Genomic DNA, 250,199 nt, shown 5'->3' with positions numbered 1-250,199 from the left:
CAGCTTATGGGATCTTAGCTCCTTGACCAGGGATTGAACCTGGGCCCCGGCAGTGGATGTGCAGAGTCCTAAGCACTGAACTGCCAGGAAATTCCCTATAAATTATTAATTCTTAATGAAAATGAATAGAAAAATGTGACAATCCTGGACATACTTGGCTAACTGAGAAACTTAGAGGAAGGACAGAAATTCACCAAAGGAATTAGCCAGTGATTCATAAATCTAAAAAGTGCTTCTCTGTGGCTGGATAGTCCTGTCCTGATTTTTCCACTTTGAAATTTTGTTAATATTGTTAACCAAGTATTAGTAGATTTGAAGTGCGTATATAATTTTATATCCTGAATTTTTCACTTAGTAATACAATATAAAATATTCCTCTGTTTAACCTCTTCAGAAACAAAATTTTAATAGCCACAAAATTCTGTCAAATAGAAGCCTAATTTACTTAAAATACCTCCTATTGGGTGCTTAGATTGTTTCCTTTTGGCTACAATGCCAAAAACAAACCCCCTTACACTGAGCATTTTTACACAGAACTGTGGAAATTTAGGATTATTTTCCCAAGATAGAAAGTTGTTTGTATAATTTTTGCACCTTTTTAAAAAATGTAAAATATGGAATGGTTAGCTCTTTGTTCCCCCTGGTTAACTATGAAAGTAAGAGATATTTTGTACCATAATTGTACGGTGTTGATTGGTCCTCCTCGTTACACCCAGTAACAGATTTTAAGGGCGAGTTACCACCATCTTTAGTTTTCTTTACCTTTTCCCTCCCCACCCTTCTCCCCTTTTCTTTCGCCCTCACCCATTTAGGTACACTCTGATCACTTGTGTCCCTGAATGTCCTAGGGGGATTGGGTTACGCCCGGTTGCCAGACTTCTGCATGTAAGATGTCAGTGTTGCTCCATAAATCTGCCACCATGTGGCACCGAGTCTCCCCTTCCTAGAGACAGAGAGTCTCCTGGGTGTAAGAGCCCTTGTGGCAGCCAGTAACTGCACAGGGATAGGAGGCAGCATAGAGATTAGGTTTTCAAGGAGAATGTGGATATATTTACTCTCTCGAGTCATCACATTGGTTGGTATAAGTCTGTTGCAAAGAGGACATTAACATTTGAATGTCATCTTTTATGTATTCTGTGTGCTTCAGACCAGTGCGTGGCATGTTGATTATATAATACACAAGCAGTCAAGTGTGCAGTGATACCAAGTCCTGCTTTAGCCTCATAAGTCTGAAATTTTTCCTTCATTAAAATTGATAGTTATAAAGACTGGTAACACAGAAGTACATATAGGTGAGAGAGAGAGAAAAAAACAAACAGTAGAAAGTTGAATTTGATGGACATGGATGTGAGACCAAATCATTTGGAACTAAGGTCACAGAGGCAGTTAATGTGTGACATAGTAAAAGGGTCATGCCACTTCTAAGGCAGAAGCCTTTGCTAGGAGAGGTTTTTCAAACAGGAATCTATCATACGCCCTCAGAATTAGAAATGATGACTGCAAAGGCTTGCTTCAGCTTTGTCTATGCAGCTATTTTTTTCTCCTGATATTCTAAATCTCAAGTTACTTTGTTTATTTCCAGAACCGCTAGAGGGGGCCCTTGACGCATGCCAACCCCTCCATTTTTCCAGTCTAGTTTTCAAACTAGTTTCCGCTTTAGTTCCTCATTAGTAGAGTTCCAGGAGCAATGAGAAGGTCAAGGTGTGATATTCTTGAGATTGCCGTGTTGCTGGAGTTTATGAGCTAAGTGTTATAACCGCTTGCAACTCAGTCATAAAGCAGATGCTTTCAGCCAAGGTACCTAGTGCTCGCAACAGGTTGTATTGCTATTTAGAAAGATATACAGCAGCTGTTTAATAGGCTCTTGTTAACAAAATGGCAACACTTTCTTCCAACAGCCCTGCTTGTTTCTCCTCAGAGCAGCATTTTTTTCTGCCGGTGCCTTCTGAATCCTTCTGTAGACCCAGAAGAGATTGTCTTCGTTTTCCCTGTTCCCTATTTCTGACTCACACCTTGCATCCCTTAATGGAAACACCTTCACCTATTACGTTGCTTTTCCATTTACCATTTCAGCATCATCTCCCCAACACTACTCTGAGTCAGAATTAGGATCTCTTACATTCTCTCACAGAGTGATGACAATACTTAATGATTTGTTTTCTTGTTAGAAACCTAGTTAGCACCCCTGTAGCCTTGGAGAAAGCACTATTATCCTCTTTAGGATTTTCCCAGAAGTCCAGTTTCTGTACTGCTGAAGAATAAAGTGTTCATCCTCTCGGTGAGCAGGTGTGAAGGAGCACGTGTGCCTGCCTGTGCACATGCATGGCCCTGCCTCTGTTCCTCAGCTGGAGTCACACAGTGGCCTAAATCTTGTCCTCCCTAACACTCCATCCATGACCCTGATGCAAATACTGGCACCAAGCGTGGCCTTATGATGCACTGGAGTTTAAGGTACAAGTAGAGAAATAAGCAACATGGTGTTTCACTTCTGAGGTGAGAGTGTCTTTCATCTCAATTGTGAGATTAAAGCTCTGGAACCTTCAAGAAAGAGAAATTACTGAAGCTGCATGCCAAAGAGGTCTTTCCAGTGACTCTTTACTTTCTTTTCTTTTTCTTGTGGACACGCTCCTGGGGTGTCTGTTTAACCTCTGCCCTTGGCTGGGTATTAAAAAGAAACGTTTGGGGACTTCCCTGGCAGTCCAGTGGTTAGGACTCTGCTCTCCCACTGCCCAGGCACTGGGTTCGATCTCTGGTCAGGGAACTAAGATCCTGCAAGACACGCAGTGCGGCAAAAAAAAAAAAAAATGTTCAATTTCAGGTGGTCAACTTGATGCCTTGGGGCAGAGCATGGGGATTACAGTCTTCAGAGACAGCATCTTTGCCAGGTATTGATTTACACAGTTTAACTTTGTGTGAGTTAATAGTAATTAATTACCTATTAAGTACCAGACAGACCCTTCTATCATCTCACTTAAGGGCAACAACTTTGAGGTGGGTGGTGTGAACCAGTCTGCTAAAAGGGAAATGAAGCTTCCGTGAGGTTGAGTAACTTGCTGAAAAATTCCTGTTAGAAAGTAGTGGGGCTGAGAGTAGAGCCCTGGTCTCTCCTACTTCACTAGACCTCTCTGACACCCTTTTTAAAACTCAAAGTTGGTGCCAACACTTGCAGATTGAGCAGCCACAGAGCAGCGTGAAAGCACCTCTGGACCGGTTGGTTTCAGAGCCCCGTCTGCAAATCTGACGTGTATTTGTGGAGCTTTGCTTTTTCCTGCAGCTTTGTTCCCCCACCCCAGCCCGTCTCCCAGAGATGCAAGGCCACAAAAGCAGAAGGTCTTGTTGAAACACCATCCTGCGTTCTGCAAGCTCTTAGCTTTAGGTGGTTCCCGGGAAGGAACTGCAAATCCAAAACCAGGAGCCCCCTTTTCCCCCGACTCTGTATCACACAAGCATCTTTGCAGAGGAGGATGCTGGCTGAGTGCTTTTGACTCTGGTATTCTCTAGCAGTTAACCATCAACTCCTCTTAAGTCCCCCAACCCTATTCTCTGCTCCCAATTTGAAAAAGGCAAAGGTTGCACACTGAGCACTGCCACCACTGCCACCCCTCTTCCCTAGCCTCTTAGAGCTCAGTTTTCTCTGAGGAGAGCCTGGGTTCAGTCTTCATTCATCTTATCTTCCAGTTCTGAAGAGTAGGACTGTGTGTGATTCTGTGCCCCTTCCCACACCATCCCTTTTCTCTTTTGGTTCTCAAATCCATTTAATTAGTCTTCACTTGGTAGTTTGCAGGTACAGGAAGGTTTTAAAGCAGTAACTTTAGACATTTGAGGTAGAGGCAGACTTGGAAGTTGATAGAACTAAGAATAGTTCCTGGTGACCAAGCTTTTAGACACACTAGTGCAGGGGCAGGGCACGGGGGTAACAGTTTTATTTGTTCGTCAAGGCTGAAAAGGTTCTCCAGTCTCAGGAAGTCAGGCCCCCTTTTCTGGGACCTCCACAATCTATTCTTGCTCCAACAGATTGAATCTGAAAGCAGGAGAAAGGGCAGAACTCTCATCTGAATCAAACCTGTGCTTTTCCCCAAAGTTCTTTTCCTCTGTCACTTTAACAAATCCTTTTATTTGCCTTACTTTAGAGTAAAATCCCTTTAAAACCCTCTACCCTGTAAGCACTATGAGGACTGGGGCCATGTCTAAGTTTTTGTTTTGCTGTTTGTTTTTGCCGTTTTTATGCAGAGAGCGTTTGTAGAATGAACGATTGATAATAGCAGCTGGCACTTACTGAACACTTACTATGTGCCAGGCTCTGTGCTCAGTGACTTATATTCTTTATGGCAGACAAACCTCACAACAACCCTGAGAGAGGAACTGCTGTCCTCGTTTTCCAAAAAAGGTGACCAAGCCTCAAAGAGGCTATTTCCCCACCCCGAACCCCAGTCACGCAGCTCTACATGGGGGCAGCCGGACCCCAGCCCAGGTCTGTCCTCCTCTGAGATCCACAGGCACGTGGTGCCTCCCCGTCAATGAGACTTCCTCCTGCCTGCGGGCCGTGTCCTGGGACACCCCAGGCTGCTTCTCCCCTCCAACTTCTCCCTCAGACTACTTCTATCATCGCCCTGGTTCCCTTTGACAGGGTTTTCCCCATGGAGAAGGGGGCGTGGATGCTGGCAAGGCTATGCTCTGTGGGGTCCACTCTGCCCCACCCTAGGGGTGGACCTGGTGGCTGGGGAAGAAGCTGGAATAATGTAGTAGAAGTTTGACAAGAAGTGTATGAATACCCCATATCCTGGCAGAGTTCTAACAGAAACCTATATTACCCAGGACTTGCCTCATCATCAAATTCACTTGGAGTGTTTTTTTTTTAATCCCGCCCCCCCTTTTTTCTTTTTCTTTTTTGACCATGCTGCATGGCTTGCAGGATCTCAGTTCCCCAAGCGAGGATTGAACCTGGGTCATGGCAGTGAAAGCCCCAAATCCTAACCACTAGACCACCAGGGAACTCCCCACCTGGAGCGGTTTTGGAAGATGCCGTTTCTCCAGCCTTTCCCCCTGGAGATTCTAAATCAGCAGGTCTGGGGCAGGGCACAGGAAGGCCTCAGGTTCTGCCTGTTAACTGGGGAAATCTACGGGCCTCACAGAGTGGGCTCAGGCCTGTTGAAAGCCTTGACCTCTGGAACAAAGAATGGCTGGTGACCTGGGAGAAATCCTTCTGAAGGCATCTATGCAAAGGAAAGCAGCAGACTTTTTTGGTTATGCTTCATCCAAAGAGGAAAATGAAACTTTCATCTGAACCGAGGTAAAGAGTGGGTGGCAGCTGGCTGCAGGGGGGTGGGTGGGAGGGAGGTCCCTACGACTGGCAGACCAGAGCCGCCGCCGTCCCGACCTGCCTCAGGACCATTCCACCTCCCCCACTGGACTTGGGCGCTTTAAACTAATTCCTGTCTTGAGCGGAGAGTAGTTTTAAACTTACCAGCTTGACTCACGGGCTTCCTCAATAGAAGGGGCCTGGAGGCTCCCAGCTGAGGGTCCGTGCCTGCTGCCAGCAGTTCTAAGGGTGACCCTCGGGGGATAATCACCGCCCTGGTGCTGCAGTGGACGCAGCTAGAGGGCCTGACAGCTGCTCCCTGCTGCCCTGATACCTTCCTTGCACACCTGAGGTTTCTGGGGAGCTTTTGTTGAAAGCCAAGAGCCACGACCCAAGATGAGTGTGACCAACTCAGGGTGTCCTCTCGCCCAGCCAGGGAGGAAAACCCCCTTTTCTTAATCCCATTTTTTTTTTTTTCGGACACACCGCACAGCTTGCAGGATCTCAGTTCCCCGGCCAAGGACTGAACCCGGGTCACGGCAGTGAAAGCCCCAAATCCTAACCACTAGACCACCAGGAAAACCTCCAGTGCCTTTTGCCCAGAGTCCCCACTAGGAGCAGTTCTGACCTCTGATGTGCACCAGGCCCTGCTCTGGTAGAAGCCCCAGGCCTGCCCAGTCTGTCACCGGCCTCACTATGACTCCGCTTCCTTGCAGACGGCTTCCCGCCCTCCTGCTGCCTTGATCCCTGGGCCTGAGGTGAGGTCCTTGCAGCCAGCCATCCTCCATACCTGCCCCACCTCCTCCGAAACCTCTTATATCGCGAAGCCTTCTGGAACCTTCAGCCTCAATCTCAACACCTGAAACCTTCCTTCTACCCCCTGATGATTTCCTCTGAGGTCTCTCATTGTCGAAGCCCTTTTGATGGAGACCACATTTTCTCACCTGTCTCTTCTCTCAGGCTTAGGGAGAGGGACCCGTGAGCTCCGGGCTCTCCGTTGCCACTTTGCATCATCACTATGTTCAGCAATCACCCCTCTGTAGTTCCATCTACCCCCTCTCCTCTGCGCCCCCCACACACATCACCACCGGCATCCTAAGCATCACCGCTCTCAGGACGCAGGTGCACTTGGCCTTAAGCTTAGCCTTCCTCTCCATCCACAGCCCGTCATCCTCCACAGGGGCTGCATTCTTTCCAATTTCCACCCTCAGGGGTCCTCCCACCCCAACCCTGGCCTCTTCCTAATAACGTCAGATCCGTGTTGAAGCATCATTTTTGAAAAGTTGAAAATACGATCCTCATACACAATATAGTGAGCGTGTGTTAAGAGATTTATCTCATTAATGAGGGAACCAGCGGCATGACAAAGGCTCTATAGGTCAATGTAACTATAATCTTTGGGGTTATTTTTCTAGCCTACAAGGATCATTTCCAACTTCCTAATCCTATTTCTTTCTAAGTTAACATCTAACTTTGCAGAGTCTACACCCTAATCAGTGGAAGACAGTGTGTCAAACAAAATGACCTTCCCTTAGAGAGTCAGAAGGCCCCTAGGGGGCCTGTTGGACACTGCTCTAGTGTGACCTTGAAAGAGCATTCAGTAGGCTTACGCCTTATTTCCAAGAACTGAGTACATTTTCTAAACATCCAAAGCCTCTTGGACCCCGCACTCTAGCCCTCAGAAATGTGACCCTGAGGAAAGTAGCTCACGGACTTGCAGGGTTGGAAGGGGGAGGCCTAGAAAAGAGCACCTCGGGTCAAGCCCAGCTGAGTAAGTGTAGGGGTGCTAGGAAGGAAAGAAGTGCAGAGGAGAGTGGGGTCCGGGGCCTGTACCACAGGAAATGGATGGGTCAATGTGGCGGGGACTGGTTTTACTCAACCAGCGTTTGGTGAGGATCTGGGATGTAAAAGCCTACGAGTTATGTGCTATGATGGACCCATTTTACACGTGAGGAAACTGAAGCTTAGATTAGGAGCAGGCCCAGAGTCGCCAAATTCATAACTGGTGAAGCCCAGAGTTAATCCAGGCCTGGGCCTCCTGTGCAAGGCCACTGGGTGGGAGGTGGAGGAGGCTTCCTCTGTGTGTGCGCATGTGCGCACTTGTCCGCATGCTGGTGCAAGGGAGGAGGCGGCCCTATCACCCGTCTAAACAAAGCCAACTGCAGGATTCCTCACATCCTCACTGCAGGGCCCTCGTTCCTGCCCGTCTTCAGCAGCCGCCGCCGCCTAAGACCCCAGAGAATGAGCTCGGAGGGCGGGGGCCACAGCGATGACGGCAGCTGGCAGGGCCTTGGGTAGCTTCGTCCTCCGGCTCCCGCGTTGTTCGCGGGCAGGCTGGGCCTCTGCTTTCCTTTAGCAGCAGCAGGGGCAGGAGGAGGCCAGGGGCTCTGGGGTCTGTAATGGGATCAGAGGCTGGGATGGTGACAGCTGTGCCAGGGGCCTGAGGAAGGGGCTTGGGCAGGTGGAGAAAGGCTGGGCCCGGGGTTTGTGCTCATTCATTATCCTAGAGGCAGCTCTCCTGGGGCCCTGGGACCCTCACTCCAGCATCTGCCCAGAGCTCCTAGTGCCACCAACACAGCCTGTCCAGGTGTGTTGTCTCAGACGTGGGGAGGGCCCCAGGGAAGCACCCGCCATTGAGGGAGGTTCTGGAAAAAAACAGGGGTTTGAATCCCAGCCCTGGCATTTGCTAGTTGTATGGTCTTAGGCCAGCTTGTTAACCTCTGTTTCCATTTCCTCTCTAGGAAAATGGAGATACCACATGAAACGATCTTAAAAGGTGGTTCTAGAATTAAATGAGAACAGAGTGCTTTGCACGCCTTGGTTGCTCCATAAGAATTAGGTTTAATTTTTTTTTATGCCAGTTGGCATCCAAGTTACATTTGTAATATTTGGGGCCAAAATTAGCTTTAAGAAAAGCTCCAAAGAAATCCATGCTGACAACATGTATATAGTTCAGGGGTGTGTGTACTCGCTTTTGAAAGTAGTCAACAGCCAGCTGCTCTCTGATATGTTCAAGATGGAAAGTTACCGTACCGTTATCTATTGCTGTGCAACAAATGAGACCAAACTCAGTAGATTAAAACAACCACCATTCTATTCTATCTCATGATTTTGTGGGTCAGGAATCTGGTCAGGGCTCAGCTAGGTGATTCTTTGCTCTGCGTGGCATCAATGGCCGTCCCCTGAGTGGGATTCAGCTGGAAGATGGGATCACCTGGGAGAGTCCAAGGTGGCTTCATTCCTGTATCTGGTATGAAGTTAAGGGAAACTAACCATAGATGTCCCAGAGCATCACTCGCACATCATTCATTTGTTAGGCGACTCACAAAGCCACAGAGCCCAGCCGAGTTCCAAGGTGAGGGCCCCACCTCTGCACGAGAGGAATAGCCAAGATTTTGCAGCCATCTCTAATCTACCGCACTTACCCTCAAGTAGGAGCTTATAAAATATTTATTTCTTCGTGTAGAAGTTTTGCAGTCGATTCTTGGGGGAGTAGGAAGAGTCCTGGGCTCACCACCAGGAAACCTGGGTTTGAGTTCAGCCCACTATCGCTTTGAGCCCCTGTTACTCTTGGGGCCTTAGATCTGACGCTGGGAACACAGAGGTGGGCAGGAGAGTATTCCTGGGTTGTAGACCTCAGCCTGCACCTGCTTCTACTGTGGGTGACCTCAGGCAAGTCCTGTCCCTTCTTGGCACTCCACTTTCCTGTCTAGAGGAATGGAAGGAGGCTGGACTTGCCGCCCACTGAATCTTTCCCCAGGATCACCACCCCTGCCAACACTCCCAGGGCTAACTAGAACTACTGGGGAAACAGAGAGCCCTGCTGGCTTCTTGCTGACCTTCCAGAGCGGTCTGTGTGCCTCTCACCTTTAACAAAGTCACAGAAAAACAGCTTTACAGAGCTCAACCGGGGAGGGGGCTGTCTGTTTAGAAATAAAGTCACAGCACGAGTCCTTTAGATGGCCAGCTCTCCCAAAGCTCCAGAACAGGAAGGGGATTCCTGACCCTTCCTCAGAAACGCTGAGGCTAAAGTGCTTCACCTGCTCTGCCAGCTCCCGTGTGGGAGGGACTAAGGATCCACACCCCTGGCTGAGCCACATGTAAGGCGAGAGGCCCAGGCTGTGCCTCCCTCCACTCGCTGGTTCCAGATGGATCTCCTTAACCTGGAGAGGTCCCCAGAGCAGGCAAGCAGTGCAGAGTCTCCAAAAAGCCCTGCAGACAACCGGGGTCCCAGCCTCTGCCCCGGACCCTGTCCCTGGACCCTTCAGGACCACTCTGGAGCCCCTGATGCTCTGTGGCTTCCCAGGGCCCTGGGTAGGCATGGACCAGGCCACGTGGGGAGAGAGGAAAGCAGCAGGGCTCTGGCCACCAGCAGAGGAGGTGCGGTAGGGTTGGCAAGTGTTCTGGCCTGGGCCCAGGGCTGTGGGATTTACAATCATCCTGGGGCCTATACATGCTTGGAGCAGCTTTTTTATTTTGAGGCCATGAGTAATTGAGCCAACTGTGTGCTGTATCCCACAGCCGGCCCTGCCTTTTCTCACTCACGAACACACACGTGTATTTACACCTTTACACACACACACACCGGCACACACATCATTTGGAGAGAGAGCAGAAGTACCTTGTATGGAGGGTTTGTCCTCTGTGCCAGGCGGGTGCCAGGTGCTTTTCCTACACTCTCTTACTTACCTCTGAAAACTCTTTAAGCCGGGCCTCATTTATCCCCATTTTGCAGAGAACTGGCTGAGCCAAGGTGAGGTAAGGTAGCTTGCCCAAGAATCCACAGCTAAGTGGCAGAGAAAGGATTTGAGCCCCTGTCCCCTCCCCACCAGCTCAGGCCCTTCCCAGGCTCAGTCCAAGGCTGCTATATCCATTCATCTGTTGATGGGCACTTAGGCTGCTTCCATATCTTGGCCATTGTAAATAATGCTGCAATGAACACAAGGGTGCATATATCTTTTCTAATTAGTGTTTTTGTTTTCTTTGGATACATACTCAAGAGTGGAAGTGCTAGATCATACGGTAGCTCTATTTTCAATTTTTTTGAGGAATCCTCGTATTGTCTTCTATAATGGCTGCACCAATTTACCTTCCCACCAACCCTACACAAGAGTTCCCTTTTCTTCACATCCTTACCAACACTTGATATTTGTTCTTTTTGATAACAGCCATTCTGACACGTGTGAGATGATATCTCATTGTGATTTTGATTTGCATTTCCTTGATGATTAGTGATTTTGAGCATCTTTTTTTGTGCCTGTTGGTCATCTGTAGGTCTTCTATAGAAAAATGTCTATTAAGGTCCCTTACCTATTTTTAATCAGGTTGTTTGTTTTTTTGATGTTGAGTTCTTTGTATATTTTGGATATTAACCCCTTATCAGATATATCATTTGCAAATATCTTCTCCCATTCCGTAGGTGGCCCTTTCGTTTTGTTGATAGTTTCCTTCCTTGTGCAAAAAACTTTTTAGTCTGATATAGTCCCATTTGTTTATTTTTCCTTTTTATTCTTTTTTTTTTTTTTTAAAGATTTATTTATTTTTTATTGATTGATTGATTGCTATGTTGGGTCTTCGTTTCTGTGTTAGGGCTTTCTCTAGTTGTGGCAAGTGGGGGCCACTCTTCATCGCGGTGCGCGGGCCTCTCACTATCGTGGCCTCTCGTTGCGGAGCACAGGCTCCAGACGCGCAGGCTCAGTAGTTGTGGCTCACGGGCCTAGTTGCTCCGCGGCATGTGGGATCTTCCCAGACCAGGGCTCGAACCCGTGTCCCCTGCATTAGCAGGCAGATTCTCAACCACTGCGCCACCAGGGAAGCCCCCCCTTTTTATTCTTTTTGATGTGATTGTAAATGGGATTGTTTTCTTAGTTTCTCTTTCTGATAGTTCATTGTTAGTGTATAGAAATGTAACAGATTTCTGTACACTAATTTTGTATCCTGAAACTTTACCAAATTCATTGATGAGTTCTAGTAGTTTTTTTGGTGACATCTTTAGGATTTTCTTTGTATGGTATCATGTCTTCTGCAAACAGTGATAGTTTTACTTCTTCCTTTCCAATTTGGATTCCTTTTGTTTCTTTTTCTTGCCTGACTTCTGTGTCTAGGACTTCCAAAACTATGTTGAATAAAAGTGGCAAGAGTGGGCATCCTTATTCCTGATATTAAAGGAAATGCTTTCAGGTTTTCACCATTGAGTATTATGTTAGCTGTAGGCTTCTCATATATGGCCTTTATTATGTTGAGGTATGTTCCCTCTATACCCACTTTGTGGTGAGTTTTTATCATAAATGGATGTTGAATTTAGTCAGAAGCTTTTTCTGCATCTACTGAGATGGCTATATAATTTTTATTCTTGTTAAAGATGGTTTACCACATTGTTTGATTTATGGATACTGAACCATCCTTGCATCCCTGGGATAAATTTTATTGATTCTTTCAAAGTAGTAGCTTCTGGTTTAATTGATTTTTATCCATTTGTCCATTTCTTATTTCTTTGGTTTCTGCCCTGGTCTTTATTATTTTCTTCCTTCTATTTATTTACCCTGAATTTAATTTGCTCTTCTTTTGGTAGGTTCTTAAGATGGAAGCTTAGATAATTTACTTTAGAGCTTTCCTTTTTTCTTTTTTTCTAATATGAGCATTTAAAAATATAAATATCCCTCTATGCACCACTTTAACTGCACCCCACAAATTTTGATATGTGGTACTTTTTTTTCTTTTCTTTTTAAAAAAATTTATTTATTTATTTATTTTTGGCTGTGTTGAGTCTTCGTTGCTGCACGTGGGCTCTCTCTAGTTGTGGCAAGTGGGGGCTACTCTTCGCTGTGGTGCGCGGGCTTCTCATTGCGGTGGCTTCTCTTGTTGCGGAGCACGGGCTCTAGGCATGTGGGCTTCAGTAGTTGTGGCACGCGGGCTTCAGTAGTTGCGGCTCGCAGGCTCTAGAGCGCAGGCTCAGTAGTGTGGCGCACAGGCTTAGTTGCTCCACGGCATGCGGGATCTTCCCTGACCAGGGCTCAAACTCATGTACCTTGCATTGGCAGGCAGATTCTTAACCACTGCGCCACCAGGGAAGCCCTGATATGTGGTACTTTTATTTTCATTCATTTCCAAATATATTCTAATTTCCCTTTTGATTTCTACTTTGGCCCATGGATTATTTAGAAGTTTGCTGTTTAATTTCCAAATATTCTGTATTCTTTAATATTTTCATATGATATGAATATATTACTTATTCAAAAATTAAATTTGAAATAATTTTAAAATAAGAATAATGACTCACAAGTTAGGGGTGAGAATCTACCCACAGACTGAACTTTCCATCTTCCCCTGACTACTCTCTCTCTTGTGTGCCATAATTCGTCTCCATCCACCCACCTGCCTAGGCCAGAATACTTCTACACTGTCCTTAGCTTCTCCCTCTCTCATTCCTCATATCCAAATAACTACCATGGCTTGTGGCTTTTATTTTCTGAGGTTTATGAAATATGCCCACCTCCTTTGCTGTTATCTCAGTAGAAGACATCATTGACTCTAGTTTGCACACACGCAGCAGCATCCTAATGGCTTCCCCACAAAATTCTTATTAGTTACAAAGGGGAAAAGAGTGACCGTACAGTATAGAAGCCTGGAAGACGTCATCTTAATCAGGTGGTCCAAATGAACATCACTGTTAATGGGACAAATTGAAACCATGCACCTTGTTAAGATGCAATGAGAAAAATGCATACTAAATATATCATTTGAGATTTTATGTCAGAAATCCTAACATCTTTTTAAAAATCCTATTATTTTAATTTAATCTGTATTAAAAATTTCCTTTCTATTATTTGATTTTATTAGCTTTCTTTCTTAGGGTTAGATTTCTTGATGTGCTCAAAATTTTTGGTTTTCAGGTTCATCTTCAGTAGTCCACAGAGGTGTTCATTGTGCTCTGGAGCAAGGATTAATTTTTTTTGATATTTTATCTATTATTCTTTTGTACTTGAAGCAGCAGTAGTGCCTTAAAATATGAACTTATAGAGCAAATCTTTGAAGTCCAACATTCTGTCTATACTCTGATGTAGTAGAAAGAGCCAGGCTCTCAGCAGGCCAGAGCCCTACTTTTGAATCCTAGCTCTGCTGGGTGATCTTGTTCATGCTTCTGAATTTTGAGACCTAGTTCTCTCTCCCAACAAATGGGCATAATAACACCAGCCTTGCAGAGTTTTTTGTGAGGATTAAGTGAAAAGTGCCTGGCCCAGCTTCCCAAATGTTGACTTTGTAGTTGAAACTGTGATTGACTCTCCCATACAGCATGAATGAAACAGAGCAATTTGATATTCTGCCAACAGGTGCAAAGGAGGCTGCTGGACTTTAAACAAAAGGACTCCAGATACCTGTGACTGCTCACATTGACGTTGAGTGGTCCCTTAATCCAATTTCTGTCTGTGTGTTCTCAGAGGGAGTAAGTAGAACACAACGAAGTCAGAATGTATGTTATTTCTGGAGCCAGAAAGTGAAAAATCCAGTAGCAGAAGTAACCTTTCTGGTGCTGATCAGTTGCTGGAGCTCTGGTAACTTGCAGAAATTAACTAGGCAGGACCTATGTCTTTCTTAGGGACAGAGTCAAAGTGTCCTGTCATTCAGATCCAAACAGCCAGTAGTAATAAGAAGCTGGAGGATATTGGATGTTTAGGTGTGGGAGGTGAGAAGCTAGAGCTACATTTTTAAACACAATTTTTATTGGAGTATAGTTGAGTTACAATGTTGTGTTCGTTTCAGGTGTACAGCAAAGTGATTCAGTTATACATATACATATATTAGAGCTAGCTTTGAGTGAAAAAATGTCACAGATGAGCCCTGGTGAAGATCTGAGGCTGCCTTCCTTTGGCATTTTTAAAATTAAATTCTTGAGTCTTGATAGCATTTTTCTGGAGCACTTCCAAACCCAGGACCCAGCATTTGTCTCCACTTCCCAGATATTCCAAGATTCTTTTTGTGGGTTCCCTCTCCGTTGGAGGTGCTCACCAGATCCCTTCCAGCCTGGCACCTGACTCCTAAAGTCATGGCCGGCCCCACACGGATTTTCACTTGAATTACTGACTCTCCCTTCTTTTTCAGGGTCTGCCTCATGGCCAGTACATCCTTCACAAGGACACCAGAGGGGGAAATTAAGACAAGAGAGAAAGAACTGAAAAAGGTATGTGACTACATTTAATGCACTTTCACATTTGGAAATTCATTTAATTCACTGAAACCTTATAAGGCAAGGAGGACATAATACTTATTTTTACTTTATGAATGAGTTTCAGGGAGCTGGTAATAAACCCTGGTCACTTTTACTTTAATCACAAAATTTTTGAAATTATAGAAAAAATAACCTTATTTTGCTACATTAAAAGAAATGGTTAAAATTTGTTTTATTAGTCAAAATCAGCCTAAAAGAATTATTTTTGTTCTGTTTTTCTTTCACTGACTACTGAATATCACTGTAAATGATAATGACAACAACAAAATAAACATCATTTATCAAACACATGTTCATAGTAAGTAGGCGCTAGGATAAACCTGTTTTGTCTCATTTAATCATCACAACAAACCAGTATAGTAGATGTTAATAGCCCCATTTTCCAGGTGAGGCCAAAAGAAATTTAACTTGTCTATCGCTTAACATTCTCACGTAATTATTTTCCTAAGTTCCCATATAGTGTTCATGATTGGGGTTGTTAATTGCTACAGGCCAGTAATGTTTCCTAACTCACCCAGTTCCTTTTCCCTTCTTAGGTATGATGATTAAAAGAGCTGGGGGGAGCATTATTCATTTATTTGTTGCACAAATATTTAGTTAGCTCCTCCGATGCTGTCAGGTGCTGTGTTAGATCCAGGGGCTACAATAGCAAGACAAAAACATTCACTTTCACAGAGCAGCCCACAGCTTCCAGGGGATATAGCCTGCAAGAGGCAAATACAAGGAAGGGTGGGACGGGGGAAGCCCTGGATGCTGTGGGAGCACAGACCAGGGAGCCTAACCCATGCCAGCAAGTGCAGAAGAACAGCTGCCAATTAAGGTTAAGTCACTCCTGGAAGACCGGAATGAGTTGAATGGTACAAGGTACCATCTGCAAAACCATTACGGCCACCAGACATGAGCCATCCATGACCCTTTGATAGAACTTGGAAATTTAGGGGTGTCAGGGGTTCAGGTACTTTAGGATTTGGAGCCCCAAACTATTTTCATTCCATGGTAATTTCATCAGAGTCTTGTTTGCCATTCCCTAGGCCAAAGGGGCCTAAAATAGCAATGGTCATGCCTCTATTGTCCTTGTGGTGATGACATTGGTGATGACAATGATGGTGGTGCTGGTGCTGGTTTTGACAGCTTTCAATAACTAAGCAGCTAGATGCTCACTTTGTGAATGTTATTTCATTGATCTTCACAGCAGTCCTATAGGTAGTATTGTTACCCTCATTTCTTTAGGTCAGAAACTAAACCAGAGAGGTTAGGTAACTTGCTCGAGCTCAACTTACTAATAAACAGAAGGAACCAGTTCTCGAACCACAAGAGTTATACCATTCAGACGGTGAAGAGCAGTGAGAGTGTGTTGGTTTTCCCCTAAGGGTGCTACTGGTGGGTTATCGTGTTTAAATTATATATACCCTGCTGCTCTTAATAAAGTGCTTGAGGTAGCTTACAATAAAAGCATTACAATATGGCTTAAAAACAGGTATTACTGAGTGGGAATTAAAGCCAATGTGCGAACTGTTGCTGTGATTGCTCAGATAGGCTCTGAGCTTCGTGGCAGCCATGGTAAAAATGGAGGTATTGTAAGTTGCAAAGCTATTATTATGGAGAATACGGTGCATGCTTTTCCTGGCACTAATTTAGAAAAGCAATTTTTTTTTAAATTAATTAATTAATTTATTTTTTGTTGCATCGGGTCTTCGTTGCTGTGCACGGGCTTTTCTCTAGTTGTGGTGAGCGGGGGCTACTTTCGCTGTGGTGCGTGGGCTTCTCATTGCAGTGGCTTCTCCCATTGTGGAACACGGGCTCTAGGCCCGCGTGCTCAGTAGTTGTGGCTCAGGGGCTCTAGAGCTCAGGCTCAGCCATTGTGGTGCACGGGCTTAGTTGTTCCGTGGCATGTGGGATCTTCCCAGACCAGGGCTCGAACCCGTGTCCCCTGCATTGGCAGGTGGGCTCCCAACCACTGCGCCACCAAGGAAGTCCCAGAAAAGCTATTTTTTATGATGGCACTAAATTATGTAAAGTATAATATCCTCAACAATTTTTGGGGGAAAGCGGAAGATGAATCCCCATGGCTATATTCTTCTATGTAGTGTCTATAGAAACCAAAGGCAGATATTTTCAGTTGGGTTTCCCCAAAAAAAGACTCTAAGACTGCTATTTGTGTGCAAGAGGAGTGCTCTGAGTAACAAAATCTGTGAGGAATGTGAGAAGCAGGACTGTGCAGAGGGGAAGTTAAACTGCTGTGCAACTGCCACAGAGCTGTCATGCTTCTGAGCCTATAGGAAGCAACCATTTCCATCCACCCCTCGTATCTCTCAGTTGCACCTGCTTTTGTACAACAAACTTATCGCAGCATGGAACAGCTCCTCCAAGATTCTAGTGGTTTCTCTGAGCGGAAAACTTACAAGAGAAATGTTAGTGAGACAAAGTACAGACCCCACTGCTAGAAACGGTCTTAAAGCTGCAACTGACACACTTCATCCATGGTACGCAGAATAATGACCCCACAGAAGATGACTTGCCTGCAAGTTTTTGTTCTCTTTTCAGGGATGGTGCTATATCAGGGACTCAGCTTTGGTCTCAGTTTTGGGCAGGTTGGATATTCAGCAATGCATTAGCTAGATGATCCTTAATGATTGGGAGCCCGTGCTGTTGAGTTGTTAAATGACCTTCATTCCTGGTACTCTAGATATTTCGTTGATATACTCATTGTGACAGTACCAGGGTGGCTGATGACAGAGGCTGACTGATATTAACTGGCCAAGTCTTTCTGGATACTTGGATGTTCCCTGCCTTTTCTATGGTGAATGCTTCCTGGTGAGCACTTAACATGTGATACAAGGATCTCCACACTTTATGCCCACTTCCATAGCTCCACCCATCTGCCTCTACCCTAGACTCCCATGTGCCTAATATTCCAATCCTTCTCTTTCCAGGACCCTGTCAAATGAGCCAGGTCACTCACCACTGCCCATGAGTCTATGCATATTCTTGTCTTGGGTTACTTCTGTGTCCACAGAAAGTGAATGACCAAGTGTACCATTTGAAGCTCCTCCCACTGGGAGGACTTCCTCTCAGTGCTCTTACAGTGCTACACCAGAGCAGAGCTACATGGGCAGCAGTTCATTTTTGGCTCCATGTACCAAACAACCCATTTATGAGGACTTTTCCTTCTCTGTCAGCTGGTCATAAAGGACTTTCCCTTGTGAACATAGATATGAGCTGAGGGAGAGGCACTGGTGCAACAGTGATGGATGACAAGGGGTCTCAGCCACCTGCTGGGGCAGCTTACTTGTGTGCTCAGGTGTTGGTCATGCCCAGACCTGCCATACAACTTCCATCTTTCAATGGATTGCTGGTGGACCTACCTGAGCTTTTGACTTAATGGGTTTAAGATAATCCGGTTCATGATAGGCAGCTGTGGTAGGGACCATTTCTAAAATGGCCCCCAAATGTCCTATCTTAATCCTCAGAATTTGTGAATATGATGAGCTATGCCTCCTATAATTCTGTTATGCTATCCAGCACATTTAACCCTAAGATAAGAAGATTATCCAGGTGGGCCTGATCTAATCACATGAGCCTTTCAAAGTGGAGAGCTTTCTTTGGCTGGTAGCAAAAGAGGAAGTCAGAGAGATTTGAAGTGGGAGGAGAATTAGATGTACTGTTGCTGGCTTGAGGATGATGGGGCCACATTAGAAGGAATGTAGGGGCCTTAAGGAGCTGAGAAAGGCCCTCAGTTGGCAGCCAACAAGAACAGTCCTACAACCGCAAGGAACTGAATTTGGCCAACAACCTGGCTGGAAGCAGATTCTTACCTAGAGCCTCCAGATAAGTACTTAGCCTGGTCAACACCTTGGTTTTGGCCTTGTGATATGCTAAGCAGAGAACCCACCTGAGCCATTCTGGACTTCTGACCCATACAACTGTAAGCAAATACATGTGTGTTCCTTTAAGCCATTACATCTGTGGTGATTTGTCACACATCAACAAAAATAGATTACAGCATCTCTGGCCACATAGGCACTTGTTACTCCATGGTCAGCAAGGTCAGAGATGCTGTCTCTACCAGGGCCCAGCTATTTTTCCTACGTATATAATTCTCTGCTGCACATGTCATGGCTTATTCCAGAACTGAGGTGTATACATTATGATTCTCCTATTGGGGTTTGTAATGAATGCTACACAGCATCTCCTCCTTACAGAAACCCCTCCAGCACCATAGGGTCTTCTGTGTCATGTGACCCAAGCAGCAGCCTGGACATAACTGCAGAATCCATTCTTAGTCGGTGCCTTGGTCAAAGCTGGCAGCCTTCTGTATCACTTGACAGATGATGGGTCAGAGCAGTATCCCAAGTGTGAAATAAATATGCTGCCTCTAGAACAGGGAGAGGTCAAGCAAGTGTTGTGTTTCCTTTTTGGTGGTGGGTGATGCAAGATGCAGTAATTTGTCTGTTACTTTGGAGGGGATGTCTGGCAGGCCTCAGACCACTGGATCCTTAACAGTTCACTAATGTGGCAGGCCCCTGAATCTTTATAAGGTTCACTATCTCACCATTTGGACTCCAACATATTTCTTGCTCATCTGCTATTATTAATATGATATTATCAAAATAGAGGACTCTTGTGATATCCTGCAGAATTTCCAGCTTGTCCAAGATCCTTTGGGCTATTTTATGACAGATGACAGGAGAGTTAAAGTTCTGGAGCAAGACCATTGATGTATACTGCTGACTGCCCCATGTGAATGAAAACTACTTTTAATAGTCTACGTAGGCTACAGTGGGCTTAGCCCACCAGGCCAAAAGCGGAACTATTAAAGCAAAAATTAATGAGTTTAAAAAGTAGAAAGACAGCAGAAATAGTGAACATACCCAAATGCTTGTTTTTTGAAAAATCAACAAAATACTTAAACCTCTAGTTAACCTAATATGAAAAAGGAGCAAGGCAAAATACACAAAAGCAATGACAGGAACAAAAATCCCTGTTCCTGGAAACAGGGAACAGGCTATATTTTTCTATGTAGCGTCTACAGAAACCGAAGGCAGATATTTTCCTTGTAGCCACCTATGTAAGTAATCTTGAATCCCTAGTTTATCACAAGCGCAGGTATCAGGAGGGCAGTGCCTAGTCTCAGGAGAGGTGCTACAGCTGCACTCTCTGCCTTGGCTGGTTATCCATCTGGCTCCAGGTCTCTTGTGCCTCTGCGCTATGAGACTGGCAGCTGGTGTCAATGTGGTGATTTTCTTGGCTCTGTCCTCTCTTCTGGTATCACTTTTTCTGTAATAAAACTTTTGCTTTGATCTGTTGGAGTGTCAAGTGTTTTATTTGCTACCACTAAAATAATCAAAACCTCTCTGAGGAAAACTTTAAAACGCTCCCAAAAGGCATAAAAGGTGACTTGAACAAAGCAAGAGACATCCCTCGTTCTCTGACAGGACCATTCAACATCAAAAAGCTCTAATTCTCCTGAAGTTAATATATAATTTTAACATGATCCTAATAAAAATACCATATTCTTTTCTAGAGGAGTCAACTCCAGAAATCATGTAGAAAAATAAACATGCAAGAATAGCTATAAAACCCCTCAAAAGGGACTTCGCTGGTGGCGCAGTGGTTAAGAATCCACCTGCCAATGCAGGGGACACGGGTTCGAGCCCTGGTCTGGGAAGATTCCACATGCCGCTGAGCAACTAAGCCCATGCGCCACAACTACTGAGCCCATGCGCCACAACTACGGAAGCCCGTGCGCCCTAGAGCCCGTGCACCACAAGAAGAGAAGCCCCCACTTGCTGCAACTAGAGAAAGCCCTCGTGCAGCAACAAAGACCCAGTGCAGCCAAAAACAAAACAAAAAAACACTGTTAAAAGAAGAGCTGTGAGAAGAGACTAGGCTTCTCAAATAGTAAATGATATTATAAAAGATCTATGATTAAAACTGGTAAATAAATAGACAGACTATTAGAATAAAATAGCAAGTCCGGGAATAGACCTTAGTGCACATGGGAATTTAGCATATGATAAAGATATTATCTCAAATCACTGAGGAAAAGCTGGTTCTTTTAATAAGTGGTGTTGGAGCAACTGGATGGCTATTTGGAGACAGATAAAGTTGGATCCACGCCTTACACTGTACACCAGAATAAACTCCAAATAGATCAGAGGTCTAAGCATAAAAAATAAAATCATACAGGTACTAGAAGAAAACAGAATCAGCTAACAAACATAGAAGGGTTGATTCAATTAGAAAAGCCTTTATTTATAACAGCTTCTGGCAAGGGTCATTAGTGGACGCTAAAACCATTGGGTGAATGACTATTGGTGACCAAGACACTTACATAGTCTGAAAGTGTCAGCCCAAAGATGATTTCTAATTACAAAGGGAAAGAGATGAGACCTGCTTTAACCAAGCAAAACCACTTAGTGTCATTAATAATGGTACAATCTGAAAAAAATGGGCCTCTTATGTGAGGAATGGAAAACATACAACATCACCTATGTAGTCTTCTTGCTAAAAAATCTTAACCTGAATCTAGTAATGAGAAAATGATAAGACAAATTCAGAATATAGGATATGAACTCTACATATCAATTCACCTGGACTCTTTAAAAATGTCAATGTCGTGAATGATGGGAAAAAAACGGTGTGGAAACTGTTCTAGGATAAAGCAGACTAAAGAGAATAACAAATGCAATGCAAAAATTTGGTTGAATTTTAGACTGAAACAAAAAAGCAAATATAAAGGACATTATTTAGATGACTGGGAAAATTTGCATATAAAATGAAAATTATATATTATTGTATCAACGTTATATTTCTTGGGTGTCTTAATGATATTGTGGTTGTAGAGAAGAACAACCTTGTTCTTTGGGAATACTTGGCATTTAGGAATGAACTGTCATGGTGTCTACCACTTATTTTTAACTAGTTCAGGAACAACAAAAATATTAGATAATTATCTGAATCCTTGAAGCTTAATATGAAACACACATTTAAAAAACCGTTTCTTGGTGTTCCCTGGTGGCCTAGGGGTTAGGATTCCGGGCTTCCCCTGCCGTGGTCCAGGTTCAATCCCTGGTCAGGGAACTGAGATCCTGTAAGCCGCGCAGCGCACCCAAAAAAAGAAAAAAACCCAAAAAACCTGTTGCTTTGGTAATGATCTTCATCTTCATGACATACCCTTAGAAATCTGAATTCTAATTGTTGGAGGTCTGGGGTGAAGGTTGTAGAGACACTCAATTATGATAAAAATCATCCTGGATGAAATAGTTCTTCAGGCAATGAACACCCAGGAATGGAGTGGTTGTAACTTGTCAAAGATTATGGACAGAAAGGAAAGACTAGAATATGAAGAAAGAATGCAGTCTTATTATTTAGCCTTAGACTATGTGAGATTTCTTTTTTTTTTTTCTTTTACTTTTTAAGGAACATTTTCACTAAAGTATAACATATGTGTAGAAAGAGACACAAATCATAAATGTATAGCTTGTGGAATTTCTACAAAGTGAATCCATCTATGAAACCATCCAGAGCATCCAACAGCTCAGAAGCCTCGCTAGGACTAAGATTTAAAACTCAACTTGAGGATCACTCAGGGGATGTTTTTTTCCCATTTACTTGGAATATTTATTTAATTGTTTTCAGCGAACATTGTTTAATACCTTCCTCTGAGTCAGACACCCTGCAATGCACGTTGCATCACACATCATCATGTCCTTCATTCTCAGTACACACCTGCCCTACCAGAGGCTGTTCCTATGCTAACATCCTTTTCAGTTAAAGAATAGACGTTTGTCAGGCTTTCACAGTCCGGCATCCACCTATTCCTGGCACCCTCAGATTTTCCACTAGGGGAATCACAGGCTCTCCAATATGCCTGCTTCAGGTGGAGTGGATGTGGCATCTGGCACCAGGGGTGAGCATGATCTCTGGCTCAGCCAGTGAGATTATCACATTTTTTGGCTGTAGATTGGTTCACAAATAGGCACAGGACTCAATCAGAGCCAAAGAAGTGTATTAAGGATTTTGTTAGATGACAGGGAGAGGCACACTCATTTTTCTACTAGACTTGAACCAAGGGGGAGTGTAGATGTGGAAATGCTGAGAGCCATTTGCCACTTCTGATGGGCCAGCCCAGCCTCAGAATTTCCATGGGGTTGGCTGAGGTCTCCATTGAGACTTTATTATAGCCTGACTTCTCTTTCTGCCCAATCCTGCTTCCTTCTCTTCTCTTCCACATGTATTGATCCCATGAGCAGGCCCTAATAAACCTGCTGTAGCCCATTTCCATCTCAGAGTCTGCTTCCCAGGGAATTTTGGCAGGCATGGTGCCAAGCACTTACATATATTGTTCATCCACAGATGAACTCTGAAGGCATACTATGTGCCAGACACACAGCGCTGTGACACTCACAACCTATGAGCCTCATTTTAGAGGAGAGGAAACTGAAGCACGCAAAGGTTAGGTAACTTACTGAAGGTCACACAGGTATTAAGTGACAGAATCAGGATTCAAGCCCAGGTCTGTCTGATTCTAAAGGCCATGCCCCTAATGATACTGCTACAAACAAGCCAATGGCAGAACTAAAAACCACTCCAGATTTCCAAGTCTTCATAGCCAACATTCTTGTGCTGAATCAAAGAAACAAATATACATTCTATTGTGGGCAGATCTCCATGTTTGAGGATGAAAGGGCTACTAGGAGAGGCATGCCCAGTCCCTGCAGCCCAGGCATTCCTGATATAGTCAGGAGAACAAGGCATGACACATGAAAACTTAAACCACAGAACAGTAAAAAAGGATCACATTATCAAATAAAAAATATACACACTTACTGGGAGTACGTGATTAATTGCCAAGTGAGATGTGCAGACCAGCAGTGCAATATGGTCTCCAAGAAGGGAGACATTCCTGGGCTAGAAGGCGCTCCTGCGATGGAAATGGGCTCAGTCAGGCAGGGCACAGAGGGAGAAGGGCACAGAAGAAGAGGTGCAGGGGGGCAAAACGCATAAGGTGTTTTCCAGGGAAAGGATCAGACCAGCCTGGCCAGACTCAAGTGTGAAAGGAGCTGAGCCTGGAGGCTGGACCGGGGGGAGGCTGTGAAGGTTTCTGGATGTCAGAGTCCTTCCTTCTTGGACCATGGATCCTTGTTTCCTGGCTTCTCCCCACTTCCTATTCTCACGGGGTGCAAATATCTTGCTTTCCCTGGTGGCCCTGGGATTGGAGTTGAGCTCAAGCCCTCAGGGGCTGGGGGATAAGGTGGAGAGCCCCCGAGTCCCCTCTGGTTGTGCATCCCTTCACCTGGCTTACTGGGCTGTCAGACCAAGGGAACAAAATCCCTCAGCTCCTCCCTCTCCACCAGTCCCTTTCCTCCCTATATTACTTTCGTCAGGCTGTTGTAACAAAGCACCACAAACTAGGTGGTTTACCACAACAGAAATGTATCCTCTCACAGTTCTGGAGGCCAGAAGTCAGAAATCCAGGTGTCAGCAGGGCCATCTGAGCCTCTGGGGGAATCCTTCCTTGCCTCTCCCTAGCTTCTGGTGGTGGCTGCCAATCTTTGGTGTTCCCAGCCTTGCAGCTGTGTCACGCCAGTCTCTGCCTCTGTCATCACATGGCATTTTCCCTGTGTAATCTACGTCTCAATTGCCCTCTTTTTGTAAGACACCAGTCATATTGGATCAGGGCCCACTTATGATGGGGGCACTATTATTCCCATTTTTCAGATGGGAACACTGAGGCTCAGAGAGGTAAGGTAGCCTAAAGTCATGCAGCTAACAGGTCATGGGGCTGGGTTTCTAATCCAGCTATTCTGACTCCAGAGTCTATGCTGAGAGGTGGCTGGGCAGGGCGTCCTGCTTCGGGTGACCCTGGGATGACCATAGGTGCCACATCAGGGAGTAGCACCAGTCTCCCCACTCCAGGCCAGCTGCATGGGTGCCCACTCAGTGAGGTCAGCATATCACAGGTTCTCACTGTTCCTGGCATCACGCTGGCATGCAAAGGCCTCTGGTGTTGCCTTCCATAATGGTCACCTGATCTCCGAGCCAGTGGGCAAACAGCCTGAGATGTTTATTCCCTGCTGACCAACTGGCCTGACAGACAGACAGCCCTGGTGATAAGGGAAGACGGAGGAGGCACCTGTGGGGAGGGGCTGGATAAAGGAATCCCCTGCCTCTGAGAAGTGCTGTTTTGCTTGGCTCTGGCCCAAGTCACACTACCAGCCTCTGTATGACAGTGACATTCCCCAGGGATTAAGCTTGCAGTGTAGAAGCTGGGTCTCCACAGGGGGTGCCGGGCCCCATGGAAGTTAAATCATGCAACTAGCCACCAGCTAACATTTCTCCCACATTCATTTCATACCTCCATCACTTCCCATCCCCCCTCCAAGAAAATTCAGCTGCAACTTGTTTTATAACACCCCTTATTGTACCCTGCTGCTTTGCTTTCTCTTGGTAATAGCAAAAGAGAAAAAGCCATTCTCTGGATCCTTCAAAGCACAGCTCAAAATTCTTCTTTTCCTGGAAGCCAGATGCAGGTAACCCTGCCCTACCCGGCTCTGAGCGCCTAGGATTCTAACTCAATCCACTGTTGGTTCATGGCCAGGTACTGAGCAAGCAGTGGAAAGACAGAGGTCAAGCTACCTAGGCTTGGGGCAGTGATGCTTTTAGGGAAGGCAAAGATGTTGATGTCACTCCTCATTTTAGATGACTGCTTTTCTGTTCAGGAACACTGGATACACCTAGTGGTCCAGAACCCAGATTTTCTGACTCCCAGCCAACTGTTATTTTGATTATAGTACAATACCTGTGCAGCTCATCAGAGGGCAAGGGGCCTGGCTGATAAATCCACCACCAGAGAGATGGAGGCTAAGCCTGTCCCTACAGCCAATGAGTGATGCTCTCCGTGAGTTGTTAGGCAGAAAAGAACCTCTTGGGTCATGTCCTCACTTTTCCTCAGCTAAAGTTCCCTGACTGTCTCCTTCAAATTCAAATGTGCATCCAGATCCATGAGTAACCATATTATTTTTAAACAGCATCCTTCAGCCACTGCCTCTCCTGCGTTTTCAGAGAGGCAATCCTTTGTGAAGCTAGCACAGGATTTTATTTTACCATTGTTTTGAGACATCTGCAGGGATTCCATGGAGTTTAAGTAAAAGATTAGGGTGTAGCTCTGAGAGAGAAGCCAGCAAACAGGTAAAGCTCACCTCAGGGGGATAGAAAAGAGAAGGCAGGTCTTGTGGAGAGATAGGAAACCAAAGGATGAGGTACTGGAGACAGCAGAGAGCGTCAAACCAGCCAGCATTTAGCAGAGGAACGTCTGGTCTCAGAAGCCCCATTATACCAAGAAACATCATGCCACTATGTGGAGCAGTTAAAAGCTCTGTCCTAGGAGGAATAGAGACTGGGGTTAGATTTGCAGTTCCTCCACTTAGTAGCTGTTGAGTGGCTTAACTTCTTTGGGCCTTAGTTTTCTTATCCTTAAAATGGGCATAAACACAGCCACCTAATAAGGTAATTGTGAGGATTAAATGAGAAATATTATGTGCTCAGGACAGTCTGGCATAGAGTAATACTCAAGAAATAATAACTGTTGTTATTAATACCCAGATAACTGTTAATATGTTATGGCTAATGTTGATAGGTTGCTTAATATTTATCCACAATTATCAAACTAGTAGATTGTAACTGTATCAACATGACTGATGGCAACTTAATGAGTTAATTATTCAATTGTCTCTACTGGGGTTGTTAGGATAACAAAAGGCTACTCTGGACAATACATTGTCCAGTCATTCTTCCAGACGAAGTTTTACCTTAAAAATAAAATCCTATTCATGTGCTAAGTGTTATTAAGAATTACTAGTTGAAGAAAGAAAGAATTGTTCTGTTGTTAGTTAATTAAAAAAACCACACGTTTATAGTAAAAAAATTTCAAACACTATATATTTTGTACTTCGATAAAATTTTATTTCAAATAAAAACGATATAAAAGGTCATAAAAGAAAAAGGTTCCTGCCCCATCCCAATTTCCAGAGGTAATTACTGTTAATAATTAATTACTTGTATAATTTTCCTGGAATGTTTTATACTCTTTGGTTTTATACAAATTTAATCATACTGCAATACTGCTGAGGAACTTGTATTTTCTCCTTAGTAACAGGTCTTGGCAATTTCTTCCTAGCAGTGCATACAGACCTGCCCCCTTCTTTTTGAGGGCTACATTGTAATCCCTTCCATGTAGGGACAATCCTTTATGTAACCAGTCCCTTTGCTTAGCATTCTGGTTGTTTCTGGTTTTTGCTATCATGAACAATGCCACAATAAACTTCCTTGAACATGGAACTTTGGTTGTTGCTACGAATAAACCTATCGGATAAATTCCTAGAAGGGTAAATACTGAGTCAGTTTCCTTTGTTGTAACTGTAATAGACAGTGCCAACTCACTTCCAAAGAGGTTGCAGCAACTGATAATTTCACCCACAGTATATGAGAATGTTTGTGTCCTGCATTTTCACCAATTATCAAACTTTATAATCTACTAAGTAAATTGTCATTAAAAAAATAGTAGTAATATACATATATGGAATAGCAGGACATATTAAGTGATTCCATCTGCAGAGATGAATGCTCACAATCACCTTGAACAGAGGGCAGGTAGTTGCAGGGAGTCAGACCAGGGTCTGAACTTCAGCTCCACTATTTATTATCCCTGTGACCTCGGACAGGTTCATCAAGCTTCTCTGTCTGCAAACTGGTGATATTAAATGAAATAAGGCATAAGAAAGCTCCTAGAACCACTGTCTGGAACCCAGTAAACATTTATTAATATTACAAAACAAACCAGAGTGCCAGAGTCCCTGGCAAGTTTGAGAGTGACAGAGACCTGGTTTCTATTTCCTGCTCCTTTCTACTACCCACTGCTAGGCTGCTTAATTTCTTTAAATTTTCTTGTTTATAAGACGTCAATTTGGATCCAGCCTATTAATTTACTGATTCAGATAAATATGAGTGGCAGAGTTGAATCACAATGCAGGGGGCATTTTACATTCACTGGAAGATGCAGGCAGCATCACAGCAAAAGAAGACAGGTGGCATCTTAGGTCTAGGTGTGCCACTGAGGCAGTGGGAGAGGTTTGGGATCAGACTGACCTAACTGCAGTCCTGCTTCTGCCTCTTAAAAGCCAGGTGACCTGGGGCAAGTTCTTATAGCCCTCTAGTCTCAGTTTCCTGAATTCTAAAACAAGGTAACAGTAGCTACATCATGGGATTATTGTGAGTATGAAGTAAGTAATAATCTATGAAAGCATTTAGCAGCTGACTCCTGTGAAATGTTCAATATATTCATAGACAGCACAAGCCTCACTTCCTGATCACAGTTTACTGGTATGTCAGCAGGGACAGAATGCTTCTGCAGAGTGGAACAGAGATGTTACCAGCCTTCCCCTCCCCATTTGTCAAGTCGGGTGACCTCTCCCCTCCCCCCAGCCTTTCCCTCACTTCAGTAACTGTAAAGCACATCCTAGTGTGATGGGGGTGGTGATGACACAGGGCAGACCCACTAAAGCAAGACTGCTAAAGATTCTTACATGGCTGCAACCCCAGCCAGGGGTCTTTCTCATTTTTCCTGGAAAGGAGTGAAACGACATTAAGTTAATAAATATTTTTCATTGGAATTGCTTAACACACTTAATGTTTGACTTGCAAAATGGAAAGTCTTGTTCATTATTATCCTGGACAACATTTTGAGGGGATCTGAGATAGCACAGGAACTAGCTTTAGGTTTTTGCTGCAGTGTTTCCCTCACCCTTCACATCTGCTTCAATTCAAATTTCAGTTCTTACATAATACATAAACTGCAAACATTAAGCTACACTCATGGAAATGGGGCTTCTTAAAAACACCTTGTGAATTATTATTTTTTTCCTTTTTTTTTTTGAAAATTTCAATTCACAGAAAGGATGAAAGAAAAGTCTAATAAATAACCAAGATTTACCCACTGTTATTATTTTGTCACAAAACTAATACATCATTTTTGAGATGTAGAGAGGTGCATTCGTATAATACGAATTTCCTTCCCTCCCTCCCTTCCTTCTTTTTTTTTCCTTCCTCCCTCCCTTCTTTCCTTCCTTTCTTCCTTTGTTTTTTATGCCAGTAAAAATGTTATGAGAATGGATTAAGTTATATTAATATTGTGACTTCCAGGCATTCAGCTTCCTGGAGTTTGAGATCTGTTGTTCTATTTGGCTACAAGTTTGGAATATAAGGAATCATGTTTGTGAGACCTGCCAGATTGAATACCTCTTGCACCAAATGTGCAAGATACATTATCTCTAATCCTAACACTGTGCAAGTCTGGGTCTCATCCCTGCCAGTTTACATATTTGGTAACTGACACTCAGAGAGACTGAGTCACTCAACCTCTCTAGTAAAAACTGCTGATCTGTCTTTTTTTGACTACAAAGCTTTTTTCACAAAGGTTTTGGGGGATTCTCAGAGTGATATTTTAATGCAAGCATATGGAAAGTTTTAGTTTCTGGGACAGTTGCAATGTTAATTTCAGATAATCTCCCTCAACCAAGGAGGTAGGGGAGCAGTGGAAGGTGAAGTTTTATGGAAACCATAGTCAGGACTTCAGTGATAGAAACTAAAGATGATGAACTAACCACTCCCAGAGCCCGAGAAGACTCTTTTTGGGACGGCCTCTTACTAGCCATATATAGTTGGAAAAATCACCGTGACTTGCCTCATTTGTGAAATGAATAAACAATCAGTACCTCTTTACCTGGGGTTTCTGGTGAGATTCAATTTTGCGAATTGTGATTACTTTTATGAATACAAGGAACTGATGTACCATTTTATCTGTAGGTGAAGGAGGGAGAGAGAGAGAGAGAGAAGAAGGAAGGGTGAGAGTGGACAGGGCATTTTATGTATAGGAGAGAGAGAGGGAGGGAGCGGCAAAGATCTAAGTAGGATGACAGCAATCAAGGGAGGCTTACCTTCCTGAAACTGGCAGGGAAGTTGACAGAAACTCACAGTCTAGGGAGAGAAGAAAGCATCTTTCAGGGAATTCAATTAGTTGCCAGTCCTGGAGAACCCATCTCCAGAATTTTCCTTCACGTGGCTGCGGGAGGAGGATGGGTTGGCTTGAGACCTTCAGCAAACTTCTTTCCAGGCCGTGGGGCACCCTGACGTGCGCTCTGGCTTCCAACGCACCCAAGGGACGCTTTTCGGTGCTGCCCGTGTCAGGATTTAAAAAGCCGTGTGCCCGACGGAGGGTAAGGATCTCCAGGGTAACCACTCTCCGAGGTCTTTGCCCAGCTTCTAGATGTTTCTGCGGCACCAGGTGCCTCCCCAGACCTCTACCCGTGCTACCACTTTGCGGGGTGACTCCTCAGCGCAGGATGCCTGCGTCCACAACTGTAAACCGGTGTGTGCAGGTGAACTGGCGCACACTGGCTTCCCAGCAACCAACAGAGCTTCAGAGGCGGTGATCTTGGGGGTGCGATGTCACCGAACTCCTTTCCAGCCTTTATATTCCTACTGAGATCTGGGCAATAAATAACAGGAATAAAACATATACGTGGTTTTGTCTTTGCGCTCGCGGGATCGTGGCAGGTCCTTTAGAGAAGTGAGGAAATAAATGAAGAGAAATCACGGCGGCCTCGCCCGCTGCTTCTGGGGACCCCTGAAATCAGCAGCTGGAATGGCCAGTTTGGAGAGCCCTCGGGTCCGGTCATCTAAGACCTGGGGTTACCAGTCCCACCGACATGCGGGAATTCCGGGCTTTTCCCCCGCGGGGTCGGGCCCCTCAGCCACCAGTGGCGCTGGCCCGGCTCCAGTCGCGGGAAGGTGCCAAGCCCCGCGCACTCTGCGCTGGCGAAGAGCTCAGACGCCCGGGGCCCGCTGGGTCCGCCCCGCTTGGCAGGAGCGCGCCAACTCGCGCGCGCGGTCCCCGGGGAGAGCCCGGAGGCCGCCCGGCTAGCGGGAGAGACGAGAATTCGGCGTCCGGCGGCGGACTGGCGTGCGTCTCGCCGCCTCACGCGGTTGCGCTGAGCTGCGGGGCGCCGGACCGGGGACCCAGAGGGCGCGCGGTGGCGGCCGGCGAACGCCGCGTCTAGGAGCGGCGGGCAGAGCTCCCCCGACCACACGGGTGCCCAGGGGTTCCTGCTGGCTGGGAGACGCCCCCTGGCCCCTACCTCTGTTTGGCCCGGCCGGGCAAGCGGGACCGGCGGGAGGAGGAGGAGGAGGAGGAGGCGCCGCCGGGACTGCCTCCTCCCCGCCCCTCGCGTCTCCTCCCCGCGCCACCGGGAAGGACAAGGGGACTGGGCACGGGGACCCCGGCCAGTGAGCGCCCGCGCCCCGGGGCCGCCCCTCGCGCGCGCTCTCCCGCCGCGAGCCCGGGCCGGTCTCGTTTCGCAAGGTGCTGGCCGCAGCCATGAGCCAGGACGCCGAGCCCAGCGGCCCCGAGCAACCGGACAGAGATGCCCGCAGCGTGCCCGGTGCCCCGGCGCCCCCGGCGCCCCCAGGCCCGAGAGGGATGCAGCCGCCGCCACCACCTCCGCCCCAAGCCGGCCTACCCCAGATCATCCAAAAGTAAGAGGAGGAAAGGGGGAGCGGGGACCCGGGTGCGCTTGGGGGACATGCCCCGGGCGCCCCCTTTTGTGGCTTCCTCTCTCCCGTTCCTGTTAAACTTCGCTCGGCCGCCTTGCGTTTGAAGTTTTCTTGCCCGCCCTCTCGGCAGGGTCGGTGTCATTCTGGCTGTTTGTGAGTTTGGGGAGAGGGAAGCCAAGCTATTTGGGGAAAATAATTTTGTTCTTCCTCATCCCCTTGTCTCTTCTCTTCGGGGACGTTACCGGGTATTTTGAACTAAATTAACTCAAACTGGGGGGAAATGGCCCAGGGACTATATTTCATCTTTCTAGTCCCAAGAGGCCGCTGGAACGTATGGAGAACCGTGCGTGAGTGTCTGCGCGCGCGTGCTGGAGGGCGTGTGAGTAAAACGCCGCCCGAAGAAACCACCGTTAATGGTGCCCATGAAGTCAAACAGTGATGTTGGGTGAAAAGGGTGGTGAGGGTTTGTAGACAACGTATTTTTGCTTTGTCCTGCAAGAAGTGTTTACACTTTCCAAGAAGGCCCTTGCGAAGAGTTTTTAGCCGCCGAACCGTTTTCCATTAACGTTACCATCTTGTGATGTGGTTGAAACTGTGCGACGTGGGTCGCGAGTTTTCCGGGCCGGCCGTCCCAATGCGTCGAGTAGTTTGGGGGTGGTCAGTAGGCTCTGAGAAGCTCTTTCAGCCCATTTGGGAGACATAAAAGTAAAACGGTGAGGCTTCGTTCATTCTTTCGAGATTTTGTTTGACAGTTTAAGGCCTAGAATGTTGGTTTGTTTGAAGGATCTTTATTCTCCGAAAAGTTTCCCTCAGCTTGTAATGAAGTCCTCAAAACTAGTGTAATTAGTGTTGGAAAGTCTGAATGATGAGTGTTTGGGCGAAACTGGAGAAAATTAAAGAAATACAAGCACAGCAAAATCAGTCCTATGGAACCGAGCAGGGGTTTTTCGGCACTGCTTTGAGTTACATAAACTTATTAAAATGTAAGAGAAATAACCAGTGATGGGGCATAAATGGAAGTAAATATTGTTTTTAAGACTGACTTATGTAATAGAATAGTGAAAATTTAAGTTTGACATCAAAGAACGCTGGTATCGTATTTCAGAACAAAATGGTTCCCTTTTTTTTGACTGGTAGAATATTAAAAGCTCCACTTATGACAACTTTTTGCTTTAGTTTGATTTTATATAACTTTCAACTACTTACAAGTAGCTAACTATTTGAAACTGAAAATATTTTATATTGTTATTCTGTTCCCTTTGTTTTGCAAATTTCAGCTAAGATTTACTAAATATGATGGACAGTTTAAGTACATCATTGCTTAAAATTTGTCTTTAGTCCTTAACATAAATATAAACTAACAGAAAAAAAAATGTTTAAAACCAAGGTTTATTTAGTAAAAGAGAAAAAAGAAACCTAATTGACTGATTATTAACTGGGAAACATCTCATGTGCTTCTTACTGGCCAGTGTCTTGTGGCTTGAAGGTGCACATTGAGTTTGCTTTGGTATTGTAGTCACCCTGCATTTTCTTATCATTTACTTTTAATTAGGAAAAAACTAAGAATTTTATGTTCATAGAAAAATCTTTGTAGAAGGGTGACTGATTTTGAAATGTTGCCAGGTTGAAAATACAGGCCGTTTTTGTGGGAGATGGATCATTTCAAGTGTGTTTCAGTTACCTCATGTAATAAATAATTTACCCTGTAAATTCACCCCCATTTTGAAAATTCCACTCCTGGAATATTTTACTTTAGTAGATAAGCCTGAGCTCTTCAAAGATGGCCCCTTCGGCTAGCAGTCCAGGATGGAGACCTCAAAGAGGTGCCTGATGGCTCTGCCTTGTTTTGCATTGGTGACAGATCAGTGTTCAGGCACCAGGTCCAAGGCTGGTGAATGTGCTCATGGGATTTGATGTTTGTGCGCTTATGTTTCTTTCTTTCTTTTTTTTTTTTAACATCTTTATTGGAGTATAATTGCTTTGCATTGTTGTGTTAGTTTCTGCTGTATAACAAAGTGAATCAGCTATACATATACTTGTATCCCCATATCCCCTCCCTCTTGTGTCTCCCTCCCACCCTCCCTATCCCACCCTTTTAGGTGGACACAAAGCACCGAGCTGATCTCCCTGAGCTGATCTCCCTATGCTATGCGGCTGTTTCTCACTAGCTATTTTACGTTTGGTAGTGTATATATGTCAGTGCCACTCTCTCACTTTGTACCAGTTTACCCTTACCCCTCCCCGTGTCCTTGCACTTATGTTTCAACGTCTTTATTTATAAGGATGATTTGGGGTTTGCACTCCCCTCAGTAACCACTGAAATTCCATTGGAAGCAGACATAACATGGCAAACGCCTTGCAGGTCCATCTTTAACGGGCTGAAACTTGAGCAGGTTATTTTGAAACTGCGTTTGCATAATTTAATCTGAGCAACCATTTTATGTAGTTATGAGGTGCTGTTTGTATCAGCCATCTTTGAGAAATGTAGCGGGGAGATTGCCCTCAGCCGTGAAATGAGTTGTCCTCCTCTTGATTTGAGAATTGTGTGAGCTAGAGCTTTGGGTGAAATTCTCCTCTAGTGGATGGCATGTTAAATACATTGTATTGGGGAACCTGCACTTTTTCTAGTTACTTGAGTAAGGTTATTATGTAATTCATAAGAGGAGAAGTTTTGTGTTTTTTTAATTAATTAATTAATTAATTAATTAATTAATTTTTGCTGCATTGGGTCTTCGTTGCTGCATGTGGCTTTCTCTAGTTGTGGTGACTGGGGACTACTCTTCGTTACGGTGCGTGGGCTTCTCATTGCGGTGGCTTCTCTTGTTGTGGAGCACGGGCTCTAGGCCCACAGGCTTCAGTAGTTGTGGCACGTGGGCTCAGTAGTTGTGGCTCGTGGGCTCTAGAGCTCAGGCTCAGTAGTTGTGGCGCATGGGCTTAGTTGCTCCGCGGCATGTGGGATCTTCCCAGACCAGGGCTCGAACCCGTGTCCCCTGCATCGGCAGGAGGATTCTTAACCACTGTGCCACCAGGGAAGTCCCTTTTTCACTGCTTAATGTCTCTATTTACTGATCTTCATTAATCACGGTTTTTATTTTGGGTAAAGTCATGATCATAATAGTCATAATCATAATAAAAACAGAATCCTATTCACCTATGTTATATTTGGTCTTAAGAGAATGAGGTGTGACAGTGAATAATGTGACTGACTTTGATGTTTGTCTTATGGAATCCAGTCTCAGTATTTACGAAGATCGTGCCAAAAGTTAACTACTGTGGAGTTCCTTTGGCCTGTTCAGGTATATTTAGTTTTCTCATTGTTACATTGTTAGCTTCAGTCAAGCATGGTCCATGACCTCTCTGCTCTTGTTAACCTCTGACTCCAGGCCAATATTCGCATTACCTATGAAGATTAGCAGCCATGTTAGACACATATAACTAATATCTTGTAAGATCTTTGTTTTAAACGTGCATTCTCTAAGATGGTCAATGTGGAGACATTATTGGATAAAATGTGAAGCATTATGTAAGCCATTTGGGCAACAACTAATATAAATAACACCTTAAGAAGAGATTTGGGATGAGTTTAGGAAATCAGAATAACTTGAAAGCTTAAAAAAATATCTTCATATAAGCAGAAGTAAGACATTGATGTTGTTGGTGAACATTTTACGAGGATTTATCTCCTCAAATATTCACAATATTTTATTTCCAAAAGTATTTTATATTCTAATTTTAATCAAACCTAATTCTTGATTTATAACAAGTTATTTATTAACCATGATGAACATCAGAAATTACAATTTTAGGTTGTAAGTTTTAAAACTCTCTTCAGAATGAAAACAGAGCCATTAGTTCTGTGTGCTGTGTTGAATTCATTTGTCAGATGCAGTTAGAAAGTGTGGTACTAATCATGGTGAAAATTAAGCAAACAAGCACACACATCTATGAGGTGAGCACACAGGTGATTTTCCTAAATTATTTGATTTGCAGTGAAATACTCCTGGCTAATGCTTGATATCGGGTTGCATATTTAATTTGCATATAGATGACTTATTTTTTCCTTTACAGATTATTTTGGTATGAAATGAATAAAAAAATCAATTTTGAAAATAGAAGAAGTTTTGGTTTAGCATTTGATAGTTAGCATCACCTGCATGTGTTTGACTACGAAGATATAAATCCAGCTTCGATTGCTGAAGTTTATAGTCTGCATCGTGTTAGGACACCGGCCAACTGTGTTTTCAGAGCAAAGTGCTCCTTAAGTCAGTCTCGAAAATGTTACAAGTAGTCACTCTGATCGCAGATAATTCTACAGACATTTTGCATTTGGAAGGATCTCCGTGTAACTCTTAGAGAGCGATACACAGGCAAGTTGTGTGTGATGTCCACCCACTGTGATGGCCATGCTGACAGTTACATCCAGAATCGGAGAGGAAATAAGAATTTGCCAAAAAGGGACATTATCTCAACTCATAGTTGGTCCTTTTCTGGAAAAAGGATGGAATTTCTAACATCAGTGCCACTTTCTAACATTAGTTTGAGTCCGTTTTTAGGGGAAACAAGGATACACTTTTAGAAGGAATTTTGAAAATTTTAAACACCGTCTTAAACTGCACGTAAGACAAGCATTCAGCAGGAGAAAACATCTGAGAAGATTAAGCGTTTACACAAAACGGGGAAGGAGAGAGGGTGGGTTCTTTTCTTAGCATTCTGAAAAGTTTCTTTGCTTCATTAGAAAGCCTATTAAGGGTTTTTTGGTTTTTTTTTTAAGAAATTTTGCTTGAGGGGTTGTTGTGATAAGTATTTTTAGATAGTAAGTGTAGCCATCCAGTTATGAGTTTTTCTCAAATTTTCAAAGAGATCAGTATTATGAAATGTAGTACATTATTCCCATTAGTCACAGTAAATGACTATACATATGGTGTACAAAGAGCTGTTCTAATGCCAGTGCTGCAGGAGGAAAAAAAGAAGTCAAATTTTGTTACCCATTTTATTCTTCTATCCATTTATTCTTTTGTTACCGGTTTAGCCGTTTATCAAATTAATAATTTAAAAAGCCCATATCTGTCATTTGGAATGTGGACTCTTGATCTGTTAAGATCTCTTTGCCTATGCATGTAAGTCACCAGGGGGGAAAAAAAAAACCCCACCAGGATTGACTCACAGTGAAATGATCCCCCATCATCCAGTTTCTCTCTCTCTCTCTGATTTATTTTTCTTGAGGCTGTAGGTTCTTGACTCCAACTAAACTAATATTTCTTCCCCGCCCACAACAGCTAGTCCTCAAGTAAACAAACCAATATAGCTCAATTCAAAGCTTTGATAAACAAGAGTCTACAAAATGTTAGGAACTGAGATCTAACCAAGGGATAGAAATAAAAACAGACTGAACTAACCTTGGAAAGCAAGAATGGAAGAAGCTTGAGATAGTGGAGTTAAAACTCCAAAGACAAATTCAGAGGTAGGGCTCCCCCTCCCTTCATCCTCCTTGGTCCCCCTGTTAGGCAAAAGCTTGAAGGGGTCTCCTGTGCCACAAAAATCCCACTTAATCTGATTTTTTGTTTTCCTGCCACAGTAATTATTTTGTTTGGGATGGTCTAGCTGATACAATTTTGTGTATTTTAACAGGGGAAGTTGCTGTGGATCCACAGCTGGTGTGAGTGACTGGTAGCTGGGTTTAGAATAGCGTGTTGAAAAGTTTTGCAGAAAGAAAAGTGGTCCTTATTCCAGAATCGGGGCAAAAGACCGTAATTAGTGGCTTGTAGAAAGGAGCACATGGCAATTCCCTTTCTGGTTAATGAACCTGGCTAGGTCTTGGTGATGTGTGTGTTGTTCTGGAAGCCTCATATTTCTTGTTCCCACCAGTGAGAAGACTGGGAAATCCTGACTTTAATTAAGAAGGCACATTTTTCCATCAGGAATGTGAATTTGGTTTCCCGCCACCACCAAGGGGGTATTGGCGGTGGGCTGGTATTTTGCCTGGCTCAGCGGGTGGTCACTGTTTAAATTCCACCCAACTAAGGTTTCAGTCTTCGACGCTTACAGGACAGCAAGTTTGGGGTATTTTGGATTTAATGCGTATGTCCATCTAATAGGATAAAGTCTTTACAGTGGCAGAAGTGACAGCCAAGTTAATTCATCCTCCCCTTTCCTACAATTCCTGCTGGATTTTATAAGATAAATAAGTCCCCTGACGGTTTACAAGGCAACTTTTCCAACTTGCTGACAGCAGCTCCGTCAGGGGGATGGTACATATTGATGTGAATGTACTTTATGAGCAAAAAGGGAGCTGTTAAGCAAGTTGTATGAGGATGTGTTAATAACTTGTAGCTCAGTTTGCCAAATAAATCTTTCCATGTGTTCAGAAACAAAAGGCCCGGGGTCGTGCCTATGTTTAGGGGTGGTTTTCACCCCATGAAGATAGTTTTCACGCCACTTTTCCCTTCTTTAACGTGGATATTTGCTTCAGGGATGCACCAGGGCCATGTGCTACTGCCCTTTGTTTGCACCTGCTTTCCCTCCATCACAGTAATGACCCACCAGTTCTCAGTTGCCACTTCCACTCTGGTCCGAACCTAGAAACCTCCATTCACAGCTGTCTGAACATCTTAAATGCTTTTCAATTGTGCAGCTTGTCTATAGACTGTCTTCCAGATATGTTTTTGGTTCTTATTGGACCCGCCTTTAAACCTGACCTCCAGTGTCATGATGCTGAAAGAGTAGACAAGGTAATATATATTTTAAAGATGTATTCATTTCACGGTTACTTCTTTTGCTTTATTTTGAATTCATTATTGAATAGAATGATAGGTAGGATCTTCCCAGTGTTGTCAAGTGTAAAATGAGCGTCTTTGTTTTAAATTAATTTTTGGGTTTCTGACAAAGAGGGTCAGAGAGGAAAAGGAAACCCTGGATTGGGAGGAGGTGATCTGGACAAGCCAATTAACCTTCCTAATCCTGCTTCCCCAGGGATTGGAAATGATTGGTGTCAGTTCCTTCCAAGAATAAAATTATGTGAATCCCCGGGAATATTGCTGAGTGATTATCACTGTAGAATGCCTCCCCTCGCCTCCTAGACATCTGATGGAGAATGAGTTACATTTTAATCAAGGGCATAGGTACATGTTTGTGAGATTGATCACTCACAGAAACAACAATAACCACAAAAAGAGAATTAAAAGCTTTCTGCAACACTTGCAAAGTATATTTGGATCAGTGACATAATTTTAAGACGGAAAAGTAGACACTAATGTCAGTGAAGAGGAGGGCGTTTCATACTGTTTTCTAATTATTACAAACTTTAAAAAATAAAAACAATTATTTTGGAATGTTAATTATTTTGGAATCTTAAAGTGAATAGTTGAGTTTGCAAAAAGAGTACTGTTCTCAATTCAGGAGAAAGATCCAGTAATTTTCACGTGTCTAAATTTGATTGTATTAAACACAGGCAGGTGGGAGTGTGTTTGGTGACATTATTATTTTTAGAGGCAGAGAACATAAGCATAGGCTGACAGATGTTTCTAAGAGCCTACCAGCTGCCCCAAGTAGGACTTGGTAAACGATGCTGTGTGCTCAGTTACCACAGCGTGGGCTGCACCCAGAGCTCACAGCCAAAAAACACTTTGCAAAGAGATCACGGTTATCCAAAAGCTGGGCCTCAGGTTTCCGTGTGGCCTCCTTGAATCGAAGAGACCAAATATTGTTTCCAGAGCCTTCTAAAGACCGGGTCTCCTCGGGCCCCTACGTCCTCCTGGGCTGGCAGGGTTGCTGATAGTCTGGAGTTATGGAGAACCTTTATTTGATACTTGAAAAGAGATTTTTTTACTTTCTGTATGAAAAGGGAGAGGGGTTGTGTGATTAAATCTTGATTTAGAGACTTTACATAATGAGGATGAACATAAGATATTTATTGCAGCATTGTCTAGAAGAGCAGAAAATTAGAAACCACCCACATGTTTCTCACTGAGAAAATAAATCATGTGCATGTATAATATCATGTACCATTCAGCCATTAGAATGGTGCCATTATTCTATATTTATGAATATGGAATATAAACCATATAATATTGTTAACTAAAAAAAATTAGAAGCAGCATGCATACAGGGATCTCATGTTTTTTAAAAAACTTGTATGAGCCTGTGCCAGGGCCTGCAAGCCTGGAAAAGCATCTAAAGAACAAATATAAAGACAGTAACAGTGGTGCTAACTCTAGGTGGCGTAATTATAGTGTTTTTTTTTTTTTCCATTTTTTTTTCTTTTTAATTAATTAATTAATTTAATTTTTTGGCTGCGTTGGGTCTTCGTTGCTGCACGCGGGCTTTCTCTAGTTGCGGGGAGCGGGGGCTACTCTTTGTTGAGGTGCGCAGGCTTCTCATTGTGGTAGCTTCTCTTGTGGCAGAGCACGGACTCTAGGCACGCAGGCTTCAGTAGTTGTGGCTTGCGGGCTCAGTAGTTGTGGCTCGTGGGCTCTAGAGCGCAGGCTCAGTAGTCGTGGCTCACAGGCCCAGTTGCTCTGCAGCATGTGGGATCTTTCTGGACCAGGGCTTGAACCTGTGTCCCTCTGCATTGGCAGGCGGATTCTTAACCACTGTGCCACCAGGGAATCCCTTCTTTTTGTACTTTTTTTTTTTTTGGTGAGCATGTATTAATTTTCTAATCAGAGGAAAAAAACTACTTGCATTTTTTAAATTAATTAATTAATTAATTTATTTATTTATTTTAATGAGCTCTCTAATTCTTCTAAAACTGTTTCTTTTTTTATATAAATTTATTTATTTTATTTATTTATTTTTGGCTGCATTGGGTCTTCATTGCTGCACGCGGGCTTTCTCTAGTTGCGGTGAGCAGGGGCTACTCTTCGTTGTGCTACGTGGTCTTCTCACTGTGGTGGTTTCTCTTGTTGTGGAGCACAGGCTTTAGGCGTGCGGGCTTCAATAGTTGTGGCTCGTGGGCTCTAGAGCGCAGGCTCAGTAGTTGTGGCGCATGGGCTTAGTTGCTCCGTGGCATGTGGGGTCTTCCGAGACCAGGGCTCGAACCCGTGTCCCCTGCATTGGCAGGCGGATTCTTAACCACTGCGCCACCAGGGAAGCCCACTACTTAGAATTTTTAAAAACAAAAATAGGAATAGACTTTTCACGTTGGCATTGCACATTGTCCTTAAAGACTGAATGAGCCATTAGCATCTTAGATATTAGACCTGGGAGGCATCTGAAAGTTGCTTTAGCCCAGCCCTCCTGTTTTTCTAGGTAAGGCAAGTGAGCATGGGAGAAGTCAAGAGAATTGTTTGAGGTCACACAGCAAGGTAATGGGCAGGCTGGGATAAGAATCCTCATATTTCCGTCTACGGTGTTTTCTATTTGCCCTTTTTACTGCCTGGAAATGGGAGAGAGAGAAATGGAGAACATTCATAAACTGACCTTTTATCTGCCGGCTCTAGTCTGCTCAGCCCCCGAAAGAGAATTTTGAAAAGCATCTTTGGGTATGTTATCTCCTCCCATATCTCCCCCAAAGGTCTTTCTGCACGTGGGGGTAGACTGGGTCTCTCTGGGGCGTCTCATGCTCTGTTCCATCCTTCCAAACAGAAGCAGAGCATCACATATTTTTCTCCTGAGCATTTGAAAGTAAATTGCATCACCATAATTCTGTTATCATATCTAAGAAAATTAGGCTTACTTAAATGAGTTTTCTGATAAACACTTGATTTTTAACTTTTTCCAGTTGTCAGAAAAATGTCTCATATAGCGATTTTTAAACCCCCCTGGTTCAAGTTAACAGTGCATTTGTTTGTTTATGATGTCTCTTTTAATGTAGCAAGTGTTACCTGCTCTTTTCTACTCTTCGTGTCCAAAGATTCCATGCTAGTTGTCTTGTAGAATGAACCATGATCTGGATGTGTCTGTTGTTTCCTCATGACCAGTTTCAGGTTAAGCACTTTGGCAAGGACCCACATACAACGGGTAATGTGTGTTCCGCTAAGTTTGATCCCTTGGTTAACGTGGTCACCGCCAGATCTCTCTATCACTACGGGACATTTTTCTCTTTGTGATTAGTAAGTTGTCTTTGGGAGTGATACCGTGAGACCCTCTGAATATCCTGTTTCCCAACAAACTTTCAGCTAGTGGTATTATCTTTTAATTTGACCATATTTAAAAAAAAACCTCCTCGGGCTTCCCTGGTGGCGCAGTGGTTGGGAGTTTGCCTGCTAATGCGGGAGACACGGGTTCGGGCCCTGGTCTGGGAGGATCCCACATGCCGCGGAGCAACTGGGCCCGTGAGCCACAATTACTGAGCCTGCGCGTCTGGAGCCTGTGCTCCGCAACGAGAGGCCGCGATAGTGTAGTGAGAGGCCCGCGCACCGCGATGAAGAGTGGCCCCCGCTTGCCGCAGCTGGAGGAAGCCCTCGCGCAGAGGCGGAGACCCAACGCAGCCATATAAATAAATGGATAAATAAATAATTAAAAGGTGCTAATAATTTAAAAAAAAAAAACCTCCTCAATGAAATATGTGGAACTGGAACAATAACTACATATCACTTTAGAATGGATTAGTTTGGATATGTAGGTTAAATCAGACAGCCTTGCAAATATGTTTGCATTGTACCAGCCCGTAGATATGATTTGGATCCTCTGGTTTTTTTCTCGACTTGATAGGAACTTAATTGATGGGCCTGCCACTTTCCATTTAACCCCTCCAGCAGACATTCTATCCCGGGCTGCCATACTTTTTAATGTCCATACAAAGTGAATATATAAATCTGTTTTAATGCTGAAGGCAGTGAATGGGCAGTATGTAATTTTTGCTAGCTCGCACAATTTTGGGGGCATCCTCAAAGGTCTGTTGACTCTTTGCAGAAACCTTTTATCCCCCTTTTCGAAATCACTATGTGAAGACGATTTTAAAAATGACTGATGACTTGCCCTGGAACCTAAACTGGATGAGTCCTGGAGCTGGTCTGTGACTACCAGTTTGTTCATGCTTTTCAGATTTAAATTACACAGCTATTTTTGCCTTTTCCAGATTGGTACTCTTATTTTCATGCACAAAATATGTATGGGTGGGGAAAGTGGTGTGGAGTAATGAAAAGAATCAGGAGCAGGCATGCTGTATGTTCTACATTCAGCTTTGCCACCACTAACCCTGAGCCTCAGTGTTCTCATCTGTAAAAGGGAATAGTAATAATAACATGAATAACAACTAACACTCATTGAGTGATTCCTGTGTGTCAGCTACTAGTCTAATAAGCACTTTATATATGTATAATCTATTTAATCATGTAATCCAACAATAATCCTGTGAGGCTAGTGCTGTTATTCTCCCCATTTTACAGATGAAGAAATCAAGTCACAAACTTAAAAGCACTCAACAAAGTAAGAAAAATAGTATTTATGAAAGAACTGGTGGGGTGGGGCTGGGATGGGAGGATGTTATATAATACAGGTGATCATGTCATCTCTATGTAAATATCTACATCCTCAAAATAATTTATAGAAAACCCATTATTTGCAAAGAAAATATTATGGAAGAAACTGCTGAAATAAATTTGAACTGCTGAATTTAATTTGAGACAAACTAAGCAGTCCAATTAAAAACCCCCTTTTTCCGTTTCTTGTAGCTTTAAGTATTCCTTTTTGGTTTTGAAATCCACATCCCAATTTAAATTCCATGAGCAAATCTGACTCTGGCATTTGATTCACTGTCTTATTCTGCTTGTTATACATGTTAGGCAAGATCTGAATTTGATGCTTACGGAGAGTATATAAACACTAATAATCCACTCAGCATGTGCTAAAATAATAACATATGATCGTTTGATTTGCAAAGTGAGCCTCTGCCAGACCATTTTTGAACCAATTCAGAAAACCAGGATTCAGCAGTGATTAAAGTGTCCTAGGCTCCTATTAATAGCAAAAGGAATTTCTGACTTGAAACATGGCCACATCAAGCTCGCTTAGTCTTCACCAGACATACTCTTGAACGGTTTTAGCAGACATTGTTACAGGTGTTCTTTTGCTTTAATAAACCGTTGAATGTAAAAAGCAGACTTAATAGAATCAATAAATCAGGGAAAGACTGTTTGCTTTTGACCTTTGAAAGGGGTTATAGCAAAGATCCTTTAAACAGTGAATTCCTCAGTGTGTTTAGAAATTTAATAAGTCTAAGAATTTAGACATCCAGTGATAATTTTTAAAACATTTTTTGGTCTTTTTTTTTCAATTTTACAGAGGTATAATGGAAGTACCCTAAGCTGTACATGTTTAAAGCATCAATCAAACAATAAAGATAGTAAGAGTTTCTTCATGCTTTTTATAATTTATCTTTCTCTCTTTCCCTTAACCCCTTCCTCTCAAGCTACTAGTGACCTGCTTTCTAGCACTATAGATGAGTTTGCATTTTCTAGAATTTCATACAAATGAAATCACAGTATGCACTCCTTTTGTTGCCTGGCTCTTTCACTCAGCATAATGATTTCTGGGGAAATAATACTTTTTAAAACTGTGATAAAATACATGTAACATTAACCATTTTAACTATTTTAAAGTGTAATTTAGTGGTTTTAAGTACATTCACAATGTTGTTTAACAGCTACTACTATCTAGTTCCAGAACATTTGCATCACCCCGAAGGGAAGCCCTGTCCCCATTAAGCAGTTATTCCCCATTCCCTCCTCTCCCAGGCCTTTGGCAACCACTAATCTGCTTTTTACTGTCTCTATGGACTTGCCTATTCTAGACAGTTCATATAAATGGAATCATACAATATGTGGCCTTTTGTATCAGGCTTTCTTTCACTTAGCATAATGTTTTCAAGGTTCATCCACGTTGTAACATGTATCAGTACTTCATTCCTTTTTATTGCTGAGTAAAATTACATTGTATGGATAGACAGTGTTTTGTTTTTCCATCCATCAGTTGATGGATTTGGGCTGTTTCCACCTTTTGACTATTGTGAGTAATGCTGCTATGAATTTTGTGTGCAAGTGTTTGCTTGAACATCTGTTTCCAATACTTTTGGGTATGTATCTCGAAGTGGAGTTGCTGAGTCATATGGTAATTCTGTGTTTAATTTATTGAGGAACTTCCAAACTGTTTTCTAAGTGGCTGCACCATTTTACATTCCCACCAGCAGTGAATGAGGGTTCCAGTTTCTCCACAACCTTGCCAACACTTGTTATTTTCTGTTTTTTAAAAAAATTATGGCCATCCTAGTGGGTATGAAGTAGTATCTCATGGTGGTTTTGATTTGCATTTCCCTAATGACTAATGATGTTGAGCATCTTTTCATGTGCTTGTTGTATTTATATCTTCTTTAGAGAAATGTCTATTCAAGTCCTTTGTCTCTTTTTAAATTGAGATGTTTGTCTTTTTGATGTGAAATTGTGTGTCCTTTATAAATTCTGGATACGAGACCCTTTTCAGATAGATGATTTGCAAGTACTTTCTCCCATTCTGTGGGTTTTCTTTCGGCATACGATTTTAAGGTTCATCTGTTCTTTTGCATATATCAAAAGTTTGGTCCTTTTTATTGCTGAGTGGTATTCTATTTTACGAATATGTCATAAATTATTTATCCACTCACCTGTTGATGGACATTTAGGATGTTTCTAATTTTTTGGCTATTACAAATAAAGGTATATGAATATTCCTTTGCAAGTTTTAATGTGGACATGTCTTTTAGTTTTCTTGGGTAAACATCTAGGCCAATGATAATTTAACCTTTTGGGAGCACAGATGTTATACATAAGAATCATTCTTTTGGTTGAAAACACCTTTGAATTTTTATGACTGTGTCTTTTTTTTTTTTTTAAAGATTTAATTCTATTTATTTTTGGCTGCATAGGGTCTTCATTGCAGTGGCTTCTCTTGTTGCAGAGCATGGGCTCTAGGCGCACGGGCTTCAGTAGATGTGGCACGCGGGCTCAGTAGTTGCGGCGCCCGGGCTTAGTTGCTCCGTGGCATGTGGGATCTTCCCGGACCAGGAATCGAACCCGTGTCCCCTGCATTGGCAGGCAGATTCTTATCCACTGCGCCACCAGGGAAGTCCCATGACTGTGTCTTTGAATGGAACTTATTAATATGAGCCTTCAAGGTTTTTAAAGAACACACACTTTATCATCTAAGTTTTCAGTGTCAGTTACTCATTAGCTTAGTTTATTTTCCTTCTATTGGTGACTCTTCCTTCAATAAGTTTTCATTTTACAAATAATTATTACCCTGGAAATTGGGATACAAGATGAATAAGAAAACAAAACTTCAAGCTGAAAGGCATCCTAGAGATCCTCTAATTCAATGATCTTGTTTTGTAGAAAAGGAAGCCAGGTCCAGAAGGAGGACCAGATTTACCAAAGACCACTCAGCTGTCAGAGAAGTTAAGTGAGCAGAGAAAACATATGTGCCTGTGAGGGTAACTTTAAGTCTCCTAGCGACGAGGGGTCTACAGATGCAACAGTGCAGGGGGTGAGTGGACAGCCCTGCTTTCCTGCCATGCTGTACGGTTCACAAGGCACTGTTAATCCTCCAGCAACCCTGTGAAGTAGGTAGGGATTACATAAGTACTAGTAGCTCAGGGTCCTCAAGCCAACGACTGGAGAGCCCAGGCTCAGAGCCAGGCCCTCTGGCCCATTCCAACTTGCGCTGTCCCCTTCCTTCAGAACTCCCTACCCACATTTCTTGCCCACTGCCACGGCCTCAGGCCTCTCAGCTTCTCCCCTGCCTCCAATGGAGCCTGTCCTCAGACTGTTCTTTTCTCCATACCAGCACAGCCTTCGCCTTGTCATCTGCTTACTTAAAGCCCTGCGGTACCTTCTCATTGCCTGTAGCTCGAGATTCAGATGCTGGGAAGCCCCTTCTGGCCCTGCCCCCACTAGCTCTCCAGTCTGGACTTGCTGTTCTGTCTTGGCTGCCCTCCTGCTTCGTCCACCTGAACCACCTTCCCTGTCCTCAACTGGAACATTCTTTTGTCTTCATGGATTCTGCTGACTCCCCTCTTCTAGGGAGATTTCCCTGGCCCCAGGCAGGAAGGGGGCGTTGGGTGCTTGTTTCCTCTCATGCCCCATGGCCTCCACTGTAGCATTTACCCCGTGCTCACCTCTTGTTGATCTCCTCTAAAGACCCTGCCACGTCCTTGCAGGCAGGGCCACTGTTGTTCATCTTGGTGTCCTCAGCATCTGGCAGGGTCCCTGGCACATAGTTTGTTGAACACCTGAGAAAAGGAGCAAGTTACCTGCAACCTAACTTTTGATCTCAGTGACTCTGTGATGAGAAAATCCACTCAGGAGGGTCTCATGGCTGAGAATTGATGTGAGACCAAAGCTTGGTTTTCTCCAACTTACGCTTTGTTTGGGCTGCCAGTCTGAAAGGGCTAGAGAGACACAACTAGTCTGCCTTTGTGTTTGGAGAGGTGGGATAAGTGGTGGTGTGTGTGGGAGCCACAAACTCAGGCAGCAACAAGCCCAAGCTCTGGTCTGGGCTCCACCTTCAAGGCACATGTGAGCCGAGGTGCGGGGCTTCTGAGAGAGTGTGGGCTTCTTTCAGGAAGTGGGGTTGAGTGTAACAGTCAGCGACATGACACAGGGACAGGAATGTAGGAAGGACATGCTGAATACATGTTTATCATAGCGTAACCTGGCTTTCTGTGTCACTCAGCCATCTCCAGCCAGGGGCCTAATTGTGCCTTTAAAGGTACAGGCAATTTCCAGGCTGAATTTCTTCTGTGAGATTCAGTTCAAATAGGGGAGATGGTGGACGTGACCACCTGGAACACCCCTTAAGCCCCATGGCATCAAAGTTTTCAACAACAGAAATTCTTATGACAAAAAAGGTTTTTAAGCCCTAAGTGAACACTCTCCTTATTTCAAGCAATTTCTAGAACAACACAACTCAAGACAACTGCGGCATTCGGATACTTTATTATTACCTTGGCATTGTGATTACAACAGTTTAATTGTGGCAATGGTAATGACAGTTGACCTGTGGCAGCTGCAAAAAGGAGTTGCCCAGAAAATAAGTTATGTGCCATGATTTGCCACTGAGATCCACTCTGACCACTATTTAAATTGCATCCTGCATTTCCAGTCCAGACTCCCTTACTTTGTTCTGTTTTTTTCCATAGCACTTGTTATCTTCAAACAAACTATCATTTACTTATTTTACTTATTTATTATGTTTTTATTGTCTGTTACATTTCCTCCCATCCTGCCTGTGCTGGGGAGTTTTATCCAGTGATTTACACCCCCAGCCCCCAAGAACAATACCTGGTTCCTAGAAGCAGCTCACCAAATATTTGTTGAATGACTAGATGAAATGCCAAGCTTAGTCATTGACACATGGTGGCATCTGTTTCCTGTCTGAGCCCACCTAAGATGTGAACTCTGTGGGCTGCAGGATCTGAGTTTTGTGATTCAGGAAACTGAAATGAAGGTGCAAGAAGTTAGAGGATCATAACCTCTGCTCCTGTGTGGTTCTTGGAAGTAAAAGAAGGTGCAGAACCTGGGCTGCTCCCCCTGGACCTGGCACCATGACTTGGTGCTCTTATCATGGCTTGGCTCCAGCAGTGGCCAGTCCCACTGGACTCTCTTTGGCAGAGATCAGAGCTGTGCGCTTGGTGGAATCTTGATGTTGGACAAAGAGCAGCAGGACGAGGTCTCACTCAGTCCCTTGAAACAGGGGATGTACTCTATTCCATGTCCAGCAACAGGGGATTAATCAATAAATATGGCTGTATCCTCCCATACTATGAGGATCATCTCTGTGTGCTGTAACAGAGAAATCCCAAAGATATATCAAGAGAAAAAAGCAGGGTGCAGAAAGTGTGCATAGTTGGCTAGCTTTTGTGTAAGAAAAGGGGAGAATAGGAACATATATAATATTATTATGTAAAATATATGTATATATTATGTCTAACATTTATATATTCTTAAATATATAAATATATATTCACATCTTCCTTTGTTGCATAAAAATTACTGGAAGAATAAACAAAAAGAAGACCTGATAAAATGATTACCTCTGAGTGCAGGTGGAGAAGAGGGTTGAGTGGGTAGAGGGTGTGAGAGTGAGACTCTGTTGTAGCAGGTACTGTAGTGGGGATGGAGGGTGGAGGAGGAGGGTCCAGGAAAGACCAGCCCAGATGTCTGAGGAGGTCATCCTGAGCTGATTCTGAGTCTGTGCCTAAGGGCTTGTCAAGTGGATGGGGGAGGGTGGGGTCTAGATGGAGGTGGGAGAAGAGATGCATTTTCAGAGATGAGAAAAAACATGGTGAACTGGGAGCCTCAGAGTAATTCCACTTGACTGGAGGTCAGAGTGTGTTTTTAACTAATGGGCACGGATATGGGATGGAGTGGCTGGGAATGGCGAGAGCTAAGGATGTAAAAAAAGGCAGGATGCTGGTGATACAGAACTGTGTTTCTCAAGTTAAGGAGTTTGGATGTTATCTTTTGAGTAGTCATTTGTAAGCAGGGGTCTGATGTAATGCGACTGGTGTTCTGGAAAGATTACATGGGTATTGGAGAAGGGAGGATAATTGGCAGAGTTGTGTGCATGTGTGCACGTGTGTGTGTGTGTGTGTGTGTGTGTGTGTGTGTACGCGTGCCCCTAGAGATGGGGAATGTCAGTTGGGAGGCCCCTGCACTAGTTGGGCGACAGGTGTTGAGGGTCTGAAACATAGAAGCACCGCAGCACAACCGTTAAAGGTAGGTATTGGAGTTGGAATGCCTGGTGTGCATCCTGGCTAGCTTGCTAGCTGTGTGACCTTGAACTAATTACTTAACCTCTCTGCTCTTTCATTTCTTCAGGTGTAAAATGGGGCCGATAGGGCATCCACCTCATACTGGTATTGTGAGGAGTGAATGAGATAAGTGCCTAATCTCAGACGCTGGGAGGATACTGTAGGGAAAGGGACGCTCAGGGGAGATGCTCTTCAGTGGTGTGGGTGCAGATAGGAGCCAGCACCCGCCTGTGGTACCATCGCAATCCTCATCAAATCTGTGATTTGTTAAAAGGAGGAAAGGGGACCAGGAAAGGAGAGAGCACTGAGAAGCCCCCTGCTCCCCACCCATGAACTTCGAGTTTTCAGTTCAGGGAACTACTTGTAGTTCACAAAGACCTAAACTAACCTATGATATTTTCAATCCGAATATTTAATACTGTGCCTAACTTCTCTGACATAGAAAGAATTATGTGTAAACTGTGTATTTAAGTCAGAAAGGCAAGGGATGAAGGCAGTTCCTTGAGCATGTCATTGCCCTTTCTCAAAAGAAATTTCCTTTGTCCAGAACGTGGAGAATTGAATTAGATGGGCTTCATTAAAACCCCTTTCAGGGATTTTTAATTAAGGCCCCTGAGATTTCAGAGATTTTTTAATATTAAAGTCAGCATGTAAAAATTATCACCTCATGGTGGGTATATAAAAATGGTACCACTTCTAAGGAGGGGAATTTGGCAATATTTAGCAAAATTACATGTGCATTTTCTTTTGACCACACAATCCTGTTTATAAGATATGTCCCCAAAATACACAGGCAAAAATAGGAAAAGACGTATGCAGAAGGCTTTCTGTGGTGGCATTATTTGTAATGGCAGAAGACTGGAAACAACCCAAATGTCCATCAATAGGGAATGGGTTAAGTCAGCTATGGGACATCCATACAGTGGGTTTCTATAGAGCTATAGAAAGGAAGGAGAATGATCTCTGTATCCAGCTACAGCTGTGGGATGATCTCCTGGGTATATTGTTAAGTGTAAAAAGCAGGGTGCAGAAATAATAGATAGCATGTTACCTCTTATCTGAGAAATACATATATATTTGCTTGTAATTAAAAGAAATGAAAGAGTAAACCAATAAAATAGAGGGAGGGAGGAAATGGATGGATGGGTCAGGGATAGAATCTAGACTCTTTAAAATGTATTTTGTTTTATAGATTTGACTTTGGAACCCTATAGATGTTTTCCTTAACTATAAACAAAATTTAATTAAAATAGAAAAAATAACCCCCCCAAATCAAGATTAAAATGAAACAAATTTATGTGTCAAGTTGGTAGCTTAATCACACAAAGAATTATTCCACACAACTTTAAAACACAGTAATTTGATTATACATCTCTAGTGGAATATATCTTAAGGGCAAAACAAATTCAAATAAATCTTAAGCTGTTTTCAGTAATACTGTTAGTAATAATATTGGTATTACTATTTGGAATCGATCACTTATATGTGTGTGTGTGTGTGTGTGTGTGTGTGTATATATATATATATATAGTAATTATGTTAAAATCAGAAAGCAATATTTTTAGCATAATAGAAAAGAGACAGCAATTTTATAATCAAAGATGTTAAGTAAAAATCCTGTAATTTTAAATTTGAATTGAAAATTTTGGTATGAACTCCTGATGTATTTTTCTCTTTAACAAATGAAAAAGTATTTCCTAACTTTGTCCACTGAAAAGCCTAGAAATAAGGACCAACTCAGTAGCAATGAGCACCTGTAACATCCGGATTGTGGCCTCTAAATACAATTCCCCACTAAAAGGGACTAAGAATCCTGAGAAAAATGGCTGATTCCAGGTCTGGGACAGGAAATGTACAAAATGAGTTGGCATATCTTGCATCAGAAAGCAAAGAAGCTATCAAAGACCACTTGTGTCATGTCAGAAGCACTTTGGAGACAAGTTGAAGGGCCTCCTGGTGCCCAAATATGGAATAATTTGAGCATTAAAACAAATAACTATAGTGGATTCACATATACCAAACCTGCTCCAAAGTGTAAAATTCATGAGTTAAAAATTCAATGATGTTTCACTGGAGGAGGTTGGGAAACCAACTCATTCTGAACACTGGCCAAGAAAGGGAAAGAATCAGACATTCATTCTGTCCTTTCTTATTGGTTACCTTAGGGTATCCAAACTGTAGATGAGGAAAAGTTCTTTTTTGTAGACGAATTCTATCTAATAAATGCAGAAGGAATTATAGAATTGGAACATCACTATTTTGTAACCCTTAGTGAAACAATGAATTTAGAGAACGTGGTTATTAAATGGCTGCTAAAACATTAGGTGAAGCTGATGGGAAACTTTATAATGGATGGATCAGGCTGATGACATTTAAACCTACTGATCAATCTTAATGTCACAAAAAAGAAAGACTTCCAGGCATCATGTGCCTACTGATGCAGCAGGAAGTACACAGCGCCATCAAAAATAGAACCTGAATCTACGCCAGGCTTGAGATCTAACTATCCGTTTATAGGAAATACGGGGGACAGAGGAACATGTTAAAACAACACCATGGAGGTAATAATCCACCAATTGGAACGTGGACATTCTTTAGGCCAGGAGACCTGTTTTCTTCAACAAATAAATTACAAGAATAAGAACTGCAGGTGGTTTTATCTATGGGGCCTATAATCTTTGGAACTTAGCTGTAACAAACCAACTATTAAAAAACAAACTATGCCCCAGGTCTAGAATACCTAACACATAGTAGGTGTTAAATAAATATTTTAAAAATTGCTATACCAGAGAAACACAAGATCTAAAGGTAAAAATTCTAAAGTATCAAAAGCTCCCATGAAAGCTACTGGTTAGGTTTGATTAAATAAAGGCCTTTATTTTTTACAGGTTATAGAATTGACTTTGATTTCTACAGTTTTTCATTCTGGCTGGTGCTTGCTATGGGGTGGAAATCAAGTGTAGTATGCACATATGAATAAAGTAGTATCCAAAACAAAAATCACTTAGGACGTTTGAACAGACTGGATATTGATGCTAAAGATTTATTTATTTATTTATAGTTGTGATAAAGATACTGAAATTATGTTAAAATTGAAATGATATTATATTTTAGAGCTAGATACCGAAGTATTTATAGATGAAATGATGTATCTGGAATTGGCTTCAAAATAATAGTGTGGAGGGTGGGAATGGATAGGGGTACAGAGTAATAAACAAGGCGGACCAGAAGTTAGTAATTGTTGAAGCTGGGTGATGGGTACATGGGACTTCATTATACTGTTTTCTCTACCTTTGTATAGTTAGAAAATTTCCATAATAAAAGTTAAAAAAAAAAAAAAAAGCTGCCAGCTCAGTCATTTGGCCAATTCTGATTTCAGCTGCTCCTGAATTTAATTTGGGGCTGTGGAGTACACCCTTGTTGAAGTCACTTGGCTAGCAAGAAGAAGGGCTGGGGTGCGAACTCACATCTGTCTGGCCACAAAGCTCAAATCAAGGTCTCTCCATTTTTCCCTGTATGTTATGACCTTCTATGGCTCAGGCTATCGTGGCATTGTTCAGGTTGAGGGTTTATAGGATTTTACAAGTGGCCAAAATATAAACGTGGAAAAATGGGGGCGAAAGCAAAATAAGAACCAAAAATCGGCACCAAAACATTAGAGTTGTCTTCCTTTGAGGGAGGGAAATTTACCCAAGTGAAAGGCAAGAAGGTGGAAGAAGACTGCATACCTTCCACCTTGACTTTGTTGGGCCTTTCCCGTTGCACTACCCTGGGTTTTGGATTGAGAGAGACCTGGTTAAAGCATGGCCCATCCCTTTCTAACTGTGTGACCTTACTGTTCTGTGCCTCGGTTTCTTCAACCAGTCTCATCTGGTTGTTGGGAGGATTATGTGAGTTTGTAAGGCCTCAAATGTTTACTCAGACAAGAAAGCAGAAGAGCGATTCACTGAGATCCTAAGAATCCCTAAGCTGGGCTGGGGATTGTGTGTTTGGAAGTGCCTTGTGACCTGGACACGCACACACACCCCAGCCCTAGCACTTTCTCCAGGACCTGGGGCAGCCTTGCCCAAGTTTGGAATTACCAGTTAGCCTGGGTGAGGAGGCTCAGTGCTCTAGGGGTGGTAATTTTCCCACCTGGCCACATTTTATTTTGTTATGCGGCTTGATAGCCAAGGGCAGCTGGAGGGGATCCTTCTTCGGTGGGTCCATGGAAAGGTCCAGCCGGATAGCCAGAGGCCGGTTTTAACTTCGCCATCTTTGAGATTGGAAGGAAAAGGTGAAATTGCTTGTCCTTTCTGAAGGAAGCATCACATATTCTCTACCTTCTACCCTGTGCACCTCCTACAATCACAACCTGTCCCCCTTGCCTCACTAAATCTCATAACACACCGGGCTCCATCCTGGCAATGAGGATCTTTTCAGGAGCCCTTTTTAAAAGAGTTCCCGGCGAATGCTCTCGGTTGAGGCACTTGGTCCCCTGTGAAGTGTCCAGGAGCCATACCTTGTGGTCTTTGATCGAGTGTGGCCTCTGATCCCTGGGTGTCGGGCTCACTTTCCGCCACTGCATGTGACCGGCCCCCTTGCTGGGGGCTTGGGTGTGAGGGAGCTGCTGGCCTGGGGAAGCTCAGCCAGAGGGAGCCCTGATTTACGAACTGTCCAGATTTAACTGAGGCCACAGCACTTTTATTAATAGAACATGCTGCATTTCCTTTTTATAAAAACATGAAGATCGCTGCCCTCAGGAAAATGCCTGGTGACTTTCTGTCTTTAGGGCATGTTCACATCACCAGGCTAAAATTAAAAGTGAAGTCAGGTCCTTCTTGAGCCTATTTTTAACCAAGTTTAGCATATGAATGTGAACGTGAAGTCTTTCTTTAGATCTCCCTTAACTCAATTACTTACTTATGCCAAGCATCCCGCCTGGAATTCCTGAGCTGTGGCTGGGTCTACCTACAGGGGGAGGCCCAAAGGGAAATTAGGGGCACCTTGCTGATCCCCAGCTGTCTGAGTTTGCCTGTCTTTGTCCATCCCAACTCCACAGAAAGTTATTAGGGAAGGTCAAGGTGGAGCTAGTCATTATACTGAAAAAAATAAAACAAAGGGAAAAACCCACCAGCCAACCTGTGGCCATTCTGTGATGCTTAGCTATCACATAGCCCCTGATTGGTACATATTTTTCTAGGGCCCCCAATTTAGAAGCAGCCACTTGGGTGGAAGGGGAGACATGGGATTGCAGGGGAGACTTTGTCATTCAAGCAGAAAGTACGATGGGCCCCAGCATACCAAGAGAGACTTGGGACGACAGGTGGAGGGAGGGAGAGGGAAAAAAACTTAACAAGTGTCATTCCTGTGCAGAGAGTTCATGATGAGTGATGAGAATGCTAGGGAAAACTGTCAGAAACCCTCTTAAATTCTCTCTTTGAAATCTTTTTAATGTCTGCTCTTTGAGCACTGTGAAGGGAAGGGAGGGCAGAGGTCAGGGTTGATCCTAACTCTTTTCTTTGGCCTAAAGTTTCACTGGAAGGCAGGGACTGACAAAGGCTCTCTTTTGAACTTCCTCCTAGGGCAGTTCTCTGTGGACATTTTTTGGAAGAGAAGCCTGTTTATCATGATAAATCCTGGCCCTTGTTTGTTTGTTTTTTGAAAAGTGATTTTTTTTTTCTTTTTTTCTTTTTTTTGGCCGTGCCGCGAGGTTTGCGGGATCTTAGATCTGGACCAGGGATTGAACCCGTGCCCTCGACAGTGAAAGCGCCGAGTCCTAACCACTGGACCGCCAGGGAATTCACAAAAAGCAATTTTTTAAATGGTGATTTTATGTGAAAAAACATTGACAGTTTGTACAGGTTGTGTCATTTCTCTTTGCAGTTTTACACGAATTCAGCTCCTGTTGTCCTGAACCCCTTTTAAGGTGTTGTCATTTTTAAGCAGAGGGAAAACTTCCTTCTCTTTTTTTGGTATGGCAGCAAAGCCATCGTTGAGGATAAGCAGAAGATTAATTTAAAATACCAGTTACTTTTGCTAATCTGCTGATGGTGAGGTTGTTTATGGCTAGAGAACTTTGAAAATGTTTCCAGATAGAATCTGAGAGGGGAGCATGGGGAAGAGGTGTGTGTGGGTGTGTGTGTGTGTGTGTGTGTGTGTGTGTGGTCATTTTACTTTGGGGAATTGGAAAGATATTTGACCAATGAGCTCCTTCCATATGTTATTTGCATTTTCTGTTAAAAGCAATCAAAATGAAGTATGATGTGTTTATAGGCCACTACCGTCTGTCAGAAAAAATCTCTTAATGGGTTTTTGCGTGCAGTTGTTGCCTGCAACAAGCCATTTGCATGCTTTAATGATCTTTTCAATAAAATTTTGGATTAAATTACAACACTTTTAGGCTCAGAAGGTTGTTTTCAATTCTGAAAACTTTGTACCTTCACTTGGTTGCAGTAAATTTTAAGGGACAGGCTCTCCCAGCCAGACTGATATTTTTGGGTCTGTCCATTTAGTGAAAGAAGGTAGGGGCAGGGGTGGGAAGAGGTATACATTGCCTCAGTCTTTAAGTACAGTGACTGAAAGATGCTCTTCTGGTCTGAATAAGGCAGTTGCTTGGGATTTGATGAACGGACAAACCCCTCATAAACAGACTTCCTGAATTCAAAATAACATGCCATTTCTTTTCTTTCTTTCTTTCTTTCCTTTTTTTTGGCCACACTGCGCAGCTCGTTGGATCTTAGTTCCCAGACCAGGGATTGAACCCGGGTCCTGGCAGAGAAAGCTTGGAGTCCTAACCACTGGACCTCCAGGGAATTCCCTGCCATTTCTTTGAAACCATTCAATTTTACCCTATTCAATTGTTCCAGATATTTGTCTTACTTTTGACCTTGACTCAACATTATTCTTTAGTGAATTTAATGATTCATCCTATGAAACCTTTCAGTATCACTTTGGTTGTTCTTGTTAAGGAGAGCATTTTTGTCTTGTTTTTTCTTTGCCTCAACTTGACCCCTTAGAGAAGCTAAGGATTTCACATCTTGGAGTTTCAGGGTGGATCCAAGAAATGGTCAGGATCACTCTTATCTCTTTCCCAGGGACTGTTGGGTGGTACCTGGCAGATAGATCACAGATAGATCAGGAAGTGAAGAATGTGGCACATTCTGAAGTTGTCCGAAATTTCTCACGTCTTTAGATCGTGTGCTTGTATGTGAAAAGCCTCTGGCATTAGCCTTTGCTTCTTTCACTGTTATCATGATTTGTGGGATTGAGGCTAGGCCTGGAATCCCCACAGTGTTGTCTCAGCTGGAGTTCCCTAGCACAGCGGCTGAGAGCGGTGCTAATTCCAGCTGCCAGCAGGATCCTCCTCCTTCCCTAGCTAGGGCGAGCCAGGCTCAGGGACCATTTAAATACAATCGAACCATCCCTTTGAAGCTTCTGAGGATTCAGAAGTTTCCTTCTGAATGCTCAAGGCTTGTGCAAATCTGGCTTATTCTCATAAATACTTTAAGACATACTTCCCTTTCTCCAGATTTTATTTATAACAGCTCTACTGTAACAATATAAAGGGAAATTTTTGAAAGAAAACAATTACCAGTGATCTGTCAGTCTCATTTATTTGCCTGTTTTGTCTTCATTCCTTTAATGTTCGGTCGTGTGCATATATTTTGAAATAGTACATGCAACTTTATTTTTTTCTACTTAACAATATATTGTAAAAGTATTTTTTTTTTGCAGCTGCATCATCTTCATAATTTAATTTGCCATGACTGCTTGATATCCCACTGAGCTGATCTACCAAAATTGTATCTAATTATTCACCAAATGATAGATAATTATGGTTTCACTTTTTCACTCTTAATACTATAGTAATGGATATCTTCATGCATGGAGCCTTGGAATATTTCCCAGGAATGGGATTACTAGGTCAGAGGGTATGAGTATTTTCCTTGCTCTTGATATATTTGCCATGTTGCTTTACAATGAAGTTTTACCAGTTTACAAAGTCAGCAGTAACTTACAAGGGTATGAATTGCATATGAAACTCATGATTTTCATGAGGAGGTAGGAGAACCACTTTGCCTGGGGTTGAATCCCAGCTTTTCCACTTGCCACTTACCAGCTGTGTGTCCTTGGGCAAGTTATTTAACCTCTCTGTGCCTCAGTTACATCTTCTGTATAACCATGTGTGGGGATAACCATAGTACCTACCTCATGGGGCTATTATTAAGAATGAGTTAATATTTGTATAGTGCCTAGAAGAGTATTCAAAGTATTATGCACTGCTTGTTTGTAAAACACATCTCTCTAGTTCAAGATTTTAAAAATTAATAGAAATAATGTTAACACTTTCTTTTTATATTTAAACGTGTTTATTAACAGTATTTCTAAGTAACACCCCCTTTAAAATCTCTTTTTTGGAAAAGGTAGATTTTATAATGTTAATTTACAGAACAGACCCATTCTGGTGGGATTATTCACATTATTTAGGAGTTCTTAAATTTTTTTAAAAAAATAAATTTATTTATTTATTTATTTTTGGCTGCGTTGGGTCTTCATTGCTGCTGGCGGGCTTTCTCTAGTTGTGGCGAGCGGGGGCTACTCTTCGTTGTGGTGTGCGGGCTTCTCATTGCGGTGGCTTCTCTTTGTTGCAGAGCACGGGCTCTAGGCGCATGGGCTTCGGTAGTTTTGGCTCGCGGGCTCTAGAGCACAGGCTCAGTAGTTGCTGAGCATGGGCTTAGTTGCTCCCGGGCATGTGGGATCTTCCTGGACCAGAGCTCAAACCCATGTCCCCTGAATTGGCAGGCAGATTCTTAACCACTGCGTCACCAGGGGAGTCCCAGGAGTCCTTAAACTTTTAAAACAGAGATCCTGTGTCCTTTTAGGTTCCCGTCTGAAGGTCAGATGTCAGCTGGGTGGGAGAGGTGCCGAGGCTGAAGGTCAGCCACCCGTCTCGGAGGAATTGGAATGCTTAAATGGGACCTCTGCCTCTCCTTCCGCCACGCTGGGAGTGGAGTGGAGTGGGCAAACACATGTGTATTTTAGGGCCTGTATTAGGGAATCTTCTTCCTCTCTTGTTGGATGGATGGCTGTTAATGTAGAATCCGGGTTTGGGTGTCCAAGATTGCTTTTACCTGGGAAAATGCAGGGGACCCTCGTTGCTGCTTCCGCGTTTCTTGGCGCACGTGGAGCGGGTTCTTCCGCGCCTGGTGGCGATGCCCTGGACCATGCGGGTGCCGGCGGTGGTGGGGTTTCAGCTCGAACTGGGCGGCCAGGGTTGGAGGGCGGGAGAAGTGGCAGCACTTGTCACTTTATGGCTCCATCAGCTTTCCTCTCCTTAATCCTGATTGTTTCTGCTGAGCTCTCCGAATAATTCAATCCTTGTGTGTGTTTAAAAGCTCTAGAAGCCTGAGAAATCTCCACGAGCCGGTCGAAGGCGAGACTTCCCGTGCGCCGTGCGTCATTTGTGCGGGGACCCTGCGTCCTCGCTCCTCCGAGACTGCCTCTACCGGCTGGCGGCCGCCCTCTCTCGGACCCACGGAGCTTTCGCGGGGGTCGTCGGTCGAAAGCCCCGGATGGTGGTCTGGGCCCCTGACATCTTCCTGGGAGGGCGCCGGGAGGTGTGCGCGCACTCCCGCACGGTTCGCCATCGCCCCCGAAGCTGCTGCATCCGCAGCTTCTGCCCCCTGCTTGGAGACCTTTCCAGGCCTGGAAGGGGCATAGTGGCCCCAGAGAGATGGTCTTTCCTCCAGGATTGGGAAAGCAGCTTCTTTCGTTTGGGGCGCCAATGCCCCCATCATGCTGGGACATACCATGGACCTGTACCTTACCAGTTTTTCAAATAGGGCTTAACAGGTGCTTAATATAGGACAGTAGAAAAGAAGGCAAAAAAACTCTTATGGGTCCACTCTCCAATATCAGCTGCTGTTTGGGATAGTCCCTTTGCCTGCCTTTTCTATCCGTAGATTAGTTTTTCCTTTTTTCCTGGTTTTAATTGTACTATAATGTTGAATTTTGAAGTCTGCTTTTTTGCACTTAACATTATCTTACAAACATGCATATTGGCTGTGTAACTGCCATTCCTCTGTTGGATATTTAGATGGTTGGGGTTTTCTTTTTATTTAAAAAAAAATAATTCTGTGGTAAACATCTTTTTGCCTAAAGCTTTCTCTGTATTAGGTTGTAGTCTCATTACTGTAATTTTTTGGAGCAAAGTGTGGGGATATTTTTAAGCCTTTCTGTGTGTGTGTGTGTGTGTGTGTGTGTGTGTGTGTATTTCAAGTGGCTTTCCAAAAAGTTTGTACCAATTTTCACTCCTGCTAGCTATGCCTGAATGTATGTTCTGTGCCAGCCTCACCAGCCCTGAGTATTATGAGAATCCTCATCAGATACTGAGGCCAAGGCCACAGGCAGAGAGTATTAGGAAGTACTGACTGTGGAAGCCTGCCTTCTGTAACCCACTTATTTCCAACTCCCTGCCTTTTGAGGACATCAGCCTCTACTGAACCCGAGGAAATGAGGTTTAGTTGTGTGTCAGGGATTGAAGTGGTTCTAGAGGTTTTTTTGGATTGATGTGTTTAAAATAGGGCACCATCTAAAATTGTCATGGCTTGGTAAGGCAGGAGCTTGAGTCACATATAAAGGTAACACCATTTTCTGTGTGTGACACACCTCTGCGGGCTTGGCTTTCCCTCAGCAGTTTGAGGATGTGTCTTCTTGGAGCAGGGGCTGGATCTGACATCGTTATGTGTGCTCTCCCAACCCTAACCAGCCCCAGAGGTTTATACTGCAGTTGTTTGTTATAACTGTTGCCTGGAGAGAGAGGGTCTCTCTTCAAGGGTGCACGTCAGTCCTTTTGTGTGTCAGGTCGATGGGAAGACATGCAGAAATCACTTATAGCCATCAGTCTGCAAATGTCTTGGAAGTGTTACCAACCAGGGTGCTTAGCCTTCCTTCACCAGTAGAAGTTGATAAGAGGCCAGATGAGAAATTCAGGCAAGGCTTTACTGGGCCTCCTGCTGCAGCAGTGGGGAGCGAAAACAAGTAACAGTTTCCCTTGCTTGTTCTCTGAGTGGGGGGCGAGTTGGTTCTTTATGTGGGGTAAGGGTAAGGGCAGGTCCAGGGGTCCTGCTGGAAGGGTGGCTTAGGTAGTTTGCCCACCCCTCTGGTGGTGGTGTGTGCAGGGGGCATGCGCAGTACCCTGCTTTTGCTCCCAGTACCTCAGAAGTGGCAGTTGGGGTTTTTGGGGTTTTTTGTATCTTGTTCATAATTTTCCCCAACTGCCCATGCACGCAGTACTTTTTAGTCCCTTATAGTTTCTTTGTATTTTGTTGCTGGAGGAGATGTTTGTCCAGGTGCAAGCCCTGCAGCAAAGGGTCCCAGGTCCCAGGTCCCAGCCTGTCTCAGAAGGGCTGGGTTTAATAACAAGTGAACTGTGTAGGATGGTATTCTTATTTGAATTGTTCATGGTCAATTCTTATTTTCTGTAAAATCCACTAGAAAACCTGTAACTGTATCAGCAGTTCACATATTCTGTGCCTGGCTCTCATGTTCCTGGGACTTTGCTTACAACTGTGAGCTCTTAAATCCAAGGCTGCTGTATTTGCCCTACCGCTTTTGAGTTAGAGCTGGGGTTCAATGTTCTGCATTTTAAACAAGTTGCTAGTATCTTCTTAGAGTTATTCTCAATTCCCAGCGCGTGTCCAGATGATGGGCAGACTTGAATTATGTAACCTGTAGCTGGATGTTTGTGTCATGATTATACAAGCTCAACAGTGTCTCCCAAGTCTTTGTGGAACACTTAGAAACTCACTGGATTAATGAAGCTTTTTTTTTTTTTTTTTAAACCTTACAAAGCATTTTCATGTTCATTATCTAATTTAATCCTCAAATCAACTCCATGAGATAGTTATTATTTTCCCATTAGAAATGGCCACATATTAAATCCTTAGTGATTGCTCAAGAAAAGCTGGAATCTTGAGTGTTACATTTTTTTTTTTTTTAACTTTGGGTTTATTTATTTATTTATTTATTTATGGCTGTGTTGGGTCTTCGTTTCTGTGCGAGGGCTTTCTCTAGTTGCGGCAAGTGGGGGCCACTCTTCATCGCGGTGCGCGGGCCTCTCATTATTGCGGCCTCTCTTGTTGCAGAGCACAGGCTCCAGATGCGCAGGCTCAGTAATTGTGGCTCACGGGCCTAGTTGCTCCGCGGCATGTGGGATCTTCCCAGACCAGGGCTCGAACCCGTGTCCCCTGCATTGGCAGGCAGATTCTCAACCACTGCGCCACCAGGGAAGCCCAATGAAGCTTTTTAATGCACATAATTTCAATTGCATAAAGGAAGCCAGCATATTAACAAGACGATAGTAAGAGTAGGCATTAAGAGTGATACTGCTTAAGGCTTCGAGATCAAACATAGGGTCTGGTATTTTTGAGGCTGTCAATGAACGATATTCTTTAGACTCTTTCTTGAGTTCATTCTCCACTCTTGGAGATAATTATCTCAAGTAAGTATATTAAGTATCTTAAAATAATTTAAGCCAATAGTTTTAGGATATCCCCACCAGGGGATATGCCCATTTTATATTGCTGTGGGTATGTGTGTGTGTGTGTGTGTGTGTGTGTGTACACTAGCTCTCTGTGTCATTGCTTGTAGAAGATATAGAAGTATCTCACGTACTGTCCTCAAGGAGCTTGCCACCAGGTTGTGGGAATAAGGCAAATAAAGCTGAAATATTAAATGAATGCTTCAAGACAGGATATAATTTTGTATTCATGGGGCATTGCTGATTGATGATGATTTCTAAGTGCCAGTGTTAACGGGGTGCAAATTGTCTGGAAGGAGAAGACCAGTGGGGTCTCAGTGTTTGGGGAAGACTTCCTGGAGGAGGAGGAATTTTGAGGGGCCTTGAAGGAATGAGCAGGTTTTGGATAGTGGAAGTGAAGTTACTGAAGTTATACCCAGAGGAGACTGTTGTGGAATAAAGGAGATGAGAGCCTGGTCAGGAGAGTAAGATTTTTGTTAATTTTTGTGGGTGAAAGGTTCGATAGGATGGTGGGTCTAGGTTTGGGAGGAGCCCAACCAAGGTCAGGAAAAGAGGCTGATCCTTGAAACCCCCGTCGCCATCATCATCAACAGCGTAGTGTTAGCAGCTAGCCTTCATTGTGTGCTTACTACATAATTCTAAGGACTTCACATATGTTGTCTTATTTAACCCTCAGACAACCTTATGAAACAATTACTAATATGTCCACTTTACAGCAGAGGAACTGAGATGTAAAGAAGTTAAGTAACTTCCAGCTCGTATATGATAGAGTTGGGATTCCAATGGACTGAATCAGGCAGCCTGATTTTAGAGTCTGTGTTTTCACCACAGTGTGTTACTACCTCTTAGTAATAGTTAAGAGCTCTTGATGAGATTAACATGGTCCCCGCTTCCCCTTAGGTTTTGGAGGATCCCAGCCTTTCAAGTCAGACAGACCTGGGCTCACATTCTAGCTCTACTACTTAGTAGCTATAACCTTGCAAGTCATTTCTCTGAACCTGGATTTCATCATTTATGAAGGAGGGATAATAATATTTACTTCAGGGTTGTTGGGAGGATTAAATGAGATAATAAATATACATATCACCTAGCAGAATACCCAGCAGGGAGTAAGCAGGTGGGAAATGATAGATACTACAGGCTTATATTTCTCAGATATACCTTGGGCTATAAAGAGGCCTCTGAGAAGGAGAAGGAATGAGGGTAAGACATGATTCAGGTAGAATTTATTTAGTGTCACTTGCAATCATAATTAGCCAACACAGATACCAGATGCTGGATTCCTTCTGGAGCATTCCAGGAATGGACTATAAATTCCAAAGGTGGTTCTGCATTGCTCTGTGAACAGACTGCATTTCTCTTTGTCCTCCAAAACTTGGAGGGTAAAACCAGGACATTGCCATTGTACTGAAATTTGGCACCCGGAAAGTGCCAGTTGTACATTCCAGGGGCTGAAATTGGGATCTGCTGAAATTATGGGAGTCCTTGCTCTGCTGCTTCCTGCTTCTTGATGGTGCTGACCGCAGATAATTGGGTTGCATCTTAGAAAGAACCATAAATATGTGAAAGTTGCATATTTAATTGTCTATAAAGTTAAATGATGCATGGAATAATTATAACTAAGACAGGGACATTTGAACAAAATATTTAAAAGGAACAGTAGAAAAAAAACCGTGCACTAAGATGAAATGCTGTTTAGAAATATGACTCTCAGAACTAATGAAGAAACAGCACTTCGTGCTTCTCATACTTGAATCCCTGCACATTTCAAACTGTTCACGTGGTAGTTTTTCTCTGTGATATTCTGTGGCTGTAGTTTTTCTTAACATTACTTCTTCAAAGAATTGCAAAAGCCTCAATGCAAGGGGCTACAAAAAAAGAACAGTTTCTAGTTTTTTTCTGATTTTCAGTCTCCTTGGTTGTGATAAGTCTATTTGTTCTTGCCTGTATCCTTGATATAATCCAATTTGGTTTCTTTGGAACTATCAAATGTTCTTTGTTGCTCTTAATCCACTATTGGTTTTAAATTTGGGAATGCAAGAAGGTATAAAGGGGAAATAAGTGTTAAAAAATATGTAGTGTTTCTGAAAAGTTATTAAAATTCCAGAGTCACTGTAGAATTTTTAAGTTTTCGAATACAGCTAGAGTCAGATTGCTACTTGCTAGATCTATTTGGTGCTAAGGGGTATTTTGGAAAAACCAGAGTGTTGCCCACTGTTTCATTTTCCAAAATTCCTGATAGGTGCATTTTAAAACAGGCGGTCTTAAATAGTTGGTTATTTTGATGGGCATGTATCTCACATTGCTTTTCTTCATGTAATGGATGACTGTCCAAAGGTAATAATGTCAACCTGGTTGGTAAAATAATGGCTTTCTGAATTGTTTTACTTTAAGAAAAGGGGGTTCACATCCTCCAGAGCCTGCTGCTTCCCCATCTAACACATGGGACACTTCATTCAACTAAGAGAAGTATTTATTGAACACCTACCAGTGCTAGGTGCTGTCATAGGTGCTGAGTGATGAACAGAACAGGTGTGGTCTTTGTGGGTGGAAACGACAGTCTAATGGAGAAAACAAATATAAACCAAAAAAAAAAAAAAATACAGATAACTATAAAAGCATTAATTGAGATAAGTAATAGGAAGGAAAAGAAAGGAGTTCTTTCTACCCACGGTGGGAAAATAGAGCTATGGGAACTAAAACTAAAAAGTTTATTCGTATAAAAAAAGTTTCCTATAAAAGCCTAAACAAAGAACAAAGATTAAGAGTGATTATGCAAAAAATGTGAGCGTCAAGGTGTTTAAATACATCAAGTTGCCATTAATTGGCCATGAAGGTGTCACTAAATGAATTCAAGACTCATTTGAGTCCATGGCCATGCTGAGACCGTTAGCAGTGAATTTTCTCATAGTTTGGTTCATTTTAGTTAAAGCAGCATCATACCTACTACAGTGTCATTGGAGAATGTCCCCCACTGGAGTCAGGGCCATCATGGAAAACATCTGATTGGGTGACTCCCCCTCATTGTTTATTTCTGGTAAAGTGCAGTTTGGTTCTGGAAAGCACCCTTGAGCATGCAAGGCCAGGGGGGTATGGGGGTCTACTCTCCATTCTGCTGCATCTCCTTTATTCAAGGAGCTTGGCTTCCCTGAGACTAGGGGAGTTGGAATATGAAGGGGTTGAACTTGATGTCCTTAAAGGATCTTTCTAGGTCCAAATTTTATTTTAGAAGAAATGGGCAGTAGGAGAATGTTTGGGTAGAATCACTTCATACTTAAGACGTTTTCATGGTGCGATGCAGTAGAGGGAGCCCTGGACCAGAAGTGTGAAAGTTCCAGGCTCAACAGTACCACGGACTCCTGGAATGACTTAGTTTGTGCTCATTCAGGCCCAGAGCATAGATGAGCTTGTGGTCAGCTGCAGCCCACGTTCCGAGACAAGGGGGCTCCATAGTGGGTATGCTTGCAGGCTCAGGGTTCAAATCCAGAACACTGCACTAAGTAGCCGTGTGGACCTGGGTGGGAAACTTGGCCTTCTTGAGCTTTGGCTTTTGCATCAATGAAATGGAGCTTCCTTTTTTCATCTATAAATTCTCCTCTCTTCCTCATAATGTTCCTCCCGATAAATGTCCATTACTGCTGTCATTTTTCTTATTAATAATTATTATGGCTTCAGTTATTGTAGCTCTCCAGTTGGGCACGTCACATAACCCCCATTGTCTTGGGGTCCTGCCTGTGGTGCCTGTCTCTTGGGATTGTTTGGAAAGTCAAATGTGATTATGTGAACGTGCTTTGTGAACGCTGAGATCCTCTCCGAGGGCCAGTTGGTAGGACTGGGCAGGTAAAAGCAGAAGGCTGGAGGTCTGTCTGTCTGCAGGGTGGCTGTTTTCTGAGGGAGGGCTTGGCTGAGGCTGGAAAGCAGGTCTGTCTTCCCCCCGCCCTGATGGACTGGGGCACATGCAGACACACTTCCCATCCAGACAGACAGGCCCAGCCCACAGATGGCCACCGAGTCATTCACTTGGTGATTGTCATTCACGGCTCCTGCCGTCTCAGGCCAGAGGCAGTCGGAGGACACCTCCATCTCAATTTCATCTCCAGACTGACCCTGCCCCCTCCAGCCTCTTTGTCTGAAGCTTCCAGAGAAGGACATAGTAGGACAGTGCTGTTTTTAAGTGACTTTGAAAACAATTATATAGGCTAGTTAACAAACAATAAAATCCAGAAACTGTGAGTGGTGGCCCTGGAGCTGGGCACCTGTTGTCACGCAGCCTGGCCCGGGGCAGACAGCAATTAGTTTGTTTGGCAGAACCACTGGAATGTTCCTGGTGGGGGCGGAAGCTGGGGAGTGGGTGGTGGGTTTGCTCCCTGGGTGTGTTGCCTCCTTCCGAGCAGATGGGACTCAAAGAATTTCCAGAGGGAGGAGGGACGGCCCCACCCGGGGAGGGCCCGAAGGGCTGTTTTCCTGTCCAGATGGCCCATTCATAAAACGCCTCCTCTTCCTTTCCACATGGCCCTGGCCACAGCCTGGTTTTCCCCACCTCAAGGGTTCATTTCTCTCAAGGGGGGGAGGAGGAACGCTGTCAGCTGAAAAGGCACTCAGAGCCTGGTTCTCCAGGCTCTGCCGGGTCGCTCTCAGCAGACTCGTGGTGATAGATGGCCTGGCCTCCTCGCGGGGCGCGGGGTCAGCTGGGAGCCAGCACCTGCCCAGGGGGCCTGGCCAGCTCCAGGACGGACACACACGGTGCCCCAGCCTGGGCTCCGGGACTCTGTCCCGTGGTGCTTGTCACAGAGGCAGCTCACACGGGGGCCCGGGGCAGTGGGCCCCTGGGGGAGGCCAGACCCACCTGGCCCGGTTTGTCTGGACCTTCCCCTCCGCCCAGCTTGGTCCACTTGCTCAGGGGCTGATCCTAAGGCTGGGGGCAGACAGGTGGTCCTTGAGGGTCCGTTTGTCTGTCTGCTACTTGCAGGGAAGAGCTGCACCCACACTTCTCCTTCCTGCTCCTCACGTGTGCTCCCCCTGACCTCACACCTGCTCCCCTTGGCTTCTTTCTGCCTCCTCTTTCTTGTAATCTCTGTCTCCGATTCTCTCTCTCTATCGTGGCATAATTTGTGGCAAATCATAAGATGTGATTTGTTAAAATTCATGGAAAATCCTGACTCTTTGGCTTGTTTCTGTCCGGGGGCAGTTGCTTGATGGGCGAGAAGCAGGGGTCCCTACCCTCACGCTCCTCACTGACCCTGCAGGGATAAGCCCTTGAGTAAATGAAGAGGGACATCTCTGCTGGAGGCATTTCCCTCCCTCATCAGGGCTGCATGAGGAGCTGGTGACAGAACTGGCCCTGCATCCTAGGAACACACTATCTCCCCCTGCTGTCAGACCAGCGTCCTCTGCGGTGGGGTCCACTCCGAACCTTTCCCTGTGACTCTTCCAAGATGATCTTCCTGTCTACCTATCTCTTAGAGTTGCTTTAGCCTTTGACAGACCTCATGGGAGAGATTTAGATGTCTAAGTTCATCCTTTTATTAAGTACTTTGTATTTAAGTGCAGGAATCCCCAAGCTATAATATACTTTTAAAGGCAGTATCGATAATACTCTCTGCTAATCCCGTCTGCCTTCAGGCCGCTGGCATGAAGTGTCAGTGACATTGGAATTATTTTCACAGTTGCCTTTAAGCCCCAAAAGGACAAACTTTGGGAGGTGATGCTGGTCTCGAGACGGCTGCTGCCTGCTGCTCCCTCGGCCTCAGACCAAGGCTGAAGAGTTCATCACAATTCTTTCTTAACTTTTTATTTTGAAATGATTTTAGACTTATAGAAAATTTGCAAAAATAGCAAGTAGCTATACAGAGAATTCCTGTATACTTTTCACCTAGCTTCCCCTAATGTTAATATTTTACATAAGCACAATCCATTTATTAAAACTGAGAAAGGAATATTGGTACAATATTTGAAATCAAGTTGTAGAGTTTCTTTCAGATTTTAGCAGCTTTCCCACGAATGTTATTTCTATTCCAGGAGACCATCCAGGGTCCCACATGGCATTTAGTTGTGATGTCTCCGTAGTCTACTGCAGTGTGTGAGAAATCCTCACTCTTGCCTTGCCTTTCATGACCTCGACACTTTTGAAGTGTCAGTTATTTTTTAAAAACAAGGATCAGCCGAGGCTATCTGTCAAGGGTCAGATAGTAAATATTTTTGGCTTTGCAGGCTGTATGGTCTCTGTTGTAAATCTTCAGCTTTACGGTTGTAACCCCAAAGCAGCTTTAGACACTGTGTAAATGAATGAGCTCGGCTGTGGTCCAATATAACTTCATTTATGAAAATAGGCAGAGGCCTCAATTTGGCCCTCAAGTTGAAGTTTGCAACCCCTGTTGTAGAAGGACCCTCTGTTTGAGTTTGTTGGATGTGTTTTTATGATCAGATTGAGGTTACGCATTTTTAAATAGGAATCCCACAGAAAGGATGTGCCCATCTCAGTGACCTCTTAATCACTTGGCTAAGGTGGCATTAACTGTCAAGTTAAAAGTGTTTTTCCCCCACTGTGTAATTAAGACTCTCAAGCCAGATACTCTAAGATTATGCAGATGTCCTGTTTCTCCTCAAAGTTTCACCTGTTCATTTTAGCTTCCATTAGCGGATCTTGCCTGTAACAGTTATCACTGTGGTATTCTAATGATGAGTTTCTATTTCACTCATTTCTTCTACCTTTATTAATTGGAATTCTTCTGTAAGGAAGAGCTGCTCCTTTATATCAGTATGGACTCATAGATATTTCTTTTATATTTTGGATTACAGTGATCATGATTTTTGAGGTGGCTGCAAAATCTCCTCTTTTGGACTTCTTTGGTCTCATCTAACTCTTGACCACCCTCTTGATTTCATAGCTGGCTTTATTCTATCTAATTTCCACTTTGTGGGCATCTGGTGTACTCAGACCTAATAGGTTTGCATTTCATTAACTTTTTATTTTTTTTTAAATGTTAAAGGTGTAGGGGTTTTTTTTGTTTGTTGGGTTTTTTTTTTTTTTTTTTTTAATCAATTTATTTATTTATTTATTTTTGGCTGTGTTGGGTCTTCGTTTCTGTACGAGGGCTTTCTGTAGTTGCGGCGAGCGGGGACCACTCTTCATCGCGGTGCGCGGGCCTCTCATTATCGCGGCCTCTGTTGTTGTGGAGCACAGGCTCCAGACGCGCAGGCTCAGTAGTTGTGGCTCACGGGCCTAGTTGCTCCGCGGCATGTGGGATCTTCCCAGACCAGGGCTCGAACCCGTGTTCCCTGCATTGGTAGGCAGATTCTCAACCACTGCGCCACCAGGGAAGCCCTCATTAACTTTTTAATGGCAGGGGCGATTTTACTTTTCAGCCCAAAGCATTGGCCAAGTTTACGTGCTGAGTCTACCACACAGCTGGTTGAGTTGCAGTGGGAGTGTCAGCCTTAGGGCGATTGGAGCTGGTTGGGAGCTGGCACTTGGTTTTCATTAATCTTGTTGGGTGGAGGAGGAGTTTGTAGTATTTTCTGGTACATTCTAGATCGGGTTTGAATTGTGAGTGTGGTCCAAGTTACTAGCTCCTCCTCCTTGTTCACTAAGAGCTTTCTTTTTATTCTACTTGTTGGGAAACTTTAAGGGTGAAAAAGCTGGCTTAGGAACAGAGTTTAAAGTAAATAGAGTTTCATTGCTTTTGCATGCACGTTACTAGATTAAAGTAAAATGTCATTTTAAATGATTTTGCCTCAGTTAGAAAGTTAAACAGGCTTCCAAAATGTAAGCAGTCTGATCTGCTTTTAAACGCAAAATGAGTATGTTGAGTCAGCTTTCTAAAATAGGAGAAACTTCTGTTTTTCCCTGTAAAACTTATTCCTTTAGCACCATATGAAAGATTAAGTGAACAGTGGTGAGTGTGTCTCTTCCGTTTTTGTTAGTCTTTTAGATGATTTCAGAAAATGGTCTTTACTTAGGGCTCTTCAGTCAGTGATGATGGAAAGAAGAGAGAAAAATCAAGGTACGTCCTGTAACGAGGAACGGGGTTGTATTCCTCACTTTGAAAGATTTTTTAACTAACTGATTTTGGGGGAAAGAGTTAAATTAACTCAGATTTTAAAGAAATTCATAGAAAGAATTCTCCTACAGTATCACTTGAAAAAAAAAACAAAACAGAAAGAAAAGAATTTTCATTTGCCCAAGACATTTTTAGAGTTAAGAAATATGGGAGCTTCTGATCTTGTCCTGGACAGAATTCACTAAGAGACAGAGCCTCAAAAACTGCAGCTTGGGGCTTCCCTGGTGGCGCAGTGGTTGAGAATCTGTCTGCCAATGCAGGAGACACGGGTTCGAGCCCTGGTCTGGGAGGATCCCACATGCCGCGGAGCAACTAGGCCCGTGAGCCACAACTACTGAGCCTGCGCGTCTGGAGACTGTGCCCCGCAACAAGAGAGGCCGCGACAGTGAAAGGCCCGCACACCGCGATGAAGAGTGGCCCCCGCTCGCCGCAACTAGAGAAAGCCCTCACACAGAAACGAAGACCCAACACAGCCAAAAATAAAAAAAAAAAATAAAAAAATAAAAAAATAAAAATAAAAAGAGAATCCTAATGTGATTTCTTTAAAAAAAAAAAAAAAAAAAAAAAAAAAAACTGCAGCTTAATTCCTGCCTTCTTTAGGGTAGAAACATGTGTGCTCCAAGTCTTGGGGAAGTTTAGGCAGGTTCCCACTAGTACTGAGAAAATGCATCCAAAACGCTGGCATGCCGTTTCTCCATAAGTTGTTCATCTTGCCTGATTGTAGGATTGAATGAAAAGCCAAGATATTAATACTTTAAAAAATTTACAAAAGGGAATCATAGACTTTGTCACCAGGTATCCTTATCAATGTCTGTGAAGCAGCCTAATAAAGTCACACACGTGAGTCAGATGTAGATCTCTTGAAACTTAGAGCCCCCCAAACAATTACTCGCAAAAAATACTGTGAAGGAGACAAGGAAAGAGAACTGCTGATGACATCTGTGGGTGATCGTGGTAGCTCCTAACATCTTGGGAAGTGAGTTGATTCACAAAAGCTCTAGCACGGGTTCCTGGATCTGCCTCTCTGTCTGAAATGAAGTGCAGACTGGGGATGCTGTTTGTAAAATGAGGTGATTGGACCAGCTGTAGATTTGGGAAAGACGTTGTGTGGGCCACTCCTGGCCTTTCTGGGGTTTGTGATCACAGTGGAAGCTCAGCGCTTTTACTTGCGACATTATGGATTCATTGTCCTCTTGTCCTTGGCAGGCCTGTCAAAGAGAAGTTATTTTGAAAGCATATCGCTGATTGTACATTTCATTCCATCAAGCGCTCAGCGCATTTCACCTAACTGCTGGAGGCCACTGAGATAAGAGTGGAAAAGTGCCTTGTGCCCTTCTGAGCGGTGGGTGATCTATTTTCAACTTAGAGACTGGTGACAAACCTGTCTTCTGTCAGGTCAAACTCACACGGACTTTCTTGTTTTCTGTTCTTCTGTTGACAGCTGTGTCTGTGTGCAGGATGGTCATAGGGTAGCTGGAAGATAGCTCTGGCATTTAAACACCTAGATAGGAAGGAGCGATGGAATGTATTTTTCTTTTCTATTTTGGTTAGCAAGTCCCTAGTCATCCATAACGAGAGGTAAAGAGGTGAGGGGGAGACCTCCAGGAGGGTGGGCAGGGAAAGACACCCCACTCCTGGTTTGGAAAGCACAGAGAGAGAGACATTTCTACCATTGGTGGATTTAGCACCTGGAAAGGGGATGACTGGAAGGAAAATGGAAAATAAAGGTTGGATTTGAGGTAGCCTTGGGTAGTGGAAGGGGACGGAGAGGGGATAGAGGTGATGAGAAAGCAGGGCTTGTTTTTGTTTTTTTTTTTTTTTTTTTTGCATGCTGTATAAGACAAAATTAAAACTCATGCACTGAAAATTGCATTTCTGTAATTCTTTTACATAATGTAAGATTTTGTTTCAAAAATGGTGGTGCGGGTTGATGTGATGGGAACACTTTTAACTCCTCAGCTGTACTTTAACATAAATGTGCATGTCGCTCTGATGGGGATCGGTTTAAATGCTCTATGAATTCCCATCATCTTGCATCCACAATTATTAGCCATGGAGCTAATCAAAGTTCTTTGCTTTCCTCATCTGTGAAGCAGAGCCAGGTCTTCCTGCCTGCCTCACAGAGCTGCAAGAGGGTCCACAGTACAGTGCTATACTACGTTGTCAAGGCTCTTCAGATATTTCGTAAAACCTGCAATAGAACCTAGGGGTCTCATGCCCAGACCTCATTTTCTGCTATTTATAGTAGCTAGTGAGTCTTCCCTCACCCCTCCTTTATTTAAGGTTGTGGCTCCCTTTGAGATTCTGACGTATGGGCCTCCTTTCCAGAAACACACACACACACAATTTAGCATTGATGTCAAGGGTTCATAGTTTGAAGCCCAGTTGAGAACCTCTGATGTGACTGTGCTTTTCTTTTATGGAAATTATAATTCCATCTGAGAGAACTAGGTTTTTACAGATGCCTGGCATTTGGAATTTTCTGCATCTTTCTAGATCATTTATTTCTCTTGGGGAAGAAATCATTAAATTGTGTCCTTACAAGCTCAGTGCTTTTTCCAGGACTGCCGCAGTTCAGCTGCATGCAGCAAGATTATAAACTATCAAGAGCAAGATTGTAAATGCAACAAAAGGAAAAGCTGAGTCATGGTGCTGACCAGGAAAGTAGTATGATATTAAAAGTACATCAATCAAAGGCCCCCAAATCATGTTTCCCTCTCCATCCTTAAAATGTCATAGTTAACCAGAGGGTTTTTTATTTTTGTTTTTTTTAGTGACAAGCCCAATCAATGTGATTTAAGTCATCCATGATATATTTATAGCCGAATGATTAAGTTGGAGGACGTGACAAAACACATAAATTGTATTTATGGTCATTGATGGTTTTACACATTATTAGAGAGAAGCATAGTTACACCAAATTAGACGGGGACATCTGATCTAAACATCAGTTCAGTAATTCCGTGGGAAAAAATAAATCTAAATGAGCAAAAAATGTTTTGGTATTAACTCCAATGTGATGATATTACCAGTTTTCCCAGTTAATTAGTAGCAAATATTGTAGAACAAATGTTTGAAACAGAAATCTCATGTTTTTGCACAACGGGAAGAACCCTGCACTAGGAGTCGAGCTGGGAGTCTTAGCTCTCTCACTGCATTGCTTTGTGACCTTGGGCAGCTCACATCACCACTGCGGAGCTGTGGAATGCAGGAAATGGGACTACATATCGTAAATGAGAGAAGATTTCTTGCAGTGTTAACATTTTGTGACTTTGAATTTAATTCTGTGACTGCTGCTTTTGAAAAAAAAAATATTGTCAACATTTAACGTACACACAGAAAAGTGGCCAAATCATACATGCATAGCTCGTTGAATTTTCACACTTCTAACCAGCCATGGATTATGAGATAAAATGTTGATGTTATCAGCATTCTAGAAGCCACCCTGGGGCTTGAGTGCGACTCCTAAATGTAGGAAAAAAGAGAGAGAGAGGGAGAGAGAGGGAGAAAAAAGAATTGAGGTGGTAATAATTTTTAGAAATTTGTAAGTCTAACATTAAAAGTCAAAACTTTTTTCATTTGGAATCCTATTAATGCAATCCATAATCCCCTATCTGCTATTTTGAAATCCAAATAGCTCTGAAAACTGAAAGTTTTTAGCAAAATTTTTTGGCAACAAAATCTTACCTGAAGAATGGTGGCTGTTTGTGGTCTTCATTTACCCTGCATGGTGTGACTGTTCATGCATCTTGCTGAAGAACTCTTCATGTGTTTGATAATAAACTGCTGCCTGGACTCTGCTGGGGGTTTGACGTACAGCACATGTGTCATGTTTCTTCTTTGAAATCAGATAGATTCTAAATTCCAAAGCAAATCTGGCCCCAAGGATTTGGGGTGAAGGATTGTGGATTCAAACCACAGCATAATTGTTTATAAGAGTGGACACCTTGACATTTTTATTGCTTAAATTTACATGATTTTATCTGAAAAGTAAGCAGGTGCATTTCTAGTTAACTACCTGGTGCATTATCAGATGTTTCTCTTCCAACACTACATTTTTTTTTTTATCACACTACATTTTTTAAAAATAAACTTTTCTTTTGGAATAGTTTTAGATTTAATAAAAAGTTGCAAAGATACTACAGAGAGTTGTCATATGGCCTTCACCCAGCTTCCCCTAATGTTACCAGCTTACATTAGTCAAAACTAAGAAAATAACGTTGGGTACAATCCTATTGACTAGATTATAGACAGTATTCAAATTTCCCCAGTTTTTGCACTAATGTCCTTTTTCTGTTCCAGGATCCAGTCCAGGATCCCACATGACAGTTAGTCATCATGTCTCTGGTCTCCTCCAGTGACGGTTTCTCAGTCTCTCCTTATTTTTCATACCCTTGATATCTTTGAAGAATACTGGCCAGGTATTTTATAGGATGTCTTTTAGGCATTTGTGTTATTTGCTTAAATTTTGGTAAGCTTCTTAAAATTAAACTTTTTATTTTGAAATCATTGTAGATTCACATGCAGTTGTATGACATAATACAGAGAGACCCTTTACCCAGTTTTCCTCAATGGCAACACCTTGAAAACCACAGTCTGATATCACAACCAGGATGTGGATACAGTCAAGCTACAGAACATTCCCACCCGTACAAGTATCTGTCATCCAGCCCAACTCTTGGACCCTCTTGGTTCAGTGCATGTTGACTGAGGTCTCCTGTGGGTCAGGCCCTGCTGGAGTGCTGGGGCGACAGGGCTGAAAAGAGAGACAAACCCACCCTCTTGGGGCTTAGCTTCCGGGACACAGACATGAACAAGGAAACACATGCAGAGATAATAGGATGGCAGCTAATCAGTGCCATGAAGAAAAATCAAGAGACTGTGGACTGAGAGAGAGGAGGACATCCAGAATTCCAGCTTCCTGTGAGAATCCAGAGCCCTGGTCACATGGGGCGGGAGCCTCAGAGCAGCTGCTTGCTTTTGACAGGGTAACTGTTTAATCTGTGTTTCTCATTAAAATCATATAACTATGATTTATCATATAACTATGATAAATATGATTCTAATGTATAACTATTTTACACCGCATTTGTTGGAAATCCTTGGTGTTCTGTGGGGGTAATGGGTCTTTAAAAATCTTTAAGTGAAACTCCAGGGAGAGCCTTGTTTCCATTGCTTCTCGTCCCACAGTGTAGGGTCTGGCTTCACAGTGATGGCGTTTTGTGCATTTAGTGACAACAGACAAAGTGTAAAAAGCCTGTTACAGTGTTTTTACTTCTTAGTATTCTTGGTACCTAAGGAGGTTGTGGCACGATCAAAGGGAGGGGGAAGGTTTTGGATTGCAAATATTTAGGATGGGCTTTTCATCTGATTGTCAAATTGTGTCACTCTCTAAAAGTGATTTCGTCATTTTAAGCGCTTCCACATCATGAGTATTAAAAAATACTGAAAAAGGGTTTTCAGCTCAGTATACTGAATGATGTCAGTTATTTTACAGCCCTGGAAATGAGTGATTTCAAATGCACTCAAGCCATTTTTTTTTATTGTGGTAAGATATACATAACATAAGCATTTTTTTACATAACCATTTTTAAGTGTACAATTCAGTGGCATTACATACGTTTGTAATGTTGTATAACTATCCACACTATCTATTTCCTGGACTTTTTCATCATCCCTAATAGGAACTTTGAATCCATTAAACAATAACTCTCCATTCCTTCCTTCCCCCAACCCCTGGTAAGCTCTAGTCTACTTTCTGTCTCTGTGAATTTGCCTATTTTAGGTATCTTGTATAAGTGGAATCATACAGTATTGTCCTTTTGTGTCTGGCTTATTTTACCTAGCATAATGTTTTCAGGGTTCATCCATATTGTAGCATGTGTCAGAATTTCATTCCATTTTTCGGCTGGATAATATTCCATTGTACGTGCATTGTATGTATTTTGTTTATCCATTCATCTGTTGGTGGACACGTGGGTTGTTTCCATCTTTTGGTTATTGTGAATAATGCTGCCATGACCATTGGTGTAAAAGCATCTGTTTGGGTTCCTGCTTTCAGTTCTTTTGGGTATATACCTAGGAATGGAATTGCTGGATCATATAACAGTTCTATGGTAAGGTTTTTGAGGAATTGCTGAATTGTTTTCTGCAGTGGCTGTACCATTGTACATTCCCACTAGCAATGAACAAGGGTTCTGACTTCTCCACATCCTCAAAAAATGCTTGCTGTTTTGCTTGTTTGTTTGTTTTTATTATGGCCATCCTAGTGGGTATGAAGTGATACCTCATTATGGTTTTGATGTGCATTTCTCTAATGACTAATGATGTTGAGCATCTTTTCATATGCTTATTGGCCACACGCATATCTTCTTTGGAGAAATGTCTATTCAGGTCCTTTGTCCTTTGCCCATTTTTGAATTGGGTTGTTTGTTTTTTGTTGTTGAATTGTAGGATTTCTTTATATATTCTGCATGTTAACCACTTATCAGAGATATGATTTGCATATATTTTCTCCCATTCTGTGGGTTTTCTCTTCACTCTCTTGATGATGTCCTTCAGTGCACAAAACAGTTAAATTTTGGAGTCCTGACTATCCATTTTTTTTCTCTGTTGATTGTGCTTTTGGTGTCATATCCACAAAATCATTGCCAAGTGTCATGAAGCTTTCCCCTATGTTTTCTTCTAAGAGTTTTATAGTTTTAGCTCTTAAGTTTAGATCTTTGATCCATTTTGAGTTAATTTTTGTATGTTGTATAACGTAAGGGTCCAACTTCATTCTTTTTCATGTGGATATCCAGTTTTCCCAGCACCATTTGTTGAAAAGATGGCCTTTCCCCCATAGATGTGAGAGTTTTTCCCTGGACTCTCTGTTTTGTTCCTTTGGTATATATGTCTGTCCTTATGCCAGTATTATTTTGATTACTATAGCTTTGTAGTAAGTTTTGCAATCAGGAAGTGTTAGTCTGCCCTTTTTTTGCTATTCAAGGTCCCTTGAGGTTCCATATGAATTTTGTGATGGATTTTTCTATTTCTACCAAAAATTTTATTGGGATTTTGATAGAAATTGCATTGAATCTGTAGATCACTTTGGGTAGTATTAACATCTTAACAATTTTATTAAGTTTTCCAATCCATGAGCATGGAATGTTTTTCTGTTTATTTCTGTCTTCTTTAATTTCTTTCAGCAATACTTTGTAGTTTTCAGTGTACAAATCTTTTACCTTCTCTGTTAAGTTTATTCCAAAGTATCTTATTCTTTTTGATGCTACTGTAAATTGAATTATTTTAATAATTTCCTTTATGGTTTGTTCATTGCTACTGCAAATGATTTTGTATCATGCAACTTTGCAGACTTGTTGATTAGCATTAACAGTTTTATTCATGGACGATTTTACTTAGTATTTTCTACATATAAGATCATGCTATCTGCAAACAGAAATAATTTTACTTTTTCCTTTCCAATTAGAGTGCTTCTTATTTTTTTTTCTTGTCTAATTGCTCAGACTAGAACTTCCAGTACTGTGTTAAACAGAAATGGTGAAAGCAGGCATCTTTGTCTTGTTCCTGATCTTAGGGAAAAAGCTTTCAGCCTTTCACCATTGAGTATGATGTTAGCTATGGGTTTTTTTGTTTTTTAAAAGATTTATTTATTTATTTATTTATTTTTCATTGCATCAGGTCTTCGTTGCTGCATGTGGGCTGTTTCTAGTTGCGCTGAGCAGGGGCTACTCTTCATTGCGGTGCGTGGGCTTCTCATTGTGGTGGTGTGGAGCATGGGCTCTAGGCACGCGGGCTTCAGTAGTTGCGGCACGCGGGCTCAGTAGTTGTGGTGCATGGGCTTAGTTGCTCTGTGGCATGTGGGATCTTCCCTGACCAGGGCCTGAACCTGTGTCCCCTGCATTGACAGGTGGATTCCCAACCACTGTGCCACCAGGGAAGTCCCATGCTATGGGTTTTTCATAAATGCCTTTATCATGTTGAGGAAGTTTTCTTTTATTAGTAGTTTACTGAATGTTTTTATCATTAAAGAGTGTTGAATTTTGTCAAATGCTTTTCTGCATCAATTGAGGTGATCATATGGTTTTTTTTCTTTCATATTTTTAATGCCATGTATTACACTGATTGATATTTTATGGTGCACCATTCTTATATTCTGGGAATAAATCCCATTTGCTCATGGTGTAGAGTTTTTTGATTATGCCGCTGAATTTACTTTGCTAGTATTTTATTGAAGATTTTGCATCAATATTCATAAGGGATATTGGCCTGTAGTTTTCTTTTCTTGTAGTGTCTTTGTCTGGCTATGGTATCAGGGTTATGCTGGCCTCATTGAATGAGTTAGGAAGTGTTCCCTCATCATCATTTTTCTGGGAAGAATTTGAGAAAGATTGGTGTTAATTCTTAAAATGTTTGATAGAATTCACCAATAAAGTTATTTTGTCCTGGGATTTTCTTTGTTGGGAGGTTTTAGATTAATGATTCAATCTCCTACTTTTTATAGGTCTTCTCAGATTTTCTATTTCTTCATGGGTCAGTTTTGGCAAATTGTATGTTGCTAGGTATTTGTCCATCTCAGTTATGACCATTTAAAAATTGAACTTTTGGCAGACTATTTCTGTCTGTTTGATTTTATTACTTTCTTGCCTGGGTGAAACTCTCATTTTAAATGACGTGTTGTTTCTTTACAAAGTAAAGTACCAAAGGAATATGAGAGTTTTGGTTGTATATATTATTGTTGATGTGTATTCTATTTTTGTCAGATATTTAATAAAATACTTTACTCTGTGTTTTGTGACTCATTAAAGGTGAAAAAGTATACATAAGATTATCAGGGTATATAAAACTATTTCCAACAGACTAATTACTTATAGTTTAGATTACAGGGTTTCTGTGGAGTTTTTGGTACAATATCAGAATAGACTAAAAATTATTCTTACTCTTATAAACTGTTTTCGTGTAGTTTTTTTTATCCCATTTAATTGGTACAACAGAATGAACCAGTTATATATTTGGCTCAAGTTTCAATTTCTTAAGTTTCTTTTCAGTAACTGGGTCTGACAGAGCCAAGAGAAGCAGCCCCCATCTGTGTGGCATGAGAGCTTGTGACTTTCCCCTGTGCTTCCATCTGGTCCTCAGGCTGGGTGTTTTCCGGTAGAAAGTCATTCATTCAGAGTTATTTACTGAGCACCTGCTGTGTGCCACACACTTTTGTAACCATAGTTCTCCTGATGATGCAAAACACAGAAGCACACAAAAAGGGCAACTTCCTGTGTCTTGGGAGAACCAAGGGATAAAACCAAAACCAAAAGGCAGGGTTTGTCCTCAAAAAGAAGATGATTCTGCCGTGCAAACAGTAAAGTCTAGAACCTTTTCGTCCTGTTCCTATTAATGAACTGACTCCATCCCCAGGCGCTGTCATCTTGGCTGTCATCTTGGTTGGTGCTGGGTTGGCCCTTGTGTTGGAAGCTTGAGTAGCCCCTTGAAGGGGAAGGAGACTGTGATGAAGCAGTAGGTAAATTTGTGCAGGGCCTTGGAAGCCTTCCAGAATTATATGTGAAAAGTGATATTGTCGCCGCAGAGCGAAATATGGCAAAATGGGAATCTAACCATTTCACTGAAACAGAAGATTGGATTCAAGCTACAAATGCAGGGGCAGACAGATGGAGAAGAGTTGAGGTTTGAATTCTGAGTTGCTCTGCTTGAAGTGAAGAGCCGGGGATGGTTTGGGTTATAAAGTAATTTCCAAGCCATAGGCCTTTCAACAACGGCGAACTGGATCTTACCCTAAGAGAACTCGTTCTGTTAGAACAGACCTTGGTTTTGCATTTTAATCACAGTGCATGAGAAGCTGACTGGCGTTTAATTTGAGAATTCCTACAATTTTGAAATACCTTCTACCCAAGGAATCTGAGTACTTCTGGCCAGTGGCCTCCTACCACGAGTCAGGAGAGTGTCAGGAAAGACATTTCAGCAAGAGTACCATGTCCGCGGTTCAAACATTGTGCTTTACCTCCTGAGTTACATTGTCATTGAGAGAACAGAATTGAATTTTTCAGGGTTGTCACTTCAAAGCACTCTTAAAACTCTTCCACACATGATCGAATTTCGTGAGGACATCCTTGGAGAGTGAGATGATATCCCAGGGTGCTGAAATTGCTAAGTTTTCTGGCCCCTGCTGAGTGGTGACCCAGAGTCCCCCTGCAGTTTAACTGAGGTGCTTTATTCATCTGCAGACTGGAAGCCCAGGATTGGAAATCTAACACGAGATAAATAATTAAATCTCGGCTTCCACAAGTGCAGAGGGCATAAATAATCCAACCGCATGCTGCCCAGGCATTCCATACCGTGGGCCATTTCGATTTAATGCCCAGGCACTCACTCGTGACTGAATATGTCAGAACGTGGCTCCCGCCTGGGACAGGGAGAGGGTGCTATTTCAGAGAAGTGTGCTTGCCTGTCTGCTGGAAGACTGCCTCTACCCTCTGACTCTTCTGGAGACCCTTTGCTGGCTTGGTCTCCAGGGAAATTCATCTTCCCTGCGTCTAGCCCTGAGTACAAAATCTATAACCAACTCCTCAGCTGGTTAAATGAAGGAGGTGATATATTGAAGGGAGACCCAGGAAAATCGCTCATTTAATTGGAGACATTTGGAGAAGCAGATGAGTTCACTGATGGGAGTGGACCTTGAAAACTTTATTCTCAGAGTCAGGAGTTTGAACCTGAGACCATTTGAGCATTGGGGAGTGGCTGAAAAAAAAAAAGTTGGTGTCATTTTCTGCTTCAACAGCAAATCTTGTGAAGGGCACAGGGGAGTAGCAATCCATTTTCTGGTGACCAAAGGTGAGAAGACAGCCACTCGTTCTAATTATGTCTGCATCTTTTATATGGCTTTGCTCCTGGTAGAGACTTAATGAAAGTTTGTTAAATATGCAAAGGAAAGAACACTGATGCATCGTGATGTTTCACACTTCCCAGCTGTGGTCTTGTCTGGTGCCGCGCTCAGGGAGGTCCCTGGGCCACAGCACTAGCATCACCTGGGAGCTAGTTAGGAATCAAAATTCTCAGACCGTATCTACTGATCAGTATTCTACTGATCCGTATCTCTGGGGTGAGCCCAGTAATCTATTGTTAACAAACCCTCCAGAGATTCTGATGCCCGCTAAAGTTTGAGCACCCCTGGCCTAGAGGTGCTTCAACCAGAGAGGCGACTTAATAATCTTACACATACCCACTTCCTCTCTCAGTAGGAAGTCACCACAGCTGGTTGCAAGAGAATCACGTTTAAAATCCTTACATGCATGTGTTTCTTCACCCCCACAGCTTCCCACCCAGGATGCAGCTAGTCTCCTGGCTTTTTTCTGCAGATCTCATGTTTCCAGATTCTATGTTCAGTCTCTTTAGGAAGATAGAGATGGGGTGAGCTGGGAGGCATCCTTCTATTTGCTGATTGCCAGATGGAGGATGAGCTATAATGTCAGACACTTGCTGAACGCCCACTGTGTGCTAGGCCTGGACTCCAGTGAACAGTACACAGCCTCTGTCGACACGACCTTGGGAGCTCCCCAGGAGGCAGACAAGGAGGTGACAGGTGCTGGGGGTGGGGTGTGAAGATGACAGTCACTGGGCTGTGTCTGGGAGTAGCCAGATGAGCCCAGCTCAGACCTGGGCGAGCCTGGGATAGGAGAGCCTTCCTGGAAGAAGTTCTGCCTGGGCCACCTCTTATTGGGTAGGTAGGGTGACAGCAGGGTGCAAAGAGGGAGGGGCAGAAGGGAATTTTAGATGGAAGGAGCAGCACACTCTAGAGAGTGCTTTACTCAGATTTTGGGGACTCTATATTTAAATCGAGTTAAAACGTACATATAATAAAGGGTACAGCTCTTTGATTTGCAGCTTGATGAATTTTTAAATGTGTCCTCACTCTTATAACCCACCACCCAGATCAAAATATGGGACATTTCTAGCCTCCCTGTACTCATTCTAGCCCATAGGCCCCTGCTCCCAAAGGAAACCCCATTCTCGCCTCTGTCACCATAGATTAATTTCTATTGGCGACTTTTTTAGATTATAAACTTCTTGAACAGAAAATGTATCCTGGATAGTCAAAGGTCACTAACAGGCTGGATATGGCTCCAAATTGTTTTGTTTGGACTGCACAGTTTTTTTAAAAAAATTTACTGCCCCAAAATGGGGGATTTCTCATAGCAATCAAAAGATCTGGTAACACAGGGCTCACGTACCTTGGCAGTGATGCTGGGCTGCAGTTGGGTGGGGACTGTCCCCCCAGAAGATGGGTGTCCCCTCCTTAGTAACTCCCACTGCCCCCAATGCTAACTCCTAGCTGGCTACCCTTGTTGCCTGCCTGGTCCTGTGGGCATTTGACTTTGTGGTCCCTGCCATTAGGTATTGTTTGGTTTCTTGGTTTGGGGCCTCTAGCATGGCTGAGGGTACTTAATAATTTTTATTCGTTGATTCATCAGCATTTATTAAGCACAGACTGTGAGTCAGGCACATGCCAGGTGTTGGGAGTACAGAGGTGTTCATGGGCAGAAAGATGATGCATTGTTTGTTAGCTTGCAGTGAAGCTCACCAGATGTGTGGCATGTCCCATCTTTGTGAGTTCACTTCTCACTACCCCCTTGGGTGCCACCCATGCTGGCTGTGTCCTGGTCCCTGAGCCCAGGGACTTATAACTGTCCCACTTCTGCCATCACCATCCCCCTCTCTCTTTCTTCCCTGTCTGGCCCTCACCCATCCTTCAAGCATTTGCTCAAGTCCTGTCTCTTCCAAGAAGTCTTCGCTGGCCATCCCTTTGTCCTGGGACATTTTCCTCCTCTGAATTCCTCATCAATGTATTTCTTACACCACCAAACAATGGACTGTGTCATTGATTCCCTCAAATTAAAAAAGAAAGGCCTTTTTTCTTAAACTATAGGTGGTATGCCCTGTGGGCAAAGGCTTTGCCTCATAATTCCTGACATGGCTGCATAATGCCCTGCGTGGTTCTGAGCATACAGAAGGTGCTCAGTAAATACAGGAGATGGTCTGGGAAAGTAAGTGGAGCCCCAAAAGAAGAGGCTGCAGATGGCAGCACCTGGGGTGAGGGGGCAGAGGGGAAAGCACTAGGAGATGCCCTCACTGGCAGTCGCCTGGTAGGAATCCAGCCTGAGGACCGCTTGTCCTTGTGAGCGCGTTGACACACACATGGAGAGACACACACTCCAGCTGGCCGTCAGGCTGCAGGCATTCCGAGCAGTGTCATGTGAGGTGGCCTTTGAGGTTCTCCCCTTACAGCCTGACAGAGTGTCCCTGGGGGTGGCAGGACAAGGTTCACTGAAGACGGCCTGTGGCTAGAAAGGGAAAGTAGCAGTTTTGATGGCTGTACCCCCAGCTGTGCTCCATCGAGAGCCTGGGTACCTCACTCTGTCCCACTTTTAGTTCCTAACTTGGTGATACCAATCGCTAACGGCAACCTAACGGCAAATAGCCCCACACCTTGTAACACTGCCTCCTTGAAAAGTACCTTAGATGTTGGCAAAGGATGATGACCTTTCTTTAGTGGACTTCTGTGCCCAGCTCAGCCAGCCAGACCACTGCAGTGGAGGTGGGAGAGGTAAGAGGAGCCTTTAATTTAAGGGTGCTTGGCAAATAGCCATCTCATTTGCTAGGGTTCTGTTATATGTCACTTGGTGTGCAGGGTTCCAAGAACTACTTGGCCTCTTGACAGGGAACATGATAGAATGTCAGGACCTAAGCTAATGTAAAATATGTTTTGCCCCGCCAAGTCATGCACAGGCAGTGCAAGAAACCCATCGGTCATTCACATGTCTGCACCATGTGGCCAAGGGGCTCCACTGATGGGATCTGGCCTTTCCAGAGCTCTGTGATGATGGAGATCAGGCACACAGTGGTTGTTTACTTAGAGTGTGCTGATTTTGAAAGTGTGAGGGCATCCCTCAAAAAAAATTAATGCACATCCTTAAAGGGCACTTGTTTCCTGTCTCTCTTTCTTCCCTTATACTTCCCCCTTCCTGTTTTTCCCCTCTCTCCACTCTCCTTTTCCCCCTCCTTTCCATGTCTTTGTGTTAATTTGTTGTGCCTTTGACACTAACCCCCGATGTCCAGGTGACAATGCTGACTAGGTTTATACGTGCTACATTCTGTTACTTGGGAGCTTCAGATTTAGATACAAGGATCAAGAGATCTACAGGTTTCATCCAAGTTTCAGCCATGGGCCAATTAGGGAATGTGACATTGGAAGCTATAATACAGTTGTTGAGCAAAGTCATTATGGGAGCTTTATGCCAATTAACAAATGTTTGACTGACAACAGAAAACCCAGCAAACACTGGGTTAAACCAGAGGGACATTTATCATCTTCTTAACAAGAAGCCTGGAGACAGGTGGCCCAGGGTTGCTTTAGTGGTTCAACAGGGTCTTCAGGGACCCCAGGGTCTTTCCATCCCTCCACCTCTCCGTGTGCAATGGTGTTTTTGTTCTCATGTCCGTGGCCTCCTCTTCCCAGGGTGGCGGACACAGATTCCAAGTATCATGTACAGTACTTTTATGCCAGCAACCAAAGCAGGAAGTGGGGATGGAGGGTGGGCAACAGAATGATCTCTTTGTTTACCTCTCTCTTAATTGGGAGCAGAAAATTTTGGATCCTTATTGCAAAGGAAATGCTGTTTAAATGTGAAACTGACGTGGATCTGAGTCATTTGGGGCTATCTGTGGCAGAGTGAGCTGAGACTCCGTTTTCCCGTGCCCCTTTCCAACTCCATTCCCAATTGTTCTTTCTCAGAATCACAGGTTGAGAAGAACTTTATTTTCTCCTAGTTTCTTCCAGCCCAGAATTCATAGTTGGGCTTAATTTTCATCAACTGATGAGCCAAGGCTCACCCGAGAATGTCTATGAGCCCTTGCCTTAGAAACCAATAAAGTCTGGCCCCTACGGTCTGGTACCCATTCCCCCTTTTCTGAATGGTGCATCATATCAGCCTGGACCACGGGTAACATACTGTTCACATCATTTACCCAGTGGGAACTCTGAGCCAGAGCTCTCACGATTAGTGTTAAGTTACAGTGCCCTCTGGTTGGGAGTCTGTCTTTTGAAAAGTTTGGGTCTAGCCCTCCCTTTGCCCTTTCTAGCATTGAGTCTTGGGAAATGATTTCTGTGCTAAAATAACTTTGGTTTGTATGCATGCGTGCATGTCCACACCCACATGCACATTCACATACCCCAGCTCTGAGCCGCTCCAGTGGGAAAGGGAGACTGCGGTTTCATGGTAGCTATCTTTTTGATGGATGTCCCCATGTCCACCCACAGAGGCCGTGACATTCCTGCTTTCCCCACTTGATAATCTGAAAATCTTCCAAGACAGATTGCCTTGCTATAGACCTGCAACTCTGGAATGCCACATAGGTTCTGGGTTTCAATCGCCAGGGTCCTCATTGGCTCGCATTTGTAAGAGCTGGTGGGCTTGAAGCTGATAAGGTGGGGAGCTCACGGAGGGCCGTTCCCAGAGTGCCAGGAAAGACACGGTGCCAGAGATAGGGCAGCAGGGCTGCGAACTGGGGCCAGGGTGTGTGGAGCTTGACTCAATCACATGGTCTTGTTTCAGCTTTCCTCTTTCATCTACTCCCAGGTACATTTTGCTTTTTATAGCTCCTCACTCTTTCCCTGAAATGTGCTCCCACATGTGCCCAACTCTTCTCTCCATTTTCCTACCTCTGCTGGCAAAAGTGACAAAGCGAAGAGTAGATTTTACTCTGTGGCAAGTTGTTCTTGTGTTAAAAGTTTTCATCCTCTCACCCGGTGGAAGATTTTTACACTAGAATCTGGTAATTCTGTTTACTGCCTTTAAAGTTGACAGCATGTGAAGTTTATGATTGGCTTTATGCTCAGAAGGATTTGTCAAACTTTCGGCTTGGATTTGGGGAATCCTCCAGAAGAGCCACTGTCAGCATTCAGGATCGAGTTTGCTTGGTGGTCCCCAGACTTCTAGGGTGAAATGCAAATACCTCTGAGGGGAGAGTTCTGGATCTTTTTTTTTTAAAAAACATTTTATTTTTTATTTATTTATTTTTGGCTGCGTTGGGTCTTTGTTGCTGCGCGCAGGCTTTCTCTAGTTGCTGCGAGCGGGGACTACTCTTCGTGCGGTGCGTGGGCTTCTCGTTGCGGTGTCTTCTCTTGTTGGGGAGCACGGGCCCTAGGCAGGCAGGCTTCAGTAGTTGTACGCACGGGCTTAGTTGCTCTGCGGTATGTGAGCTCTTCCCGGACCAGGGATCAAACCCGTGTCCCCTGCATTGGCAGGCGGACTCTTAGCCACTTCACCACCAGGGAAGTCCCAGAGTTTTGGATCTTAATTGCCTGCCTTGGGATCAATTCAATCAGTTGACCTACTTGCTACGTGTCCTTTGGACAAGCTATTTAACTCCTCTGTACTTTAGTTTTTCTGTCTGTAAAATGGGAATAATAATAGTCATGACACCCTATGGTGGTAGGAGGAGTCAAGGAGTTAACATTTAAGCGCTTATAATGTTACCTGGCAATTAGTAAGCTCCTTATAAGTGTTAAATAAATAAATCTTATTAGTTTGAGATATTTTTGTTGGCTTACTACTTTTCTGAGATGATTGTAAATTCAGATGCAGTTGTAAGAAATAATACAGAGTTATCATGTTACATGTTCCATTTATCGTGTTTCCCCCAATGGTAACATTTTGCAAAATTGTGATACAATATCACAACCAGAAAATTAACATTGATGCAATCCACTTCTCTTATTCAGATTTCCCCACTGTTATGTGTACTCATTTGTATGTGTGTATGCATTTAGTTCTGTACAGTTTTATCACATGTGTAGGTTCATGTTTGCACCACCACAGTCAAGATACTGAACAGCTCCATCATCAAAAGGATTCTTCATGTTGCCCTTTTGTAACTACACCCACATCCCTCCTTTTCCAGCAACCCCTGGCAAAGACTAATCTGTTCTCCATTTCTAAAATTTTGTCATTTTAAGAATGTTAGAGACTTCCCTTGTGGTCCAGTGGTTAAGACTCCAGGCTTCCACTGCAGGGGGCATGGGTTCGATTCCTGATCGGGGAACTGAGATCCTGTAAGACGTGTGGTGCAGCCTTAAAAAAAAAAAAAAAAGAATGTTATATAAATGGAATCATACAGTCTGCAACCTTTTGGGATTAGCTTTATTCACTCAGCATTAATTTCCTGGAGACTGACCCAAGTTCTTGAGTATATCAATAGTTCATTCCTTTTTCTTGCTGAATAGAATTCCATGGCATAGATGCTTAACCATTCACCCAATGAAGGACATCTAGGCTTTTCTCAATTTTTGGCTATTACAAGTAGAGCTGCTGTGAACATTTGTGTAGAGGTTGTTGTGTGAACATAAGTTTTCATTTCTCTGGGAGGAATGCCCAAGAGTGCAGTTGTTGGATTGTATGGTATATGTTAGGTTTGCTACTGTAATAGGTATAACACTTTGCTATTTAAATTTGCACCTCCAACAATAAATTTATGTTCAATTCTTTGACTTATAGTAAGCACTGTATTAGTATGTGTTAAATAAGTAAAAATGGGCCACTGACTTTTACAGTGTATCCGAGACTGTGTAAGAGGCAGGCAAGGGTATGGTGACTGGTTCTTGTCTTTAGGAAATGTTTCATCTTGGATGTGGGAATTGAGTAGTTGCAAATAAGAGCCCAAATATAAAAATTGTGTGCTGCCTGACTATAGACAGTTTGGAAAAGCCCAGTGGACAGTGCAGAGGTGGGAAGTGCAGGATGGGGAGAGAGTGGAGGTTTGGGAAAGGGTTGTCAATGTCGGTGCCACCAGTGCTTGAAATCAGGAATTTCATGGTCTTTTGTATTTGAGAAAAATTTGGAAATATTTGAATTTGAGGAAAAGCATCAATTTTGCATGAAATATTTGTTTTGGTCAAAGATAGGATCATTGTAGAATCACAACTTCCTTCATAAGGGCATTCTTTACTTACAAGAGAGAATAGAAGCATGGCATTGCTGGAAAACCAGCTGGATTTCACATTTCACCGTTGTGGACAAAGAACTGGACTCCTGGCCAGGTCACACGCTGGTTTTCCCAGGCCCTAGAAGGATGCTGGTTCTTCCTGTGGAGGGGGGTCAGTTCAGTGGAGTGCAGTGAAAGCTCACCTAGCATGTCTGACATCTGGAGCAGATAATTTTTCACATTCCTATCCTCTGAATGACAAAATTATTTCCAGTAAAAACCATGTAATCAGTAGTCATTATTTTCTTGATTGTTTTCTTTAGTTTGTAAACAATGAAAGATTGAAAAAGAATACATTTAAGGCTTAAAGATACTACTCAAATTTAATAAGATATTTCACATCTGAATTAAAGTTTATGCTTCCAAGCAAAATTATCACATCTTGCAGTTTGCTGTTTTACTGTTTTGAATTTTAAACACGAACAAAAGCTCCAAGTGGTCCCGTAGTGTGACTGAATTGAAGTAACTCAAGTTCTGTTTCTTCGTTTTTACAAGCACTGCTATCGCTGTTTATTTTAAATCGGCTTAAACACAGGAATATATAGTACTGCAGGGATTGGAGACATGGACTGTGTCGGAATTGGAATCAAAAGATTCTGACCTATTATGAATTTATTTTTGAAATCAGTAGGAGTCTGGTTTGCATGGATGGGGGCCAACTGCAAAGCTAGGGATGCTCCAAATTACCTTTCATGTAAATACTATGTTTATCAAAGGATAAATAATACAAATATGCTCATTTGAAGCTTACAAATATATTACTCAAACTCAGCAGTAACTGCAGGGGTATTTTAGAACTTAAGCCAGCAAAATATGCTTTCCAGGAGGAATAGCTTCTTACTGACATTGTTTAGAATTGCTGATGCTTGGTGATAAAAAAAGCAGGTGACTTTTCATGGTTTTTGTTTTAAATTCTCTAGAGACAAAGCCCTGCCTTATTGCCTGCACCGGGCAAGCCCCACATTGGGTTTCAGCACTGATGAAAAGCGGGGGCTTTTCGAGTTCGGTTGAACAGATCTTGAAGCCCGGCTTTGCCGGTTTGTAGCCCTGTGACTTAGAGCAAGTTACTTTACTAGCCATAGTCAGCTTGCTTATCTGCAAAATGGTAAGGTTTTGTGCAGGTTAATATTGATACTGTAATCTGCATAGAGCACCTGAAGTAGGCTCTGGGGCACAGTACGTTCTTAAGAAATGTGAGTTGTCTTCCCTCCTCCATCTGGAATGGGCAACATCTGTGTGTCTCTGGGGCTAGCCCTGGACCCTGAGAAGGGAGCTGAGGCTGGCCAGTCACAGACCTGCCTCCCTTCTCGTCCTCTTTCTGACATTCCCCCAGGAAAAGCCGCTGTTCTGGTTAAGCAGTGTTCATTGAGCGACTCTGTTGAAGCCCAGGAGAAGCTTGAACACACACCCTGGGATTCCCAGATGAGTCCATCAGAATGCGGGTTTGGGTGTGGACAGCTATTCTGGTCTCTCCTGGGCTGAAAGGTGGGGAATCTCAGGACAATGTGTCCAGCTTGTCTATCTGAAGGGTAACCCTCAGGAACACAAGTGATTCTCCTTTGCTGGGGAGAGAAGAGGTTCTGCACCTGTTTCTCTTAAATGAAGAGGCTTGGGTATAGTCGGGGCCTTTTACAAACTACTTTCCCCCTCTTTGTCTGCCACCTCCTCATACTGATAATTGCCAAGGAATGTGGTCCAGGCCTTTGGTTGGCTTTTGTGAGCCTTTTATAGAAGTTTAGAAAGAATTTTTGGTATTCTTATCATGTATTAAAGATCAAGCTATTTTTATTCATGACCCAGCTCATGTTAAACATGGAAATACCTTTAAATGACCCAGGGAGGCGCTAGGATGACTATTTTATGTAGCAATTTTTTTTGTTGTAACATGAACCTGTTGCACTTTAAAGGGACTAAAGAGAATTCTTAATTTTATACAGTTTAATCTGCCAAGTGATAAGGTTTTCTTTTCCTTTGCTTTTAGGGGAAGTCTGTTTAGTGATGGCTTATTGGAGTATAGGAAAGGAAGTACATATCTTGTTGTTTTAAAAAAGCTGAAAGCATATTACAAAATTTATCCTAGAAAATTATCTCATGTTGTAAATAATCTCAAATGTAGATTTTTGAATGTGAAATGGAGCTTAAGATTTTATTTTTGCTAACTTGATATTCCAGAATGTTTTGTGTTTCTCCAATATTAGCTGCATAGCCAAATGCCTTTTGACTGGAAAATATGTCAGAAAACATGTAACTTAATCAAGGTCAAGCTAAAAATATACTGGTTTTTTTTTTGTTTGTGTTTTTCAACATTCTTCCTGGCCTTATTCTCATCTTATTCATTCTTTAGAGAATGGTAAACATTTTTAGAAAACAGAATGAATGGTCTTAAAGGCAAACATGATAGATCTGAAGCCTTAAAAATACAAAGAAAAGTAAACATTTGGTAATCATATGGTTAAATTAACGTGCGTAGGCCGGGCCGGCTTCACTGGCATGTGACATGTGCAGTCACACAGGGCCCCATGCTTAGAAGGGTCCTATGCTTCTTTATGCTCCTTTGTCACTGTTTGGAAATTCTTAATCATTTTTGAACAAGGGACTCCACGTTTTTATTTTGCACTGAGCTCTGCAAATTAGGTAGCTGGTCCCATGAATCAGCCACCTGGTAACTCACCTTAAACTAGTTTTGGGGTTTTGAATTTCCACCTTAATCCTAACCAGATGTTTACCAGCTTTTTTACCCTAAATATGAATTTGTAAGGACCAGGACCATAAAGGACTAATGACCTTTCATTTAGATATATTTCTTTTCAACTATTTTCAAAGTTCTAAGTAATGGATAAGGCTGTGTTTTTGAACATTTTAATTTTGTTATATATGATATAAAACCAAAATCCCATTTCTTGATTAATAGCTTATTAAAATACGTAGGTTCCATATATTTTTGCTAGATTAAAAAAAGTGAAGTGACACTCTTGTTTCTCAAATTATTAATAGTGGCTGTTTCTGGAGGCTGAGATTTCAGAGGATTTTCACTTTTTCTGTTTTATGGCTCTGAATTCGAGTTTCTATGACCAGCAGGAATTATTTTTGTAATGTGGGAAGGGGGGGAGAAACAATAAAGCTAAAAAAAAACCCAACCGGATTCATTCGTTGTAGCTTTAAAAAGAAGAGCAGCTCCTTTTGATTCTGGCAGGCAGCCTTGCAGAGTTGGGGTGCTGGGGTTCCCATTCCTGCAGGGCAGTCACAGAAGTCACAGAAATGTTAGCGGGGGATGGCTTGGATTGAGTGTGGCTGAGAGTGGGTGGTACTATTTTGGCAGAAATGTTCAGTGCGTGTTAGTAAACTTGGGGATAATCTGGACCTGGTATCCAATTTTACATGAGGCACTGATGGAATCTTATTTCATTTTAAGTCCTTGGCTATCAACTCTTGTGTTTCTTGGTTTTTCGTGTGTGTGTGTGTGTGTGTGTGTGTGTGTGTGTGTGTGTGTATGTATCAACTATAGTCTTGTATATGTTTTTCTTGTTTTGAATGCTCCTCTCACAGTTTAATAGTAGGCCAGAAATGCATTGCTTTTGGCCAGAGCTGCAGCTGGCCTTTGTACCAGGGCAGGGCTGTCCTTCTTGTGATGTGCGGTCAGATTCAGTGTGAGATAAACAGCTTTGGCTTCAAAATTCTTGTTGACATCTCACCCCACTGCTATGCATGGTGGCACCCCTAAAGCCCTCCTGCTGCTTGTGAAATGGCCAGGAATTAAATGCCGGGTTGAGAGTAAAAGAACTAGGGGGTAACCGGGTCGTTCTTCTGCTGGACGCCTGCCTGCGAGAGGGCAACCCTGCGGGCGTGCTGGGAACACTGGACCAGACACCAGGCCAGTCTGGGATAACCCCCACTCCAGCCAGCCTCTGTCCAGTCCCTTTTCTAAAGGGAAGTTCTGCCCTGACCTTAGGGGATCATCTTTTATTTTTTGTCTGTGGGCAGAAATGCTTTGGTCTATGCTGTGCTTTTTTTTTTTTTTTTTTTAAATAAATTAATTTTATTCATTTATTTATTTTTGGCTGCGTTGGGTCTTCATTGCTGCGCGCGGGCTTTCTCTAGTTGCAGTGAGTGGGGGCTACTCTTCGTTGTGGTGCACGGGCTTCTCACTGCTGTGGCTTCTCTTGTTGCAGAGCACAGGCTCTAGGCACGTGGGCTTCAGTAGTTGTGGCACGTGGGCTCAGGAGTTGTGGCTCACGGGCTCTAGAGCACAAGGCTCAGTAGTTGTGGCGCACGGGCTTAGTTGCTCCGCGGCCTGTGGAATCTTCCCGGACCAGGGCTCGAACGCGTGTCCCCTGCATTGGCAGGCGGATTCTTAACCCCTGCGCCACCAGGGAAGCCCTATACTGTGCTTTTCTTTTTTTTCTTTTTTTTTTATTTCTCTATTTTTAATTTTTTTAAAAATAGATCTTTATTGGAGTATAATTGCTTCACAATACTGTGTTAGTTTCTGTTGCACAACAAAGCGAATCAGCCGTATGCATACACGTCCCCATATCCCCTCCCTCTTGAGCCTCCCTCCCACCCTCCCTATCCCACCCCTCTAGGTCATCGCAAAGCACCAAGTCGATCTCCCTGTGTTATGCTGCTGCTTCCCACCAGCCAACTATTTTACATTTGGTAGTGTATATATGTTGATGCTACTCTCACTTCGCTCCAGCTTTGCCCTCCCAACCCATGTCCTCAAGTCCATTTTCTATGTCTTTATTCCTGCCCTGCAACTAGGTTCATCAGTACCATTTTCTTTTTCTTTTTAGATTCCATATATATGTGTTAGCATACGGTATTTGTTTTTCTCTTTCTGACTTACTTCACTCTGTATGACAGACTCTAGGTCCCTCCACCTTACTACAAATAACTCAATTCCGTTGCTTTTTATGGCTGAGTAATATTCTATTGTATATATGTGTCACACCTTCTTTACCCATTCAACTGCCAATGGACATTTTGCTGTGCTTTTTAAAGATAAATTATAATTTCAAAAATTATAAGACTCAAAGTAGAGCAGAATGAAAACCCATCTGAGGTTAAGAGAATGTAATGTTCGATCCATTCAGCTAGTTTGTTTTTTAACTTGTGTCCCCTGGAGCCCCGGGGGCTGCTGCAAAGGGACAGGGTAGGGTAAGGGTCCCCTCTAGGGTCTTGCCCCTCACATATCCCAGAACTCCTTCAATCACATCAGCATTATATTTTAGTCTTCCACCTACTATTTCACGTGAGAAAAGTGTTCATTACTAAAAAGCAGGAAGTGTGAAAACTACAAAATTTGACCCATCTCTTTTTTTTTTTTAACATCTTTATTGGAGTATAATTGCTTTACAATGGTGTGTTAGTTTCTGCTTTATAACAAAGTGAATCAGTTATACATATACATATGTTCCCATATCTCTTCCCTCTTGCGTCTCCCACCCTCCCACACTCCCTATCCCACCCCTCTAGGTGGTCACAAAGCACCGAGCTGATCTTCCTGTGCTATGCGGCTGCTTCCCACTAGCTATCTATTTTACATTTGGTAGTGTATATATGTCCATGCCACTCTCTCACCCTGTCACATCTTACCCCTCCCCCTCCCCATATATTCAAGTCCATTCTCTAGTAGGTCTGTGTCTTTATTCCCGTCTTGCCACTAGGTTCTTCATGACCTTTTTTTTTTTTTTCCTTAGATTCCATATATATGTGTTAGCATACTGTATTTGTTTTTCTCTTTCTGACTTACTTCACTCTGTATAACAGACTCTAGGTCCCTCCACCTCACTACAAATAACTCAATTCCGTTGCTTTTTATGACTGAGTAATATTCTATTGTATATATGTGTCACATCTTCTTTACCCATTCAACTGCCAATGGACATTTTGCTGTGCTTTTTAAAGATAAATTATAATTTCAAAAATTATAAGACTCAAAGTAGAGCAGAATGAAAACCCATCTGAGGTTAAGAGAATGTAATGTTCGATCCATTCAGCTAGTTTGTTTTTTAACTTGTGTCCCCTGGAGCCCCGGGGGCTGCTGCAAAGGGACAGGGTAGGGTAAGGGTCCCCTCTAGGTTCTTGCCCCTCACATTTCCCAGAACTCCTTCAATCACATCAGCATTATATTTTAGTCTTCCACCTACTATTTCACATGACGAAAGTGTTCATTGCTAAAAAGCAGGAAGTGTGAAAACTACAGAATTTGACCCATCTCTTAACGATGCTGTTTGACCCTTAGTAACATCTGCCATCTCTTTAGCACTGACATTTGTGCTGATGAGTGAAAGCAGATACCAACAGTTGGGCTGTGACCATATTGAACACTGTGCTTTGTATTTGAGGTGGTTTTTAGCACAGCAGGTTGGTGGTCAAGCTGAGCAGGATATTATTCCCCAATAGTCTGGAAATGTAGCCAGGACTCCAGTGAGGAGGAAAATAATGCGAACACTTCTGTAGCAGACACTGTGTGCTCGGCACTGGCCTAAGCATTTCCCATTTCACTCACTTAATCCTCACGACAACCCCACGAGGTAAATAGTGTTTTTATCCCCATTTCACAGCACCTCTGTTTCTGAGTTTAGAGCATAACTGAATATTGGGGCTCCTGAGAGCTGCTTTCCACTTTCAGTTCTCTGCCTCCCAGCCCAGCCCCCAGCCCCATTGGAGCCTACCTCACCAATAGGGAGAGGGCTGAGGAGGGAGAGAGAAGCTCACATTTGGGGGAGTGCAGGTTTTCTTGAAGAGAGGCTGGCCCCTCCCTCCCTCTCTGGGTTGGGGGAGAAGGGGCGGGGCTTCCTTTTCCCAAAGTCTCTCATGGAGACCAGGCACCCCAGAGGCTGGCTTCGCAGTTGGATATCTGCTTCCTCAGGAACTGCTACCTGCTCTGGGCTCCTGGCCCAGGGGGAGAAGCGGGGATAGGACAGGTCCCCCAGCTCCAGGACAGGTCCCACATGAGCCCCAGACCCTAGAATGTGGAGGCGGGCAGGTGACGTTGGGACCACAGTCTGTGGGACTGACATTGCTTGAGAAACAAGGAGGCTCCCACATGGACATGTTGTCATGAGATGTCACCCCTGGAAGGGGGCATCCAGATTTCCCAAGGTTCCTCTAGGGGAGTGGCTTGGGAGGGAGGCTTTTGTCAGTGTTCCTGAGGCCAGAGACCACAGATGAGGTCGTTGTGTGTGTGTGTGTGTGTGTGTGTGTGTGTGTGTGTGTGTGTGTATAGTAGTAGTAGTTGTAATTGTGAACAGAGCTGAGTCCTTTTAAACTAAAGGCTACTGCAATTGAGCAGCTACTATAATAGTCCAATCATGGCATGAGAAGACTTCTTAGAATTTTTCAGCCTTTACTGATTGAGGCTAATAAATTGTTCTGGAGGCCCCAATAAATTACTCTTCTGTTATGTCATAGGTGTATACTTTATCACCTGGACTCAAATATATGTTTCTCTTTGGCAGAAACAGTTTTTTGGCTTTTCTGTAATTCCCCAGCACATCTATTATACTCTCTGTAGAGTATCTTAAAATGATTTTCAGTCGTTTTGGTCATCTGCACTTCGGCTTCCCTATTTTGAGTGTTTCTTTCATCCTCTTTGAGTGCCTCGGTTCCTCTGGGCTACCTCCTGTAATCTTCTTTTGTTCTGCCCACTATCTCAGTTCTTGCTTTTTTCTTCTCTGTTCTTTGGGACTTTCTTTTTTATTTTATTTTATTTTATTTTATTTTATTTATTTATTTATTTATTTATTTATGGCTGTGTTGGGTCTTCGTTTCTGTGCGAGGGCTTTCTCTAGTTGCGGCAAGCGGGGGCCACTCTTCATCGCGGTGCGCGGGCCTCTCACTATCGCGGCCTCCCCTGTTGTGGAGCACAGGCTCCAGATGCGCAGGCTCAGTAGTTGTGGCTCATGGGCCTAGTTGCTCCGCGGCATGTGGGATCTTCCCAAACCAGGGCTCGAACCCGTGTCCCCTGCATTGGCAGGCAGATTCTCAATCACTACGCCACCAGGGAAGCCCCTTTGGGACTTTCAATATGAGAATCACAAAAGATAAGTAGTGGACATAGAGGCTGGACTAACAGGGCAGAGGCACAGAAGTGGATTTATAGGTACATGGGAGTAGTCCCGGCCAAGCAGTCTGGACACTAGGGTTCCAGGCTGGGCCTCAGTCCTGCTGCGCCATCCTAAGCAAGTCTCCGACACAGAGTAACATGCAGTGTTAGCATTATAGCTGCTGTTGGTTATTAGTTAGCCATTCTGGGCCTCAGTTTCCCTCCCTGTTAAGCAAGGGACATGGCTGGGATGATATCCTGAGTCTTTTCCACTCATATTTTAAATTAGATTATAACCCTGATGAGGATAAGTCACTAAAGAACAAGGACCAGGCCTTAAACCTCTCTGGGTCCCTTGTGATACTTTGCATACTTAAGGGCCGGAATAATTATTTAATAATTTAGTACCTTAATCTGAGTAATTATGACATTGATAAGGAATTTTAAAAATTAAATATATTTAATATATTGCTAAATATATTAAATATATTATTATATTTAAAATATAATAATATATTTAATATATTGTACAATTTGCAAAAGGGTAAGTAAGTAAGAAGAAGAAGTAAGAAGAATGAAGTATCCGTTGCTAATTGCCCAGTTTGGAAAAGACTAGTAACAAGTAGTTTAGGCATCCTCTGCGTGATGGTATCTTTCCTACTAACAGAGAGGAGGGTGGTTAGAGCAGGCCCAGATCCCTTGATCCAAGGCAAGGTTTGACCTCATTTCCTACCATGGAACAAGGGCAGGAACTGCAGCATCACCACATGCCTGGACACCAGAGTGCTGGCTTCTCTTGCTCTCCAGGCCTGGGTGAAACCAATCTTAATTACGTGGCAGCCAACATAATTAAAAAATGCATTGTTTACCTTTATACATTCAACCACCACTGAAAGAGTGTGGTTTGGGTTTGGGGTAATCTGGTTGATTCAATAATACAAGAAGTAGATTATGTCCTAATTTAGAATGAAGCATAAAAGTGGTCAGGATTTCAGAAGGCAGTGAGTATTTGAGTAAGCAAATATCTGTTAAATAAATGTCTGGAGTATGGGAGTAAAATGATTAAACAATATGGAAAACTTGAATTTGCAACTGTGCCTGTTATCCTTCCTGTAAGTGTATTTGAAATTATCTTTTGGCTGGGCTTTCTTCCTTTTGCATTTGGATTCTGTATAAAGAAAAGCTGGTTGGCTATATTGATGTCATGCTTATCTTGTCTGGGTATCCCGTGATGGTCACTTGCATCCGTGTGACCATCTTCAGTGCAAGCTTCTGGAGACAGAGCAGTGATATACCTGCTCCATTCTCTTTACACAGCTACTTCTGCAATGCAAAACGCAGTGTTTAATAAATGATGAAGGTGGTGAGGTGGTCTTGAGGAATGGTCTTTATATTTAATTCACTACACCCTCATACTTTCCTATTCTTTCAAAGAATTTTGGGACCCATCTCATCTTTTCCCCTCCTAGCTCATAAATATTCTACTGCCCTCTCTCGCCCTTTACTTCTCTTTTTCCAGCAAAATTCTATCTGTGCAAATTTCATTTTGTTCTAAGGGTAATAGTCTTGAGGGAACTTTAAGGAATGTGATAGGTTTACTTGAGTTCTTGGATGACAGGCTCCCAGCATCCCCTTCACACACACAGGGCTTACTGAGAGTGGCGTCCCTTGGCCATTGACTAGCTGTGCAACATTGGGCAGTAATTTCAGATCTTGTTCATTTCTAGTCTGTCGTGGATTGTGTTGTCTGTTGCTTGGTCTGCCTGTCACACTTCCCCAACCCTCTTCCTCTGGTTGGGGTTCCTTTGGGGACATGCCTCACCCATTCATTCCACATGGTCCTGGGGGCTGTCAATCATGGAATCTGGAAGAGGGGCTTCCTCACTCACTGGAGTGGGCAGGTGACCCAAAGTACTCCATTGTCAAGTTTCCCCTGGGACTTATCGATGGAGAGAAACAGTTCCTTTTGCACTAGGGCTGCTCTGCAGAGAGGATGTGTGTCTGGGGCTTAGGCAGCCCTCTTGTTTGTCACGTGGTCATATCCTCTGAGGATGATGAGGAACTGAGAGGAGGAGAGTGAGAGCTGGGGCAGGAGATAGAGGCTTGGCCACACTGTCTCAGCCCCTGCACGAAGGGGGCCTGGGGTCGGTGCTACCCCAGCTTCCCAAGTTCCATCACCTCCTCTTTTTGTTTCAGTGACTTTGCGCTGGGTTTCTGTTATGTGCAATTAAAAGAGTTTGAACAAGTATCATCATCCTCTAGTTTTTTTAAAAATGTGTAAGCAGTATGAATTCCTAATTAGAAACATTCAAACAGCTTAGTGTTTCCTTAGAGGCATTGAGTAATAAGTGGGGGGCTCCGTTCTTCCTCTCCCCTGCCTGATATGAACGCCCTCTCCCAAAGTCTTAACTGCTGGGAACAGTTTGGGGTATATACTTCTAGCCTTTTGTCTTTGCATTTACATCCGTATACATGTATGCACACATATATACTTTGTGTTTTATTTTTTAACATGTAGAGTACATACTATGTATATTGTTCTGTAACTTTTTTCACCTTTTTTAGGAAGTCTTTAATGCTACTACGCATAGTTCTACTTCATTCTTTTTAAAAGATTTCATTGTATTTGATAGCATGGATAATTTGCTTAAATAATCCCATGTCGATGGACATTTAATTGTTACTGTCATGCCTTTTTCTTTCTGTTACAGCACTGCTGCAGTGAATAATTTGGCGTGTTTTCTTGCATACATACGGAGATATATCTGTAGGTAGAGCCTTCTAGTAAAATGGCTGAGTTATAGGACATACACGTGAAATGTTTGGACAGATTCTGCCAAATCATGTTCCAAAAAGGGAAGACTGATTACTCAGAGTGTTTCCCACCCCCTTCCCAACACTGAAGGTGAGAACCCTTCCATTTTCCTAATCCCCAAAGTGAAAACATGAGGTCCTTGTTCTCATGAATTCCTCTGAATGCTGGCAAGGTGAGCATCCTTTCACAGAAGTTCTGAATTTTTCCTTTGTGTTAGTTGATATCCATAGTTTTTGCTTGTTAAAAATGTGGTTCTTTGTCTTTTTCTTATTGATTTGAATAAATTCTTTGCATATTATAGATAACCAACCCTATGTTATTGACGTTGTAAATATTTTCTCGTAGGTATTGCTTTTAGTTTTGTTTACAAATGGGTTTGAGTTTGTGTTTGTTTTTGTCTATTGGGTATGTGTGTAGCCTTAACTTTTGTCTTTTTTTTTTTTTTATCTTTGATCAGGCAGACCTGTTACATTTTTATGCATTCAAATTTGTCAGTCTTTTTCTTTATGGCTTCAGAGTTTTGCATCTTGCTTGGGAAGGCCTTTCCTATCCCGAATTACAAAGAGTTTCTCCTATGGGTATTTTTTAAAACTTCAGATATTTCATCCAGCACTGTCATTGTCATCTATAGATGAAGACATATGTACCTCCTGAGGGTTGAATGAGATAATGTGCAAAGGCTCCTGTCTCCTCCTCCAACCTCCTACTTTTCCAAGCACTGCGTTGAAGACTCCTTCCTTCATAATGGTGTTGTCAGAGTTGTTTCTCTGATGCCACGGAGTTTGGGCACAATGTTTGGGAATCCTGTGTCCATCCTGCCACTAGTGGGTGACTAGCTGCTTCCAGGGAGTACCCAAGACCTCACTTGCTATCCTCGAAAAGCAAACCTCTTCTCATGTCCTCTCTCTTAGTGCACAGATTGCACCCTAACTTTGAGACTCAAACATATTCTCAGACCCCACACCTTAAAGTCATCTGGGACTTTCATCTTTCTCCCCCACATCCAATCCATCAGCGGATCCCATTAGCTTTACCTTAAAACACAGTCAGAACCTACCACTTCTCACCACCTCCTCTGCGACCACTGGGGCCAGGCCACCATGACCTCTTACCTGCAGTCTGCTCTCCAATAGCAGCCAGAGGGACCATTTAAAATGCAAGTCCAGTCACTTCCTTCCTCTGCTGAAAACCCTCCAGCCCCTCCCCAGGTGACTCAGAATAGAATCCAGCGGTCTTGCCTGGAGGCCCTCCATGGTTTTTACCTACGGTCCTCTTCTTTCATTCCTGTCTTCTCTCTGACACTCTCCACTGGGTGTCTTGCTCTTCCTCCGGTGCCCCAGGGCCTTTGTGCCTGCTGTCCGGAGCCCTCTCCTTCCGGATGCCTGCTGCGCTCACTCCCTTGTTTCATGCGGGCATCTGCTCAACTGTCACCTTATCCAGAGGCCCTTTTTCCATTTTCGGTTTTTCTCTTATCGTTTACCAATGCCTGACACATTATGCATTTATCAATTTTTCTCTCTTTCTGTACTGCAGTGTAATTTCCATGAGAAGAGAGATTTTGTTTTCTGTCGAATGAATCTCCAGCACACAGAGCAATGCCTGGCATATCCAAGTCCCTCACTTATTTGCTGAATGAACATAGAAATGTCCAACCTGGGCTCTTCCTGATGAGGGCCAAGGCTGCTGTTAGAAGCTTGGCTGCCTTCTCATTGGTCAGCTAGAGGATGCGGGCTATGGGAACGCTTGCTCTTGGTAACGCCGTTTCCCGCGGGCTCTGGGCTCAGGTAGGCTCGGCCAGGACAGAAGGGGTTGGCGTTTGCCTGTGTCTGCCCATGTTTGGGTCTGTGCAGGCAGAGTCCTCCCAGCAGTAAATCATCGCTGCCCAGACCATGCCTGCCCACATGACCAAAGGGCAAATCAGCAAGCTCTTCAGCAGCCTCCCTAATTGGTGTCATCTTCAAAAACACCCTGTGGCATCCGACTCTGGTTTTGCTTGTGAAAGCGTCTCACGGCTTCTCATGAGACATCTTAATGTAGCCAAGTATTTGGATCTCCCACACCTTCTCAGTTCAGTGCATCCCAAGACCTCAGAGGTCAGAATGAGGCATGTGGGGGGCAGAGTCTTGTCTACCCTCCCATGTGGGGAGAGGAGGGCTTCCCATTGGGTACCTGCTCCTGCCCCTACCTCTGACCACTTCCTCTTGTCTGCCTTTGGTTAATTTTGGTGGCTGGGGAGGACTGTTGTCAGTAGTTCGGAGCAATGAATTTAGTTGTATTTCTTTCAGTGGCAGTGTTTCCTCTATAGAGTCTTCCTGGCTCTTAGTTGCTATTAGTGCTTAAATGACTGTTAGGACAGACGATTTGAAATGATTAATAGAAAAAGGTATTTTAAGCATAGTAGCGGGCATTTTAAAATTTAATTTTAATTACTCAAGTAGTATGTGAATACATTCTGCTTTAAAATATTAAAACATTACATATAAAGCTCAGGTGTTTTTTTTTCACCACCACCCACAATCTCAGAACCTGTCCCAGTACCAATCCTCTTACCCCTGTGTATCCTTTGCTTTGCTCCGCAGGGAGCCTGGAGCACAGGGTGATAGTACTAATTCCACCTTGAGTACTGTTGACAAAGGAGCCCCAGGACCCGGGTTCCAGGGGCGATGCAGCAACAGGCTCGGTAATTCTCCCAGCAATCCTGGGAGGTAGGAGGTGGGTACCCTACAGTTGGTAACAGCTCTACTGGAATACGTGTCACACACTATACTATAAAATTCGCCCTTTTAAAGTTTGCCATTCAGTGTTTTGTTTGTTTGTTTGTTTTTTGTATATTCACCAAGTTCTACATCCATCACCGCTGTCTCATTCCCAAACATTTTCATACCCAGAAGGACATTGTGGCGTGTAAGTTGTTCCCACAGGTTGCAGCCTGCTCCAGCTGAAATAGCTCAAAGCTGGGAGCTGTAGCACTGAGGTGGCTATACAGCCGGTCACCACTTCTTTGTTGAAGGGGAGGGAGTGTGAAGGTGTTTCCTTGCTGCTCTGCAGGAGTGCTTTGTCAGGATGTCCTCAGTTCTGTTTCTAGGGCAGAAGACAGATGGTTGGGTCATTCGATCACTGACTCACTTTACCGTTGTGAGTGGAGAGAGTGGTCAGTATTCAGGCTGCGCAGCACCCTTCCATTGACTCTTGGGCTCTTCCTCCCAAATATTTGCCTTGCAATGCCTGGTGACGTCCCTGCCGCCACTGGCATGCTGGGTCATATTGTCGCCCTGTGGGCAGCCTGGCACTTGGAGACTAAGAGAGGGTACATTCTTTTTCTGTAGCCAAAGCAGATATTTTTGCTGCGTGTGAGGAGTCAGAACAGCAGGCAAGGAAGACAGGATCACCGTGATCACAGAAAAGCATTTATCCAGCACCCTGTGCGTGTGCGCCTGGTTTAGTATGGCTGTGCCCGGCTTCTCCCCACCGCCAGGAACTTGACCTGTCGGCCCTTGATCGCACACCTAGCATGTGCTGGGTGTTTGATGACTGAGGCCCAGTCTCTGTTTTCAAGAAGTGTTAAGTCTTTGGTTTGGAGAAACGTCTGTGGACCACCGCTGTGATAAAGAGGTCCTGAGCTGCTGATAAAGTGACAGACATAACCTTGTGAAATTGGACCATCACTGCCCTTTCCCTCCTGCTCATTCTTTCCCTGTTTAATTCACAGGGATGTCTTGAGAGCAAATGAGACCAAGGATGTGCCAGCCCTGAATGTGCTAGTAGCGCTCACATTTTGGGGTCAGAGATCCCTTTAAAGAGATGATGAAAACTTTGGACTTTCACCTCAGAAAAATTACTCTGGGACACACACCCATGTGATTTTGCAGACAATTTCAATTTCATGGCTTTTATGCATATCTTGAAACCCATCCACGGACCCCCATGAGGCTAACACCTGTTTCAGAGCTTATTTCCTGAAGGGTGTTTTTAAAATCCCAGATGATAATTCATATTACTGTTATTTAGAATACTGATGCCTACTTATTTCTTTGTTAAAAACCTTTCTTCTTCAAAATACCATTTTCTAAATGTTCCTTATGACGAGATATTACTTATTGTAGATTCTTGAGCCCCAAGGATAAAGCAAAAGCAGGGTAATCTGATTGACCAGAGTTTTCTTCTGTCCTTGTATACATGTATAAAATAAAGTAGAAGACAATGGCATAGGAGCAGACTTTAAAAAAGAATACATACAAAGCACATAAATCTGGATTTTAGGTATGACATCCTGCTTGGTTGTGTATTTTGGGGGCTGCAGAGCCCACAGAAGTGTTTCTGGAGGGGACAGTGTTAAATCTACTGCTCTTGTCAAACTGATTGTATGGCACAGAGCTGGGGTGGCGTGTACGTAGGAGACCAAGGGCATTGGCCATGCCAGGCTTCCGGAGACGCGGGGGCAGGATTGACAGGCACAGCTTGGTCTCGGTGCTGGGGGGGAATCTGCTGTGTGTGCAGCCTCCTTCCTGCCCCTCCCCCTGCTGGCAGGCGGTGGTGCCACCGTTGGCCACCCTATCCGCCCCCTCCTGCCGGAGTCCTCCCTCCGCACACCCTCCTCTCTGCTCCCCTGACGCAGCCCCTCCACCGGCCTCTTGGTAGAATGTCCTGTCCTGGGAGGCATTGCATCACTCTGTCCAGGCTCCTGCTTCCCAGGGCTGGTGTGACTCTGACCATGAAAGGGCTGAGGTTTGGGTTTCAGGGCTGCTGTGGTGTCTCTGTCCTAGGTGGCATGTCTCAAGGTTGCAATGGTAAGGTCACAATACCACCCAGCATCTATAAACAGCACAGTATTTTATTTTTCCTACTAAAACACTTTCTAAGTTCTCCCCTTATCCTCCCACGGTGTGGCCTGCTGTTCAAAGAGAGGCCCTCTATTCACTGGTCTGCAGCTCTCGCGGTAGCCTGAGATGTGGTCTGGCGAGTGGCGGCAGGACCACTCGTGCCCAGGTGAGAGTTTCACTAATGCTGCAGCTTAGTGATTAACCCCAGGTCCCCCACCTGCTGGATATGGGATTGTGGGCAAGTGATGGCCTCAGCTACTCATTCTCCTTGTCTGTGAGGTGGGAATGATAACACCTATTTCTTTGGGTTTATGTGCGAATGAAATGACAATGCAGAGGGACTCCAAAGTTTGGAGGTCCCCAAGACCCTACCCTTACTTCTGACACCAACTGCAAGTTCAGCGGAGCCCAAGACTACCCTCAGGTGCAATAATTCATTAGAAAGACTTACAGAACTTACTGGAAGCTGTGATAATTACAGTTATATTGAAAGGTTACAGATCAAAATAAGCCAAGGGAAGAGAAACACAGGGCAGAGTCCAGGAAAATTCCATGCGTGGAGCTTCTGATTGTCGTCTCCTGCTGTAGACACAGTCGTCTGCCCACGAGGCTGACCTCCAGTCTCCAGCTTCTTGAAGGTCAAGCTGATACCGTATGGGCCAGAGCCCCCACCATAAGTCACGTTGTTAGATTGTCCAGTGAGGCCCCAGGCGCCCAGGTAACAGACACTCTTATTAGGCAGGACAATGCAAGGGCTTAAAGATCGCCTCTCAGAACCAAGAGCAAGATGAAGGCCAGACCTCTCTTTGTGAAGCTTGATTCTTTACTACACAGAGACAGCGCCTGCTATGGGGTAGACTTCAGCGAATTGCTGTTGGCTCTCATTTTTATGCCCCAGGGTCAAGGTGAGGGGGAGTGGCCTCAATTCTCCTTCTTTCTCCCTTCTCTTTGATTGTGTCTGTGGTCTTGCGAGGGTGTCACTCACCTTGCCTATTTGAAGTTAATATGGGGTATGTTTTTGCCAAATAATCAGGCCTCTTGTTCATGTGGTGCTTTGAACCTGTGAGGTTCACCTGTGCTTGTTTGAACCTCAAAATAACCCGATGAGGTGGGTAGATAGGTGTTATTATCCTGATTTTACAGGTGAGGCAGTGAGGTCATAGGAGGCTTGCTGAGTTTCCAGGACTCAGGACAGACCGTAGGGACAAGGGTAGCAGTCCGGGGTATCTATCAGCTTCTCCTGCCAATCCCCAGAGCAGTGCCTCTCTGGTTCATGTGCACAGCCGCAAACCAGATGGGCCTGGGTTCAGATCTGCTCCCTGCCACACCCAGGCTGCGTGATCTTGGGCAGATTCCTTCATTGCTCCCCTGCCCAGTAGGATTGTTGTCAGAATCACATGAGGTCAAGCAGGTAAAGGGTAGACTCATAATACTGGTAGCTGATGTGGAACATCGGTACTCACAGTAACACTTGGCACTATTATTGCTACTGTCACAATGACAGGAATAACTTAAGCGTTTTGCTAGGTGTGTAAGGAATTCAGTATGAGAAGGTACCTTGAATACAAAGAAGGCAGCTCATGGCACAATCATTCCTCCTTTTTAGATATTTACCAGGTAATTAGCTAAATAGTCTATAAAACAATATTTGTTGCTCCCAAACCTCTGTCCTGCTACCAGGTGTGTCTACCTTCAGCTCCAGGCACCTGGCCTCTCCTCTCTCCTGGGAAGCCCCACTGCCTCCTCCTCAGCCCAACTCTGACCCCAGTGGAGGCTCACACCCTGACATTTTACACTTTCCTTTGAAGCATTTATCCAGTCACAGTTTCACATTTCTTTGACAGTTTGATTAATATCTATCTCTTCTGCTAGGCTCTGAGCCCCTCGCGGGAGGAAGCTGGGATGTGATCTCCCAGATCCATCGTGATGTGCCGCAGTCATAACGGCCGGGGTAGGGGGCATCTCTTCCGGGCTCCAGGGCTTGATTCCCACTTTGGAGACACTGGCCTTGGCGCCCTGGCTGCAGTGCCCACAGCCCTAGGGGGACTGTGCCCCATGTAGGATGTTGGAACGCTCCGCTGACCCCCTCTTTCTGGGGAATGTTATCATCATTTCCTTTCCTTTTCGAGGAGCCCCAAGTGCCGGGTGCTCGCCTGTGCTGGCTCTTAGCTCTGCATGCTGCCCGGGAGGAGCCGCTTCCTGGATGGGAGACAGCAGCTAGGTGGTAGCTTGTACCGCATTTGACATGGTTTCCTACCACTGGTGTCCTCCCCGTTGTGCATTCACACGGCAGCGCCCAGGCAAAGCCTCTACGCAAAGATTTAAGAACATTCAAATTGAAGGCTCCCAATTTTAACCTCGTGAATCCTGGCTTGTCCACCCCACTCCCTACCCCGGGCGTCTTAACTCCGTTAACACCTCCACCCCTTCTGCAAGTCGTCTGGCAGAATGAACATAGCTTGGTCCTGAGCGCTCCTTCTCCAGCCTCGGAAGGGGCGGTAGTGCTGTGCAGACTTTGGATTCAGACAAGCTGGGGTTCCCTTCTGGCTGTGCTGGTACATCCACGCTTTGAATAAGCTCTAAGCTGCTCAGAGCTTCATCTGTAAAATGGACAGAGTGTCCGGCCTGTGGCTGGCCCTCGGGCCATGTCACCATATCCTCCCCTCCGAAGCTCATCACAGTGGGATGGAGGTCCCCCTCCTCCAGTCTTTCTCAGTTTCCTGAGCCAGGACAAAGAGCCCTGGGACCCTGTGCTCAGTACCTGCTTCCTCTTTCTTCTCTCTTCTTCCTATTTAACAACAATGCAAGGGCAAAATCATGTGTCAGAGGCCGGCAGGCAGGGAAAACAGGAGGCAAGAAGGGAGGCATCCTTTTTGGTTTCTTCCTCCCTCCCCACACTTGTACTTGAAGGGCCACCTGCCTTCCCCCTGTAGCCCCCTCCTGCTTAGGGTGGGCATGTAGGCTTAGTCACCCCGTACTGTCCTAGTAAACCAGTGTGCTAGATCTGTTCTTCAACGTGTAGCGTACATGCTTTGTGTTGAGTGGTCTCTAAGCCTCCTAGTATTTCATTCAATGACTAAGTTAAGTTTTAGGCATGAAATTGTTTTGTTTTAGCCTTTCTTGGTATGAAAGGTCATCATCCTCTCAGTTACTCTGAGCGCGGCCAGTTCTCAATATTCGGGAGCTGGTTATTAACCCTGTTGGAAAATAGCCAGGCTCCTTCCTGCTTTCCTCTCGCCTTCCCCATGCCTGTCCTCAAACTCAGACACAACACAGGCAAGCAAGCCAAGAAGCTGCTAGTGTCCCTGCTTTATTCCTTTCCTTGAGAGAAGGAAAGAAGGAAGAGGGGGCATCTCATTTGATTTCTCGGCTAACAATGAGAGGATGGGATGGATGAGGGGAAAAGTTGAAACCGTGTTTGGAATTTCAGTTAGAGCAGTGATGTCCCCTCCATATTATCTTACACTTGTTCACGAGGCCACAGATTTCCTTTGTCATATCCCATATCTTTCTGAAAAATCCAGGAATCCGTGCTTTTTAGCTGAATTTATAAATCTGCTTTAGTTACAGTTCTGTCATTTTTATATGTGCTGCCATCCTGATCCTTAAAATAATGTTTCAGCAGCCCTTTATCTTACACATTTGTAGGTAATATCTTTTTTTTCATAGATCTTTTTTTGATGTGGACCATTTTTTTAAAGTCTTTATTGAATTTGTTACAATATTGCTTCTGTTTTATGTTTTGTTTTTTTGGCCCCAAGGCAGGTGGAATCTTAGCTCCCCAACCAGGGATTGAACCCATACCCCCTGCATTGGCAGGCAAAGTCTTAACCACTGGACTGCCAGGGAAGTCCCTGTAGATAGTACCTTTTCCCCCCTTTGTTTTGTTGTCTAGGCTGACTCAACTTAGACTTTTCTGAGAATGTGCTAATGAAGATAGAAATCTTTATGGTAGAGTGGCTTCCAAAGGCAAAAGCTACCTTTCTTTGTCCTCCTCAAATTGCTTTCCTTAGGGTTTGGGCTTCTGCAGGGATTTTCCTTAGTTCCATACTGAGTATAGTGTTCTCTTCAGCTGAATTTGCAAAATGTAAGATTTGAGGTATAAATCTGGTCTTCTTTCATCCAGTGCATGCTCACTCATTGCCCTTGGCATTAGATGCCTTTTAATCTCGCAGGAAGATGGATCTCACGCCATGGGTTTACCTTCATCACCTCGAGAGCCATGTCTTGTCTTCTTAATCTTCCCACCTATTTTTTTCTAAAAGGACAATGTATCTCAAATAACTGCCACTTTTGATGAGTTAATAATCATGCTTTATTTCTGATTCTGACGGTCTTTTCCTCCCCTTTCTGTCTTTTCTCCAGGGTACTTCTTTTACGCAGCAGCCTCCAGCATTTCTATATTGCAGTTTTGTTTGCTTATCTTTTTAATGGTTGTTATGTCTGCCTTTTCCTATTCTTCCCTGCCGTTGCTTTTTGGGAAGTTAACATCGACTTTCTTTCCCTGACCCACCGTTAGTCTGTACTTGGCTTCTGCAAGAAGCATTTCTTGTGTTGACAGGCATCTCTGCCCTTAGTTTCCTATCTCAGATTTCTGTTAAGAATTTGGGGGAAGCTTTCATTTCTCCACCAGGTATAAGCAATGTCACTTGGCCACCGACTTCTGACAGAGGTAACACTGGGTTTTCAAGGGCACATTCAGTTCACTGTTTGTCCCCAAGAGTTGGGGTTCATTCTTTGATAGGTTCTGAAATCATTCCCTAAATTTCTTTTATTTCCCAAATGCCAGTTTTCCCTCCTGGGGCCCAGGGGCCTTCTGGGCTGAGTGTGAATCCCTGACACTGAGGTCTGTCCTTGCCGGTTGCTGACACCCCATTGTTGGATTCTGGAGCAGAAATTCTGTGGGAGAGGCTTGCTCTTTTTCTTGCCCCAAGAAGACTGAGCTGGTGGTAAGGGTGGGAACCTGGCCTTCTGAGCCTAGGAGACTTGAGGACCTTGCTGGAAATCTCTCACCCTTGGAACCATCAGCAGCCCCTTCCCCCGCAGTACCTAGTTCCCTATAACAGACCCCAGGAAGCCCTAGTAAACCTTCCCAGGCAGCAGGATCTGGCCTGAAATCAGTGATGACCTATCTCAGTTCCCTGTATTATCAAGTCTATTCACCAGGCTCAGAAAACTTCCTTTAAGTCAGTACTTCCTTTATGGAATCAATTTTTGTGGGTACCAGAATCCCTGCTGGATATCCTACCTCAGTCAAGATTCTTTGCTCCTTTCCTGTCTCTGTCTTAGCAACATCACCACTTAAAAATACAGCAATAGAGAAGCCGGTAAGGCTCTAAAGTGATGCACCCTTGACAAACAATGCCCTTTTGGCAAATGGAGTGGTTTTTTTTTTTGAAACAACATAAATAAAGGGCCAATTTATTATAATAAGATATTATGTTATTGTCTTCACTGTTTTAAGTCTTTAAAATGTCAATACCCGATAATGTCTCAGTAAAATAATGCGAATTTGCTCTTCTCACAAAGCAATTATGAGGATAACGATGATGGTAATGGTTAAGGGATGATGATGATGATAGAGGAATCATAGTGTCCTCCATACTAGTTTGGGGAATAAACAATGTCACTCTACAATAACAACCCCAGAGTGCATTTCTATCCAAAGTGGCAGGGAAGCCTGAGGGTTCCCTGGGGTTCTCAATCACCTGCAAAATCCAACAATATCAGGAGGTACTTTTATTCATGTGCAGGGATTTGGTTTTTGTGACTTCTAATACTTTATTACTAAGAAAGGTTGAATCAGATGTACTTTCTTAAGATCAGAGGATCCCACAACTATTCACCCAAATGTTATTTGCTCCGAAACTTGCTACCACTGCTACTGCTACGACTGCTACCATCAAAGACCGAAGTTTGATTCCCCTTTCTGCTGACTACCTGTTCATGAGATGTGCCTTGACCAGGCCATTTGCTTGCAGCAAATGGAGTTCTTTTTGAAGCCATTCTTGGGGCCTCTTTCCAGCCTTTTAGCTCCACAGCTGGTTCATGGTGTCTCAATTCCATCCATCCCTGTCCCACCCTGACATTTCTTCTAGGGCAGAATCAGTGACCCCCTCACATCCTTCACCCCTTGCTGGGGATGCTTCTTGTGTAGGGATGAGCAGAACTATGAAATGAAACCACAAAGCACAGAGCCAGGTGTATGGATGAGAGGATTGTCCATGTGGCTTCCAAATGTCTACCCAGGTGGGTGTCTTTTGGAGGAAACTGCCTCTGGGCAAAGATCTCCAGATACACTGAGGAGGCAAACACTGTGATTTGTGGTTACTATGAGTAGAGTTGCCCATGCACGGCAAGCTCTTTGGTGTGTGCGCCTTGATTAAGGTCATGGCAAATCAGGGGTGCAGCCCCTTGTATGCTCCCTGGGGATCTTGTCTGGGGTTTCTGTTTAGCCCTAGAAATACTGGCTTTGCTCTGGCTACACTTTGCCCACACTTCTGTGACTCAGCACTTTTTGGCCACCTGATGCCCAAGAATGACCAAGAACTGCTCGCTCAGCTACCCTCACTCTCACATTAAAGATTATCGCCTCTAAAGCAAGGTAATGGACATATTTTATTCTGAGTAATTCGGTTTTCCCTTCTGGAGTGCTTTCTCAAAAAAGCGGTCTCACACGTGACTTCAGTTAAGCAGCTTGTGTGGGTGTGATGTTTAGCCATACCTGTCTTCCTTGTCTTTTCAGTGTACCTGGGACTGTCTGTTAAACCACATTCACTAGATTCATTCCTTCCCTTTTTTCATAAAACTAAAACCAACCCCTTCCTTCCATTGGATGAAGAGATCATTTTCATGGTTTACTGAAAGTCTTCATTCTGTCTTGAAGTATTGGTCTTTGGGCAAGAACTTGAAAGAAGCATGCTAACTCAAAAATCTCTTCTTGATTGATTTAGGTTTTATAATGTCATAGAGTGTGATAAGAAGGTCTCATCTGTGTCCCTGAAGAAATTGATTTGTGTTTCCTTTGATGCTGACCTACTCTTGAGATATTGAGCAAAAAGGATGGTGAGATTGTGGGAGAAGAAAGAGGAAGGGAGAAGAGACTGGAACAGGGAAAATTAGGTCCAGAGATACTACCTTATCAGTTTAGAAATGAACTCAAGACTTGGCTCAAGGAGCTCATACGTATTTGTAATTTTTAAGTAATTTACTTTCAGGTATGGTTTTGAGTATTTTTTGAACTTCAAGGGTCATTGGGAATGATTCCCTCTGTTTAATCTTTCCCCCCATTAAAACTGGATTTGCATCTGCATCAAATTTTACATTGTAACTACCCAGCAATTCCACTACTGGGCATATACCCTGAGAAAACCATAATTCAAAAAGAGTCATGTACCACAATGCTCACTGCAGCTCTATTTACAATAGCCAGGACATGGAAGCAACCTAAGTGTCCATCGACAGATGAATGGATAAAGAAGATGTGGCACATATATACAATGGAATATTACTCAGCCATAAAAAGAAATGAAATTGAGTTATTTGTAGTGAGGTGAATGGACCTAGAGTCTGTCATGCAGAGTGAAGTAAGTCAGAAAGAGAAAAACAAATACCATATGCTAACACATATATGTGGAATCTAAAAAAAAAAAGGTTCTGAAGAACCTAGGGGCAGGACAGGAATAAAGAGGCAGACATAGAGAATGGACTTGAGGACATGGGGAGGGAGAAGGGTAAACTGGGACGAAGTGAGAGAGTGACATTGACATATATACACTACCAAATGTAAAATAGCTAGTGGGAAGCAGCTGCATAGCACAGGGAGATCAGCTAGGTGCTTTGTGACCACGTAGAGGGGTGGGATAGGGAGGATGGGAGGGAGACGCAAGAGGGAGGAGATATGGGGATATATGTATATGTATAGATGATTCACTTTGTTATAAAGCAGAAACTAACACACCATTGTAAAGCAATTATAATCCAATAAAGATGTTTAAAAAAACCCAAAAAACAAAAAAAAATACCGATTAAATACTTAGGAATAAATTTAACCAAGTAAGTAAAAGATGTACACTGAAAACTATGAGGCACTGATGAAAAAAACTGAAGAAGACACAAATAAATGGGAAAAGATTCTGTGCTCATGGATCAGAATAATTAATATTGTTAAAATATCCATACTACCCAAAGTGATCTGCACATTCAAGGTAATCCCTATCGAAATTCCAATGGCACTTTTCACAGAAATAGGAAAACAATCCGAAAATGTGTATGGCACCACAAAAGACCCCAAATAGCCAAAGCAATCTGGAGAAAGAAGAACAAAGCTGGTGCTGAACTGAATGAATAAGAATTTTCAGAACTCTAATGAAAAACTGATGAACTCATAAAAGTGCTAACAAAAGATCAAGATGAAAAAAAAATTAATTACATGGGACTGAGTGAACTGATGAGGATGAGTATAATTTTTGTGACTTTCTGTCTGAATTAAAAAAAAAAAAATCCCACAAGGACTCAGAGGCAAAGAATATACAAATCAATTTTCACTGCAAAGTAAAGGAGCTGTTACAGTGGAGGATTACTGGACTGAATGTCAATATTATGACATAGTATGAGTGTGTTTCATGTTTGGTAATTGCAATCATTGTTGCTTTTGTTGTGGTCATCCATGTACAATGCTTGGTGTCAGTCTATTTATCTCTTGTAAAAATAAAATACAGTGTGTGTGTGTGAAAAAAAAAAAAAAAAAAAGAACAAAGCTGGAAGCATCATACTTCCTGATTTCCAACTATGTTACAAAACTGTAGTAATCAGAACAATATAATGCCAGCACAAAAACAGATACGTAGACCAATGGAACAGAATCGAGAGCCCAGAAATAAATCCACGCACATAGTCAACTAATATTTGACAAGGAAGCCAAGGATACTCAGTGGGGAAAGGATAGTCTCTTCAATAAATAGTGCTGGGAAAACTGGATACTCACATACAGAAAAATGAAATTGGACACCTATCTTACACCTCTCACAAAAAATTACTTGTAATGCATTAAGGGCAAATGTAAGACCTCGAACCATAAAACTCCTAGAAGAAAACATAGGGAAAAATCTCCTTGACATTGGTCTTGGCAATGATTTTTGGATGTGACACCAAAAGCACAAGCAGCAAAAGCAAAAATCAACAATTGGAACTACATCAAACTAAAACTTCTGCACAGCAAAAGAAACAATCCACAAAATGAAAAGGCAGCCTGTGAAATGGGAGAAAATATTTGCAAATTATGTATCTGATAAGGGGTTGATATCTAAAATACATAAAGAACTCATACAACTCAATAGCAAAAAAAAATAAAATACAAAACAAAAACAAACAAAAACCAAATAATACGATCTAAAAATGGGCAGAGGACCTGAATAGACATTTTTCCAAACAAAGCATACAGATGGCCAACAGGTACATGAAAAGATGCTCAACATCACTAATCATCAGTGAAATGCAAATCAAAACCACAATGAGATATCACCTCACACCTGTTAGAATGGCTGTCATCAAAAAGACAAGAGATAACAAGTATTGGCTAGGATGCAGAGAATAGGGAACCCTTGTGCACTGTTGGTGGGAAGACAGTTGTTGGGGCAAAAAGTATGGGAAGAAATTGAAAGCTAAAGGGAGAGAGAAAGAAACCCCAAATTGACAACTCCTCAAATAGGAGGGAATGTACCTCAATAGAGGACATTTTCAGCAGATACTACATTCCATTAATTCCCTAAACTTTGTATTAATCTCGATTCTTTAAAATATTTACCAGTGTAATCTTCTTCCTTAAAACTAGTTTACATACATGTAAGAAAACTATTTTCTAAAATAAACCAAAGTATGGAGATTAAAAAAATTTTTTTTACATTTTAGCTTACTTTATTCAATCCTGTGGGTGAATTCATTTTATCCTATAAGCCAAGACATTAAAACTTTGGCATGGATCCTATATAAAAATTCCCTCATAATTCCCAGTTCAAGCAGGTCCTAAATATACCTAGACCCCAACCCACTGAGATGAGTAGTGCTCTTAATCTTAATGGTGGATATTTTCTCATTTGTGAAAAGGGTTGCTGAGAGGATGGGGTGAGGTTATGCATGTGCCGCACACCTCTCACGTAGCTCTGTCATTATCGTCTTCCCCACAGCGGCCCCTGCTCAGCCCAGCTCAGCCATTATAGCGAGGGAAGTCCAGGCCAGGCTGTCTGCCCTGTGGGCATTGGGCTGGCCTCAGGTGGCCCTTGAGGCACATCCATGGCAGGGCACAGTTGTCCCTTCCTGCCTCTCTGAAGCTTGAGTGTCAGAACTGGGTGCCCAGCTGCCTCAGAGGCTCCTTGGTGAGGTTGGGGCAGTGATGTGCCTTACCTCTTCCCAGGTCCCTGGGACAGCACTCAGACTCCACTTGCCTACCTCGCTGGAAAGCCAAATGGAAAAGCTTTGGAAGCCAGGCATGCTTCCACGTTAACCGCCACTGTCCTCACGAGTGGCTGGTTCAGTGAGAGGCAAAATGGGGAAAGTGATGGTGATCACTCCCTACCATTTACTAAGCGCTCACTTTGCCCCGGTGATCGGGGCACTGGGCTAAGCAAGTTTACCTCCAGGACCTCATTTAACCTTCACAGAGGACCCTACAAGGAAGTGTTACTGTCTGCACTTTACAGATGAGGAAACAGAAAGCGTCATCTGCCTGATGACACATGGCGAGTAAGGGGCCAAGCCAGGATTTCAACCCGAGCCCATCTGGCTTTAAACGTGTGATCTTTACTAGTCCCTAGAGAAAGGTATATTTAATGAATATAATAATAACACCAAGATACCTGAGGCCAGGAGGGAAAGTGGGTTGAGCTCTTTCACAGGCAGACCAAAGGTATAAAACATTTCAGAGATTTATTATATATTTTGGGGAGGGAGGGGTGTCTAATTTTGTTGTATCCTTCTGGCCCCTGCTCAGAGCTGACTTGCTTCTGGAGTCATCCCCAAATACCCCAAATAACTCCACTTGCTTTTATGTCTCCTCGCAAGCTGTGTATCTAAGTTATTATTTGGCTCATATTGATTTGGGCAAAAATCAAGTCTCTATCTTCTGTTATGTATATTTTTCCAGTGAATAAAACTAAACTAAATTTATTATTTGAAAAACTTGCATACATATGATAAAAATGCAAATGGTGCAAAGGTATAAATCATAATCAGTACATCTTCCTTCTTTGTGAGACATTGTTCATTCCTCTGTTTCCCCTCTTTGGTTTCTTGGGTCTCTTTCTCGAGATATTCTTCTCTACTTATAAAAACATGTATCTGCGTGCATATCTTTTTTATGCAAAAAGTAACATATGCACACTATTTAGCCACCTTATTTCACTTTGCTTTAACAATATGTCTCTGAAGAGTTTGCCTGTGGGCACATTGTGCTTTTGTCTTGATTGAATCGTGTTCCACTGTAGGAGTTACCATCATTTATTTGCAGAGTCCCTGTTGATTTAGGTGGTTTCTGATATTTTGCTGTTGCTGACAGGGCTGCAGCGAGCATGCTAGCACATGCATTTTTGGGCGATTCTACTCGGAGGGTACATTTCTGTAAGTAGGATTGCTGGGTGGAAGGAATATGCTTCTCTAGTTTGATAAAAATAACTATCCAAGGTATGAGAGTGCCTGTCTGCCCCCCAGTCTGCCACTGTCTCTAGATTTTATGCCTTCTAAACACCTGCTACCACATATAGAACCCAGGACACTGACCCACATACAAAAGGTAAATAAGCGAAGTTGCTAATTAACATGCATCTTAGTAGGAGTTTGGCATGATTGCCTAGGATTGCCAATTTCATGGCTTGAGCATTCAGCCCAGGGAGTGAGACTTCGGAATTTAACCACAAGCTTAGGCTGTTAAAGGTTCAGCACAATAGGTATGTGTGTGTGTATGGTTCTCTGGTACCAGCTGGGTGCCTTACAATTTCAACTCAATTCTGACACTTTGTACTTGGAGATAGTGTCAGATCCCACAGGTGAAGGGCTTAGTCCCACAAGACTGTCCCCTCACAACGTCGCCCACCTTTAGATGCCATGTTGTCACCTGTGCTTCTAACCGACTGGCTATAGATTGGAGGTTCCAACGACCCCCTGCTTGGGTTTGATTAATTAGCTCCAGCAGCTCACAGACCTGATGGAAGAGATGCATAGAGCAAGGCACAGGGAAAGATTGGGGAGCTTCCATGCCCTTTCCAGGCCGCCGCTTTCACTGAATCTCTGCGTGTTCACCAGCCTGGAAGCTCTCCAAACCCTATCCTTTTTGGATCAAGGCTTCATTACATAGGCCCAATGGATTAAATCACTGGCCATAGGTGATTGATTCAACCTCCAGCCCTTCTCCCCTCCCTGGAGGTCCCAACCCTCCAATCACATGGTTAGTTCTCCTAGCAACCAGTCGCCCTGCATAGGCACCGCCACCAAAACCCACCTCATTAGCATAACAAAAGAGATCGTTATCACTCTCATCGCAGGGAATTCCAAGAGTTTTAGGAGCTCTGTGCCAGAAACTGGGTAAAGACCCAATACATATTTCTTATTATAGGGCTTCCCTGGTGGCGCAGTGGTTGAGAATCTGCCTGCCAATGCAGGGGACACGGGTTCGAGCCCTGGTCTGGGAAGATCCCACGTGCCGCGGAGCAACTAAGCCCTTGAACCACAACTACTGAGCCTGCGCGTCTGGAGCCTGTGCTCCGCGACAGTGAGAGGCCCGCGCACCGCGATGAAGAGTGGCCCCCGCGCTCCGCAACTGGAGAAAGCCCTCGCACAGAAAGGAAGACCCAACACAGCCAAAAAAAAAAATAAAACAAATCAAGCAAAACTAATACCTGACATTAGAAAAATGGTTACCTTGTTGGGGAGGTTTAAAGCAGGAGGGAGGTATGTGAGAGAATCTTTTGAGGTACTGGAACTATTTTATAGTTCCAGCATGGTGAGCTTGAGCAATGGTGGTTAGATGGATATACATGTATGTTAAAAAAATTAGTGCCTTTTATGTACTTTATTGTACATTTATTATTTCACAATAAAAAATTAAACATTATTTTATTAAAAATTTAAAATTATTTTAAAAAATATTTTTAAAAGTTTTAATTAAATTTAAAACATTTGTAAACCGATTTAAAAATTGTCTTGGTCTTCACAGTAGTTGCAAGCTGCTTGAGACCCGGACCTTGGTTTATTCCTGTCTGGGGGCCCGTTCCCAAGCTGACGGGTGGCCCAGCTCCTTAGCTGTGGTTTTCCTGCAGGTCAGCAGAAATAATGTGGGGGCCGGGGCAGCTTGCTCAGTTTCAGGAGGTTCGGAGCAATCAGGCTGCTCTTCTCCTAAAGGAAATAAGTGGTGTTGGAGGGTCTTCAGCCACAGCAGCCCTACAGGGAATCTGGCGCAGGGACTTTGTGAGATGTGAGGGGCCCAGCTATCTGTCATTTCCCGGTGGGACTCAGGAGACCTGTGTTGGGAGCCCAGGCCGGCAGCACTGACTGCGTGGGGAGAGCCCATTTGCTGCAGAATTAGTGGGAAGTGTTTGGAGTGTTCCACAACTGCTCAGAATCCTTCAGGCGCTGACGCAGAACTGAAAGGGGGTGGGGCTTGTCAGTTTCCTCCCAGGATCCCACTGTTGCAGGGGGCATTTCTGGCTGGACGAGGGAAGTCAGATAGATGTCTTTCTGTTTGTTGAGTGTAGGCTGGCCTCATGAGGACTGGTATCTGCACACATCTGAGTTAGGCTGGCATGTGACTGCTTTAGCCCAGCTGAGGGTGCTTGAAACCTTGCCTTGTTTTCAGGAAGGGGATTGACCAGGAACCATGATATCTTTGCAAGAATCTGCCATCTAGGAGGGTGTTTGTTCAGCAAACGTTGATTGGGTGCCTTCTTGCCTTCTCTATGTCAGTATGTGCTGGGCGCTGTCTTGGACACTAGACATTCTGAAGTGGAGAAAACACAAAATTCCCATCCTTGTGATGCTGCATTCATCCATAGTCTTCTCTCAAAATAGGGGTGTTTTGTTGAACTGCCTGATTTCTTAACATCTCAGACAACTTTACATTAGGAAAAAGTGCTTATGTATATGCATAAGGAAGAAAGAAAGAAGGGAAGAAATTAGACAGCCTTCCAGATAGAACTCAGAGGACCCATCTGTTTGGGAAGGCAGAGTAGAGGAAAGAACATTAGCGTCAGTTTAAACTTCAGGGGGTGACTTCCTGGAGGTATGGTTTAGGGCACCTTTGGTCTATAAAAGGCAAAGTAATTCCCACTGGCAGGATTGTTATGAAGTTGAACTGAGATTGCGGAGGTAGGTCAAGACTCTGGCCTGAGGACTGGTGGGCGGCTGTCTTGGCCGTCAGGGTACGGGGCTTTGCAAATGCACCCCTCACAGCAACAAGAAAACCTCACCCAGTGGCCCCACCTGTTCTTGCTGTTCTCAGCCCACGCTGGGCTGCCCTCCACTGCTCCCTGCTCCAGCGCCCAGGCCTGCTCCAGCCTCCCCTGATCCTCAGCAATGCGGGCTTGTCTGGGAACTTGGGCGCTAAAGCAGCTTGGCATTTCGGCCAACTGCTGAGCTGAGACAAGGTTTGCAGTCAATGCTGGGGCCAAGGAAGGAAGTCTGGTCGGCGGCCCCAGGGCTGCTTGCCTCAGAGTTCTGGAAAGATTGCTGTTCAGGATTTTGTAAAAATCTGTTGCTTGGGTGTGTGTTTGATGGCCTTGGCATGGAATAATGTTGACCTTGGAAGGTGAGGATGCTTTTGTCTCTGATGGAATTGCCCAGTGCAGGTCACCAGGCTTGTGTGCTGGAGAGAAAACGAATGTTTTTTCTGAGCTTGGGTGTTTTTGAGCCAGCCAAACCCGAATGGGCCGGGCAGAGCCGGGCCCCTGAGTTGGTACCAGCCGGTGTGAGTGTTTCATGGGTGAGGGTGGGGTCTGGGGAGAGGAGGTCGGCCAAGGTCCAGCTGGAGAGGAAGGCTGCAGGGGGGCTGGTGGGAGCCCAGGGTGGAGGCTGCCTTCTGCAGAGCCAGGATAAGCATCTGCCAGAGAGATGGAGCCCACCCTCCCTCCTCTCCCCTCCACAGCTTCCCCTCCCGTGGGACTCGGTGAGGAGTGTTGGAGGGCAATTTGTGGCCAACTTGACCTCCACTGGGAATGGACGGGAGGCTCCTTCCTGGGCTAAGATGACTTGGTTTCTTCACTTTAGTCAGGAGAACGGCAGCAGGTATGATATCCTTATTCGTGTGAAAACCTGTAACACAGTGAACCCAGCAGACAGTGCTCAGCAGATGCACAGGGCATGCACGATAGCTCTTGTGAGTTCAGAGAGAGGATTCAGAAGCCAGCTGGATCCTCTGTGGTCCCCGTGTTGGGAGCTTCTGTCTCAGGTAAGGTGGCTCTCATATCTGAAGTCCAGGTCCTTCTCTACCTTACTATCTGCACCTGTCTTTTCCTTTGATTCTGTGGTATTCAGCTGGGCTTTCCTTAACTTCCTCCTCTGGGTAGGCTGTGCTTCCCTCAGTAGCTCCCCGGCATGTCCTCCAGCTTGTCTTGCTTCTCCAGTGTCTCCCATCCCCCTCAGTGCATTCTTTGTCTTTGCCTTCCATACCATTTTTCATCTGGGGCCTCTTCCACCCCTCCCCATGCCAGAGGCTCCTGTGAATAAGCTGAAAAGCACACACATTAAAAAATTTTTTTAATTGAAATATATTGGACTATAACATTGTGTAAATCTAAGGTGTACAACTTGTTAATTTGCTGCATTTATATATTGTAATATGATGACCATTGTAGTGATAATTAGCACCTCTATCATGTTACATAATTATCCTTTCTTTTTAGTGATTAGAATCATCAAGCTCTAGTCTCTTAGCACGTTTGATGATTATAATACAATATCGTTGTCCGTATTCACCATACTGCTTATTAGATCTCTAGAGCGTATTTACTACTCATTGTAAGTTTCTACCTTTAAACAGCATCTGTCCTAGCCTTCAACCCCAACCACCATTTTACTCTCTGTTTTTATGTTTGGCTTCTTTAGATTCTCATATAAGTGATATCACACCGTACTCGCTTTTCTCTGTCTGACTTAACATGATGTGCTCATTAACATAATGTGCTCAAGGTCCATCCATGTTGTCACAAAGGGTGTATCGTTTTTCTTATTGTGGCTGAATAATATTTCATTTTATATATATATATATATATACACACACACACATATATAATATATGTATATATATACACACACCACATCTTTAACCATTCATCTGTTGATAGGTACTTAGGTTGTTTCCTTATCTTGGCTATTTATGAATAATGGTGCAATCAACATTGGAGTGCAGCTACCTCTTCACTGTCCTGTTTTCATTTCCTTTGGGTATATACCCAGAAGTGGATTTGCTAGATCCTACAGCACAGGTATTTAAGTTACCTTAGAGTGGATACAAATGAGAAGAAACTGTCTACAGAGGTACCACAGAAAGCACAAATATTAAGGAAACATGGGTCTCTGGCTCTGTGACCTTCCCGACCTTCTGATTTGGGCATCCAGGGTCCTGCAGCCATTTCCATCTTATGTCCCCTGGCACCAAAAACTTCACATGTCTGAACTTGAACTCATCATGCTCTTGGCCCCTCTCCTCCTATTCCACATGATACCACCACCAACTCAGAAGGCCAGGGCTCTACAAGTCATACTAGACTCCTTCCTTTATCTCTTTACCCTTTATCTCTTTATCTCTTTACCTGTACCCCACTCCTCCACGTCCAAGTTCTGCAAGCTTTTTGTCCTAAATTTTTCATGAACCTATCTCTTCAGCAGGACTGCCCACCCCCCAGCCCCCTGGCATTCACGGACTCACAGCTCTGCAGCAGGCTGAAGTTGTTTTCAATTCCCTGCAGCTGTGCAGGTGCTGCTCCCCGTGCCTGCACTATCCACCCGCACCCCCCCCCCCCCCCGCCACTTCCCTTCCTTTCCCCAGATGCCCAAACCCTGCTTCTTGCCTGTCTTTGTCCTACTCTTTCACCAAGCCTCAGCTCAGACCTTACCTCCTCTAGGGAGCCCTCCTGGACTAAAAGCCCATGTTCCCCGCTCTCTCCCCAGGAGCATCCAGTGGGACCCTCTTCCAGGCTCCTGCTCCTCTAGATGCCCACTGCTGTGGGAATGGTCAGTTTACATACCTGCCTCCCCCCAGATCAGCCACTCCTCCAGGGCAGAGCCCAGAAGTGGCTAAAGTTGTCTTTGCCTGATTCAAGGGAGGCAGGGGAACATAGAGGAAACACCAGTGGATGGAAAGTTGGGACACCAGGTGCTGCCTGGACCCTGGAGCCACCTGGAGAATGCCTGTCCATTTTGGTTGACCAGATAAGACCAAGGAGCAGCTCCAAAGTCCTTTCCTGCCCTCATGTTCTGAGATTCTGCCAGCGGGTGTCCACTGCTGCCAGTTGGACTCTTCCATCTGCTTTTCCTCGTCAGAGAAGCCTTCTGCACCACCCTCTCCCAGATCAGGGGCTGGGGAGAGGGGAGACCTTGGCCTTTCATTAGCTTCCTGAGCCGTTCCTTCCTTAGCTCCCAGCCTGGAGGCCCTTCCCCAGGTCCCCCATATACAAGCCTCCAAGACAGAGGACATGGATAGCGTCGCTGCTTGAGCAACTGAAGTCTCTGGAACCTTAGCAAGGTGGACCCCTGGACCTTTGTCTAGAGGGTGCGGCCTGGGCCAGTTCCTTTGCAGTACGCGCATTTGGACTTTTTGTGGATCTGTTAAGGCAAAAAAAAAAAAAAAGAAAAAAGCTGAACCAGCGTTTTTCCTTCATCCACAAACTTCTTGTATAAAAGTTCTAGTTTCTCATAACACTATTTCTTTCTTTTACAAAGGACATATTGAAAGAAAATGAACCCCAACTTTAGACCGAAATCCAAGTAGTGTAGTCTTCCACTGCTCAGGCACAGCTGGTCCAGTAACTATATTTTAGTAACTCTTCTTAGCATTTTCTGTTTTAAAAGCACCTGGTGGTAGCTGGGAGGCTCTGTTAATGTGTTACCACCCCCTGCCCCAAGCTGCATGTGCAGAAAGCAGAGACTCCTCTGATTATTGAGCACAGGGCTGATACCAGAAACACAAAAACATTCATTTCCATCTTCTTCAACCACATTCTTTGCCTCCGTCTCCCCCCAGGGAAGATCTGCTTTCTGGGGGGCTTGGATCCCCCAGATCCAAGGAAAGACCTGTTAGCTGGGAACAGTTTTTTTACTACAGTTTTGTAACATAGTTGGAAATCAGGAAGTATGATACCTCCAGCTTTGTTCTTCTTTCTCCAGATTGCTTTGGCTATTTGGGGTCTTCTGTGGTGCCATACACATTTTCAGATTGTTTTCCTATTTCTGTGAAAAGTGCCATTGGAATTTCGATAGGGATTACCTTGAATGTGCAGATCACTTTGGGTAGTATGGATATTTTAACAATATTAATTATTCTGATCCATGAGCACAGAATCGTTTCCCATTTATTTGTGTCTTCTTCAGTTGTTTTCATCAGTGCCTCATAGTTTTCAGTGTACATCTTTTACTTACTTGGTTAAATTTATTCCTAAATATTTAATCGTTTTTTTTTTTTTTTTTTTGGTTTTTTGGTTTTTTTAACATCTTTATTGGATTATAATTGCTTTACAATGGTGTGTTAGTTTCTGCTTTATAACAAAGTGAATCATCTATACATATACATATATCCCCATATCTCCTCCCTCTTGCGTCTCCCTCCCATCCTCCCTATCCCACCCCTCTAGGTGGTCACAAAGCACCGAGCTGATCTCCCTGTGCTATGCGGCTGCTTCCCACTAGCTATTTTACATTTGGTAGTGTATATAAGTCAATGTCACTCTCTCACTTTGTCCCAGTTTACCCTTCTCCCTCCCCATGTCCTCAAGTCCATTCTCTATGTCTGCCTCTTTATTCCTGTCCTGCCCCTAGGTTCTTCAGAACCTTTTTTCTTTTTAAGATTCCCTATATATCTGTTAGCATACAGTATTTGTTTTTCTCTTTCTGACTTACTTCACTCTGTATGATAGACTCTAGGTCCATTCACCTCACTACAAATAACTCAATTTCATTTCTTTTTATGGCGGAGTAATATTCCATTGTATATATGTGCCACGTCTTCTTTATCCATTCATCTGTCGATGGACACTTAGGTTGCTCCCATGTCCTGGCTGTTGTAAATAGACCTGCAATGAACATTGTGGTACATGACTCTTTTTGAGTTATGGTTTTCTCAGGGTATATGCCCAATAGTGGGATTGCTGGGTCATATGGTTGTTCTATTTTTAGTTTTTTAAGGAATCTCCGTACTGTTTTCCATAGTGGCTGTATCAATTTACATTCCCACCAAAAGTGCAAGAGGGTTCCCTTTTCTCAACACCCTCTCCACAATTTATTGTTTGTAGATTTTTTGGTGATGGCCATTCTGATCAGTGTGAGGTGATACCTCATTGTACTTTTGATTTGCATTTCTCTAATGATTGGTGATGTTGAGCATCTTTTCATTTGTTTGTTGGCAATCTGTATATCTTCTTTGGAGAATGTCTGTTTAGGTCATCTGCCCATTTTTGGATTTAAGTTTGTTTTATTGATATCAAGCTGCATGAGCTGCTTGTATATTTTGGAGATTAATCCTTTGTCAGTTGCTTCACGTGCAAATATTTTCTCCCATTCTGAGAGTTCTCTTTTTGTCTTGTTTATGGTTTCCTTTGCTATGCAAAAGCTTTAAGTTTCATTAGGTCCCATTTGTTTATTTTTGTTTTTAGTTCCATTTCTCGAGGAGGTGGATCAAAAAGGATCTTGCTGTGATTTATGTCATAGAGTGTTCTGCCTATGGTTTCCTCTAAGAGTTTTATACTGTCTGGCCTTACATTTAGGCCTTTAATCCATTTTGAGTTTATTTTTGTGTATGGTGTTAGGGAGTGTTCTAATTTCATTCTTTTACATGTAGCTGTCCAGTTTTCCCAGCACCACTTATTGAAGAGGCTGTCTTTTCTCCATTGTATATTCTTGCCTGCTTTATCAAAAATAAGGTGACCATAGGTGCGTGGGTTTATCTCTGGGCTTTCTGTCCTGTTCCGTTGATCTATATTTCTGTTTTTGTGCCAGTACCATATTGTCTTGATTACTGTAGCTTTGTAGTATAGTCCGAAGTCAGGGAGCCTGATTCCTCCAGCTCCATTTTTCTTTCTCAAGATTGCTTTGGCTGTTCAGGGTCTTTTGTGTTTCCATACAAATTGTGAAATTTTTTGTTCTAGTTCTGTGAAAAATGCCATTGGTAGTTTGATAGGGATTGCATTGAATCTGTAGATTGCTTTGGGTAGTATAGTCATTTTCACAATGTTGATTCTTCCAATCCAAGAACATGGTATTTCTCTCCATCTGTTTGTATCGTCGTTAATTTCTTTCATCAGTGTTTTATAGTTCTCTGCATACAGGTCTTTTGTCTCCTTAGGTAGGTTTATCCCTAGGTATTTTATTCTTTTTGTTGCAATGGTAAATGGGAGTGTTTCCTTAATTTCTCTTTCAGATTTTTCATCATTAGTGTGTAGGAGTGCAAGAGACTTCTGTGCATTAATTTTGTATCCTGCTACTTTACCAAATTCACTGATTAGCTCTAGTAGTTTTCTGGTAGCATCTTTAGGATTCTCTATGTATAGTATCATGTCATCTGCAAACAGTGACAGTTTTACTTCTTCTTTTCTGATTCGGATTCCTTTTATTTCTTTTTCTTCTCTGATTGCCGTGGCTAAAGCTTCCAAAACTATGTTGAATAATAGCAATGAGAGTGGGCAACCTTGTCTTGTGCCTGATCTTAGTGGAAATGGTTTCAGTTTTTCACCATTGAGAACGATGTTGGCTGTGGGTTTGTCATATATGGCCTTTATTATGTTGAGGTAATTTGCCTCTATGCCTACTTTCTGTAGAGTTGTTATCATAAATTGGTGTTGAATTTTGTCCAAAGCTTTTTCTGCATCTATTGAAATTATCATATGGTTTTTATCCTTCAATTTGTTAATATGGTGTATCACATTGATTAGTTTGCGTATATTGAAGAATTCTTGCATTCCTGAGATAAACCCCACTTGATCATGGTGTATGATCCGTTTAATGTGCTGTCAGATTCTGTTTGCTAGTATTTTGTTGAGGTTTTGCATCTATGTGCATCAGTGATATTGGCCTGTAGTTTTCTTTTTTTGTGACATCTTTGTCTGGTTTTGGTATCAGGGTGATGGTGGCCTCGTAGAATGAGTTTCGGAAAGTTCCTCCCTCTGCTATATTTTGGAAGAGTTTGAGAAGGATAGTTGTTAGCTCTTCTCTAAATGTTTGATAGAATCCGCCTATGAAGCTATCTGGTCCTGGGCTTTCGTTTGTCGGAAGATTTTTAATCACAGTTTCAATTTCAGTGCTTATTATTGTTCTGTTTATACTCTCTATTTCTTCCTGGTTCAGTTTCGGGAGGTTGTGCTTTTCTAAGAATTTGTCCATTTCTTCCAGGTTGTCCATTTTATTGGCATATAGTTGCTTGTAGTAATCCCTCATGAGCCTTTGTATTTCTGCAGCATCAGTTGTTACTTCTCCTTTTTCATTTCTGATTCTGTTGATTTGAGTCTTCTCCCTTTTTTTCTTGCTGAGTCTGGCTAATGGTTTATCAATTTTGTTTATCTTCTCAAATAACCAGCTTTTAGTTTTATGGATCTTTATGATTTCTTTCCTTCTGCTAACTTTGGGTTTTGTTTGTTCTTGTTTCTCTAGTTCCTTTAGGTGTAAGGTTAGATTGCAATAGAAACAAAGATTGTTTATTTGAGATGTTTGTTGTTTCTTGAGGTAGGATTGTATTGCTATAAACTTCCCTCTTAGAACTGCTTTTGCTGCATCCCGTAGGTTTTGGATCGTCGTGTTTTCTTTGTCATTTGTCTCTAGATATTTTTTGATTTCCCCTTTGATTTCTTCAGTGATCTCTTGGTTATTTAGTAAAGTATTGTTTAGCCTCCATGTGTTTGTGTTTTTTACGTTCTTTTCCCTGTAATTGATTTCTAATCTCATAGCATTGTGGTCAGAAAAGATGCTTGATATGATTTCAATTTTCTTAAATTTACTGAGGCTTGATTTGTGACCCAAGATGTGATCTATCCTGTAGAATGTCCCATGCACACTTGAGAAGAAAGTGTAATCTGAACAGAAGCAAGAAAAACTACAGTCCTGCAGCCTGTGGACCAAAAACCACAGTTACAGAAAGATAGAGAAGATGAAAAGGCAGAGGGCTATGTACCAGATGAAGGAACAAGAAAAAACCCCAGAAAAACAACTAAATGAAGTGGAGATAGGCAACCTTCCAGAAAAAGAATTCAGAATAATGATAGTGAAGATGATCCAGGACCTCGGAATAAGAATGGAGGCAAAGATTGAGAAGATGCAAGAAATGATTAACAAAGACCTAGAAGAATTAAAGAACAAACAAACAAAGATGACCAATACAATAACTGAAATGAAAACTACACTAGAAGGAATCAATAGCAGAATAACTGAGGCAGAAGAACGGATAAGTGACCTGGAAGACAGAATGGTGGAATTCACTGCTGCGGAACAGACTAAAGAAAAAAGAATGAAAAGAAATGAAGACAGCCTAAGAGACCTCTGGGACAACATTAAACACAACAACATTCGCATTATAGGGGTCCCAGAAGGAGAAGAGAGAGAGAAAGGACCAGAGAAAATATTTGAAGAGATTATAGTCGAAAACTTCCCTAACATGGGAAAGGAAATAGCCACCCAAGTCCAGGAAGCGCAGAGAGTCCCATACAGAATAAACCCAAGGAGAAACACGCCGAGACACATAGTAATCAAAGTGGCAAAAATTAAAGACAAAGAAAAATTATTGAAAGCAGCAAGGGAAAAACGACAAATAACATACAAGGGAACTCCCATAAGGTTAACAGCTGATTTCTCAGCAGAAACTCTGCAAGCCAGAAGGGAGTGGCATGATATACTTAAATTGATGAAAGGGAAGAATCTACAACCAAGATTACTCTACCCAGCAAGGATCTCACTCATATTCAATGGAGAAATCAAAAGCTTTACAGACAAGCAAAAGCTAAGAGAATTCAGCACCACCAAACCAGCTCTACAACAAATGCTAAAGGAACTTCTCTAAGTGGGAAACACAAGAGAAGAAAAGGACCTACAAAAACAAACCCAAAACAATTAAGAAAATGGTCATAGGAACATACATATCGATAATTGCCTTAAACGTGAATGGATTAAATGCCCCAACCAAAAGACATAGACTGGCTGAATAGATACAAAAACAAGACCCATATATATGCTGTCTACAAGAGACCCACTTTAGACCTAGGGACACATACAGACTGAAAGTGAGGGGATGGAAAAAGATATTCCATGCAAATGGAAATCAAAAGAAAGCTGGAGTAGCTATACTCATATCAGATAAAATAGACTTTAAAATAAAGAATGTTACAAGAGACAAGGAAGGACACTACATAATGATCCAGGGATCAATCCAAGAAGAAGATATAACAATTATAAATATATATGCACCCAACATAGGAGCACCTCAATACATAAGGCAACTGCTAACAGCTATGAAAGAGGAAATCGACAGTAACACAATAATAGTGGGGGACTTTAACACCTCACTTACACCAATGGACAGATCATCCAAAATGAAAATAAATAAGGAAACAGAAGCTTTAAATGACACAATAGACCAGTTAGATTTAATTGATATATATAGGACATTCCATCCAAAAACAGCAGATTACACGTTCTTCTCAAGTGCGCACGGAACATTCTCCAGGATAGATCACATCTTGGGTCACAAATCAAGCCTCAGTAAATTTAAGAAAATTGAAATCATATCAAGCATCTTTTCTGACCACAACGCTATGAGATTAGAAATGAATTACAGGGAAAAAAACGTAAAAAAGACAAACTCATGGAGGCTAAACAATACGTTACTAAATAACCAAGAGATCACTGAAGAAATCAAAGAGGAAATAAAAAAATACCTAGAGACAAATGACAATGAAAACACGATGACCCAAAACCTATGGGATGCAGCAAAAGCGGTTCTAAGAGGGAAGTTTATAGCTATACAAGCCTACCTAAAGAAACAAGAAAAATCTCAAATAATCTAACCTTACACCTAAAGAAACTAGAGAAAGAAGAACAAACAAAACCCAAAGTTAGCAGAAGGAAAGAAATCATAAAGATCAGAGCAGAAATAAATGAAATAGAAACAAAGAAAACAATAGCAAAGATCAATAAAACTAAAAGTTGGTTCTTTGAGAAGATAAACAAAATTGATAAGCCATTAGCCAGACTCATCAAGAAAAAGAGGGAGAGGACTCAAATCAATAAAATCAGAAATGAAAAAGGAGAAGTTACAACAGACACCGCAGAAATACAAAGCATCCTAAGAGACTACTACAAGCAACTTTATGCCAATAAAATGGACAACCTGGAAGAAATGGACAAATTCTTAGAAAGGTATAAGCTTCTAAGACTGAATCAGGAAGAAACAGAAAATATGAACAGACCAATCACAAGTAATGAAATTGAAACTGTGATTTAAAATCTTCCAACAAACAAAAGTCCAGGACCAGATGGCTTCACAGGTGAATTCTATCAAACATTTAGAGAAGAGCTAACACCCATCCTTCTCAAACTCTTCCAAAAAATTGCAGAGGAAGGAACACTCCCAAACTCATTCTACGAGGCCACCATCACCCTGATACCAAAACCAGACAAAGACACTACAAAAAAAGAAAATTACAGACCAATATCACTGATGAATATAGATGCAAAAATCCTCAACAAAATACTAGCAAACAGAATCCAACAACACATTAAAAGGATCATACACCACGATCAAGTGGGATTTATCCCAGGAATGCAAGGATTCTTCAATATACGCAAATCAATCAATGTGATACACCATATTAACAAATTGAAGAATAAAAACCATATGATCATCTCAATAGATGCAGAAAAAGCTTTTGACAAAATTCAACACCCATTTCTGATAAAAACTCTCCAGAAAGTGGGCATAGAGGGAACCTACCTCAACATAATAAAGGCCGTATATGACAAACCCACAGCAAACATCATTCTCAATGGTGAAAAACTGAAAGCATTTCCTCTAAGATCAGGAACGAGACAAGGATGTCCACTCTCACCACTATTATTCAACATAGTTCTGGAAGTCCTAGCCACGGCAATCAGAGAAGAAAAAGAAATAAAAGGAATACAAATTGGAAAAGAAGAAGTAAAACTGTCACTGTTTGCAGATGACATGATACTATACATAGAGAATCCTAAAACTGCCACCAGAAAACTGCTAGAGCTAATTAATGAATATGGTAAAGTTGCAGGATACAAAATTAATGCACAGAAATCTCTTGCATTCCTATACACTAATGATGAAAAATCTGAAAGAGAAATTATGGAAACACTCCCATTTACCATTGCAACAAAAAGAATAAAATACCTACGAATAAACCTACCTAGGGAGACAAAAGACCTGTATGCAGAAAACTATAAGACACTGATGAAAGAAATTAAAGATGATACCAACACATGGAGAGATATACCATGTTCTTGGATTGGAAGAATCAACATTGTGAAAATGAGTATACTACCCAAAGCAATCTACAGATTCAATGCAATCCCTATCAAATTACCAATGGCATTTTTTACGGAGCTAGAACAAATCATCTTAAAATTTGTATGGAGACACAAAAGACCCCGAATAGCCAAAGCAGTCTTGAGGCAAAAAAATGGAGCTGGAGGAATCAGACTCCCTGACTTCAGACTATACTACAAAGCTACAGTAATCAAGACAATATGGTACTGGCACAAAAACAGAAACATAGATCAATGGAACAAGATAGAAAGCCCAGAGATTAACCCACGCACCTATGGTCAACTAATCTATGACAAAGGAGGCAAAGGTATACAATGGAGAAAAGACAGTCTCTTCAATAAGTGGTGCTGGGAAAACTGGACAGCTACATGTAAAAGAATGAAATTAGAATACTCCCTAACACCATACACAAAAATAAACTCAAAATGGATTAGAGACCTAAATATAAGACTGGACACTATAAAACTCTTAGAGGAAAACATAGGAAGAACACTCTTTGACATAAATCACAGCAAGATATTTTTTGATCCACCTCCTAGAGTAATGGAAATAAAAACAAAAATAAACAAGTGGGACCTAATGAAACTTCAAAGCTTTTGCACAGCAAAGGAAACCATAAACAAGACGAAAAGACAACCCTCAGAATGGGAGAAAATATTTGCAAATGAATCAACGGACAAAGGATTAATCTCCAAAATATATAAACAGCTCATTCAGCTCAATATCAAAGAAACAAACACCCCAATCCAAAAATGGGCAGAAGACCTAAATAGACATTTCTCCAAAGAAGACATACAGACGGCCACGAAGCACATGAAAAGATGCTCAACATCACTAATTATTAGAGAAATGCAAATCAAAACTACAATGAGGTATCACCTCACTCCTGTTAGAATGGGCATCATCAGAAAATCTACAAACAACAAATGCTGGAGAGGATGTGGAGAAAAGGGAAACCTCTTGCACTGTTGGTGGGAATGTAAATTGATACAGCCACTATGGAGAACAATATGGAGGTTCCTTAAAAAACTAAAAATAGAATTACCATATGACCCAGCAATCCCACTACTGGGCATATACCCAGAGAAAACCGTAATTCAAAAAGACACATGCACCCGAATGTTCATTGCAGCACTATTTACAATAGCCAGGTCATGGAAGCAACCTAAATGCCCATCAACAGACGAATGGATAAAGAAGATGTGGTACATATATACAATGGAATATTACTCAGCCATAAAAAGGAACGAAATTGAGTCATTTGTTGAGACGTGGATGGATCTAGAGACTGTCATACAGAGTGAAGTAAGTCAGAAAGAGAAAAACAAATATCGTATATTAATGCATGTATGTGGAACCTAGAAAAATGGTACAGATGGGCCAGTGTGCAGGGCAGAAGTTGAGACACAGATGTAGAGAATGGACATATGGACACCAAGGGGGGAAAACTGCGGTGAGGTGGGGATGGTGGTGTGCTGAATTGGGCGATTGGGATTGACATGTATACGCTGATGTGTATAAAATTGATGCCTAATAAGAACCTGCAGTATAAAAAAACAAACAAAACAACTAATACTAAACTTTCATTGGGTTATTTGTATGGAAATATGTTAATATAATTGTTTCAGACATTACATGAAATTTCTAAAAATCTTATATTTGTATTTGTATGGAAATATGTATGGAAATATGTTAATATAAATGTTTCAGACATTACATGAAATTTCTAAAAATCTTAAAAAAAAAAAAAAAAGAAAGTGTAATCTGCTGTTTTTGGATGGAATGTCCTATAAATATCAATTAAATCTATGTGGTCTATTGTGTCATTTAAAGCTTGTGTTTCCTTATTAATTTTCTGTTTGGATGATCTGTCCATTGGTGTTAGTGAGGTGTCAAAGTCCCCCACTATTACTGTGTTACTGTAGATTTCCTCTTTTATAGCCGTTAGCAGTTGCCTTATGTATTGATGTGCTCCAATGTTGGGTGCATATATATTTATAATTGTTATATCTTCTTGGATTGATCCCTTGATCATTATGTAGTGTCTTTCCTTGTCTCTTGTAACATTCTTTAATTTAACCTATTTTATCTGATATGAGAATTGCTACTCCAGCTTTCTTTTGATTTCCATTTGCATGGAATATCTTTTTCCATCCCCTCACTTTCAGTCTCTATGTGCCCCTAGGTCTGAAGTGGGTCTCTTTTAGACAGCATGCATATATATGGGTCTTGTTTTTGTATCTATTCAACGAGCCTGTGTCTTTTGGTTGGAGCATTTAATCCATTCACGTTTAAGGTAATTATCAATATGTATGTTCCTATTACCATTTTCTTAATTGTTTTGGTTTTGTTTTTGTAGGTCCTTTTCTTCTCTTGTGTTTCCCACTTAGAGAAGTTCCTTTAGCATTTGTTGTAGAGCTGGTTTGGTGGTGCTGAATTCTCTTAGCTTTTGCTTGTCTCTAAAGCTTTTGATTTCTCCATCGAATCTGAATGAGATCCTTGCCAGGTAGAGTAATCTTGGTTGTGGGTTCTTTCCTTTCATCACTTTAAATATGTCATGCCAGTCCCTTCTGGCTTGTAGAGTTTCTGCTGAGAAATCAGCTGTTAACCTTATGGGAGTTCCCTTGTATGTTATTTGTCGTTTTTCCCTTGCTGCTTTCAATAATTTTTCTTTGTCTTTAATTTTTGCCACTTTGATTACTATGTGTCTCGGCGTGTTTCTCCTTGGGTTTATCCTGTATGGGACTCTCTGTGCTTCCTGGACTTGGGTGGCTATTTCCTTTCCCATGTTAGGGAAGTTTTCGACTATAATCTCTTCAGATATTTTCTCGGGTCCTTTCTCTCTCTCTTCTTCTTCTGGGATCCCTATGATGTGAATGTTGTTGCGTTTAATGTTGTCCCAGAGGTCTCTTAGGCTGTCTTCATTTCTTTTCATTCTTTTTTCTTTACTCTGTTCTGCAGCAGTGAATTCTACCATTCTGTCTTCCAGGTCACTTGTCCGTTCTTCTGCCTCCGTTATTCTGCTATTGATTCCTTCTAGTGTAGTTTTCATTTCAGTTATTGTATTGTTCATCTCTGTTTGTTTGTTCTTTAATTCTTCTAGGTCTTTGTTAAACATTTCTTGCATCTTCTCGATCTTTGCCTCCATTCTTTTTCTGAGGTCCTGGATCATCTTCACTATCATTATTCTGAATTCTTTTTCTGGAAGGTTTCCTATCTCCACTTCATTTCGTTGTTTTTCTGGGGTTTTATCTTGTTCCTTCATCTGGTACATAGCCCTCTGCCTTTTCATCTCGTCTCTCTTCCTGTGAATGTGGTTTTAGTTCCACAGGCTGCAGGATTGTAGTTCTTCTTGCTTCTGCTGTCTGCCCTCTGGTGGATGAGGCTATCTGTCCCTTGTATGTTATTTGTTGCTTTTCCCTTGCTGCTTTTAAATTTTTTCTTTGTATTTAATTTTTGATAGTTTGATTAATATGTGTCTTGGCGTGTTTCTCCTTGGATTTATCCTATATGGAACTCTCTGTGCTTCTTGGACTTGACTATTTCCTTTGCCATATTAGGGAAGTTTTCAACTATAATCTCTTGAAATATTTTCTCAGTCCCTTTGTTTTTCTCTTCGTCTTCTGGGACCCCTATAATTGGAATGTTGGTGTGTTTAATGTCCCAGAGGTCTGAGACTGTCCTCAATTCTTTTCATTTTTTTTTTCTTTAGTCTGCTCTGGGGTAGTTATTTCCACTATTTTATCTTCCAGGTCACTTATCCGTTCTTCTGCCTCAGTTATTCTGCTATTGATTCCTTTTAGAGAATTTTAAATTTCATTTATTGTGCTGTTCATCATTGTTTGTTTGTTCTTTAGTTCTTCTAGGTCCTTGTTAAATGTTTCTCGTATTTTCTCCATTCTATTCCCAAGATTTTGGATCATCTTTACTATCATTACTGTGAATTATTTTTCAGGTAGACTGCCTATTTCCACTTCATTTGTTTGGTCTGGTGTGTTTTTACATTGCTCCTTTATGTGCTGCATATTTCTCTGTCTTCTCATTTTGCTTAACTTACTGTGTTTGGGGTCTCCTTTTCGCAGGCTGCATGTTCGTAGTTCCCATTGTTTTTGGTGTCTGCCCCAAGTGGGTAAGGTTGGTTCAGTGGGTTGTGAAGGCTGCCTGGTGGAGGGGACTGGTGCCTGGGTTCTGGTGGATGAGGCTGGATCTTTTCTTTCTGGTGGGCAGGAGTGCGTCTGGTGGTGTGTTTTGGCGTGTCTGTGAACTTATTATGATTTTAGGCAGCCTCTCTGCTAATGGGTGGGGTTGTGTTCCTGTCTTTCTAGTTGTTTGGCATGGGGTGTCCAGCACTGGAGCTTGCTGGTTGTTGAGTGGAGCTGGGTCTTAGTGTTGAGATGGAGATCTCTGGGAGAGGTCTCGCTGATTGATATTACGTGGGGCTGGGAGGTCTCTGGTGGTCCAATGTCCTGAACTTGGCTCTCCCACCTCAGAGGCTCAGGCCTGACACCTGGCTGGAGCACCAAGACCCTGTCAGCCACACGGCCAGGTACGTGGGGGGTTTCTTGCCTTTTGAGAAGTCTGAGGTCTTCTGCCAGCATTCAGTTGGTGTTCTGTAGGAGTTGTTCCACATGTAGATGTATTTTTGATGTATTTGTGGGGAGGAAGGTGATCTCCACGTCTTACTCCCCTGCCATCTTGAAGAGCCTCCTCTAATCTGGGATTTTCATAAAAAGGAACAAACTGCTGAAGCATGCAACAACATGCATGAATCTAGCAGACACTATGATGCCTTCTCTCTCAACTTCAAAAATGTGAAGTCAGCTGGAAGAAGACAAGGTGGCTCCGAGCAGGAGGAGCAGAGATGGGCAGGAGGAGAACCAGACCCCTTTTAATGTGGAGGAAATAGAACAGAATTCTCAAGATCTTGGGACTTTGGTGCCGTGGTGCCACATATCCTGAGTTTGAACCCCAGCTTCTCTACTTGCCAGCTGTGTGACTTTGGGCAAGTTACTTCACCTCTGTGAGTCTCAGATACCTCATCCATTAAGGGGAAATGCAAGTAGGAGTACGAGGAGGATTAAATGAAGTAGCGCCTGTCAGTCCCTTAGCAAATGCCTGGCACACGGTAGGCTTGCAGGACGCCAGTGGTCCTGATGCAGCTAACCAGGAGCCCATGAGGAGGGCATTCCAGACTCTCACGTCCTGTAGTGGGGAGAAAGTGTAGTTTCACAAGCAGCCGGCTGATGCTTATTATCTGGATGATGGGGGTGGCTACCAATGGGATGAGAATATGAAGGTGACTTGATATATAAAGTAAAAGAACTTGGAGGAAAGCTATTACCTTAGAACATTCTTTTTCAAAGTGTGGTCCTGGACCAGCAGCATCACCACCTGGGAACTTGATAGAATGCAGATTCTTGGACCTTATTCCAGACTTACTGACTCACAAACTCTTGGGGTGGATGCTAGCAATACTGTGCTTTAACGCACCCTCCAGGTGATTCTGATGCTGCTGAAATTTGTCAGCCGTGCCTTAGAATTGAGCCAATCCCTTATTTCATTTCAAATAAGTTTAGATGTACATGTAGCAATTGAGGAAGAAATCTAAAGACACGTTCACTTGTACCAAGAAGAGAAAAGAAAGGAATCTCTGGATAGGGGGCTCAGCTCTGTTTCTAGCAAAGGCAGTGAGTCCATCCTTTGCTTGTCTTGTGGTGAAACACAGTGGCCGGCGTGTGGACCAGAGAAGCCGCAGTCGGGACACTGAACAGTGGCCTCAGACTCGCCTGTTCCCAGCGCCAACGAGAGCCCGGGGTGAGAGGTTCTTTCTGCTTCTTCGGTGCGCCAGCATCTTCCTTCTGCACCCTCTCTGTCACTGTTGTTCTTGGGGTCAGTGTTGTAAGCAGTTGCTCAATTACAGACCTTCTGCCTTGTCATCTTTGTTCTTCCTGGGCAAGCCCAAATGGTGACTGCGGAACATCTCAAAATAGTCACATTTATCTCAGCGTCTCCCACCCAGTTCAGCAAAATACCCCCATCTAGTGGCAGTGGAGTCGTCTGAGCACCCATGAGTGTAGCTTGTACAATAATTGGTGGAATCAGGCTGTACCTGTGAGAGAACAAATATCACAATGCTCTCCACAGAAGATAAGACCCTCCTAATACAAGATCTGCAAGGAAGGGGTGATTAAGGAATGGAACATTATTTTCTTTAACTCCTTGTATGTTGTCTCTGTTGCTTCCTGCTCCTCTGAAGCCATCACATCACCCTCTTATACTTTCTTTGGGTGTCATGAATCTTTTAGGCTACTTGTTCCCTTTTTCTTCTTCCTCTTCTATCAACGTTCTTACCCCCCAAATCTCTGGGCTGAGATCTTTCTCTGCTCAGATTTTCTTCTACTTTATTAGGGCTGAATATTTCTTTCTTTTTTTTCTTTCGTATCTTCTCCCTCCCTCAGAAAGCCTCTCTGTCCCTTTGCCTCTCCCTGATTTGAGATATTCCCAGACTCCTCTGGGATGTGAAAGAACATCTCATCTTGAGCAGGTAGGATCAGTAACAGCCCTGGGCAGGCCTGTTACAGCTGGGGCCTGGGAAGGGTGGCTCTGAAGTTATCTGGGCAGCAGGGCCAGTCTGTGGGGTGGCAGGGGGATTCCCCATGCCACTCACGGTTGGTGTTGGAGCTTAAAGGCTTTTCCTCATGTTCCAGCTCCTCCCAAATGACTCCAGCAGTTGCTGATACATCCAGATGTTCCTTTTCCAAAATCATTCCTTAAAGCTGTAAAATAACAGTAACAGCTACCATTTACTGAGGACCCATTATGTTCTAGCTAGGTCATTTGTTTTCAAACTTTAGCAGGCATCAGAATCCCTAGAGGGTAGAATCAGACACAGATCGCTGGGCTCACCCCAGAGTTTCTGATTCAGTATGTCTGGGCGGGAGCCCCAGAAGTTTCAGTTCTAACAAGTTCCCAGGTGATGCTGATGCTTTTGGTCCAGGGACCCCACTCTGAAAGCCACAGCCCTAGATCTTCTGACAGGTGCTCAGGGGATTAACTTCATCCTCACAACACCCTGTAAGTCAGGAATTATTGCCCCATTTTACAGACAAGAAAACAAAGGCTATGAGAGAGAACAACTTGCTGCAGGTCATGGTTAGTGAACGGCAGAGCTAGGATTTGAACCCACAGCCCCGGTAGCCGCTGTCCACCATCAAGCCACAGTGTCTCCCAGATCTCACGAGTTGCATGGGCTGTGGAGGTGCTCAGGGTTCTCTTCCAGGTTTGTCTAAGACCGTGAGACCCAAAAGAGCCCTTAACCCTTCTTAGCCCAGCCTGCCATCGTTCAGGGAGCTGCCCATGTTTCCCCAAGGTTTCTCTTCTGGCTGAGATCTTGACTCAGCCAAGTACTCTGTCCTTTATCCCACATAGTTTAATGCTTCTTATTCAAATGTTCATTGAGATTCTCCTTTGAAAAGGGCCCATGTAGACACAAAAGGAATCGTGTCATCTCTACTGTGGTGGCCTTTGACCATCTTTCATGGCAGAGCTAGAATTGCACCAGGATGAAAGATCATCAGAGACCCTGATGCTGCTCCGAGGGTGGGGGAGAGGCAGGTAGAGAAATGGATGGATGGCATGAAATAATCTGATCATCTCCTCAGTTGTAAAGCCTTTCTTGCCCACAGCACCTCACGTGGCAAATCCTAAGCCTGGTTGCTGGCATTCTTCCCTTGTTGTTCCAGTGCTGTGTTCCACATCGCAGGACGGCGATCCCTGCAGGTAGCATCTCCTTGGCTCCTGCTGGGTTTGACCAGTGACAGACACTGGTGGGAGATTGGAGGGTGGAGAAAGGGAGATACCCAGGCATTTCTGCCTTTCCTTCACTATGGCTGGTGGCATCTTTGGTAGTAACTGACTATCTTCCAGGGCTCTACCCACCTCTTCCTGTCCCACCATCTTTTGTTTGCCTTCTCACCTGTATAACAAATTCCCTGGATTAAATCCTCTTTGTTCTAAATACTTGGAGTGGTTTCTCTTTTCCTAATTGGGTTTTGACTAATATATCCATCCAACCACCCCCTCCCTACCCCTGTCCGGGTAGTTGCTCCTCTGTTCTAACCTAACACATACCACAATGTTATGATGCATTTGTATATGTGTATTCTCCAATAGCCGTGACCTTAAGGGTAGGCATCATATCTAATTCAATGCCAAGTCTTTCATGCCTCCCCTGTAGCTATTACTGTGACATGCTCAGTTAATATTTGATGAATGAATGAATGATAACACATGGCAGGGTCAGAAAAATGCATAAGAAAATCAAAGTACACAGCATTCAAAATTTGTGCGAGTCAAGATTCATCATGTGAAAATACTGATGTATGCTCCCTCCCCCAGTTTAAAATAGTAATAAGAAATCTTAAGCTCATAGTTCAGAATACATATTTTTAAAACATAAATTTGAGAGTGTGTGTTAGTTATCTACTGCTCTTTTTACAAGCCACCCCAGAATTTAGTGGCTTAGAACAACAATTTACTATTTCTCATGATTGTGTTGGCTTCAGCTGGTCTTGCCTGCGCTTATTCATCACTACACTTGGTAGTGGTTCGGCTGGAACTGCCTGGTCTTGGATGGCCTCATTCGCGTGTCTGGGAACTAGGAAGAAATGACTGAGATAGCCGTTCCTCTCTCTCTCTCTCCCCGCGTGGAGTCCCATCCTTAAGGAAGCTAGCCTGGGCTTGTTCACAAAGTGGCAGTGTTCCAAGAGAAGGAGGTGGGAAGCTCTGAAGCCTCTTGAAGCAGCGGCTTGGAAGTCAAGCAGCGTCACTTCCTGTACATCCTGTTCCATAGCAAGTCACCAGCCAAGCCCAGAGTCAAGAGACAGATGCCACCTCTTCATGGAAAGGGCTTCAAAGAATTTGTGGCCATATTTAATCTACAGCAGAGTAGGTATTTCTCATTACAAAACATTCCTTATTAGAATATTCCGTGCCTTAAGTAGAGCTTTCTGGAGTAGATTTAAAAAGTGAGTAGGTGACTCAAAGTCTACAAAGAGCTACCCATTATCACCGATTTTCTTAGTTCTTTGACCACCAGATGGCGGCATTGCTAAATCAACCTGGAGTTTTCAAGGTCAGCACCAAATTCCACCTGGACATGCCCTTAAAGCTGAGGACTCCTGTAATTGGGCTGGGTGGATCAGGGCTGGGTGGTGCTGATTGCAGAGGGGACCTGGAATGAGGACCCTAATAGGCGTTGGCTACCCCTTTGGAAAAGGAAACACCAGCTCTTCCTTATTCTTACAGAACTGTTGAGGGAACAAAGATCAGTGAAGCCTCTTTACCTCCTAGGATGGGAGATTCTGTAAATATAAGCAAATAAGATGCTTCAAATATCATCCCATCACAATGGGCACAACACGAAGGAATATTGTTTGTAATATTGTTTGTAATTGCGTACTCATGAGCTACCCATCAAAATTACATTGTATTGATTTCATTACAGTAATTTCATTACAATAATTACTGCAAATTATTCTATAGCAGTGTTTTCTCTATCCTGTACCATTATAGCTGTTTGTAAACTTATTTGTAGTGAGGTGGATGGACCTAGAGTCTGTCATACAGAGTGAAGTAAGTCAGAAAGAGAAAAACAAATACCGTATGCGAACACATATATATGGAATCTTAAAAAAAAAAAACAGTGGCACTGATGAACCTAGTTGCAGGGCAGGAATAAATGAGGTAGACATAGAGAATGGACTTGAGAACTTGGGGTGGGAGGGTGAAGCTGGGGTGAAGTAAGAGTAGCATCAACATATATACACTACCGAATGTAAAATAGTTGGCTGGTGGGAAGCAGCAGCATAGCACAGGGAGATTGGCTGGGTGCTTTGTGATGACCTAGAAGGGTGGGATAGGGAGGATGGGAGGGAGGCTCAAGAGGGAGGGGATATGGGGACGTGTGTATGCATATGGCTGATTTGCTTTGTTGTGCAACAGAAACTAACACAGTATTGTGAAGCAATTATACTCCAGTAAAGATCTATTAAAAAAAAAAAGCGACAGTGTGAGCAAAAACTGATGACATCTGATTGAGATCTGTAGTCTAGTTCATCGTATTGAGCCAAGGTCAGGTCCTGGCTTTGATAATGTAATACAGTTACATAAGATGTTACCACTGGGGGAAGCTGAGTAATGGGGACAGAGACCTCTCTGTGCTATTTTTGCAACTTCTTGTAAGCCTATAATTATTTCAGAATAGAGAGTGAGAAAAAAAATCCTCTCTATAAATAACCCCCACCTGCTTGTGTTTTAGTCGTATTTGCATTATTGTTTGAGAGAAGAGAGTTGAGCCTCGATTTAAAAAAATTTTTTTTGCTTGTTCTGCCAGAGTAGCATCCTCTCCTCCCCCCTCAGATCCACTGGCCATTTCCGCAGAGCACCTGCTAGACCAGCTGACCACCTGTGCACAGGGGCGAGAGCCAAGGACGTGGAGGTGCTTTCACCTTCCTTCTTCCCCTCTGGACTGAGGTCCTGTTCCGGGTGCCTCCTACATTCAGGGCTCTGCCTTTTATTAAGCACTTTCCCATTTGGAGTATTAATAGTGTCTTACAACACTCCTCCAAGGCTCATAGGAAGGCACTTTTAGTCCCGTTTTGTGGATAGGAAAACTAACTGTGATGGGTGAGGGACTTGCCCTAGGTCATAAGAGACGGATCCGAGGCTAACATGCGAGCCTTAAACTTTAACCTAGGTTTTCCTTGCCAATTCCTAAATAGAGTAAAACGAGAAAAAACTTTTTCAAGTGAAGTAATAAAACTTGTTTTGAAGTTTCCATGTTTAAACTCTAAGCCATTATTTTACATGTTTTTATTTATTGGCTTGCTCTACAAAAATGCAACCTATGATGTTCACCCAGCGTTTGAAGTAGAGAAATGAAACTTTCTCTTATGAATAAGTGGAGAAAGTGGTGTTAACTTTTGTTTTTCCCACCAATGAGAAAACAATAGGTAGCAATTGGCTTAGTAGATCTGTGGCAAAAAGGTATTTCCTGAGATTGACTCACTGGCAACAGGAGACTGTGATGTTTTGCTGACCAAAGAGCATGGGAACTTTTCCGTTCAAATGCAAGTCAAAACCTTGAAAAAATATAACCGTGCCCAGCATGCTTGTCAGTATCCGCCACACCAGTGAGGTCAGTAAGCTGGGTGGGAAGGCTGTGCCGCGGGTCCTGCCCTCAAGGACCTCAGGGTTCAGCTGTGGAGACCCAGACCAGTGTGCATGAAGCCGCCAGAGAGTAACACGGAGCAGTGATGCCTTTGTACCGAGCTGTGTACCACGGGCGATTCTGGAAACAAAGGCTCCTGAGGCCTGGATCACTCAGAGGGGGCGTCAGAGAGAATGCCCTGGATTTGGGCAGGATGTGGAGATGTAGGGGGATAGCCCTCTGTTGACTCTTAAAATTGCAGTGAAAAACTAGGCTCTTAAAATCAACTCTTACAGTCATATTCACTGGCTCTGTGCCCTCAGAATAATTTATATCTTTTCAGCCTCAGTTTTTAAAAATTGAAGTATAGTCGATTTACAATATTGTGTTAGTTTCAGGTGTATAGCAAAGTGATTCAGTTATGTGTATATATATATATATTTTTTTTTTTCCAATTCTATTCCATCGTAGGTTATTACAAGATATTGAATATTGTTCCTTGTGTTATACCGTAAATCCTTGTTGTTTATCTGTTTTATATATAATAGTGTGTATCTGTTCATTCCATACTCCTAATTTACCACCCCTCTCCACTGGCTTTCCCCTTTGGTAACCATAAGTTTGTTTTCTTTATCTGTGAGTCTGTTTCTATTTTGTAAATAAATTCATTGTATTATTTTTTAGATTCCACATATAAGTGATATCATATAATATTTGTCTTTCTCTGACTTACTTCACTTAGTATGATGATCTCTAGGTCCATCCATGTTGCTGCAAATGGCAAAATTTCATTCTTTTTTATGGCTGAGTAATATTCCATTGTGTATATATACCACATCTTCCTTATCCATTCATCTGTTGATTGGCACTTAGGTTGCTTCCATATCTTGGCTATTGCCAATAGTGTTGCTCTGAACATTGGGGTGCACGTATCTTTAGAGTTTTCATCTTTCAGACTCAGTTTTGTGTGTGTGGTAAAATATCCATAGCATACATTTACTATTTTAACCATTTTAAGGTATACATTTCAGTGTTATAATGTTGTGTAACATCACTACTGTCTAGTTCCAGAACCTTTTCATCACCCACAAAGGCGACCCTGCACCCATTTAACAATCACTCCCTCCTGCCTCAGCCCCTAATAACGACTGATCTGATTTCTGTCCCTATGGATTTGCCTACTGTGGATATTTCATATATGGGATCATATACTGTATGTGGCCTTTTGTGTCTGGCTTCTTTCACTCTGCATAGTGTGTTCAAAGGTCATCCATGTTGTTTAACCTTAGTTTTACTTCCTGAAAGATCACCATGTAAAGGGCACTGTGGGGTATGACTAGAAGAATGAAACATAGTTCATGCCCTTAAGGGTGCTTGTCTGCTGGAGAAGAGAGGTGTGTGTCTGGTTCATTCTGTCACTAAGTGGTGACACTAGTGATACAGGAAAGAGCACTCAAGTTCAGGGGTGAAAGGTATAGGTGTGTTTGGGTAACTGCTGACGGCCTGGGTGGCTGACGCATGAGGCCTATAGGGAAACAAGGTGGGAGATGAACCCAGCTCAGAGCTGAATGCCTTTCTGGAATGTCTGGATTCATTCAGTGTCAAGTAGGAGCCATTGAAGGTTTTGAGCAGAGGAGTGACGTGCTCCACCCTGCTCTTTAGGAGGACAGCATGGCGGCATTATGGAGCTCCGTGTGGGGCTGGGAGTGATGGGAAGGGGTATTAGAATCATTCGGGCAAGAATACCGAGCGGTGAATTGGCAGTGGGAACAGCGAGGAACAGGTGAATTAGCCGTTTGTAGTGGAGGTGGACTCAAAAGGATTTGGCCTCTGCGTGGCTCTGGGGTCTGAGGGAGGTAAGGAGGTGAAGGTGGGCCCAAGGGGATCCTGTAGGAGGCCCTGCGGCCCAGCCATCCTGTTCAGCTTCTCTCATTTCTGCTTTGTTCCACATTGAGCCGGACGTATCCTGAGACAGGTTGCTAAGTAATAAAGGAGTTTTCATGACACTGTGAGGGAAGGCTTTATGGGTCTTTCTGGCGGAGCCCAGCTAATAACTTATCCCCAGTATTCTCAGCTTGCCCTGGTCCCTCAAGCCAACCATTCAGGGATTTTCAATCTGTTTTCAATCTCTAGCCTCAGTGCAAGCTTCCTTCAGGGGCTTCGGATGTTTCAGGGACTAAGCAGACTGTCCTTCAACCCTGGCCCATGCTGCAGTTGAACTTGGGACCATAGTGCCTGTCCCCGTTTTACGGATGAGGTACTTAGAGACTGAAAGTTTGCCTATGGTGATATGACAAGTAAGTGGTCAGGCCAAGACCTGAGCGCAGGCTCCCTGCCTGCAGAGGAGCACGGTCCTCTGTTCACCACCTGTGCCTGCTCCCGCCTTCGCACCCTGCTGCCGCGGAGCGGGTCACTGCCTTCAGCCTTTCTCACTTTGCCCCGGATGTGCAGCGTCACTCCCGTTTTCCCTTTCCAGCTGTTTGCTTGGACAAGGCTAAGGAGAGTTTGGGGTGGCGGTGATAGTCATCTCATCTCCCGACATTCACGTTCCTCCATGTATGTCAGGCAAGTGAGCTTATCGCTGGGGAAATGACTCGGGGATGCAGCCAGTGGCTCAGCCGGGGGCAAAGGGAGCAGGAACTTGAGCGTGAGAAGGAAGCACAGACTGCAGTTCTGTTTCTCTCTTCCTCACCATAGGCATTTTCTCGGCAGGACTGAATGGAGTTCCTGGTGGTTTTGTGTGCATAGCCTCAGGGGGACTATGCTGGCCACATTCCCAGGAATTGCATTTTTGCTGAGAAGCCAGAGGTGTGTGGCATCACTCCAACTGAACCGTGAGGGCAGCTCCCTCCTGCCTGTGGAGTTGCTGCTCTACACAAAGGAATAGGTCCTTGTGTATCTGAAAAAGTCAGTGACCCATTCAGGGGACAGTTAGTCTCTTCAATTAATCCTGTCTTGTATGGGATGAACAAGGAACGAGCAGATAAACAGTCTCCAGAGGGTAATCAAATCCCAAATCCTTGAAAGAATTCACTTTTTAAAAACCAGAATCCTTTGTTTTCATCATGAACACTCAGAGCCTCACTACTAAAGCTATCATCTTCATAAAGTTAAGTATACACACACACACACACACACACACACACACACACACACGAAGAACACTCATCTTATAACCATCTAGCCAAATGTTGCTGCAGTGTCTACCACATTCACTAGGGTTAGAGAAGCAGGAAGTGTCAAAATAAACACCAATTAATAGAGTTTAAAAGCATATAGACAACAGCAAACATTTACTGTGCACTTACTCTGTGACAAGCACTGTGCTATAATGGGTGGAAAGATGTATGCGATTTAGGCCTTGCTCTGAAGGAGCTTACTAGTTGAGAAGATGCCATCTGAGAACATAAAAAAGGCAACTGCCATCCTATGGCCAACATCATGCTTACTAGGGTAACCTTAGTTACCTTCCCAACTAAAGTCAAAGATAAGGATACTAGATATCACCACTGTTCAGCATTGTGCTGGAGGACCTAGCCAATGCAACAAGACGAGAAAGGTAAATGAAGCATAAGGATGGAAAATAAGAGACAAAGTTTTTGTTATGTGAAGATTACATGATTTCTTACCTTCAAAATTCAAGAATTTTGAAAACATTATATATAACAAAAGAGGTAAACATAGTTTCAGAGTACAGTATCAACATACAAACAGCAATAGCATTTCAGTATAGCAATAACCTATAGGAAATGCTGTAGGAAAAAAGATATTATTCATAATAACAAGTAAACTGTATGGTGCCTAGGAATCAATTAAATAAAACATGTATAAGGCTTTAGTGGAGAAATTATAAAACATTATTAGAGTATAAAATAAATGAACAATGATATGTTCATAGACAGGACAACTTATTAGCATAAAAGCATCTCATTTAAGACAATTCTAATAAAAATCCCAACAGAATTTCTCTTAGTACTACAAAAACCAATTCTAAAATTCTTTTGGAAAAGTAAGGTACATAAATAGGTCTGATTTTTTTGGGAAAAAAAGGAACAAGGAGATGAATAAAACAGATTAGAGAGCAAAAAACCAGACCTAAGGATCCCTGTAACTTGGCGTGGGGTAGCAGTGCATTATAAATCAGTGGGAAAGTCTGCGTCCTTCAGTGACTCATGCTGAGATAACTGACTTTCTATAGAAGAATATTAGATCCTTATCACACAACATGTACAAAGATAAATTTTAGCCAAGCCTAAATGTGAAAATTAAAACTTTAAAAGTCATTGTTAGAAGATAACCCCAGGGGAATTTCTTTATGACCTCAGGGGTTAAAAAGAATTTCTTAGAAAAGACCCAAAACACACAACTCAGAAGTAAAAAGGTTGATAAATTTGACTATGTTAAAGTATTATTATTTACTGATGTGTAGTATAAGGATATGGCTTAGAAGTATATACACAGATGTTGTCTCTGGACAGTGAGGGAGGGGGGAGGATGAGACAGGGAACTCAACTTTATCCATAATGTTAAAAGTGAGGAAATGATAACATTGGTTACTTTTGGATGCTGGGAACATAAAGCTTATTATATTTATAAATATTTTTTATAAAGTTTTAAAATTTTATTTTTTCTTTCAGTTTTATTGAGATAAATTGACATACCGCGCTGTATAAGTTTAAGTTTAAGGTGTACAGCCTAATGATTTGACTTACATGCATTGTGAAATGATTGTCACAGTAAGTTTAGTAAACATCTATCGTCTCAAATAGGTGCAAAATAAAAGAAATAGAAAAAAAGCTTCTGCTTGTGATTTACTCTAACGACTTTCGTATATAACATACAGCAGAGTTGTACGTTACATCCCTAGTACTTACTTACCGTATAACTGGAAGTTTGTACCTTTTGACTGCCGTCTTCCAGTTCACCCTCCCTATCCACCTATTTATAAGTATTTTTGTATTTAAAATTGTTTCCAAGAAAACACATAGCAACTCCCAACCCAAATCAGCAAGCAGTGTGGAAGGTACAGTTGTATTAGGGAAGTTGCCTGGACCCAAAAGTCTGACTCTGATCCTGGCACTGCCATCAGCAAGCTGTGTCCATGGGTAAGACCTTCTGTCTCCAGGGCTTTTCACTCTGGAAAACAAAAGTCTGCTCATGTCCTCTCCCTTACCAGCTCTAACATTTTTTCTTCTTTTCTTGGGAGAGGTTACAACTGCTGGAGGAGCAGAAAAGGAAGAATGCACAGGGAAGAGCATTTTCACAAGCATAAGTTCTGTATGAGCTCAGGGAGGTGATTATCACCGCATTCAGTTCCTGTTTGCCTGCCCTCTTAATTCATGGGCCCCGCCTGATTTCTGTTAAACCCTTGACCTTGCTGGTTTCCTCGACAGGGTGGATCTGGGTGCCCTGTAGTGATAAGTGTGTTCCCTATCAAGTGGCAGAGATTCTTAATTAGCTGGGACTGAATAGGAGCGGCATGCTGCTGACAGGGATGTCTCAGCTTAATTGGTCTCCATTATTGCTCTGGAGTCAGAGCCTGAAAAAGAACCAAAAAATTCACCCGGGTATGGTGGGGTGGAGCAAGAAAGAATGTCAGGGGTCTCCAAGGAGGTACCAGTGCTTTGATCAAGGTGGTTGTCTGTGGGCTGGTCATTTAGAAACAGGAGTCTTGGAATCCTAGCTCTCACCTATGGATCTGCTGGCCTGTCAGCCTCAGTTTTCTCACCTGTGAAATGGAGCTGACCAAATGAGACCAGAGTGATGGAGGGGATCATTTCCTTTTTACCTGCAAAGAGAGAGAGGGCTTTGCAAACAAGAAGAAGGCGGGGGGGCGGGGGACGGGATGGGGAACAGTTTTTCACGGGCTGAGTATTTATAATTACAGTTATCGCTGCTCTCAATCCCTGCAGGGAGTGTAACCAAGATCTCAGTCATCTTAAATAATTTCCGTGTGTGGACACATTCTTCAGACTTCACATGATGTCCTTGTAAAACCGGTCTGGGTGCTTAATGACAAGAAAATCAGAGTGGAAAGGCAGGGCATCCTCTAATGGCCCCTCTTTGCAACAGGAATGAATTTTAAGAGACTTGGTTGATCTAAATGGAGAGCTGGTTGTAGCAGGATCGGATTGGGAGTGTAGGCACGCATTCTCCCTACATTCCTCTTGATCTTTCCGCTGCAAGTACTAAAGAAATTCATTTTCTACCACAGCCTAACTCCTATCTTTTCCTCTCTCCTCTGTTTCTTACACTCTTTACTTCATTTAGCCATCTCCTCTTTGCATCTTCTAGGTTCTTTCCTTGCGAGGTGGTTTGAGAAATCCTTCAGAGGCTTCATTCTGTCGTCACAACAGTGTTTTGTAGGGTAGGCTCTAGAGATGCCCTAAAACAAATCCACTGTGGCTTTCTGTGACCTGAACGATTGGAGTGAAAATGGCCATGCGTTTTGAAACCCATGGTTCCCAAAGTACTGGCTGTGATTTGACTTTGTAGCTTTTAAGCTTCATCACTAGCTTGTTGACATCAGTGAGGAGAGCGGCCTTATTTGAGTGAGTTCACTGAAGGGATAGTACTTGCATAGCAGAGGCTGAAAGTGAGAGGGACCTGGGGAAAGTGAGCATTGCCCAGAGGCAAATGTGAAGTTCTTGTGTTCAGTGACCAGTGTTGAAAATCTTGTGTTTTATGGCAGTTGTTTTCATCTGTTAGGAGATTATAATTAAAAATTAGCAATAAATGAAGTTGCTCCCTAAGTATTAGTATTAAGATGAAATTGATTTCTTTAAAAGAGTACGGATTTCTTCCTTTTTTTTTTTTATAAATTTATTTATTTAGGCTGTGTTGGGTCTTCTTTGTTACTGTATGTGGGCTTCTCTAGTTGCAGCGAGCGGGGGCTACTCTTTGTTGCGGTGCGCAGGCTTCTCATGGCGGTGGCTTCTCTTGTTGCGGAGCATGGGCTCTAGGCGTGCGGGATTCAGTAGTTGTGGCACACGGGCTCAGTAGTTGTGGCTCGCGGGCTCTAGAGCACAGGCTAAGTAGTTGTGGCTCACGGGTTTAGTTGCTCTGTGGCATGTGGGATCTTCTGGACCAGGGCTCGAACCCATGTCCCCTGCATTGGCAGGCAGATTCCTAACCACTGCGCCACCAGGGCAGTCCCCGGATTTATTTCTTAAGCCACTGCTACTATTTGTGCTTCTCCTTCTCCACCACCCTCCCTGCCCACCTCTCCCCACCCCCCTCCCAGGGCTGTGTGATACTTCCTCCCTGAGTGAATGCCTTGTTCTGGGGCAGTGGCAGCTTCCTCCTACTATGGTGCTGTTTTCCTTCGGTTTGATGCATGACTTGCAGTTTTAGCAGTGTTGGTTTTGGCGAGCATCTCACTGGGAATCCACCTCAAGTCCAGGCTTGATTATGTGTCCTGTTTTTTTAATCCCTGGTCTTGCACTGTTGCATCAATATTAAGGGAGAGTCTTGCAAAAGCACTGTTAATTACAAGCGCTCTCACATTTCTGACCACTAGCATGTCTTTCTTAAATATGCAGAATAGTTAGAGGCAAGAGGATGCAGACTCAGTTCTGGGGCTCTCTCAGTGCAACAGATACAACCCTGGGAAATCTTCAGATGTGTTTGTGACAAATGGAGTGTGTGTCTGGGGGGAGGCAAGTGAAAAATAGAATCTGCTTGTTTTTGAAAAGCAGACGTAAAAGTTATTCTCGGTTAACTGTCCGGATAAAATCACTGTGGCCTTGGACAAATTGTTCAACTTCATTAGACTTCAGTTGCTCACCTATAACCTAGGTAAAATAAGAATATACTTGTCTATAGACAGGAGGCTGGATGAGATGGTCTCTGGAGAAGTCACCTATGGATTTTTGACTTGCTAAACACTGAGCTGGGATAGAAGAGTCTGGACATAGAGTATAGTTGAAAGGGATACATCTGTGATTGTTGTTTGCAGTTATTTTCCATTGTAAAATATTGTGTATATACCGAAAAAATAATTAAAACATATATGCAGAATTCGACAAATAAATTAAACACCTGTGTAACTATCACCAGGTCGATGAACGGGATGCTGCTGTCTCCCGGAGTCTCTGAGGGGCCCTGACCCATCCCAGCCTCCTCCCTCACTTACGCTTTTATGGTAAATTCCTACTTTTCTCTATAGTTTTACCGCCCGTGTTTCCCTCTACTGCTTTGAAAGTTATATGCTCTTTGTATTCTAAAAATTACAATATTTGTACTTGGAGTTTAAAGTTGATCAAAACTTTCATTTCCCATTGGGTAATACCAGGTCCTTGGAACACTCTAAAACATTTACCCCCTTCTCACTTATTTTCTCTCATTGCTGTGTGTTTCAATCCTGTGCATTTTTAAGAACATCGCAAAACAAATTGTTCTACACAGTCAGCGTTCAATTAGATTTATTCATGCATTTGTTACTGTCTTTGCTTTTCATTCCTTTTTGTGTTTCCAGTCTTCCATCTGCCTGATGTACAACCTTTAGAATTTCCTTTGCTGGTAATGAACTCTCTCAGGTCTTATATGCCTGAAAACTCCTGAATTTCACCTTCACTGTGGAAGGGTAGTCTTGGCAGTCATATTAGTTTCCTGTGGCTGCTGTGCAAACTTGGTGACTTAAAACAATAAGAGTTTATTCTTGTATAGTTCTGGAGGCCAGACACCCGAACCCCATGTCGCTGGGCTAAAGTCTAGGTGTTAGCAGAGGCTAACACCTGTGCTTCTTCCAGAGGCTCTAGGGGAGAATCTGTTTCCTTGCCTTTTCCAGCTTCTAGAGCTGCATTCCTTGCATACTTTGGTTCATGACTCCTTCCCGAATCTTCAATGCCAGCATTGTAGCATCTTCACATCTCCACCTTCTTTCACATCACCTTCTCCTCTGTGTTGAGTCTCCCCCTGCCTCTCTCTTGTAGTGACACCTGTGATTGCATTGAGGGCCTACCCAGATAATCCAGGATAATCCACCCATCTGGAGATGCTTAACTTAATCATATCTGCAAAGTCTTTTCTGCCATATAAGGCAACAGGTTCCAGGGACTATGACCTCACCATCTTTGCAGGCCATTATTCATCTTTGCACAGGAATGTATAAAACTATAGGTTGATAATTATTTTCTACATTAAAGATATGATTCAACTGTCTTCTGGCTTCCACTTTTTTTAACCATTAAAAAAAATTGAAGTATAGTTAGTTTACAATGTTGTGTTAATTTCAGGTGTACAGCAAAGTGATTCAGTTCTTTCTCAAGTTCTTTTCCATTATAGGTTATTACAAGAGGTTGAATATAGTCCCCTGTGCTATACACTAGGCCCTTGTTGTTTACCTGTTTTTTATATAGTAATGTATATATGTTAATCCCAAACTCCTAATTTACCTCCCCCTTTCCCCTTTGGTAACCATAAGTTTGTTTTCTATGTCTGTGAGTCTATTTCTATTTTGCAAATAAGTTCATTTATGTCATTTTTTAAGATTCCACATATAAGTGATATCATATGATTTTTGTCTTTCTCTGGCTGACTTACTTCACTTAATATGATAATTTCTAGGTCCATCCATATTTCTGCATATGGCATTATTTCATTCTTTTTTTATGACTGAGTAGTATTCCATTGCATATATGTACCACATCTTTATCCATGCATCTGTTGATGGACATTTAGGTTGCTTCCATGTCTTGGCTATTATAAATAGTGGTGATATGAACACTGGGGTGCATATATCTTTTTGAATTAGAGTTTTCTCCAGATATATGCCCAGGAGTGGGATTGCAGGATCATATGGTAGCTCTATTTTTAGTTTTGTAAGGAACCTCCATACTGTTTTCCATAGTGACTACACCAATTTACATTCCCACCAACAGTGTAGGAGGGTTCCTTTTTTTCCATACCCTCTCCGGCATTTATTATTTGTAGACTTTTTGATGATGGCCATTCTGACCAGTGTGAGGTGATACCTCATTGTAGTTTTGATTTGCATTTCTCTAATAATTAGTGATGTTGAGCATCTTTTCTAGTGTCCATTGGTCATCTGTTTGTCTTCTTTGGAGAAATGTCTATTTAGGTCTTTTGCCCATTTTTTGATTGGTTTTTTTTTTTTTGTATTATGCTGTATGAGCTGTTTGTATATTTTGGAAATTAAGTCCTTGTTGGTAGCATCATTTGCAAATATTTTCTCCCATTCTGTAAGTTGTCTTTTCGTTTCATTTATCATTTCCTTTGCTGTGCAAAAGCTTTTAAGTTTAATTAGGTTCCATTTGTTTATTTTTGTTTTTATTTCCATTATTCTAGGAGACAGATACAAAAAAATATTGCTTCAATTTATGTTAAAGACTGTTCTGCCTATGTTTTCCTCTAGGAGTTTTATAGTATCCATCTTACATTTAGGCCTTTAATCCATCTTTTATTTATTTTATTTTTATTTTATTTTATTTTATTTATTTATTTTTGTATACGGTGTTAGAGAATGTTCTAATTTTATTCTTTTACATGTAGCTGTCCTGTTTTCCTAGCACCACTTATTGAAGAGACTGTCTTTTCTCCATTGTATATTCTTGCTGGCTTCCATTTTTGATGTTGAGACATCATCTCTCAGTCTAACCATCATTTGTTTTAAGGTAATCTATATTTTTATCTTGGTTTTGATAGCTGTGACTACTGATTGCCACGATGCGTCTAGGTATACATTTCTTTATATTTATTCTGTTTGGGAGTCCGTGGGTCTTTTGAATCCGTGGTGTCTTTCAATAGTTCAGGAAAATCCTTAGCTGTTATCTCCTCAGAATTATCTCAGCCCGACCTCACTCTCTTCCTCTTCTGGGACTCCAGTGAAATGTATGTTGGACCTTTTTACTGTATCCTTCATGTTGTAAACTCACTCTTCTCTGTTTTCCATACTTTTACTCTTCTCTGCTATATTCTGGACATTTTCCTCTGATCTAACCTCTGGTTTATAATTCTCTCTTCTGTTGTTTTTAATTTGCTGCCAAACGCTTCTATAGAAATTTTAATTTGTTACTGTATTTCTCCTTTCCAGAAGTTTTGTTTGATCCTCTTCCAGATCTGCTAAGTCATCTTCTACAGCTTTTTTCCCTGCAGATATTTGCAAACTTGTTGTTTCCTTTTTTTCATGTGGTAAGCATGTTTAAACTTAATAAGTCTGTATCTGAAGCCTGTCCAGGTGTGTTTCTGCTCTCAGCTGTTTATACTGGTTCTCACTCATGTTGCCTTATTTCCCTATGCATCTGATTATCATTAACTGTTTTGCTAGTCATTGCCCTTAAAACATTATTTGTGGAGATTTTCTGAGGCTTGGAATAAGTGTACTTTCCTCCTTATGGCTGGCTTTTAGGGGCACTACAAGTTGGGGACCACATCAAACCAAATTCATTGTCCATCTATGCTGTACATTCCTGGGGCGAAATGTCCGTGAGGACAGGTCTATGGCCACATCTTCTCAAGATTATTTTATCCCCCTTCCTTTTCCTTCTCCTGCTCTACTTAAGTACAGAGCAACATTCTCTTGGCCTGTGGGGTTGGGGAGGAATAGGAAGTAACAGATTAGTTCAGGTTTACCCTAATTCTGAGAGTGTACTCTGGGACCCTGCTTCATGCAGGAAAAAGTATCCTGTAAGTCTTTACATTGAATGTGCTCTTGGCCTGGTTGCCTGTCGCCCTTACTCCTCCAGTGTCTTCAAGGTGAAAGCAACTTGGGCACTCAAATAATTCTCTAGTTTCTTTGAGTTCAAGCTTCTCCCCCAAAGTGGCCTGGCAGGGCTGCACTATCTTTTCAACTCCTGAGTGCTTAAAGGTGATTATCCAGAGTTTTTTTCAGCCAGAGGATTTATCTGAATAAGCCCCTACCTAACCTGCCCTATGGGAAACAGCTGTTCCATGTTTATTGTGTACAATTATGCACTATATTTACCTTTAGGAAATTTATAGTGCAAAAAGATCAAGGGAATGTGGGCCCACAAGTTTTGTGTGTGTGTGTGTGTGTGTGTGTGTGTGTGTGTGTGTGTGTGTGTTTGTGTTAAGAGATTAGTAGTCATCCTGTGGAAGACTGATCTGGTGTAGAGTTCTGGGGAAAAAAGGTGTGAGACTTTGATGGATTGTTCCAGTGACATTATGAAATTGAAGAGCTCATCTTGCTTGACACCACTTGTTCTTTCCTCAAGGGGTAACTTCAGTTGGTTGGCTAATAAGTTGCATCCTTGCCTTGAAAAAATAACCACCAAAGGAAAATCACTCTTAGCTGGTTTCCCTGACACCTCAGCCTGGTCCTGAGCTGCCCTGTAATGGCCAAGGTCCAGCTTTTTCAAATCCGGGGCAGCTGTGAGGGCAGCTGGCTTTGATTCAGATGGTAGAGACAGCATTAGTCAGCAGCCTCCTCTCTCATGGCCTGATGCCTTAGCACTGCAACGTGTGTCTGTGACAGTGAAGGTGGACTCCTGACTCTGGCCGTGGATAAGTAGATATGCCTGGGCCAGGTTTGTGAGTCCAATCTTTGGCCAACCCTCGGCATCACGCTTTGGCCAGTTGGTCTTGGATCAAGCTTTCAAAACTTTAAATCCCAAATGTCAAGAATGAATTTTTGACCCCTTGGTCCTCCAATCTCAGATTTGGATGGAAGCCTCTGAAATGACAGTCAACATGAGGAAAAGCTTGTAAGTCATTTGTTGATTCATAAAACATTTAACGGACTTCTACTCTCTGGAAAGCATCATGCTGGGTATTGTGGTATCCTTGCCCCCAGGGTGCTTAAAATCTTGCAAAGAATTAAGTAAGAATGGTCACCTAAGAAAGAAACTGAGATTTGGTGGGGGGGGCCTGAGGCTGACTGTGAGAGCCATCTGTGATGTTTGTCATCCCATTGCTCATGAGGTTTGATTTGGCTGGTCTGGTTGCTGGGGTTCTTTTCCTTCCCCACACTTCAGTGAGCATCCCTTCCCAATCTGGGTTCATATCTGTGAGTGTGACCTTTCCACCTGGAGGAGGCCCATCCTTTGGTCAACTATAAAGGTGACTGTGCTTCTCTTTTTAAGACTTACCAAAAGACAAAGTGGAGAAAGCTGGAAACCAATCTTGCTGCCTATCACCAAGCTTCACGCAAAGAAACAAAAATTAATTCATGATTTATGCGTCAGAATAGACTCAATTTCCTGGAAATCATCTTAGAATGGATATTGGAATTTGATTAATAAAACATGGCTGGAGTGAAAGATGTGTTCTCTTCACCAGCTCGCTCAAAAATCACTGTTCTGCATTGTTCTACACAGATGAGTTTGATGCACTTTTTAATTAATGCCACTAAGAGAGCAGGTAGAACTTCAGTAGACAAATGCCACATGTTCCTTTAAGGAGAAACCAGCTTAAAATCAGATTTGTTTCTTCAGCAAGAATTAGAGGATACACTCGAAAGCTTCACCAAGCTGCCCCTCTCTTTCTTGGCAAGCAGTCATCAGGCTGTTAGTTTACAGCCCCCAACTTCCTTGACCATGGGAATTCCTTCCTAGTTTGATTCTGAGCACAGATTCCGCTTGCTTTTATTTTTGTTTTCTGTTTGCTCGTTACTCTTCTTTCATTGCACATGCTCTTTTTCCATGTCCTGCTCCTCTGATTGTCTTGCTGAGTTTTTTGATCCCAAACCAGGGCGACTTCTGTACTCAGCTTGTTGTGAAAATTCAGTAACATGTGACACATGGTATGTTGTCCAACTTTTATATCTTTATACTCCTCTGGCGTTTGGCCGTGGGGATCATGTTTTGCTGAATGTAATACTCTTGCCATTTAAATTTTAATTGATGTAAATAGTAAAACACAATTGTAGTAGACTGGACCCTCTACCTCCCCCTCCTCCTCTCCCCCCCTCCTCCCTCTCCTCCTCTTCCCTCTCCTTCTCCCTCTTCTCCTCCCTCTCCTCCTCCTCCCTTTCCTTCTTCTCTTCTCCCAGAGGAGGCATCAGAAAGCACTCATAGAGTATGCAGAGTCTTAAAATACCAACTCCTTAAACTTAGGATAAATCTCATTCTATTACTTGCTTTTGTATGTACATGTGGAGGAAAAGTGATCACGTGTTGGAGAGTATCTAATACTATGTTAGAGGTTATTTTGATCTTTTACAAAAGCAGAGAAGGAAGACAGTGCAAGTGTGTTGGGCACAGCGCTGTTGACGGGTTGATAGCGGTGACACAAGGTAACTAGTGTTCTTGGAGGAGAATCAGGACAAGGTTGGGTTTTGGCTTCTCTGCTACTACCTGGGCACCCCTGTAACACTCAGTCTCCCCAGGTGCTCTTATGGGCCCATGCTTGGACATTATCTTGGCCCATGGGAAGGTAAGCTGCAGCTCTGTTGGATGGCTGGTGTCCTCTGATCCCTGAGTGTTGGGGTAAACCCTACTGTGAGTCATTTATACAGCAGTATTTACTGAGTTTCTGCTTGTGCCAGGTACGGGCGTTGGGCAGGCAGCAATAGAAGAGGCAGATAAGCTCCCTGTTCTCATGGAGCTTATATTCCAGGGGAAGGACAAGCAATAAAGCACAAGATAAACAAGATAATTTCAGATATTGACAAAGGTAGAATAAGGGGACAGAGTGACCATATGTCCTTTAGGTTCCCAGGTCTGAGGTGGCCTCTTTGGGAAGGGGCCAGTAGCACAGGAACCTGAGGTTGAGAAGGGACCAGTCACATGAAGATCTGAAGCAGTGCTGTCCTGTAGAACTTTCTGAGTGCTGGCAATGTTACATACCATCCAGTGTGGTACCTGCTCGTCCCATGTGGCTATTAAATGCTTGAAATGTGGCTAGTACAACTGAGGAACTGAGTTTTAAGTTGTATTTAATATTAATAACTTAAACAGCTTCGTGTGTTAATAGCTATCCTCTTGAACAGTGCAGATCTAGAGGAAGGACTTTCAAGGAGAGGGAACAGATTGTGCAAAGGTCCTGAGGACATGGTCCCCCTGAGAACCCAGCATGGGATCTATGTCTGGAAGCTGGGCTCAGTCTTCAAAGAGCAAATCTGGTAAACTTAAAATTGCTTCCTGCCTGTGTTTTGTGGGTCCCTGGAGAACCCACAGAGGAACAGCAGTTAACCAGATGGGAATTAAAAACCCCTGCCCAACAAAGAACCCGTTTCCTTTCTTAAGAAGGGCTCATTCCCACATTGTGTGACTCACAACTCTTAACTGGTTTCCTCGACTCGCGGGCTGGGGCTGGCCTTTGTCTGTGCAGGATGTAGCTGTTACGTAGGCCTCGCTTGTTCATTCTGGGAATGAATCCTGTCTTTGTTCTTTCCTTGCATCTTTTTGTAACCAGAGGCTGGAACCTCTACTATTGCTCTTTTAAGGGGTCCCTCTGCATTCTTCTAACTGCCTTCCATTCATCCCAGGGGCCTGAGGCCCCATCTTTTCTGGCTTAGCTCCCCCCTCCCCCAACCCTATTGCTAAAGATGGCATAGTCAGCCCTGCTTATAAAGAGAAACTGGTCTTTGGAGAGAGTTTCACCATGAATTTCCACTTCTGTTGAAACGGTTAAGAAAGAAAAGAGGAGAGGAGAGGAGTGACAAAGAGAGGCTCCAGGAATGTTTGCAGTGGTTTTCTCACATGCCGCACATGCACTGGGATCTCCTAGGCCATGGAAACCTCTGCACCGCTTGGCCAAGCACTGGGCTATTCCAAGCAGCTCTTGGCTTATCCCGGGGCTGGGGGGGCTGGGGGAGCGGGGAGTGGCAGGGACCAGCTCTGCCCCTCCAGTGCGGGTGGAGATTCGTCTCCAGCAAGATTCTCAGCTGAAAACAGAGATGAGGTGGCCGCTCCAGGGTCAGTGTGCTGAAGATTAGAGGAGGCCCATTGGTTACCACTCTCTCTGCACTTGCACACCCCAAAGGAGGTACAGTTACTTAGTACCACCCTGACGGGTACATAGGACTGAGGCCGTGGGCCCCAGCCAGCTTCCGGGGGTTGAGCTGTGACCCTGCCTTTTCCCCTCGGTCCTGCCTGACCATCTGCAGTGAACTCAGAGCTCCCCTCCCCACCCCCAAGCCAGCAGTGGGAAAGGGAAAGAGGCTGCGGACTTTGAACTGCAGCAGGTACCATGAAGCTGTCTCGATGCTGGCAACCTTGATCTCTCTAGTGAGAAGTCTGAGGTCATAAAATGCCCCGTTGTTGACCCCCGAGCAACGTGCTCTGGCTGCTTTGTACAAGTGCCTTCCCGGTCCAAGTGTGAAAACGCACCTGGATTGTGCGCTTGGGCCTTCATGAGAGGACAAATGCGGATGCCTTGCTTCTCCAGGTGTCTTGCCCTTACTTTTTGGCATTTGGTTCTCCAGGAGAGAGGCCGTGATAGACAACTTAATATACGGGAACTCATTAGAAGGTCCTTGTAAGTTAGATGGGGCAGTATCTGCCCAACTGAATTCATTTGTCTCTAAAAAATTACTTTTTGGCCCTGAAAAATAAGCATGTTTGTTAGAGAAAAATTGGAACATTTACAAAAGGAGAAAGGAGGAAACAGTTACCTGAGATTCTACCATCTAAACACAGCCACTCCTGTTAACATTTTGGTGTGTTCTTTAAAATTTTTTGTTCCTACCTAAGGGTTATTTTGCCTTTTACATGTCTGGAACCATAACATATATGCAATTTTGTGCGCTGGCTTTTAATTTTTTTAATTTTTAAAAATATTTATTTATTTATTTTTATTGAAGTACAGTTGGTTTATAATGTGTTAGTTTCTGATGTACAGCAAAGTGATTCAGTTATACATAAATATTCTTTTTCATATTCTTTTCCATTATAGGTTGTTACAAGATATTTAATATAGTTCCCTGTGCTATACAGTAGGACCTTGCTGTTTATCTATTTTACATAGAGTAGTTTGTACTACTAATCCCAAACTGCTAATTTATCAATATCTCTCCTCTGCCCTTTCCACTTTGGTAACCGTAAGTTTGTTTTCTACGTCTGTGAGTCTGTTTGTTTTGTAAATAAGTTCATTTGTATCATATTGTAGATTCCACATATAAGTGATATCATACGATTCTTGTCTTTCTCTGGCTGACTTACTTCACTTAATATGATAATTTCTAGGTCCATCCATATTTCTGAAAATGGTATTATTTCATTCTTTTTTTATGACTGAGTAGTATTCCATTGCATATATGTACCACATCTTTATCCATGCATCTGTTGATGGACACTTAGGTTGCTTCCATGTCTTGACTTTTGTAAATAGTGCTACTGTGAACATTGGGGTGCATGTATCTTTTCGAATAGAGTTTTCTCCAGTTACATGCCCAGGAGTGGGATTGCAGGATCATATGGTAGCTCTATTTTTAGTTTTTTAAGGAACCTCTATACTCTTTTCCATAGTGGTTACACCAATTTACATTCCCACCAACAATGTAGGAGGGTTCCTTTTTTCCCATACTCTCTCCAGCATTTACTATTTGTAGACTTTTTGATGATGGCCATTCTGATCGGTGTCAGGTGATACCTCATTGTAGTTTTTATTTGTATTTCTCTGATAATTAGCGATGTTGAGCATCTTTTCATGTGCCTGTTGGCCATTTGTATGTCTTCTTTGGAGAAATATCTATTTAGGTCTTCTGCCCATTTTTGATTGGGTTGTTTGTTTGTTTTTTTGTTATTGAGTTGTATGAGCTGTTTGTTATTTTGGAAATTAAGCCCTTGTTAGTGGCATCATTTGCAAATATTTTCTCCCAGTCCATAGGTCGTCATTTCATTTTGTATATGGTTTCCTTTGCTGTGCAAAAGCTTATAAGTTTGATTAGGTCCCATTTGTTTATTTTTGCTTTTATTTCTATATCCTTGGGAGACTGACCTAAAAAAACATTGCTGTGATTTATGTCAGAGAATGTTTTGCCTAGGTTCTCTTCTAGGAGTTTTATGGTGTCCTGTCTTATATTTAAGTCTTTCAGCCATTTTGAGTTTATGTTTGTGTATGGTGTGAGGGAGTGTTCTAACTTCATTGAGTTACATGCATCTGTCTAGCTTTCCCAACAGCACTGGTTTTTAATTTAACATTAAATAGCAAGTGGACTGTAGACTTCACGTTTCATGGCCACATGGTATGCCCTTAAGTTTCTGTGTGCTTGGCACTTTGGGTGTTTTGAACCACAAGGACTCTGTAATGGGGTGGAGATCACGCACTGAAGCCAGGTGCAGACCCCACGTTTCCCTCCTCCCAGGTGAGAGTTCCTTATACTCGGTTCTCAACCTTCCACTGCCTTCACCCCTCACCGATGGGTTGTATACCCCTGTCAGGTGTGTCTCTTGTTATGTTACTGTGTGTAACCCCTCGCCCACCTTCCACTGAGGGTCACTACACCACCCCCTTTGGGACGTCACCCCAGGAGTGGAGGCCAAATTATCCCCTTCCATCGTGTCACCTCAAGGAACTCATAGTCTCATAATAAATAGCAGCATTCATCTGGGCCAGATTTGCCTTCTGCTTCTCCCAGCCCAAGGCCCACCACTGAACCCTTCCCATTCCCTGTGTTAATGCTGGCTGTGTAGCAGGAGAAAGGATTAGCCGAGAAAACAAGGACAGGCTTGGATGTCCAGCAAACGGCCTTGGGCTGTGGTGCTCTGGGAATCACTGCCGTCAAGGTGGGAGGATGATGATCTCCCACCCCTCCTCTTCCCTCTCTGAGCTCTTTCCTCCCTTTCAGGACAGGCTTCGTGGGTATGGGTTCACATAGGGCCCTTCGCTTAGAAGGTTTAATGCTCCTCTGCTGCCATCTTGAAATTCTTAATAATTTTTGAACAGTGATCCTGTATTTTCATTTTTCACTGGGCCCCACAAATTATGAGCCCGTCCTGCTCTTATGACACTTGGAACACACCTTACCTGCAGCATTCATCTTATTTTACTCTATTATTCACACTTACAACTCACCTTGCACACCAGAAGGTGTTTTAGTGGAAGGACAAGGCCTTTGGAATCAAGCAGACCTTTTTCAAAACACCACATACTGACTTTGGGACTTCGGGTAAGTTACCCAGTCGCTTACAGCCTCAGTATTCTCATCTATGAAGTGGGGATAGTGATCTTGATCTTTTAAGACTTGTGAAGATCAAGAGAATGTGTGGGTAGTGTAATGCCTTGCATATCCACCCTCAGTATTACCTCTTGTCCCCCCTTCCCTCCTTGCCTGGCACAGTGCTGGTATACAGTAGGTGCTCAACATATGCTTACTACATTTCAGTTTGTGATGGTCAGTTTGTGCCTCTTCATTTCCAAGTGGGGCCAGGGTTTGTGTCCTAATCTCTGGGTAAGAGCTAGGACTGCACAATCACAGGGGCTCATTCTAAGGACTGACTTTTCTTCTCCTGGGAATTGCATTCCAGGCCCTGTATCGGGCACTTTTTTCCTTAATAGTTAAGTTCACCATCAGTGTGTCATGCCGTGGAGCTCACGATTGCACATCCTCAGCCGGCGCCGCTCGCACCGGGCCCTGGGCTGTTGGACACACACCTTCTTCCATAATCCTGGAGGCAGGCACAGTCCTCATCCCATTTCCTGTGGCCGCCTGCGCTGTCTGGCTCCAGGACTTGCGTTCTTCACCACCACACACCACTGCTTCTCCTTCGGGACAAACGAGGGCAGAGGCTTAGATACGGGTTTCGGGAGATGTGTGTGGTGGAGTGCCTTTTAGTAAACTCTTATTCTCAAGTATAATGAAATGAGACAGAGACAGAGGAAGGGCAGAATGTGCAGTGGTTGGTTGGAGCCTAGCCTCGTGCCTTGGGGAGACCTAGTAGATCGTGGGAGGGGCCCAAGGCCTGAGCAGAAGTGCGGCTGTGGCCAGGTTGGCTGGATCCCGTGGGTCAGGATCTGGGACTGGCACTTTTAGGTGTCTGTGACTTAGTGAGCGGCAGAGAGCCAGGGTGCCTGGGGCAGCCTGTGGGCTGTGACTAAATTAGGAAGAAAGAGCCCTCGGGCTCTCCAGCAGCTCAGTGGGCAAGTGGGCAGTGGACTGGCTTTTGGTGGGCAGCTGGGAGCCGTCTGTTCAGACAGGCTTCTCAGTGGCTGCAGGAACATCACAAGCTGAGTCCTAAAAGGAGGGGAGCCTCCCTGACGCTGGTGACCATCCCTGCTTCCCACCCCCCCCACCCAAGGAGTCTCAGTCAAATAGGAGAATGCCATGAGCTTTAACCTCTAGTCCTTTCTAAGCTCTTCTGGGGAGGTTTTACCCTGTAGAAAGTGCACCCTCCTGAATAGTTTTGAGAGGGTGTTATACTGGATTGTGGCCATCACAGATGAACATCAGATGGTCCAGACAGGGCACAGAGGGGCCATGGCTGCTCTGTGTAACCTGGCAGTGAGGTACCTGCAGACAGCAGCTTTTGACTTAGAAAATCACGTGAAGGTTTAGATGGTTTGATTAAGTATTACAGTGTGAGATTTGGAAAGAAAAGAGGAAGAAAAGTGGCAGGAGAATGATGGCTCCGGGAGAGAAAAGTGAGCAAGTTCCTAAGTAATTAAACCGGTAAGTCAGGCCAAGCCCATCACGGGACCCATGACCTTCACTTCAGTCAGTGCCTCACAGAGAGGGGCTTCTTGGCTTTGTTTTCTTCTCTTTCTTCCTTTCTTTCTTTCCTTCTTCCTTCCTTTTTTTTTTTTTTTTTTTTTTTTGGTGTCATATTTTTTGCAAGACTTTTAGAAGTACTTAGCTGTAGGATGTTTTCTCAGCTGCAGCACTATTGACATCTTGGGCTGGTAATCCTTGCTTATGGGTCTGTCCTGAGCGTTTAGGATTTTAGCAGCACCACTGGCCTCTGCCCAGTAGACACCAGTAGCGCCCCTAATTCTGAAACAAAACGTCTGCAGCACACCGGGGGGAAATTCTCCCCCAGTTAAGGGCCCCTGCTTAGAGCAGAAGACAGCCAGTTTCTCCTGCTGAAAAGTGTTGCAGTTACTACTTGGGAAGGTGAAATGGTGGGTCATCTCACTCCATCTCCTCCTGTTCCACAAAAATTTAAAAAAGAGGGGCCAGCTGTTCAGCAGTTTTGTGGGTTGGGAGTCAGTGTGACCGTGCTGTCTGAGCTGGCTACATCACTAAGGGTCCTTATGGGGTCCTTCTGGGGACCTTCAGGACTAAATCGTCACACGTGAAAACCCAGAGTCAAAAACAAGCAAGTAAACAAACAAGCAGACAAACCACCATCACCACCACCACCCACAAAAAATAGGAAAGTAAACCAGGACCAAAGGCTTTGGAGTTTTATTAAAGATGGACTCATGGTTAGCACCAGACTCCCTCCTTCAGAAGAGGTCTCAGGAGTCCTGTCTGCATAGAGCTGGCCTGGGTGTTGATATGTGAAGAGGCTGAGAACATGTGGCATAAACATTGACTGATATTGTTTGCCATTTACACTCAGCATGTGTAATGCAGCAGGAATGGCTCCTGGCGGCATGTGACTGCCCTTCCAGCCGGGTGCGCGGTGCCTGGGACCGCTGTTTCTTTTTCGCTGGCTCCCTCCCTCATATTCCCCCTCCTCTGCCCCTTCCCAGACTCGGGAGGGAGAGTCTAAGTGGACGCTTGTCATGACTGGCATGCGGAAAGCTGGTAGAATGTCACTGGAATTTTCTAGGGAGGCACATGCGCGACACCCAAAATGATTCCCGGCTTCAGTGGCCTCAGGTGAGCGCTCCATGCCAGGAGCCCTGATCTTTTTCGAAAAGGTAAGGTTGCATGACATCATCCTACCTTTCCCCAGCCCAAGCAGGAAATCAAGGGTTTGGTGGGGTTTTTTGTTTTCTCTTTTGTTTTGTTTTGTTTAATTCTTTAGTCCGGGCAGCACTTCTGACCATGTTCTTGGCGCTAAGCGTTTGTGCATGAGTATGCTATTTGTCTGTATCCCCACCCCCTCCTGTTTAAAAAAGTTGCAATAAATGATTCACAGCAGCAGGGTAACATGTGACCTAAAACTTCTCCTCATGACCCCAGTGAAATCAGCGATCCCAATATGAAGGAAGTGTAGATGCTTTTTTTATGCTGGTTACTAAACTCTTTTATAAAGAAAAGTCACGTGGCTACGGGAAAACAGATTGCATTAACCCCGGATCGCATTATCACCAGATCGGATGGAATGTAAGGGGACATTTTCGAAATCCTGAAACCTTATGAATAATGGGGGTTTCCTAAGGTTGAGGTGTTTTGTGTTAATTGCTGGAATTTGTCTACGATGGAAAATGAACCTTAAGGCATTTGAAATGTCTCGTATCTGTTGAGTGTAGAGTCAGACTCATGAACCGGAGGGGAGTGCTGTGTTAGGATTCATGAGCAGGGATATTTTGCCAGAAAAGAATGCATGAAAGTTGCTTCTGAGCACCTCTGAAGGAGCCGTGATATGCATTTCAGCAACTTTAGGTATCTTTAAGTAAATTACATTTCAAAACACAACTATTTTAATAGTCCCCAAGCAAGCAAACAAGCAGGTATATAAACTTCTGTCATGAGGTTCAGGGGACATATTTGGACATGGATGTGATGATCTGTTAGCAGGCTCAAGCACAACCAAACATGACTCACCTCGTTTCTTTATCTGATGCAATTAAAAGTCACTTTGACACATTCGGGAAAGGAATACTGGTTCTCTGCTTGCAAGCGTGTCAAAGTAAATCCACACTCTCGTAAAATGGTGCATATGATGTATCTTACATCATGGGAATTTTTTTAACCTTAAAAAAATCCATATGTAGCTTTGCCATTGGTTTCTGCCTTACATGTGTTGGAATCTTTTTTTTTTTTTCCTTTCTTTCTTTTTTGCACGTTTTTGCCAAGATGTCAGAAAACTGAAGGGGAGAGGTTAATACTTTCACACACTCACCCCTCCCCCACATGCATACACTAACAGCTGCCACGTTATGATTTTGTGGAATTTGATATTTTGAACAAAATGACTTCCTTATTTTCCATAGTAATATAATAATCAATTTCACTATAGACAACTGTGTACATGTCAAGCCTCGGCTGCCCCTAATTAGCAATGGGGGTAGCAGGGGAAAGGGCTGGAGAGCAGTTTTGAGTGAAAAGCCAGCCATCGGGTTTTAACCATTCTTTTCTGCCTCAGCCAAGGCAGTTCTCAATCTGCTTGGATCCGAACCACAGGTTTAATTTGTGGCGATTTGAGAAAATACCTACAAGGGCATGTGCACGTGTAACCGAGATGGGCCTGCCCCTCTGTTGCTGCTTTTTGTTTCCTCTCCACAGTACCTTTCATACGACCACCGCTTTGCAAAACAGAGGCAAAAGTCAGAAGTCACCTACATAGAATATTCTCTGCCTTGGGTGGCACCTGTGTTTTGTTGGCTGTAGTCATAAAGGTATGTTTCTTAAGGCACCAGAAACTTCCATCTGCTTTCTCAAATAAATAGTTATATGGTGTTTTAAAAAGTCCCAACCGTAATATTCTCATTTACTCTAAGGAACTTAAAAGAATTAAACAGGGCACATTCCCAGCACACGCACCGAAACATATACCTCATATTCCACAATGAATCACTTAGCATATTCTGCCAAGGTCTCTGTTCCCATAGGCCTAGAGACAGTCGTAAATTCAAGTGAGTTGAATAAGTATTTGTTCAGTGCCTCTAATTTGCCCGGCTCTGAGCCAGACAGACACTCAGGAATTGGAAAGATTTTAGGATGTGGATGATATCTTCAAGGTGCTTATAATTTAGAAGGCAACAGTCATCCCCCAGCAAACCTCACCCGGCTTCCTACAGCAGAAACTGTATATGTACTCTGGGGCAGTCTTGCCACAAAAAATATTCTTTGAACTGTGTGAAAGACACTTCAGTATAGCTAAGAAATATTGACTGATTGCCCACCGTGTTTGTGACCCTTTGTGGGCATATAAAAATTTCAGTGTTTATTCTTAAGTATAATTTAAGACAAATGGTCATGCTGTTTGTAGTGACAAAAATGGCTTGTGGGGATCAGAGTAATGAAGAACAGATTGATTCTGTTCCTTTAGAAATTGGTGAATCTCAGACTTCGTTTCACAATACGTCTCCCGGGGAGCTATTAAAAATTCCAATGCCTAGGGTGAAAAGGAATCTCCGGAAATGGGACCCAAGCATCAGTACATTAAAAAACACCTCAAGTAATTGCAGTGCCATTGAAATCTAGTGATATAGATGATTTTATCGAAGACTTTTTTTTTTTTAAGCCTAAGGTGAGTTGGAAGGTGGACTTTCTCATGATGATGTTGCTTGACTAAAGAACTTTTGACATTCTGGGGTCTGATTCTTCTGTTCTCTGTGTTAGTGAACTCAGTGTAAATGGAGGTATGTTTTCTTCCTATTCAACAAAGATAACATGACACTGAGCCAATCAATCTACCAACTGAATTACCTGAGGTTTGTGAACCTTGAGTGTTTTGATTCCAGGAGGCCAAATGTTGTTGAACATGTCGGCTGAGTCTCTTAAAGGAAGGTAGGCATAAGAATAATCACATTTTTCCTTTGCATGGAAAAGGAAGCCCCTTCCTGGGGTACTGCACGACTAGTAGATAGAGGTGGCTCCTAAAAAATACAGCTGTTACTAAATTCCTTATAACTCACCATAGATTCTTAGAGTTGGAAGATTGGTTCAAGATGGTCTAGTTCAGTGGTTCTCAAAGTGCAGCATCAGTATCACCTGGACTTGTTAGAAATGCAAATTCTCAGGTCCCAACCCAGACCTCCTAAGATAGAGACTGGGGTGAGCTCAGCATCTGTGTTTTGAAACTTTCCTGATGCCCCTGATTTTCCTGATGTTCTGATTTTCAACACTCGAAAATCACTGCTCTGGTTTCACCTTGTTATTTCACAGACAGATCTAAGTGGAGATTAAGTGCCTCTGAAGTCACCCAGGACTAGAGGAGCAACAGAGGCTAGAAACTCAGATCTCTCGGGCTGAAATCTGTCTCTACACTGTGGCCAGATCATCCTTGCTTTTCCATGTGTCCATAAATAACAGCTTTAGGAAAACACCCACCATCCTGAAATCACAAGGCATAAAGGAACCTTAAATGTTGTCTCATCTGACCCTCCCGTTTCACAGATGAGAAAACTAAGGTCTGCAGGGTAAATTGACTGCAATAAGATGTACGATTATTGGTGGCAGAGCCTGTCTAAGAAGGGGGTCTACTTACAACCAAAGTACTGTCTCTCCTGGCCTCCTCCCCAGATACCCCACACTGCCTCTTCAGTTTCATATGGACTCCTAGTATTTGGCTTAAATCACATTGATTAATATGTCCAGGTAATAATCAGGCAACTCTAGGAAAAGACCAGTTTTATTGAGTGAGAATTTAAATTCTTTAAAATTAATCTGAATTTTTATTTTGATTTCAAATTGGCTTGAGTTTTATAATCATCCTTGTACATTTACCAGAAAAATCTCAGTGGTATAAACTACTGAAAATAAAGTTTAGAAAACATAGGGACCATTCCTGGAACATGTGTTTCATTTCAGAATCATGTAGATTACGCACATATCTCCTCAGATCACACACTGAAATTGCATTTTCTTCAGATTTAGTTAAAAGGAAAAATGTGGCAACAAGTCTGTTTGTTGAATATTTTAGAATTTTATTCTTGATGTGGTTGGTGGTATTTACATAATTTTGACAGTGTTCAAAGACGGAGTCTAATCTACATTCTCCACGGAGCTTCATCTTCAAAGCCTTTTAGCAGCGTACACATGGCACATTTAGCTAGGAAAACAAATTGAGAATGTGATACACAGCTATTATGTCCACACACACACACACACGGAGCAGGTGTGTACATGTATAGATGTGTTTATTGGCTCCACACACGTACTGTGTGCCAGGCACTGTGACGTGAAATGTCCATGTAGTTTCTGCCTTCAAAATGACCGTGGGGTGTGAGGACATCAGATGAGTGATGGAGTAGACAATTAGTAGCGAGGGTGGTAGGGGTTAGAGTGTAACTGAGGCTTAGCAGAACAGCGGGGCATTATGGGGGCTCACTGAAGGGGCACGAGCACACACTAGATGGGGGCAGGAGTCAGAGGAGGCTGCCTGGAGGAGGTGCCATCTAAGCTGCATGTTGAAGGATGGTAGTTACCCAGGTGAGGGGGAGTAGTGGGGAGGTTGTCCAGATGGAGGGAGCAGTTTATTACAAAGGTGTTCGTGTGCCCATTGTTCTTCCCTGGGGCTGTAGTGGCCTATAAACCCCTAAATATTTCATTTGCTTTTATAAGCATTAACATTTAGCTTCATAGAGAACTTATATAGCAGTTTTAAAATATACATTTCAACTTTTTTTTGGCCACGCCCACGGCTTGCGGGGTCTTAGTTCCCAATCAGGGATTGCACTTGAACCACAGCAGTGAAAGTGCTGCAGTGAAAGCACCAAGTCCTATACACTGGACCACCAAGGAATTCCCTTAAATATATATTTCAAACAGCTTCTTTTTCCGTCTCAAAAGACCCTGATGTTCCCTAGAAAAGTTTGTGGGTTGAGAGGTCACCGTATCTTATGTCACTGAGAAAACAAAGATCTCTCCTAACCCCTGGAAGTGAAATCACCCCCCTTGATTTCAGCCTGCACAAAATGAGTGAAAGTCTGCGTGAATTTCCTGAAGAATTGTGTCTCAGGCAAACCAACTCCAGTCCCGAATGGCTCTGAGCTGCATTTTACTGTGAAAGCTGGTTCTGTCTGTGGCATGCTTCGTGGAGGAGAGCGTCTTATGGCGAGGCTCTTTTGGTATTTCATTCACTTAGTCTTCACGGACAGAGTTGAGAGCCTCTCCTTGTGTAGAACTGCCTGCCCAAGAAAGGAGGGTTAGAAGAAATTAAATTGTTTCATGCTGGCTGGACTGCAGCACATCTATCTGAACCAAGATATATATAACAATTACAGTATACAATAGTTTCTTTAAAAGCATTCCCGGGAGCTTAAAAATAGCTCAATTTGTGAGTAATAATAATAATAATAATTCAGTATTATTCAACTGTTATTATTATCATCACTGTGCTTTGCAGAACACCTGTACGTTATGTTTGATCTTTGTAACAGCCAGCAGGGTGGACATTATTATCTCCGTTTGACAGATGAGGAAGTTAAACCTTAGAGTCATCAGATTTCAAAGGTGGAAGAGGCCTTGGAGATCCTTTCATCCAGCTTTCTCATGTTACAAAAAAAGGGAAGTTGACTGACATGTAATCCCACTGGGAGTAAATGGTGGCTGTGGGACCTGGCCTGGGTCTTCTGAGCTCTAGCTCGCCAATTTCTTCACTTCACCACACTGCTTTCGATCTTCAGTGTGTGAAAAGAAACTTGGAAGAATATGCATTTGTTTCTTTAAGGGAAATGTTGAAACCAGTCTTGCATGCTGTTTTATGAGCTCATGCAGGTACAGAAAATGTCTCTTACTTTTATAATTTTTCTATATATAGATGGGTAAACTGACAGATATATAGATAAATAGATATACACACATACGTAGATGTTATTGGTGAGATGAAGGTGGAATTAGGCAGTGCCTCAAAGGGGATGTCAGCTTTATCTGTATCATTTTATTTTTTTGATAAAAAACATTGGGCCCAAAATGCCCATAATGGTAACATTTGTTAATTTGGAGTGATGAGCAATTAATTAATAAGTATTTGTTATATTCTTTAGATTTTTGTAGTTTTATAATTCAAAACAAAACAAATATGAATATGAAAAATAAATTACCACCTACAATACCATCGTTTTATAAAATAAAGGATATTTTAAAGAAAGAAAATTGGTACAGAAGGAAGGAAAAGAAAAAACAAAGCTAGTATCTGGCTCTTGGTGGTTAAGTTGACATTAATTCTCTGCTTTAAGTCTTTTCCTGTTATGACACTAGCAGGATGTGTATTCTTTTCTCTGCAGTTGCTGCATTATCAGGTCTCTTTTGCACATTTTGAGCACTTCTAATAACTCCGGCAGGAAAGGCAGGCCCTCTCTTGTCAGTTATAAAATCACTAGCTGCCCCTTTGTGACTGCACGTCCCCCAGGTTCCTAGAATCTTATTCTGACTGATTAAAGTGGTACAGAGTGCAATGGACCAAAAGGCTGGTGATTTGATATCAAATGTGTTATTTAACATCACATCCGAGATGTGTTAATTAAACTTATTGTGGTGATCATTTTGCAGTATATACATGTATCAAATCATTACATGTATACCTTAAACTTATACAATGTTATATGTTAATTATATACTCATAAAGCTGGAAAATGATAAATTGGGAGAAAAAACACAAAATAAAGGAAATAGCTTTATATTTAGTACCTTTAAACAAACAACTCCCCCCCAAGCAAAAAAACTGCACCCAAGGAAGTAGGTACAGGAATGTGGTTTTAGAAGCTCCCTTTAATGAATGTGGAAACCGAGGATAGAAAACTGGCCTTATGGTAAAGAGACCCTCATTCAAGTCCCAGCCTAGTCCCTTATTTGCTGGATGCCCTTTGGTGATTCATCTGACCTTTCTTGGTCTCACTCAGTCTTCTTAATATAAACTGGAAATGTTCATATTTGATTTACCTACCCATATGGTTGTCCTAGAGGTCAGATAGCTAATGAGGTGAAAACACTAATGCTCCAACTAAAAAATATGAAACAAAAGAGAGATGATAGGATTATCATTGCTGTTATGAATCATTCCAAGAGGTATCATGGTGATCTGAATCATCATATGATAATGTCAGGCTAAAACCAAAACACGGGGTAATGCCAGCATGAACCCAGTCATCTCAAAAATTAGTCACAGAGGCCTCTCAAGTGATAATCCAGGAGCTCTCTTGTTACCAGGAAGACAGCACTGTCAAAAAAGTGTGTGATCTCACTCTTCTCCCACAAAGAAGACTCACCTGGTGCATGCTGATGGGGACGGTACACCCTAGTGGCTGCATGAGCCCCGAGGAACGAGGATGAGGACTGGCTCTCAGTCCCAGCCCTCCTCTATCTAGCTGTGTGATTGGGTTGATTCACATATTATGGCAACTTCTTCGGGCTTCCCTTTTTTCCTCTGTAGAATGAGTGTGTTAAACTAAATAGTCTCTGAGATCTCTTCTTGCTCTTAACATTTGTGATAATTAGCGACAGTTTAAACTTCAGCCCCAATATTACTGTGGTATCATCATTGTTATCTTTGTAACCTGACACTTAGGGATGTTCCCTGGGGTTCATATCCTGACCTAGCTTCTAAGAGTGTTACAGCGAGTTGAGAATTTATGATTTGAGGTTCAGCTCCGAGGAGGCAATGGAAGGGCAGGACCCAGCAAAGGCCTGACCCTGACCCTGACCCTGACCACTGCACTTGATTTGATTTGGTTGCTCCGTAAAGTGTGAACAAACCTGGAAAACACTCTCTTGCCTGGTCATGAGCTCTCTCGTCCGGATTGTATTTTGTATCTTACCATGTGAGAAGAAATGGCATATTCATTGCTTGGCCTGGAAAGGGGACTCTGTTGAACTGGAAGTGAATTTAAATTCCTGATTGTTTATCTTGGAAGTTACGGTGCTTACTGAAAATGTGACCGGTCCCGTTGGGGTAGGTGCCACCATGCTCTGAGCTGTGGTTCTTGGCTTCTGCTTCTGGATGGCCAAACGTTACCAGGGAAGAGCTTGCTGTGAGTCCACACACATTCATACCGCTGAACTTCAGCTGCATCCTTGTGTTATTCCATGGCCTTTAGATCTACTGTTGACTACTTACCCAGTTCACCAAGCAGCGGTGATGACGCTCCGTGTTCCCCCCAAGTGCCAGTCCCCACTCCTGCTCCCTCCTCTCCCAGCACATGTCCACTCTTATTTTTTTTTTGCTTCCTTTCTCTCTGTGTTTACATCTCTCTGTGTTCTCTGTCATCCATCTCCATCTGTCTCTAAGGAAGATTCGTCTCTCTGCCTTGGCAGAGCTCACCTGCCCTTTGCCCTGCCCTGATGACCACGATGACGGTGATGATAGTAATAGTAATGGTAACGATAGTGGTAAGAAGTCTAGTAGTAGTGCCGCTCGCGGCTGCATTGGTTTAGCGACTGCTTACTGTGTGTAGGAGCTGTGTGGAACAGTTTCTGCCTACCCTGTCATTTAACTCTCAGAACAAACCTATAGCTTAGGTTATAGCTCAGATATAACCGTCTTTGCTTTAATAATGAGGACTGAGGCTGAGAGAGAATAAGTATTTGCCCACAGTCGCCAGCTGATATGTGGCAAACTAGAATTCATACCCAGGTTGATACAAACTCTGAAACCTGTGCCCTTAGCCTCTGGGCAATGCCCCTTCCCATCCCCGCCCCCCCATGTGTGATGCAGAGCTCAATCACATCGGTATGGTTGGTATTCCATTAATATGGCTGAATCGATTTTACCTCTTTCTACTCTGAATCCTAGTGGCAATGAGATTATCTCCAAGGACGTGAGTGACAAATATCACTTCCTCTGTAGAGGAATGTTTTCTGAAAGGGGTGAGTGTGCTGTGATCACACAGAAGATGTTCTCTTTCCAGTAATCTTCGGCCAGTCCCACATCCTTACGACTGTACAGCACAGTTTCCAGAGCGTTCTGACAACTCCTTAGTGAATCCCGCATCAACCCTCATAATGTAAATGAGGAAAGACTGTGACTTCTCTTTTAATAGATGAGGACACGGAGGCTCAGAGAGGTAAGGTCTGTTGTCCACTGTGACTCAGTTGACAAGCGCTGAGTTAAGACTGGAACCCAGGATGCCTGATTTCCTACCCTGGTTCGTACAGGGCAGCCCACAGCCCAATATGTACACTCACCTCTCCTCCAAGTGAAAGAAGACCAGAGAACCATCATATCTGTAATAAAGAACTTTTCCTCCTGGGGGATAAATGAATGCCTTGCATAATAAAGCCAGTTCTTAGTACAACAAAAAATGGCTTGTTAGGTGCTGAGGAATGAAAGGCGTGGCTTAGAAACTGCTCCCAGGTGAGGGCCTAGGCATTATGTCCCCTCGCACAGGAGCACCTGTGTGGCCACAGCCGGATCTCCAAACCTGTAGAAAGTTGTGCAGCCCACACCCTTGCGGGGCCTCTCCCCTGGCACCCTATTCATACGTGGCCTCGTGACCACGATACGGGGTCTTAGTCCACCGAGGATGGAGGAGCATTCTGTTTCCCGAACCTCCAGCAAGCAGGTCTCTCTGGTCAGCAGATACACCAGAGTGCCTGCCCGAGCGTCCCCTGAGTAACCCCTCGCCTCCAGCCGCTGGGTCCGTATGGTCAGTCTGCTCTGCAGAAGGAGCTGGGGCGTGACAGGGAGCTCCTGAGTCAACGTGAGGCCATGGAGGGAACCGTCTGAATTCCATGCAGGTGGTTCAAGTAGGTTGGCTTTCTTTTTACATTGTTATTTTTACTAAGCACATAAAGGAAATGCACTGGTTCATGGAAAGAAAAGTCCAAGCAGATCCAGGGGAAGCCGGCATGAGGCATCCCTGTGCAGACATTCAGGAGTGGCCTGTGCCCTTGTCTCCAGGCCAGTGTCTTTGGGTGGGCTTTGTTCTCAGGCATCCTTAAGTGGTGGCTTAAATTCTGCCAGTTTAGCAACCTGGCCATGGCCTGACAAGAAGACAAGTGTCTCTCTCTTGACAGCTCCAGCAGTATCCGGGAGTGTCCATTCCTGAGCCAGTCACTGTGGCCAGGGGCTCTGACTGGCCGGGACTGGGTCACATTGGGTGGACATTACTATTCTTGTTGTATAGATGAGAAAATTCTAAGGGTTGGAAAAATTAAGCGACTTTCCCCCATCATACGACCAGTAACAGGCAGACGGAAGCCGGGTCTCTGACCACAACTCACCCTTTAGCTGCCTTTCACCAACAGCTGATGCATCTTTGCATCTGTAGGTTGATTAATAAACCCAGAATGTTTGTAAGTTTTTGTTCAGAGTTCAGGGACGGCCCTTGAGTTGGCCTTTTCTTTCGCTTGTTACATTTCTCTGAAATGTCTGAGGCTTGAACCACTTCCTCGTGTACCTTGCTGTTTTGTGCTTACCTCGGAACATTCATCCGCTCTGTGTTGACCTGTCTCCCCTGTGATTTCGGGAAGATTTCTCTTTTTACATCTCTAGCAACTTTGCCTGGCACATAATAGATGCTCAGTCCCTGTGGGCTGAATCAAACTCGTGAAGCCCCTTTGGCCCCTTTGCTGGAGTCTGTTTCAGAGCAGAGGCCCCGCGGCCCCTGTCTGTGTCGTGGGTACCCTCCCTTCCTTTCGGAACAGGATGGATTATGTCACAAAAATCTTGCTGAATTTCCAGCACCCCGACTCAAACTGAAGAAGGGCAGTGCCTCACTTGTGCCCAAATACTAATCCATCATGACATCCTGCTGGGGACTCAGAATAAAATGTGAAAGAGCTTTGGGACAAAGAGTGAGGGTTAGAGACAGATGTTGGCTGTCCCAGGGGGTGCAATATGTCACACATCCTTTTGACACTATGGGATTAAACCATTAGAACAGTTTTCATCTGGAGCTCGTAAATCTCCCAGTATTATAAAGGCAACTCGTTCTCCTTTATGTTGTATTTTATTTCTAAAACTCTTGAGAGAAATTCTGCTTTAATTGAAAAACAAAACCAAAAAACAAAACAAACAAACAAAAAAACCAACTTTCTAAGTGAGCAGGGAACCAAAGTTTTTAATGTAATTACGCACTGTGAATTCTTTTTTTTTTTTTTTTTGCACTGTGAATTCTTTCTTACAATTAACGGCTCAGGAAAGGAAACTGAAACCTCAGCCCTGGGGGCAGTGAGCCTCGTGGAGGCCTGGATGAATCAGAGTGGCTGTGCTGTTTCTTCTGCGAATGTGGACCAGCCCTCTGTGGGGTTGTGTGGTAGGTATTCTAGCTCTGTGCCGGATTCCCAGGTCATGCGCCTGGCTGGGCTGCACTCCCTCTTGCCCAGAGATGAGGTTTGACCACGTGACTGCAAACAGAGCTGCTGCACAAGACCTAGAAGAAGAGAGGATGTGGCAGGTGCACAGAACGGTGCCCCCCACCTGTTCCCCAGACAAGTGGGCATCCCTGCTCTCACTTCTGGAGCTGACAGGGGTTCCAGAAAGGGCCTGTATCTCTGCATCTCCCCAGTGCTCAGCAAGTGCCTTGCATATGGAAGGTAGTCAGCATCTCACTGAACGGAGGGGAGGACCACAGGGAAATAGGGGTGGAGATGATAATTTGGTGATGAAATAGATAGTTCTGGAACTTAAGGCTTTTGGAGGCAAGGCTATTCTGTCAGGCACTAGAAGCTGGTTTGAAAGCTCTGGATTTTCATTAAGGTTTTACTGCCACCCAACTGTGTGCCTTTGGGCGAGTCACTTTCTTTGTTAATGAGAGGGGTGGATGAGTTGATCCCTAAGGGTCTGTAATTCTAAGCTTTCCCAGGGTGCCATTGCTCCAGATGCTTAGAGAAATATGACTCGGAAAAGGAAGAGACCTCTGGGTTTTTCTGGCTCTTGGCTAAGTTCCCAGAGGGTGTTCAGATCCTGGGTCAGATGGTCTGTGCTCCCCAGGATCTCTGGGGGCAAGAGTTCATACCAGAAAGATCCAGCCAATGTCCCCACACCCACTGCTGCCTCTCTGAGTGGAAGCCTCTTTTGCATCTAATTTTCTTGGTGGATTTTATTAGTTTCCTATTGCTTCTGTAACATGTTACCACAAATTTAGTAATTTACAGTTAAATTTAAAATTTAAATTTCTTATAATTCTGGGGATCAGAAGTCCAAAATCAGTCTCACGGGGCCAAAGTCAAGGTGTCAGCAAGGCTGGTTCCTTCTGGAGGCTCTAGGGGAAATTTTGTTTCCTTGCCTTTTCCAGTTTCTAGAGACCACTTGCATTTCCTTGGCTCATGGCCCCTCCCCCCATCTTCCAAGCCAGCAGCATAGCATCTTTTCTCCTCTCTTACTCTGCTTCCATCCTTATATCTTCTCTCTCTGACTCTGATCCCCCTGCCTCTGTTTTATAAGGACTCTTGTGATTACATTGGGTCAACTCAGATAATCCAGGATAATCTCTCCATCTCAAGATCCTTAATTTAATCACATCTGCACAGTCCCCTTTACCATTTTAGGTAAGATTCACAGGTTCTGGGGATCAGGATGTAGAGATATTTTTTTGGGGGGGTGTGTTCATTATTCAGCCTACCACAGGGATTATCCATTTGATTTCAAAACCTAGATTTGGACAGGGAGTGAGAGTATTGGAACTCTTGCTTTGGAATGGGGAATTGTAGACAGCTCCCTAGGCCGGTGACTCTGTACCTGAGTGAAGTTTAAGCTGTATACAACAGCAAAATCCATTTGCTTTCTGCATATATTTAGATTCTCCTTCCTATAATGCATCCATTATCTTCTTCATTCTGTTCGTGGCGGTTACCAAGTACCCACCAAGTGCAAGGCAGTGTGCCCGGAAAATGCGAGAATCTCCAAGACGTGCTCCCTGCCCTGGTGGAGCTTACGTTTAGTGGAAGGAGAGAGGCACATAAGCAGTTATTTTCAATATAAGGCAGTGATGTGACAGTGGAAAACCAAGGAAGACAGGAGGGTGACCTCCGTTCTGTCCTTTAGGGTGTCAGACCACATGCCCCAATTTTTGGCTCAGAAGTATGATTGTTATATGCACCTGAATTTTAAGTTATTAATGCTGATAGGCTAAGAATTTTAACGCTTTTTAAAAGTAGGATAAAGTGTCTTTTCTTTTTTATCTAAGGGTCTTTGGTTCAAAAAGTTATCTAACTCTGATGATTCATGTGAAATCACTTCCATTCAAGGTTGATTCAAGTTAGGGACAATAGGAATTTGCTAGGCAAAGCGGAAGTTGGGAAGAAAATCTAGCCAGTCTTCTTAATTCATGCTGCATGTGAATGAGTAAACTTCTGTAACCTGGACTGTCCTCAGAAAAGCACTCGTTTCCCGTGGCTGACCTACAAATACCCAGCGAGGTTGGCTCTCCTAGTTGGAAAGACAGCTCTTTCTTGCGTGTCCTTTCAGAGGCAAAGGGGAATCTCCAGCAAGAGCTCCCTCCAGCCCAGAACACAGTTTTAGAAAATACAGTTGACTTCTCTGGGAAAAACAGAACCAACCTTGTCTTACTCTCTCATGGAAACCAAGTTGGCACCTCATTATCGCCTTGTTAGCAAGGACAGGCCGAGTTGCGGACAGCCCTGGTAGGAAGGGTTGGCCCTGTGTGGGCAGGGTTTTGAGTTAAGCTTAATTGCTCCTCCAAAGCTCAGCTACTTAATACTACACAAGTAGAAATCTATCACCAGACTCTAGACCATCCCCCTTTTTCTTTCATATTCTTGCCTGCGTGGACAGTTAGCACCTCCGCAACTCTGCTGCTGCCGTGATTTGTGCCCGGGTCACACTGGGGCCACCAAGGCTTGGCTGCAACCAGCACAACTACCCAGAGGAGAAAGGGTCTGTCACCACCTTTAAGCAACCCTCCAGTATCTTAAAATGCAGCCAGCCTGTTCTGTCCTTGGAGCACAGCAGGGCTGCTGGCCGGGTGAAGGTCCTGTCTCTTTAATGACTTACAGCAAATTCTTGATCTCTCATAGAATGAGAAAGAGTAAGACAAAGTCGTTTTTGTCTGGCTGCGAAATGTGTTTTGTACTTGAATTTGAATGTGGGTGTGCCTAATGTTCTGAGAACTCACTTCAGGCAAAACAGTGAAGCAGCCCATGAAGAAGTACTCAAAGAGGGCTGAGGAGCTGTGTACTTAACCACTTGCGCCCCTCCTCTTCTTTGCAAAGCTTGGCTGGGGTTTGACTCCCTGGTCTGTACTCACCAACAATGGGTATTTGTTAAGTAGATCACCTAATCTCTCTGAGCTTTAGGTTCTTGCCCTGCAAAATTGGAGTGAAGTTACCCATAGCCCATAGGACTAATGGCGAGATCCCATGAGATAACATAGGCAAAGCACTGGTCACACAGTGTCGCAGTAAATGTGAGAATCTCTCCCACTCACCTGCCTCCCCCACCCGCCTCCCCTCATTCTCTCGGACCAATGCAAAGCGCCAACCCAAAGTGGGAGAGGAGTGACATGCCACACACCTCCCTTTTTTCCCTCGCGTGTCCCTGCCTCTGGCCCTTCTCCTTTGTTTCATTATCATCAGACTTGTACGGTACAGAGCATGTGACAGTGGACACCTTGTCTAAAGTGTCCCAGCTTTGCAGTTTCTATCACACGCTGCTGTAGACATGCTGAACGTGCAGCCTGGGCTGTCCATGGCAATCCCAATCTCAATTGCACGGTCCCATTCTTCCCATTAAAATGTCCTGAGAATTCCAGTTTATCAACATCCCGAACACATTTCCTGATTGCACCCACTCCTCGGAAGGGGACTTTAAGACCAGGAAATATAGGGTCTTACAAAAGAGCCCTGACAATGGTAACCACGTATCTCAGATTTTCTGGGAAAGTCTGTTCCCTTTCCAGTCCACGGGTCCTGATTTTTGGTCTAGAAAACACCGTAACCAACCAACAGGGGTCACATGAAAGGCACGTGTCAGACAGAACACCTCCGAAATAAGATTCTGTGAGAGCCCACCACTGCCTATGATCTCAAATTCAGATTCTTCACTTGTAATTTTGTGATTGTTTCCTATGCTAGTTGGGTTTGAGAGTGAACTGAAGGGCACATGATTCTTGTTGCTTTTGGATGTGAAATGAGGACAAGGATGAAAATGTGTTCGGCACAAATATACACACACAATTCATTCTGTGTGCAATTTTGAAGACTACTTTTTTCATTTAACATTAGAGTATATGGATTTTTCTCATGTCACTAATTTTTTTTTTCTTTGTAAACGATGACCTTACCAAATTCAAAATGGAGCCTATCACTGGCAAGGACGAGTGTGGGATGAGGATGGGGAGAGCAGATACCCAAGGAGGACTTAGTGTGGTGGAATGTTTTCTGTCTTAAGCTTGGTGATGGGAACACTTTTTTGAATGTCTTAAATATTACATAATACAATAGAAATTTATGCACCAGTAGTGAATGGTTACTGAACATTTCATTCTATAAATGTATTATAATTTACTCACTTTAAAACTCCCTTCCCTACTGTTATCAGTTATTTGTAACTTTCAATGTTGGACTCTTAAATAATGTAGTATCATTAAACATCTTTGGGTATCAAGTTTTGTCTGCATTTTAGCTCATTTTCTTAGGATAGATTTACAGAACTGAATTATTGGGTCAAAGAGTATGTCTGTAATGAATGCATGTCGCCAGACTACCTTTGGACAAAGTTGCACGAGTTTAGACTATCATTGATGTCGTATCCATTCTGCTTTATCTCACCAGCACTGAGTGCTGTGAGATATATATATGGTTATATAGTTATATATATATATTTATATATTTATATATATATATATAGTTTTATATATATACATATATATTTGCTACTTTGCTAGGCAGATATTTGTTTCTAATGGTTTAACTGGTATCTCTTTGATTACCAGTGAGATTGAACATTATGCTATATAAGAATTTTTCTGTTGGAGTTTTAAAACAATTGTTTAATTGATGTGTATGAGCATAGGTTTTTGCAGACTCGATTATATGTGGGGCCTGTGTGGGAGGGTCTTGTTTGTATGGGAGGGGCGACCACAGATGAGCAAACAAACAGCCTGTTGTCCCCCTGGGTGGAAAGCAGCTGTGCATCTAGACCTTTGTCTCCCTGCAGTGCCGCCAAGCTCCTGGACAAGACCCCGTTCTCGGTCAGTAACCCAAACCCGCTGCTTCCTTCGCCCGCGAGCCTCCAGCTGGCTCAGCTGCAAGCTCAGCTCACCCTCCACCGGCTAAAGCTGGCACAGACCGCCGTCACCAACAACACCGCGGCCGCCACGGTGCTGAACCAAGTCCTCTCCAAAGTGGCCATGTCCCAGCCTCTCTTCAACCAGTTGAGGCATCCGTCCATGATCAGCTCCCCCCATGGCCACACCGGGGTGCCCCAACACGCAGCAACCTTGCCCAGTGCCCGGTTTCCCTCTAATGCAATTGCCTTCTCGCCCCCGGGCCAGACACGAGGCCCAGGGCCCTCTGTGAGCCTTCCCAGCCAGCCCCCCAATGCCATCGTGATGCACCCTTTCAGCGGGGTCATGCCTCAGACCCCTGCCCAGCCAGCAGTCATCTTGGGCATTGGCAAGACTGCGCCCGCCCCATCTGCAGCGGGATTCTATGAGTATGGCAAAGCCAACTCCGGCCAGGCATATGGCTCTGAAACTGATGGTCAGCCCAGTTTCCTGCCAGCCTCGGCCTCTACCTCGGGCAGCGTGACCTATGAAGGACACTACAGCCACTCGGGGCAAGATGGCCAAGCCGCCTTTCCCAAGGACTTCTACGGACCCAACGCCCAAGGATCGCAGGTGGCAGGTGGATTTGCGGCTGAGCCGGCCGGGGGCTTGAAAGGCGAGGTAGGTCCGCTGCTGCAGGGTCCAAACAGCCAGTGGGAGAGCCCCCATGGATTCTCTGGCCAAAGCAAGCCCGATCTTACAGCAGTCCCCAACGTGTGGCCTCCAGCCCCCAGCCAGCCCTATGAGCTGTATGACCCCGAGGAACCCACCCCAGACAGGACCCCTCCTTCCTTCGGGGGTCGGCTCAACAACAGCAAACAGGGTTTCAGCGGAGCCTGGCGGCGGGCCACGGAGGAGAAGGCGACGCTGTCCGTGCGGCCCTTGCAGGCGCACGAGCTGAATGACTTTCACGGTGTGGCCCCCCTCCACCTGCCCCACGTCTGTAGCATCTGCGACAAGAAGGTGTTTGATTTGAAGGTGAGTCATCCAGGACCGGCTGGGAGCCACAGCTGGAGCCTTGTGGGCTCGCCACCACAGCCCAACCCTTGCTGCTCACTGGCCAGGAACTATGACATCTGGGGACTGGGTAACAGAATTTTGCCATCGGTACCCTTGACGAAAAGCCTAGGTATTAGAACCAAAAGGAATTTCAGAAATGTATCAGGGCCAGTCCCTTGCTTTAAGGCAAGTAAGAGATTCTTACCCATGGTTATAGGTGAGAGATGAGGGTGAGTGGAGGATCAAGTGACCCCACTTGGGTTATGGGAAAGGGACTCAGGAATTAGCCTCTGCCTCCTTGTCTACATTCCTTGAGAATGTATACTGTACTGAGTACAAAAGGGGGAAAGTGTTAGCAGAATTTTGAGTGGGGCAAGGGAGTAATTCTCAGGTGGGACCTAGACAAATTATTATAGAGGGGCCTCAGCTTCTGCATCTGCAAAATGGAGGTAGAGCCTTATTACACCTTTTCAGTGGTTGTAAAGTGCTTTGGGCCCCTGCAAACAAAAGTCCATGGTAGTATAAATTTTCCCCCAAGATGTATTGATGATGCAGTGAAATATTCCAAAGCAATAATAATTGCAGTTAGCATATATTAAACCCTTTCTCTGTGTCAGCGGTAACTCTCCAAGGTAGATACTATTATTATACTCATTTTGCAGATGCAAAAACTGAGGCCCAGAGACATGAAATGACTTGTCCAGGGCCCCATAGCCAGAAAGTGGTGGAGTGGAGATTCGAACGTGGGTCTGACCCTCCCAGAGCCTGTGCCTCTTATCACTGAGCTGTACGGCCTCTTGTCTCTCATCTTGTCTGCAGAGCACAGTAATCCTTGTTTAGCGGGCAACACACCACAGTGTGTCATTCACCTCTGCTTGGGTTATGTCATGCAAACGCATCCCTGTCACTTGGGTGGGCCATACCCTCTCACCTCCTGTCTCAGGAGGGGGCCGGCTAACGTGGGAGGTGATGGAGGACTTTGTCTCTCATAGTCTTTTCTAAGGCTTTGCAAAACCCTGGGAGTCCACCTGCCAGATTCTCATATGGAAGTACGTCGGAGGTGTGGTGGGACCAGGGGCCCCCTGAAAGGGGAAGAGGAAATTGGACTTGTGAATCTGGGCTCCTGTCCAAGATAGGCATGGGATGTGCAGGTGGAGGCCGATGATGATGATGATGATGATGATGATGACGACGGCTGGTTCGGGAGGCAGGAACGGGGGAGGAGCCTGGATGGGAGGGGAGCAGGGGAGGGAGAGGCATCAGCAGGGCTGGTCCAGCATCTGGGCACTCTGCACTCCCTGCCTTTAGGAGGAAGCCTGTACTCGTCCACTGCCTTCCCGGGGGCTCAGTTCTCCTTCGGTCATTTTTCTTTCCTTCTGGCCTAGGACTGGGAGCTGCATGTAAAAGGGAAACTACATGCTCAGAAATGCCTGCTCTTCTCTGAAAAGTAAGTGCTGTCCAGGAGGACAGGTTCATGCATGCACTCAGCGAACATTCACTGAGCACTTACTGTGTGCCTTGCTTTGTTCTTGCTGGGGAAAAAGCAGAGGACAAAACAAGCAAATCCCTGTTCTCAAGGAGCTTTACACTTAATGGTGGGGTTGGGGGGGACGGTGTCAGATGATAAACTAGTGAACTCTATAGCATCTCTGGTGGTAAACGCTAAGCAGCAAACGGCATCAGGGCAGGGGCAGGAAGTGTGTGTGTGTGTGTGTGTGCGCGCACTCAGAGGGGCTGGTGGTGGGAAGGCCTTACTGAGGACACCCCAGGAGGGCATGGAATGAGCCGTGGCCATCTGGGGGACGTGCAGTCCCAGCAGAAGGAACAGCAAGTTTGAGGGCCCTGGCGTGGTCCAAGGATGCTCAGGCAGCATCAGTGTGAGCGGTGCGGAGTACCTGGGGGGAGGAGCCCGGGAAGTAGTGGGGCCCCATCCTGAGCACTCGGGCTTGTGGAGAGGACTTTCACTTTTGATTTGAATGGGACTGGAGCCCTGGAGGGCTGAGCAGAGAAGGAATGTGCTCTGGCTTCACTGACTGGGACCCTGGCTGCCATGCTGAGAATAGGTGGTGGGGGCAAAGGCAGACTCGGGGAGACCAGTGAGGAGGGGGTTCCAGATATCCGCACAGAAGAGAGGAGCCTGGGCCCAGGGATGTAGAACAGAGGACGGGGTTAAGTGTTTTGAAATGAGCTTACCCAAAAGGCCTCCCTTCCTTATTTACAGTAACCAAAAGGTAGAAGCAACTCAAATGTCCAGGCCAGATAAACAGGTAAACACATGTGGTCTGTGTTTACAGTGGAATATTATTCAGCCTTCAAAAGGAAGGAATTTCTGACACAGGCAACAACATGGGTGAACCTTGAGGACGTTACTCTAAGTGAGATAAGCCAGTCACAAAAGGACAAATGCTGTGTGATTCCACTTACAGGAAGTACTGAGAGTAGTCAGATTCATAGAGACAGAAAGTGGAAGGGTGGCTGCCAGGGACTGGGAGAAGGGGCTGGGGAGGTAGTACAGACTTTCAGTTTTGCAAGATGGGAAGAGTTCTTCGGGAGATGGAGGGTAGTGACGGTTGCCAAACAGTGTGAATGTACTTAATGCCACCAAACCGTACACTTAAAAATAGTTAAGATGGTAAGTTTTATGTTATGTGTATTTTACCACAATTTTAAAAAGTGATTTTAAAAAGACATTTCTTTTCTGGCTTCCCATTTTTTTATTGTGATAAAACTCACATAAGACTCACCATTTTAACCATTTTAAGGTGTACAATTCAATGGTATTTAGCACATTCACAAGGTTTTGCAAATACTACCAGTCTCTAGTTCCAGAACATTTTCATCACCCCCAGAGGAAACTTATACCCATTAGGCAGTCACTCCCCATTCCCCCTCCCTACCCCCAGCCCCTGGCAACCACTAATGTGCTTTCTATCTTCATGGATTTGCTTCTTCTGAACATTTAATATGAATAGAATCATATAACATGTGACCTTCTGTGACTGGCTTTTTCACTTAGCATAATATTTTCAAGGTCCACCCACATTGTAGCCTTTTTATGGCTGAATAATATTCATATATATATATATATATATATATATATATATATATATATATAACATTTTGTTTATCCATTCATCTTTTGATCTATATTTGGGGTGTTTCTACCTTTTGGTTATTATGAATAGGGCTGCTGTGAACATCTCTGTTTGAACATTTATTTTCTACTATTTGGGGTCTAAGCCTTGGAGTGGAATCTCTGGGTCACATGGCAATTCTTTGTTTAACTTATTCAGTAACTGGTTCCCCTTTTTCACCCCTCTCCAGCCCCGCTGTCCAGTGTGTACTCGGTTCGGCAGAGGGAACACTGTGTGCCTCTCCCAACAGCACAGCCGTTTATAACCCTGCTGGGAACGAAGGTGAGAAAGGGCCCACAGATCAGCAGCTTGAAGCAGAAATCAGTTTTCCAAAGCCTTCTTACTCCCAACCTTTATTTATTTATTTATTTAACATCTTTATTGGAGTATAATTGCTTTACAATGGTGTGTTAGCTTCTGCTTTATAACAAAGTGAATCAGCTATACGTATACATATATCCCCATATCTCCTGCCTCTTGCGTCTCTCTCCCACCCTCCCTATCCCACCCCTCTAGGTGGTCACACAGCACTGAGCTGATCTCCCTGTGCTATGCGGCTGCTTCCCACTAGCTATCTATTTTACATTTACTCCCCATCTTTAATAACCAAATGTCCCCAATGTGCCCTTGTGGACACATCTATAAAGCAAACAGATCCCAAGATGCTAAAATGCACTGGGCCTGCTCTCTGGGCTCCTCAGTGTTTTCTACGTGCTTTAGACGTAAAGCTTTGCTGGTTATCAACATGCCCAGAAGTATAATCAGGCCAATCACTAATCACTGTGTTAAAATGGAATTTTCACTTTTCTCTTCCCACTTCTGTCCTAATAATGACTTTTTTGGGGGCTTAAACCAGTTATTTTATTACATTTGCCTTACGACTTTTAAGCATTTATGAAAAAGAATGATTTATTTCAAGAAAGAAAAGCTAAATTTAATATTTTTTTAAAAGAACATTTGGTAAAAAAGTCATTTTTAGTTTTAAATAGGAGGAACATTACTCTTGCACATATCCATAAATAATGGCTTTTGAAGGTCAAGGAAATGACTAGGTTTTCACCCAGTTTTGTGTAATTTACCATTTAGATTACTCCTCAAATCTTGGAACATCATATGCGGCCATTCCTGTGAGGTCATTTACTCTGTCAAATCCCGCATTCCCTTCAGCTTCCCCAGGGACAAATGTGAGTACAGAAGCATTTTCTCTGCTGTCATTTGTCATCATCAACGCATTTGTATCACCTGCTCTGCCTGGGTGTAGAGATACAGAAGGGGCTGGGGTGAAGCTGGCACAGATGGGACTTAGTGCAGTGCAGGAAAGCAGAGGTCAAGAGTTGTTTAATTCAGGGTTTTCCCTGGTAGCCCAGAGGCTGGGGCTCCACACTCCCAGTGCAGGGGGCCCGGGTTCGGTCCCTGGTCAGGAAACTGGATCCTGTGTGCCACAACTGGGAGTTTGCATGCCGCAACTGGAGATCCCACATGCCACAACTGGGACCCGGCACAGCCAAATAAATAAATAAATGGATGAATATTTTTTTAAAAAATGAGTTGTTTAATTCATTCCAGCTGGTGTTGAAACACATAGATTAAAAAGCTGACATAATTTCTTAAAATTGAAAGCACTCAAAGATTTTCTGGCATTCAACACTGGTTTAGAAAAAAATAAGTATGAGGGTTGTGTGTGTGTGTGTGTGTGTGTGTGTGTGTGTGCTGTGTGTTTTCTAAGACTTGGACATTTTATTGAAGTGGACCATTTCCTGTGAATGGGTAATTCTGAAACTTGAACAGAAAGAGAAAATGTGTTTGAAAACTAAGGACCGTACACTAATGGTATTTTTGTCCCCTTGGGGAAATGGTGACATCTGCATAATATCAATACTTCGTTTTCAGTTGTGTTTCTGTTCCTTCCTTTCTACAACGGGCACTTTCGTCCCCCATAGCTCTAAAGATTCATTCCTCCTTTTTCCAGCAATTGTGACAACTTGCTCTCCCCCCTCAGTTTTCCCCCTGCGTGTAGCCTGGTCCCCCAGGAGCTGCCCAGCTTCTCTTCCTCCCTGGGAAATGCGGGGAAGGGAGTGGGAGCCGCAGAGCCCTCTGTAAAGCAAACTGTGTTTGGCTGAACCCTGCTCGAGGGCGTGTGTCTGTGTGGTTTTGCCTGTGCCTGCATTTTTTTTTTTTTTAAATGGTTTTTAGTATATTCACAGACTTGTGCAACCAACACCAGAACCAGTTTTAGAACATTTTCATCAACACAAGAGATAATCCCGCCCCCTGGTAAGCAGTCACTCCTCACTCCTGTCACCCCAGTCCCTGGTCACCACTGCTCTGCTTTCTGTCTCCATGGATTTACCTCTCTGGGTCATTTCATAGAAATGGAATCATTCAATATGTGTGTGCCTGCATTTTTCCAATTCGTGATGTGAGCAGCTGCAGGCTCTTTCTTCTTGTGCTCAGCAGAGCGGGTCTCCACGTGCCGTCCCCTCCACGTGTCTGTCGGGGCATTTGAGCAAAACTTAGGAAGAGCAAGCAGAGAAGTGTAGGTTTTAGACCCTGGGGGCTGAGTGAGTGGGGAGGTGAAGAGGCTCGTGATGAGAAGTGAGGCCTGTCTGGGCCGAGATTTCCCTTTGTTTGTGTCTGTTTAGTTGTGTTTCGGGGAGACGTGCTTCAAGGGGGAGCCCCTGTCTGCAAGCCCGTGTGTGAAGGAATGTTGTGGTTTCCCTCTGCAGTCTTCAGGCTGAGAGCCACAGCTGGTCAGGGACAGCTTGGGGTCAGTCCCAGGAGAGCAGAATGGCTGGGTTCAGTGAACCTGGCATTTGTCTTGGAGTCAGACGCCCGATTACTTGACCTCGTGTCCGATGGGGGCACTGGCTGCTCCAGCACCACCCCAACCCCCCAGGGCCTGTTTCCCACACTGTGGGCCACGGAGCCAGCTCTGAGACCCCAGCACTGAGCGGAAAGGGGCTGTGACCCAGACAGGGGAGGCACGGGTGGGTGCCAGATGGGCCAGGGGTCTGGGCACAGGAGAGAGAACCCGTGTCAACTAAGTCCCTTTATGAAGGGACAGGGGCTGAGGGGGCGAGGAGAGGCAAGGGCAGGAGGACTCTGTGTCTGTCTATGCCTCAGCTGCGTCCTCCGGCGCTGACCAGTGAACCAGAGGCCCTTTGCTGTGGATGTGGAGGCAAGAGGCCCTAAGTTCAAGTCCCAGTTCTGGATCCTGAAGCTGAGTGGCCTCGGGCAAATGGCTTTACTTCTCTGAGGCTCCATTTCCTTAAATGGGGAAAATACTCCTGTAATAATGACTTTTGAAGTTAGGTTTTCACTTGGCTTGTGATCCTTCTGATTATGCCTCTAATCTTGGAACATCTCATGTGGCCATTTGAGCACAATCTCCTGATTCGATGCCCTTGTGAGGGTCAAATGAGACCGTGTAGGTGACAACGCTTTGTGAACCGTGCAGTGTGTAAGAAGTAATAATGGCTGTTATTGAGTAACGAGTCCGTTTAGCCTGCTGTGGGGAAACCTATGCTAAGGCCAGTTCTGTCTGCCAGTCATGTGATTTGGGGCCGGTCTCAGTGTCAGGATTCCTCCTGTGCGAATCTGTCTGGGAATCCCTGTAGTCGTATCTGCCCTCCCCACCCCGAGAGAGGCTGAGAGAGGCTCCCACGGAAGGGCTTTACTTAGGTGAGGGGCAGCCACGAGCAATCTGCTGACTCGTGACCATTCATGAGTACAGTTTCCTCCAGACGCCTAGAGATGGGCATTCATCTGGCTTGAGCCCGAGAAGCAACACAAGAAACATTTTGCTTTCAGCATTGGCAGCAGCAGGAAGGTGATGGAGAGCCCAGACACTGTCGGATGGTGATCATAATAGCACCTTTACATAGTGCTCAACACATTCTTAGCATTTTTTGTATGTATTAGCTCATTTAATCCTCCAGACAACTCTGTGAGGGGAGGAAACTGAGGCACAGAGAGACTAAGTAACCTGCCTAAGGTCACACAGCTGGTAAGTGGCAGCACTGGGATTTGAACCCAGGGGACCCGGCTCTATCTAGAAGCCTCATTTTCAACCACTAAGTGCTGCTGCCCGTCTCTGAGGGTCTCTGAGTTCTCTCCCTCGTGATGATTCTCTCGTTAGTAAGTCCCCCGCTCCCCCACTCCCACTCCACAAGCTGCTTAGCAGGCTCTGAGGCTGCCTTGGGGGTGATGAGGACTTCTCAGGCTTTGGCCAGCAGCAGCCGTGGAGCAAAAGGTGAAAAGGCCATCAGACCCAGCGGCCGAATTCTTCTGTGTACCGTGACAGCGTCTCCCAAGATGAACCCAACATTTGGAGGCATTGCTGTACACCCATTGGAGGTGAAGAGCTCTCATCTGACTGGTTTTATCGTTACAAGCTCTGCGAAGCCTTGCTGGTCACGTGCGCTTCCCAAGGATAATCTGGGGGCCAAGGACACAGTTTGCCCCAGCCACTCCCTGCATCATCAGTGCCTGGATGGTCACAGGCTTCTGTCGGCTTCTGGTCCTCTTGTTGCCGTTTCTGGCAAATGCTATTGAACGTGGGTATGTCTCTTTAGAAAAACCTGAAATCCAAAAATACTGACCCCTGGAGAAAAGCCGAGAAATGAAGAGCTGATGAATCTGCCACGATGCTCTGCGAGGCTCCTTTAAGTAGCAGGAGAGTTCCTCAGAGAAATTATTGGAGTTTTTTCTGCCTACAAATGCTGACCTCCCAAGATAAGCAGATACATCAAGGGGTGGTTACTGTGTTACCAGAGGATGCTTTTCTGGGCTCCATGAGTGCCCAGTGAGCTCCTTTTGCATTCTATTGGTTCTTTCTGCTTACATATTTATGCTTTTTGTGAAAATTCAAACAGAAAAGAAATATTTAAGGAGGACAGTGAAATTCCTCCCACTTCCCCCCTTCCAGCTACCGTAGAGAACCCATAAAGGCTTTGATGCCTTTTCCCCAGAAGTGTGTTCCAGTCCAGTGCCAGGGCTTTTTCTGCCTGATTCCGCTTACATGCGTCTTTTCAGAAACACATTCTGTTGAGTAAAAGCCGGAACAGCCAGGACTCAGCCATTGTCATATCACTATTGTTTGTGGAGCAAAGAGCAGTGCTTCCTTCTAAAGCCCTCTGTTTCTAAGCAGGGGAACACAGTGACAAGGGGCTCCGTGTCATGACTGTGGCTTCAGAGGGCATCTGAACTGCCACGAAATCTATAACGACCACGTGACCCATCTACCACCTCCCCCAAGCCCAGGCTTGGCTGAATTTACATTTGTCTCAACTCGGTGGGAATGCGAGCCCTTCGTTTCCATGTTTATTTCTGACAGAGATGGGGCACTGAAGTGACAGTCGTGTGCTGCATTTGCTGAGGGTGGGTGCTTTGTGTCTGTCCCCACCCCCTCCCCTCCAGCCCCAGGGTCCTCCAGCCCCAGGGTCCTGGGAGAGGAGCGTTCACTTTCACTTAAGCTTCTGCTGTTTGACAGAGCAGAGGCACTTTATCCTTTGCTGCCTGAGTTGTCATAAACAGAGTAATCAGGTTTCTAGAAGGGGCCATAGGGGCCTTCTCAGGCTGTAAATAGTTTTCTTGCGCCTGCCTGAGATGCACTTTGCCTGCTGGCTGTCCCCGTAAAACCACCTTGTAGTTTTCACAGCCACCTTGGAGTTTATTTAGTGCTGGTGCCTCAGATGGGGACTCCCTGGCCTGGGACGATACACATTGTTTTTATGGTTTCTTTCTCACCAGGACCCTGCACACCAGAAAACGTGTATAAATAAGGAAACCGAGGCACAGGAAAATAGAAGTGTTTGTGAAAGACCAGAGGTTTAAGTCACAGGTTGTCCCTCAGATTGCTGGCTGTTTCTTGAACATCTATCTGTCCACCTTGGCCTTCTGGGTCCATGGCTCAGAGCACTCTGGTCTCCTGACCGCCAAAGAGCATGGAGAGTTCTTAACTGATGTGGCACCCTCCCTCACCATTCCAGCTCTGTCCTCGCTCTTGTCCCCTGGGCAGGGGTCACCTTGTACATTTTCGAAGAGAGCAGAGAGTGGGGAAACAGGAGACCTGGGTGGGTTTTGTTTTCTGGGTTTTTTCCTTTTCTTTTTACAAATCCGAATTATTTTTTCTTGTTGCAAAAACAGTAAACTGATGTAAAAAATTTTAAACAGTAACAGAGATATAAAAAATAGAAAATCTAACCCTGCAGAGAAAGCCAAAGGTAAATGTCTTTGCCTATAGCTATCTATCTCTAGCTAGTGTATGTGTGCATGTTTATTTACTAAAAGTATATATTTGGGGGAAAGTCAGATTACCCCATATCATCTGTTGTGCAACTTGGTTTTTTTTCACTTAACATAAACTCTCAAGACATTTTAATTGATTTATAGACATCTTTTCACATCTGAACATAAAACACTATCAGATGTTGTAACACCATCTATTGTATACGTTTACCGTAATTTATCAAGTCTGCGATTTATTGGTTTTTCAGGGAGAGTTGTTATCACACATCTACCCCTGCTTCATTGCCCACAGATTAAGTTCCTTACCTTCTCCCAGGCATCAGTGTCTTCATACACATTGATGAGTGTGGACCAGATGACCTCCTGGTTTTAAGGTTCCGTGACTCTAAAGTTTACAGTAATGTTGAAGTTGCTCGGCACATGAGCCACCCAAGGCCCGTAGGCAATCCGGCACCAATAAAAGTAGATTTTCTCTAAGTCAAAGCTAATATGCTTTATAAAATATTTGAAAGTATCAATAAAAACATCTGTTTCTATCCTCCAAGTTACACCAAGATCCATAGCTTTGGAACTCATACCCATTTACTCTCTGCATAGTATGTTCGAAATCAACACCATGAGAAATAAACATTTGCCCTGTGTCTGTCCTCAGGTTTGTTTAGCACAAACCCAGCAGAGGCCCACAGACTGTGTGCCAGAGTAAATTAGGTCACATCTAAAGGAGATCAGGCTGGAGCAGAGAAAATTGTTTATTGAAGATCGAATCTACATTTCGTAGCTCTAAGAAGCACTTTGAGAGACTTCTCTCACCCCGCAGGCCTCTTGCCCTTAGCCACATTTTTATTGCAACTCTGTGAGTTATTTGAACTGGGGCTGTTCTTTGAACTCATCCGCGAAGCCTGTTCCCACCTGCATTGGAGGGCATTGAAAGGTCTCAGAATCTTCCTACACAAGTCTGCTCTTTTCACATTTCCACCCATCTATAAAAGATTTGTGGGTGACTTGAGAGGTCTTGGACTTGGCTGCATGAACCATTAGAAGCAGCATCTGGTTTTAAATGAGTGACCCCAGCCTGTGAAAATGTACAGCCCAGGCACCTGATTGCACATCGGGGCATTCGGGTCATGCCGGTCTACGAGCTGACTGAAGCGTCCCCCGGGCTGGTGAAGGATGATTGTCCCCTTAGGTTAGTAATGAGGGCTTCAGTTACAGCCCAGATGCCTTAGCTCTCTTAGAGATTTGACCTTGGACTGGGAAGTTCCAAATGCACTGTCGCATGTGTGCCTCCCGAGAGCTCAGCAGGCAGACCATCAGGTGGGATGTTAGCGGAGCCCATCAACACCAGGTCTCACAATTCTCTCTAAACCCAGCTGCTCTTCTGCCGCAGAGCACATCTTTTAAAATTTATTTTAGTAACTTTTAATTTTAATATAATTTAGACTTACAGAAAAGTTGCAAGAAAGGTATAAGGAACACTCCCCACCCATATACCTTTTGCCTAGATTTACTACTTTTTTTACATTTTGGCCCATTTACTTCATCATTCTCTCTCTGTGTCTCTTCTGTCTCTGTCTCTTTATCATCTGTCTATCGATCCATCTCTATCTTTATCTGTTCATCCATCCATCCATTCATCCATCCATCCATCCATCTAATGATCTATGCATATTTCTCCTGAACCATTGGAGACATGGTACCTCTTCACTCCTAACTACATCAGCATGAATTTCCTAAGAACACAGACTTTCTCTTACATAATCACAGTACAGTTACATTTTTTCCCAGTCCAGGAGCATCATAGCACATCCTTTAACTGTTGGAGGAAAGAAGGAGACAAATATTTATTTATAGAAGCCTGCTGATGCCAGGCCTTGCACAAAGGCACTTTACATACATTGTGGCATTTTTGTCTTCTAAACGGTCCTGTGGAATCAATGTTTATTTTCCCTGGTTTATAGACAAACAAACTCAGCCTTGGAGAAATTCAGTAACTTGCCCACGGTAGTCACTGGGGAGCAGGGACACAGACCCAGGTCTGTCTGATATTCCCACTGGCCTGGCACTGGTGCCTGAAGACCGTGAGGCACACACCTGACGTGTGTCTGTCCTCAGAGAGGCAGCGGTCCCACCTGTCTTTCGTTTATCTCAGTATATGATCTCAACTCCTCTCGTTCATTCAGGGAGCAGCGTCTTTCTCAGGGCAGAGCACGTTGGCAAGGTGTTCACTGCTTGGAGCTTATCTTCAGCCCTGTAAAGATGAAACCAGCAACAACACATACAGGCCTGTCTGAACGATGGCCATGCTTGTGCACATATGCATGCTTGCTGAAACGGCTGATCACGCGGAGCGGGAGGACAAACATTACATTCATTGGGACAGGGAGTGGGAAAAACACAGACTTCCTGTTTTTGCCCAACACAGTTGGGGAAGCTTATCATTAACCTGGATCTTAGGGTTTAGCTTGGCAAGGCTTCTGAGAGGAGTGGAATTTTAGAACTTTGAGCCACATAAGCATGGATATTTTACGTCTGGAGAGGACTTAAGACGTATAGACTAACTTCCTCATTCCAGACACTGGGGAACTAAGGAAAGGAAAATTAGTTTGTCCTTGTCATGTACCTAATCGGTCGCTGAGCTGGAACTGAAACCCAGTCCTCTGTCTTCCAAGATCAGGTTCTTTCACTACGTCAGGAAGTCTTGTGCTTTTTACAGCCCAAACTGTTTTCAGTTATTACTCCTACCTCAAGCACACCTGTCCTGCATTTCATGTTTGGCAAAAGTACTGTATCTGCCAAAGCACTTACATTAGTGAGTAATTAACTAGCTCCCCATTTCTATGAATCGAAAAACACAGACACACCAGACTTTCTCATCAGGGTAAGGATCTAACCAAGATTAGCATCTCAGTAAAGAAACTCAAAGTATGATCTCAACTCAGGTTTTTTTGTTTGTTTGTTTGTTTTTAAATTTTTTAAAGTCTTTATTGAATTTGTTACAATATTGCTTCTGTTTTATGCTTTGGTGTTTTGGCCGCCGGGCATGTGGGATCTTAGCTCCCTGCCCAGGGATCAAACCCACACCCCCTGCATTGGAAGGCGAAGTCTGAACCACTGGACCGCCAGGGAAGTCCCTCAACTCCGGTTTTTTAAATGTCAAAAATAACAATCCTTCCTTGATATATTATTACCTTCAAAGACCCTTCAGGACTTGGACTTCTTAGAGAACCCAGGTTGGGAATTAGCGTAAGGCATCATGCTGCCTGCTCCAAGGCACTCAGGATTGTCTGTGACCCCAGTGGACAGATTTTACTCTACAAGAGTACCACCTAGACCATATTCTGCCTTCCTCTCACCCCCTCTCCCCCATCGTCCAGAGTTCCCATAGGACGTAAGGCAAATAATAGCCATGTTTATATGAACTGTTCAAGGATAGAGTGATTATACATATAACCCCACACCCTTTATGAATCAAATATGATTTTGAACCTAGTTGAGTTTAACAAAAAGATACTTTAGGTCAGTGACAGAAAGGAAAGTAGACTGAACTATCCTAAATCAAATATTTGCAAAATAATACCACACATAAAAAATGTTTCTAACTGGTTAAGATTTCTCACATGCCCTGACACCAGACACAATACAGATTTTTGATGGGCAAGATTTTCATTTCATGGGTCCCTTAGAAAATGATACACTGAAGGGAACTGGTTAAAGTGAAGAAGCTGCTTGTGGCCGCTGGAGGTGCTTTGCCCCAAGGGGCCAGTATCTTGGCATACCTGTAACCCATCTGCAGTTCACCAGTGGAGAAACTCCAGATTAATATGATTAATTGGAAGATTACTAAAAATCTCATGAGTATTTTAAGTGATGACAAGGGTGTCAATAAAATCCAATTTCTATTGCTGATTAAAATCTTGGGAGGAAATAGAGCCAATGAAATGTACTTTTTTTTCCTATGTAAATAGATACTTTAAAAAAAATTTTTTTTTAAATAGATACTTTTTTTTTTTAGTTTTTCAAAACAAACAACTTTCTATTGAAGTAGAGTTGATTTACATGTTGTATTAGTTTCAGGTGTACAGCAAAATAATTCAGTTATACATATATATGTCTATTCTTTTTCAGATTCTTTTCCATTGTAGGTTATTACAAGATATTGAATATAGTTCCCTCTGCCATAGAGTAGGTCCTTGTTGTTTATTTGTTTTATATATATAGTAGTGTGTATCTGTTAATCCCAAACTCCTAATTTATCCCCCTCCCCCCTTTCCCCTTTGGTCACCATAAATTTGTTTTCTATGTCTGTGAGTCTATTTCTGTTTTGTAAATAAGTTCATTTGTATCATTTTTTTTTAGATTGCACATATAAGTGATATCATATGATATTTGTCTTTCTCTGACTTACTTCACTTAGTGTCACAATCCTCTAGGTCCATCCGTGTTGCTGCAGTGTACTTTTTAAATTTAAATGAAAATCTTAATTGAGACTCACTCATTTTAGCGCCTAACTTGTCCGCAGTGTGACTTCATATTGTTCTTTGGTGACCAGCAGCGGTGAGGGTGTTTATTCCTCGGGAGGCATGCTCTGCTCTCAGCAGTAGTTGCTACACTTATGCTTGGATAAAAGCCTCTTGAGTTGCTCTTTCAGTCTGGAGGAGACGATGAGAGAGACACTGGCCCTCGTGCCCAGTCACTAGGCAACGGGACAGGCAAGGAGCAGGATCGGTCCAGAACTGCCCTGCGTGTCTGCTCTGTTGTCCAAGCACACATGAGCCCGGGCCGGCCACAGCAGAGTCACATGGGCAGAAACGTGCCTGGCTAAGAGGAGCCAGCAGAGCACCCAGCCTCAGCCCTCCTGTTGATAAACTCAGAGGACTGGCCACTTTGCCCAGCCCGAGAGCTCAGTTGGGTCTGCATTTTTGTGTGGCCACTCACCCTAATGAGAGGCAAAGATCCTGCCTCTTAGCCCTCCTCCTGTCTTCCCTGGAGAAGGGCTCGGTCCTCCTTAGCCAGGCTCATACTCAAAGTCTCCCAGCTTATGGAGAGCACCGTTTGCACTTTAGGGAGGTGTGGGCATGCTCTGGGAGCTGCCTGGGCCACACACTGAAGACTGTTTCCCTTTGGGAAAGTGCTTGACCTCTGGACACTGCAGAGAGGGAGGTCTGAAAGGGCCACTTGGGTTTCTCCAATTCAGGGCTGAACCGTCCAAGGAAATTCTTATTGACTATTATTGTCCTCAGCCCAGATGAGACAAATGAGGGCTTTTCATGGTAGAATTACCCAAGTATTAGCCCTTGTTAGGGATGAGACCTCAGACTTTCCCACTGTATTACTATGGTAGAGTAGGACCCATATCAAATGTAATTAGATGTTGAAGTTCAATTTATCATAGAAAGCAGATGGTGATTATGCAAATGTGGGCTATGCTATTAGTACGGGTTTAGAAAATTGCATCCTTCTCTTCCACATTGGGTTGGCTTATGGCTACTAATTCTTGAACCTCCTGGAGACTCCAGTCTGATTAAGGTTTGCACAGACCAAACAGACACACTTCCTCCCTCCAGGAGCTTTGATTAGGCCCGGGTCTTCGTTTCTAAACTGTGTTCCTTAGAGATGCCTTTGGGACTGCTGGATGGGGGGTGGCAGCAGGGTGTTGGATCGCAAGGTTTGTCTAGAGCAGCACCTCTTTATTTGTTGAATATGTTGGGCTGGTGGGCAAGCTTTTGTTTGAAGAAAGGATTTCAAGGCTAACAAAATTTTGGAAGCCACTGCCCTAAACCAAAGGTTGTCGCTGTGAATGTCTATGTATATGTATTAAGTTCACAAATCCTTTCTATGTTCTTTTTTCTTTATTGGGTTTTTTAAAAATTATAAGTCAAACAATATGAGACATATAAGAAGTAGGTTAAACATCTCCCCCTTACTCCCTTCCAATTCTGCTCTTTGAAGATAACCAGTACTGATAGGTTGATATGTACTGTCCCATACCTTTCTGTGTCTGTGCTGATATCCCTTAAAATGTTTTCATTGTGAAAAATTTCAAACATACAGAACAGTAGAGACAAGTGTAATTAACCCCTGTGTACTCATCCCCCAATTCCAATAATTATCAAAATTTTACATTTGCTTCATCTTTTTCTTATATATTTTTGGGTTTTTGCTTTGTTTTACAAGAATATCATCATATTACACCCGTACTTGGCAACCTGCTTTTTACTTTATCTTAAACATTTTTTCCTGATCAGCTCATTTACCACCTTCTTTCAATGGCTACATAGTTTTCCATTGTAGGTGTGAACCATCAATTACTCAATCATTATCCTATTCTTGGACATTCAGGCTGTTTCCAAAAATTTTTGCAATAAATTATAAATTTATTATAATAAATTAACTGCAATAAATGTCCTTGTACATAAGTATTTACATATTGGTGTATTTATTTCTGTAGGCTAGATTTCCAAAAGTGGGATGGCAGGATCCTGTGCTATATATATTTTAAGTTTTATTCAATATGCTAAAGTATCTTCTCAGAAGATTGTAGATACACAACCTCCCACCAGCAACATATGGATATGCCCATTTCCTTATCTCTTCGACAGCCCTGGATGTGATATCTCGTTAAAATTGTTACGAATCATTTTTGTAAAGAGATGGCATAAAATCAATGTTTTATATCTCTCTGCAAATGGATTATTTTTCTGCATTCATTTTGTAAATTATAGTTTTTTGATCATTATTTGGGGGAACATAGCCAGTAGGAGCATCTGGAATAGATAGAGGGCAAGAAGGAAATGTCTTTTGAAGACCAAACCACTGCTCTCTGTTCCCGTTAGTTTGCGCAGCGCAAAACGGGTGCTGGCCGCGTGGTACACATCTGCAATCTGCCGGAGGGAAGCTGCACCGAGAATGACGTCATTAACCTGGGGCTGCCCTTTGGAAAGGTCACTAATTACATCCTCATGAAGTCTACTAATCAGGTAGGTCTGGGCACTTTCACACTGGTATGTACCAGATAGACCACACATTGGTGGAGGGGAACTACGTAATTTTTTTAGAAAGCAGCTGTTCATAACATAAAGGGGTAGTACACAGCTGGCCTCCAGCTGGTACAGCACAGAGGTTTTCATTGATGGTGGTGTTTTGTTTCCTCCTGTTTCACCTTACCCTTCTTGTGATGGATCCAGGCCTTTGTGAGTTACCTAGAGGTGAGGATGTGCTTTGGAATGAGGTACTCATTATCACAGAAAAGCTAGCAGGTCCCTAAAACAGAAATCCATGGACTTGAGTCTTTTCACCATGTTACCCACCCCCTGAGCTAATGCTACTGTCTTTTTTACTTTCTAAGTTTCTCATCTCTTGAGGGCATGGATTTTGGAGCCAGCCAACAACTGACAGGGAAGAGGTTATTTTCACTGATCCTTGGTTTTAGCAACTGAGGCTCTTGGTTCTCAGAGCAGAAGAGTAGGTGGGAATTAATGGATGCCTGGTGAATCTACGGAACTAAGAACCCTTAGCCTATGAGGATTGACTGAGTCTTTGGGGGTTAATATGTTTGTCTTCATTTCTAAAGTCAAAGCGGGTAGTTTATACAGTGACTAGTCAGAAGTAAGAATATTTAGTCTTTTATTTTTAATAAATATTTTAACTTTAGGAATCAGAGGAACAGGCATAGGAGAAATTCTTTTCTTAATTAAGGCATGAACTTTGGAGACTCAAAGCCACCTTGGATCATCAGTGGTCTTCCTCTGTCAACCTGGGCTTAGACTACTCATTTAGTCTCTTCATTCCTCCTTCTCAGAATTATATTTTGGGCAAATTTCCAAAATTCAGCTTGCAACATGAATGCAGTGAGATTCACTGAATTCGTTTTATTCCCATGTGACCGGTGAGAGCTCGAGGTGCTAAAATGTTTGCATGAAGAAACAGGCACTTAGAGTCAGACAGAGAAAGATAAATACTGTATGATACCACTTATATTGTGGAATCTAAAATATACAACAAACTAATGAATATAACATAAAAGAAGCAGACTCACAGATATAGAGAAAAAACTAGTGGTTACAAGTGGGGTGGGGGAAGGGGCAATATAGGGATGGGCAAGTGGGAGGTACAAACTACTGGGTGTACGATAGGCTCAAGGATGTATTGTACAACACGGGAAATATACCCAATATTTTGTAATAACTGTAAATGGAAAGTAACCTTTAAAAATTGTATAAAAATAAAAAATTTAAGAATTTTTAAAAGAAGAAAGAGGCACTTAGAAAGCTGAGTGGCGGAATTTGAAAGAACCCTGACTTTTTTTTTTTTAACATCTTTATTGGAGTATAATTGCTTTACAATATTGTGTTAGTTTCTGCTGTATGACAAAGTGAATCAGCTGTACATATACATATATCCCCATATCCCCTCCCTCTTGAGTCTCCCTCCCACCCTCCCTATCCGACCCCTCTAGGTGGTCACAAAGCATCGAGCTGATCTCCCTGTGCTATTCGGCTGCTTCCCACTAGCTATCTGTTTTACATTTGGTATATATGTCAATGCTACTCTCTCACTTCGTCCCAGCTTACCCTTCCCCCTCCCCATGTCCTCAAGTCCATTCTCTACATCTGTGTCTTTATTGCTGTCCAGCCCCTAGGTTCGTGAGAACCATTTTTTTTTTTTTTTAGATTCCATATATATGTGTTAGCATACGGTATTTGTTTTTCTCTTCCTGACTTACTTCTCTCTGTATGACAGACTCTAGGCCCATCCACCTCACTACAAATAACTCAATTTCGTTTCTTTTTATGGCTGAGTAATATTCCGTTGTATATATGTGCCACATCTTCTTTATCCATTCATCTGTCGATGGACACTTAGGTTGCTTCCATGTCCTGGCTATTGTAAATAGAGCTGCAATGAACATTGTGGTACATGACTCTTTTTTGAATTATGGTTTTCTCAGGGTATATGCCCAGTAGTGGGATTGCTGGGTTGTATGGTAGTTCTATTTTTAGTTTTTTAAGGAACCTCCATACTGTTCTCCATAGTGGCTGTATCAATTTACATTCCCACCAACAGTGCAGGAGGGTTCCCTTTACTCCACACCCCCTCCAGCATTTATTGTTTGTAGACTTTTTGATGATGGCCATTCTGACCGGTGTGAGGTGATACCTCACTGTAGTTTTGATTTGCATTTCTCTAATGATTAATGATGTTGAGCATTCTTTAATGTGTTTGTTGGCAATCTGTATATCTTCTTTGGAGAAATGTCTATTTAGGTCTTCTGCCCATTTTTGGATTGGGCTGTGTTTTTTTTTTTGATATTGAGCTGCATGAGCTGCTTGTGTATTTGGGAGATTCATCCTTTGTCAGTTGCTTCGTTTGCAAATATTTTCTCCCATTCTGAGGGTTGTCTTTTCGTCTTGTTTATGGTTTCCTTTGCTGTGCAAAACCTTTTAAGTTTCATTAGGTCCCATTTGTTTATTTTTGTTTTTATTTCCATTTCTCTAGGAGGTGGGCCAAAAAGGATCTTGCTGTGATGTATGTCATAGAGTGTTCTGCCTATGTTTGCCTCTAAGAGTTTTATAGTGTCTGGCTTTACATTTTGGTCTTTAATCCATTTTGAGTTTATTTTTGTGTATGGTGTTAGGGAGTGTTCTAATATTATTCTTTTACATGTAGCTGTCCAGTTTTCCCAGCACCACTTATTGAAGAGGCTGTCTTTTCTCCATTGTATATTCTTGCCTCCTTTATCAAAGATAAGGTGACCATATGTGTGTGGGTTTATCTCTGGGCTTTCTATCCTCTTCCATTGATCTATATTTCTATTTTTGTGCCAGTACCATACTATCTTGATTACTGTAGCTTTGTAGTATAGTCTGAAGCCCAGGAACCTGATTTCTCCTGCTCCGTTTTTCTTTCTCTTTCTCTTTTCTTTTTCTTTGGCTATTCAGGGTCTTTTGTGTTTCCATACAAATTGTGAAATTTTTTGTTCTAGTTCTGTGAAAAATGCCATTGGTAGTTTGATAGGGATTGCATTGAATCTGTAGATTGCTTTGGGTAGTATAGTCATTTTCACAATATTGATTCTTTCAATCCAAGAACATGGTATATCTCTCCATCTGTTTGTATGGTCTTTAATTTCTTTCATCAGTGTCTTATAGTTTTCTGCATACAGGTCTTTGTCTCCTTAGGTAGGTTTATTCCTAGGTATTTTATTCTTTTTGTTGCAATGGTAAATGGGAGTGTTTCCTTAATTTCTCTTTCAGATTTTTCATCATTAGTATATAGGAATGCAAGAGACTTCTGTGCATTAATTTTGTATCCTGCTACTTTACCAAATTCATTGATTAGCTCTAGTAGTTTTCTGGTAGCATCTTTAGGATCCTCTATGTATAGTATCATGTCATGTGCAAACAGTGACCGTTTTACTTCTTCTTTTCTGATTTGGGTTCCTTTTATTTCTTTTTCTTCTCTGATTGCTGTGGCTAAAGCTTCCAAAACTATGTTGAATAATAGCAGTGAGAGTGGGCAACCTTGTCTTGTTCCTGATCTTAGAGTAAAAGAACCCTGACTTTTTGGTTTCCCATGCTTCTGCCGTAGACTGTGACAGCACGGAGAAAGGCATGTCTGAAATTCAAAAGCAGATGTGAGGGAAGGAGGGAGGATGAGCTTGTTAAGCCTGTGCAGTTCAAGGAAATGGGAGATGAGGGCCCACAGCAAGGGCTCCCTTGCCACAGGCCATGTTTCCTTTTCAACACTGAGGGACCAGATCAGTGCAGCGTCAGTATAGTACAAATCCAACAAATCTAAGACAATAACAGTGATGAATCTGCCACAGCAGCTCCTGGGGTCAACTGACAGGTCAGTCAAAACAGGCTATTTAGAAACTCCCTGTAGGCACCGATTGAGTGGAAACCCCATTTCTATGTAAGGGTTTTTATCAGAAAAGTTAAAGAGGAGAGGTGCTGTGGAAACATAACTGAGGGTCTCCTCTCTCTCCAGCTCACAAAGACATGGCCTTCCTTCAAGCCTGGGGAGCCCCCGAGTTTTTTAGTGTATTTCTTTCTTTGCAAACAAATTGAGAGCTCAGATACCCAGGGCTTGTGTCTGTCTCCTGTCATCGCCACCACCGAATAGCAAGTTTTTCAGGGATAAGCCCAAGGTCACTTGTGCAGCAGACTCACTCCCCGCCACTCCCTTCCCTCGGGGGAACTGTGAGTTAATGGACCCTCCCATCCAGAGGGACTCCTGTGGCATGATGTAGCCCAGGATGGACATATGTAAATAAGAATAATGTTTGGTAACCATGGGGATCAGGAGAGGGGCCATCTTATAATGAGCTCTTTTGCTGAAGTTAATAAATGTCTCTATGAACAGATGGGATCAAAGAAAGCTCTTCCTTGTACTGAATTTTTTCCTTTTTATTGAGGTATAAAACACATACTCTAAAATGCACTAGTCTTAAGTGTACTCCATTAATTTTTTACATGTGCACACCTATGTATTTGCTATGCAGGTCAAGATATAGAACATTTCCAGAACTCCAGAAGGTTTCCTCATTTCCCTTCCCAGTCAATATCCCACCCCCAAGCCCGAGGGAAGCTCAGCTCTGACTTTACCACCATCAGTTTGTTTTGCCTAATTCTTGAACTTCATATACATGGAGTCATACCTTGAACAGAATTTTCTTTAAGACCATTAAAGTCAAGTCCAATGTCTGTCCTTCCTTTCTTTCCTAGGCCTTTTTAGAGATGGCTTACACAGAGGCTGCCCAGGCCATGGTCCAGTATTACCAAGAAAAATCTGCGATGATCAATGGTGAGAAGTTGCTCATTCGGATGTCCAAGAGATACAAGGAATTGCAGCTGAAGGTAAAGCATTCTCTCCTTCATTCAGTCATTCAACAAGCAACAGCTAAGTGTCTCCTCCTTGTCAGCCACTGGCCTAAGTGCTGGTGGGAAGGAGAGCACAGGAAAAGATCCAAAAATTACCCACTGCCTTTGAGGATATCACATGGAAAGGCAAACCCATTATAACATGGCAAGAAAAGTGCTCATTGAGGTAAGTACAAGATGCAAAGGGGTGCCTGGGGCAAGATGACTACCTACCTGGGACCCAAGGAGGATTTTAAGAGAAGTCTTGAAAGATGAAGAAAGAAGGGAAAGATGGTTGCTTTTCAGAGGTGAGAGTTCCAAGCATAAACCCCTGAATGAAACCCAGACAGGTCTTCAGTAACTTTTTCTTCATCTGTCGCCCCCTTGATCTTATATTCTCTCCTCCATCCTCTCTATGTTTATTGTCTTAAGCCCCATAGAAAGCCTTCTAAGCAGCACATGACTGAGTTGGCCATTGTCTGAACTCAGGATTGAATTGAGGTAATTCCAAACAGGGCTTTTGTTTTTGTTTCAGCTTGCTCTACCATTCTCTTCTTTTTTTCTTTCTTTTTTGTTTTATCGTGAAGTATAACATACAGACAGAAAAGTGACTAATTTTGTATTGCACAGTTGAAAAAGTAATAATGGGTGAACTCCCATAAATCCCACAAAACCACCACCAAAGTCAAGAAATAGGACACGGACAGCACCAAGAAGACTTTGTAAGTCCCTTCCTGTGCTCAACCCCTCCCTCTCCACTCTCCTGACCCTGAGATAACCATTTCCTTGCTTTTCCTTATTATTCTACCCCCTCTCTATGCCTTTTTTAACATTATAGTTTAGTTTTACCTATTTTGAACTTTATGTGAATGGAATCATACTGTGTTCTTTCATTCAACGTTATGCCATCTATGTTGGGTGCATCTTTATTTTCATTGTTATATAAATTTCCATTGTATGACTATAAATTTGTTTAGCCATTCCACTGTTGATGGACATTTGGGTTCCAGTTTTAGGGTATGAGAGACACTGCTACTATGAACATTTTCAACCATGTTATCCCAGTATCCATGTACATGTGCATATAACCAGGGAAATGTACATAACTAGAAGTAGAATTGCTGGATCACAAGGCATGCTTACCCTCAACTGTACTAGATGATAGCATTCCTACTAGTAGTGTCTGAGAGTTTTCAGTAGCTCACCTTCTTGCTAACACTTAGTCTTGTCCAACTTTTTAATTTTTGCCTCTCTGGGGAGAGTGTAATGGTTTATTATGATTTTATTTTTTATTTTCTATATTAATTGAGGTTGAGCAGTTTTTCATGTGTTTGTTGGTTATTCCATCTAGGTCTTCTCCAGTGGGAAATTTCTTTTTAAGCCATTTGCCCATGCTTTTCTTTTCGATTGTATCTTCCTATTGGTTTGCAGGAGTTCTCTTGGCTGGAGTCATTAGTCCGTTTGGATTTATTGTATTTAATGCCATATTTGTGGTTAAATCTAACTTCTTATTTTGTGCTTTCTACTGTCCTATTTAATGGGATTTTCCAGTTGAGTTCAGCTCATTCCATATTTAGTTAGGGTCCATTTTGTTCAAGGCTCACAGCCCTTAATCTGCCTTCAAGGTTCAAGTCGGAAGACAAAGGCTCAGTGGTTGTTTCTAGCTAGGACTAGCATTCTGACAAGTCTACATATGTAGATTGGTAACATGTCAACCAGTTGTCAAAGTCCTGATTCTGCTTTGCTTGCATTATTGCTTCTGAAGTTCCTTTGCCAACAGTTCTGCTTCAGGCAGAACCTGGCACTTTTTTTCCAACTCACGAAAGCCTGTTGCTTTTCTCAGACAAGTCAACGATCCCACCCCATTCTGTACCCAAAGTTCTTGTTCCGCTGGATTCTGCCCTGGGGGCTTAGAATTGAATTACTGCACTGAATTCCCAGGGAAGCTTTGGTCTCCAAATGAGATGTTGTCATAAGGTTCTAATTAGGATTAACTGCAGTACTCTGCTTCTTAAAGTACCAAGGCGTTTGTAGTCCCTTATCAAGAGAGGTCCTTTGGGGTGGTGCAAAAACTGTGGGTTAAAGAGGTCAGATGGTCAAAGTTTGCATTCAGCAAATGTTCAGTGAGTGCTCACCATGGGTGGGAACTGGGCCAGGCCCCACGGATTTGGAGGTAGCAAGTCTGGGGAGGCAGAACGCATAAACATAGAACCATCAACAGCCATGTGACCTACACTAGATTGCAGAGTGGTAGCGCCAGCCGAGCCTCTATGCCTTCCCTCTTTGATGACCTTGGGCAATTGCTTAACCTCTGTGAACCTCAGTTTCCAGATCAGTAAAGGACTATACCTTGTGTTCTTTGATTTTAAGCATTTTTTTTTTCATACATGGTCTCTTTGAGGCTCACAATCACCCTCCCCTATGAGGTGTATAGGGTGGATAATAACAGTAATTAAAATAGTACCAACAATAATAACAAGAATATGTACCTTTAATTGAGTCCTGGGTCAAGTAATGTGCCAAGCACTTTAATACATTATCTACTGCGATCCTGGCGTCAGTCCTGTCAGACAGGTATTATTATCTCAGTTTTACAGATGAGGAAACTGAGGCTCATAGAAGTTCAGTAACTTGCCCAAGATCATAGTTACTGGAAGAGCTGTGATTAAAACCTAGGACTGTTTTGGTTTTGCACTGTATTTGCACCTCTATATTGTGTTTTTATAATCTCTATTGTCCATGTGAAAAACAGAGAAATCAGGTAATTTGCTTACAGTCATCCAGTCAGTAAGCAGCAGAGATGGTATTCTAATAGAGCTTAGCAAACTTCAGTGTGCATACAAATCGCTTATGGATCTCGTTAAAATTTCGGATTCAGTAGGTCTGAGGCGGGGTGGTGATTCTGCGTTTCTCACAAGCTCCCAGGAGATGCTGAAGCTTGTGGTCCTCAGAGCACACTTTGAGCAGCTAGAAAACACTGTTCCTGACCTTTAGTAAGGATTTTCTGCTTCCCAAGCAGTCACACTGCCTCTATGTGAAGGCATCTCAAGGCATATTTCCACTGCATAGAAATATGTGCATTGTGGTCCCTATGTTGACCTGAATCAGCTAGAACTTTAGCATAATGGCTAAAGTAAAAAAAAAGGAATTTTTTCACTCATGTAACTGAAAAGACCAAGGAGTAGCCCTGGCTGCAGGCATGGCTGGATTCAGGGCCCGTATGCTATCATTAGGACTTGGTTTCTCTCCACTCTGCTTTCTGTTCGCTTGGCTTTGTCATTGGGGTCTCCCTGCGATGGCCCCTGACAGCCCCCGGCTCTCTCCTCTAGGTGGCGTGATGGCTTCAGTGATTCCAGCAGCTTTGGCTCCTCAGCCTCCCATTTCCTCCACCAAGAGAAAGCCAGAGTTTTTCCTAGTAGCTCCCACAGAAGTCCCGAGAGTCATTCCAATCAGGCTAGCTTTGGACACGTGCTCTTCCCTGAGCCAGTCTCTGGGGCCGTGCTGTGACTGGCCAGGCCTGTGTCACCTGCTACGTCCTGGGAGCAGGCTGCAGAAGAGAGGATGGTTCCTGGGGAGGCAGACAGCAAAGCACTGTATCCACATGTGTCTCTGGGCCAAAGGGCTATCACATGGGGTCCCGCCAGGGCTTGCAGAGGTGGGGGAAATTTTGATGGGTCTCTGTCCTGTAACTTTACCTTTTGCTCACCAGGCAAAGTGGAGGGAGAAGAAGGAGAGATTTTAAGGCATTTTCTCCTCTCCTCTCTTGAATATTTCCTCATGCCAGTAATCTTGTCTCACTCTTTGTGGCAGAGATTTTATTCCACAGGGCGTTTGGGGCAGAAACTTTCACATAATAGGTGTCCAACAAATGTGTGAAATGAATGAGAAAGAAAATCTGAAGGAACAATAAAAAGTGAGTGTTTTCCTGCCTGCAGACCTGCGTGACAAGATTGGTTATTCTATAGAGACTTCCCCAGAGTCACAGTGTCTTACCGGCAGAAGGGAACTTGGAATAGTTTGAACCTGTGTGTTCTAGTCACTCCATCAGAGAACTGTCAGGGGAGTTTTCAAGTCCTCTTGCCCAGATGTTTTCATTTAGTGGATTGGGGTGGGACTGAAGCTCCCAGGTGGTTTGGGGACAGCGGGCCTGGTTTCAGAGCCACTGGTAAATTGGCAGCCTCCTAGCCACAGAGGTGGTCCCTGGCCCTGGGAAGCAGTCTTGTGAGTGGTCCATGATGCTCTTGGTTAGGAAGAATAAATCAGCAAATGATGATTGAGGGTCTTTTCCATATAAGATGTGGTGCCGAGAGCTACAATGAATATGAGAATGGTCCTCACTTGGGGAAAGTTTGCTGTCTCACTTGTGATTATTTTCCCAATCACAGAACAGCCTCCTGGGGCCACTGTCAGCCCAGCGCCCCCTGAAGTTCCTTCTGTTCAGGTCGCACGGCCCCGGTGAGGCAGGGAATGGGGTTATTGATCACAGCCGTTAGTGGCACAGGGCCCCGCATGGAATGAGCGCTCCACGATGACTGGCTGGAGAGATGGAGGGATGGGCTGACGGGAAAGATCATGACAATCTGCAAATACTATACGCTGGGGCTGGCGGAGTTAAACTGGGCAGATAAACAATTCTCGTGATTTCAACCTGAGTGCATACGTACGGAGCTCCTAGAAGTTCAGTGGCAAAAGGCAGTGTGACTTGCTTGTGTAAAGGGAGAGATTCCTGAGTAGGGCCTTGAAGGATGAGGCAACTTAACGAAACAGAGAGGGGGTTTCTGGGCAGCAGTCGGGTGAGAAGAGATGTAGAGCCTGGAAAGCACACTCATGTCAGAAACAGTCAGGGCTGCTGGGACAGGATCTGGCTCTGACAAGTTCAGGGCTCATCTGGAAGGTTTCAGCATCTTCCTGGGACTCTGGAGACATGTAAAACAGCCACGGAGGGGTCCGAAGGCACGAAGCTCTCTAGCAGCTTCTTTTATGCTGGCCCAGCATCTGCCTCCCTCTGAGGGCACACTTCCCTGGGACTGTATGGGGCTTGGAAGCTCACCCTTGTCCTAAAGTAGCAAGATGTGTTGACCAAGAGCACTGTGGATGGTCCCCTGGGGGCTTGTTGACAGTGGAAATGGATTTACCGTGGGGGGGGGGGGGTTGTTCAGTATACCATTCTGTCTACTTTTGTGTGTGTTTGAAATGTTCTGCAATAAAAAGGTACCTCCAAACATCATCGCAGACCTACTCTGTTCTCTTCCGTTTCCATTCCCCTGCAGCAATTACAGCTTTATTGTACCTGCCTCCTTTATACCTTTAACCACAGGATAACGAGGCCAGGCCTGAAGAGGAGGATTGAGAGGATTTTCTTAGAGTGAAAAGTTGACTCTGTTATTTGAAAGTCTTTGGCCACTTCTGACTCCTTCTCAGATGGCAGCTGGCAGGGTGTTTGGGCCAGAGAGTGCCAACAATTTGGAATTATCACTTAAAGGAGAGAAACTGACCTCTGGTCCTCAGAGGGGGGTCATAGTGCCTGTGACCGCCAGCCCCAGCGTATAGTATTTGCAGATTGTCATGATCTTTCCCGTCAGCCCATCCCTCCATCTCTCCAGCCAGTCATCGTGGAGCGCTCATTCCATGCGGGGCCCTGTGCCACTAACGGCTGTGATCAATAACCCCATTCCCTGCCTCACCGGGGCCGTGCGACCTGAACAGAAGGAACTTCAGGGGGCGCTGGGCTGACAGTGGCCCCAGGAGGCTGTTCTGTGATTGGGAAAATAAGGGGCAAGGAAATAGTTAAGCCCAGAAGACGCTCTTCTAGCCCCCAAAGAACTCTGGATGCATCTCTTTGACCCCCGGGGGACCACATTAGGCCACTAGAGGATGTTTCCATCTGTGGTGCTTGATTGGCTGCTCTGCCCTCATCAGGGGGCACCCAGAGGGGAAGGGCCCAAGGGGCTGCTGTCTGTGGTGATGGAGGTGCAGAAGGCACCATGAGCTCCTAGAACACCTCTGGCTCTGACGTTGGCCTGACCTGCCCGTCCCTGCAGGTCTCAACCCCACCACCCATGCTACCCCTGGGTAACCGGCAAAACCTCAGCTGCTCCCTGACCAGGCCCCCTGCTCTCACACCAGGCTCTCCTGGATCTGGACCGGAAGGAACAATCACGAGGGTTTGAGATTCCAGAGAGCAGAAGAAAAGTGTTGGGGACTTTGGGGACACTTTTTTGCCACAGAAAGTCCCTGATCCAACCCCCTCAGGGAATTTGTGTGTTCTGAAAAGTCGCCATGGTACATTGTACCCGGTTTGGGGGCACATTCTTTAGCCTTCGCCTATTCCAGCTTGGTAGGGTGAGGACAGATTTGGGACTTGGGATGTGGCCTCCCCGGTGCCAGGAGATCTCATCACACGTCCCTGCACTTGATCCTGATGGCTCCCGCCGGCTTTCCCAAGCTGGCCGGCATGGAGGCAGTGCTGCAGTGGGTCTCCTGGGGACCAGCCATCCCAGGCGGGCCTCTTCCATGATGGTGCAGGAGGCAACTTCCACCTTGTGGCCCAAGGTGGGGAGGCAGGAGGAAGACCCACTCAGTGGAATCACCTCCACGTGAACCTTCTCGTTCTACCCACAGGTGGTGACCAACAACGCTGGCGGGAGGACAGATGGTCTCGGGTGGGGTGGAAGGAAGCATCCTGGGCAGTAGCCTTCTTCTCCGCCCAGGCCCACAGCCCCAGCTCTTTTCTTGCTTGGCCTTCGGTCTCTGCTTCTGGCCCAGTTTAAGCAGCTCAGGTGCCAGTTGACAGTGCAGGGCTTGGGTGATCTGGTTACTTGTAGGTGACACTTCCATATGCTTACAGAGGGTCAACCTTTATAGCTACAGTCAGATGAAAGGGACCATTTGCCAAAAGTGTGAGGCTCCTTTCAGGTGGGTATCCTGACCAGTGCTCAGTTCCTGGGCCTTTTCTTGAACGGGGATTGACTGGATAAGCAGCTGCGCACTCAGAGGACTCACAGAATCCTAGTCCCACCTAATCACAGAGCTCATTTCATATCTCTGGTCCTGGGTTTCACACCTATAAAATGAGATATTTGATGAGACCTAACATTTGTATAGCTCTAAGATTTCATGATCCTTTGTTAAGTACGTAGGAAAAAAATTGAGGATAAAAAGAGCAGTTGATTAAGTTTCTTAAAATAATTCTTTGTCAAAAGTTGACATCATAGACTGACGGTTTTTAGGTCTTGTTTTAACATCAGTATTATTGAGATATAATTTACGTACCATAAATTCAGCCTGTTCCATATATTTTAATTGAATGGAGGAATTTTGTGTAGTCTTTTGGAAAATGCTTCCATCCTTTCTTCTGTGCTCATGAATTTCTTATTTTAATCATTTATTTTTTATTGTTTTGTTAATGTTTGGCCATTCTGGGTTTAGGAAAGGGCTTTGGTTGGGACTCGGGAGCTGGCTTGGTCCTGTCCTGGCACAGTCATTCCGTAGTAACTTCTGGGAAGGGCAGAGCCTTTGGGTGCCTGGCATCCTCAGCTGTGAAACCTGGCTCACAGCCTGCACTGCCCACCTTGCAGATTTACGTTGAGCACCAAATGACCCCTGCGGAGCCCCGCACTGAAGTCAGGAGTTGCAGGAAGCATGGGGCATAGAAAGGACCTTGGAGTTAAAATGCCTGTTGTCAAGTCCTGATTTTCTAATGATCTCTGTGACCTTGAATGTGTTCCTTAACACAGCACAACCACAGGAGTCACCCTAGAACACAATGAGGCTGGTGACTGGAGCTGTGCCAGGCAGAACTCTGCCTCAGTGACCTCTCTGGGTCTGAGTTTCCTCAGGTGTAAAATGTGGAGGCTGCATATTAGTGATCTTCAAGTCTCTTTCCAAGTCATAATGCCTGCCTCCCTCCCGCCCTCTTTCCCTTCCTTCCTTTCACACTTTAGATATTTTCTTTTATTCGGAAGGAGGTGGGAGGTGGGTATTAACAAATGCTGCTTTTTCCCAGCGTGTGGATGGTGAGCCTCAGGCTCCTTCCTTCCCAGCTCAGTGGATGCCACGTGCCCTGGACCACTCAGCCCCACCGCCATTCAGCATTATTCTCATAGTCCTCATCCTCTGGATTAAACTTTTTCTTCCCCTAAAAAGGCACTTTCCCCCCTTTGGTGGACAGGGCAATGAACCCAAGTCCTAGCTGCTTCCTTCTGGTGTTTGCAAGGCCGTCTCTGGTCTGATGGTGACCCCTCTGACTTTGCCTAGAAACCTGGGAAAACCGTGGCTGCCATCATCCAGGACATCCATTCCCAGAGGGAGAGGGACATGTTCCGGGAAGCAGACAGGTGAGGCCCGGTCTTAGGTCTCAGGGCAGATTCTGGGTCATTGGAACATTCTGCCCTTTCTCTTTCTTAGGGGTATTTGAGTCACTCTGTGCTCTACCCTTGCCTCTGTCCTGTCCATCAGCCTCTCTGGGCCCTCTATTTCCACGTGCCTGCTGGAACGCATCAGTCCAGTCCAGTGCTCAGGTTAAACCTCAGAAAAGTTCAAGATGCTAAGCTTCCCCTCAGCTGCTCCTCCTTTGTTGTCAAGGAGTATAGGAGGGGATCTGCTGATATATGGCTCTCAGGGGCAAATGTACACGCTCTTAAAACAGCCTGAAAGTGTGCCTGTGTGTTGTGTGTGTTGTGCATGTGTGTTTGGTGTGTGTTGTGGTTGTATTGTGTGTGTGGTGTCTTGTATGTGTGTGTGTTGTGTTGTGTGTATGGTGTGTGTTGTGTGGTTGTACTGTGCGTGTTGTGTTTTGTGTGTGTGTGGTATGTGTTTGTATTGTGTGTTGTGTGGTTGTATTGTGTTTGTGGTGTGTTGTATGTGTGTGTGGTGTGTTCTGTGTGTGTGTTTGGTGTGTGTTGTATGGTTGTACTGCGTGTGTTGTGTTTTGTGTGTTTGTGTTGTGTGTTGTGTGGTTGTATTGTGTGTGTGGTGTGTTCTGTGTGTGTTGTTTGGCTGTATTGTGTGTGGTGTGTTTTGTGTGTGTGTGTGGTGTGTGGTGTGTTGTGTGGTTGTATTGTGTGTGTGGTGTGTGTAGTGTGGTGTGTGTGTTTGGTGTGTGTTGTGTGGTTGTACTGTGTGTTGTGTTTTGTGTGTGTGTGGTATGTGTATTGTGTGTTGTGTGGTTGTGTGGTGTGGTATGTGTTGTGTTGTAGTGTGTCTGTGGTGTATGTGGTACATGTGTGGGTGTATGTGTGTGGTGTGTATGTGTGTGTGGTGTGAGTGTATGTGTGGTGTGTGTTTGGTGTGTGGTGTGTTGTGTTTGGTGTGTGTGGTATGTGTGTGTTGTGTGTGTTTGGTGTGTGTTGTGTGGTTGCATTTTGTGTTGTGTGTGTTGGTGTGTTGTGTGGTTGTATTGTGTGTTGTGTGTGTTTGGTGTGTGTTGTGTTGTGTGTGTGTGGTATGTGTATGTGGTACATGTGTGGATGTATATGTGTGGTGTGGGTGTGTGTGTGGTGTGTGGTGTGGGTGTCTTCTGTTTACAGCCAGCCCTGGATTTTTCTTGAGCTGAATGTAGGTGTAGAAACATCCATGACCTGACCAGTCATTTACTCTGCACATCGAGTGCAGTCACATTTCCAACTCACTTCTCCCAGCTGAAGTTGTGACCCTGCCAAGCCCAGGCTACAAGTTCAACACTGTCACTGCCCTATGGAGACAGTCCCTGCAGAGGCCACTGTGGGAAACAGCAGGAGTGGCACCTGGCCGGCACATTCTGTAGTTCTTACCCAGGGCTGCCGCAGATGGCACTCTAACCTCGCTGCAGAGGGCCCAGCCCAGGCTGCTTCCCCAGTGGAGGTCAAGGCTGGTCCCAGTGAGCCACATCTCTTGTCCCCTGGTCAGTGAGGACTGCGTGATTTTCCTGTATTTGGGAACCAAATGAAAGTTGCCTGTCCTTTTAGAATGTCAGGTGGATGACTCAGTTGACCTGCTTAATAACAACCTGTGTGTGTGTGTGTGTGTATGTATGTTTATCTTTGTATGTAGCTGTTCAGGTTTGGGATTTTTGTTCGTTTGTTTGTTTTTAATATTATGGTTGTTTGGGTTTTTAAAAGACGTGTGAAGCCACACCGTGACCCTGCAGTTCTGTGGTAGAGTCGGGGGGCAAGTGACCAAGAGGTCTTGCTCTGAACGCTATACGGGCTGGGGTCTCTTTCTGGGTTTCTGTTTCTTCGTCTGATACATGAGCAGGTCAGAGCTCTAAGGATTCTTCCAACCCCAAAATGCCTTCCTAGGGAAATGGAGCCCAAGAGGTGGCCTTTATTTCGGTAGAGGCCAGGTGGAAGGGCAGCTTCCGTCTCATAGTCAAGAGGTCGGCTGATTGAACCCCGGGGTTAGGCAGTCCTGCCCACCAGGCTGGACCAGGGCAACCTGGCCCACAGCCGCCCCACCCCCAGGAGAGTCTCCTGCTCCCTGGGCGTAGCTCATTTCCAAGAGGAGGAGAGCTGGGGTGAGCCAAAACAGCCCAAGTTTTCATCCCAGTTCCTAGGAGCAGAATGAGTAAAGGGGCAGAAAGCCCCCAGGACCGTGCTCAGGGAAAATCCCTCCCAGAAGCCTGGAGGGAGGACGAGCTTGCTCCTGGACCTCTCTGTGCGCTCTGCGCAGTTGTGGTGAAGCGTGTATGGCCAGGTGGGGTCACGTGCACAGTATGTCTGTTGCAGAGACGGGGTGTATCTGGGGATGGAGGCGCAGATTCTAAAATGGCCCCTTTGCTCCCTCACAGATACGGCCCAGAAAGGCCGAGATCTCGAAGTCCGGTGAGCCGGTCATTGTCCCCGAGGTCCCACACGCCGAGCTTCACCTCCTGCAGCTCTTCTCACAGCCCCCTGGGCCCCTCTCGGGCCGACTGGGGCAACGGCCGGGACTCGTGGGAGCACTCTCCCTACGCCAGGAGGGAGGAAGAGCGAGGCCCAATCCCCTGGAGGGAGAACGGGGAGGACAAGAGGGAGAGGACGGACACGTGGGCGCATGACCGCAAACAGTATCCCCGGCAGCTGGACAAGGCCGAGTTAGATGAGCGACTGGAAGGAGGGAGGGGCTACCGAGAAAGGCACCCGAGGTCTGGGTCCCCCAACCCGCTCCACTCCGCGTCGGGATACAAAAGCCGAGAAGACGGCTACTACCGCAAAGAGTCCAAGGGCAAATCGGACAAGTATCTGAAGCAGCAGCAGGATGTCCCTGGGAGGTCCAGGAGGAAAAATGAGGCCAGGCTGCGGGAAGGCAGACACCCGCCGCCTGACGACTCGGGCAGGGAAGACGGGCTGGAACCGAAGGGCACCAAGTCGAAGCAGAGTGAGAAAACCAGAACCAAGAGACCTGATAGAGACCAAGAAGGAGCTGATAGGAAAGAAAGCAGAATGGCAGAGAATGAGGTAATGATGTAATCCCTTCCGCCAGGTAAGGAGAGGCAGGTCCCACGGGAGAATACTATTAATAGAATGGTGATGAACGTTTATTGAGTGAATGAGATGTTTACTGAACGTTTACTCTGTACCAGGCACTGTGCTAAACACTTTATCTCAATTTAATTCTCACGGCAAGCCTATGAGGTAATACTAGTAATAATACTATCACTGCTATAGATGAGGAAACCGAGGCACAGAGAGTTTAAGTTAGTTGCCCAAGGACACACAGTCAGGAAATGGTGGAGCTGGAATGGTGATCTGGCTCCAAATCCCACAGCACCCTGCTACCTTTACTAGAAATTAGGCAGGGACGTGATGCAAAGTCCTTCTATTTTGTCTGTTTGTCTAGAGTGGAACGGCCCTGAGGTATTTGCACCCACAGACGGTGCCGGGGGAGATTAGACCTTTGGTTCGCTCCATCCTCTCTCCTGCCAAAAGCGTCTACCAGTGTTGGGGCTTTGATGAGAGGTGGTAAAGGAGAAGCAGCCACCACCCATTCAGTGATACTGGGCACCCAGGGCTTGATGTATTTCTCTAGACCCAGTCCACAGTGTTTTCCTTCCACTGGAATAAAAATGCTCAGCAGCTGGCTGGCACCTTTCATCCAAGTGCTTCATCCAGGGCTCACAGCGTGCTGCACGACTTCAGTTCACACAGTGGGTCACAAGGAGGACTCTGGGTACCAGGTTTATACTCTAGTTTGGCTTGCACTTCCTTCTTGCCAGAGCCGCCTGCACTTAAGTAGGAATGGGATGGTGGAGGTCGGCGAGGAGGTGGGGGTGGCCTGCATAAAGAATCCAGTTAAAAAATCCTGCATGCATATTTTCTAGTCTGACCCAGGAGCTGTTGACAGTGACTTAAGTCCAAATAAGAATCCCAGGCCTCAACTCCATGAACACTGAAGGGCCGTGCTTTGGCCACGACTTTATTCCTACATGCATTGCTGGGGGGTGTGCTAGGCACAGGGGTTCAAAGATGAGTAGGAAGTAGTCATGTTGTGGCAGAGATTAAGTTCTAGTGGTGGAAGCCAACCTACAAAAATAATTTACATACAGTGGGGCCCCTGCTGGAGTTGAGTGGACAGTCAGCTCTGCACAGGAGAGAAGGAAAGCTGCACAGAGGAGGTGACATTTGAGCTGGACATCGAAAGTGGGGAAAAAAGCAATTTGGGAAGCAGCAAGGGCAAAAGTGAGAAAGGAAGACTTTTTTTATTGCTGATTTATAATATATTAGTTTCAGGTTTACAATGTAGTGATTTGCTATTTTATAGATTACACTCCATTTAAAGTTATTATAAAATATTGGCTATATTCCCCGTGCTTTACAATATATCCTTGTTGCTTACTTATTTTATACATAGCAGTTTATACCCCTTAATCCCCTACCCCTATCTTGCCCCTCCCACCTTCCCAGTCCCCACTGGTAACAACTCTTTTGTTCTCTGTATCTGTGAGTTCTTTTCTGTTTTGTTATATTCATTCATTTGTTTTATTTTTTAGATTCCACATATAAGTGATAACATACAGTACTTGTCTTTCTCTGTCTGACTTATTTCACTAAACATAATTCCCTCCAGGTCTATCTATGTTGTTGCAAATGGCGTTATTTCATTCTTTTTTACGGCCGAGTAATACTCCAGGTTCTTCATAACAGGGAAGACTGTTTTGAAGAACCTGGAGATACTCAACGTGGCTGCATCTTTAGGGCATATTAAAGGGTAATGTTTTTAAGAAGTAAAATCATGGCTCTCATACAAACATAAAATGAATACCTGTCAAAGGTATTGCTTAACTCAATTAATGAGGGAACCAGTAAGATGTAAAAGGCTGTTCAGAGGAGAATCCAAAGAGCAGGCATATAGAGGCACTCAGTAATGCTGAGATGAATTTGCTAATAGATGTGAAACTGGCCTCTTCTGTGGGAATCAGTGGCACTTCCAGCAGATAAAGTTCCTTCGCATCTCTATGAACAAGAATCATTTGTACTATTATCCTATTTCGGCAATTTACAAAGTTGTGAAATAGCTCAGTTCAAGCTAATGAAAAGGTGCAGACTCCGATAGAATCAGGTACCCTGGAAGGGTGCTAGACAAATGCCCAGCCTTACACTGGAAGGACTCCCAGCAGTCTTTTTTGCCCATCTCAAAGTTTGCCACGGGGCTTCCCTGGTGGCGCAGTGGTTGAGAGTCTGCCTGCTAATGCAGGGGACACGGGTTCGAGCCCTGGTCTGGGAGGATCCCACATGCCGCGGAGCGGCTGGGCCCGTGGGCCATAACTGCTGAGCCTGCGCGTCTGGAGCCTGTGCCCCGCAACGGGAGGGGCCGCGATAGTGAGAGGCCCGCGCACCGCGATGAAGAGCGGTCCCCGCACCGCGATGAAGAGTGGCCCCCGCTTGCCGCAACTGGAGAAAGCCCTCGTACGAACCGAAGACCCAACACAGCCAAAAATAAAAAAATAATAAATAAATAAATAAAGTAGCTATAAAATTAAAAAAAAAAAAAAAAAAAAAAAAAAAAAAAAAAAGTTTGCCACAACTTCCCCTGGCAGAGCAAGGGAAGCACAGGAGACAAGATTAGGGAAGTGGGTGGGGTGGGCCCATGAAGGACCTCTTGTGTGTACTTGAACTGGATCCAGAGGACCTGTGAACCAGTGGATGTTTTTAAGAAGAGTGTCTATGCTCGGAGGTGTCCAAGGGGCTGGTGATGGGTCAGTACCTTGAGAAAAGAAGGAAAGAGAGCAAGAGTTAGCAGGGCCTCAAGGCCTCATACACATACCACCAGTCTGGAACCCTCTGTCCCCCATGGCAAAGGGGCGGAGCTGTCCCGTTGCCCTCCTACCCACACTTCTGAGACTCTTCTTTGGTAACTTCTCCTATTGTACCCACCCTGCTTTCACTGGTTTGCACAACATTGCTCATTCACGGTGACGCACGCTGTGGGTCATCCCAAGAGCCCCTGCTGCAAAAAAAAGCTTCCCAGAAAGGCCCCGTGGGTTTCCCCACAATTCTGTCCTTCTCGTAGGTTCTGCCTCTAATAGCCCTAGAGCGGGGTCAGTAGGGACTTGTTGGGGTCCCCAACAGATTGTTTCTGTGGGTTTGGAGCCAGGCAGCCCAATACCATTTGTTGGAATAACAGCAGAACAAAGAGTTTCCCTCACTGATCTCATCACAATCTTGAGAACAGCCTAGAACCCACAGGGTTGCCCCAGGAGTCCGAGAACAGGCAGCGACTAAACTTGGGGAATGAAGGCAGCAGGGCTGAGGACAGGGTCCCTGCCTTTCTTATGATATACCAGGCACCTCCCACCACAGGGCCTTTGCACGTGTTCCCCTGCCTGGGAGTCCCTCCCCCACCAAAGTCCATGTGGCTCCCTGCTCACTGTCACAGTCTCCCAAGTTTATTCCTGGCCACCACGTAAAATCACAACATCCCAACCCACTTCTTTTCCTTCCCTGCTTTCTTTTTCTCGGTGGCATCTGTCTCCTTCCGACCTATCCCCTAATGTCTTTATTTATTTTATTTAGAGTCTGTTCTCCCTCCCAACCCTCCCCTACCCCCATCCCCCATGTAACCCCCATGAGGGCAGGAATTTTTGTCTGCTGTGCTCACTGCCCTGCCCCCAGCTCCTAGATTAGGGCTTGACCCAGAGTGGACATTCAATAAGTATTTGTTGAAGGAATGAATGACTGAACCTGGACTCTGGAGGTAGAGGCCTGGCTTCTTAGAACCAAGTCACACCCTGTTCTTCTCAGCCTCAGTTTTCTTGTTTGTGAAATGGGTGTGATCACAAGGCTGCTGTAGGACTTTAACAAGCTTGTGCTCACGGGAAACCCTGGGAGATTCTGGAGAGAGTGCCCAGTGCTGGGGAAGCCAGTGTGTGCACTGCTCAGTGTTTCTGGGTGGCCACAGCCAGACATGAGGCCCAGCCCTGACCATGAGACCAGAGGTAAAAAAAAAGAAGTCAAGTCACTGAATAGGGAGTCTTGGAAAAGAAGCGCTCCCCCGCTTTCCTGGAAGGGGCATCAGGGTTTACAGCACCAGGTGCCTAGAGAAGGGAAGCCAGGCAGCTGACACAGACCAGACAGCATGACTGAAGCCGAGGTGGAGAGCTGGGACCGTGGTGGACCAAGCAGGAGGTACCTGTCTGTTGGGGCAGCCACTGCTCAGCTCCATTCCGTGGCTGCCATTCAGCCACAGCTGCCCTGTGTCGTCAGATTTCCCACTTCTTAGAGCAAGACCGAAGTCCAGATGCAGGTATCTGTATGAAATTTCCCACGTTTTAGAAACTGTGTAGAACAAAACACGTCTGTGGGCCAGATGGAGCCCCAGGCGTCCCCAGAACGCAGCCCCCAGTATAAACAATCCATAGGAGACAGAAATAGCAAACCCACTTATGTTCAGTTCAAAGCCCAGACAGAGACCCAAGCATGCTGGGAGGCAGGTGTGTACTTGTTATTCACTCCACCCTCTCCTACCAGTCTCCATTCTTGCACTGACCAGTGTTCGTGCAGCACCTGGCGCTGGGGCTGCAGTTGTGAGTCAAAGCTAAAATGACTCTTGATCTCGTAGAGCTCATGGTCTAATGAAAAACATGCTAATCAAATAATTCCTTAAATGGGTACCCGAGTGTGAGTGTGAAGTGCTAAGGAGATGGAGGATACAGTGCTGTTAGTGCCAGTTAACCAGGGGTCCCCTAACCTCCGGTTAGGAACCGGGGTGCACAGCAGGAGGTGAGCGGCGGGCAGGCGAGCAAAGCTTCACCTGCCGCTCCCCATCGCTCCCCGTCACTGGCGTTACCGCCTGAGCCGTCCCCCGCCCCCCCCATCCCTCCCCGTCCATGGAAAAATTGTCTTCCACGAAACCAGTCCCTGGTGCCAAAAAGGTTGGGGACCACTGCCTGTCACGAATCAGAGGCTCTCCTTGGTTAGGATGTGGCTGCTGGGGTTGAAAGGAAAGGTGGGTATTTACTGGGTGAAGCAAAGGGGAAGCGAACGAAATGTTCAAGCAAGAAGGTGCAGTGAGGATATGATAGATTTTGCATTTTGGAGTCATCATTCCTCATCGCCTCGGGGAGAATACACTTGGGAGGAGGCTACAGAGCAGAAGTGGAAGACCAGTTAGGAGGTGGTTTAGCAGTAACCCCGGCCCTGTGGTGGCAGCCCTGCTTGCAGCAGCTGGGACCTAACACATCGGTCCCTGAGCTGGTTGGTGGCAGGGTGGGACGAGTGCCTTGGTTGCATTTGTCTGTTCCCTGTAAGCTGCTGTCACCTGGAAAGGATCCCAGGGCCAGGGGTGCACTGAAGGGCACCGCTCTGTCTCCTTTGCCTGCAGGGAGGGAGAGCAGGTCCGCCTGGCGGGGGGCTTTCGGCGGCCAGGCCGTCCCTGCCTCTCCCAGCTTGAACTGGAGGGAGTCTCTCTACTGTGTTGACCTGGGCGTGTGCTGCAGGAACTGCCTGGGAAGGGTAAGGGCTATTTATTTTGACAAGGGAGGGCCGTGGATAATTTATTCAGGAAGACAAAAATAAAGAAAAGGGGTCCCCTGTTGGTAGAAGCTCTGGGTTCTGAGGGCTAAAAAGGCATTTGGAGCTGCTTTGAGCTCAGGTCAGCTCAGAAGGCTGGAGCAGAGCTTCCGCTCCGAACGCCGGAAAGAGCGAAGACTCGAGGATTTAAACTGTCTTTCCCTGTCCCATAACAACTGGTTAAACCCGTCAGCCCTGAGCTCCTGCCCCGGCTGCCTCCTTGTTGGCAAAGACGGGTGTGTCTGCTCATAAGAAATCAGAGCGAGAGTGGTTTACCTTGAGCCAACCTCGGCCAAAATTGTCGAGAAAATGCACCTTGCTCCCAAGAATGCCCAGGAACGGTGATTGATTTGGTGGCCAAAGTTTGTCATGGGAGAATGTCCTCCTCAAACTTCTGAAATGGGGATTGGCAAACTTTTTCTACAAAACACCAGAGAGTAACTATTTTAGGCATATGGGCCAAGAGGCAAAATTGAGGATATTATGTAGGTAATATAATATAAGCATTTAACATGCAGCCATTTAGAGACATGAGAAGCATTGTTAATTCGCAGACTGTACAAAAAAGAGGAACTGGATCAGATTTGGCTTGAGGACTATAGTTGGCTGACCCCTGTTTTCAAGGCTGGTCAGAGACCCTAATTCTCAAAGCAAATATCTGCTTTCAGTTGTTCAATTTCCCAGACATGAGCACTAGCGTGAGGGACTTAATCTGAGGGAGGGAATAGGAGGAAGGAAGACGGGGCGGCATTGCTAGTTGGGGCTATAGCTCTAGGACAGAGATAAGGCAAAAGAGAGGTGAGAGGGGCCCTGATTGGGTGACAACACCCTTCCTACCCATAAGTGGCCTGGAGGTGATATTTTTTATGGCTAAGACTGATCTGTTGGTGAGATGTCACCATGATGGTTGTGAACCCCAGGGTCAGTTCCCCCTTGGCCCCTTTACTCACCCTCACTGTCTACAGATTTTACAGCTGCAAAAAGTACCCAGTTTGCCAGGGATGTCTGTCTCCCTAAAGCCCTGAGGCCAGCCGTGAAGACATTTCTGTGCCTCCGTTTGTGTGACCTTGGGCAAGTTACTTAACCTCTCTGAGCCTCAGTTTCCCCATCTATATAATGAAGATGATAATAGCACCTGCCTCTGAGGGGTTTTGTGAGGATGAAGGAAGTGATGTGTGTGAAACACATCCGACAGCATTAGCTGTGCTCAATAGTGTTGTTTTCCTCTTGGCGTGCCCTCTGCCACTTCTCACTGTTGACTTGATTTGTTCTGCTCTTCCTTTGGTAAGGCTGAAAAAGAGGAACAGGACAGCGTGGAAGAGAGCCCCCTGCATCTGGGCAGGCAGGAGAAAGAAACAGAGTCCTTTGATGCAGAGAACACAAAGGCAAGGAAGGTAAACTTTGTCCCAGATGCTGGCAGCGTAGCCACATCAACACAACAGCCATTGGGCCCCAAGTCACAGGCATCCCCATCCTGCCGGGTGATGACCTGCTTGCTGCATGGGATGTGTCTGAGACCCCACCAGTGGGTCTGTGAATGAAGCCAGCACTTCTTGGAGGAATGGCTTTGCCTGGGATCTTTGCACAGTCTTTATTGAGGAAATCTTTACCACATGCCTGGGCTCTGCCTCAGTCTTCAGTAACTTGGCTGCACTCATAAGAGAAAACATGTGCCCAAAAAAGACTCAGGCTTCAGAGCCAGGCTCCCAAAATAGGCAGCTGCCTTGGGAGGGGCTGGAGGAGGAAGGAGGCTTTGGGTACTCAAGCTGGGGCCCTGACCTCAGCAGGCCCTGACCCTGGGATTAACAAAACATCTACCGTGCTTGTAAAGATTATTTTACTTAATTTAAATGAAAAACCCAGTTACAGGGCTGGGGCTGCCACAGCAAAAAGAAGTGTCCTTGGAACTTGGCCAGCTTCGTGACTTTCCGGCCAGGAGAGGCGGAGAGATGAGTATCGCTGGCAGGGAAGCTGATCTCCTAAAGCTGGCTGCTGGGTCCCTGGGCTGCTGGGGACGCAACGGGAAAGTTTCGGGAGGGGCCAAGTTTGAGCCATGGCTACGGAGGGTTGCACCCTTGCTGGGAGAGGGTGTTTGGGGGAATTTTGTAGGGACTTTGCTGCAGTTAACATTTAGTGATGCCCTACATGCAAGGAAATAGCTCCAGCAAGTTGATGCATTTAGCGCTTACAACTCAATCATTCATTTGTTCAAAAACTATTTAGTTTTCAGAATTAAAAAAACATAAAATTTCCAGAAATTGATCAGAAAAAGATGAGCAGAGATTGATATCTATTAATAGGAAGCAGGCTAAATAACTTTGATTGGAATCCTACATGGGCATTAACAGTTAAGGTGTAGATGTAGATCTGATGATATAGAAACACCTCTAAGCCACATTACTGAATAAAAATGTGTTGCCCACAACTAAAAAAACAACAAAACAAAACAAAAGAAAAAAAACTATTTATTGAGCACCTACTATATACCAGGAGTTGAAATTCTTTGTCCACTTGGTGGGTTAAACATTAAGGGCTTATTCCAACTCCTGTGCTGTTTGGAGCCTCATCCTAGGGATAAATCAGTGATGAGAGACTTCAGTGGTTTACAGCTCCTAATTACCCAGTAAATGTTCCCAGGTAGGAGTAAGATTGCTCAGCATCTTTCTCGTTTGAGGGGTCCTGTGGTCAAGGTTTGCACCCTCTTCTGCTTAAATACCAAGACCCACTCCTCAGCCACCCTCTGACCTCCATTCCTCATTTGTATTCAGGAGCAAGATTCGGAAAGTGGAAGTGAGGCAGAGGGGGAGAGCTGGTACCCCACGAACATGGAGGAGCTGGTTACAGTGGACGAGGTGGGGGAGGAAGAAGATTTTATCATGGAACCGGACATCCCAGAACTGGAGGAAATTGTGCCCATCGAACAGAAGGACAAAATCTGTCCAGAAATGTGTCCCTGTGTGACGACCACCTTAGACCTGGACTTAGCCAAAGAGTTCACCAAGGAGGGAGTCAAGACCATAGGTAATGAGGCTGCGGAAATCGGCCTCAAGTCGCCCAAAGCACTGCCTTCTGCTTCCATGAGCTGTCCCAGTGACATGGACGTGGAAACGCCTGGCCTAAATCTGGATGTTGAGCGGAAGCCAGCTGAACGCGAGACGGGCCTCTCACTGGAGGGCTCAGATTGCTGCGAGAAGCAGGCAGAGGGAGCAGAGAGCTCAGATGTTCGTCTGGCCCCCACACTCCAGCAAATGTCTTCCCCCACGCCAGCAGAGGAGAGGGCCTGGCAGCGGCAGCCTGGCCCCCTTCTTGATGACTGTCAGGCCAGGGGGACCCTGGAAGATGGGGCTGGTGAAGGCAGCCCCTTGGAGGAGAAAGCCAGCCCCTTCACCGAAACAGACCTCCAAAGCCAGGCCTGCCAAGGAGTGTCGACCCAGGGTAACTACTTCCTTTTTCTCCTGTGCGGTTGGGTTGATCGGACCACTGCTTCCCTAGAGCAGTGTATGGGCATGTGCAGGCTGGAACGGACAGAAGTAAGGTTTCAGCCAGCCTGAAAGCTGGTGCAGAAGGCAAGCTTAACAGCCTGGCTAAATCGTTAGAGCTTTTAGGCAATTGGTATAAAGGAAGTCGGATGGGAGGCCACACGTTTCTGAGAAGCAGACTCAGATAGGACGGACTTCTCTGAATTTACGGGATCCCAGATGGACTCTGCCAACTAAATTAGCAAATGTTTGGAGTTATCAAAGGAGCTTTGGTTCCTAAGGATCAGCAAGCAGCCTCTCTTGTCTGCACCACCGAGGACCACCCAGGCCGTTGTTTCTGTGAGGCCTGAGTGAGGGGGCGGGAGCGTGGGAGGCCGAGAAGGGAACGGGCAGAGGGAAGAATGAGGGGCTCACGAAGGGGCATGGCCGGTTCCCATTCTCACCACCTCAGACCCACTTTTCTCCAGCGTCTGACAGTGAAGCAAGACTTGTCCCGGGAGCTCCTCCACCTCCATTGGAGGTGATGTGTGTCTGTGCCTGGCACTATGACATCATGAAAGAGTTTAAAATAGGCTAAGCCCTGTTTTCTGTGCCAAGTGGAAACTAAAGATCCATCAAGGACGGTGGGGGAGGGGAGAGTAGTCCTCATTTTTCTCTCAATGAAAATAGCTAGAAATTCATTTTGCAGAAAGCCTGCAGTATTCCAGAGTTTGAAGTAAGGGGAATAAGAGTCGAGGGCAGAAAACACAGAGGAAAGGCTTAAAAATAAACATGTCAACCCAGTGCTCTGTGGTTGGCACGAGCTGGTAGGTGAGCTGGCGGCTTGGACTTCCCTCCATGTCTAGCTGACCTGAGCTGTTTTTCACCTGCGTGGATCTGAGTCTCCATGGAAACTCTGCTGTGATCTGCCTTGTTGCTAGAGAAACGCTGAGGCCTGGGCTGTGTCTAGAGAAGGCAAGAATAAAGGAGCGAAGTGGTGTTCACCTTGCTCTGATTGAACCCCTTGTATTTTGCGGTATAGGTCTCGACATGCACTGGTGTTAATGGCTTGTTAGCTTAGCCAGTGTTTGGAGTTCATATTTAATAACACTGCTCGACAGGCTTGGGGTGAGAATGGCATTGCCTTTTCTGCCCGCCTCAGTGCTTCTGTGGACATCAGCACAATTTTTGCACTTCAATAATTCTTCTGCCTGCAGAGATGGAGTTGTTACTGAACCGGGGACGCGGGGGTGGATCATCCCAACCGAAGGCATCAGCAGCCCATCCCCCCACGGACCTGATGCAGCTGCTTGCCAAGTTTTCTTGCGTGTGGCATTCTCTTGGCAGCGGAAAAAGCTCTTTGTTATAGCACTTTGGTTCTAATTAGCAGCCCTGGCCTAGTCTCATGTTATTAAGCAGCACAAGGGACTGTTTCCCATCACACAGTGCAAGGAATACAATTGCAGGGATTCTTTGAGGCATGTTGTGTTTCATTATCACTTTGCCCTGGCTCATGTTTTGCAGATAACTCCAGGTACATGGAAATGAAATCTCTGGACGTGAGGTCACTGGAATATGCTGAAGTGGAGCTGAAACAGCCCCTTTCTTTGCCTTCCTGGGAACCTGAGGATGTGTTCAGAGAACTTAGCATTCCTCTAGGTGGGTGAAATACACAGTCCTTCCTGAGAATTTGGCTCCAGGAAACGATAGTCCTGTAATAACATCTAAGAGCTTGAGAGGGCTTTTTGTCATTTTGTTGTCTTTCGTGTCTGATGCAGTTACCTAGATGTGTGTGCTGCCTTAAAGTTTCTTGAAATTTCAGTCTCCCATAGTAGACCAGATACCTCATGGGGCCAGACTTTGAACGGCACTGCCCTGGGAGCCAGAGCAGAGACTTGTTTTCCCTGTCAGGAAATGCTTTTTTCCTGACCACACAGCCCTTATTCAGCCAGGGAAGCAGAGGCCAACAGCTGCCATAAAGCCACTAGCTGATTCACTTTGTTATATAGCAGAAACTAACACAACATTGTAAAGCAATTATACTCCAATAAAGATGTTAAAAAAAAAAAAAGAAGAAAGAAATGCACCTCTTCTGCTAATGTCTTCCCTGCCCTCCTGGCCCCAGCCCTTTTCAAAACAACGCTGCATTGTTTTCTCTTTGAGAGACCAGCTTCTCTGAGCCATTGACGCTGAATAGACTGCGTCTGGGGCAGAGCCTATATAGTTGATAGAAGAGCACTGAACAGAGACGTGGGCCCCTGTCCTTCCCATGCTGGGTAACTGCACGTCCTCAAACAAGTCATACCCAGGAATGTTTTTGGGGTTTTTTTTCCAGTCACTGCAAGTCCTTTATTAACAAGTCAATTAGCCCCAGAGGGGCTAGTCAACATGGAGGCTCACCCTTTCCATCAGGTTTCCTTTTTTCCTTTTCATCTGCTTTTAAAAATTTCGTACTGTTTCCTGTCCTCCAAGTGTGCCATTTAGTCAGATCGAAGAGCAAACTTTCTTTTTTTTTAAAGGATGAGTTTGCTGCATAGCGTCCAGTATGCTCCAGGACAAAAACTAAAAAAAGCAAATACACACTGACCTTAGAATGAACTAAGATGATTGCCAGAAGGCCCTGGGTTTTTTAATGCTGGAAAATAGTTGCAAAGGCTGCTTTTCAGGAAAAAGGTGCCAGACAGTTCGTTTATGCATTCACTTAGTCAGCAACCCCTCCTGGATAACGTGGCACTCTGTGAGACGCTCAGGGGGAACTGAGAAATGGAACACAAGTCTCTTGGCATCTAGGAACTTAGAAATCTATATGACACACACAGGCAAAAATTAAGAATAAATTCTGCTACCTTATAATTCATGTTTTATTTTATTTTTTATTATAAAAGGTGTGAAAGATTATTATAACCAATTTTTAAAACCATATGAAGTAAATATTAAATGTTGTATCTCTTCCCTCCAGTCTCTCCCCCTCGCCAGAGGTAGCCACTGTCATACCCACAGATAGTTTTTCTCCCACAAAAATAGGATCAAACTATACACATAATGTTGCGCAATTTGCTTTTATAATGTAACAGTGGGTCTTAGAGAGCTCTTCACATCAGTACATAGAGAATGCATTCTTCTTAACCACCGCAAATATTCCATCTTAAAAGCTGTACCATACGTTATCGATCCATTCCTCTACTGGTGAACATTATGTTTTCATTTTTTGTTCCATTATTAAAATGCTATAATAGTTAGGCTTTTATCATTTACCATGTAGGCACCACTTCTAGTATTTTTCTCATTGAACTCTCAAAACACCTGTGAGGTAAGTAATATTTTTATCCCTATATCACAGATAAGAAATGAGATGCAGGGTTACAAAGCTAACGAACAGCCCAAACTGGAGTCAGGATTCAAACCCCAGCACTTTGACTCCCTGTGCCATGCTGCCTCTGAGCTTTGTTGCCTTCCAAACGCACTGTCACCTTTGTGTGTGAATCAGGGTTTCTGGAGGATAACGTCCTGGCCCGGGGGAGGGGGGATGTCCATATATATTTGTATTTCATATTTTCATAATTGCCACTAAATTGCTCCCCAAAAAGATTATACCAGTTTTCAGCGCTACCTCAAGTGAGAGTACTCATTCTCCACATCCTCGCCAACTTTGGATCTTATCAGTTTTTAATCTTTACCAACCTGTTAGGAGGAAAATGGTAGCTCATTTTATTTTTTAAAACACAGTTCTATTGAGGTATAATTGATGATAATGAAGTGCACATAAGGCACACAATTTGATGAATTTTGACACATGTACACACCTGTGAGACCATCACCACAACCAACATAGTGAACATATTCTTCACCCCCCATATTTCCTGATACTCCTTTGTAATCCCTCGCTCCCACCCTCAGTCCCCAAGTAACCACTGCCCTCCTTCCTTTCACTAAATATTAGTTTGCATTCTAGAATTTTATATAAAGGGAATTATACAGTATGTACTCTTGTCACCTGGCTTTTTTCAACTCAATAATTATTCTGAGATTCATCCGAATTGTTGGGTGTATGGATAGTTGGTTTCTATTTATTGTTGAGGAGTATTGCATTGTGGTTATGGGTAGATCACATTTTGTTTATTCATTCAGCTGTTGATGGGCATTTGGGTTGTTTCTGGTGTGGGGCTATTACATATTGTACTTTTATTCTTGATTGTAGTCTCCGATTAGAATTTTTTTAACATCTTTATTGGAGTATAATTGCTTTACAATGTTGTGTTAGTTTCTGCTTTATAACAAAGTGAATCAGCTATACATATACATATATCCCCATATCCCCTCCCTCTTGAGTCTCCCTCCCACCCTCCCTATCTGACCCCTCTAGGTGGTCACAAAGCACCGAGCTGATCTCCCTGTGCTATGCAGCTCCTTCCCACTAGCTATCTATTTTACATTTGGGAGTGTATATATGTCAATGCTACTCTTACTTCGTCCCAGCTTACCCTTCCCCCTCCCCGAGTCCTCAAGTCCATTCTCTACATCTACGTCTTTATTCCTGTCCTACCCCTAGGTTCATCAGAACCATTTTTTTTTAGATTCCATATATATGTCTTAGCATACAGTATTTGTTTTTCTCTTTCTGACTTACTTCTCTCTGTATGACAGACTCTAGGTCCATCCAGCTCACTACAAATAACTCAATTTCGTTTCTATTTATGGCTAATATCCCATTGTATATATGTGCCACATCTTCTTTATCCATTCATCTGTTGAAGGACACTTAGGTTGCTTCCATGTCCTGGCTAGTGTAAATAATGCTGCAATGAACATTGTGGTACACGACTCTTTTTGAATTACGGTTTTCTCACGGTATATGCCCAGTAGTGGGATTGCTGGGTCCTATGGTAGTTCTATTTTTAGTTTTTTAAGGAACCTCCATACTGTTCTCCATAGTGGCTGTACCAATTTACATTCCCACTAACAATGCAAGAGGGTTCCCTTTTCTCCACACCCTCTCCAGCATTTATTGTTTGTAGATTTTTTGGTGATGGCCATTCTGACCGGTGTGAGGTAATACCTCATTGTAGTTTTGATTTGCATTTCTCTAATGATGGGTGATGTTGAGCATCTTTTCATGTGTTTGTTGGCAATCTGTATGTCTTCTTTGGAGAAATGTCTATTTAGGTCTTCTGACCATTTTTGGATTGGGTTTTTTTTTTTTTATATTGAGCTGCATGAGCTGCTTGTATATTTGGGAGATTCATCCTTTGTCAGTTGCTTCGTTTGCAAATATTTTCTCCCATTCTGAGGGTTGTCTTTTTGTCTCGTTTATGGTTTCCTTTGCTCTGCAAAAGCTTTTAACTTTCATTAGGTCCCATTCATTAATTTTTGTTTTTATTCCCATTTCTCTAGGAGGTGGGTCGGAAAGGATCTTGCTGTGATTTATGTCATAGAGTGTTCTGCCTATGTTTTCCTCTAAGAGTTTTATGCTGTCTGGCCTTAACATTTAGATCTTTAATCCATTCTGAGTTTATTTTTGTGGATGGTGTTAGGGAGTGTTCTAATTTCATTCTTTTACATGTAGCTGTCCAGTTTCCCAGCACCACTTATTGAAGAGGCTGTCTTTTCTCCATTGTATATTCTTGCCTCCTTTATCAAAGATAAGGTGACCATGTGTGCGTGGGTTTATCTCTGGGCTTTCTATCCTGTTCCATTGATCTATATTTCTATTTTTGTGCCAGTACCATACTATCTTGATTACTGTAGCTTTGTAATATAGTCTGAAGCCCAGGAACCTGATTTCTCCTGCTCCGTTTTTCTTTCTCTTTCTCTTTTCTTTTTCTTTGGCTATTCAGGGTCTTTTGTGTTTCCATACAAATTGTAAAATGTTTTGTTCTAGTTCCGTTAAAAATGCCATTGGTAGTTTGATAGGGATTGCATTGAGTCTGTAGATTGCTTTGGGTAGTATAGTCATTTTCACAATGTTGATTCTTCCAATCCAAGAACATGGTATATCTCTCCATCTGTTTGTATCGTCTTTAATTTCTTTCATCAGTGTCTTATAGTTTTCTGCAGACAGGTCTTTTGTCTCCTTAGGTAGGTTTATTCCTAGGTATTTTATTCCTTTTGTTGCAGTGGTAAATGGGAGTGTTCCCTTAATTTCTCTTTCAGATATTTCATCATTAGTGTATAGGAATGCAAGAGATTTCTGTGCATTAATTTTCTATCCTGCTACTTTACCAAATTCATTGATTAGCTCTAGTAGTTTTCTGGTAGCATCTTTAGGATTCTCTATGTATAGCATCATGTCATCTGCAAACAGTGACAGTTTTACTTCTTCTTTTCTGATTTGGATTCCTTTTATTTCTTTTTTTTCTCTGATTGCCATGGCTAAAGCTTCCAAAACTATGTTGAATAATAGCAATGAGAGTGGGCAGCGTTGTCTTGTTCCTCATCTTAGTGGAAATGGTTTCAATTTTTCACCATTGAGAATGATGTTGGCTGTGGGTTTATCATATATGGCCTTTATTATGTTGAGGTAGGTTCCCTCTATGCCTACTTTCTGTAGAGTTTTTATCATAAATGGGTGTTGAATTTTGTCAAAAACTTTTTCTGCATCTATTGAGATTATCATATGGATTTTATCCTTCAATTTGTTAATATGGTGTATCACATTGATTGAATTATGTATATTGAAGAATCCTTGCATTCCTGGGATAAACCGCACTTGATCATTGTGTGTGATCCTTTTAATGTGCTATTGCATTCTGTTTGCTAGTATTTTGTTGAGGATTTTTGCATCTACGTTCATCAGTGATATTGGCCTGTAGTTTTCTTTTTTTGTGACATATTTCTCCGGTTTTGGTATCAGGGTGATGGTGGCCTCGTAGAATGAGTTTCAGAATGTTCCTCCCTCTGCTATATTTTGGAAGAGTTTGAGAAGGATAGGTGTTAGCGTTTCTCTAAATGTTTGATAAAATTCACCTGTGAAGCCATCTCTTCCTGGGCTTTTGTTTGTTGGAAGATTTTTAATCACAGTTTCAATTTCAGTGCTTATGATTGGTCTGTTCATATTTTCTATTGCTTTGTGGTTCAGCCTTGGAAGGTTGTACTTTTCTAAGAATTTGTCCATTTCTTCCAGGTTGTCCATTTTATTGGCATATAGTTGCTTGTAGTAATCTCTCATGATCCTTTGTATTTTTGCAGTGTCAGTTGTTATTTCTTTTTCATTTCTAATTCTGTTGATTTGAGTCTTCTCCATTTTTTTCTTGATGAGTCTGGCTAATGGTTTATCAATTTTGTTTATCTTCTCAAAGAACCAGCTTTTAGTTTTATTGATCTTTGCTATCATTTCCTTCATTTCTTTTTCATTTATTTCTGATCTGATCTTTATGATTTCTTTCCTTCTGCTAACTTTGGCTTTTTTTTTTGTTCTTCTTTCTCTAATTGCTTTCAGTGTGAGTTTAGGTTGTTTATTTGAGATTTTTCTTGTTTCTTGAGGTCGGATTTTATTGCTATAAACTTCCCTCTTAGAACTGCTTTTGCTGTATCCCATAGATTTTGGGTCGTTGTGTTTTCATTGTCATTTGTTTCTAGGTATTTTTTGATTTCCTCTTTGATTTCTTCAGTGATCTCTTGGTTATTTAGTAGCGTATTGTTCAGCCTCCATATGTTTGTATTTTTTACAGTTTTTTTCCTGTAATTGATATCTAGTCTCATAGTGTAGCGGTCAGAAAAGATACTTGATACGATTTCAATTTTCCTAAATTTACCAAGGCTTGATTTGTGACGCAAGATATGATCTATCCTGGAGAATGTTCCATGTGCACTTGAGAAGAAAGTGTACTCTGTTGTTTTTGGATGGAATGTCCTATAAATATCAATTAAGTCTATCTGGTCTAATGTGTCATTTAAAGCTTGTGTTTCCTTATTTATTTTCATTCTGTATCATCTGTCCATTGGTGAAAGTGAAGTGTTAAAGTCCCTACTCTTACTGTGTTACTGTCGATTTCTCCTTTTATGGCTGTTAGCATTTGCCTTATGTATTGAGGTGCTCCTATGTTGGGTGCGTAAATATTTACAATTGTTATATCTTCTTGGATTGATCCCTTGATCATTATGTAGTGTCCTTCTTTGTCTCTTATAATAGTCTTTATTTGAAAGTCTGTTTTGTCTGGTATGAGTATTGCTACTCCAGCTTTCTTTTGATTTCCATTTGCATGGAATGTCTTTTTCCATCCCCTCACTTTCAGTCTGTACATGTCCCTAGGTCTGAAGTGGGTCTCTTGTAGACAGCATATATATGGGTCTTGTTTTTGTATCCATTCAGCCAGTCTATGTCTTTTGGTTGGAGCATTTAATCCATTTACATTTAAGGTAATTATCGATATGTATGTTCTTATTAACATTTTCTTAATTGTTTTGGGTTTGTTTTTGTAGGTCTTTTCCTTCTCTTGTGTTTCCTGCCTAGAGATGTTCCTCTAGCATTTGTTGTAAAGCAGGTTTGGTCGTGCTGAATTCTCTTAACTTTTACTTGTCTGTAAAGTTTTTAATTTCTCTGTTGAATCTGAATGAGATGCTTGCTGGGTGGAGTAACCTTGGTTGTAGGTTTTTCCCTTTCATCACTTTAAATGTGTCCTGCCACTCCCTTTTGGCTTGCAGAGTTTCTGCTGAAAGATCAGCTGTTAATCTTATGGGGATTCCCTTGTATGTTATTTGTTGTTTTTCCCTTGCTGCTTTTAATATTTTTTCTTTGTATTTAATTTTTGATAGATTGATTAATATGTGTCTTGGCGTGTTTCTCCTTGGATTAATCCTGCATGGGACTCTGTGCTTCCTGGACTTGACTATTTCCTTTCTCACGTTAGGGAAGCTTTCAGCTATAATCTCTTCCAATATTTTCTCAGACCCTTTCTTTTCTCTTCTTCTTCTGGGACCCCTATTATTCGAATGTTGGTACATTTAGTGTTGTCCCACAGGTCTCTAAGACTGTCCTCAATTCTTTTCATTCTTTTTTCTTTATTTTGCTCTGTGGCAGTTATTTCCACTAGTTTATCTTCCAGGTCACTTATCCATTCTTCTGCCTCAGTTATTCTGCTATTGATTCCTTCTAGAGAATTTTTAATTTCATTTATTGTGTTGTTCATCATTGTTTGTTTGCTCTTTAGTTCTTCTAGGTCCTTGTTAAACATTTCTTGTATTTTATCCATTCTATTTCCAAGATTTTGGATCATCTTTACTATCATTACTCTGAATTCTTTTTCAGGTAGACTGCATATTTCCTCCTCTTTTGTTTGGTCTGATGTGTTTTTACATTGCTCCTTCATGTGCTGTGTATTTCTCTGTCTTCTCTTTTTGTTTAACTTACTGTGTTTGGGGTCTCCTTTTTGCAGGCTGCAGGTTCATAGTTCCCGTTGTTTTTGGTGTCTGCCCCCAGTGGGTAAGGTTGGTTCAGTGGGTTGTGTAGGCTTCCTGGTGGAGGGGACTAGTGCCTGTGTTCTGGTGGGTGGGGCTGGATCTTGTCCTTCTGGTGGGCAGGACCATGTCCAGTGGCGTGTTTTGGGGTGTCTGTGAACTTAGTATGACTTCAGGCAGCCTCTCTGCTAATGGGTGGGGTTGTGTTCCCGTCTTGCTAGTTGTTTGGCATGGGGCGTCCAGCATGGGAGCTTGCTGGCCATTGGGTGGAGCTGGGTCTTAGTGTTGAGACAGAGATCTCTGGGAGAGCTCTCGCTGATTGATATTACATGGGGCTGGGAGGTCTCTGGTGGTCCAATCTCCTGGGCTCGGCTCTCCCATCTCTGAGGCTCAGGCCTGACACCCAGCTGGAACACCAAGACCCTGCCAGCCGCACAGCTCGGAATAAAAGGAAGAAAAAATAGGAAGAAAAAAAAATGAACAGATAGAACCCGAAACAAAATGGTAAAAGCAAAACTAAACAGACAAAATCACACAAAGAATCATATACACACACACTCATAAAAAGAAAACAAACAAACAACAACAAAAAAACCCAAACAGTTAGAACCCTAGGACAAATGGTAAGAGCAAATCTAAACAGACAAAGTAACACAAAGAAACATGTACATACACACTCACAAAAAGAGAAAAAAGGGAAAAAATAATAATAATTTTTTAAAAAAGAAGAGAGCAACCAAACCAATGAACAAATCCACCAATGCTGACAAGCACTAAAAACTAAACTAAGATGAACATAAAAACCAGAAACAAATCGGACGCAGAAAGCAAACCCCAAGTCTACAGTTGCTCCCAAAGTCCACCGCCTCAATTTTGGGAACATTTGTTGTCCATTCAGGTATTCCGCAGATGCGGGTTTCATCAAGTTGATTGTGGGGATTTAATCCGCTGCTCCTGAGGCTGCACCGAGAAATTTCCCTTTCTCTTCTTTGTTCCCACAGCACCTGGGGTTCAGCTTTGGTTTGGCCCCGCCTCTGCATGTAGGCCGCCCTCAGGTGTCTGTTCCCTTTTGGGAAGTCTGAGGTCTTCTGCCAGCGTTCAGTAGGTGTTCTATAGGAGTTGTTCCACATGTAGATGTATTTGTGGGGAGGAAGGTGATCTCCACGTCTTACTCCTCCCCCATCTTGAAGGTCTCCCCTCTGATTAGCTTTGAGACCTATTGTCTCATCCATCTCAGTAGGGGGCATACGGTACTATTTTCTGCATTTGACAGGTGAGGAAACTGAAGCCCAGAGACTTTCTTACCTGAGATCACACAGCAGGCTCATGTCAGAACTGAGGATTCCTAATTGGAGACCCTCTTGTTCCTACAGTTCAGGCAGCACAGTGGAGGAAAGGCAATTGGGTGGAGTGGTTAAGAGCACAGACTGTGGAATCTGACTTCCTGGGTTCAAATCCCAGCTGGCTGTGGGACAAAAAGCTGCTTATTTAACCTCTCTCCTTGGCTTTCTTCATCTCTAAATAAGGGCTGGTAATAGATGCCTACCATGTAGGGTTATTTTGAGGATTAGTTGAATGAGTACTGGTAAGGTCTCAGTGTCTTCCAGTAGAAGGTACTTAATACAGGTTGTCTATTGTTATTATTCATTTATGAAATAGTTATTGAGACCTACTATGCTTTCTCTCACTGGGGGCTACATAACCCTTCACCCTCCATGGTCTGTTCCTAGCAGAGAGAGTTCTGGGGGTGGAGGAACAACTCAGGCTTGGTCCCTGTGGAGAGCAGAGAGGCAGAATGAGGAGGAGAGGGGGGCAGAGTCCTGCTGCTTAGGGGCTGGACTGGGCATGGGGGTGTGGAAGGGCACCCTATGTGTTTCAGGCCAGCTCTGGGTGACCCCAGCCAGTGTGAGCCTGCCAAGGCCTGCTCTTCCCAGAACCAAAGGGCATTGCCTGCAAAATGCAAGCTCCCCCGCCACCCATCCCAGGCTTTGCTGGGATGACAGAGTTGTAATTACCAGTGCCAGGAGCTATTATTAGAAGGCAGATGTAGCTTTAGTTATTGTACTTAGGAGAGGCTGAAAAATGGGAGGACCAGGTTGCTCCAGAACTCACTGGGGCTGTGGCAGTTTTTTCTTGACGCTGCTGCTTCCCCTGGCCCTCACATTCCAGAGGCGTCCCGAGGCAGTGTTGGTATCCTAGTGCCCGTGCAACCGCCGGTTACTCAAGGGTGAGTTCCCAGGCGTTTGGGGATCCTGCCCCAGCTTCTCCTTCCTCAGAGCTGTCTCTGACCACCTGCCCAACGAGCCCCAGAGGCCAGTGGAGGCAGGGAGGAGAGTTGCTGGCAGCCGTGGAGTCTGGCTTCTCCAGGCGGCTCTGGTGAAAGGCTGGAGGGCCTTCTGGCCTCTGTGCAGAAAGGTTCAACACGTGTCTGGAAACTAATATTCTTTTAATGCTTTTTTTTTAAATTTATTTTTATTTATTTATTTTTGGCCACATTGGGTCTTCATTACTGCACGCGGGCTTTCTCTAATGGCGACGAGCGGGGGCTACCCTTTGTTGCAGCACGCGGGCTTCTCACTACAGTGGCTTCTCTTGTTGCAGAGCATGGGCTCTAGGCACGCGGGCTTCAGTAGTTGCAGCACATGGGCTCAGTAGTTGTGGCTCACAGGCTCTAGAGCGCAGGCTCGGTAGTTGTGGCACAGGGCTTAGTTGCTCCGCGGCATATGGGATCTTCCCAGACCAGGGATTAAACCTGTGTCCCTTGCATTGGCAGGCGGCCACTGTGCCACCAGGGAAGCCCCCATGGAAACTAATAGTTTTTGAGCACCAGGCAAAATGATAGGTGCTTCCCCATAACACCATTTGTGGTATGATTATTCCTGTTTCATAGATGAAGAAACTGATCTCAGAGAGGTTAAATAACATACCTGAGATCACACAATGTGAGTCGAAGAGCTCGGTCTATCTGACTCTAAATTCCATATTCCGTTTTCTCTCCAGTATACTGTGGCTTCCGAGCTTTTTTGTTTTGTTTTGTTTTCCCCAGTGGAAGCCTTTGTTCAAGTGAAATCTCACTACAGATGGTAGCTGTGCTGCTGGGGTCGAAAGGGGCACTGCTGAGACCCTGCTTCACCCTCTGTGGTGGCTTCTGAGGCAGCTGCACCCTTTTTGGGGGGCCAAGGACAGGGACTAGGAGGCCTCTTGGGAAACCTGGAAGATTCTGGAGGCCTCAGCAGGGTCTGCAGTGAAAACCTCAAGGCTTCTTTCCTGGTTTTACCCAACTGGCCGATCCTGCAGGGTCTGGGACGGGACACAGGGAGAGGCTCTGATCACAGGCCTGCGTCTGCTCCACGTGGCCTCGGGTGGTGCTTCTCCTTTTCTGGTTGCCTGTCTCTTGTCTTGTGTGGGCCTCTGCTCCCCATAGAGCAGCAGCAAAGGGGAGAAGTATTTTGCAGGAACAGAGGACAAAGGCAGGCCTTGCTTAATGCTCGTTTGCCAGCCACAGCCAGGAGCCAGGGCCCGGGGGAGGTGGAGGGGTGGGCTGGCCACACACAGGCAAAGCCAACGCTTTCCCATCCTTTGCAGTGAGGGTGGGAGGATGGTGGGAAGGGGAAGGACACTCGGCCTCCCCTTGGGCAGCTGGGCCCCCCCCGCCCCGGGGACCGCTGGAGACTGCTGAGGGCACGGCAGCGGGCTTGCTGTGTGGCAGTTAGAACTGGCTGAGGCCGCCCAGGCCCCAGACCACAGAGGAGCCATCAGTCAAGGCAGGCCTCCCAGGCTCCCTCCTCCCTCCAGGCCTGCCCCTCCACACTGATAAGTGGCTCTTTTGAAATGCAAAAAAAAAAGTTATAATTACAAGTCTAAGCTGCTCCTCTATGACAGGGTCTCCTGTGCACTTAGCTCTGTCTGTCAGGAGGCAGGAGAAGGAAAGTGAAGCGAGGCCCAGGGTTGTGGTCACACGCAGTGCCTTGGCCTGTCCCCCTCTCTGCAAGAAGCTGCTCTGGCCCTGGTGTGCCGCTCCCAGCCCCGCTCTCCCTGCCGCCCCTTGGGGCCAGATCTCCAACCTTCCCCCACCCCCAGCAGAACCAACCAGACGGGCCGCAGCAAAGCCCAGCTGAAGTGTGTCAGCACACAGGGAGCGGCCCCAGTCTGAAGGCGGGATCTGGGTGTCCTGAGTGGCTAGCCCCTTTCCTTTAGTTCCGCAGTGGGCCCTGCTCATCATGGCCCTCACACCCTGTTCTTTAGCTGGTGCTTCACGATCAGGTGCCTGAGGAAACTGAGACCCAGGAGGGGTTCAGCCAGCTCTCCCCAGGCTACACAGATTCTTAGCCTCTGGTCTGTGCCTTCTCAGACCTGGGCTCTTTCCAGTCTGCTGTCTGTGTCTTCAAGAGGAGAACTGTGACCCTCAAACACCTTGGTGGAGGCTGGAGCGGCCACCGTCCCACTTCAGAGATGAATCCTCTGGGCTGAGACACTGTCACTTGTCTGGCTGTTGGGCCACCATTTCCCTTCCTCAGAATCAGAACGCCTCCCAGAATCCTGGCACTTTTATTTAACGCATCATAAATAAAATGTTACTAATTAATGATTCAGGTGTAAAGACTGGAGAAAGATGGAAAAGTGTTTATGATAGATCATCACATGAAAAAAGGAGGAGATAGAATTACACTTAGGGTGTAATTAAAAATGTCCCCCTCCCCCCAAAAAAGGCTCTCTATATAGATAGTGTGGAAGAAAATATTTTGATTGGAATGACTCTGGGTGATTTTTCCTCACTTTTATCTTTAAAATTTTTCTTTAATGAACATAATTCTAAAATAAGCAAACAAAAATGAGAGCATTCTTGGGCTTCCCTGGTGGCACAGTGGTTAAGAATCCTCCTGCCAATGCAGGGGACATGGGTTCAAGCCCTGGTCCGGGAAGATCCCACGTGCCACGGAGCAGCTAAGCCCGTGCGCCACAACTACTGAGCCTGCGCTCTAGAGCCCACGAGCCACAGCTACTGAGCCCGCGTGCCGCAACTACTGAAGCCCACGCGCCTAGAGCCCATGCTCCGCAACAAGAGAAGCCACCACAATGAGAAGCTCGCACACCGCAACGAAGACACAACACAGCCAAAAATAAATTAATTAAATAAATTTTTAAAAAAACATTCACTTTATAAAAAAAAAAAAGAGAGCATTCTTCCAGAGTCCTGGCCACAACAGCTGCAGAGAGGGGTACAGTGTGGAGAAACAAAATCCACCCAGGGAAATGTAAGAAACCTCCTTCCTCCTCCTTTCCCTGGAAATAGGCTGATTGTAGTAGAGCCTGGACCTACTTCCCAAAGGCAGTTGCAGAGCATATAATTGCTAAGCCCTCCATCACACTTCAGGGAGTACATCCCTCACATTCACAGCTGCCTGTGAATGAAGTTGATGCTATTTTCTTCGTGCCTGTTTCTCAAATGAGGAAACTGAGGCCTGAAGAAACTGGGTAACCAGCCAAAGTCAACAGTAATCGAGGGCTGGAGTGCATTGCTCCTGTTACCACCTGACTGCTGTCTGGACCCTGGGGGCCTCCCTCCACCTTCCTAATTGCCTACCTATCCACCTCCAATCCTTCTGCAGGGGTGGAGTTCGTGGTGCCCAGGACCGGCTTTTATTGCAAACTGTGTGGGCTGTTCTACACGAGCGAGGAGATGGCAAAGATGAGCCACTGTCGCAGTGCCATCCACTACCGGAACTTACAGGTAACCGTCAGCCTTCCTTGCCTAGCTCCCGGGGAGGGTGTGGGGAGTGCGCCCTGGTCTCAGTTTCTGTGCGTTGCTGTCTCCTTCCATCTCATGGGAAACTCCTCCTGTTCTCTCAGTCCTGACTCTACCAGGTGGCTCCGTATGGTAGCGGCTTCCCACGTGCTCTCAGAACATCTGTCTCCACCTTGGTACAAAGCATTCTGTTTGGCTTGGGTTTTTTTGTAACTGCCTCTCCCTCTAGACCGAATGACTCGTTAGCGTTCACCTGGCCCCTGGTTGGGTCTCGTCCCTTTTCACCTGGATGTTCCAGATGCAGATATTTCTCTATGTTTCTCTTTCCCTGTGCACTATGCTTGTTTGCTAGAATAAAACCCACTATTATGTTCTATTGAAATGTCCGTCCATACTGCAGCTATTATCACAGGCATACCATGGACCAGACACTATTCTAGGCACTGGGTAGACAACAACAAAAAAAGCAGACAGCAATCCCTGCCCTCATGGACCTTCCATTCTAACGTAGGAGATAAGCAAAAAATAAAATAAGTACGTTTCATAGTATATTAACTGTGGCATATAAAAAATACCCTATATACCATATTTTATCTAATCTAAGGTGCCATCAGTGGTAAGACACACCACTATTTTTTGATATCAACAAGGAAAAAAATGTTACAAATTAAACGGTGAGACTCCATCAACTGTAAAATGCATCTCAATTTCAGAACTGTTAATGTGTGGAAAAAACACTTCTTAAAATCACAAGATATAGCAATATATCCTATAATATATACCTATATAATATATAGCATATTAGAATGTGATTTTCATATAACTTCTGGTATAAGCTGGGGATTAGTAATGTAATACAAATCATGGAAGATCAGACACTCAGGGTAAGTATATCAAGGCACCTCCTGTTTTTACTATAAGGAATCAAACTACGTTTTTGAGGCACAAGGCCTTGACATTAGAAGACCCTTGTGGTAGCAGCATGACCTAATTCCAGAGCAGGCATTACCATCAGTTTAATTGTTAAAGAATGGCTGCTCTGGTGGTTCTTAACCAGGGATGTGAACCAAAATCCCCTAGACAGTGTTTCAAAAGTATTTATACTACTTAGGCCAGGTGTTCAGTAGAATTTGAGAACTTTCTCAAATATGTAATTTGAGAAAGTTCTCCAAATGGTTTGAATGTGTACCCCAGTTAAGAAAACTCAGATATGGGCCAGTTCTCTTGTTTTATAATTGAGGAAACTGGGGCCCAGAGAAGCCAAGGATTTGTCCAAGCCTTGGATTTGTCCAAGGCCATGTAGATGGTGAGTTACTAGGCCTGGCGCCAGATTGCCTGATTCTTAATCCCTTTCCTCTTTTCACTCTACTAAGCTAGTCTTGCAAACTGAGACCCATGTCATGGCCTGGGTCACCATCTGCAAGGGACTGTCCTTGGCTATGCCCAAACTCAGGTCATTTAAGCCTCTTGATTTCCCTCTGGAAAGCAGCTGTTCTATGACCAAGGAAGCCACGAGATCTGGGGCCCAGGTCCCAGCCTCTCCTGGGGGCGGGCAGTGAGTTGGCCAGGCCAAGGGTTCAGATTGGGCTACCCGGCGCCAGCCGAGGGCAGCTGTCTACCCTGAAGACATCATCGTCCCTCACCCCCAACAAGATTAAACCTCTAGAACGGCACGGCTGGATGGGGTCTTGAAGATCATCCGGTCCTGATTTTCCCAAACCTTGGTCTTCACACCAGCTGGAATCTTTTAAAAATGTAGCTTTTTGGACCTACTCTGTACTTGCTTATTCATTCTCTCTCTAGAGTGTGGCCTGGGAATCTGCATTTTAAAAAGTCTTTCCAGCAGATTATGATACTTCAACATGAGAACCTGTGATCTCATCCGGCATTCTTGGCTGGATTGTGTAGCCCCCAAGGAGACACACAGCTCAAGGTCACCCAGGAAGGTAGGAAGAGTGAGTGCAGACTTGCCAGGGCCTTGAATTCTAAACCCTGTGTTTTTTGCAGGGCAGCCGACTGCACTGTGTTCTGGGCCTCCGGGCCAAACCCCCAGGCAGACTCGCCTCCCCACAGCAGACCATTCCTGTGGTCCCAGGCATGTCAGGTCCAGATGCTGGCTAAGCCCCTTACGCCCGCCAACTGCAGTTCAGGTTGCCCTGGCGCACCTGTCCTGAAGATGGGAGCCTCCATCGCAGGCTACCCAGATAGGGTTTCTGCCTATCTGGGAAGTGGCCTTGACAGAATGTCTCTGTCCACACAGTCACACCCACTGCACCACACTCCATGTTACACGTGTGAAAAGGGAGGAATTCAGCCCCAAGTAGCAGGTGCTGGCTGACACCTAAGTCAGGCAACTTGTAAACCTAGCACCCCCGGGAGGCCTTGAGGTAGGAGTCAGGTTGTTCTTTGAGGCAGGGTAGAAGGAACCTTCATTTTCTCTCTGCGATCCCGGCTGTGCCCACTGCTGGTCATGCTCTGAGAGAACGCACCAGAGTGATCGGAATAGCAGGTGGAGTCAGTGCTAGATGGGAAAACTAGACGCCTGCTCGGTCCAGTTGGTGGTACACCCACCTGCTTGCCTTCCCTGAGACGAGGTGGAGGAGAAACCCAGCCCTCCATCAGCAGCCTAGCCTGGAGAGATCCACTGTCTGCCCTTCTCCCCGTCAGGCTCACCCACCACTCAAAGCCAACCACAGTCTCTCCTAGAGAGAACAGGTCGACCCCGTCACCTCAAGCACATCATCTTGTCTGACCCTCAAAATCAACCCTGGAGGAGGAAGGAGGAAGATATCATTTCTTCCATTTAACAGTTTCGGGTCTGAAGCTGGGAAAAGATGAGTGACTTTCCCCAAATCAGACAGCTGGTGCCACTAATGATAAAGGGCAACATTGCTGAGTGTTTATTCCATGCCAGGCAGTGTGCTCAATCCTTTATGGTACCTCTCTTGGACTTCACAGCAACCTTATGCAGTAGTTACTATATTACTCACACTTTACAGTCGAAGATATTGGAGAACTTGCCTGCTGAGAGCTAGCATTTGAACCCGGGTCATCTGATGGCAAAGCCCACACACCTGACCACTGCAGGGGACTTAACCCTGCTGACTCGTAATGCTGTGCTCTCTGCACTGCCCTTGGCTGCCCCAGCCATCAGAGGATATGCAGCTGGGGCGCCAGGCATTTTCCGGTTCCACCTCACTGCATTGAATCCAGAATCCCAGGAGCAGCCCGACAGGCTCGCCGAGTTGGGCTGGGGGCCAGCGGGAGCAGTGAGTGCTCTGGGGCAGGGCGGAGGTAGCCCCCCACCACGGAACCTCCGAGACGCAGAGGCTGCCAGCCCATCTGCTGGAGTCTCCAACGTAAGGCTGCGGTTTGTCTTTCACAGTCACTATAGGACAGAGCTGCTCCCCTCCCCACCCTTCCAGCCTCCCTCTCGTCCCTCTGCCTTTTACACGTGATGTGCTGCCTGGATACTAGAAATCTTTCTGGAAAACAAGTAGAGTTGTTGTGAGCATTAAATGAGTTTATAGAAGAAAAGCAGTTAGAATAGCACTTGGTCTGGGATACGGCCTATGGATGTGTTTGCTATGGTTAGGATCTGTACTTTCTACCTTCTCTATGGGTCATTTGTAAACTAACATAAAGGGGGCGGAGCTCATCACTTAGCATGGGTCCTGGAGCCCTGGAAGGATCTGGGGAGGAAGAAGAGGGGTCCCACCCACTGGGCAAGGTGATAGGAGAGGGGGCCAAGGCACACACCCCCTTCCTCTCCCGGCAGCTCACCACTCTCTCTCCCCGCCCCCCACCCCCCGTCTTTGTCCCACAGAAGTACTTGTCCCAGCTGGCCAAGGAGGGCCTGATGGAGACCGAGGGGGCAGGCAGCCCTCGGCCCGAGGACAGCGGAATCGTGCCACACTTTGAAAGGAAAAAGCTCTGACATCCCTGCCACTGCTGCAAGAGGGGAGAGGAGGGCATGAGAGGTGGGGCCTTCCTGCCCTCGGGGACAGGAACTAAGGCCAGAGAGGAAGGAAGACCAGGCAGGCCACGTGGCCTGGGTTTGTCCTCAGAGACTCATGAAATGCCCCTGAAGCGTCTGCCGGAGTCCTCACCGCGGTGTGTCCAGTCTGCTGAGGGGCACCCACTCTCTTCCTGTTGACTCCTGTTTCCTTCAAACAGTCTTTCAGTTTGCTTCTCTCTCTTTCTCCCTCCCCATCCCCCTCTCCCTCCTGTGCACAGGGTCATTTTCTTTTCATAAAATCCAACTTCTCAGGGATTTTCACAGTGTTCCGATTCTTGATGGGATAGGACAGGTCAAGCCAGGCTGAGTCTTCCAAAAAAAAAAAGATTTCACGGAGACTCCTGCGCTGAGAACCATGCCAGTGAACCTGGAGCAGTTTCTCTGCCTGGCATCCTGTGTGTGGGGAGCTGAGATGGGTCCTGCAGTCCTGGAGGGGGGAACCCTAGACAGTCAGTGGGCAGAAGCTGGGAGTTCCTCCAGCTGGACCACCTTTCTGAAAAGCCCTGATTTTCATAACTCTTTCATCCTCTCCATCGTTCTAGAAGCCCACCAGATTCATGCCTTAAAATAAAATTTGAGGAGGAAAAGAGCCCTTCATTTTGGAAGCTCTGATAAGTTCCCCCCAAATGTATCTCCTTCCTCTTGATTTCAGGAGATGCCAGGGTTTGTTCTACTCTGGACATTGAATTTGGTCTAGACTCACTTTAAGTAAAAATGAAAACAGAAGCGTCTTCCCCCTCCAGTTAAAACAGCAGAAGGTCAGGGCTTCCGTTGAAGGTTGGCCTCCCAGCTGTAAATGGTTGGCTTGAGAGACACCAAAACGAGGAAGTGGCATCTGCCCTTGACTCACCCTTTGGGGCCTACACTCTGGGCTCCAGCAGCCTCATAGCAGAATGGTTTTTAAATGGTCTCTTGGAGGCAGGGGACACAAATGAGAGAGAAGACTGCAGGACTGAGGAGCATTTGAGGGTTGCCAGGTGTTTGTAGGTGGACCCTTTCCAACTGGGCAGAAGGTCAAGGGCATCTCAGAGTTGACCCCGTGTGCAGACTTTGATATTAAATGTTATGCAGCACAGAGCTCCTTCCCACCAGGCTCTGCGATACTGAAAGGTCAGTGGCTTCAGGCCCCAGACAGAACAGGCTGCAAGGTCTGCCATCCATTGGAAGGGTCTGGGAAAAGGTGCTGGGGGGAAATGAGGCTCAGCTGCAGCCCTGGAGAAACCCTTGAGAAGGTCAGAGGGGAGCCTGGTGCTACTTCCTCAAGCTGAGACACTCGCCTGGAGGCGGCCGCCCCAGCTCAGCCCCTGGAAGACGGTTCCTGTTAGTTCTATTCCTGACCACAGGCAGGTAGACTAGGTTGAGATTGTGTGTTTTATTTTAATTTTTTGCTTTTTTTCTTTCAACGGTAGATAAGACTATACTGCGCATTCTGTCCTCTGCACTAAAGGCAGAAGGGTAGAGAGATTATCTGAGTTTGACACTGACGTTTTATCAGTGAGGAAACTGAGGCACAGAAAGGAAGGAAAGACAGAACATAAGAGGATCACGTGTAAACCTTGGGGCAAGTGGTCGCTGGCAAGGAGACAACTGTTGGGGACCTGTGAGAGGGAGTTCAGGCGAGCACCAGAGGCAAACAGACCAGCTTGGACAGGTGTAGGGAGAGGCTGGAGGCAGCAGGGAGCCTGAACTTGGCATCAAGCAGCTGGGGGCCTCAGCAAGGTGAGTGTCTCAAAGAGAGTAGAGTTTGAAAGTGGTGACTCAGCCCAGACCTGGTCCCCTGGCTGACTCCCCTGTTTTTTTTACCTGGTGTTCTGGAAACCCACCTCCTCTATTTTTTGGAAACCTTTGACCCTGTGTGTCTTCCTTCCCACTGGTGGGAAGTCAGGGGACAGCTCTCTGGCCTCCTTACTGAACCTTGCTGGGAAAAACCTAAAGGCTAAAACTGCATTTTCAGAGATGCTGGCAGTCTTTTCTCCCAGCAAAGTGGAAGCTGACCCTGCCAGCTCATACCCCCAAGCAGCGTTTCCATGGAAATCTGGATGGCTGTTCCAACAGCTGAATTCCCTAGTAACATAATGGCTCCCTTGCTGATAGACTGACCTTCCCCATATTTTAAAGCTGGAGAATAGCCCTGTGAAGGAGAGAGAAGAGGCTCTTTGCATTCAATCAGAACCTGTAGTTTAAAAAATCATCTAAGATCCTTTTTTTGTGTGTATATATGTATTTATTTTTATTTATTTTTATACAATTCCATTGGCATAGTTTCACCCACTCTATAATTTGCACTTTTTATTCCTACGTGTGTCATACACAACGCAGTATTAAAAGCAACCAGGAAAATATTGATTTTTTTTTTAAAGCTTTTCTTCAATGTTTGTTAACCATTTCAAAATGTCTCCCCGAAAAGGTTGTTCAAGAGCAAATGCTGCCTTGAGCAACAAATTTATTTGTACCCCGGGTTAACAAAACAGAAGGCCTGTATACTTTCTCTTTATCGTAAACACCTGAAATAAAGTGTATCCACAGAGTATTCCCAAAGAATTTGGTAAATTTGATGTTGGTGTGAGCAGCAGCCGTTAGTATCAGGGTTTCCCTTGACACTCTGAGGCTGTGATCTGTTAGATTATACTTGAACTGGACCAGAGTTTGACTTTTGAGCTTATGAAAAAAAAACATTAGTTCGTTTAAGTTTGAACTTGTAAAGTATTGGAATTTGTTGAGTGTCTCATAAATCGTCACCACTTTTCCCGATCTGTATAACTGACAGCAAGTGTTTGTTTTTACAAAAGGAAAAAAAAAGATTTTTAATAAAGAGAATTTGAAAGCTCTTGAGTGAGTAGCCATCTGTCACACAGGGATCCCTCAACCTTTGGCTGGGGGATGCTCAGCGAGCACGGAAGTTGGGAGTTGGTCCCTCTCTGAATCTGGAATGTTTCTGAAGAGTTGAGAAAAGAGGACACAAGAGGTTACACTCAGGCCTCTGGGGGGATCAGAGCTTCTCAGGGGTGAACCTCCAGGAGGGTTGAGTCCGGGAAAGTGGGGAGCTGCTGTTCTCCACGCCAGAAGGGTCAGATAGAAAAATCTCTTGGCCTCTTATACCCCCCGGCCCTTCTACCCAGTACTCTCGGATCTTCTAGTGGCCAAACTTTGTTGTCCTGCACCAGGGTCAGGCTGTTTCTAGAGGTTCCATCATTGTGAGGTGGTCAGCGCCTAGCTTGGGCACTTGTTAGCTCTGTGGCTTCCGAAGTCCCGCTTCCTTGGGTATGAGGGCGGGTAATGGTATTAATCACCTCCCTGGTTGTTTCAGGGTTAAGATGATTGCTGGTGAAAGCACTTGCTATGCTGCATGGCCCTGAATCTTTTTTGTTTCGGGAGTCTGTGCTCAGGACAACAACCGTCCAATTTTCAGTGGTTCTTAAGTTCCTTCTCAACCATTTCTTCTAGCAAAACAATGCCAATCTCCTGGGACCAGTTAGCAAGTCCTTTGAATGGCCTGGAACCTTCTCTGGGCCTTCCCCTCCTGTTGGCAGTGCTCCTGAGTCAATGGGGAGGGGCTGGGCAGTCTGGCCCCAGAGGGCATAGTGAGTGGGGCTGCCTGTAATTAGTGGGAGCAGCTTTGTCCATCTGAGGTAAGTTCCCGTCAAGCCTGCTGCTGCCCGCCCCCTGCCCCCCCACCTATTGTGGCCATGGGAGGGCTGAGCTCAGGCCTCCAGTTCCCAACCAGGACGGGTGGAGAAACATCCTTCCCCGCAAGTGCTGGCTGCGCCCTAGCAGGCCAAGGCAGTGGGTGGGCCTGGAGCTCGTCCTGCTGCCCTAAGTTCAGGATCCAGAATGGCTGGCGGTACCCTTGGTGCCTAGTCCCAGCGCGTCCCTCCATGTGGCACAACTCTTGGGGGCACCACGCACGTTGTATTCTGTGAGATGCCCCCGCCCCCCGGAGCTGTGCAGTGGAGCCGTCCTGCCAGGGGGCCCCCTGAATTGCAGTTCCTTGCCATGCCTGGGGGCTCCCGTTTGCTGTCTCGTGTTCCTAAGGGCCTGAGAGCCAGGTTCTGAGCCAGTCTGCCAGGCCGGAGCCCTGACATTCAGACCCACTCTCCAGGCTCCCTCCTTTCCCCAAGGATCAGCACCAGACTGCCCCAGCCTGACTCCGCCACGGCCCCAGACACTTGAGTTGCTCCTCAAAGCCCTCGCAGGCCAGGCCGCTTAGGTACTGACCTTGGCCCTCATCTGGCCTGAGATCTCTGTGCCCCTCTGAACATCAACAGCAATTGTTGACTGTCCCCCAAGGCAGTCATGGGACATCTGGGCTCACCCTCAACAGCTCCCCCGTTCTCCTTCCCCACCACACCGACCCTACAAAGCAGCCTAACCCAAGTGGATTTCCAAACATGTTAGAGCAGGATGGCACCAGAGACCCCCAAGTCCTGGCCCTTCCTTTTACAGGTGAGAAAACAGGCCCAGAGAGGGGAAGTGACTTGCTTAAGGTAACAGCACTTATTGGTATAAGGTAAGAATGGAATCGAGATCTCCTGGGTGGTCCTACTGGGAACACATGGGGAGTCTGGATTTTTTCAGCTAAATTATTTCATGAATTTTCTAGGTCTAGCCCTAGCTGGACTCCAGCAATCAGCAAGGACTCAAAACAAACCATTGGTTTTTGTGCTTTGCGTGGATCTGGATCACCTGGGGAATCTTGTTAGCACTAGAGATTCCCGGCCCCCTGCGTGGAGATTCTGCCTCGCTAGGTCATGGGGGCTGGGGGTGAGGCATGTGCATCTTAGCAAGCCTCGTGGGTGATTCAGTGCAGGTGGAGTACACCACTCGCAAACGCTGCCCTAGATGTCAACTGGGGACTTCCCCAGCAGCTCCTGGAATAGAAGGGACGTTTATTTTGCCGAGGGGAAGGACGGAACAGATGTGAATGGAAACCATTCAAGGTAGGGAAGACTCCAGTGTGGAAAAGGCTTCAAGATGGGAGACAGAGCGGGGAGGAGCGACGGTCTGGCCATGGCAGATGGAGATGGTGGGAGCTGGTGGTGGTAGGGGGCGGTCATCAGACTGGGTTTGGAGCATGTGTCAGGATTTTTTTCAGTTGAATTCATACTTACCGTGGTTAGGCAAAAGTCTTCCAATGGTCTCTTTACCCTGGTTAATGGCCGAACGCATTGTGATTATTAAGAAGACTCCTGGCGATAGGCTGGCCCCCTCAGGGCAGAGCATTGTACAGTCAGCAGGCCTTTTGGAGTCACAGGCAGCAGGGGAATTCCCCAGGGCCTTGTCACTGCCAGCAGGGAACCCTGGGGTCACACCCACTCTCTCCCGCACTCCATGAGCCACCACGAATACCAGTATTAGCCCTGCAGATTATTAAGCCTGTCTGCACGCCACACTCAGCGTGCACTCTGTAGGGACACTGTCTCTTAGCCTCTTTACAACGTTGAGAGACAGGCACCATTATTCTCCCATCTCACAGATGGGGAAAATGAGGCTCAGAAACACAAAGCGGTTTGCCCAGGGACAGGCAGCCAGTAAGTGGCAGAGCTGGGATTCAAACCCAGGTCCACGTGACTCTCAAACAATGCTTTTAACCACTATTCTCTACCGCCCATCTCAGGGCTGGGGTCTTCTCTTGTTCCTGCTTCTTGCTGAAACCTCTAGACCCTGGGTGGGCCAGGAATAGCCAGCTTGGGAGGATTACAGAGCCAAATTTAGCTAGACTCAGGTGCTTATGACTGACCTCCTGATTGTTAAATTCCTGAAACTGATCTCCTCAACACTTCCCCTCCTTAGAATGTAGCTAAAGAAAGGCCTCCACGCACGCATGGCAGGAAAACAGGCAGGAAGGCTGAAGGTGCCAGAGAAACACTGTTTCTTCCTTCTCCCTACCCAGGAGCTTTCACCCCGGGGAGCTGGATCCAGTGGGTGAGGGCCGGGTGCTGGGGGTGCTGCTACTGCTTCAGGGCGGGGAGGAAAGTGCCTTGTTTTGTGTTCCTGGGGAATTCAGGGGTATAAGGGCGTGATCAGAAGGGGATTTCCCACTGCCCCAAAATGCGGGCCAGGCTTTGCACTTTTAACCCTTCTTTCCTGAGGGGAACTTCATTGTTTATTTACCCACAGCCTCTTAACAGCAAGGAGCTGAGATAATATACAACACAGGCCATGTGTGACCAGATTAAGCCCAGGGAAGATTTTTAAGTGAGGATTGAGGAAACCTGGAGGCAGCAAGTGTGTGAGCGGTAAAGGCTGATGTGGTGGTGGTGAAGAAGCATGAAATGTGATTGGGAGCCTCCTGGGAGCCAAGGCAAAAAGGGGAAGCATGCTCCCTTACTTGGCGCTCCTTCTTAGAATAGAGAGAGCATGCCAGTTAATCTGGGAAAATTGTTCTACTCGATTCCAGACTCTAGAAGAATTCTCCTTTGAGACTGTACGTGGTATGGGCAGAGGCACTAAGGGGCTTGGAGAATATCCTTAGGTAGCTGGCAGCCCAAAGTTGGAAAAGAACACATTGGCGGCCACTCTGGAGGGGACATTAGGATGGTCCCTGCTCTGTGTGAAGTGGTTCCTGATGTCACAGTTAGGCCTCCCAAGTGTCCAAATGCCTGACCTTTGCTCATGCCTGCCTAGCCCACGTGAGCCAGTGTGCTGGTTTGAGTTGGTGTGTTTCAGCTTTTTTCCAAACTTTTTCACATTTCTCTTGTTATTTGGCTGAGCTTCCAGGAGCCGTGTCCACAGGACAAGGGGGCCACTGTCATTGCTACCATCTGACTGCTTAGCACACCCACCTGAGAACAGAGCACTCTGGGTGGGGACCCTGCCAGTCTGGGTTCCAGGAAAATCTCGAGGGCGTTTACTCTTTGGGGCTCCCCCATGGGCTGACCTCAGCCAGGAGGGAACCCAGCCATACTGGGAAGCACTGACCCCCTCAGGCTGAGCCTGGAAACCACCTCAAACCTGCCTGATAAGGACCAGCCCTGGGGAGGAGGGACGCAGAGGACCCGCCTGTGAGCGCTCTCATGCTCGCCGCTGTCTGCAAGGCCGGGAGGGAGGGAACTTTCTGGTTCAGGGGCCGCTCCCTGTGCCGGGCCTCAGGGACTTGAGCCCCTGTGTCACATCCACAATGAACTCACTCAAGCTTGGGCAAATGTGGACCTCCCGCCACCTCAGTCTTCCCATCTGCACTTGATGTGTGTCTTGAGCTTGCCCGAGGTTGTTGAAGGGAAAGTGGGACTTGAGCGGGACTCGAGGTCAGTCACGAGGCGGGGGTGGTCGCCTCTGTCCCTGCACTTCCCGCAGCCCCAGCGCTGTGTGCCACAGGCCTGCCGGGAGATCTGGTCCTGTTACCATCTTCCCATCCCCGCTGGGGCGGTCCACCGTCTGCGGGGGACAGGTCCCTCTCAGGAGCAAACACGGGTGCGTCTGCGGGGCAGGCTGACTCCTGTGCCATCCTGGCCTCTGGGCTCTGGCTCCTCGTGTGCCTCCGCTGGCATCAGCTGAACCTACACACCGCCTGCCTCATCTCCACCTGCTGTCTCACCGCCACAGCCTCCACTTGTGGTCCGGCCATGCTCAGTGCCGCATCAGTCCCCAAATAGGCCCCTTCTCAGCCCCTCAGTTTTGCGCCTGGCCCTCCCACTGCGTGGATGCCCTTCTCCTTTCTCTCTATTTGGAAACTATGACTTTCTTTAGCATTCATTCTAAATAAGCGTTACCTCCTTTATGAAGCCTTCTTTGACCCTCTTTTTTCTCCCCACAGGTGTTACTTCTCCTGCACTGTGTCCCAGGACACAGTCCCGCACCACACACACACACACACACACACACACACACACACACGCACACGCACACGCACGCACACCTTGCTTTGATAGCCCTTATCAGGTTGCCTTGTGATCTGTTTATAGGTTTGTCTCTGCATGAGCCATTGAGTCTACAAGGGCAGGGAGTGCACTCTGCTGCCCTGTGCCCACCACAGAACAGGCACCAGTGACTGTTAGTTGAAGGGCTAAGCAGCCCCCTCGCGCATCCCTGGGGCAGGCTGCAGCAACAGGTGCCTGAGGCCCGGATCTCTGCCCAGCCGCCAGCTGTGCTGTAGGAACAGGGTGTGTCCTTGGAGTGGTGCCAGGGAGCACCCACCTCCCACCTCCCCGCCCTGGCCCTGTGCATCCTTTCCTTCTGGGTTCCCACTTACCAAGGACTTGGAGGTGGCTCTGACAGTTGGTGACACAAACCCTGCTTGTGTTGCCCAAAGCTTGTCCTTTTAACAGATTCTTCTACAGCCACAGAGCTGGGCTTCCTGTGCCAGCTTCATTTCTCTGTGCCCCCAGGGGCATCCCCTCTCCAAACCCATCTGTTCTCACTCCGCATCCCCACCTAGTCAGGCCCACCCAGTTCTCAGGGACCTTCCCAGGTAGAGCTGGGAACAAAGCACGGTTTATGACAGTTGTGTCAACACTGGGTAGATGGCCTCAGTTCATCCTGCATCTGGGAAACTGCCTGCTGCCTGCTGCCCACACCTAATCAATGCCTCCTAAAGACCCAGGGGCTGCAGGGAGGCTCTTCACACCCTCCTCTCCTAGCATCTGGAAAGCTAGGAGAGCAAGTGAGTGGGGATTTCACAGCTCTGGAAGAGAGAGACCTTGGTCTAGGCTGATTAGGCTGGTCTGATGATTAATAATTAAACGTGACCTGTTCCCAGCTAACACACACCCGAGCCAGGAATCAGCAGAGATCAGGGGCAGAGAAGGAGGCCTGGAAGCTCAGCATGGGCCCAGCTCCAACCCCCTGGGGGTTTGGGAGAGTCTTAGGGCTCCTCCTTCTCACCTACCTAAGGTCCTACAAGTCCACCTCCTAAATAAATATTTCCTGACTTTTCCCACAGGCTCTGAGCTCCGGGCAGGCCTTGGGCAATTCCTAGACTGCAGCCAGCCTGGGTGGCTCTGTCCGGGGGTGGAATTTGCAGATCAGATTGGACTTGGGCTCCACCTGTGTTGACACTTGATTTCCTCAACTCCATCTTGACTTCTGCAGCCTCTCCCCTTTCTTATTTATACGCCCGCTGCCCAGAGCTCTATGAAGGGCAGGGTACACTAGGCACTTTGTCTGATCCTGGCACGGGAAAAGCATTCAGCTCAGGGAGGTCAGCCGGGTTGCATTCTGCCCTCATCACTGGGGGCCTCCTGAGTTCTCCCAACAGTCCTTTTCTGGCCACAAGAACCCCAAGACTCTGGGTGCCTGCTGGGCAACTTGGAAGCTGAGGACCCACACACCAGGGCTCAGCTAGGTGGCCAAAGTGGGGCCCCCTCATTCCCTCCCCTGCTGCAGATCATCCTTCTAGCTTGTCCCCTATTTTTTCCAAGATCCTAAGGAAGCATGATCTCCTCCCCAGAGGCCACCTTCCCTCCCCACCCTTCCTCCTTCCTGCTCCGCATCTCCCCAGAGCTAAGAGGCCTTTCCCACCCAGTGGAGGCCACTCTTTTAGTACATTGTCCAGCCTTTTGTGGTTAGTTTTTATTTGGACTGGGTGGGGAGGAGTGGGCTTTCCAGCCGCCGTGGTGCCCTGGCCTTAAGCCAGCCAGCCTAACCTCTCTCCCTGGGCCTCCTCAACCCAGGAAAGCAGGCAGTCATCCTCACCCCACCTTCCTCCCTCCTGGTGCTTTGTGAGGCGGGACAGAAAGGCCTCAGTCTGTTATTTAAGCACACGTGCGTATGTGCACGTGTGTTTGTGCCTCCCTGCATGCATGTGTGATACATGTATGTGAAGCTTCTGAAGAACAGTGCTCACAGTTGGAGGTCTTAAAATCTGAGCCTTCCCAGGTTGCCCCACCTTAGGTAGCACTCCAAGCCTGCCCCTTGCTGCGGCCCAGGGCACCCACCTCTGTTTTAACCCACGCTGAGATCTGCCTGTTCTCTCGCTCCTGGCCCAAGAATTATTTCTGTGGGATTAGTTAAAGCCTCTTTGCCTTTCCCCTTCCTTGCTAAAGAAAATTTTAACTGCCAAGCGTTTGCCCCTCCCTCTCTTTCTTATTAGCTAAAACAGGTCAATCTGCCAGGCTGGGGAAGAAACAGGAGTGGGCCTGGGGTGATGTCCTTTGAAGATGCCTGAGGCTGACTCTCAGAAGAGGGGAGGGAGGGAGGGAGAGAGAGCAGGAGGGAGAGGAGGAAAGAGGATGCACTCTCTGGGGAAGATGTCAGGGTGGTTTCATCATGTTTTGGTGGAGAGTAAAGAGTTTGGGGTGGAAAGAGAGGCTTCTGGGCAGCTGTAGGTATTTGAGAGTTGGAAACCAAAAGAAAGCAGGGATTTCAGGACACGTTGCCGTGGATTACAAATTTGATCTTAAAGTTCTTTGAGAGACCCAAATAATATTTTTCATCTTATCTAAGACAG

The 250,199-nt window shown here is 44.4% G+C and overlaps 1 protein-coding gene and 1 long non-coding RNA gene across 5 annotated transcripts; one reads left to right on the top strand and one right to left on the bottom strand.

Annotated features, from left to right (window-relative positions):
* Window positions 1-23,364: 23,364 nt before the first annotated feature.
* Window positions 23,365-30,880, bottom strand: LOC132350984 (uncharacterized). Its single transcript, XR_009498064.1, has 3 exons — window positions 29,522-30,880; window positions 25,730-25,910; window positions 23,365-23,451 (listed from the first exon to the last, which is right to left on the bottom strand). It is a non-coding gene; the product is annotated as an uncharacterized LOC132350984 (long non-coding RNA).
* Window positions 30,466-242,604, top strand: RBM20 (RNA binding motif protein 20). Of its 4 annotated transcripts, none has more exons than XM_059900652.1 (14): window positions 30,466-31,118; window positions 177,885-178,614; window positions 180,378-180,439; window positions 182,317-182,408; window positions 183,213-183,310; window positions 195,209-195,352; window positions 200,102-200,233; window positions 208,493-208,572; window positions 211,002-211,650; window positions 218,490-218,594; window positions 219,969-220,635; window positions 222,183-222,317; window positions 235,661-235,782; window positions 239,624-242,604. In XM_059900652.1, exons 1-14 carry the CDS (start codon window positions 30,961-30,963, stop codon window positions 239,732-239,734), a joined length of 3,285 nt encoding a protein of 1,094 aa, XP_059756635.1. In that variant the 5' UTR covers window positions 30,466-30,960; the 3' UTR covers window positions 239,735-242,604. The 4 variants fall into 4 exon arrangements, with proteins under 4 accessions (XP_059756635.1, XP_059756633.1, XP_059756634.1 ...); XM_059900650.1 differs by having other exon boundaries at window positions 177,885-178,971; XM_059900651.1 differs by lacking the exon at window positions 30,466-31,118 and adding an exon at window positions 74,370-74,429 and having other exon boundaries at window positions 177,885-178,971.
* Window positions 242,605-250,199: the final 7,595 nt, after the last annotated feature.

The sequence above is a fragment of the Balaenoptera ricei genome, chromosome 16 (genome assembly GCF_028023285.1).
Source record: "Balaenoptera ricei isolate mBalRic1 chromosome 16, mBalRic1.hap2, whole genome shotgun sequence".
Lineage (NCBI taxonomy): Eukaryota > Metazoa > Chordata > Mammalia > Artiodactyla > Balaenopteridae > Balaenoptera > Balaenoptera ricei.
This window is presented reverse-complemented; position numbering and strand designations above follow the sequence as displayed.

Excerpts from the sequence above, each read along its gene's own strand:
- RBM20 (XM_059900650.1), top strand. The coding sequence starts at position 30,961 with ATGAGCCAGGACGCCGAGCCCAGCGGCCCCGAGCAACCGGACAGAGAT. Across the intron at positions 183,311-195,208 it reads CAGCTTCCCCAGGGACAAAT|TTTGCGCAGCGCAAAACGGG; the intron begins GTGAGTACAGAA and ends TGTTCCCGTTAG. Across the intron at positions 211,651-218,489 it reads GCAGAATGGCAGAGAATGAG|GCTGAAAAAGAGGAACAGGA; the intron begins GTAATGATGTAA and ends TCCTTTGGTAAG.